General features: G+C 46.9%; 3 protein-coding genes and 2 non-coding genes across 14 annotated transcripts; 4 read left to right on the top strand and 1 right to left on the bottom strand.

The window, feature by feature from the left end:
- Nucleotides 1-17,842: 17,842 nt before the first annotated feature.
- Nucleotides 17,843-23,915, top strand: RPS3 (ribosomal protein S3). Its single transcript, XM_054830980.1, has 7 exons — nt 17,843-17,975; nt 18,785-18,915; nt 19,175-19,268; nt 20,488-20,582; nt 21,448-21,635; nt 22,858-23,054; nt 23,847-23,915. Exons 1-6 carry the CDS (start codon nt 17,946-17,948, stop codon nt 23,049-23,051), a joined length of 732 nt encoding a protein of 243 aa, XP_054686955.1. The 5' UTR covers nt 17,843-17,945; the 3' UTR covers nt 23,052-23,054; nt 23,847-23,915.
- Nucleotides 20,969-21,115, top strand: LOC129201973 (small nucleolar RNA SNORD15). Its single transcript, XR_008575550.1, has one exon. It is a non-coding gene; the product is annotated as a small nucleolar RNA SNORD15 (small nucleolar RNA).
- On the top strand, nt 22,392-22,539 carry LOC129201972 (small nucleolar RNA SNORD15). The gene has a single exon (XR_008575549.1). It is a non-coding gene; the product is annotated as a small nucleolar RNA SNORD15 (small nucleolar RNA).
- Nucleotides 23,916-26,618: 2,703 nt separating the features above from the next.
- Nucleotides 26,619-33,509, bottom strand: SERPINH1 (serpin family H member 1). Of its 4 annotated transcripts, XM_054830955.1 has the most exons (6): nt 33,366-33,460; nt 32,187-32,230; nt 30,128-30,744; nt 29,833-29,931; nt 29,186-29,418; nt 26,619-29,003 (listed from the first exon to the last, which is right to left on the bottom strand). In XM_054830955.1, the coding sequence occupies exons 3-6, from the start codon at nt 30,708-30,710 to the stop codon at nt 28,701-28,703; spliced, it is 1,218 nt and encodes a 405-aa protein (XP_054686930.1). In that variant the 5' UTR covers nt 30,711-30,744; nt 32,187-32,230; nt 33,366-33,460; the 3' UTR covers nt 26,619-28,700. The 4 variants fall into 4 exon arrangements, with proteins under 4 accessions (XP_054686930.1, XP_054686945.1, XP_054686920.1 ...); XM_054830970.1 differs by lacking the exon at nt 32,187-32,230 and having other exon boundaries at nt 33,366-33,509; XM_054830945.1 differs by lacking the exon at nt 32,187-32,230 and having other exon boundaries at nt 30,128-30,741; nt 33,366-33,509.
- A 42,237-nt stretch (nt 33,510-75,746) lies between these two features.
- On the top strand, nt 75,747-246,314 carry GDPD5 (glycerophosphodiester phosphodiesterase domain containing 5). Of its 7 annotated transcripts, XM_054808873.1 has the most exons (18): nt 75,747-76,020; nt 93,919-93,981; nt 139,158-139,332; nt 198,700-198,803; nt 204,590-204,683; nt 205,361-205,420; nt 208,797-208,895; nt 210,958-211,051; nt 214,726-214,871; nt 225,140-225,222; nt 228,422-228,572; nt 229,810-230,028; nt 232,395-232,552; nt 234,514-234,661; nt 238,151-238,233; nt 240,982-240,996; nt 244,440-244,552; nt 245,916-246,314. In XM_054808873.1, exons 3-18 carry the CDS (start codon nt 139,216-139,218, stop codon nt 246,029-246,031), a joined length of 1,800 nt encoding a protein of 599 aa, XP_054664848.1. In that variant the 5' UTR covers nt 75,747-76,020; nt 93,919-93,981; nt 139,158-139,215; the 3' UTR covers nt 246,032-246,314. The 7 variants fall into 7 exon arrangements, with proteins under 7 accessions (XP_054664848.1, XP_054664858.1, XP_054664838.1 ...); XM_054808883.1 differs by lacking the exon at nt 93,919-93,981 and having other exon boundaries at nt 75,747-76,018; nt 139,169-139,332; XM_054808863.1 differs by lacking the exon at nt 93,919-93,981 and having other exon boundaries at nt 75,747-76,018.
- The last annotated feature ends 5,385 nt before the right edge of the window (nt 246,315-251,699 follow it).

Below are 251,699 nucleotides of genomic sequence, written 5' to 3'. Positions count from 1 at the left end.
TCTTCAAGAGGTGAGCTCCAGGATAGTGAGCTCTCGGTTCAAGGCACAGGGGGAGGTTGGAGAAAGTGAGGGATAAAAGGAAAGAAAACTTAACTGAAGTCAGGGATGCAGCAAACGAGCCAATAAAAAATGCAGCTAGGAAAATGCTGACGTGCTTACTATACCAAGTGGTTTCCTACTCCAAGCATTACCCAGGGGGATTGAGGATTACAGATCTGGTAGAAGGATCGCTGTAGCAAGTGAGCCTCTGCATTGCAGGTGATTTCATCCAGAAAATAAAAGCACTGCAGTGATACCAGGGCTGGACTGGAGAAGGTAAGAAATCTCTGTGGTTAGCGGAGTTGAACTGGAGCAGACACCAGACGTGCGGTGCATAACCAACCACCCCTCTGTTCCCAGCAACGGGAGGAGGACGATAACGGGTTTGCTGAAGTATGAGCGCAGCCGCTCACCATTTCAACACAGCAGCATTTGTGTGCGGAGTCTGGGTGCCATCGTATTGCGGCTGTACTTCCCTAAACAAGCCGAAGAAAGGGGCAGGCAGCGGAGGCAGCAGGTCGTCAGGCTGTTGTTTAACATGCTGGAATGTGCTCTACATCCCAAGGGAAAACCCAGCCATCCTCTCCCTCAAAAATACACCCTGGAATCATTTTTATCTGGAGCAGATCATGATTTAGTTTATATCACATACGGCAGACCCAGTGGGGGATAAAATGGAGATGGGTGGAGTGAAATAAAGTTTGTCCTAGTAAATTATTAAAACTGTTTCTTCTGTACAGCCATCACCGAGGTTTCTGTCTGAGTATATGGCGCTGCTTTGTTTGAAAGCTGAGATGAAATTGTCATCTGGAAAAGGATGACAGAATCCCAGGCGGGTTGAGGTTGGAAGGAAACTCTGGAGGTTATCTGGTCCAGAGCCGGTTGCCCAGATGGCTTTTGAGTATCTCCAAGGGTGGAGACTCCACAACTTCTCCGGCCAACCTGTGCCAGTGCTCAGTCACCCTCACGGAGAAAAGTGTTTCCTGATGTTCAGAGGGACCCCCCTGTGTTTCAGTTTGTGCCCATGGCCTCTGGTCCTGGCACTGGGCACCGCTGGGAAGAGCCCGGCTCCATCCTCTTGGCACCCTCCCTGCAGGTACTTATGGACATTGATGAGATCCCCCTGAGATCCCCCTGAGCCTTCCAGGCTGAAAACTTCTTTCTCTGCAAAGAAGAGCTTTTACATCAGCCAGAAACCTTTCAGAAAGTAAGCCCTGTGGGCTTTGTGTTGTCTGTGGATCCCAGATTTCTGCTTCAGCTGGTCTGGAGTCTCGTAGGTCCGACACAGAGAAGCTTCTGTGTTGAACGGTGCGTTAGGCTGGGCGCTGTGCAGTCGCCGCAGAGACTCAGAAATCGGATTATAGGATCGAGGCTTCAGATTGTACCTCTTTAGCAGGCCGCAAGAAGCAGTGTTCTGACATGGCCTTATTTCTGTTCCCAAAAATGCTTTGGAAAAACACGTACTATAGAGACTGGCTGCTTCGTACGTTGGAAATGGCTGGTGGAGGCTTTCAAATCCCGAGTCCAGACCACCCCCCCAGTGAATAAGGCACGTTGTGATGTCTGCCAGGTCAGTTTGCATCCCGATCTCGTTCCTCCTCCTCTTCCCGTTTCAAGTTTGCTCCCTGCAATCAATTTTCCAGCCTCTTGGCCTATCTCGAATGTGTTAAGCAGCGATTCTTCCGCCACTTTGTTTAAAACCCTCTTTTGCTGTCTTCTGAATTTCACAGCTGGTGCCTGAAGGGGGCACGGTGGAGGAAACGGGCCCAGCGACCTCCATCCAGCTCTATTGAGCGGGCATCACCTCTCACGAAAACTGTCGCTGCTCCTGCTACTTGACAGCCTGGGCGATGGCCAAGGATTAAACGGATTTTACAGAAGGCTTTGGATTCTCTTACATCATTTCACCCAAGAAAAACGTAACCATGTGAATATCTTTTAAATATTCTCCTGAGTCATCCAGTATTCGCTGTGAAGAACAGGAGACGTGGCTAAGCTTGCCTTCTTAGTGCTTCATCTTCGCTACGAAAGTAGAAGCTATTCAACCTCAACTCTGCGAGCTGAGCTCCACAGATGGTTTCCCCAGCTACTCCAGTTTTTCTTGCACCTAAATACATCATTTTGGCCAAAAAAGCGCTTGTATGCAGAATAGACGCTGTAGATGCCCACAGATGGAGGAGACTCTGGGTCCTCTTCTGAGTGCTTACTGGGAGAGAGCGTGCTGCTGGGGCTGGCGTCACGCTTGGATCGCTAATACACCCGTGTGTCCTCACACGGCCGAGAACAGCTCAGGAAATACACGATTACGTTTCGGCCTGTGGGATTTCACTGTGCGAGAATATACTATGTTGTGTTGCATTCTGAATTTTCAGTGAGGACAGAAAATTAACGGGATGCTTTGAAGGAAGAGGTCGGGCTGAGCGAGCAGCGTTACCAGCCAACACAAAAATGGTCATGGCTGTGGCATGAGCAAGATGAACGTGATGAAATGGGCCCGATCGGGGAAGAGAGTTACGTTAAAACATTGGATTGAGGAGCTGGGAGCTCATTTCTGCTCCCCGCCCCGACGTTAGCCTCCCTGGACAACTTCTCTGTGCTCCTGCATCCTGTTTGCAGAACAGTGCCAGCATCACCTGAAGATTTCTCTTTGCAAAGATAAACGTGTGCATAATCAAGCTGCATGATAAAGTACCCTTCTATTTTGAAATTGTTTTTATTCCACTCCTGAAGTTTTACCTTTTTTTTTTTTTAAATGGAGGTTTTTTTGTTTAGATTTTTCTTTTTTAATGCAGATTCAAGAGCAATTGCTGTGAGGTATGCTTCTGCTGTGGTGTAATTAGTTTTGTCTACTGTAATTGCTTCTCCTTTTTCCATTGTTTATTGAAAAACGAATGAATTTCCAGGTCTAGTTGCATTGGGAATGCTGACAGCAGCTTTTTTTAATCCCATAGCACAGCTATTTGTCTTTTTTACTCAGCTGAATCCTGCAGAGTGGGCCAAATTTGGCTTCGCCTCCGTGTCCCGGGCAAATTACTGCACTAATTAATTTCTCTAAGACTGGGGCCTCCTTCCTGCTTAACGTAGGGGAATGAAGAAGCGAGGGCGCTCTGTCTGCTGGCGTCAAGTGTGGAGAGAAAACAGCAATACCTGCGGATTAATTTGCCAAGTAAACTTGCATGAAGAGACATGAGAAGCTGATCATTTAAAAGTCAGGTTAAAGGATTTTTAAAAAATATATACTCCATTATTAATTTCACATCCTCCTTCATAAGAATATCTTGGTTTCTGAGATGTGAGGTACGATCCGTCGCATTGTGTGTTTTTTCTGTTTATGCTCTCATGGTGTATCACCGCAAGCATTGCTGTGGAGCAAGCAGAGTTGATTTTAAAACAGAAGAATTGGCATTTTTCTTGGGAATTAGATGACAGGAATTATTGCTGCTCCTTAAAAAGGAGGAAGGGGAGCTCCGTATGGCAGCAAGAGAAGAGACAAAGAGGGGACTGTGGCTGAAGAGCGTGCGTGGTTACTGACAACATCAGTAACGGTGGGAGACAACAAACCGTGCGGCAGAGAAGGGCTGCTTGGCAGTGCATGACCAGCCAAGCACATTTGGATGCCAGAAGAAAAAGACTCCATGGAGGAAAGCTTTTGGCAGAGCTTTGGAAGAAAGACAGAGGGAAGCAGTGAGTGCTTGGACTTCCCAGGAACTTCAGTGAAAGGATCCGAGCGGTCCTCTTGGGGTGCTTGAGCCAGCAGAGCTGAGACTAAGCCAGATAATAATCACTTGTTAAGGCGTGAAAGTGTCAGGAGGCTTTCTGAGGCCACGGTTCGATGACAGAGTAAATCCAGCATCAGGGCACCTTGTGCTAATCCAGGAATGCCATGGCCCTGTGAGATGGAGCGATGGTCCAGATAAACTCCCTCTGCTAGCTCAGACGTGTCCAAAATGCTTCCACGGGTTACGTTCTGTACCAGCGGGCTGGGTTTTATCTGTCTTGTGTCACTCTAATATGTCGGATCAGGTTTTGCATGTCCCCTTGCAGGCAGCGCAGTGAGGGAAAGCTGCTGCGAGTTCTGTGCTGTAGCTGGTTCAGCAGAGACGAACTGGTGCCAGGGCTGGTTCAGCTTTGTCTTGGTAGACAGTGGGTTGGGTCTTGTTTCTGAAACAAAAAAAGCAAACTCAGGAGAGGACCACCCCAAACCCTGGTGAGCATTGCTGGAAAGTTTTGTCTCCCTGCGGATCTGAGGATCATGAACCCCTGAGTCCCCGCACAGGCTGCTGTCCCCTTGGGGAGCCCCGGGTGTCCATTGAAGATGGGACTTCCTACTGGAGTCAAGGAACATCGCAGCTGCAGACTGCTGCATGGAGCTGGAAGCCCATGAAGAACACGTAGAGAAGAGGACCAGCCATGTGCAGAGCCAAAAAGCCCTTGATGCTTCGTTGGGCCTCCCTGCCAGGAACAGGGACTTCTCCCTCACTTGCAGTGCCAAGGTCTTCTTTTGGGTCATGGCATCCTGGATATATGGCATCTGCCTCCAGTTTTTCCAAAACAGATGGGGGTTTTTTTTGCCAGAGTTTTAACAGAAATTTCATTCCAAGTATTAAACTTCATAAATACTTATTTTAGACTTCTGAGCAGAATGGAAGTGCCACATTTGGAGCTTCCCCCTGGCGAAGAGCCTGCACAGATCCAAAGTGGAAGCCCACTGCAATGCAGGATGCAGCCCCAGGAGCTGCATGGTCATAAGATCGAAAGATGGAGTGCTGAATTCTTCGCTCAGTGTGACATTTGAGGTATTGCAGCAGAGGAGAGGGGTGGCTGGACCGAGAGGTACATCAGTAAATCTGCTGCTGGGTTCTCCTTTAACCCAGCTCTTGTCTCTTGAATGTCTTGTACTAGTTGGCTTTTGATTGAGGTTGGCTTTGCAAGGTCAGGTCTCCCTGCACCATAAATCAGCGCTGCTTCCCTCAACTGATGTTACCGCATCCCAGCTCTCGCAGTAGAGAGCCACGCTGGGTGTGAGAAGACTAAATGCCAGGCAGTTAATGTTCCTGGAAAGGAAACCCGCATCGCAGCCGATTCTCAGACTACCACAAATTGTTGTCGGGGTCAGTGCAAATTATTACCCAAGGACGCTGGCAGAGTGTGATTGTTCTCGGATAACAAGGGGGATATCATGTTAATTCAGCTGGCAGAGCTGTTAGGACTAATAGCGGGGAACTGCTGCCGCTGCTTTCGAAATTATCTGACTGAGCTAATCCGAGGATGAGGAGACGATTTATTGATTTGAAGTCCTAGCCAGACATAGATGGAGATAATTCTAGGATGTTAGGGGTATTATTTCTACAGAAAAACAGGCTTGGTAAATACTTTTCATTTATTTGTTAGCCCCTGCAAAACAGTTGTGTTGTATTGCAGCTTGAATGTTTTATTTAGAGATGTGATTAGCTGAGATACTGAAAATAAGAGCTTTCTGGATGGCAGTCATTTGATTTTTTTGCTGAAACTGCTTGTTTTCTAAAGCAAATAGCCACTCAAACTGCTAACACTGGTTTGAGCTCACCCTTTCTTTAAAGCTATTTTTAAAAGATTAAAAAAAAAAAAGGTGTTAAGTTTGCGGCTCTGCTTTTGCATTCTGGTCAGGTGTCTTTTCGCTCTTCGTGGGTCTCTTGCAAGCTGGCTTCCGAGGACTCTGGTTAATGTCCTAGAAAATAACCTTGTGCTTAGGCTAACGGCCATTTTATCACTGCTGCTCTCTTGCTGTTTCTCGAGGGTGGAGAACTGCCTGCAAAGAAATAACCAGGTTATTGCCAGGTTGCTCAGGAAAGGCTCCCACTCTGTTGCCGCATCGCCGGTCCCCAGCCCAAAGTGTTCCTGCCCACGACGGCTGGCTGAAGCGGGGCTTTCACTGAGCCGGCAGCCTGGCAAACCGTGAGTTACAAAGATCAGATGTACATATTGAGAAAGACGGGCTCGGACCCCGAGACTCTGCTGGCGATGGGACCTCAGAGAGTGCTTTGCCCCATTAGTACTCGGTCTGTCCTCTTGCCAACAGCCATTAGAAGGAACCGCAGGATGGAGGTCAGCCAGTGCTGGAGCAGAAAGCCTCCCCGAGGAGCCCTGGTGTTGGATTACAAGTGAGGATGCTGCCTCTTTGATGCCTTCATCTTTGTTCTCTGCATTGCAAAGTAGTTTTGCTTCCCCAAACCCAACCAGGGAGGCGACACAGCTGAAATCTTTTTGAGGCGCAGCTCTGGGACCAAGGGTCTGGGTGTCAAGACCTGCCCTTCCACTGACTCCTGCTGCAGCCTTATCAAGTCACTTCACCGGCACTTGCCTCCAGTTCCCTTAAAACATGTTGTGGGTGTCATCCGTCCAGATGGATGGCTCCATGGAGGAGTGCAAAGCGTTAGCATTCAGAGTCTTGGAGGCAGAGTGAACATTACTGGTTCCTGGCCCTTTCAGGCCTTGCGTGTTACTGCTCACACCTGGAATCTTTCACCATCAGCTTTGCTTTCATTCGCCATATCGCAGTCTGGCTGGGATGAGCACTGCTCCTCTGTTGTTCTTCCTAGTAGGGAAAATCCTACATTTTCCAAATCCCCAGACACCCATAAAAAACCCCAAAACAACACAATCTCTGTCACTCTGCAGCACAACAGGTTTCAGATCTCTTAAGCAGCACATCCTCTGGAAGGTGGCTGCGTGTCTGCTCCAGAGATGAGGGCAGCATTGAACATAGGTGTTGCATGTTTATAGAGAGACCAAATCGGCAGTTAAATTAAACAATTTAGTTTGAGTATGGCCAACTTAATGTCACCCAGCCTCAGTGACTGGTGTTTGATGGCATCATTATACACAGGCTGTTGATACGGCTGAAGTTTTATTCGGGGCTTTGTCACTCGACTGTAATAGTGTGAAAATAAGGACTGTTTTCATGAGTGTGTGACCAGCGAGGACTTCACAGACATGGGAGCAATGTGGTGCCGTGGCTGGGTGGCTGCTGTAGAAGCTGCTGGCTGCATTTGGCTGCCCGTGGAGGGCTGCAGGCTGCACCGCGGCAGGTGAAGGAGGGGATGATTGGAACAGGCCCTGTAGCACCTACAGCAGCGCTGCCAGGTCCGCAGCGACTGTGTGATCGTGGCTGCAGCCAGGGTTGCGTGAACGTCACCGAGGGCAGCTCCGCAGGAGGAAGCTGGGTGGAGAAACCCTGTGGACCTGTGCTCCTTGGAGAAACAGCTCTGCAGAGCTGTGCCAACTGCATTGCTTTCCACTAAAAAGAGAAAAATAGAGGCCAGTTAAACCACTGAAAACCTGGTATTTGTGCTGCCATCTGATGCCTGCAGTAGCGATGGGATTCAGGGCTCAATGTGCACGTTGGCATGGACGCCTCTGAGCTGCCTGCCTGCCAAGGTTCTGCTTGCCGGTGCCACACGCTGAGCCCAGAATCGGGGCGGGCTCGTGATCCGTCCCCAAATGACGCACCGCCAGTGTGGGATGTCAGCGGGCGTCCTGCGATTCTCCCGTTGGAGCTGGGGCCAGCGATGACATTTTCCATTACCAGAAGCATGAGCGGGGGAAGGCATTTTAAAAGTGTATTTATAAACCTGTGCTCTTACGCACTGTTTCCCAAACTTTGGGTGAAGAACAGCAGAGATGGGGATTTGTGTTAGGTCGTACGGCTGCTGGTGGTTAGGAACAACAGGAGCACGACTCCTGTTTGGGAGAAAAGGGGAGTAGTACGGGCTGAGCTGATTACAGTGGGTGATGGCGTGGGGAACAACACACCGGTGCAGCGGATAAAGCCACACAGAACTGCTGCAGTTCCACGTGTGCTCTTACCTTGCCTGTCCCCTTTCACGACAGTGAAATAAGTGATGTTTCCATTGTAGGATGACATTTCCGTCGTAGTGGGGGTACATGTGCACCAGGAAGGTGTGGAAAACACATGCCACTGCTTTGAGGCCAGGGGAGAGAGACCCATGTGCCCACAAGTGCATCACAGCCACATATTGTCCTTCACCCCTGTGCAAGAGGGAAAACACCCAGAGATCCCACCATAACGTTTGGGCTTCTGGACATTTCTGGACCATTAGGAAATGTTTGCTGACAGGAGGAAAAGCTCCTCGGCAGTTAGTCTCCAATGTGAAAAATATAAAAGGGGTGTAGTTGCATTTGGCCTTGTATTTCTCCTGCTGTAATTATTGGTTTTAATCACCTCATTACCTAGCACAGAAAGGAGCTTAAGGCTGCAGGTAGCAGCACAGTGGGGAGAAGCCACAACAAGGTTTCAGGCTGGGTTTTTTTCACTCTGTGCCTTGGGGCATTAGTATTACTTCCCTCGAGGACCAGCTTCCCAGCAGAAAAATCAAAAGCGGTGTGAAGAGGTAGCGGGAGAAACACAGCAGCAGCAGGGAGAGCCCTCATCGGCCGACACTGCCGTGGCTGAGATCACCATCAGCTCGAGAGGCTTTGTCCATACGAGCTAATGAGGCACGAACGTCCGAGCACTTCAGACACACTGCTGAGAGCAGGCACCACGTGCTGCCATGGATTAGGGCAAAAAGCAGCAGCAGGAACCCAGGTGTCTGAAACTTGGCACCGCGGTACTTTCCCACTCTCCACTTTTTTCAATATAAAGCGGCAAAAATGCCTCCTGCAGGATCCGTGCTCGGCTGGGGTGTGGAGCACCTGTGCTGTTCCTTGCATGCAGGCAAGGAGCAAAAGGAAATTCTTTTTCCCTGCCCATACTGAGTGCCTGCTCCATGTATGCACACCCACATTCGTCTTTCCTGGGCTCTCCACATCCTCCTGTGTCACGTAACCATGGCGAGCGGTTAAACCACGAGCTGCTGTTTCGGGGAGTACATGGAAGAGCAGGTAATGGCCTTTGCGGCTGGCCTTATCTCAGTGTGTCCTGTACAGATGCACCCGTAAATCATCATAAAATGCAGTATGCAGCAGAAAACAGCCGCCTCCTGCCCTCCGCTTATTTCCTGGAGCTTGAAAGCTGATTAAGAATCACTTACTTAAGCTGATGAGTTTCAAGTGATACTACCAGGGCAAACTGCTCTCTTTGAACTGCCCATTAAAGTTTCAATTTACGTACCTTGCACAGAGCCGTAGGGCCAGGGTGTGAGCTGCTGGAATGACCTCTGCTAGCAGCCAGTCAGTTCATTAAATAGTAAAGAGCCGAACAATTTCCAGCTAAATAGAACACTGAGCATCCTTATTTCATTTCCTGTTTTTAAAGGAAGTATAAATTATTTACTAATGTGCTTAAAGTCCTTTAAGTGAATCCAGGCAGTGAAGCAAAATCTTGTTTACCAGGGCAGATGCCCAAAGGAAAGTGTCAGGGTGATGGACCCATTTGTGAACAGCCACTAAAACGCTGCCAACGATTTATCAGATTTAATGGAGGTAATGGGCCAGGATTACGATCCAGTCAGGTTGGTGGGTTGGACTTCCACATTTCGGTAATGGCTCGGTGATCACTGCAATTTACAGATTAAGTCCCGAAAATTTCTGGTGCAGAGCTTTTAAGTTTGCCCATTTGTAAGTTTAGGGATTTTGTTTTTCAAGCCTTGTCACTTGAAAACTTTAACCACGTTCTCACATGTGTGAAGTCTCCTCCTGGAGATTCACACGTACGTTTTCAGAGCTGCATTTCACTAGGCCAGTTATTCATCCTTAGCAAAGGCCTGAGCTGGTTTTGCCCTAGTTTCAATCCTGCTCTTGGATTCCTTTAGCCGGCTGCAGGGAAGGAGACAGGACTGGGGCAGCAGAGCGCTGTCTCTGCCTGGAAACACGGCACCCTTTCCTCTCCCTGTGCTGCAGGATCACACCACCTTCCACTGTTTGACTTAGTCCCCTGTGTTCTTGCCAAGCCAAGAAACAGTAAATCCTCCTGCATGTGAAATGTTTACAAAAGGCCTGTAAACGTGGCCCTGACTCCTGCTCCTCCCGGCCACCTTTCCACTCCATCTCGCCCTGCTCTAACAGCTTCCTTGGGCTGCCCCGTGCGGGAAGGGGCTCACCAGAGCAGGGCTTGGGCTCCCCATAAGGCAACCAGCTTCACAGGGGCCGGACACGTTCCTCAGGAACTTCTCCAGAGCTGCCAGAGAGTTGTGAGTAACTTGGTGAAGGGATTTTTAACAGACATCGCAATTCAACTCTAACGGTAGCAGCTGCTCCAACTGCAGCAATACACTATAATACTCCATCTCTTGCAATAAAACTCGCATCCGAGTCAGACTTTACAAATGCTTTACAACTGGTGTTTGCAATTTATCATATGTCTACTTGAATTACTTTCCATGACTGGTCTCCATTCATTTAAGGCAAACTATCTCATCTTGTCCATCTCTACCCTGGGGTTCGTTTTCCACAGCTACTTGCTGGGAAAATTCATTAACTCTGTGGTGCGTCTGGTGAAATTGCTGGTTGTAGGGATGGTGATTTGGATGTTTTTCTTTTCTAGGCCTCCGGCTGCTGTACAAAAAGGTAGTGGGATGTTGTCTTAACTTGGAGCATTGACTTTGGTCTTGTTTCTTGGTGTCACAGCAGGGCCTGGCGCTTTGGATGGGGGTTAGGCTCTTGGGAGTGTGGGAGGGCAGCCTGTCCCTCAGGATGGTGATGGCCCAGTTTTGGGAGCCCTCGCAGGCCATGTGGAGACAGCAGCATTGTGGACACGAGGTTGGGTAGATGCATGATGCTGTTAGGTCTTGTGCCCTGTCCTGTCACCGAGCCCTCATCCTGGCTGGGCAGAACTGACGGAAACAAGTCTGAATGGTGCGTCTCAACAGATGTTCATCGAGGTAGGTATTTTGGATTTCTTGTGCTCAAATTACTCTGCTTCAGGGGAACAGCTCCTTTCACAATGAAACACTGCACGAGGAGGTTGCTCAGCGCCCTCCGTTAGGGGTGCGAAGAGAGCTTCTGCCCTCGGCTTCCTGTATTCGTGATCCCGGTCCCCTCCTCATGTCCTGGCAGCACTGGGCCCACAGCGGGACCTCGGCTTGGGCTGAGGTTTCTGCTCCGTTTCCCACAGCAGACATTCACCACCCCATTACAGGAGAGCTTCCTCACCGCTGAGAAATGTGGTCTGGAGCTGACTGGCCTAAGTGCATTTTTTTTTTTCCTCCTTTAATTGATATGGTTATTCCTGTAATAGCGACCATCAGATTTCTTGCTGCTGGGGGCAGTTCTTTCCTTGCAGAGGCCATCTTGGTCCTCCACAGCTCCTCCTTGCTGTTCCTCAGGCCTGCAAGGGAGCCTATCTGTTAGAGACATCTATCGGCCTCAGTCAATAAATTTATATCTAGATGGATCCTTCCAAGCAGCCACCCTTTTCTTTATAACCTGCAGCTGCAAACAGATGAGCTTAGCTGCTGTGAAAGGGGTATTTTACGGACAGGGTGACATCCCTTCAACACCCTAAAAAGCTTTTTGGGGAGGGAGGTGCATCCTCAGAGCCAGAGCTCGTAAGAGAGTCCATAGTGAGGACCTGCTCTCGAGGGGCTCTTCCGCGGTGTGCCGTGGATGCTTTCTGCTGAGGCTGTTGAAATCCCCCCGTAGCATGGCCCCAAGGACTGTGCCACAGCTTGTTTTTGCAGGGAGAGAAATGGGAAGAAACAGACTCCTGAGGCATATCCAGAGAGGTGATGGGCTCTGTCCTGTCCTGGGACCCAGCTCGTAACCCGAAATCCTGCAGGTGTCTGAGCACAGGGGATCATAGGGCTGAGATTTTACCTCGCCTCCCTCCTTCTCACGAAATTCAGTTTGCATCTTGCTCTGTGAAGCAGGTGGAAGAGGCCGGGTCAGGCCGCAGCTGCCCCGTGTTGCTGGGGAACGGCTGTCTCAGCACAGGTCCTGCACTTCTGCCCATACCAATCTGTTCAGATGCGATTCTGACGACCCCGAGGCTGTTTCCTGATGCTTTCTTCCTTTGCAGAGCCAGCACGGTCCTCAAGTGCCCGCTGGATCTCCCTGCAGCGCTGATGTTATTTTGCTTCAAGAAAGCAGCAGCAGCAAAGGCAGTAGGGGACCTTCCCAGGCAGGACATTGGCTCCCAACGCCACCTTAGGGAAAGTGTGGGGTATCCCAAAATCCGGCGTTCCTGCGAGCTGGGAAAGCTGCCGGCTGTCCTGGCCCCTTCACTGCAAAGTGCTGCCAGCCCCTCCTGGATGCTCTGAACAGGAGCCAGGTTCCCGGGGAGAAAACACGGGGATGCCGGCTTAATTGAGCCTGTTCAATGGCCTTTGGCTGCCATAAACCATGTCGCTGTCTGGGCAATGAAAGGAGCCGGGGGGGAGGCAGGACAGCTCCTGATTCCCAAACCTGCTCTAAGCCGGCTTCCCCTGCAGCGAGGAAACCTGCTGCTAACCCCTGGCACCTGCAAAGAGCCCTTGGTAGGGGCACAGGGGGGTCCCTGGTGCCACCAAATGCCACGTCGTGGGGTAACGTCCCTCCCATACATCCCTTGCTTTTCCTCCTGACCTCAGCTGTGAAAGGGAACCTGTTTTGCACGTACAAGAGGAGATCCAAGTGCTCCATGCCAGACTGGGGGCTGCAGTGGGGTTATTAATCAATTGGGGGCAGACGGGAGGCTGAGCGTGCCCATCTCGTGCCTGGGAGCCAGGCAGAGGGTCATGGCCAGAGCTGGAGCCAGTGGTCGCATCATTGTGGCAGCCTACGGGGACTAACCCCAGGTCCTCAGCAGTGGAGCGAGGTCAGGGGACTGCCTGGTGCTCCCAGAGGACTAGGAGCCCCAAGGTCGACCAGAGGTGATGCTCTGGGGATGCAGCTGGGGACCTTTCACTGTCACAACCCCAAGGGTTTTTCCATCCATCCAGGGCTTTGGGGACAAAGCGAGCTCCTTTCCTCATGGTGAGGCAGCCCCTGCCCTCTTGTGACTGACTCCATGAAAGAGCAGCAGGGAAATGGGGGACAGCAGGGCTGCAGTCCCCAAGGGCGGCCACCCCTTCCCCTGCTCCCTCTGGCTCTGGAAACTTGAGCGACAGCTGTTCCCGTTGTGAGGTTTATGGACAGTCCTGGGCCCGCTGCAGATCCAAGCCACCGACCAGCCTCACTGGGGCTGGAAGCTGCTTTGCTGGACCAGATTTGAGCACTCTGGGGTGCGGGGTACAGGCACATCACAGCTTTTTTGGGATGTTGCCAGCCTCCATTTCAGCAAGGATGGAGTGAAGATGAATTCATCCCCATTTTGCTGCAAACAGCATCTCGGAGCATGACCACTCATCTCTGGGAGCCACGCTGGCTGGCTTGGGCTGCAGACAGGGATGGCTGGAGTTGAGGGAGGAATCCCACGTTGCTATTTGTGGAAGGGACTGAAATGTTCCCGGCTGTGAAGGCCGCAGCTTAGAGCTCGCTGGCTTAGCCGGGCCACGTCTGGGGGGGAGAGGGGACATTCTCTTGCTGCCTAACACCACCGAGGCCCCTGCTTTGTACCAGGGTGTAGCTTGACCCTGGCTCCGGTTGTCGATGCTGACCCTGAAATGCTGACACAACACATAGTTTCTCCTTAATAGGGCATGGAAAAGGCGATGCATGTCAGGGCCAGGCTTTTTGCTAATGTTGTGCCTTTCCTTGTCTTTATAGGATCCAGAAATACATTGGTTGAGCCCCTCCTGGGTAAACTCAGCCTAAAAAAAAAAAGATGATCTTGGGCAGATACTTCCTGCTCTGGAAGTATCATGGTCCCAAGCTGGAAACCAGCAAACAGAGTGGGGTTTGTGCAGGTTGGGAGGGTCTTTTCTTAAAAATTGTTTGAGACTCTGGTTAAGGGGATCTTGGGCTTGGATCCATGCACAGAGACATCCTCAGCTCCTGGCCACTTCTCCAAAGGTAGTGTCTGTCTGTCTGGTGTTACCATGGGGTGAGGACCTCAAACACCAATGTCCCCTCAACTTGGCATGGTGCTGGGACCATGGGTTCCTCAAGTGTCTTTTGCACAAGACATTCCAGCCTGGCCCCATCCCCCTGCCTCAATTTGCTGCCCTCTTTGGTGTTCACAGGCTGCCGTGGAGCTGGGCTGGAGCAGGGAAATGAGCAGGGCTTTAAATAACCTCCTCCAAAATATATGTGTGTTTGTGTTGGATCGTTTCTGGGAGCTGGTTGACAGCCGGGCTCCAGAAACAGCGGGATGGGCCAAGCTGGGGGGAGGAAGGGGCAGGGGTGAGGGAGGAATGAGGGGAGCTCCTCTAAGCCTCTTTGCTGCCAGGGAAAATGCGATACTGCACCATGCTGGAAGAAAAAAGGAAAGCTTTCTTCGGAGCCAAGATCTCTCCTGCTCATCTCATGTCTCAGTGATGGGCTGGGGAAAGGTCACATGCACGCTCGCTCTTGTTTGCATTCAGTGCAGAAATGCTGTGTTGGTCAGTCCTATGGTCCAGCCAGATGGATTGGGGATGTTCGAGGTACACCCTGGCTTTAGTATCTACTCATAAGGTGGCTACCCTGTCTCCTTTTCCTACTTGCTTTAAGTCCTGGGCATCCTCCTGAAGTCCCCTGCAGCTCTGCCACAGCTCCCTGCAGCCCAATGGCCCCAGGTCCTCCGGAGGATGAGGCTCAGTGGGTCCCTCTGAGGGGTTAGTTCAGAAAGCACGGTGAGGAGCAACCTGCGGGCTTGGAGGGACAGAAATTAGGGCGCCTTACACCCAAGCCAATGTGTTGCAGATACAGGCTTGGATGAAGTGTTGGTGGTGATTTATACAGTGCTAGGAAGGGGTGAGCACCTCTTCTGCCATCTGGATGTGAGCTGGCTTTGTCTGTGTCCCGGGATGCAGCTGGAGAAGAGCACCAGGAGCTCACAGAGTACCTAAGCAGGTATGTGTCTATACTACCTGAACCCAGTCTGAGCCCTTGGCCCCCAATGCCCCCAAAATCCATCCATGGTCAACCTGGCTCCAGCCTGGCCAAAACCTCAGTCCCTGGGGGAGAAATCGGGAGATCGATGGAGCCATGGCTCCTAATTTTGGCCAAGAGAAAGTCGCCGCTGAGAACAGCACTGCTGGAGTCCACAGACAGTAACTGGGACTTGAGGAGCACGGAGATGAAAGGAGAGAGGAGGATGGGGCCGCTAGAGAGACCACTGAGTGTTTTGGCAGCCCGAGAGCGAAGAGAGTGGGAGCAGAGGACAGCGGGCACAACCGGAGCAGGAAAGGGGGATGGGGGTGTCCTGCTGTGTCCATTCTCTCTGGAGAAATCATAGCTCTCTGCAGAGGGTGGGGAGAGAGGTTGAAGGGTGGAGGGTGAGGGACAGCCAAGCTTGGACAGGCCCAGAGAAATGGGAAGGAGTTGGCTGAAGGCAGGGCGTGATGGTTGGGCACATCAGGAGTGAAAGGTGTTTGGTGACAACAAAAGAGGACACAAGACCTTCACCTGCAGCTGTCCTTGCAAAGTGGACCGTGGGCTGCTCCAGGCAGGCTCTGTCTCGCCGATGTCTCCGTCATCCCTCAAATCGTGGACAAATGAATCCCTGGGGAAGAGGGAGGAGAGACATGAAGCGTTCCCCACGCTGGAAACTGTCTCCACTGACATCTAGTGGCAAAACAGCCCTTTCCCTGGTAAAGAGGAGAGCTGGCTTCAGGGGCTGCTGCCCTCCTTCTGCTCCCCACGGGTGATGCTGGGGTGGGTGTCTGAAGGACCAGCGCTGTACTGGTCATACTGGTATTCCCTGCATGCTTTGCCTGGCTATGTCTCAATGAGGCAGCAAAGCCGAAAAACACCGACCCCCAAAATACCATCGCTGGTGCAGTGACAGTGTTAACAGGGGCCCAGGAGTTAGCACCCTGGAGGAGGGCTGGGCCATATCAGACCCCCCCTCACTCATGCTCCCAGGCGGCAAAGGTCCCACTCTACTCCCTGTCCTCCCTCTGAGGGTTGGTATCAGCTCCAAATCAGAGGTGTATTCTCCACCTCACTGTTCCCAGAGTGATGCTCGCTGCTGCCCGGCATGTTTATGGGGACCCGATCTTTACTCATCAGCTTTGCATGACTTGAGCAGTCCAGCCCAAAAACAGAAGCAGTGTGGGAGGCGGCTGCCAGGCACACCCAATGCCTCTTGGTGGGGACACAGGGGCCATCAACTGTCTAATTTTGAACCACCACTGGCCCTAACCTGCAATCCACTACTGTCAGCTACCTACAAACAAGAGAGCAGCCATTCTGGCTCAGAAGAAATCTAGTCCAGAGTCGTCTTCTGTAGCCAAAAGCCCAAAGAAAACTGAAACTGTGACAAACCTGTTTGCAGCAAACACCCAGCTCTCACTGCCTTTGTCTGCTGTTCGTGGGAGGACCACGAACAGTCAGACCCTGCCCATATTCTCGAAGCTTGTGTGGGTTGGTAGATCTTGACCGTATTTTATCTTTTGCAGGTTGAGCCCCAACCTGCACAGCTAGCGTCATGCAGAGGTGCTCCCAGACCTGTGAGCATCCCTGCTGCCCTGCTCCGACCCTCTCCCAGGTCTCTTTTTGGAGACAGGATCAGATGTACCCAGTGGGGCATGCCATGGAATTATTTACAGAGCCATGAAACTATGGTCTCCCATTTCTTGTTTCTTTTTTTGATAATTCTAACATTTAATTGAATTGCGCAGACCCCTCCAGCGTCCATGTAAGGAGTGGAGCTGTGCAATGCCTCTGCCTTCACCCATGGCCGCTTAGTTTCTGTAAAACTTCTGACAAGGCTATCCAAAACAAGCCTTACAGAAAGCCAGGAAGCTTGTTTCAACTTTTTTTTTGCCCTTACCCCTGTATCATCTGGCTGCCTTCTGGGAGATTTGCAAGGCAGGACTTCCCTTTGCTGACTCTTCCCAAACAGACCATATTTACCCCCTAGTGTGGGTATTTTCATGTGTCAGTTCTACACATTATTAGTATTTCTAATTGAAATGGTACAACCAAATGCCCATAATCCCCTATAATACCTATACTGTTAAAAAAAATAAATAAATAGCCACTTTCCCCATCTTTAGCCACCGCAGAAGTTTCGAGTGAGAAATCCCTCCCTGCTGTTCCTAATTTAACCCAGTGCTCAGGCTGCAGAGGTGATGATGCCATTGTAGGAGGAAAAAAAAAAAAACCCAAACCCCACAGAAGATCTGCCCTGGAGCCACAACTGTCCTGTTTACTGGATCATTTGTCTTGCAGCGAGGCATAGGGACCACAGCCCTGTTGCTCCACATGCTGCATACACAGAGTACAAAAGACCTGCGATAGCTTTAAGTTTACAGTTTGCTATCATCCGTGTTTACAGTTAACTATAAATATTTAATAGCTATTGTTAAAATTTACACAAAGCAGTGAATTACTGGATAACAGTACAGCATCCTCTAGCAGCAACGACTTCCAATGTTTCCCTGGAAATAACTGAATAGCTTGTGATTTTTCACACCTTTTTACTGATGGGTGTTTTCTTCATCTGTGACTGCCTAAAAAAAAAAGGGTTAAACCGACAGAAGCAGCTTGTTAGGAGAGAGGCTCTGCTGCTCCCCTCACTTCCCAATGGCCTGGGGTGGCTGGCCACAGTGCCGTGAGGGGAGGGCCTTTTTACTACCAGAGGAGGCCTCCAGGTAGCAAATCGACATGAATTATCATGCTGCTAACTCCTATGCCCGTTTATACCGGTTTTATAGCCGTTTTAATGCCAGCTGTGAGCGTTCACAGGAGCCTGGCAGCGCGGAAAAAACCCCACTGACACCGGCAGGGTTAAGGCTCCCCAAGATGGCGGCGCACCAGCGCACGGCGAGGACTACATTACCCATCGGCCCCTGCCCGCCAGTGCACGTGATCTGTCCGGCCCAATGGGGAGCGGCGGAAGGCAGATATAGCCCTGCCTCCAGGGCCCGCTCCCTCCTTTCCGCCGGGCGGCGCGGCTCAAGATGGCGGTGCAGATCTCCAAGAAGCGCAAGGTGAGGGCGGCGGCCCGGCTCGCTGCGGCCGCGGGGAGCTTCCATATCGGTGGGTTCGCGCCGGGGGCGGCCCCGGGCCTCGCCGGGGCGGGGCGGCGGCGAGGGGATGGCGGCGGATGCGGGAGGATGGCGGCGGATGCGGCTCGGCGGCCCGGCGGGTAACATGGCGGCAGCGGGAGGCCGGGGGTGAGGGAGAGCGCGGGGGGAGCCGTGAATTGCCCCCACAGCCCTGCATGGGGCTTGCATAGGGCTCGGGGCTTGTGTGCACAGGGGAGGCAGGCTGGGGTTGTGCTGAGGGGCGCGGAGCAGTGCTGGAAGCTGATAAACTTGCTTGCTTTTTCATTTTTATTAGTGGAGAGAGTTTGGATTTAGCGACTCCGTGTTTCTGTAGGTCAGAGAGGCCGGGAGGGTGCAGGGCTCTGCCTGTCTTGGAGAGGGAGGCTTGGGGCCTGTGCACTGTTGGGGTGGAAGTGGGAACCTTAGCAGCAGGCCCCTGTGGGGTAAACGGATGTGACCCTTCTAATTACTTTATGCAAATTAATACTGAATTAAAGTACCACCGCAAGACATAGCAGCGACCTATGCTTTCAGCCTTCAGCATGAAGTGTGGCTGTAGCGAGGTGTGGATCAGGCAGTGGTGTAGGCTCCTGCTAGAAGGGAATTGCCTTCAGACTGCCAGTCTGCAGGATGGTCACAGGAATGAATTTCACCTGAACTCAGAATGTGAAAATCTTGTGTTCAGGCTGAGCGTTTAGGCTGAGCACTTGAACAGAGTTTGACTCGATCCATTTGTTTTGGGTTTTTTTTAGTTTGTCGCTGATGGTATCTTCAAAGCTGAGCTGAATGAGTTTCTGACTCGTGAACTGGCTGAAGATGGATACTCTGGAGTAGAAGTCCGGGTAACTCCAACCAGGACTGAGATTATCATACTTGCCACCAGGTAACTGAGATGCTGCTGTTGACTCACAGGTGCTGTACAAGTCTATAAGGGATGCTGCTGCATGCTGAAGCTTAAAGTGGTAAATGTTATTACAACAAGCTACTTGGGAAAGAGATCCTGAAGTAATCTGTAGTGATGCAGCAGTGTTACAACCCCTGAACTAAGATGCTCAGTCTGCAAGCTCCTTGGGGTGGTTACCAGATCAGATATGGTGACACTTTTCTCAGTTGTACTGCACTTTTTTTTTTTTCCCCCCCAGAACTCAGAATGTCCTGGGCGAGAAGGGGCGACGCATCCGGGAGCTGACGGCCGTCGTGCAGAAGAGGTTTGGCTTCCCTGAGGGAAGCGTTGAGGTAAAACTGTCTTGGTTAAAACAGCAGTAAGTGGGCTGTGCGGTTAGGTTTGTGCACTGTCTGGATGGTGTCAGCTGAAAGGTGGTTTGACTAGAAGATAACTTGGGGTGTGTTTTACCTGTTTTCACAAAATACTCCTGCACTGAAATACAAAATGCTTTGCTATCTGGTATTTTGAACACTGTCACTTTGGCTGGTTTTCTCTGATTTCCCAACAGGGAGGATGCAGATAAAGCTTTTTAAACTTATCTGTAAATATTTTATAGAGAGTGTTGCTGTACCAGTATGGAGGTGAGAAGTAGTCTCATGGCATAATGTTTGGTATTTATATATCACCATTACCCTCATTAAATTCATAATGCTTCTGTCCTTACAGAGAAACTGTTTTGGTATGGAAGGATCTTTGAGATTTTTGAGTGGGTTACTCTAATGAATTAGACAGTAAAGTGACACAACAATAATTTCCTGCCTTTTTAATGTTTGAAATCTGATGCCCTTACTAGTACTTTCCTCTAAAACAAATTGGGTGAGGGGAGAAAATGTGTGGTCTGGGGTGGTGGCTCACATTTTTATTCCTGCTCAGCCAGTGTTGCTGGATCACGCTATACAGTGAAGATTGCTGATTATCTCCAGCAAATGCTTAAACATACTGAATGGCACAAACCCTCATGGAGTGCATTGTGATTTGTCAGCTCCAGGAATATTGCGTGCATGATTTTGAATGTCTGCCGCTTCTGAAATATCAGGCTGTAACCTCTTGGAGATGTTAGATTAAATACACCTCACTCTCCCAGCTTTCAAAAATCAAACCTTTTCTTAGATTTGATTTTAAGACTTAAGCAGATTTACGTAACTTAACATGTTGTAAAAACTATATCTCAAAGTTCTTGGGACTGTATGGATACCTCTCTTCAGTGTTGCCTAATGTTGTGGGGCTATTTGGAAGCAGCAACTCTTTGAGACTGCACCATAGATGTTTTAATAGTCTCCTGACTTTCAGTGGAGTGTCTCAGCTCTGCCAGGAGTGGGAGACAGGCACCAAAGGAGTTAAAGGAGTGTAGTGTGTGAGGATAAAGCTTCTGCACGTGTATGTGGAAGGACTAACTGAACTGGGTGTAGAGGATGGGGCATAGAGTAGTATCAAGCTCATGTGGTCTATCAAATTAAAACTATCTTGAAATACAGCCCTGTTTCTGAGTTTACTTCTTTTCCTTTGTAGCTCTATGCCGAGAAGGTGGCCACGAGAGGTCTGTGTGCAATTGCTCAGGCAGAGTCCCTGCGGTACAAGCTTCTGGGAGGTTTAGCAGTGCGTCGGTGAGTAGAGCAAGTGGAATATGCCGGCACAGTGGAGAAGTGTGGGATTCAAATACCATTTCAAAAAACCTCCTTGCCAACTTATCTTTAGTTTGAAAACTTAACCTAGTAATGCTGTGCTTGGAGAGAGCAGCTCATATTTTTGATAATTCTACCATATAGAAGTTTGTTTATTTAGTACACAGTTTTGGTAGTAATTGCTAGATAATGTATTTCAGCCATAAAAGTTGAAGTCTTAGAGTACATCACATCAGAAGTAGTCTGACTGGTATGAACAAAACTTGCATTTATTTCTTTGTGACTAAATGAGTCAAGGAGTGAAACACATTTTCAAGCCCTCTGGCTGAGTTGTAGTTGAGGTGACAGTGGTGTCACTTCTCAGATCCCTTCGGTGATGATAAGATGACGAGTCAGAAGCGGGTGGCTCTTGTTGTGGTATGTCTGCGGTGTCATGTTCTGTGATGCTGTGGATGGTTCTTCAGCAGGAGCATCCTGTCATCATTGAATGATTTAGAGGCATTTGTCTGAGAAGGGATGGGAGCTGCACTCCTGATGTGTGTGGGTTGGCCACCTTCAGCTGCTTTTGTGTCACAGAGAACGTTTGCTTGTTGCTGTTCCCACAATCTTACAAAGACCATAAGTCACGAGAGTTTTGTTAGGCTGGGTTTGACAGTGCTAAAATGTTACGAAGGTTTTTACTACTTTGTGTAGCATCGGCAGAGCTTTGGGTGCATGGTTCTGCATTCGGAAGGATTTTTACAAAGGTTTGAAGTGTGATCGTGCTTGAAATTGGTGTAAAGTGCCACCACAACGCCCTGTGGATTTGCAGAGTGGGAGTAATGCTGTGGCTGGTCTCTCCCTGCAGAGCCTGCTATGGTGTCCTCCGATTCATCATGGAGAGCGGGGCCAAGGGTTGTGAGGTGGTTGTGTCCGGCAAACTCAGAGGTCAGCGTGCCAAATCCATGAAGTTTGTGGATGGCTTGATGATCCACAGTGGAGACCCGGTGAATTACTACGTCGACACAGCCGTGCGTCACGTCCTTCTCCGGCAGGGTGAGTGGCTGGGATGCAGATCCCTTTGCAGGTCTGTTGGTTCCTTCTGTAAGTGCTTCAGAGCCAGATGATCTCAGTGCCTGGTGACCTGTGCCTGCAGGTTGGAGCTTTCCCTCTGTTCACCTGTGGGGTGGTAACTCACATGATTTTGATGCACTGCTGATCTTGCAGAGTGGTTCAATTGTGCTACCGCTGGTACCACTCTCAAAATCTGTTGTTTTCTTGGGCTTTTGCAACTAAGAGTTCTGAAGTAAACTTTGTTTGCATTTGTGTTATGTGCATGGGAAATGGAGAAGGGGCCTTCAGCAGACAACAGAATTTTGTGTAGTCATCCCAGGTCATCCATGTTTCTAGTGGTGGGGAGGTTGTGTGTTTCCAGTTGAGAATGTGGCTTTAGATTTTCCAGTTACTCTCACTTGTGTCCTGAGGTTGGTAGCAAAACAACTTATAAATGAAACATAAATTGGCTGAATTTAAGAGCTATTGGCAGTTTGGATTCTGGCTCTCTTGGCTCCTAGGGACAGGCAGACAGAACACAGTACTACAAGACCCATGAAAAATCAAGTGTCAGACAGTTTTCCCTCATTGCTGTGCTCTGTCAGGTCTTCCCAGCTAAACCAGCCAAGCCTGCTTACACTTGTCCTTCCCCCTGGTAAAACACAGGTGACTTCTGTGTCTTAACTGGCTTCGGGTTACTTAATTGCAGAACACCTGATGTAGGGATACTAGCATAGACAAAAGTATTCTCCACCTTCCCTTCAGTGATGATACGATGACGAGTCAGAAGGGATGTCCTTGTGTCATTGCAGCCCGTTCAGTGCCATGTTCTGTGGTGCTGTGCTCAGGCTGCCTTGGGCAGGATGTCCTATTCATTGGATGATTTAGAGGCATTTGTCTGAGAAGGGATGCAGAAAACCAGTGCAATTTCCTTGGAAAGTGAGCTGAGTTATCCCCGATATAGCACGTTTTCATCATAGTCCCAGGCTGCAGTTAGCAAAGGCAGTGAATTGGATAAAGGTAAACACACTGATGTAAATTGACAATAACTAGATTTTTAGGCTATAGCATGTTTGTGTTAATCAGCTTGCATCTTCAGGGTTGTCAGGAGATATTTTTGGTACAGATAGCATATATTGTAACCTTGGGGCTTGTCACTACTGAATGTGTGTTTGATATTTTGTGTCGAATGAACGTGTCTGTGTTGTCCTGTCATTCTTTGCAGGAGTACTGGGCATCAAAGTAAAGATTATGTTGCCCTGGGATCCAAGTGGAAAGATTGGCCCCAAAAAGCCTCTGCCAGACCATGTCAGCATTGTGGAACCCAAAGAAGAGATCTTGCCCACCACCCCCATTTCAGAGCAGAAAGGTGGCAAACCAGAACAGCCAGCCATGCCTCAGCCGGTTCCCACAGCCTGAGGGGTAAGTGCCTGTGAGCAGTGGGAGGTAGCTTTGGGGAGGGTCTGTGTGGAGAAGGTGTCGTGTCACCAAAAAAGCTGTCAGGTAGCTGGGGTACTGGGAAGAAAAGCTGCTGCGTTGTACCAGGTGGAGTGATCGGCTGGGTTAGGTTTAGAGATTGCCCTGGATGAAGGAGGCATGGTTTAAGGCAAGCTGCAAACCAGCTAAGTGCACCCTTCAGTGAGGATGAGATGATGAGTCTGAAAGGGAACGTCCTTGTCCAAGTGCCCTGTTTCTTGTTGTGTTCTACAGCGTGGATTTGGGGACCTTGGGTCACAATTTGAGTGACTTGGAGACATAAGTCTGAGAAGGGTTCAGTGCCTTGGATGTTGTCTTGTCTTGTACCACGTGCTACCAGTGTGCAGTTGACAGCACAGAGTATATATTCCTCACATACCTCCCCTCATGGGATCCAGTTTGGGATAGACTTAGAAGCCAATAATGTTGAGCACAGTGTGTAGGCTAGTTTTGTAAGTAAATAATCAAGGTTTGAAATCCTGTCTCCCTGAATGAGTAACTTCTAAGGCAGAAATTGATAGCTTGAAATTGTCTGAGACCTGCTCTGGGTTGTTCCCAGGGAAAATGTATAACTCGCTGTGGGGAAAAGGGGGATCATTGGCTAAAATGCAAGAAGTGGGAGATGCCATTGAATTTGAAAACTTGGAGCCTGTTTGTTTGTTCAGTGTTTTGGGTAGGAGAATGGTTATGGGAAATGGTTTGCCACCATCTCACTCAGTATTTTGTTCTTCGTTATAGGGTTTGTAACATCTGCAACCAGAAGCTTGACTGTCCTGAAAACATCTCTTAATAAAATCACAAAAGACAGTGTTTGTGGAGGTGCATTTTTTTTTCCCCAACTTGTATTCCAGGAAAGCCTTGCTCCCACCTTTGGTGTGGAAGGAATTCTATTGCATTTCTTCCAGCTTGCGTTACCCTTTTGGAGTGAACTTGCCAGATCCCAATCTAAACAAAGTGCGGACAAAATGCTGATTTCTAGGTAGAGCTGGAGCAGCAATCCAGTCTTCAGGGGGTCATGAACTGGAGTAGTACTGGTAACTCTTCACATACATCGCAGTCCCTTTCTCTGAGGTTTCCAGAAGGGGGAGGGTTTTTTTAGCAATGTCCAAAGCAGTTTCAGTAGTTTATACCTTTCTGGCTTCATCTGAAATATTACTGTATTCTACTACATGCTTTTTTCACCTCTGTGCATCCATTTCCCTCGTCACTAAAAAGACGTGCACTGTGTGACTTTCAGGGCTATAGACCATATAGGAACATTATACCTCCTGTTAGGGTCAGGTGACCTTAGTGGAGATGATATAGGGTGAGACAAACTTCTGAGTAGGTATTTACACATTAGAGGGGGAAAAAAGTGTATGCTCTGGATTTCAAACCTTCCGTCCTAAGCTTTGAGATGGAAATATATTTAAGCGATTGGGGAAAAAACTTACCTTCCTTTGAGGCTTCAGTAGACAGTCTGTTAATTTGTCTCTGTATTAATAATTGGCTTTGAGCTGTAAGATAACATATGTAGATCCCGAAGTTGATAACAGATGACAAGGCTACTTATGCTATTGAAATGTGTAGTCTGTAGGCAGGGATGTGTTTCCACTTCTGTTGCTGTATGAATTACTTTTGATGCTGTTCTTGTCTTCTGCAGTCAAGCTAAAGCGCTGAAGCAGTGAGATTGAGCATTCGGTTAAGTTTCAGGCAGAGATTCTAGTTCTGTCAGCTCCTTTCCCAGTATGTTTTTCAAAGTCTGGTGCAGTAGTGAGAGAGATCTCATAAGAGAACATGTTGTGTGCAGGATCAAGGCTTTGTTTTGTTCAGATTTCTCGAAATTCAGAACCTGTTTGTTGCATTAACAAAAATTGTACAAATTTGCAAGATTTGCTGCTTAGGAATAGCTTTGACATCCAGATTTCCATTTTCAGGAGGTTTCTCTGCAGGAACTAGGCAGACAACGTATGAACTGGAGTTTTAAACTGGCGGTGTCAGGAACTGGTCTATCTGGCAGCGTCTGTGGAAGTGTGAGCCTCAGCTTTCCTGTTCCCAGCTTCTCTGGCAGGCAACCCGGCCTGGCAGGGTGCTGGCTGGGAAGCTGGTCAAGTCTGTCAGAAACACATGTGCCTTCTCAGGGTGTCAGAGAATGAGTCTGCTTTCAGGTTTCTGTGCACATCTTTCAGTGGAAAGCTTTAAAAAAAAAAGTTATTACGTGTTAAGTGTTAGAGTTAGTAATGCCAACAGTATTTTTTTAAAAATGAATTTGAAAAAAAATCTGAAAAAAAAAAAAGTGATAGGTAAGCTTTGTCACTTTATAGGAGCAGAAAATGTGTGCAAGCTGGAAGGCCTGAAGTGTGACACACAATGCAAGGCTTTGTGCATGAGACTGACATGTACAAGTAGTGTGTTTGAGTGGTATTGCTGTGCCTCTCTTCTTGGTAGAGCCATCGTGTTTGAGAAGTTGAGGACAACATCAAGAATTATCCCACAATGGTCAAGGTTTGCGTGTGTGAACCAAATACCTTTCTAGCATGCATGGTTGGAGCACACCACTGCCACGAGCTGTTTGAAGAAGCTGTCAAAGGAGTAGGGGGCTTGTTCAGTTCCCTGTGTCTTTAGGGTGCCATCTTCCCTAGGATGAAAAACCTGAGTATTTAAAGCTATTTGCAAGATGAGCTGGGGGTAGGATGAGCTCAGGAGCACTAGAAAGCTGTTAACTTAGTTGCAATATTGGTATTCCAGGTTGATGGCGTTGCTGGGGTGCTATGGTTAGTGCTGGAGATGGTGCTTGTAGTTTTGTGCAGTGAAAGGCTGTGATCCAGCAAGCACCTGGCGCTTTTTTGGTCTATGAGGAGCTCCACGCGGATGTGCGTGCCTGCCTGACCCAGACACGTGCTATTTTGGTGTAGGGAAAAGGGGACGTGTCTGTGGCGTCGGTTTTGCTCATGACTGAGTGGCAGATGGCTGCATGCATGAATGGGGACAGCAGGTTAATCCCTTTCCAGCAGTGGAAGGACACGGGCCAGCAGAGTCTGATGGTGCTGGATCTTCCAGCTGTGCAAGGTGTATTTACCTGTGTGGCCACAGTGATGGTACAGGTTCTTCCAGTTCTTTTTCCTCTATTTCCCTCCACTGGATCCCAGGTAGAGAAGCTTTGGGTTGTAGGGTCAGGAAAGCCGGTCCTTCTGGCTAACAGCTCCCTTTTTATTCCTGTGCTGCCACATTTTAACAGCTGTTTGCTGCCCTGTTAAAGGGCAGGGCAGTAGGTCCCTTACCTGTGAAGCATTAAAGATACTGGATTCTTGCAGTTTCAGGAGAAAAAAACTAAAACTGAAAAACCAACCTGCTAATAGTGTTCCTTTCCAGTGATGGATGTGCCATGGGAATTCATCTGTTGTGTATTAAGTGTAATTTTTGTCCATAATTCTGTTAAGGTGTATTAAAGATGGCAAGGAATGTCTCTTAAGCTCTTCTGTACGAGTAATTTGTCTCCACCCAAACCCTGCAAGTGACTGTGGCTGCCAGTTTCATTGAAAAAGTTTTATTGCAAAATTATACAACTGTCATTGTGTGGTACAAGAACAGACAATAAAAGCCATCAGACGCCTGCATCCACATGATGCAAATTATTCACAATATCCCACAGTGTGTTCTTGCCTTGCCCACCCCTAACCCACCCACCCCCCCCATCCTCCACAACGTGCTACAGCGTGTGGGTTTCAGTGCGCTGATTCACCGGGTAGTATCTAGCATACACGCTGGGCTTTAGGCTTCCTGTGCATCCCAGTACATCCTTGTGGATTGCCTCCTACCTCCCAACGCAGGGAAAAGCACCTGGGAATGTGATCTGGGAACAGGCTTAAGGACAGGAATCTCCCATTTCTGGCTGGCTTGGATAGGAATTAGGGCAGACAAGCTTTTCGGCAATTGTGTAACCTTGCAAACCTGGAGAAGGCATGGTCGGGTCAAACTTGGCGGTGCAAGCTGCTGTATTTTTGCCTGTAGGAAACTCCTCATAAGAGACTTTGTAGTTGTAAATAAATAAGCAGAAATAGTCCTGTGTATGGTCAGACAAAATGCAGTATTGGGCATCTCTGTAGCAACCGGACAGCAAGCACATTGGCAGGGAAATAAAAAAGCAATGCAGTTCACTGTCCTTGCTGGTTTCAAAGAACTGGCACTTAGACTGTGATGCACAGATTTCTCTCAAAATTTTAATACTTTGCGATGTCTCTCGGTGCGTAGCAAAGCTTACCCGACACATGCTTCAATGGTTATGGGATCCTATCAGTTACTTCTTTAGTATTAACCTGATGATATCCCTTGAAGCTAGGAAGCCAAGTCTAGGCTGGAGCAGGCTGTGAAACTTGCTAATTATCAGACATAAATACGAGTATAATTATAAATACATTTGTCTTTCAGTGTGCCCTTATCCAGGTCAGCCAACAGGGAGCTAAAGTATCACAGACGAGAGGAGCTTCAGAAAAGGGTCATTAGGAAGTTGGGTAACGGCAGCTCTAAAGCTTTGTCTTTAAACAAGAAAGTGGAACTGAACCTGATCCTTTCCCTGTGAGAAGCCAGCGGGAATCCCTTGACCTGCTACAGGACCAGCCCTGGTCGTATCTGGGAGAACCTTCACAGCGGTAACTGTCTCTCCCAGCCCTATGTGCTGATGCAGAACCACCAAGAGAAGTGGAGTTCCTCTATTTGCCTGGTACAGGATGTTTAATTGCAGATGTTGGCCCAAGAGCACCCTTTGTGATCCCCAGAGGGGAGGAGCACAGCCATTTCTGTCAGGCAAGAGTGTTGAAGGGACCTCAGGTTTCTTTCTAGAAGCCCATCTGCTCTTTGGCCACTTACTTCTCTGTGAGGTGTTGAGTAAAGCTGCATTTGGCTTTGCAGTGAGAGTTCTAGCTAAGGAGCTGATGACCTGCTGTGGTTGAAACATCTAAGAGTCATGCAGAGCAGGGTTAGGCAGGACAGAAGGACACAACTCCATACAATCTCCATTCTTACATGCAGTCATGGTCCTGCTCTGCTCCCAGGGCCACAGAGGGGGCTGGACCGCAGAATTGGCCCTTTCTGCTGTTATGTACCGCTGAAGATAGAAGCAAGGAACAACTGCAAAGCAACCAGAGCGGCTCTGGTGTGGTGCCGTGTAGCATCAAAGGGGGAGAAAAGCAAGTGGCAGAGCTGAACGTGCAGAAGAATTTGAGATGGAAGGGTGGAGGGCTTGTGCCTTTGCAGGGCTGATGGTAGCAGCAAGGTACTTAGCTGGAGGCTTAACTCTAGTGCAGGGAGGAGCCAGGCATCAGCCCGAACATCTCACCTGAGGATGCCAGTAGCTGAGACAATGCATGCCAATTCCCTTCCGCTCCTGGTGACCCTCTTGTGCCAGGCTCCCCTGCTCCTCTCTGGAGGTGGGTTTGTGCAATAAGTATTTTGGGGTGAGGTAAAGTGTATGCTGATTTCTCATCACAATGCACCCTGGTCTGAATAGCACCCATAGTTCGAGAAGGATACAAAATAGTGTTTCCCCTTTTTTGAAATCCCCCCACTAAAAAACACACAAACCAAAGCTCTGGGGAAAAAAACCCAACAAACTAACTACAACTCATCACGCATCTTGTCGCCTTTGGGCCTCACGAGCCTGCCGATGAAGAGAATGGAGTTGGTTTTATTGTCCTTGATCATGAAGATGAAGGGGTGGTCAGCATAGAAGAGTTTGGGGTTCCTCATCTCCTCTCGGCCGTAGATGTCAGCATCGTAGGGGTTCCCTTCTGTGTCCCATTCAAGAGCAGCAGCATGGAAGACGTTGGACAGGTAAAGATCTTTCTTGCCAGAGATCTTTGACAAGTCAGCCTTGGTTTTGTCAATGGCTTCGGTCAGGCCCAGATCAGCCAAGTGTTTCTAGGAGGAGAAAAGAGGTCAGCAACCCTCCCAGAGATGACACGGTGCAATCCTTTCCAGCCATGGTTAGGCTGGCTGCTGGAAAAAGGACGACAGGCACAGATAACCCATCATCCCACTATCTTCTCTCCCACCCCAAAGAACTGTAAGGCCCAAGTGTTTTCTTTAAGGACCTCCTTTACCTGAAGATCATGGCTGACTTCCAGGATGACTTTAGGCAGCGAGATGGCCACTGATCTCTTCTTCATCTTGCCAGCCCAGGCCTTTAGCTGCTCCTTGTTCAGCAGTTTCTCAACCCTCTCCAGAGGCTCCACATGGTTTGGCATGATAAAGATCATGCTGGAGAGCTTGTGAGCAAGTGGCATCTCTACCACCTGGAGCTTCTCTGTCTCATCATCATAGTAATTGTAGAGACCTTGGAATCAGAAGCAGGAAATGGTGAGATGTGGAGCAGAGGCAAAGCTATCCACAACCTTGTTGTGAATTCACCCTGGACTTTCCTTGACCAGCAAGGAAGGCGAGTCTGAACACTGTTTTGGGAACTGGCCCAGTGTTACTGGAGTTGGCAACAACTCCCAACTGTGGCTCTTGTTTGCTTGATGAGCTTGGATTTATTCCTAACAGCCAAGCACCCAATAGTAAACATGGATTCTCTCTGCTCACAGAGAGACTGAATCAGCAGAACAAGCACACCCTGCTTTGTTCTCTCTCACTCATTGACCATGAGGCAAAACAATCTTGGAAGCAGTTGGTGGAAAACCGGGTGACGGAGCAGCAGCAAGCGTAACTCCAGTTGTTCTTGACACGGGGCAGGAGGTTTGCGACTTACCTGTGCGATGCATCATGGGAACTCCCACAGTGTAGGAACGGGTCACCATGAAGCCACGGTTGTCCACCATCTTATGATGGAACTTCTCATCCCAGTGAGCTACAGGAGAGAGAAATTCAGCTTGTAAGAAAAGGGAATGGGGGGTGATTTCATGCACGGTTCCTAACTACTAGCTCTGAAAAAGAGCATGCTTCCAGTGGACCTAGGATTTGTTCACCTTCTCATTTGGGCTGCTAAGTGTTGGCTCAGGCTAGGTTTGGGTTCACTCGTAGCAAGAATTGAAGGTAGAACTTACGCTTGAAGAACATGGCATTGACAATGAGGGCTCCATCAGTTTTCTCAACATCTTTCGTAACCTCTGGGAGTTTCCCATCCGTGGTCTGGGCTGCCCACTCGTTAATGGATTTCAAGGCGCTCCTCTTGTCTCGGAAGTTGATCTTGGAGTGCTCGTAGTTGTAGTGTTTCTTGCTGTTCTTCACAAAGTCATCGACGAAGTTGATGGAGGCAGGGCCATACAAGCGGTTACCGATCTTCCAGGTGACATTGCGGGCTGTGCTATTACTGACCTCGTTCAGGAGCTCGGACAATCCGCTGTGCACGTAGTCATCATTCAGTTTGTCTGCGCTGAGCACTGCCTTGGCTTGGGAGGCAGTTGTGGCTTTGCCCCCGAGGGACACGAGGCCGAGGGAAGAGGCCACAACCACGGGGGACAGCAGGATGTTCTCCATGTTCTTGTCTTTTGCCATGGCATGGTAGAGGTTGAAGGCCAGCGTTGCGCTGCGGTCAGCCAACGTTGTTGCCTTGTCGCTCAGCTTCCTGTCCTCTGAGGGCACAGCTGCAGCGAGGCCGCAGAGAGCAAGCACCGGAATAATCCACATGGCTTCGGCAGCACCCAACACCTCTGAGGACCTGCTGGGCAAGAAGAGCTCACTGTTAGCGTCATTCAAGCCCTTCCTAGAGCATTCAGAGGCCCCAGGGGCTCTTCCAGTGAAACCCACTTCTAAGCTCCGGTGATAGCCAGAGCATCTGCATCAATGCTTCACTTGGGGTACAACGATCCCAGGTGGGCTTTTCCCCCGAGCAACAATTAATCTTCAAGAGTCCAGGCTGCACTCTGGCATGCAGAGCCTGTGCATTTTGAATGAAAGCTTCATTTTTAAGCTATTTTACTACAATACTACATGTTCATGTACAGTAAATGATTTAAGGAGAGGCCAGGGAATGGAAGATGGACAGATTATTTCTGTCCCCAGAGCAGGAGCAGATCAAACCTCTGCCCTGGTCAGGAAAAGCTAAAAGCAGGCTGTTTCTGCTGCCCAAGGGTCACATAGCACAGTGCTGCCCGTCGATCCAGGGCCTATGGGTGTCAGCATACGGCAGGGATCGTCCTCTCTGGGGACCCCAGTGCGGTACCCCCATGCTCAGCTTTCTAGACACTAGATGGAGCACATGAACTTCCACTAAGTCAGAGGGGCCTCTTGAGAAGATCCAATGCTGTCTAGTCAGCTCTGTCCGACTTAGTTTTGCCTGTACAGCCCTGCCAGGGAGGTACCGGGACAGAGGACGGTGGTGGGTCCCTCCTTTTCCCCAGCAGAGCCCCTTCCCAATACGTTCATGCATTACGTAGATGCAGCTCATCGCAACGTAGGTGCCCCCGTCCCCAGCGAGGGCTCTGACCTCGTAGCTTTGATAAATCTGCGGACTGACCAGTCCTAAATGCTGTGCGTGAAAGCTCTTTGGAACTCATCCCACCTGCCTCCGAGGCTACAACCTGTCCCCAGACCTTCCCTCCCTCCTGACTTCACGCTGCTCACAGCAAACCTTCCTGCTGGCAGATCCTCAGGGCTTAAATTCCACCTTCACGCCCAAAGCGAGCTTTTCCTGGACAGGCTGCATCATGCCCAAGGCTACAATGGAGTTGCATTCCTCGGTCCTCTCCTCCCACCCTGCTCCTGGCCAGCCTCAGCGGCTGCTCCTTGCATGCGGAGACAAGAGAAAGCTGCAACGGGGCAGCTTCAGGGTTAAAGCAAACAGAGCAGGAAGCGAAGGGCCCGCTGGGATTACATATGGAAGGAAACACGCACATAGCCCAAGCAAAGGGAGTGCGCAGTTGCACCAGGGATCCTTTGCCAGAGTGGGAATTACGTAGCCTCGGGGAGAGAGGCAATTTGTATCCTAAAATCCTTTTGGGAGCAAGCCTTCCGTTGAAGGGAAGAGCCATCCCGGCTACGTAAGAGCAACAGGCTCAAAACTGCCCCTGATGCACTTTTAAGATGCAGACAGCATCGGGCGTGGCAAGTATTTAAAATCTGAGGGTTTTTCTTTTATTTCTTCCCTTTTATTTCTAAAGATACCTTGAAACTCTTTCATAGTGAGGTCAACGTTTGCCTTTTTCATTCTGAAAGAAAACAGATACATGGAGTAATTCTCTTGCGAGCAACGGGCAGCCCACGCCGCTTACGTCCTCAGCTTAAAAAATAGTTCATTACTGCAGAGACTGGCGAGAAATTTGGCCGGGCGCGCTGGGCTGCAACAAGTGACGCTTCCCATAGCGGCAAGAGAGAAATTTTGCCCATCCTTGGATTACAGCTGAGATTACTGGTGAATTTGTAAGCCAGGGTGAAAATAAAGGGAATTTGGGGGAATGTGCAGCTGATAAAAGCATCACTTGTGTTTGTACGACCCTGCCCTGCAAGGGGACGCCCTGTGCCAACGTGGCATCCTGCAGACCTCCTTGGGGCTGTCAGGGACCCGCTCTCCTGGCAGGATTTGGAGGTGCCATCGCCCACGACAACCAGCCAGATGCACGCACCCTCTCCAGAGGCATGTACCCCTTCGAGGACTCTCTTTCTCCCACGGCCGAGACAAAGCCGCAGGAGGGAGGCATGCAAGCAGAAGTTCGTTTCATGGCAGCAGAGGGACGTGACACGTTGTTAGGGCAGGCAGAAGGACAGGGTTAGTCAGTCGGGTCGCAGGGAAGCTGCGGTGGGAGCTCCTATCCTGCGCTGGGCTGGTGCCCAGGGTCCCGGAGGCTCCCAGGCAGGGCAGGAGCAGGGGCTGGAGGTTTTCTCCACCCAGGGCTGCTCTGGGACCACTTGGACCAAGTTGGTGCTTCCCTTATCCCCCTCTTCTCTTTCTTCACCCCCTGAAAGTTTCTCCTGGGTGCAAAACGAGGGTGCAGCTTCGCCGCGACCATCTCCAGCAAACTGGAGGCGGTGGTGGGGATCTTTTTCTGCCTTTTCTCCAAAAACAGAGCGAGCTCATGGGACAGTCTGTACCGTACACATATCCCCAAGCCACCCCAATGCAACCTACCCCCCCCATACGACCCCCTTCCCCCATGCAACCCCCCCCCATTCCCCCCCACCCACCCCGACCTCCCTGCCCTATGGGGCCAGCCTGGAGCATGCGGGACCCCAAAATAACACCCAGCCTGTTGCAATCTCAGCTTGGCCGCATCCCTGTCTGGCAGCGGTCCTGCGAACCTGGGTTACCCCGGACCCCCCCCTCCCCCCTCCGCCCCCCCTTTTTACCTGGGGCGGTGCGGAGCTGGGGCGCTGCTTTGCTCGGCTCCCCTGTGCACCTCGCGGTCCCGCGGAGGGGGTATATAAGGGGCCGGGGAGAAACTTCTGGAAAGTTGGGAAAAACCTCTCAAAAACGCCTGGGGAGGGAGAGGAAGGGGAGGATCCGATAAAGCTCTCCCGGCCTCCCGCCAATGGCAGGGAGCGCCCGGCCCTGCTGCTGCTGCAAGGGGGGGTCCGGGGGGCTGGGGGGACGCGTGGTCCCTCCTTCTGCCGGCACGGCTGCGCTGCCCGCCCCCAGCCAGGCCTTCCAGCAGGGCTGTGGGAGCCTCTCCCAAACCAAACCCGTGCTTTTGCGGGTTTTTTTACGGGGTTCTGGCTCATCTTATTCCCCCCCCCGCCCCTCCTGGCACCTCTCAAGGCTGGTGATTTATTTGTTTTTTTCTCAGGTGTCATCCTCCGTGAAGTCAGGGGTGTTGCAAAGGGCTTCAGCCACAACCAGAGCGGTCACAGACAGCAAATATTTAACAACTGCACCTGGTTCAAGCCATGTCTTGCCATCTGAAATGCCCCCACCCTGTTCGGTGATCCCCAAGAGGACCTGCATTTGCTCTGCAGGAACCTGATGGCCAAGTTACAGGCAGCTGGAGAACTTCCTCCTATTGCTGTATCCTGCAGACACTGCTTTTCCATCCATCTCCCCACCTGCACTAACACCCACCTCTCCTTTTTCCCCAGCAGCCGAGCTGATGGAGCGGTGAACCTCTTACCCATCGCATCTTCCGTGCTTCCCCATCTCCCCCCGCACCATAGGTGTGAGAGCAGCAGGTCAGTTGGCGTCTATTCTTCATCGTAACGTAACGCTGTGGCAAAATCCTCCTGTCTGGCAAACTTAATGCAGTTTAGAGAGGCCATTACGGCAGCGAATATTCGCAGCCGCAGAGTAATGTTGAAGGAGTTAAATGCTCACGCCGCCCAGGGCCAGGCTGCCTGGCCGAGAGCGCTTGCAGCAAAGTATGTGCCATAGAGAAGTTTCTGTGCTGAGTCACAAGTATTGAATGCTGCTCCGTTTCAACCGTCACATCTTAAGCGGGCATGGGATCATTTTTTTTTAATGGCAATCCGGGATATAGTGATATTCTAGGTACCAGCCAGTAATTAAGCACCATCCTCATTGATGGTTACCACATTAGCAGGAGGATGCTGCATCATTGTGTTGTTTAACTGATGGCTATGTCTTCCCTTGCTTCTAATCACCATGTAATTTCATTTTTCCCCGCCCTGGTTTTGGCTCTGCAAGTTTCTCCGCTTCCCTCGGAACACAGAGGTCCCAGCAGGTTGCTATGTCTTGTTGCTATAGTAGAAAACAGCATCTGATTTTTGTCTTCTGCCTTTGAATATTCTGCCCTCAGACCTGGGTTGTTGTCTTGCAAGCACCTTGCATTGCAATCATCTCATCTTTTGACTGTCCATTCCCCTGCACAACATAAGTCCACCGATTCTAGAAGATGGCATCAAAAAGTGACATTTTTCTTCTGTCTAAACCGCTCAGATGATGCCATGTGAGTAGATACTCCACACCTCAAATGAGGGGAGGCCTTTGAGCCCTCCCTGTCCAAAATTTTCCACCAGCTGCTATAAACCAGCTCCCCAGAACTCTTAATAGCAAACCAAAACGTGTGTCTCTACGATGATTTCGCTCACAGCACAGTTTGCAGCAACAAGACCTCGATAACAGCGGTAGCAGATAACAGGAGGTTTGGTCTGCTCACCGGGTGTTTGCTTCTGGCCGTGAGAAAGCTCATCCCGTTCATCCATTCCCAATAACCTTGATTATGGCTGAATTAATCCACGTGCTATCATTTGCACAAAACCTGTTACAGGGGAAAAATGCCAAGGGGGGTCTCACTCACCAGGCGACCTTTTGGGTGCCAAGTCATTTCAGATACCTGAAGAAGCTTTGTGTGATTTCTTTTTTTTTTTCTTTTTCTTTTTTCTTCTTTTTCAGTGGCGTGGAGAAAGAAATACCTGAACAAAATGCGTTTCCAGCTGACATCTTCCCTGGGCATTCTGCGTTCAAGCAGGTACCTTATGTACGTAGGTATCTTTAATGATAACGTGCCCAAACGGTCCTAATGGCCTCGCAGTGGTGATGTTCAGAGATCAGCTTCCTTCTGGGAGAGATTCAGCTCAAGGTACCTTAAACAATATTTTTGTGTACGCTAGCGTATATTTGGAGCAGTTTTCTTGGCTTTGTGTTTGCATAAATGATCAGAACGTGGGCCCCAGGGTTTTTATAGCACAATCTTTGCTTTATTACTACATTGCCATAGCAAAAAAATGAATTTACGGAGAGCAAACAATCAATACATAGGTGAAAAGTTACTGGTCTGTACCAGCAGCATGTACCAGCTGAGAAATGAGAAAAGCTCCTTTAAACTTCCAGTGTCAGCTGGTTTTCTCTGCCAAGCTCTGAATTGCTCCACCTTCAAACCCTTCTGTGTAATTACTTCCCATGTAAGATTTTTTTTTTTTTTCTTCCCAGAGAAATTTAAAATAAACTCTAAAACTTTTAATCTTGATCTCTTTCAATGCCTCCCAGCACCAGACTCCTTTGACACAAGTGCAGGGCTCTGTGCTTGAATCCTTTTAAATGGCTTTGCCTCAATAAGGAGAATTTGGAGTTGAATAAAAATCATTCTTTGTATTTGAGGACAGGCAGCCCAGCATAAAGTTATTTCAGTTTTTGCCTGATTTTTAAATGTATATTCCTCCCTCTTCCTGCTATCGTTCACTGTCCCATACTACTAATTCATCCCCCAGACAACACAGTCCTGAGTGCTTTGCTCTAAGCCAACCACACTAAATCTGCAGGGCTTTAGGATGCGAATATGCCGAAAACGAGTAAATTCTACCAAAATGTCAGCAAACCGCTTAATCTCGACCATGACCGTATTTTCCAGGGTAAAAAGTGCTAGGAATCGGGCTGATCTGCATTGCAGGGGGAGATTTCTGTTGCCATCGAGCGATTTCCAAGTGCAATCGGGTTTTGCAGGCGCTCTGGCCAGCGGTCCCTGCCCCCACAGTGCCACGTAGGAGATCCTACGGCAGTGGGATGGGGGCAGAGGACCAGGAAGGGGGAGCGATGCTGGGAGTTGCCTTCTTCCGTCTTCTCTGCTCCTTTAATGAGAGGGCCCAGCTGCCAAAAGACACATCCACTTCTCCAGCACAACTCCTCCCCTCCAGCCGCCCGGCTTTAAAACACACTTGTGCGTAAGGCGAAACTTGCATTTCTTTTGTCGGGAGTTATTTCAAGTGCAGTCATGATCCCTGGGGAGCCTTCGGATTTAGAGGGCTGCAGATCTATCGAGCTATAACATACTTTAATTAAAAAAAACCCCAAAAAACCAAACAGTGTGTGATATGGGGCTGATCCTACACACCCTGACAAACCAGCCGGAGATTTGCAGCCTGTTGTCCCAGCGCCTGGGCCGGGTGCGGGGGAGCTCCTGGGGTGGAGGACGGTGAAATCCCACTGGTACTGGGAGTCCTGCACCCAGCTCTGCAGTAAACAACCCGTGCCTAGTCATAAAACATCTGGATGATGCTATTGTGGTCATTTGGCTTGTCTTATTTAAATCAGCGTTGCTAATTCACTTGATTATATATATTAAAGGAGCACTTTATTTTTACAAAGGCAAATGGAAGCAAAAACTGCAGTTTAACAGGCTCTTTGGGTAGAAATACAAATTCCAGCAGCTTTGCACATTTACCCTTTCCTGTAGGCTGCAGTGACCCAGGAGACTGACCTTTGTTTTCCTGTATCAGTGGCAGAGTCTGGCATCTTCTAAGCTTCCATGAAGCAGTGCTGGTGCAGGATTTCTGCTTTCCAGGATCATGCATGGTTTCTAGCAAGGATAGCAACGAAAGCAATTCATAGAGCGGAGATACTTAGTCCCTTCTTGTAACTCTCAGCTTTAATGGGGCGGGGGATTAAAGTTGTTCACCAGATCCCACAGTTAAAAGTATGGAGGTAGGCAGAAGCTAGCAGGAGATCATTTCAAAACGGATCCCAGACAGTCCCTTTTCATGCAGTTGCATTCACGGGAGGCAGATGGGATCTAATCTAAAAGGATTAGACAAAATAGACTAATTAGTTCCAGAAGTAGATACTCATGGGGATGTATGCTGAACATCCCTAATGCAGCAGGTCTGGGTGCTGGGCTGGCACAACGGCAATGGGCAGGCAAGCTGGAAACGGTTGCTTGCCCTTGAAGGTGCTTGCCTCTCCCATGGTCGCTGGTGGAGCAGAGCTAGATGGACCACGCTGGCCTACTAGGACATTTTGTGTGTCCTTTGGAGCCTCAGAGTTTAGGAGCCTCACCTCTCCCTCCCATTTACCTCTGAGGTTTCTCTGCTGTAGATGAGGAAGGCAGGGATGTTCAGAGCCAGCGTGGGTCTGGTACTGAAGAGCAGCTGAGAAGCCACCCTGGTGCTGAACAGCTCTTGGAGGGAGCACGGCACATGGCAGGATTAGGTCTGGGAGGATGAAAAACCATGGGACCTGCAAAGATCACGATGGGGGCAGCAAAGGTGATACTGATCCTCTTCGCAGCCTCCACCTTGAATGCATCTAGTTTTCCTGCAGAGAATGCAGTGAGCCTGGGAGACTGCTTGATTCCCAAATTTGATGTCCCTGCTGTGTCTCCCAGCCTGGTGAGAGCGTTACCTCACCTGCCTGTAAGGCTGAGACAAAGGCAGCACCAGTGGGAGTGCTCCCCCATTTCTGCACCACTTCTCCTGCCCACATCTGCTGGGCATCGTTTTCTCAGCTAATGGACAGAGAAGCTGAACCAGCCTTGAATAAACTCTCCCTAGGTCAGCTCAGACCTTCTCAAATCAGTTCAACCCTCCCCAGACTATTTCACAGAGCTTCCCAGGACAGCCCCAGGAGCAATGTTATCACTGATTCGTCTGCGATTGCAGAGGAACTTGCACGTGTCTCAGGTTCATCAGCAAAACCTCTCCCCAAACCAGAGCAAACGGATCTGGATGGAGCCTGGAAGCAGCCGTGGCTGATGGAGAGATCCAGCCTGAGATCATCTCCCTGAGCCATGTGAGGAGCTGTGGGGGCCGGGGACCGCGGCAGCCAGGATGACTCCAGGCTCAGCTGAGTTCCCAGTAACACTCAAACACCGTGGCCTCACCTCTAGGCAAATGCGGCGTGTGTTGGGTGAGGGGTTCCCCGTCCAGAGCTAGTCAGGGCTCGCCTGGTTCTGCAGGCGCCCACGTGCAAAGGCTTTGGTGGTGGTGGTGGTGGGGGGAAATTCTGCTTCTCTGCTCAGCTCAAGGGCAAGTTCAGGATTGATGCTTTAATTTTCCCCTTGCAACATCTTCCTTTGCCGCTCTGAACTCATTCACGCGGCTCAAGGCTGATGGAGCGATGGCTTTGCAGGCAGCGATGTCTCGCACTCGGGCAGAATCACGGCCCTTTTCCCCCTCTCTGGCTCGCAGCCGTGCCCGGGTCCCCGTTTGGCTGGAGCTGGAAGGGACCAGCTTTGTTCAAACAGACAGCGCACAAAGGACGGCAGTGAAGCTGAAAGGCTGAGTGTCCCGTGGATCCGTGCCCTGGCCTGTCTGGTCTGCAGCGGTGACAAGCCAAAACTCATTTCTGCTAGCCTGCTCTGCCCTGAGCTGAGTCTGCTGGCCCCTGGCTTTCTGGGAGGTCACAAGGGTGGGTTTATATGCCCTAAAAGTGCAAATTCAGCCTGTGGATGCGTGCATCCTCTGCGAAGCACCGGTCAGCTCTTGCTTCTTCAGCAGATGTGATGGAGGGGAAAAAGGGAAAAGACCTGCGACTGGCATGGGGGGGGGTCGAATTCTCCATCCGTGGTGTCGCACAGGTATGCCGTGATGCAGGAACGAGGCCGGACAGGCCAGCGAGGCCCCAGCTGCAGTTTTCCCACAGGGCACAGAGGAGAGAGACTCCCTTGATCCCACTTTGTAATCCCTGTTTTACTCCCCCCCGAGAAAAGTTCAAAATCCACAGGGTCTCCTGCCAACACGTCGAGGCGGGGAGAGGTGGTGGTGGGGGAAATTCCTCCGGTGCTTTCGGGTGGAAAGAATGGCATCTGCGCGGCCTCGGCGGAGGTCCAGCACGGGTGATGGCAGGTCGGATTGCAAATCCCCGTGTCCTGCGCCCTCCTGGAGCCGGGCTACGGGGGAAAGGGGGGTGGAATCCTTGTGGTCAGCAGCTTGGGGGCAAGAGTTTGGCACCCCTGGGCAGCGAGCTGGGAGGACCGAGGTGGCCGCCGGGTCCCGTGATTTTACTACGCTGATAGAGGAGCTCTGGTGTGGGGTCATGGCAGACCAACGGGACTCTGGGGAACCCTCTCCAGGCTGGCTGAGCTGCCGTGGACCGGCCGTGTGCATTTCTCACCCCCCTCCCGTCTGCCTTTCAGTGACTGGGACCATCTGGATCCACCCAAAAGTTAACCAAAAGAAAAAGAAAGCGGTTAGTTTTTCAGCCACGTCAGCCCCACGAACGCCAGGGCCACCTCAAGCGGCGGGAGCAGGGTGATGAGACCAGTGATTCGGGATGCCGTAGCCTCAGTGTCCCCACTGTGAGGAGCCTGAGGCAGGCAGCGAGGAAAGTGCCGTTGCCAGCTTTTGACCCTTTATTACAAAAAATGAGCAGAGGAGGCCCAGGAATGCAGGGAGGTCGGTATGCTCAGAACTGCGCATGGAGTGGGGGCTGCGAGGGGGAAATCTCTGATGTCTCGTTAAAAGCTGAGTTCCTGTCCGCTGAGACATTAAAGCTCTTCCTCGTCTCTTCCTGGCTGCCTGTTTTCAAGAAGCATATAGGAACTTAAAGGTTTGAGCTCTCTGCCTCGCCTGTAAATTTGGCTGAAGCTGTCAGAAAGCTGAGAGGAGGCACAGACCCACATCCAACCCCCCCCCACCCCCCCGCAGCGCGGCAACGTTTCAGGCCTCTTCTGAGGAAACGGGATGTAAAAGGAAACCGTTTATTCTGGAACCAGCTGAGGGAACAGAAACGCCCCTAAAACCGACCCTTGCTTGGAGAGAGATCCTCCCTCTGCCAGCCAATCTTCTGCTTCCAGCGCAGAGCTGCACTGGGGCGGGCAGCGGGGCGGGTTTAGCGTGTGCACGCGTGTGCACGCGTGTGCACGCCCGCGTGTGTGTAGGCATACAAGCTGCCTGTCTCACTGATCTTACCGGTGTCCCGCAGAATGGCTTGGTTGTTGGAAGTTGGGTCCCCATCAAGCTGAGCTGCAAAACTCTGCCACCGGTGATGCCGATGGGTGGGGGGGGGGTGCTGAATGCAGGACAGGGTGGTGCTTTTGCTGCGTTGTGAACTTCGGGGTGCTTGATGCAGCGGTTTTGAGGCAGGAAAGGAGGATGGGAGAGATGAATCTGAGGAAAGACACGCTGGGCTCAGCACCCCCCCGCCCCGCCCTGCACCGGGCAGCGGTCCAGCAGGAGCAAACGGCATGTACATTTCTCATCGCCCACGTGCTGCGGATATGTAAGCAAAGGGATGCTTAGGAAGGGGCTTGGCAGCCGTTTCATCTCTTCCACTCCTCCACGGACAACAGAAAAGCTGCCCAGAGAGATACAACACCAGAAGGGGCTTCATCCTTCCCAGGGTCCAGGGACTAAAAGCTCTTAATTGCCCCAACCCTGGTGACCTTCTCTTGTGCTGATCTGGTGGGACCGAACCAATTTGCGTGTCTAGATCTGAGCTGCTGCGTCTTTGCTTGGGATGGCAGAATGGATCCGCGTGGGAGGCGGATGTCACACCCGTCAGGTTCCTTCACGTAGGTCCGAAGCGGGTCAGGGAGCGTAACCCTCGTGGCGGTTTAGGATGTACCTGCGAAAGGCAAAGACCAGTCTCCAAGGCTAGGGGAGCGGCAGGTGGAGGATTCATGCGTTGATAAGAGCAGAGATAAGGCATCCGAGGGTTTCTTTGCTCTCTGTGTCAGAAGAGCGGTTGAGCTCGAGTGAAAGTTACCCAGTTGAACTTAATTTGGCCTTTCCAAGCTTTTTAGTGCTTTTTGCAACTTTTAATGCCACTTCCGATGTCATTTTGCAATGCATTATGGATACATAGTGTCACGTGTAATGTTCAATACATTTAACCCTGTATTTCTGAAGTTTCCTATATCCCAGAATACGGGGCATGCAGCACCCTTAGCAAAAAGGGACATCTATTGTACGTCCCCATGCGTCAAACCCCACATACTACGCTTAGCCTAAATTCTCCTGCCTGCTTAAAATATGCGAGCTGAGAATCGTAGTGTGTATTCCCTAACTACTGTATAGATTTTCAGAGAAAACTTGGCAGGAAAGAGGTGGCAGGCAGAATTTCTGGAAAATTCAAGGAGCCCTCATGATGCAACCCTGATGCATTCTTGCAGAGCGACGCCTGCTAGTGTAATCTTCAGAAGGGGCTGCTACCGTTTCGCTCCAGATGTCAACGGGCTGCATCCACACATTAAAGACTTTTCCAGGGTCAGATGTCCATCCTGCCAGAGCACCGGGGTTTGTGCTGCTGGTATTGCAGAGCCACATTATGCGTCAGGGAGAATTATGTTAATTTTTAGAAGCGAAAGCCACCGTTAGATTTCCATTTTCCTTCTTTTATAACTTGCAGGGAGGAAAGCTGTCGGTCGTCCAATGAACTTTTCTCTATTTCCCATTTTAGAATTAACCACAGCTGTCGCAGTCTTCACCGAAAGCGCAAAAAAAATACACCCAGCCGTTGCAAACGTTTCTTCTTTGCTTTTTCCTCACGAATCGCCCTCCGGCCATTGGACACAGCAAGTCTCGCAGGGTTTGAGCTGCGCGTGTGGCTGAGTCTTGTTACGTTTAGCTGGTGTCCTTGGCCACCGGGAACCTGAAGGCTTTGACAGGTGACTGGGATGAGACGGAGCGGGTAGAAATGCTTTGTGGCTGTTTCTATTGTTAAATTAGCTACTGCTGGCATTGGCAGCCAAATATACCCTGGCCTTTGTCTCTCTCTTACATCATTGCATGGACCAGAGGTTGTGTTCATTCATAACACGCTGATGAAGATGTTGTGATGACCCCTGAATTGCTAACAGAAGTGTTTAATCTAGAAAGATTTTTCTTTCCAACTGGATCTATAAACTCACAGAAGTATTTAGTTGTGGGAATAGTCAGGCACTCGGGAACGTCTGTGGCTGCGTTGCTGCAGTACGAATGGCACGTACGGATTCTGGAGCAGGGGAAGCTGTTCAATGGGAGATGGCCACAGTGATGCAGAGCTCAACATCTGCAAGCTGAGTCACACAAGGGAAGATCTGACTCATCACATATGAAGTTCTGCATCTGAAAATGTCCAAATATTTTATGAAATTGGGCAAGGCTGATTGTCCTGGCTTCATAGAATCATAGAATCCCAGACTGGTTTGGGTTGGAAGGGACCTCAAAGCCCATCTAGGTCCAACCCCCTGCCATGGGCAGGGACACCCTCCACTAGCCCAGCTTGCCCAAAGCCCCATCCAACCTGGCCTTCAACACTGCCAGGGAGCCAGGGGCAGCCACAGCTTCTCGGGGCAACCTGGGCCAGGGCCTCAGCACCCTCACAGGGAAGGATTTCTGCCTCACATCTCATCTCCATCTCCCCTCCTGCAGCTTCAGGCCATTCCCCCTTGTCCTGTCACTCCCTGCCCTTGTCACCAGCCCCTCTCCAGCTTTCCTGGAGCCCCTTTGGGGACTGGAAGGGGCTCTAAGGTCTCCCCGCAGCCTTCTCTTCTCCACGCTGAACAAGCCCAACTCTCTCAGCCTGAGGTCTCCATAGCAGAGGTGCTCCAGCCCTCGCATCATCTCCGTGGCCTCCTCTGGACTCGCTCCAACAGCTCCATGTCCTTCTTGTGCTGGGGACCCCCGAGCTGGATGCAGTACTTCCCTGTGAGGGTGCTGAGGCCCTGGCCCAGGTTGCCCCGAGAAGCTGTGGCTGCCCCTGGCTCCCTGGCAGTGTTGAAGGCCAGGTTGGATGGGGCTTTGGGCAAGCTGGGCTAGTGGAGGGTGTCCCTGCCCATGGCAGGGGGTTGGACCTAGATGGGCTTTGAGGTCCCTTCCAACCCAAACCAGTCTGGGATTCTATGATTCTGTGATAAACCCCAGGCAGGAACCAGCTCTTGCTTTGTGTTTTTGTAACCCCTAGCACCATGGGACCATGATCGATGACCCTTCTCCGATGTGGATGCCCAAATTTTACTTTAAGCAAGGAGCCGTCTGTTTCCCACAGCGGGAGGAGATGCAGAAACCACCTCTCTTTGCACCTCCAGCTGCCCAAAAGGCAGCACCGTTTGTGCTCTTGGCCCAACGCACAGCAAATTAAACATTTCTCGCATAGCACCCGGGGTTTGACAGGCTGCTTCCAACACTGGAGGAGGCATCGGTGCTGATGAATTTGGTTTTGCACACAAGATCTCTTGTTCAATGTGGGGCAGAGGTGGTTGGGCAGGCGTGGGAGAGGTGGGGTAGGAGGATTAGATGAATGAGGATCGTTGTTTCACTCACTGATTACCTTCAGGGGGATGGTGGATATTTACCAGCCATGCATAAACGGCTTGGATTTGGTCTTTAAAATCATTTGCATTTCTGGACTCTGTTGGCTTTGACGACAAGACCTGTATCCCCCTGTGATCACTCCTGGTTTGGTACCCAGGGGGATGCTGTGGTTAGAAAGACACATGTGAATCAAAGCCTCTTACAGCTGCCTTTCTCCTCCCCTGCATGGATCTGGCTCAGCCCCATCCAGCTGGGATTTATTTCAAGCTCATTTGCTGCCCGAACATAGAGAAGAAGCAGCAAAGAATGAAAGGCAGCTCCTGAGCTGAATAGTTCAGGATGTGAACCAAGGGCTGCAGTTTATTTAAAGGGAAACACTCAAATCCTAAACTTCCAAGGCCACAGGTATCTGTTGGATATGGAAATACTCAGCTGTGGTTATTGTTGGCTGCAGTTTCCAACGGCAAAGCTGTGTGCTGGACACGCAAAATCATGGAGAAATGAATTTGTATACTGTACAATTGGTACACAAGCCAAATTTGCTCCCAGGTGGAGACAGTTGGAAGATCTCCAGATCCAAAATCCCAGTATCTGTTCAAGCCCGTAAATGGTTCCTGCCCCAGCAGCCTCCTTTGGCGCCGTGTCTGTGAGCTGTAGCCCACCTAACAAGCACTCCCTTCACGGTCCTTTTCCAGGAGAACTTCCTGGTACTTCTTCAGAGATGCAGCATCCACATGGGAAATCGCAGTGGCACGGGAATCTGTTTTCTCAGTGAACACACTTGTGATGAGGCTTTGCAGAGTAAAATGCAGAATGCTTGGTGTCTCCTGTTCACCTGGATTCATGAATACCCTCCAATGCCACATTTCCAGGTTTGATTTCCCACTTTTTCAGGAATCTCCCATGAGCATCTCTTTGTCTCCACTTTTTCTTCCTGTTTGTTTTTATTTTTTAACTTTTAAAGTGTTTTTTTTTTAACCCTTTCCCATTCTTTCTCTGGACACAATGGCAGGAGTTCGAGAAAAAGCCATTTTTCCATCTCTTCCATCGACTCTGTTCCTCTGCTTTGAGCACATCTGTGGTGGGACTCCTAGTACAAGCTTTCCTCATAGCGACTAGTGGGGGATAATTCACAGTGAGGGCATGTTGCACCATGGCTTTCACTTTGGTTAACATATCCAAAGGTCTCAGAACCTTTCAATCACTGAAATTAAATGTGTGGGTCTCGCCTAAGAGACAGGAGCCTCATGAGATGAATCTAGGTCTTTTGTATCGTGGAGGAAGTCTGAGACCAGGTCTCATGTTAGAGCACATGTAGACCCTCTCTCTAGGCTTGACCTCCAGCTGCTAATCCACCTCCAGGCTGGTTTATGTTCTTCCCCTGTGATGGTGCATATTGCGATGTCTGAAGTCTGGGAGCATTGTACACCCGGAGAATTCATATCAGCAATTATTGGGGAGTGAACACGGACTGCCAGGGAACATCTTACGGTGCAGTGGCAATGGAGGCTTGCCTGGCATTGACCTTTCATTTATCCTGGTGCACGTCAGGGGTGGGCAGTCGACACAGCAAACCTGTGAGAGGGACATGATTTCCCCATCCCTGCTGAGACTCCATGAGCACCTGCATCACACCAAGACTGGTGGGAATGCTCACTAAAGGAGTTCCCCTATTCCTCCTCCCTTATCCCCACTTCAACTTCACTCTTGTTCACACCATGCCCTGTTCATGCAAATCCAGGGGCAATCAGCTCACGAGTTGATTTGGTGGTGTATTACTCAGTTGGTGTCGGTGTTAGGAAGTGCAGGCAGATGACTGGGTTGCCTGTATATCTTAAGAGCTAGTGAGTGGGTCTTGATTCTCCTGTGGCATCTCCATCACACAATCACTCTGGGAAGTGGGCAGCAGTCCAGAGCATTTAGAAACCCAGGACAGAAACTTCTGGATTTTCCCTCATGGAAGAAATTGCTGAGAGTGCTTTTGGGGGCCAGAGTTGGTCTTGGTGCTGGGAAGGTCTCCTGTGTTTGATTCGTTCGGTGGTCACTGTAGGGAATTGAGTGGGAGCACCTTACAAAGAAGCAGCTTTGGATCTCAAGTGGAGAGAGGGGTAAATGTGGATGCAGCAGTGAGAAGAGACTAAAAGAGCAGTGCCTGAGAGCTGGTGGTTCACGTTTCCAGTCTACTCTTGCCACATTGGTGGAAAGCTCTTAGCCCAACCTCATTAAAACAAAGGCAAACTGATGTGTGCAGCACCCACGCATCTGGGAAGTCATCGATGTGGTCACCAAGGTCACAAAATCGGGTCCCCTGGGATATGATCATCTCCATCTCTGGGCATGCAGAAAGCTGAACCCGTAGGGAGGTTGCTGGGGGCTACTCACTGGTCTGGAGCAAAAGTCTGATGAGTGATGAGCAGCTGGAGGTTGGCAGGTATTGGGTGCTGGGTATGGATGAAGCTGTTTTCTCCTCCTTCCTCTGCAAACCAGGGAGACACCCCAGTGCAGTAAGTTTTAGTGGTGGTGGAAGTATCTGTAGGACATAATGACCCTACACAACTCATGTGGCTTTCAAAACAAAATGTCAGACGTTTCCTGTGTGCCCATGGTGGGAAGAATTGCTTGCTAGAAATGGTGCTCTGTTGATGGTGGAGGAGATGCACAAACCCTCTCTGATGTTACAGGCACAGCTTTGGGAGGAGTGGAGTTTTTGTCCCAAGGGTCACTCCAGGAGATCAAATTCATTGTTCATTTGGGACAAATGAATTCAGAAGGGGTAATTTTCCAGCCAAAAGAGAAATCCAAAACACTTAATTTGAAGGAAACATTTTGTTTCTTTTTTTGTTTCACTATTTTTCTGAAGTAAAAAAGGGCTTAATGTAGCCTCAAATATAATTTTCAGACAAAGAAAATTAAAAAAATAATTGAAGACATCAAAACAAACTGCTTGGTTTTGCCCCATTTTACAAACACTCCCCAAATTCAGAAATATCTTCAGTCACTGTGACAGTGCCTGTCTTGATGAATTAACTATTTAACAATGATATTCTCCCTAATTCCTGCTAATAGAATAATTGGATCTTCTGGAGGCAAGTTCATAAAAATGTGGGATGCATAATGAATCCACTCTGTGCTCTGCTACTGAGTCACCACGTACCTTTGAATCAAGCGATTCACCGCTGCCTCAAGCTTTCCTGATGGCAGGTTGAGCCACAGCGTTTGCAGGAAGGTCTGTGGGCACCCTGTGGAAGGAGTTAGGAAGTGGTACGTGCGTCACCAGGCAGCAGGGTGGGGAGGCACCTGAAAAGCCCTGCAGGAACCATCTTGGGCATCACAGGGCTGATGTAGAGTTGGTGCAAATAAATCCTTGTGCACATGAGGTTTCAGAGGAGCACTAGACCTCATGGCACCATGTTCTCCAGCAAGTCCTGTTGGACATCATCACTTGCATTTCCCCATTAGCTGGAGAACCTCAGCTGTCTTGAATCATAGAATCACAGAATCACAGAATGGTTTGGGTTGGAAGGGATCTTAACAATCATCTAGTTCCAACCTGCCTGCCGTGGGCAGGAACATCTGCCAGTTTAGATGGGGCATTGGGCAACCTGGTCCAATGGAAGATCATAGAATCATAGAATGGTTTGGGTTGGAAGGGACCTCAAAGCCCATCTAGTTCCAGCCCCCTGCCATGGGCAGGGACACCCTCCACTAGCCCAGCTTGCCCAAAGCCCCATCCAACCTGGCCTTCAACACTGCCAGGGAGCCAGGGGCAGCCACAGCTTCTCGGGGCAACCTGTGCCAGGGCCTCAGCACCCTCACAGGGAAGAATTTCTGCCTCACATCTCATCTCCATCTCCCCTCCTGCAGCTTCAGGCCATTCCCCTTGGCCTGTCACTCCCTGCCCTTGTCACCAGTCCCTCTCCAGCTTTCCTGGAGCCCCTGTAGGGACTGGAAGGGGCTCTAAGGTCTCCCCACAGCCTTCTCTTCTCCAGGCTGAACAAGCCCAACTCTCTCGGCCTGTCTTCTATCTTGCTTCAGTTAAACAGAAAATTGTGTGCCTTGATGTCACCCCTGCTTCCCTAGTCCGTCAGGACCACTGTCCTTAGGGATCAAATAGAGGCAAAAACCTCCCCCAGCCTTGACTGCCACCAGCGTTTCTCTTGCCTGTCCCAGCCCCAATCCCACGCCCTGAATCCTGCACTGGGAATAAACTTCTGGCTGCGTGTGGCTGTGGCCAAGAGCTTCCCATGCTTCAAAAAGTGCCATAAAACCACAAGAAACAGCGCAATCCCTGTGCTGCTGTCTCTGAGCTCTCTCTGATCCCTGGTGGAGCTGATGCCTACACTTGGGAGAACAATTCTATTTAGGAGGACTTTCTGGGATGTAAGTGTCAGTGAAGTGTATGGAAAAAGCTGCACCAAAGCAAGAGAGACCAGTGGAAATAGATGGATTTAAAAATAGTACAGACAGAGGAGATGGGCTGGATGAGATTCAGTAGCTAACAGAGAGGTGGGAGCATCCAGATCAAATCAGTGTGCTGCAGGATTAATTTAGACCCTGTTCCTACATGGGTGGTGAGACGCCAGCCCTGGGCAGGGCTTTCCCCTGCAGAGACTCCCCCCATGCCCACGGCACTGCCGCCTCTGCCCCGGGGATCCCGCTGAGCAGGGACCAAGCACGGCTCCCACCCGGCTCCACCACGTCCCCCTTCTGCGGAGCGCCGGGTCCCAGCTCAGCCCACCCAACGTCCCTCTCTGCGGAGCTGGGGGCTGGCGGGACCCTAAGCCTTGTCCCCCAGGGAAGCTCTCCCCTGGCTGCCAGGAGCCTGGAGACCTGCTGCTGCCCGGGGCTGGGGGAAACCCACTCGTCCCGCACCACGGCCCGTGTCACGGTCTCGCTGCTCCCCCCACTGCCCGGCTCCCGCACCGTGCCGCGGGGTGCGCGGCTGTCTCCAGCCGTCCCCTTCCACAGCCCACGCCTCTGCGGGACTGGGACCTTGGCACCAAGGAGGACAGGGCGGGCACTTGGTCTCCACCGCACAAGCCCTGGATGCCCCACAGCTGGTGGGGGCACAGGGCTCCCGCGGCCGCACTGCCTGCGGAGCACAGCGAGCAACAGGTCAGGGGTAAAGCCGTCAGAGCCTCCGTTTGCAGGGAAGAGGCCTCTCTCCTTCCACTTGCTGCGGGAACGATGCTCTTCCAGGTCAGTCCTCCCCGCTGCAAGGAGGACAGCGGGCCAAAGAGCTGGCTGGGGCCAGGCAGCACACAGGGTTTGACCTTCCTGGTGCAGGGGTTGGAGCTCAGGGGCTCGTGGATGTGCACTGCGAGCTGGAGAGGGACCTTTTGCAAGGGCATGGAGTCATCAGACAAGGGCGGGGGGTGGCTTGAAGCTGCAGGAGGGGAGATGGAGATGGGATGTGAGGCAGAAATTCTTCCCTGTGAGGGTGCTGAGGCCCTGGCCCAGGTTGCCCCGAGAAGCTGTGGCTGCCCCTGGCTCCCTGGCAGTGTTGAAGGCCAGGTTGGATGGGGCTTTGGGCAAGCTGGGCTAGTGGAGGGTGTCCCTGCCCATGGCAGGGGGTTGGAACTAGATGGGCTTTGAGGTCCCTTCCAACCCAAACCATTCCCTGATTCTATGATTCTATGATTCTGTGATTCTGTAATTCTGATTCTTGGCCCTGACATCGTTCTGCAGAGGGGCTGATACTGTTCCCACCCCCCCCATGGCTTTCTGCCTTTCTGCTCCTGGCCAAGGGCTCCCTGCAGACTCCTGAGCAGCTCCTGCTCTCTGACTCCACTGTGCCACCCTCTCCTGTGAGTGAGTGACCAGGGACCCGGCATGAAGCATTCGCAGACCTGAGGAAGGTCTGACATGGGCTCCTTCTTCTCCATTATGGCTACTGCTGTAGCCCAGTAGATGCACTGGCCACTGCTAGGGCCAGGCTGCAGGCTTGGTGCTGGGTTTGTAGGACCTCAGGAACGGGGTTTGCCAGTCCTGCTTTGTCTTAACTTGTCTTGAGCTGCCTGAAGCTTAGGGGTTTTTTCCCCCTGATTTAGATGTAACTGCATTTTTTTTTTTTCATAACCAAGTGGCTATGACTTATTTGTTTTACTTCTCCTTGTCCTTGCCTGGTGTAACCGAAGTTTCATATAGACATTAGGAACAAGCAGTTTATCTGTGTGGACTGAAATATTTATGCCTCTCCTGTACTGGTGCAGGGTGGAAGAACAGAGGCATGATGTGATAGTAGAGGTCCTGAGCAGGAGGACACAGGATGAGAGGGGCCGTGGGCTGGTGCAGGAGCCCCTGGGGCTGTTTCTAGGGCTGTACCATACAGAATCATAGAATGGTTTGGGTTGGAAGGGACCTCAAAGCCCATCTAGGTCCACCCCCCTGCCATGGGCAGGGACACCCTCCACTAGCCCAGCTTGCCCAAAGCCCCATCCAACCTGGCCTTCAACACTGCCAGGGAGCCAGGGGCAGCCACAGCTTCTCGGGGCAACCTGGGCCAGGGCCTCAGCACCCTCACAGGGAAGGATTTCTGCCTCACATCTCATCTCCATCTCCCCTCCTGCAGCTTCAGGCCATTCCCCTTGGCCTGTCACTCCCTGCCCTTGGCACCAGCCCCTCTCCAGCTTTCCTGGAGCCCCTTTGGGGACTGGAAGGGGCTCTAAGGTCTCCCCGCAGCCTTCTCTTCTCCAGGCTGAACCACCCCAACTCTCTCAGCCTGAGGTCTCCATAGCAGAGGTGCTCCAGCCCTCGCATCATCTCCGTGGCCTCCTCTGGACTTGCTCCAACAGCTCCATGTCCTTCTTGTGCTGGGGACCCCCGAGCTGGACGCAGTACTGCAGGGGGGTCTCACCAGAGCGCAGTAGATGTTTATTTCTGAGCCAAGCACAGTAAGAAGGCTGTCTTGGGCCAGGAGGGAAAAAAATGAAGCAAAGATGGATGCACGTACCACATTTCACAGGGAATGTTTTCTTTTCCTTGTTTCTTGATGGGACCATCCTCTCTGCCATCCTCTCTGCCATCCTCTGCCCTCACATCCTTGTCTTGGCTTTCTCCTTTCTAGCTGATTCCTGGAGCTCAGGTTGGCTCACTGCTCGTTGCATTGGCTCTGCAAATGCTTGCAGGCTCCCAGTGATGGAAGCGATCTCTCAGCATCCCTGGGGTAGCCAGCCTGGTGGTAAATTATTCTTGGTGGCAAGAACAGCTTGTGGTATTTATATAGTTGTCAGCAGATGTTTCTGCTTACGTTGGAGAGGAGCCTGGCAGGAGGAGGAACAGGCGCTGATTTTGCAGAGACCTGGCTTTGCCTGCATGGAAACACCATTCCCGTTTAACCGTGTGGGACTGCTGTGCTCTCTGCAGATTAATCCCCCAGCCATGCTCACTCATATCATCCACGACACTCCCTCGTGACTCCCCGGTGTGCTGCTCGGTTGGTGTGGGGTGTTGCGTTAGTTAAGGGGACATTTTGAGGACGATCAATGTTGCTGGCCTTCCTAGGAGGGGGCAGCCAGACCTGTGACTCCCCAGCACAAGGGATGCTGAAGCAAGCTGGGCACTCACCCAACTTCTACCCACTCTGGCAGGGTGACACTACTGGGGGCAACCACGACCCTGGGGGGCTGATGCTGCTCTGATGCTACAGATTTGGAGCCCATCCCGAGCTGTGAGCAGTGGGTAGTTCTGACTGCAATACCCCTGGCTGTAATATCAGTTTATTTTGGAGGTAATGGAGGGGATTTCCATGAATTAGGGTTACTTCTGCCCAGCATGTAGCAGAGGGGGACACAGACGTGAGTGATGCCCTGAGTCTCTGCATTCGTCTTCTCTCCGGGTTTATCCTGGTAAGACAGACACTCAGACTCTGCAAAGTATTATTTAAATTCTGATTTGTTAGAGTTAACACCAGAAAGAAGGCCATGATAGATGCCCCTTCAGATGCTGAGGACCCCAAATTGTGCAGCATCGAATGGGTGCCTGACCAGCATGAAGCACGCCAGGAGATCCCGTGTCTTTTCAGGTTTCATTTTAAAAGCTTTGGTCAGTGCTGCTGTTCTGCTAGAAGGCAGAGAGAGGGAGTCCTTCTCCTTCTCTCTGAAGCACCTGCAGGATCCTCTTCTCTTGAAGAGGGTTCCCCAGACTGCCCAGAACCCAATTGCCATGAGGACTCTCTGAACCATTTGTCTCTCTCTCCCATGCAGGGAGGGAGAGGCAGGGAGCAGACGGGATCTGCAGGAGAGCCTTGCAGGAAGGGCAGTAGGACAGGAGGGACTTAGAACACTGCTCTCATATAAAATCACAGAATCGTAGAATCGTAGAATCATAGAATCAGGGAATGGTTTGGGTTGGAAGGGACCTCAAAGCCCACCTAGTTCCAACCCCCTGCCATGGGCAGGGACACCCTCCACTAGCCCAGCTTGCCCAAAGCCCCATCCAACCTGGCCTTCAACACTGCCAGGGAGCCAGGGGCAGCCACAGCTTCTCGGGGCAACCTGGGCCAGGGCCTCAGCACCCTCACAGGGAAGAATTTCTGCCTCACATCCCATCTCCATCTCCCCTCCTGCAGCTTCAAGCCACCCCCCCGCCCTTGTCTGATGACTCCATGCCCTTGCAAAAGGTCCCTCTCCAGCTCGCAGTGCACATCCACGAGCCCCTGAGCTCCAACCCCTGCACCAGGAAGGTCAAACCCTGTGTGCTGCCTGGCCCCAGCCAGCTCTTTGGCCCGCTGTCCTCCTTGCAGCGGGGAGGACTGACCTGGAAGAGCATCGTTCCCGCAGCAAGTGGAAGGAGAGAGGCCTCTTCCCTGCAAACGGAGGCTCTGACGGCTTTACCCCTGACCTGTTGCTCGCTGTGCTCCGCAGGCAGTGCGGCCGCGGGAGCCCTGTGCCCCCACCAGCTGTGGGGCATCCAGGGCTTGTGCGGTGGAGACCAAGTGCCCGCCCTGTCCTCCTTGGTGCCAAGGTCCCAGTCCCGCAGAGGCGTGGGCTGTGGAAGGGGACGGCTGGAGACAGCCGCGCACCCCGCGGCACGGTGCGGGAGCCGGGCAGTGGGGGGAGCAGCGAGACCGTGACACGGGCCGTGGTGCGGGACGAGTGGGTTTCCCCCAGCCCCGGGCAGCAGCAGGTCTCCAGGCTCCTGGCAGCCAGGGGAGAGCTTCCCTGGGGGACAAGGCTTAGGGTCCCGCCAGCCCCCAGCTCCGCAGAGAGGGACGTTGGGTGGGCTGAGCTGGGACCCGGCGCTCCGCAGAAGGGGGACGTGGTGGAGCCGGGTGGGAGCCGTGCTTGGTCCCTGCCCAGCGGGATCCCCGGGGCAGAGGCGGCAGTGCCGCGGGCATGGGGGGAGTCTCTGCAGGGGAAAGCCCTGCCCAGGGCTGGCGTCTCACCACCCATGTAGGAACAGGGTCTAAATTAATCCTGCAGCACACTGATTTGACCTGGATGCTCCCACCTCTCTGTTAGCTACTGAATCTCATCCAGCCCATCTCCTCTGTCTGTACTATTTTTAAATCCATGTCCAGTGCGCTCTCTCTTCCCACTTTACAGCCCTTTTCCATAAACTTTACTGGAAGGTTGAACCTCCCCCCATAGATGTGAGGGCAGGCCCTTGGGGAGCTGCAGGGCCAATCTTGCAGTCACAGAAATCCTTCAACACCCTGTGTTGGAGCCAACGTGGAGCTCAGAGCGTTTCTGAGTGATGCAAAGAGAAGAAAGGCCATGTCCCACCATGTCCCATGTCATGGGTGGTTCAGGGTATGTGCAATTTAAGCCCTGGTGTCAGGATGACAGTGTTCGTAGGATCTGCTGTGCACTGTTTTTTCCTTATTCTGTATTGTCAATCTTTTTTGGGTGGACCAGTCGAGGTCCAGGCATCTTCTGGATATCCCAGTGTGCTTCAAAATTGGTGGTTATATTGAGAAGGGGGATGTGCTGTCCTCCTTTGCTGTAGCTGTTTGTCACTACACCATAAGGTGCCAGATCTCCTGCTTCTGGGGCATGTCCATGTGTCCTTGAGGGACGTGTCAGGGTGAACAGCCCAACCTAAGCAGCAAGTGATCCCTTTAGGAGAGGGTGGGAAGGGCTGGCTTCCTACAAAGCACTAGCAACCGGAAAAAAAAAAAGGGTCTGGAGCCTGAGAGGGGACTTGCAAGTCACACGCTTATGGTCTCCCACCCAGGTCTGAACCAAAACTGCAGCCTCAGATCGAACACCAGCCAAAAAAAGGGGGTTTTGCCTTGTGGGGAAGTGTTTTATTTTCTTTAATTAGTTCGATCTGAACTGGATGGAGTCCAAACGTTTTCTGAATTGCCAGTGAGCCCTGAGCTGTGCAGTGCATGATCAGAGCTGACAGCCTCAGTGGTGTCGGTGCAAATGCCAGCAAAACCTACGGATCGACCTGAAAACCCCCTACAGATCTGACATGAAACATTTCATGCTCAGGGAATGGACATTTTAAATGAAACATCAGGAACAATTCCTGCTCCAATCCCCTCCTCTCCTGATTTTGCCATTGCTAGTAGTTAGGAAAATCCCTGCAGAGTAACAGACCTGCTCTAACAGCCCCTTGCATTGGAATAACCAACCGAAGCAATAAGTTTTACCCTATATATATCCAGGACAGAGCAATTAGAGCCTGTCAGGATTATTACAGCCTGTCTGTGGTGATTTACCAGGCATCTGAGTGCCTATGCACACATCTCCGGGTGCCTCACGCTTGCCTTTCTTAAGGACACGATGCTTCCCGCAGGGATCTGCTAAATGAAGGGGGAATTAAAGGAATGTGTTATTCACTGACACAGTTCATCAACAGGCCGGCTTCCCAAGGAGCAACAGCTCAGGGTCTCGCCTTCGAGGGAGGATCTGCTTTATCACGGCGTGGCAGCTCGCCCGGGGAAAGCCAACGCTTCACCCCGCCTTGGAGACAGCTGTGATTTATTCCGGAGCCGGATTTCTGCTTCTGTGCAACGAGGCGGTGAGACGTAGTCGGAGAGATGAGCCATGGTGCATCAAGGAGGCAGAGAAGTGGTTTCACACTTCCAGCACCCCTCCTGTAACCACTCCAACATCGCATCCCCAACCTGACCTGGAAGGCAGGTCCCAGCCCCACTGGAGCTTTGCCTCCCCGAAGGAACCCCAGTCCTTTCCTCCTGGTGCCCAGAGCTCCTTGCACAGCACAGCCCTTCCCCTGACCTCTGCTGATCAGATGCACACGGGGATGTTCGATCAGCTCCATTTCATGCCTTGATATGTGCTTGCTACCCACCCTGCAAACCTCTCTGCAACCACAGCCTGTTTCCCCTGGGGAGTCTTGTTCCACCTCTAAACCCCATGGCCTTCTGCTTGCAAACACTTTATTTCCATCCTCTTGGCTCCCCTCTCTGTCCTATAAACGGAAAGGCTTAGACAGACATTGCTGCGCATTTAGGGCTGTGTGACCACGAGATTTACTGAAGCAAACCCAGTCAGCTGATCTATCCCGGCACACTCATTAAAGGAATTATTTTCCACTGACATTCAATCTGTGTCTGCACAGGGTGGGGGATAAAAAAGGGTGAGCTGGTATGTTTTGCATAACTGGTGAATGAAAAGCATGCCAGACAGTGTCCCAGGAGATGGGGGCACGTCTCTGCCATACCTCTATCACTATCTGCTATAGTCTTTATCAGGGAGTGTAGTGATAGGATGAGGGGTAACGGTTATAAACTGAAAGAAGGGAGATGGAGATGAGAAGTGAGGCAGAAATTCTTCCCTGTGAGGGTGCTGAGGCCCTGGCACAGGTTGCCCCGAGAAGCTGTGGCTGCCCCTGGCTCCCTGGCAGTGTTGAAGGCCAGGTTGGATGGGGCTTTGGGCAAGCTGGGCTAGTGGAGGGTGTCCCTGCCCATGGCAGGGGTGGCACTGGATGGGCTTTGAGGTCCCTTCCAACCCAAACCAGTCTGGGATTTTACCTGCAACCTTTTATCCTAGATAGAGTCGGATGGGCTGGGACTATGAAGACCTCTATTTCCATAGGAAATCGTCTTCTGAGCAGCCAGCATGAGCACTATAGAGAGAAAGCTTCTCAAAGCAGGTATGAGGATCAGTACCATGACGGAGGGAGGTCCTACCCCGTGCTGCATAACACTTTTTAATGTTTAAACAGCTTTTTCCTCTAGGAGAACAAAGGATTTGTTGTTATACCCTGAAGAGGGTTTGCATAGGATGCGACCAGCTATGGGGTGCAGCGCAGCCCCCGGCACCAGCTGTGATGATGGGAAGGGATGGCAGAAGCCTGGGAGGCACTGGCAGAGCAGAGGAGGCCATGCCCTTGTTCAGCAGGGTTAGATGCCATTGAGAGCTGGAGTAATGAACTTGCCAGTGTGCACGTCCCATGCATGGGGGATGGACACCAGCCCTGTCAACTCTGAGCTCGTCTGGTGGACATAAGGAGGAGGAGGCTGGGGGACTCTGGCTCATCACAGGATGTTTAAATGTGTGATGCTGCACAAGCAAAGGCAACTGAGATCCCCAGATGCATCTGGAAGGATGTTTTCAGCAGATCAGAGCAGGGTTAGAGCCGCGACACAGACCCTTTGGGATAACTCCTCCTGCACAGCCACTTTGCTGGTGGCATGGAGAGACCAGCCCAAATCCATGGGGGCACCAAACTCCTGCTGCTCCCAATGCCTGTCACAGACTGATTTGCACATCCAGGGAGTCCAACAGAGCAGGAATGTGAATTCAAGCATCCAATGCCCAGTCCAGTTCTCTAAATGCTCAGCCATCCTCTCCCCTGACCTGCCAGTCCCACGCTGCCCCTACAGAGCTCTCTGCTAGCACCACTGCCCATGAAGGCTCATCTCCACGTGCCATTCTTGGCATAGCTGAACCCAAATTATATCAGAGGCAATTCCAGGCTGCAGTGTCCACTCCCAGGCTTCCAAGGCCTCTTAGCACCAGACTTTTAATTGGGAATACTTACACAGAGATTGTGGGTCACTTACCAGGGTGCATTGGAGACCAGCCTTCAGCCCTTTGGACCTTGGATGTCATCTCCAGAACCCAGGTGTTCTGCCCATGAGTGTCTTCTGTATTAAATTGCTATTTTTCTTTTAGGTTGGAGAGGGGGATCAAAGCTCTCCACGGTATTGTGGGTGTCTCCTCCACCTGCAGAGCTCTCCTCTAAAGGAGTATTGCTAAAAAGATGTCAAGAAAACTCTTTTATGGCAGCCTAACAGGTCTGAGCAGCGCAGGCCTCCTGAATTTTTGCTGCTCTGAAATCAAACTCAGCTCCAAGTAAGTTTTCGTATCACGGTGATAAAACCACTGCTTTCTGCCTTGCCCCATTGCATCCCTTGGTGCAAGACATCATGTTTCTTAAGCCAGGCTGCTGTTCTCCCTGGTATATCTCTTAGCTGTCCGTCTTTTTAAACCAGAGACAGGTTCAAGTCCCAAAGGACCTGCACCAAGCTCCAGTGACTAGATTTTCACCTCCGTGATGGATCAACCTGGCAATACATTTAAGCAAGGCAGAGATTTCAGTTTGGTACTGAGATCTGAACTTCCATTCCTAATTGGCTAGCTTCAGGTACAGGGGGCTGAATCTAAAGCTCTTCCGTAAAATGCATGGCTTACACTAAAAAGAAAGCCCAGTTGGGCATATAGCAGATGCACTCTTGGGTTCAGTTCAGAGCTGCTTGAGCTCAGAGCTGTTTCAACCCTCTTTTGATTGCCCCAAGTGGATATTTTTGTTTGGGTCGAATCTATCCTGAGTTGGCCCACTGTAATCTGCAGCCTCAAACTCTATAACTTCCATAAAGAGTATTTCTAAGGGGATGGGGAAATACTAAGGCCCTGCTGAAGTTCACTTGAAATGCCACATACAGTTCCTGCAGTTTGGATCAAGAAAAATCAAGTCAACCTGGAGCGAGTGCTGTTGAGCAGTGATGGGTTCTTCAAGACATGGCAAGTTTGGAGAGGGGGGACGTTGGTCTATCACTTGCTGAACATGGGGCAAAGATGGTGTTGATGTGAAAAGAAGGTCAGCATCAACCTGGCATGCATGTCCTGCAAACAGTCTACCTGCAGTGGTATGCTTTGGGGAGCCTTTGGCAGTTGAGCTGTATGCAGCCTGGTGCAGATATCAAAACAGGGGGGACCAATGAGACTTGGGAAAAAAAGATGGGAGAGACTGGCAATCAGAAAAATGCAATTTCTTGGGGAAAGATGGATTGAAATAGGATTTTTATCCAGAAGAATACAAGCGGAGACATAAAATGGCCTTCAAATACGTTGAAAAAGCTGGTACAAAGAGGAAAGGAACAAACTTTTCCATGCCCAGGATGCATAGGAGGAGATGTTACAGGCTTAAATCCTACCAATTAAGGTCAGGCATTAAGGAAAAATTATAAGGACGAAGAGAGGGGAGGCTGGAGAGGGCTTGCAGTTCCCATCACTGGAGGACTTAAAGCACATGGTAGATAAACACGTACCATGGCTGGGCCTGCCTGAGGCAAGGGATGTCTCAGTGGCTTTTTAAGGGCTCTGTGATTCCAAGTGAAAAGAATTTGTTTAGTCTAGGAAAACAAAGAATGAGACATCACTGTCTATAAATATGTAGGGAGTCTAGAGAGGGAAGGGGCAATAAACACTCTGGAGAAAAAAAAAAATGGTTTTGAGACAACTTTGAGACAGTATGGTCTAGCCTGGGTGATGGCTAGGCAGGAGGAAGACTCTGAGCATCAGAAGGTCCCATTCATGGCAGCAAGGATCTTCTCTGCATCACAAAGTGGGGAACTGAGAAAACCAGACTCACCTGAGGAGCTCAGCAGTGTCTGGGTGAGGCTCTATGCCCTGGTGCAACTGAGGACTGCACCCAGGTTTCCAAATTCCTGTTGAGCCCTTAATGAAGCTCAGTGAAAACATCTGATGAAACCGTGGAAGGCCCTGAACTGTGTATGGTTTCAACATAGGATTATGGTTTCAACATACCTCGGCCTTGCTGTGACAGTGGAAGGTGTCTCCTAGTGAGCATATCCCTCAAGCACTAAGTCCAACACATCCCAGCCAGCACAAGCTGTGACTGGGGCTACAGGCAGGACCAGCTCAGACAGGACCATCCTGCTGCAGGTGACTGCTGTGTCCCTGTATGTTGGTGACCTCTCTGATATTTTGCTGCAAATGAGGTCCACATCTGGACTTCTTCCTTCTACCTTCAGCTTTCCAAGTTTTTTCAGGTTCAGCACCTTACGCTTCCCATCAGAAATCAAGGCTTGCCCCCTAGCCTACCCTAGACCTACCTCAGCTCTGTAAATCATGCAGGGTTGGATTTATTGCTGTTGTGGGGACAACCGAACTAAGGTCTTGTATCACATAAGCAGCTGCTGCAGCATCGGTATTGGCAGCTCCTGCGGATGTGGGCTGCAGGACCAGAGTGTGCTCTGTGGGCACAGCAGGTTCTGCTCTTGTGGGTTTGCTGCTTGTCTCGAAGGAGAAATGGAGGCAGAAGTTGAGCGACTGCAGCTTACCCAGGTGAGGGATGTGGTTACCCATGAGTCATGGGCTACCTGGCAGACTGGTCATCCCTGGATGCCTCCTTCTTAGCATGTGGCTGGACCTGTTGTCTGTGCACATGCAGCTAATCTGAGCTTGCAAATAGACCTGAGGCTTCCTGGGAGGGCTGAGGTCCCTCACCGTGCCTTACCCAGCTCTGATGATCACAAAAGCCTTGGCTGCACCTAAGGACCATCACCAGGACAATTTGCACATGAGATGTCTTTGTCTTGATGTCCAGTTCCTCCAGCCCTCATGATGGGGCAGCTCTCCCCAGTGTTTCAGAATTTCACCTCTCCTCCTTTCCAAAGCAGCTGGGATGGAGTGGGGACCTCGGGGCCTCTCGGACACATCCCTGCAGAGCTGCTGACAGTGAGGGCCAGAGGAGGTCTCTGCTTCTTGGCTGCTCTTGACAGCCACCTTCACCCCTGCGACTCCTCCTCGTTGCTTTCCAGGGGATGGCTGGAAATCTCCAGGCGGAGAGAGGGGCTGGAGTGCTCCCACAGAGGGGACAGCGTGAGATGGAAATTCCTGCTGGGGATGAGTCACACTCCACGTGCACGACTACGCCTGGAAAAAGCAACCACTGGCAACTGCTTCCCATCCTGCTGCGGTGCTGGGGGGGGGAAGAAGGACTCGCCGGTTCCTTTGGGATCACCTTTTTTTTTTTTTTTTTTTTTGGCTTGCTTTGTTTTAATGAGGATGCACGGCAGGGCTGAGCATTCACTGGGAGGCTGCAACCCCTTCTTCCACGTGTCAACCTTTGCTCCGGCATCACACCAAAGTGCCCGGTGATGTTTACGCTGTGGGATCGGGAGAAGGAAAGAGGGAAAGGATCTTTTTAGGGGGAGCCGGGCTGGTGTAAGATTGCTTCTCCAAGCAGGAGTATTCCTGCTGTGCTCAGTGCATTTCAAAGTGACCACCCACGGGGAACCTCAGCCCCTCCAGTCCCTGGTTTAGAGGTACGACTGTTGCATGGGAGCAAGCTGTCGGTGGGCCGTGCTGCGGAAGCTGCTGTATACACGCTCCCAGCCTCCAGACATTTCTAGCCTAAACAGAAAGTAAGGGGGAGCCGCCGGCATGGTTGTTTTTTGGTGTTTTGTTGGTTTTTTTTCCCCCAAAATGGTTTTCTTCAGAAAATGCTAATTGTTTCTACTCACCCTTGCATGCACGTCTGTGAGCTGGTATGGTGCTTACCAGGTTTCACCACATTTCCATTAGGAACACGCTTTATGTTTTTTCTGCTCTAAGATAAGGGGAGAATTTTTAGGCTGAAGTTTCACCCAGGTTGAGGAGGAGCAGCAAAGTCGGGAATCAAATCCCAAATGACCGCCCAATTCCTAGCGAGTAAGGCACAAAGCATAAGGTGACTTTTTCTTTTTCACCCACATCCCTTGCTTTTTCTATTTTCTTTTTTTCCCTCCAGAACAACTGCACAAGTGCCAAAACCCCAGCGCTCTGCACGACGCAAAAAGCATCCCAGCTCCCAGAGAAACAGTATTCCATTTTATAGACACAGCACCCAAGCTGCTTGCTCGCAGCCACTGATAGTCGGGGCTGGGCGCAGGCACAAAGCTTTATCTGTGCTGCGGGGTCTGGGAGCATCCTCAGGGCTGGATGCAGCACTCGGTGCTATGCAGTACCAGTGCCATAACAGAGCAAGATCTGGATTCACACCAAATTCCTCTGCCTCCTTACCCCGGCAGTGACCACCTCTCCAACCCTCTGGATTTTTCCCTACCAGCTCTTCCTCTGTTTCACATTTACTTTTGTGGCATTTTGCCTCGAGATCAAGCAAAACTTACCATCCACCTCCCTGTCTTCGTGCTGTTACTGCCGACCGTGGGCAGCAATCGTACCACTGCATTTATTTCTGCTTCCCACTCTGCTTAGCATTAAATTTTCTGAAAGATCCTCCTGCACAAGAGTCTCCTTCTGAGCACCAAACCATTGCATGCATTTTGTAGGAAACATCCCCTGCTCGTGCCTCACCACCAAAGCTGAAACACTCCTGCCTGAAAAAACTATTTATCAATCAGGCAATACCGGAGATGGTTTACACAGAGAGGGAGCAGCGTTAAATCAGCTTTGAGTGTGGGTTTTTGTTCTGTGATGGAGCTGCAGAGTGTAATCCATGCTTAATTTTGCTGAGGTGCAGGATTCATGCACCAGGAGAATAATAAACCGCCCCCTGGGCTGAATCTCTGGCTGATGGCTGGAATTTGAGGAAATCCTGTGAGTTTCTAATCTTAGACTGCTTTTCCTGGGTAGTTTATTCCTTTAAATAGAAAGGCTTAAATGGGATTGACTCCTACAATCCTTCTGCTCTGGACTAGCCCGTAATCTTTAGTGGCCAGCAATGGGCACGGGCGCTGCATTGTACATCCTTTCTGCTTCTGCTGTGGAGGGAAAACAAGGCTTAGGTGGGCTTTCTGCTTCTTTGTCCCATCCAACCCGCTTTTGGACAGACACGCTCGATGGGCAGTAACAGCCACCAAGCTTTGTGAAACTGGGCAGGCAGAGAGAAGTTATAAATGACCCACGAGGGAAAGTCTTGAATGTGAGCACAACCCTTTATGAGACCCTGGAGAATCCACATGGCAGAAAGCCTCTATGGCCACAGCCTGTCCTGGGTTTGACTCAGTTGTACCATGTGCCCAGAGCATCCCTCACTCTAAAAATAGTCCAAGGACATTTAAAACACAATGCTCTACTAAGCCAGAGATACTGTTGAAAGAATGGTTATACGTGGAGGCTTCACCTCCAGGTAAGACACTTTGGAGTTCCTAATTGGGTCATTAATTCAGAAGAGCATAATTAACTGAGTAATTTAACTAGGCATGAAAGCCAAAGGCAGAAAGGTCACTAAGTGGCTAGAAATCACTCTGCTGAAGAAATCCCACTGGGGCAGCTGGTGTTGGCAGCGCAGGTTTGGTGCTGAGCAAGCAACGTTGTGGTACCACCTGGAGACCTGTCCCAGCTCCAGGCCTGCCCGCTCGGAGCAGCAGGGAAAGGACCCAGCTGTCTGCTGCTGCATGTGTCCAGACCTCTCCCAGGTTTCTCCTGGGCTGTTTGAAGCCCACGTGAAATGGGAAAGGAGGGAGTGGGTGGCAAGAGCAGGTCGTGGAGCAGAAGGGTGATGGACCCATTGCTGCAGCTCCACAGCTCCATGGCCCCAGGCCATGCACAGACAGACCATTGCCCAGGGCTAACGGAGCAGAAGAGCCAAATGTGATGCAAATGAACAAGGTACAGCCCTGGCATTGGGGAAACTTTAGAGTGGGTGCATCTCTCTGAGACATGGCAGGGCTGATCACGCCCGGAAAAAAGAGGTCCTTGAGGATGCAATCACTTCTGGGGTGAAGCGCTGCATGGATGGGCAGTGCCCAGCCACGCTGCATCCTTGTCTTTTGCTAATGTTGTCCATCTGTCCATGAGAGAAGTGTGGCAGGCACCTGGATCGCAACTGCACAAAGACACCCTCATCACGGGATCTTTTGGGTGAAATACCTGGGATGTTTTCTAAAGCTTTCTAAAGCTTATTTGTTCAGTCTGGAAGGGAACATCTTGTTCGTCTGCTCTGACTGACTTATGAAACAGGTCAGAGAGCATTGTCCCCCACAACTTGCAATGGCATGAGGGAATATCTTTTTTAGGATGACCAATTATATATCTGGATGACCATTTACATTGCAGATCTCCAGGAGAGCAGTCCACCTCACCCCTGGCGAGTGAATGCAGGTTTCTCCGTAATTTTCCAGTAGGATTTGCAGTGGGTGGTCACAGACTCAAGAGCTTGGCAGCCTTTTCAGTGGTGCTGTTTGCTGCAGAAACCATTTATTTTTATCCTTGTATGGAATAATCATCTTCTGATGTCTGTGCTGAAATCTGTGATTTGTGCAGCCAAGCTCCCTAACTTTACAAGGTCTGTGCCACCGCCCTTGGCAGACCTCAAAGCAAGACACCAACCCTGGCTTTACCCATTCTCTTCCTCACCTCTGCAAATCCTTCTTCCTAAACACATCCCAAGCCCTTCTCTTCAGCCAGAAAAGTATATCCTGGAAAGCAGGTCCCACTGCGTGTTGGCCGATGGTTGGCAACCCATTCCCATGCTGGGCAGCAACTCCTAGACCAGATCACCTTATCTCTGCACATCCCTGTCCAGAAGAAGAATCATGGTGCTGCTCCAGCCTGCCCCAACTTACCCACCCTGCTGATGTGTCTGCAATGCCCTCTGATGTGTCCTCGAGGCACAGGGGAGGGAGAATCGAGCATTTTTCTCCTCCCACCACCCTGTCTCGGAGCGCGTGGGAAGTCCGTCACTGCTGGGAGATTGCGATGAGTCAGCGTTTGCACGTGCTGAGTCACTGCAGGGAGGTGTCAGAGAGGAGAGGAGGATGCCCAGCCTCATCGGGGGATGTCAATGTCCCAGGAAGAAGATCTGTCTGAAAAATATTCCTATTAATGAAACTCTCACTCAGCTATCAAGGACAAGTCACCACCTTGTAGGGTTGCTTCTAGCAGGGCCACCATGGACTAAAAGTGTCACCCCATGAGGAAAGGTTATTGCCCGGCCCTGCCTCCATCTGTGTCCTTTCAGATGGCCCACAGCTCATCATTCGGGAGGAGTGCCGCATCCCTAACTCACAGCTGCCCTTGTAGACCTGTCCTGTGACATGCGAAGGGGTGCCTCTTGGTAGCTCCATCATACCAAGTCTGGGGAACCATGCCATCCATCATGCCGTACTGGCAAGGAGGCCATGGAGGAATGACTGGCAAGTCCACAAAGCAGGGCTTTTGGGATGTCTTTTGAGTAGAACTAATTTCCAGTCCCTTCACTGATCTGGTTTGTATATTTATTTTTTTTAAATTGAGGTAAAGATGCTCCTGAGCATGTGATGGCTTCAGGCATGGATGAGCTCAGGACTTCATCCCTGATGCTCAAAGCTGGGTTTAGATTTAAAGGTGAGAATTGCAGCATGGACAGGTCCTCCATGCTGGACATCCATACTGACACCCCCACAGACACCCGAATATCATCGGTCCCTCGATGAACAGCACAGAGTGCACCAGAGGATGCTTCAAATACACATCCCCAAATCACCCTCCCTCTTGCCAAGCACTTGCTGGTGGTAGGAATGCTCCTCACAGCCAGCCTGAAGGTGTCTTGGTTATTTTCATCAAGGCCTTGATTTCCTCTCTTCTTTCTTTCAGCTGTAAAATGGGAAAAACCTGAAACCCTAGGATGATAGTTTCAGGAGGGACAGTGTGGGGGACCTTCCCCTCCACAGGTACGGTGGGAGCTCGCCCACGCCATGGCAGAGCCAGATCTTCCATCCAGAAGATCTGCCCTCCCTTCATCCTACCTGGCAGTTAACCTATTTGCTTTCTCATATGTGGCTTCCTTTCTCTTCACCCCTTCCTCCTCCTGAAAAGCATGCCACAGGCAGGACACGGATGCACGACAGGGGTACAAACCCCAAAGAGATTTACGTTTTTTGCTCTTGTCAAAGTTCAGTACTCCTTTCAGCTTCCCTCTTCTGGCTAAGTTCAGTAATAGAGTGAGGCAGTCCTGGCTTTAGATTTCCACCTCCATTTCTAGCTTGAATGGGATAAATTTCTAGGTCAAGAAGAGCTGGAAGAACCACCCTAGGAGTTTTTGGTCTCAGGGTCTCTGCTAGGACCTGCCTTTAACACAAAATTAATTTTCTGTGCTTGCTCAGAGGCCAAGCAGGGAGTGAGGCCAGAAAAACAGGGGGTCATGTTGGAGTTTCTTTTTTTCTTCACTTAACTCTGAAATAAAAATATATCTCAAGCTTGTTTTGGGATTAACAAGAAAAAAATTTGTCTTGATGGGAACCATCTGTGGCTGGGAGATGCCAGCTGCTCTCTGCTTTCCACACAGATGCTGTTATCTGGGGTGTGTTCCTCTCCCAAATATTATTCTTCTCATCCCTACGCTGGTCGGAGGAATCCCAACTAGTTAAGGAGGTTTTTCTCTCCGGATGGGCCCAGCATTAAAAATCAGCAGCAGCTCATTACACCTATATAACATAATATTTGCTTTCCTCATTACACCACCGCTGCCCGGCACAGCTTGGTGGTGGCTGCTGGTCTCGCTAGCGTAAATACTGGAAGCATCTTTGTTGTAACCTTTCCACCCCAGACGTTACCTCATGTTCAAAGCAAATATCTCGTGTCCTGTCCGACCTGTCCTGCAAACCAGGAGGAGAAATCTGCCCCAAGGAGCGGAGATGCCCTTGCTCCGCATCTGCTGTGCTGCTGAAAAATGTGTGTATTCACACCACTATCCCCATAGTGTAGAGGACTTGAGGTGGCTGCTAAACCTATCTGGGGCTTGGGGTGCCTGCCAGTGAAATGCAACCGCTTCTGGGTTGGAGGATTTGCAATGGGAGGACAACAAGTTGTGTTTACAGCATCAGAAACACCGGAGATCATTCGGAGCAGGAAAAAGCCTCCTAGACCGGGAAGAGGAGGGGAAATTCAAGATGAAACCAGCAGAAGACAGGGCAGGTCTGGCCCCAGGAAGAAAGGAGGAGAGGCTGAATATGTCTCTCTGCTCTCTCCATGCTTCCGGCAGGTGAGGAGGCTGCCCGGCTGAGATGCCTCCTCCTGGGATCGGCTCTTGGCAGGTCGAGCAGGAAGCTGGAAGCAAGACGAGACCAACAGGTTCTTCATGCTGCTGGGGCTGCAAGAGCCGCTCGGACGGCAGCTACATACCTGACCTGGGATCCACCCTCTGCTGAAGAGCAAGGCGCTGAGCTGATCTAGCTAGGCATGAAATGGGCCAAAATGAGCACTTTAGGGACTTTTACAAACCTGGTTCGAAGGGAGGATTTTTGCGTGGCCCTTACTAGCCATGACATCTCTAGAGCGAGTCCAGACCATGCTTGGGAAATGGTTTGGACTCACTTGCACAAGTGATGGCAGGACACATAGGTCTTGCCCACAGTGCCCTCCTGCTTGTCCCCCGAGGACAACCTGCTGCATTGCATGAGGGGACCCCTGAGTTATTTTAATCTACCAGGATCAAATGAGTTAGTTCACATCTCCTTCACAGAGCCCAGCATGAGCTGGTTGGAGAGGAGGATGCTGATCCCACATCACTACCTCCGCTCCCTCCATCCCACCAGGGCTGGCACAACGTGTCCCAGTGCCATGGGTGCTGGTGGATTTTGCAGTCCAGGGGATGAAGGCAAAATCCCTTCCATCTTTGAGGCTGGTAAAATCCACCCATAAGACACGGGCTTGTCCCCGCAGCTGGGGGTGCAGCCCACGCTCCCACCTCAGGAACGCAGGATGCTCTGACGCTGCTTTGCCCAACCCTGCTCTGACCACGGGCTGGGAATAGTCATCGCTGCTATCCTCGGCCAGGCAGCTGGCCCTACCCATCCTGCCTGTCTTGCATCCCTAGGGATTTGTACGATAATTGCTGAAACTCCCTTGGGTTTCATCCTGCCCTGGCACTGCAGGACCCCAGGGACAAGGAGCCCTTGCAGGTAATTGCTGACCCAGCCCTGGCCCAACCAGTGCCCCCAGTTCAATGGAACTGTTTTGCTGCTGGTGACCATGAGGAGGTAGCGGGAGCTCTGCCAGCACAGCCTGGGATGCAGAGGTGAAATCCTCGCTGTGTCCAGGCCCTTTGCCTCCTCCTGCTATTTCACACCCTGCTTTGATTTCATCTAGGAGAGCACAGACGCTGCCTAGGGACTCTGGGCTTGAACACAGAGATAAACTCGTGTAGGAGTGAGCACGGCACGTTAGTCATGCAAACGGAGCAGCGAGGCGTTGGGCAGAGCGATGTGGTCTCATCTCTTAACGTGGCACTAGAAATCTCCTGGGAAAAGTCTTCATGAAGGATTTGGGGCCATAGATCTTGAGCTGCTCCAGGAAAGGACGGGCAGCACATTGGCAGTTCTGCCCTTTGACTCACCTCCGGCTATTTTAAGGTGCTCGTGCTCTCTCCATGCACATGTCCTCCTGGGTGGCTGCACACAGGGTCTTGCTCACTCTTACTCCTGAGTCACCGCTTGTCCGGTTCCCGCCACGCAAGCCCTGGGTCCTCCTTGGCTCAGACACACGAACCAGAGGTCCAACGCTGCAGCTACGCTCAGACTAATTTTGCATGATGAGAGGCGAACCCCTTGGTCCATCTTTGCATTTATCCTTACTATGCAAACCGATTAACTGACGTTATGGTTAACACTTTGCAGTAGGTCGTAACACTCTGCAGCAGAAGAGGAGAATGGTCCTGCTTTTCTAGTGTTTTTTTTGGGGGGGAGATGTTGAACCTTTCAAGTGCACCCAACCTTTAGGCAATATCAGTTCTGACGCTGACTACTCCACTCTGCTTAAAATCCTCTCCATGAGCCCAGGCCATCCGAATGCTGGCTAACACAAGTGGTGTTCTACAAGGAGGACTCATCTTTCCAAGATCTTAAAGTCCTGATGGGCTGAATAGGCCCCCAAATGCCAATCTGACTTTAGTAGAGGAGTGTATTTGTGCATAGTTACCGATGCTTGGACAACTGAATTCAGATGCGCCCCACACATGCTGTATTTCACCCATCAAAAAGCAATTTACAGATTAAATTTGTATAAACCAGTGGAACAGCATCATGTAGAACCACATTATATTGCAACAGGAAGGAAATACATTGCTTCTTTATTAGAAGGGGGGGAAATGGCATTTTTCAGACAATGAGGTTTTGAACTCCGGGGGTTTAATATTGGCATTGTTTGTGCAAACACGCTCCATCACAGACAGACTTAGCCAGAGGCTGTGATGGGTCTTTCATCCCAGCCTGCAGATAAAGCCCCCGTTTTGGGGTCACCGAACAGAGACCTTCAAACCCCACGTCTCTGTCCAAGAAAACGCCGGGATGGAGATAATCGGAAAACCAATGTTCCCCTTTGCCTCGCTGAATAAGAGAGGCTTTGTTCAGGGACACAGGCCAGGTCTGTGGCAGAGCCACTTGCAAGAGATTTTATTTCAGCTACCTGCAAAGAAGCTATGAGAAGAATGTGGTAGGTTCCTCTCGGTCTGGAGAAATGGAGAGATATCACCTGAAAGTGCTGTTTAATATTAACTGGACCAGTGCACATCTATGAAAGGTTTGATTGTGTGCCTATGTGTGTTTATATATAAACATCACCTCCAAAGTCATATTTATGTGGCTAAAGCCTCGCACAGACTGGAGCAGGTGAAAGTCCTCCTGGAGGGCGCTGTATAGATGATCGTTTTGGTCAATAAAGACAGATTTCTGTGTTGGCACCAGGAACACAGGTGTAGAGGCCCCATCCCTGGCAGTGTTGAAGGCCAGGTTGGATGGGGCTTTGGGCAAGCTGGGCTAGTGGAGGGTGTCCCTGCCCATGGCAGGGGGTTGGAACTAGATGGGCTTTATGGTGCCTTCCAACCCAAACCATTCTATGATTCTATAACACAAGCCGTGAGCCCAGACCTTCCCATGTGAAGTGCAGGCACAGAACAAAGGCATCATCGAAAAGCCTCTGATTAATGTTTTGGTTAAGAGAAGACCAGTGGCGGGCAGGCAGGGAGCAGAAGGAAACAATGCAGCCCTGTTTGCACGGGGAAGCTGGTGAGCAGCTTTTGGGAGGACACTGGGGTTTGCTTTCCAGGATGGCTGTGATGGGAGCTCCTCCAGCAAAAGCCACCATGATTTCGATGCAAGCAAGGTTTGGCCTTCACACTCATCCTCTCTTGACTCTTTGAGCCAGGTGGAATCAGAGGCATCTTTGGTAAAGCTCCTTCTCACAAGGGCAGGGAAAGCTTGCTTCACGTGATGACAAATATATTTCTTTCCTTGCTGTCTCAGCCACATTTGTTTATTAAGTGGACCACATCTAGGATCTAGAAAATGCTGTTTAACATAGTCACTTTGAGTCATTAGTTGAGAGATGGCTTTACCTATGTGCCCTGAAGTTCTCGCAATATATCTAAACACAGTCTGGCAGTGGGTGGATAGCTATTCCCACGTACAGCTAAACGCATGTTTCAAAAAAGGAATTGCAGGCTTGAAATTGTCTCATTTGCCACCAATTATATGTTCAGGACTGGATTTTCCTCCCTTAAACTACCTTCATTCAGGGAATCACCAGATAGTGAGGAGGATGCTGGTTTAATGGCTTTAAAAAAGGGAGGAAAAAGGCCCTTGGTGGTGCCTAGATGTTCTCTTCCAGGAGCAAAGAGCTTCAATTTATCTTAATTCATCCCTTTTCATAGATGATATGGTGTATAAACACCTCAGAGTGCTCCAGCTGTGTCCTCCTGACCCTTGAGGGTGGAGTAGCAGGACCAAAGACTTGTCCTATCTGTACACTCATCATCTGCATGATGCTGGTTTGTGTGGATAGAGGGGAGGAAAGGAGATGGAAACTGCTCCTTGGTACCATGAGGATGCACGGACAGGTCTTGGGAACGCCGTGCATTGCATCCCAGCGATGAATGGTGCTGGCTGGGTCAGCGTGCTCAGTCACCTTGGTTTTCCATCCACTGTTTTCTGTCCAAACATCTTCATGTGGACATCTTCAAGGTGTATTCTTTCTGCGAACGACACGTGTCTGTAGTCAACAGGCACATGTTTTGTGAGCGAGGCCAGCTGCAGACCATAGGCGGATGGGGAGATAGATAGATAGACATCTGTTCTAACTCCCTGCCCCTCAGCCGAGCTGGATGGGGAACCACTAGTCCAGACTTATATCCAGATGTTTATTTTACTGCTCCACTAATTGAACACAGCCATGAATGTCTCCAGCACTCATAGACCTTTGGTAATGAAGGCCGATGCATGAAGCAATATGGGATTTTGTGCTAATGCATGCCTATTTTTTTTCTCCTGTAACAGAGCTGGATTTATCCTAAGATTTATACTGAGAGCAGTAGCTGAAGGTTATGGACGGGTTCATTACTACCAATTGTGTTTATTTAATGTGGGGGAAAAAAATGTCAACAAATAAAAGTTCAAAAGCTTGGGATACAAGACTGAGACTTGCCACCAACTCAGTTGTGGATACCCTTTGTGGCAATGGCTGTCCTTGTCAATTAAGACGTCTGCACAAGATCATGTACCGCTTCCCACCTCACCTCCCTCCAGGAGGCTGTGGATAGACTGATCAGACGCATGTTTTTCCAACCAAGCCCTTTGAAGGGCTGTGGTGCCAGTCCAGGAACTGTCTGCATAAGATACTGCTACAGGGCAATGTCCTTTAGGGCTTCAGAGGAAAAGGAGGGCACAGGGTGCTCTTCCTCCTGAGAAACCTCAATGGAGACAGACATCCCTGTCCTTCTCCTTGGACCACCGTCACCACAAAGACTCCTCCTGACTCCTCCAGATCTTCTCATCTTTTGACAACCAATCTCTCCCACTCCTCCATCCTCATGTTGCCTCTTTGCACATCTGAAGTCAATCGAAGCTTCCTGCAACTCACTGTTTGGACCTTGCCAGCTTTATCCTTACTCTGTTTGGAAAGTAAAGCTGCTTCTTCTGAGTTTACAGAGACACTTGCTGGGAAAGTTCATACTTTGCTCCTGAGGAATTGATTTGGAGGATGGTGGCAGAGAGGCCATCCGCAGGGGGAGATGGGGCTGTGATAGCCAACGGTGTGCTCAAACGCTGGTTAACCTTTGCCCAGGTGTACTCCACTCACTTGTTCAAGGGCTCAACTGCACCTTTCAGGTACGAAAGATGAGGAAATACCTTGTGTGACTGACTTGATAAAACACCTTATGTCATGTTCTGCATTTATTTATATAAACCAGCCTATATTTCAATACCATCCCTGCAGCGGAGGAGCACCTAGTTTGCAATAAAGACATCAAATGGGCAGACTTCTGCTTCTGTTTATCACTTTCCCATGTCATTTCTCCTAACAGCCAAAAAAAAATGCTTGTTTGTCTTCTCGATTGAATTTGTTGTTGACTTCCAGCCGCTTGGTCTATGTGAAGATGTGCTCAGGGCTAATTTTGTACTGATGACACGCCACAAAGTATTTTACTCTGATGGTGGGGAGGGGATGCAGGGTGCTGACTATAATTCTCTCTTCCAGACTGTGCCAGGACAAAATTAGTCCTTTTTTTTTTTTTGTTTTGCATGACTGGACTACCGATATGGTCATGGTTTCTCCCTCATGTTGGAAGACTTCAGTGCAGTGATTAGGGGAGACTGAGGGTGGCTGGGACCTGGTTTACCTGCAGCAATAAACCATGCCGGTGACATTCCTCCTATTTAAGTATATTCATCTTATCTCCTGAAAGGGTTGCAGGGCTGCTGGCTAACCTACCACAGAGCAGGCAAACACAGCTATTGTGCAAACAGGCAAAGTGTTTCCTGACTTAGCGGACAAACGATATCTTCATCTCTAGTTGCTGGGTAACATCAAACATTCACATATTTGCCCTCAACGATCTCTTTGGGGCTCACAAGCTCACCACTGCTCCTGCTGCAGGGATGGATAGTTTGCATGGGCTTGTTGGGGCAGACGGATAAGTAAAAAAAAACATGAAGGAGAGGTTGAAATACAGAGGATGTAAGAGCAAAATAGCTCTGCAAGTTCTCCCTGTAAATGTTATTATGGTAAAATAATTGTGCCTAAGGGGACGCTTGCAATCAACACCCTCCTTACACTCATTAGAAGCACAAAGGCCTTAGAGAAAGAGTTAGGAAAAAGCACCTTAATGAAAATATTCACAGCACAAACACAGGAAAGCGCAGATCTCCCTTCTGTTTGCCCTGCATTCCCCAAGTATTTGCACTGGCAAAACAATAGCGTGTCCCTTACCACGCTTCCTTCCCCTCGCCCAGGGCTGGTCGGATGCTGTGGGCTACGGGGCAGCCACGACGGGGATTTACCTCCCGCCGGCTTCGCTGCCACGCAGAGACAGACAGACGGACAGACACGTCTTGGCTCGCTTCCTGCCAGACATCTTCTAGATAAATCTGGCTTTGCTGTTTTCATGCTTCATTTTCTTCTTCTGCAAAATTGAGATAGCATTGCAAATCCATGAGCCTTGCTCAGTGCCCTCCATCTAGATGTGGCGTCGGTTACATCGTCAGTTAATCAGATGTTCCTTCCTCTTCCCCAAAAAGCCAGCCGTGGAGGGATCTGTGGTGCTTTCACCACACCCTCTCTTGTTTCCCAGACCTTCCTATGGTCACCTTCCCACCCCTGAACGCAGCAGCAAATGCAAAAAAGTGACATCCGAAAATGCTCTGACATCGGGGAGGAACAAGACACCAAAAAAGATCCTCGGCTGGGCCATCAGAAGGGCTCAGGCAAGTGTGCTTCCAGCAAAGACTTCCCTCCCATGAGCCTGGAAGGAGGAAAAGAGGTTTTGTCCTCTACCTACAGAGAGGATGAAAACACAGTTTGGCTTGGAGGAGGGTGATGCCGTGGTTAAGGACTGTTCACCCCCTTCCCTCTGTTCCCACTCCTGCAGGAAGCATCTCCTGCACTATCCCCCCACCCAAAATACCGAAGCGCCGTCTCCTCTGAGACTTCGCACGTGATGCCCTTCTGCATTGCCAGATCTCCGGTTTCATATTTCCCTGCCAGAAAACAAAAATTTCCCTTCTGGACCAATTTTTCCCTTCCATAAGTGTATAGCAAAACGCTTTCAGGATGTGGTGTGAAATCTGCCTACGCCTGAAACTCGCCTCTGGTTTAAAGCATCGGCATTGAGCCGGGTCCTAATGGAGCAGCTTAAAAAGTGATCACACGCCGCGAGTGTCACTGGAGTGAACGTGGTTTTAATGAGGGTTTTATAGGTGCATTGTTTTGAAATGAACGTGGCTGGGGATATACGGTGAGGAATGAGCACAGCAGATATCTTAGCCACGCCGAAGGGAGATATTTAAAATAGCTTTGAGCATTCGCGGCTCTAAGCATGGGATAAGGAACTTTTAAATCTGAAAACAAATTTCCTAATCCAAAATTGCATCTATTTTCCTAGAAGCTGTCTCAAAATTCATATGAAATTTCCTTCCGTCAGCCGCTCCGTGACTTTTTTTTTGACTTTGCATGGCCTTTAGCAGCCAAAGTGCTGCCAGCAGCAGGGAAAGACGGTCGTTCTGCTCTTCATTCCTCTCTTCACAGCTGCTTGGAGGTGGTTTGAAAAGAAAACCTTCCCCAGGCCTGCATCCCCGGCGGGAGCCTGTGTCGTATTCAACTGGCCAAGTCGGAGAAATATTCTGAAAATGCGCAAACTCCGATTCTTTTCAGAGGCATTTTACTCAGCAAACGGGGGGGTAAAAAGCAAATTACTGGCTGACGTTAGGAGCAGCTGCAGTGTTTCTGGAACCTCATGAGTTAGAAGAATATCTTCTCCTGGTGCCAGAAGAAAATATTTTTCCCTTGATCTTACAAATGGCTGAACTATTTCTGCTGAAATTAAAAGGAGACCATCCCTAGGCAGACACCCAAGCATGTAAAATTTCATCCCCGGTGTTTAAAGTCTGGCAAAGTCACAAGGACCTACGGTCATGACTTTGTTATGTGCCTCGAAATACCTGCGTCTGTCCCGTACCCCCCTTCGAGCCTGCGGGAAAACACATCCTAAAGCTCTTCAACGGACCCAGCAACCAGGCGGCGAATAAAACGCTCCCACAGGATATATTTTCATCAGGATTTAACATAATCACAGCTCCGAGGGACTTCTGAGTTTGAAACGCCTGCCGTCAGCAGTACTGTAAGGAAAAGCGTTTGGCAAACAGCTACCAGGACCGCTGCCTGCGCTGCCTGTAACGCTGCCTGTAATGCAACCCCGCGTCTCTTCTGCTGGGGCTGGGGATCGTCGCTGTGGATCAGACTTTATATACTGATTTTTCGCCTCCAGTTTTTTCCTCCAGGCGAGGTTTCCCTGCTGGTGGGTGCAGCTTCTTGGGTTATTTCTACGCCTCTTAGGAAAAGAGAGACAGTTGCTAGCGAGCTATCGGCTTTGTCTGTCTTGGTAAAGATGAGCCTGGCAACTGTCTTGCACTTGCTTATTATTTTGACAGCACAACATCTCCTTTTGCACCGTTTGGACCATACACACCTCCAGGGCTGGCTCGGAGCGCTGGCCAAAATGGTGGAAAATGGCCAATTTGAGGGAAAAAGGGATCCATTGCTCTCGGGTGAGCATTTTGCCACCTTGCATCAGGAAGGGCAAAAAATGCACGCCAAGGATATAGTTCAGTTTTGGCCACAGTGCCGGGCAGCTCTGGACATCGTTCTCGCTCTGATTCACCTGTGCTGTTGCAGTGTGCAGAAAACAAGTCCTGAGTGGGTATAGACACCTCAAAACGCTCATCCTTTCCCCAAACTGCTACAACATGAGGACCCTGCACCAGGATGCCCATAGCATGTAGATGAGGTCCATGGGTCCTGTCCAGGGCGCAGCTACATGCTTGGGAGATCAGGATCTAATGTAAGACCAAGTGCAGGTGATGAAAGTGGATGGAAAAATAAAAAATGGGTGGGTTGGAAAGGGCACATTTACAGGAGCAGGAGAAATCAGGAGGCTGCAAAGCCCAAACCTGTACCTGACACCTTTTCATCCTCCTCCATCCACCCAGGTGGGAACACCTTGCTGCACAAAACATCCCCCCTCGCAGGCTTTGAGACATGTTTGCCTTCGATATAAATACCCAAGAAATAGAAATGCGAATGATGTATTTTCCCTTGTGACCACTCCGTTCCCTGCTGCCAAGCGGGGATTTACTGGTGCCCAGTTACGGCAGCCCGGGATGTACAGGACCATACATTTCCTCCAACTTGCGGAGGTTTTCCGGGTTAGCTTTTTATTTTAGCTACACCCTGTGTGTGTGTATGTACACGTTGCTCCCTGGGGTGGACAGTTTCCAGACATCCTGGTTCAGAGGAGGAAGATGGAGGTGATGTGTGATGAAGATGTGAGATGAAGCCAGGCGTTCGCTGCCCTTTTGGGGCTCAGCGTTTCCAAACCCCATGGTACAGTGCCAAGCACCCCATGATTTTCCCAGCCCCTCGGGACTCCAAAGGCCGAGGTTTGGGGTAGCACCGTGGGGAGGGCAAGGCTTTTCCCTAGGCAGGGGTGCCCCAACCCTTTCCCTTGGCAGGGGGAGCACCCCAAACCTGCACCCTTGGGGCACCCCACTGCTGAGAGGTTTGCTCGCAGCCGGGCGCATCCCCTCGGGGACATCGCCCCCCCAGAAAAAAAGAGACTGCAAACCTTTGGGTGCAGCCTGCCGCCTCCTCCTCCTCCTCCTCCTCCTCCTCTTCTTCCTCCTCCTGCCGCTGCTGCTGCCGCTGTCCGGGGCGGAGCCGCCCGCCCCAACCCCCGCCCCGCTCCCGGGAGCGGGCGGCGGAGCCGAGCCGAGCCGCGCCGGGTTGCGGGGACGGGGACACGGTGGTGCCATCTCCCTCTGTCCCTCCCGGCCCTTCTTTGCCCCCATCCCACCCCCTGCCAGGGGACGGCTCCCCCGCCGGCTTTGCTGCGGGGCGAGGGGAGCATCGCTCGGTGGGGCAGGGGTCCCCCTTCCTCGGGGCTTGGCGACCTGGAGGATCTCCCAGCGGCAGCAGGTAAAGGGTTGGACTGGTTGGACTGGGGGGAAAGGGTGGCCTTTTGCATCCCCCCCCGCCCCTTTCCCCCCCTCCCCACGCCTGCCCGGCGAGGGGGTGCAGGGTTCCCCCGGGAGGTGGGGGGGATGCTGTTGAGCCGGGGGGGTTGTTGAGTGTGTGACAGTTATGCTGGGTTTGACCCCCAAAAGGTGCTCCATTGTCCAAAAAGGTGTTTCTTTTCCCCAGAAGGTGTTTTCTTCCTCTAAAGGTGTTTCTTTGCCCTTCGTGCCCCCTAAAACGCGGTGTGCCCCCCACCCCTCCGGGTGGTTCACCTGGCCTGGAGCATCCCACGCAAAGTTGGGAGGTGAGGGGGTGCTACCATGTGGTGGGGGACATGGGTGGGCACCCACCTGAGGAGAGGTCCCAGGGTACCCCCTCGGGTCTCCAGGACCCCCCCAACTTGCCAGGGCGTGGATCTGGCCACCCCCTTTTCTCCTTTAGGCCGTACTTGTTTTACAGGTAACGCTTCATTTTTATACACCGCTCTCAAAATAATGGCATCTGCAGTGTCCCGCGGCCCCAGGGCTTTACACCGGGGTTGTCCGGCGCCGTAAAATCCTGAGGCAGCAAAATCCCAGGAAGGATTTATTGCTGTTTGCCCACCGTGGGCTGGAGGAGCACCCTGTGCCCGTCCAGCACCCGAGCTCTCCTAGCACCTTCTGAGGATGCGATAGGGATGTCCTGGATGGCTCTTGGGGACATCCCCTCCCGCAGAGCAAAGCCCCGTGTTAAGGACCCCATATTTCTTCCCAGGACTGAGAAAAGAGGGTGGATGTAGAGGGTATTATTTTGTCTTGATACTTGGCAAAGAAATTGCTCTGAAAAAGGAGTAATTCAGGAAAGAGAGGAAAAAAAAAATAAAAATCCCTCATTGCTGTTTTACTGAAGCTCTCTCCCAAGTCCTGTATATTCACTGCCTAGAAAACTGGGCGTTGAGGAGTTGCAGTCGAAATGTGAGCTTTCCTCTGGAAAAGGTCTGTTGTAGCAATTCCTGATGTTGAAGCTGTGAAATTTCACCCTGGCAAGATGGAAATGGGGATTCTTCAGCCAGAAAAAAGCTGGCTTTGTCAAACTCGCCATGCTTCGGGTTTTCAGGGGTGGGTCTCTACAGCCACTATTATTACTCGTAATCGCGTTGGCTTGAGGGTTATTTTGGGGCTGGAAAGGGATTACGGATAGATGATCGGAATAGTCATGATGATGCTGCATGTGAAATTAAAAAAAAAATTGAATTACGGTTCTCTTTGTTGGCTCTTTGTCCCTGTATGAAGGAAAATGAGTGCTCGCTCAGTAAGCCTGTACAGGTTTTTCTCCGTTAGAAAGTTCTGCCGTGCATGGAGAATGTTAAACCCGACTACTCCGTTCGGATGCTGTATTCTCCTCGGGCTGCTCCCAGCTGCCAGGAAATTTAGGCTGTTGCTTATTAGCGAGCAAAAGTTAGACCGATGCTCATTCTTAAAGAGCTTTTTTGAGTTTGGATCACACAGCGATGCAGGATAAATGCTTTCTACCTTCTTTCCTTCTTAGAAATTGCTAGCTTGCACTTGGCAGGTGTGGCTGGGGAAAAGCTGAAGTAAATGGATTTCCTGCCTTGCGTTTTGTCTGGCATGTCTATGTTCACCAGTCATCAGATTGCTACGGAAAGTGGTCCATTAATACATTCTACAGCCTTTATCCACCCGAGCATCCTGGATCCTTAAAGCCTGCTATTTTCACATATTTTCCTCTGCCAAGACTTGAAGCATCTTCACACTGATACCCCAGCAATATTTAGCTGCGGAATATTTCTCTGTGATTTAGAAGGTGCTTCTTTAGCGGCAAATATAAGCTCTGCTTTGAGGCAGAGTTAATTTTAGAGTGGGTGTCTCTGTCAAGCTGTACTTTTTCTATTAAATAAGCATGTTCTGCACGTTACGCTCTTCCTTGCGATGAATTCCGTACTTGAAGGCGAAGCATGACTGATGTTTGTCTTGTGCGTCGACAATGAGCAGCGCGAAGAAAATGAGTTCTGGTTCGATCAATTTATTTGGTGTCGGGTTGTAGATTCAGAAACTGCTGGCTTGGAATTAATGATAAAGGGCTTAGTTTTTTTCAAGGCAACAAATTGCTTTTATGAACCAGAAAGACTATAATGAGATACTGAACCAGCTGCAAGGGCCAGGCACTATTTGTTACGTTTTTATTCATAAACCGCCATGCATATTTGATCTCAAGTAACTGCATTAAAATTGCTGTAGTGTTTCTCACCGCTCAGTGCCAAAATCAGTATATTTAAGTTTTTGTTGTTTCTTTTTTTTTTAATGCGTGGGTTACAGTAACTCACGGTCGCAGATGATGTTATGGGTTGAGGTCAAGATTCCGGTAGCAGATGGCTCATTCACCCTCTTCTTTGCTTAGAGGCACTTTGATGCTCATAGGTGGTGGAAGTTAGATCTGGGTCTCCTTTTAACAGACACACCTGCAGGGAATATTGTCCTTTAACTTGCTTTGTAAGTCTTCCTGAGGGTGAAGATAAAAGGGTATGGTTGCACCTTTGAAATACTCATGGCATTGCTGCCGTACAGCTACCAGCTTGTGCGTGAAGGTGTGGTTATTGCTAAGGTTAAGAACAGTGGGGTTGGACGCAGACGGGCATTTAGGGCTCCTCCTGAGAGCAGCTTTCCTACAAACATGGGGTGTAGGAACATGCTTTCCCTAAAGGCTATGATACTGGTCTGAAATTCCTTTTCCTTGAGAAGATGCATGCAGCAGGTCCATGCTTCTGTCCAAAAGCCCTTTAATGAGATGCTTTGCACCATCTTGCTGATATTGAGATGATGGGAGGGGATCCACCTGGCAGCCACTTGGCTGTGGCCATAAAGAGGCTTCGTTAGGCTACAGCAGCTGATAATTATGTTTCAAGGAGACTAAATGGTGGGGGAGGAGGTGACTCTGGTAGTTTGCCCTTGTGCAGAGAAATAGCAAGTGCTCTCGGTGTGAGGAGGCTGTGGCTGTTTTGGGCTTTTCTGGTGCCAACTGCAGCTGTTTTGGGGTGAGTGGTGTCTCTTGGCTTCTCCCCTTGCAGTAGGGTGTTTGCTCCCCAAAAATCACTGTACTGAGCTGGGTCTGAAGCTGAGCGGTTCCTTCTGCTCAGGAGAGGGCAGTGTCACACCAGCCAGCTGCTTCCTTAACCATGCTAAAGTATCATGGAGATGACAACCTTTGCCCACCCAGAGGTCCAGGAGGGTCTTGCAGGGGTGTGATATCCAGTGTGTATGTGGGACCCGGGCACCTCATTCCCCTTCCCTTCTTCCTTAAGCAAAATATTCCCTTTCCAGCCCTGCTCCCCGCTGGCTTTCCCTGACCCTGAATACGCTGGTGGTGTTTAACAGACCTTTGTAGGGATATTCTAAGCATGATGCTGGGAAAAGAGATTTAAAAGACTGTTTATAGCAGTTGCTTTTGCCTGCCAGCCCCTCTATAAACAGTGATTAGATACAGCTACTTTAATGCATGTCTTGACTTTAAAAAAAAAAAACAAAACCTGCACACTGGTGCTTGGCTTTGCTGCTTTTTCCTCTTTAGCTAACCGCTGTGTTCTCCCCACTTCCTCAAAAAATACCCACAGATACTGGCAGGACAACTGCCTGAATATTTGGTTAAATAGCCTGTCATTGCTCAATAACCTGAAGAAAGCCTTATTTTTATATGTAATTAAATATTTGTATAAGGTTTCTGCCAAGGAGTGGTTTCAAGGTACAGAGTGTTCCCCTGAAGGGTATTCAAACAAGGACCTTCTTGGGTGGCAATTGGAAATTTTTTCCGTGCTCGTGGCTGTCTCGATGCATCGCGTGTTTTCACATACTGAATCCATTACATGTTGTGATTGAGCTCTGTCTCTTTTGCCTGCCTGGTCTTTGGGGCAGGATCAGTTTTATGAAAAGTGTTTCTTTTGTGAATATTTTTTTTGCACTGATTTTTTTTTTTTTTGGTGGCTTTTGAACCAGGTGTTGTTGAAGTGGGCTGGCATTATTTATTTTTTTTTCCTGCCTGGGGTGATGCACAAATCTGGGCACCAGCTCTGTCACCGGGCTCCCGCATCTGCGCAGAGTCCCGCTGGCAGCTAATCTCTTCCTTGGAAATAGCTCATACTGGTTTTAACGTAATTCCTTAGTCATGACGATATTCAACCCTCCTGCTCTTTAACCACTGTGTCCTCTGCTCGGGAGCCGGGCTTTCTGCGAGGCTTTGCCTGGCGCTTGGTGTTCAGGTTGCTGGATCCCGGAGGACTTGGAGGTGATGGACTGTAAGTTTATGCTCTTCTTGTCTGGGAATGCTCAAAAGGATCTGTTTCACTTTCAGATTTACCATGTGACACTGTGCTAAAGCAGCTTTTATCTTACACTTTTCCCCTTAAAGCAAGCTTGCCTTTAATTTTTAATTTTAATTTCAAATTTTTTTTTTTTAATTCTGCCATTTCTCTTAAAACTCTGCTGTGACTTGCACAATCTCTTTATAAATGTCTGGTCCCTGTGTCTTGCTTCCCTTCCCCCTCCCTTGGTGAGCTGAAATGAAACTTCTCCCTCCCCCAGCCTGAGGTTAGACACACAGTGCAGAAATATTCTGGTCGTCCGCTGTTTTTAGCCATGCCAAGTTTCAGGCTCACATTTGCGCAGGTTGCGCGCGGAAAGCATCTAGCATCTGACTTAAATAGCACAAGGTGAAGACCGGAGTTTCCTTTAATAAGTATTTTGGATGTAGCATTTAAAAAGATGTAATGGACTGGCTGTACCCTTCAATGTCCAAGTGTTCTTCTGAGCCACTCTAATAGATTATATCTTGGGCCACTTACCTCGTTCTGATGAATCTCTTGAGTTGACAGTCACCTAATCATAAATCAGATTGCCTGAGTCTAAAAACAAGTCAACGGTCTGGTTGCGTACTGCAGAATTGCAGCAAAACAAATAAAATATGTTACATTGTCAGACTTGGAGATGGCTACAGCCCCATGGCTAGCGGTTGGGACTTGGTACCCAAAGGTCATGGGGTGGCAAGGTGATGCACCGAGTGCTCCACGAGATTGTTAGGAAGTAGGTCTAATCCTGGAGCAGGTCACTTAAGAGGTTGGAGAGGATTTGAGGCACGTGTCTAGGCTTGCTGTCCTGCTGAATTTCTTAGGACCTTGCCACGAGGGCAGAAACCTGATGTTAAGGGGCAGGCTTGGCCCTTCCAAGGTGTTCCTTGTGTGTGACCCCATCTGAAACCCACGTGCTGACTGCAGAGCTCTTTTCTGAGCAAAACCTTGGAGGATGGTGGTAAAACTGGGATATGTTCAGGTCCCCTTGCTGTGCCCAGCGTTTCTCCTTCATGCTGCCGTGGGGCTGGGGGCTTCTCAGGTCATGCTAACTGGAGGTGCTGCCAGTGCCCAAATCCTGTCTCTGAGATGGAGAGAGGGCTTAGGCTTGTTTACAGGGATTTACCATGGTGGTGAGGTCACTCGGTGATGTTTGGGTGGATTTTGTTGTGTATGTGTGTGTTTTTTTTGGGTTGGGTTTTTTTGCCAAGAGGTAATTAATACTTTCCTTGGGATTAAAATATTTCCTGTGTGTCTCAGCTGTTGATGTAGGAAGGAGTCATCCAACCCTTTGACCTTTCTTGGAGACAAAAAAGGCTTTATGGAGAAGGTAAGAAGTGTATGTTCAAAACCAGTGTGTCTTTCTTGCCTAACTACTTTCTTGTATGAAGAAGCCCCATAAAGAAGTTTCCTGAGGCTGTCAAGTAGGTGATGTTTTGTAGGCAGTCGCCTGATACAGCAGTGATTATGTTTGCAGGTATTGTGGGAATTTTGGTGTCAATCTACCTACTAATTATTCATATATCTTGTCGATGAGACTTTAAACTGTCAGTCAAACCTATTGCAGTTTGAAATCCAGCAAACAGGCAGCACTCGTGTCCTGGTCTGGGTGTCCAGGCAGAAATCCAGCTGTGTGATTTGCTCCATTTCTCTCAAGCTTTTTGGGTTCTGATTCCTCCATCCAGCCATGAGCTGGCTGATTGAGCTTTGAGATCTGCACAGTAATAATGGCTGAATAGTCCTTGTAATCTGTAGATGGTTTTGGGCTTGCTAGGGGCGCTGGAATTTGTCAAGTCAAGAGGTAGGGCAAGACCTATGGCTTCTCAAAACGTCTATTTTTAGATGTGTTGCTGTTCACATGCAAATTACATTTATTGTAAAGGATTGCGCTGCGCTTAGTACACTGAACTTGTAAGCCCTGTTTTCCAGCTTTTGCACAGATATCAAAATGCCTGCCAAAAATATATGTATTACTGTCTCATTTTTCCCTACGCTCACAAGCTGGATCCTGTGAGCTCCCAATCCACTGCTACCTTGCATTTGATTCTCTGTAAATATGAAATGGTGGGTGGCTCTTATTTTAGGGGTGGGTTACCCACCTGCTTGGGCTTTGTTGTTAGCTTCAAAAGTTGCTGGTGTCTGACAGCCTGCAAACTTCTCATAGTTGTGCTTGTCTTCTCCTCGGTTTCTGCTCCTGCCTGAAACCTGGAGGCAGAATCTGCGTTAAAAACGAAGCACCTATACTCAAATTTAGCTCTGAGTTAATCACTGAAATGCAGAGTGCTTGCAGTCCTCATTAAAAGCCTAATTTAAAGTGCAAGGTTGACAGTTCGGCTGGAGATACTTTCCCTTATCACAAGTGTTTCCTAATCTGTCTCCTTTGCATAAGGATGATTTTTTTTTTGTTTGGCTCTCCAGGCTCTTGCTCTTGGAGAGCTATATGTTAAAGGAATGCAGTGTACTTGTGGTTAAGACAGCTGTATATGTTAAAATGTTAATGTGATGGGAATAAGTGTGCTCTGGTGTCTCTTACACTGTCAGGCAAGCCGTCAAGCCTTGCAAGGTCACGCTGCCGCGTAGACGCGTGTTCCTGAAACGCAAACTGTGTGCGTTCTCCTTAAACAGTTTTGCTTTGTAAAGAAAAATAAAGCCGCTTGTGGGACTATAGCAACAGAGCCGCTGTCCCTGAAAACATGGGCAGGAGCCGTGCGGCTGAAGGCCAGAATCCAAGGAAATGTCTTTCCTTGCGTCTGTACCCGGGCAAGTACCAGCTCTGCAACGTGCTGTGGTTTCAGCTTCGGTCCTGAGCTTGCGTGGGGTATGACGAGTAACATGGGTGGCGAGGAGCTCAGAACTTGCTCTGTTTGCTAGACCTCTGGAGCTGGAAGGGAGTCTCTGGATGCAAGAGGGTCTTTGTGCCTTTGGTGCAAACCATTCCCAACAAAAGCCTCTGAGGGGGGTGGGCATCTCTCCTGCTGTCGCGGGAGCTGTGGTGGAAGCAGGAACCTGTTCAACTTCCTAGATGTTGTCAATGGGGCCAACATGTATAACTTGAGAGCCTTTAAAAAAAAAAAGTCCAGCTAGAACACCTTGCATTTGGTGACTAGGATTTAGCATCTACCAACATTTTTCTTTACTTAAGGCAAAAGTCTTTAACTGAGCTGTGAGCATTGTCTGAAGCGAATGGACGTATCTGGTAACACCACTCTGTTAACTCGATGTAGCCTGGAAAATTGCTCTCCCTGTTGAAGGGTGAGGGGGTTGGGGAGAAGGTGGCAGTGCCACCAGGATGGGGGTAACCAGCATGGGAAACCTGGGTGCAATCCTGTTCTTGCTGTACCGCAGAGTCCTGCGAAGCCATCATGCTTGCTGGCACCTGTGGCACTTGGGGACATGCTTGGTGCTTGCTTGGGGGGTGGAAAGGAGCAATATCTTTCTCTGGGCAGTGAAGACCACCACCAAGAAGCTGTTAAATAGCCTCTTTTTTAGGGCGTGAAAAACACGGCAGGAGTTCACGTGACCACCTGCCGTGGCACAAAGGGTACCAGTGACTGATCCCACATGGACTAACAAGTGGGCAGGGGATGCCAGCAACTGGGGGAAGTGGGAGCCTTTTACTGCGTTATTTTTGTCTCTCTAGGGAAGATTAAAATACATGGCCTCTAGCTAGGAGCTGTCAGAGCTCTTGGGGCATTATGCCTACCTAGATCAAATCTGAACATACATTTTCTTCTCCCCCAAGAGAAGGACATGGAGTGCAATCTGTTGATCTCGAATGCGAGGTTGATTCATTCTGTTTTGAGTTTCCAGCCTTCAAAGCCTTCTCTGTTGTGATTCTGCGCTGGGTCTGTAATGCAACTCCAGCTCCACCACAAGTTGCTGCCGCTTGGAAACGCTGTTTGTTAGGAGTCACCTCCATGGTGTAGCTTGCCTGCTACAGTCCATCTGCCATGCTGGGAAAGGTCTGGTGCACGCTGATCTCAAACCATACTTGGCTGAATGCTGATATATTAGGAAGCCTTAATGATGCTGGTGACCTGCCCCAGTGTCACCTGGAGCAGGGTGATAAATGCTGGTAAGGGGTGAGAGGTGTGTGTGTGTGGGAGACGTCATCTGGTTAATAGCAAGGCTGGATTTGAGCCCGTGACCTGAAAGCAAAGGTTTCTGCTGGGCTGAAAACCCCTCGTGGTTTTTATCTCGATGTGCTAAACGCTGCTATATTACCGTGGGGAATGTGATTAGTTAGCAGGAATGAAGCCTTTGAGGTTTTTTGTGAAGCTGTAACCTGATGTCCAAACTTTCTTAGAGATGTCCTGCAGCGATCAGTTATAAATCCACTTCTAAGAGCAGAATAAGCTTAAACCAGAGGAAGTCCTCTATATTTCTAAAAGTTTTGTCTTACAATGTTAAACCCCTTCTATCACAAGAGTCTTTAAATCCAAACTTCTGGGGTAATAGTCTGGTTGTACCGAGTGCTGTATTGGACCCATGAGACCATCACTTATGCTTTCTTGGCTTCTTCCCCCCAACTCAGAGAAAATACTGGCTTTTTCCCTATTTCTCTGAACTTTGTAGCTCAGCTGCATGTTCCCTGGAGGGACAGATCTGGACCACTGGCTTAAGGTCTGGAGTCTGCTCCGCTCCTCTCCTTGAGCAATTTGCGGGCTGGATGTAGGGCTGTCCTCGCTGGGGGCTGTGGAGTTTTTGAGGGTATGTGGGGTGAGGAGCAGGGAGCCCCTGAGGTCATGAGCTTGGGCAAACGGAGTCAAAAGACGACGTGTCCACTTGTACTTCTGCACCTTCCTTTCCCGGGCATTACGTGCTTCTCTCTATCTCTGCTGATATTTGCAATAGTGATAAGGAAGGCTTTGTAACAACTGTGCCCTGTGGCAGATAAAACTCACTGTGCGCAAGAGCTGTTCCAGCTGAGAGCTTATCAGCACTATTAAAACTTTAACGATCAGCAAGGCTGGAGAGATGTGGGTGTTTCGGGTCCTTTAGCAGTACAGAAATGTTCGATGAGGAATCGCGATGGAAGTGCTGCTGCTCTGTAAGTCTCTCTTGAATGTGCTTTTTTTTTATATACATAAAGTGGACAATTCGGGGAACGAGGCTTGTAAACTGGTCAAGCATGCATCTTAAATGGAGCTGGCTGGTTACTGTGCTGTATGTGCATGTAATGAGCCGGCTGACGCTTAATGAAGGTGGTAGCTGGTCTCAATGTGGACTGAATTAAATTGAAGGATCTATCTTCTTGCATCTTTCCAGTCTGCTCTTTGCTTGGAGAAAGATGTCCTGATGCTTTTGTGCAACTACTGAACACTAGTGCAGGGAGGACAGTTCTCCTGACTTGGCTTGATGGTCTTTCAGGGCACTGAGCTCTGCAAGGATGGCAAAAACATGGGTTGAAGCTAGTAAAGGGTACAGTGTTGTAGACCTGGGCCAGGAATCACCTGGCTCCAACCTTGATTTGGGGTCATGTAATTCCCAGAAGCCCCCATGTGTTGCCTGAATGCACTTGGATGAGCGGAGAGGCTGCTGCAGCCTGAGTGTGGGCATGTCTTGTCCTCCTCAAATTTGGGTGGCTCACTCCACGCTTATGTAGACATCTCCGTCCTCTTGGGATCTGCAACCCGGAGCCTTCTCCAGAGGGTGGGTGTCCACAGCTTCTCTCTAAAACTGTGAATAGGGTTTATTTTCTTGTGCTAAACTCCCCAAGTGGGAGACATGGTGATACCTGCTTTACAGGAGAGTGGTGTAATCAGAACAGCTGTTTAGAAGTTTCCTTTTCCTTTTGGCATGAGGAAATGAAAATGTTCATCTCCAGCCTCTGCAAAAGCTCCTTCTCCAGGAGGGATGGAGCCTGGAGGTTGAAACCAGACAGCCAAGAACAAGTCAAGGACCTGAAAAGGGAGCCTGTTTCTTTGGCTGCTCCTGCTGGGAAGTGGAGCCGGGGTGGGAAGGCACTTTCCTTGTTTGTTTCCCTGTTGTTTTTCCATGACTGCTGCCAGCAATGCCACAAATGTGCAGAAAGACATGGGAGAGTCAAACCTGAGGTTTGCCTGCTGTTGGTCATGGCGGGAAGGTCTTTCTAGGTTGCTGTCCTCTTGCATGGGCGTCCCCTTGGTTGTGAACACAGGACAAATCAGTCCTGGTTGTTGTGTGCGTTAGGCTGTCCCAGACCCTGCTCTTGAAGGCTTTATTTTTATTCTAGTTTTAGAATAACTTTAATTTCCTTTTCTGTTGTATTGATGTGTTGGGAGGGGTTCTCTAGAAGGGCATGAAGAAGGCTGGTTTGAACCAACCGGTGGCATGGCAGGAGATGGAGGAGGGGAGGAGCTGGGACTTGGCAAGAGTGATGCTTGCAGTAGTATGATGGCAGAAACATGCCTGCCCTCTGCAAAGCCTTGCTCTGGGGTTTAGGCTGGTTGAGCCAGGGTTAGTCTGAGGAACATGAGCTCTGGTTGTGCTACAGATAGTCCGAGCTGCTGAAAGAGATGGCTTTTGGCAAAAGTGGAAGCAAACGTTTGCTGCTGTTACATGCTGCTCTGCACAAGGTCAGTGTGACCGTTTGGTTCCCAAATTGGGCAGTTGGGTTCATTTTTTTCAGCAAACACTCGCTGCTGCTCAGATGTGTAATCAGCTAATGGGATTTAACACAGCATCCAGTGTTTCTAACTTGGCTTTCTGATAGCAACCTAATCCAAAAAAGCTGTAGATAAAATAAGTGAAAATGTGAGTTCCTGGGGCTATCCAATTCCAGTACCTCAGGTAGCAAAGCCATCTGATTTCTACCAGAATTGATATGCTAACCATTATATCTGAATCGACTCCAAATGTTGTAAAGCTGGGGAGAAAGAGCATCTATTAGTACTTATTAGAGCTCAAACACCTGTGAAGTGTCTCTTGTTTGAATATTGCAGTCAGAAATCACAAACCAGACTTTTGGATCAAGGGAAGGTTGTTGCAGTGATTTCAAATCCTCTTTTTACCTTGAGACCTGCTAACTGGATCCCTGACCCATTTCATACTTCTTAGAAGAAGTTTTCTGCTTCAAGTTGGAAGTGAAATACAGCTGTGGTGGAGCCTGGGATTAGGTCTAAGAGGAAGAGAAAATAAGCAAGTGGTGGTAGGAGGAGGCAGCAAGCACTGCTTAAATCATGTTGTATGTGTACCATCTCACCTGTAACCTTCCAGGCTCTGGAATCAAATCTGGACCTCAGCCCAATTTATTTGCTCATGTGTTGTTGGGTTGTTGTTCGCCCCCCTGCCAACCCTTTATTAGGCTCCATAAGATAATTATTTGCAAAGGCTTCTGGAGTCCCAGGAGGAGCATCTGGTGGAGAGGAAAGCTCTTATCTGAGTGTTGCTGTTTCACGGGAGTGTCCCGGTGCTTGGTCAAGAAGCTGGACTTCACATTCTCCTTGTACATGTCTCAGCTCGGCCACTGTTGTCTTCTGCTGGCTCCTTTTTACCTGGCTCCCTTAAAACTTATTGCTGTGCTTCAGCATTGCCTGAAGCTGATGAGATGTTCTGCTCCCAAACTGGCTATTTTTAGTGATGGATCCCATATGTTTATGAAAGACTTTTTTTGGAAGCAAAGGTATGAGATAAATATTACCTAAAACACTTGTGGCTGTGAGCTCTACTGAGCCAGCTCTTGGACAGGGGTGTGAGTAAAACCCTGTTATGTCTCATGCACCATCAGGTTTAATGCTTGCTAAATGGCAGAGCTGTCGAGAAAAAGCATTGGGCTGAGGCAGCATAGCTGGTATTTAAAAAAAAAAAATGTAGCTGCAAGTGGCTGAGCTTTGAAATAAATTGTTCTGTGACTGAGTGGATATATAGGGACTACTGAGCTGTCTGGATTCCCCCCAGGGCTCATTGCCAGGTGAGAGATTTGGGAAGGCAGCAGCTACCTGCTGTGGGAAAAGTCTTGTGTCCCAGTAGTAATAAATCCTCTCCTTGCCATGAAACATGAGGGCTGTGTTCAAGTAATTTTCTTGTTCTAGAGTTGAAACTAGCTACAGAGTTTGATCTTCTAACGTTTTTTTTTCATGTTGTAAATGATGGACCAAGTAGGGTTTGCCACTTCTCTTGCTTTCATAAAAAACCTGTAAAATGCTGAAATAGCTTGGTGTCGTGGTGGCATAGGCTTAGTGAAGACCTGCTGTGACCTGTCACACTTCAGCTTAGTCAGAAAGTGCCTATGTTTATGAAAACATATTTTTTGAGGTTTTTTGTTTGTTTGATTTTCTTTTTTTCTTCTCTCCTCCTGGTAGCTACCTTGCAGAGCGAGAGTTTGACTGGGAGGATGAGCAGAACTTGCCTGAACATACCACCCCACAAAAATGTCTTGGCCTTGATTTCCTTTATTCCCCTCCTGAAAGCTAGACCTTTCTCCTGTGCAGCTCAAGTCATGCTGGGTTTTAGGGCAAGCGTTTGCTTTGAGCCTCATGGGATCATAGGAAGCAGAACTTCACCTGTGCGCGTGGGTGGCTGGTGTCTCATGTCAGCCTGTGTCCCTCTCTCTGACTGTGATGTGGTCACCTCAGCTTGCATGGGCCCTGCAGAACAAATGGCAGCAGGGAGTGACAGGTTGTCCCTGGGCCCTTGGGGGCTGGCGGGCCTCTTCCATGCCTAACCAAGAGAGCTTGAGTGGGTGCATGGTGTATCAACAGTTGGCAGTGAAGGAGAAAGCAGAAATGTTGGTTGGTCTGTCCACAGCCGGGTGCATCTGCTGCAGCTTCAGGGATACTGTCTGGTGGGTCTTAGGTCTCGCTTCTACCTGGGAGCCTGTCTCACAGTGGTTCACCTCTGCAATGCTGTGGGCAGCCTGAAGTCCCAAGCAGAAATCTTTCTCCTCCCTGGCCATGCAAGAGATGCTTGCTTGCGGGAACTGGTGAACTCCGGGTCCTTCCTCTCCAGCAAGATCAAGGCATCTGAAAATTACCGTCTGAAGAGAAGAGGGCTTAGTTCTTGCTTGTGCTGTCTAATTCCTTTTTCACCCTGGGAATGTGAAAGGACAGAGCTTTTTATCCTGCCTCTTAAATTAAGAAACACTTGAGCTGTTGATTATTTTTCCTCAGATACTGTGAGATAGCTGTAAAGTCTTGGATTGATGTTTTGATGATGAGTCTGAAGGAAGGATGTCTGAGGTATTGGGTGATGATTTGGGCTCATCTGTCTGCTCTATGCAGGCATCCTCTGTGGTTTTGGTCAAGGAGATAAGTGTCTTTCCTAGTTCTGTGACTGCAAAACAAAGGACCTGGCACTGCCTCAGTGGGGCAGGAGGAGGATGTGAAGACTTGGATGCTGTAGAAAGGCAGGCAGATATGTAGATTTTTCTCTTCTTGAGGTATGTTCCTGTGAATCCAACTTCCTTGGGTGCTGGTCTTTGGCTAATTGTGCTTCTGACACAACTGCTCTGCAGACATGTCTGATGGTGTCAAAAATGAAAGATTTCATGTGAGGAGTCAGGTGTCTGCTTTCCAGTACACTTCCAACCAGGTCTGGACATACCTGGGATGGGAGAGGCACCTGGAAGACCTGGTGTGAGCTACCTCTTTCTCTAAGGCTTGCCTTTTGGGAGGTCAATATGTGTGTCCTCAGTTGAAGATTGGTGTTAGCAGCCTGTATAAACCATCCGCAGGATAGGTGTTACCACAGGAGTATTCGTGCACCGTTCTCCTACGTTCACCCAGTGAACTCATGCAAACAAGCTGTTGAGCAGTCATATGTGAAGGAAAGAGAGGCTTGTTCCTGGAAAGGACCTGACCTTAGGTGGGCTGCCTTTTCCCACTGTGGTACTCTTAGTTTGAGCTAGCAAACTCAATTTTTCAGGTGCCTGCTTTAACGAGTGGGAGTACAACTCCAATGATATGTTCAGAGTACTTTTAGCAGGTTGACTGCAGCTCACTGTCGGCAGCGCTTCCAATGCACCGTGGGTGCCTTTTTGGGTGCAGACCCTCAACCACACAGCATCCCATTTTCTTTCCATCAGGGGGTGAGATGCTTAAACCAAATCTACCTGAGTATCCGTACCACTGAGCTTGTGATGAAGCTGGGATTCGAAGCCTTGTCCTGCAATTTCTGTTCCCAGATGCTTTGTGCGTGCACTCTGTAGGTATGCGTTCCTCTTGCGGTGGGCAAAAACATTCTCCAAGAGCTGCCATGGAGAACTTGAAGGTGGTGGTTGAGCCAACCTGCAGAAGGAGCTGGGTGGCCTCTGCAGGGAGGGAGGTGACTTGATGGAGATTTGTCTTTGGTGATGGGCTGGAATGGGTAGGGTGTGCTACACCTGCATGAAGGTGGTGAGACATGCCTGAGAGGTGGGATTTTTTGGGGGTGGTACAGGCTGATGTGAGAGGGGGTCTGGAAAATGCTGTGTAGGAGCCTTTGCCTGGCTCCAACATTTTACTATGTAGTTTTTGCTCCGTTACAAGGATAACCTCAGCATAATGTCACTGTTTCACGTGAGCAGGTCCCCCACTGGAGGACCATGGCCACTAGAAATGGAGCACGTGGGATGGGATAAGAAAAAGGAATCTGCAATAGTTTTCGTCCTTCCCTTTTCTAACTGATTTTCTCTGGTGCAATAGCCAAATGATGAACACTTAATTAGTGATTTTTTTTTTATTTTGTTCTCCCAGTGATGGATGGTAACTAGATACCATAAATACTTTCAGCTTTGAACACAACCTGCCAAAAATAGCTGGGAGCTCTGTGGGGGCTGGTACTTGGCAAAGGACTCCGCTCACTTTATCCCGAGCGTGCCAATGGGCTGAGTTCACAGAGTATCTTTGGAGTCAGCGGGGTGTGAAGGTTGTAATGGGAAAACCTTCCTGCTCCTGCAGCAGTGACACAGGGACTGTTTCATCACCTTGTGGGATGCTCACCGTGGTGTGTTTTGCAGCTAGAAACCATTACCCGAGCATTGCTGCTTTTCATTCCAATGGCTGGGTACTTTTCACTACCCTGGGGCTGTACTGAGAACGTGATGGAGGTCTTCAAACCCAGGCAGCTCCTGGGTATAAAGGAGGTGTCTATCCCAGTAACCACGGATCAGCTGGGGTGGGAGTAAAATCCCAGTCTTATGGGTCTGATTACAGGACGATGAGATATCTTTAGCTGCTTTTCCCCGAGAGATGTTGGCACACGGTGCAGAAGTGTCTGACAGCTGCACCCCGACCAGCCTGGTTTAGAGAGACTCCGTGGGTTGCTCTGTGAATAATTTGGGAGGAGGGCAGTAGGGAATGTGTTGGCTCCTTGCGTTCGATATGGAAATGGCACTTTCCCATGTGGGGGTGGTAATAAGTGGGGGGATGTCGCTGGAGCTGATGAGCATGGGAGGTCTGCTGAGTTCTGGAGGCTCAGCTTTCCACTGGTGTTCTCAGGCTGATCTTAAGGTTGATGTTAAACTGTAAAGCATCATTTTCATGGTGCTTATTCACACAAAATAACCTGTCCACTGGAGGTGGGAACAGCATGGGGGTTGCTTTGAATGGCATGACTTAGTTTCTCTGAAACTGTTGGCAAAAGGGTGGTTTTCAGACTAAACCATGGGTCTTTTTAGGACAGGTCATGAGCTATTATAGGATAAAGCACAGAATAAAGTGAAAACTGATTTAATCAGGAGAGAGTTTGAGGCTACTCTGTACCCCTACCCTGGCTGGGGCTGCTAACCTGGTGAGTCTACACGGGGTAGTGGAAGCAGCACAATACACATTGTCATGAAATAGTGTGAAGCTGATGGGTGGGGTGTGATGGAGGTGGGGGGGGGGTTGCTGAGGGAATATTAATAGAGTCTCTAAAGTATTCAGTCCATCCAGAGCAAAAGGAGAGAAGAAACTAAATCTTCTCCACGATGTCATCTTCAAAAGGGCTTCCTTGTGATATGAGTTTATTTGCTGGCAAGTTGGGGACAGCAGTGGGATTTGTCTGCCATGAGATATGGGGAGCTTTGTATGTCACTCAGACTTGTGGTTTTCTGGCAATATAGGAACTTGCATTGCTGGTATATGAAGATCCTGACCTTAACTGAGATTCATCATCCCTTGCACTGTAAGGCAGGATGCTTTGATGCCTCTCCTAGCCCCTGCTCAGCAAGGGCTTTTGGTACCTTTACTTAGGTATATGTTCATAGGAACATACAATGCTGGTGAGTAACTGAAAAGTTAACTTCCAGTCTCCTTCGTGAAATATGTCTGTGAAGCTCAGTGGCCTTCACATGTGGAGGGGAGAGGAAGGCAAACTGTTCTCTGCAGAGATTTGCTAGATCCGAGGGTGATGCTTCTGGCCATCAGCAGGGACTTCTGGGTCAAATTGGGACCAGCCTGGAGGCTGTAACAGGGTTGATACATGGCATGGCTCAGGTGTGTGGGCTGTGGGTTTGGAACAGCTTCTGATGTGGTGTGAGATGCCCATCACGTGGTGGCTTTGAAGGTCTACGTGGCATCCAGATTCAATACAATACATCCAGGCTGCCTGGGCAGGGGTTGTGTTCAGACCTTGTTCCCTCTCATTTTCCCCCAATCGTGTGGCCCTTGGAGGAGGGAATTGGTGCTCTGCTGGAGAGAGGACTCTGGTCTGTAAAGACTTTTGGCTTGTCTCAGAAAGTGCTCATGCTTTTCAAAGCAGAAGCCCGGTGGTGGTTTTGCTGTTGGCAGACTTGCACCCTTGATTTCTCATGCACGCTGAGGAAGGGCTGGATTCCTCATAAAACCCTTCTCAGTGCAAGCTGCTGGCTGCATGGATGCAGATACACAGCAATTATTTCCCTCATCTTTCTAGATGATGCTGCTTTATGCCATATTTTACCCGTCAAAGGACAGACCTCTGGTCCACGTTGTCCCTTTGGGAAATGCACAGTTTGCCCACCACGCATGCACTGCAACGGAGGAAGGAACATCTTGCGATACGAGAGAGACCCAAACCTTGCAGAGACATTTATCCATCCAGGACTGTACCCTGGGGTATGGTGCTGTGCTGCTCGCAGACCAGAGCTAGTTCATGGGAGGGTGGCTACCTACATGGGGTGGTTGCTGGAAACATGGTTAGAAATTTCAGTGGTTACTCTGGCTTGGAAGAACTAAGTGTGCAACAAAACTTCCCACACAGCGTCTGCCTGGCCGAGCGGAGCTGAGGAAGGTGCTGGTGAACGTGCTGGTCTTGCTGGCCCCGTTCCTGCCCGCTAGCTTGTAACGGTGACAGAATCAAATTGCATCCAGACTGTCACTAAGTGCAATGACTCTGCAGTAAGTCATTGGCCTCCTGGTGCTAGTTTTGGCAATGGGGTAACTTGACTGCTTCTATTTATACAGCACAAATGAATTTGTCACCCAATAGCTTGATCGCTCATAATTATATCGTCGAAGAAAATCACACTTTTTATTTCCTGCCTGCACACCTGCTTTCTTGCTGTTTGGCTTTCTCTGTTCCTCCAGCTCACTAATATTTTCATGCAGCCTCTCTGCTTTTAAGACTGCAGACAATGCTTGAGTCTTTTTAATCTTGTTTCTTGTTGGGTGCAAAGATCAATGCTGCTTTCCCATCCTGGATATTGGCTGTGCACTGTAGCACCTCTGGAAAGGTAGGGGTTTTTTTTATTAGTAATTAAAATTAAAACAAGCAGTGAACTGAATTATGTATGGGTGCGATACTTGTCTGACTCTGTTGTAACTTATGAAACTTCAGTGTAGCAAAAAAGGCTTCAGAAAGAGCTCTCTTCTCCTGATGTCTTTCTCTTTTTTTCTTTTCTTTTTTTTTTTTTCCTGGGATTATTGCTTTTTCCTCTTTATTCCAGACTGTAAGACCCTCCCTTACTGATGCTATGCATAGCATTGGACTTGCTGCATTGGTCTGGGCACTTAAATAGCATGAAGATATTGCCTTGCGACCAGCCCAGAATAAATGCCGAGGAAATCTGGGCACTAATTTTGGCATCACGCACTTCTCGGCTCCCTGTGCAGGAGAGCTGTGGTGGGAGGCAGGGCAGCAAAGTCACAGGTACTTAGCAGAGCGACCTCAGAGGAATCTTTATCTTGGTGGAAACAGATGGAGTTTGACTTTGTGTCAATTATGAGCCTAGAATAACTCAATTTTACTGCAGAGGAAGTGGAAAGGTACAACTCTGCCACAGCCTGGATGCTGACAAGCAGGAATTGAGCTTGGAGGAGAGGCATGCCTGGCACGTACGCTGGTTATTTCCACACTTGAGAAGCTTGGCCACCAGAAGGAAACTGCACTTGGCACATTTTGTGTAGGCCTCCACTGGGGAAGGTGCTAAGCAGGGCATTATAAAGATTTTTCTTGAACTGCAACCTGGTGACAGATCCCATAGCTGAAGGCTTCTCTTGGAGAAGGGATGTCACAGCTAGTGTACGGGTGAGGATCTAAGGGATAAGAGCCTTAGGAGTTCCCCTCTTCCCCTGTCACTTGTTCACTATGCATGCACAACACTTGTCCAGCTGTATATTGGGGAATGAGTATGGAAGTGAAACAGATTTCATGTAGTTTACTTGCTTTTTGGTTTTCTCGCTGAGTTTGGGTGTTCTGCTCGGCGTTTGGACAAGGAGGTGCTGGGTGCTCAGTCAGTCACTGCTGGCTCTAATCAGCTCAGCCACTGTGTACTATCTCCCCGTAATTTCCCTTCCCTCCCCTTTTTCTCTGTGCTTGATGCACGAAAGTTTGATTTTACAGAAGGGTCAGAGCTGGGCTTTGCAGAACACCATTGTGTCCAGGGCTTCCGGAGGTCTTCAGAGGTCTCAGCTTTGTGTCTGGATGAAGGTACACAATGCTTTGGGTCATGGTTGGATAGTTGCAATCCATCCACTTGACTGTATCACGGATAAAAAGGCTGCCTGGTGCCATAGATCAAAGAGCATTTCAAAGAGAGCTTTTTATATTAGCCTTTCTCACTCTCTGGGGTGAGATGCAGGACTCTCTTCTGAGTTCTGTGAGTCTCCTGGTTGGTTCAGGTTTCTATAGCTTCTGGGCTCCATAAGCTGCTCCTTAAATTATTGAAGAGCAGTTGTATCTGTTCCATAAGCCTCTGTGGGAAGGCTGGATATGGTCCCAGCGCTTTTACCCCAGCGTGTTGGGTAGAGCTGCTTGCCAGCTATGTTTTAGTGGCTTGCTGAGGTCTCCAACTGAATTTGTATGGCTAGCTAAATTAATAGCTATGCAACGATCTCCCATCCTCTAAAATGGAAAACAAAACTGTGGAACTACCCTAGGGAAGGAACTACCCTTGGGGGGGAAGAAGGCAGCGAGTGGCAGCCATCCTCTTGGTTAGCAAAAATATTTGTGAAGGTGTTGAACTGAACGCTTACCATGGTCTGCAGCCTTCGGTGTGACTTCAGCTTCCAAACTTGTTTGCCTTGCGCCTGTTGCCAAAGCCTTTGTTTTATTTATCAACTGGTCTTACTCAGCCGGGGAAGGGATTAAATTCAGCCTTGGCTGGATCTGCTCCCCAAACTGGGTGTATCCCTGCTTTGCACCCCTTTGCTGAGCGGTCCCTGCTCTCCCTTGAGTGGGGAGCAAATATCTGAAGAGCTTGTTGAGGCCGTGGGCTGGGGAGTCTTGTGGAGGACATCTGTTCGAGTAGCAGTATTGCAATATAATTTTCTCACGGCACTGCACACAGATGCTCCTGTGTATCCCTAGCTGTATTTGTGGTGCTGAGCTCTACTCAGCTCCCTGCAGTCTGTGGATGACTTATTGGCCAGGTTGAATGTGTTGGAGAGGGTGGAATAAAGGCAAGATTTAAACATTGCTAGCACATGTAGCTAAATGCCCTTTAATATGTTGCAACTAACTTATTAAACCCGTCTCTTGCCTCAGCAAGTTTGGACCTCTCCTAAGCAATAATCAAATTTTAACCCCAGTAGTCCTTGCTAATGTTTGCCTTTTGCTTTAGAGGAAGGAAATGTGATCCTAATCTTTAGATCAAATGGCATCTGCACTTCCATTGAAAAAAGTAAATTTGTAATGTGCTTAATGAAGCCTGGAAATATGTTTCAGATAATGGACAGAAAAATATCTGCCTTTTAAAAAACTTTCACCTCCCAAAGTTATTGTGAGACTTCCTATTATGCTTAATAAGGTTGGTTGGTTTTCTTTTTTTACCCTTTGAGCTTTCAGAAGAGAAAATGCCCTTGGAAAGCAGATTTCACAGTTGAATTGCATGCTTCTTCCCTTAACACTTGGGTTGAAAGTGTTCCCTAGAAACTGGTCTCTGGCTCTGTGGGAGATGCCAATGAAAAGCTGCAGGTCAAAAAAAGTGAATTTCAGAATTTTGACTTTGCTTTGCAAACTTTGGTGGTGAGCTGCTCTAACCTGAGACCTGAGGAGTGTGTGTGTGTTTGGGAAGCTGGCTGCTATAGCAGGATTCTTAAATTCTTCTTCTAGAAGTCACCCTTGTCACAAAACTCTAACCTGGAGCGGTGGATTGTGGAGAACAGCTTCTCTGGCAGGTCTGTCACTCCTGTGTTTGGGATGCAGGAATAGTTTATAAATAAAACTGCCTGCTGGTAACTGGGGGTAGAGAAGGGAGATCTGACTGCTGTGAACCCCATGACTTGAAAGACCAACATGATATCAAGCCACATGTGAGCCAACAAGATCCCTTTTTAAAGGTGGGTGGTTTTGTTGCTGCCTTGATCCGCAGAGGATCAAACCCATGGGTGCCAGAGCACCTTCCTCCTCTTGCCTGGCTCCTCATGCCCTGAGGTGTGTGAAACACCACAGGCGGCCAGATGGATGTCCCTGGTTTAAGATAAAACAAGAGTGGAACTAAGCAAAGGGCACATGCAAGCAGTCCTCTTGGCCCTCGGCCTTGGCTGGATGCCATGCTGTATTTGCTCTGGCAAGATACGGGGTGAAATGGGTGATTATCTAGGACCTAGGAGAAGGTGGTAATGTGGCTGATGGCTGGCTGAAGGAACAAGACAACCAAAAGGGAATATAATTGTTTTCTAGCAGGCTTTTGCACTTCCAGTTTTGGGCTGAGATCTTGGAGAACTAGGGAAAAAAAGAGGAAGGATTTTATCTTCATCTGGAGATAAGGTGGCTTAGGTTTAGTAGCAGGACATCTTTCTGTTGGTAGTGATGTTCTGGGGCATGGCTTTGGGGCCTCAACACTCCCGGTTTTGACCCACTTGGACAGGTCTTGTGCATGATTGACAATTAATCCCCTATGCAGAGGTGGGAATCAAGTTGGCTGGCATCCCAAGGGTCTCCCCAGCACTGTGCTTCAGACCCATCCCTCTCCTTGATGCTGCGTAGATAAGTCCACTCAGTTGGTCCCTCTCCTCTGCTTGGTGGAAAGCTCATTTCCAGAGTGCCTATAGGAACTTGTGAGAAGATTTCATTAAAGAAGGAGTGGTATCTGACCTGATGTTGCTGCTGTAGCATTGAAACACACAGATATTTGTAGGAAAAAGCTTAAAGATAACGGGGCTTGTGAATGATAAGCAGATGTGTCCAGTTTCCTTTGGGAAGACGTGCAAAGACATGATGTTTCTAGCACTAAAAAGCAGGTGGAGAAGAATGCTTTAAGGCTGTTGCAGCATTTGAGATCAATTAAAGCCCAAGCATGCAAGTGCTTTGCCTCTGCCAGCCATCATGGGGAGGTGATTTCTTACACGACCAGTTAAAGGTTGCCCTGACCTATACTTTGAAGGACCAGGAATGGTCCTATGTGTAGTGAAGTTGTGCTCGTGGATGCTGGGGTAGGACAGGGCAGAGACCTGAGATCTGACAGTGGGTCACTACCACTGTTAGCAGTGAAGGGCAGGGTAGCTTTGGTGGGATTAGCACTAAATGCTGTGCACAGAAGGATGCTTTGAGGCTTCAGATGTTTTGAACTTCTCATATTTGAAGGAGAAGGTATGGTAAGGTCTCTGCTGAGGCAGTGTCAGTAAAAAAAAAAACAAAACCAAACAACCAGATGCTACAGTTATTGCGTGATTGTTATGTGCTAATAGGATTTAATTTCTGCAAAGCTTTTGATGAGAGGAAAAAGTACCTCAAAGGACCACAGGTATTTTGGGAAAGGCTTAAGTGGAATAAAATTCAGCTGCGATCATGTTACAGCAGGGAGGCTTGGAGTTAGCCGGAGCAATGAGTTTTACCATTGCTAAATAGGATGTGCACAGCCCCGTTTCTCCTGCTTGTGCAGACGTCCCTGGGGTCTTCCCTGCTGAAAGAGGGAGATCTTCTCAATGAAAGGGACAAAGGCAAGGGATGTGATGGGTCTGCAGGCTTTCCCATGAAAGGTCCTGAAAAGCTTGTAGATGTCCTGCTACCCCAGGTTGGATTTGAATTTGTGACCCAGCGGTGAGCTGATGCATTTTGCTCCTATTTCCTTGCGCCGTCAGGGCTCTTGGGAGCTATTGAGCAGAGCAGTGAGAACATGGCCCTGCTGTCCTGTGGCCTGTTTCACTGGGGGAGGTGGAATAAGGAGCCAGGTTCAGCCTTTGAGAATTTGAGGGGGAAGGGGAGCATGGAAGGTTTCCTTCCTGGGGAAAAGGGCTGGTAATACAGTTCAGGGAAAAATCAAACAAAGCAGTTTCTCTTCCCTTCTGGCTCGGAGCGGGTAGGTGATGTCAAGGTAGCTCTGAGCCTTCCCAAAGACTATGGGATTTTCTCCTTTTTTTTTTTTTTTAAATTTTTATTGTTTTGGGGATGGGGTTGGGGGATTGGTTTATATGCTTCATTGTTAAATCTCTCAAACAATGCTGCTTCCCGTTCCTTTCAGCAATTGTTCCCCGTGTGGCTGACTCTCTTCCTTCTCCTTCCTCTCCATCGTGGGAAGTGCTCTCCTGATGATGTATGGGCTCAACTTTAATCTCTGGTTTATTTTCCTTTGTCCTGCTCAGGTCCCTCTTATTCTTTTATAATTTCTGCCTGGATCCTCATGACAGGATCCACAAAAACAGATGTTTTAGCACTGATGGAGAGAATTAACTGAGAGCAGCTTCTACCTGCTAGAGACATGGGACTACAGTCTAACAGACTTCATAGTACCACTAAATGTCTTCCCTCAAGTTGATGTAGCCTCCTCTTTGGAGGGCTGCTTTCTTCCTCAAGGAAAAACTGGTTGTCTTGTGATCAGCCTAATATCAAACCTTTTAAAACACATTCATTTTCAGGGACAAGACTTTTTATTTTATTTTTAGATTTTATTTTTATATTTTTTTTTACATCTGCAATGCCCAAGAATTCCTTGCTTCCTCCTGTCAGGCCTTACATCTTCTCTTCCTGGACCAGAATCAGAGGAGGTAAAGCCGAACTAGACAGTGGGTCTTGAACAACTATCAGCCATGTGCCTAAACGGAGAAGACACTCACCTCTTCATTTGGGGCAGGAGAAGAAGAAAATAGATGGAGATAGTGTCCATCTCAGACCAGCCAGTATTTTGCAAATGAATTGATGAAATGCTAAAGCCATGTGAATCTCTACTTCTGTGGTATATTAATCCCATATACCATCTGCTATACCAAAAAATAGTAGACTTGCCTTGAATACTACTGATAAGAAAGACACGGACCTGTTGCAGCAGGTCCAGAGGAGGCCACAAAAACAGAGGGCTAGAGCAGCTCTCCAATGAAGACAGGCTGAGAGAGTTGAGGTTGTTCAGCCTGGAGAAGAGAAGGCTCTGGGGAGACCTTATTGTGGCCTTTCAGTACTTAAAGGGGGCTTATAAGAAAGATGCGGACAGACTTTTTAGTTGGGACTGTTGTGGTAGGACAAGGGGTCCTTTTAAACCAAAAGAGGGAAGATTCTGACTAGATATAAGGAAGACATTTTTTACAATGAGGGCAGTGAAACACTGGCACAGGTTGCCCAGAGAGGTGGTAGATGCCCCATCCCTGGTAACATTCCAGGTCAGGTTGGACAGGGCTTTGAGCAACCTTGTCTAGTTGAAGATGTCTCTGCCCATGGCAGGGGGTTGGACTAGATGATCTTCAAAGGTCCCTTCCAACCCAAACCATTCTATGATAAGATTGAATTTGTTCTCCAAGAACACTTCCAAGGAAAAGCTGTCATAAATCAGAGACAGCAGCATGGGAAAGACGCTCATCTGCTCACTAGGCCTTCAGTGTGATTGTGTGGATTGACTTGGACCTGAGCAATTCGTGGTGTGCCATATGCAGAAATAATAAGCCCTTGGATATTACAGGCATAAGGATGTAAGTAACCACCTGATTATGCAGTTACTTTGCTATGACCTACTTCTTTTACAAAATATCCCCCAGACTCCATGACACAGCAGATAAGAACTTCCAGGTCCTTTCAGCATTTATCAGAAGAGCTTCCTGCAGGGAGCTGTCTGTGATTTATGCCGAGGAGGAAGAGGAAAGGTGCCTGGTGTGAATATTTCATGATAAGCTTTGGATTGCTTAGCTCATGGAGTGAGCTAGGAAAGGCAGCAGCAAACTGGTGGGTTTTGTCCTCTCCTGTTAGGTGGAAATCACATGGTCTAGTTAAGCAGCAGCAGTTCTTGATAATGTGTTTTAAGGGATTATATCATGCTTCAGCAGAACGGGGCACGCAGCCAGAACACATTCATCCTGTTGATAAGGCCAACGCCCACTGTAAACAGTTATTAACAGTCTGAGCCTGTGCGAGATGCTCTAATGGGAAGCTGTAACTTGAGAACAAAGAAGCAGCTTGGAGAAGCCCATGGTGGGTATTTAAAACCTTGTTCCCTTGAGCAGTGGTAAACTACCTTCTTGCATAGGGTACATAATTAATTTTATGGAGAGAAGTGAACCTAAATCCTTTCAGCTGCAATTTATGTGATTGGGCCCCCCAGCGTAAGGACATGGAGCTGTTGGAGCGAGTCCAGAGGAGGCCACAGAGATGATGCGAGGGCTGGAGCACCTCTGCTATGGAGACAGGCTGAGAGAGTTGGGCTTGTTCAGCCTGGAGAAGAGAAGGCTGCGGGGAGACCTTGGAGCCCCTTCCAGTCCCTACAGGGGCTCCAGGAAAGCTGGAGAGGGACTGGTGACAAGGGCAGGGAGTGACAGGCCAAGGGGAATGGCCTGAAGCTGCAGGAGGGGAGATGGAGATGGGATGTGAGGCAGAAATTCTTCCCTGTGAGGGTGCTGAGGCCCTGGCACAGGTTGCCCCGAGAAGCTGTGGCTGCCCCTGGCTCCCTGGCAGTGTTGAAGGCCAGGTTGGATGGGGCTTTGGGCAAGCTGGGCTAGTGGAGGGTGTCCCTGCCCATGGCAGGGGTTGGAACTCGATGGGCTTTGAGGTCCCTTCCAACCCAAACTAGTGTGTGATTTTATTGATTTATATAGTTGGGTTTCAAAGATTGTCCTGGTGTCCAGGGTCTGTCCTGGAGCATTGGGATGATGTTGATCTGTCCTTTTGTGTGTAGATTTTGGAGCCGGATCCCTTGACCTTGTGCAGTTCATGGCTTGCTTTGTGTTCTCATTCATCGGTTTGCAGAGCAGCAATAAAACACTGCAGCTACGAGACCTGTTCTAGCAAGCTGGTGCATAAACACTTTTTCTAGCAAATGAGAGCCTTGGGGTTGGAATTTAGGATGAAGAAGAAACTGAAAAGTGAGAGCACATCTGCAGTTCCCTCCTAAAAATTACTAGTGTAGAGGAGAAGAGGGTGTTGTCTCCCTGCAGTACAAAGCTGATGAGCATCTGAAAACTTTTCACTTGGCAGAGCTGGAGATGAAGTTATCTGGTGGGGTGGGTGACTAGTGCACTCCCCAGAGCAAGGATGGTGTATGTAGGTGATTTAATCCAGCTCTGCTGCAGAAACTCATCTTCATGGGACTGCTTAGTGCCATAGTTATGGTTTTGGATAGGAGCTTCTCTTGGAAAGCTCAGATTTATGTGTTGACTTGAACCGGGGGCTTTCTGTGGTGGAGGCTTGCATAGCTGGATGCTCTGCGGGAGTGTGGTCCTCTAAGGAAAACACCTCATGCAATAACGTGGAGGATGAGGCCAATTTTTCTGGAAATTATGTTAGTATCTGGCTTGGATCCTGCAGTAGTTTTCAATTTGAAGACACATGGTGAGAACTGTGATAGAGCTGTAACAAATAATCAGCCAAATCTGATGATTTAACACCACCTCCTGCTTCCAGTACAGTCCAAGGGGTAAGTCTGGGATCCAGTTGTTACTGGAAGGCTCCAACTTTGCCCTAGAATGTGAAATTCAAGTTTTCTGGCTTCAGTGGCATTACTAATGGTTTGGTTGGATTGTTTCTCAATCACTTTGATGTCATGGTTGCTTTTAGAAAGCCAATGCAGCTAACAAAAAATGGAGAGGAGGGGAGTGACTTTTCCGTTGTTAATGGAATCCTCCAAAAAACAAATGTAGAGCAGTGGCCTAGTGCGTATGTTAACTCTATTTGTATCTGTATTTGTGGAGTCATCAGTTCTACTGTTTCTAAAGGATTTTTTTTATTAATTTCAAATGATTCTCTTTAACCTCCTTCCTCCACATATAATGAGGGGGGACCAGATACGTCAAGGCGCTAGCCAAGGCATCGGGCAGTCCAGGTAAGGTGGAACCTGGCCTAAACATGACTAGTTTAATTTCTTTAGAGAAGCAAATTGAAAGGTTACAGGGGTGTCAACATGTTGCCTGGCCTAAATGTGAGTTTCTATATAAATGGAGGACAAGACACCAGAGTACTCCAGGCTGCAGAGATAACTGTTGAGACTCTTGTATGAACTGCAGTGGTTTCCCACCTCCAATCCTGTTTTTCTCATGTCCCAAGTTGTGGCCAAGCTCAGTACCAAGCCCCCTGGATTTTGGAAATGGTGAGGCGATTTTGCTTGTAGATGATGTTGATAGATGGATGCTACATGGGCCAGGCTGTGGGGAAGCAAGAGCACCTCTAAGTCCTTCTGGATCCACAGGAATGGGAATTACCTCCTAGCAGATGTTTTGCCCACAAAAATATTGGGCTAAATCTGTACTGTAGTACTGCAGAGCAAATCTAATGTTTGCTCTGGCCAAGGTGAAACTCTTTTTTAATTATCCTTTTTTTTTGGGAGTGGGAGGGTGTGCTTGCCTGTTGGGTGTCTTAAAGTATTGAAACCACTGCAAATTCTCACTCTGGCTTCTCATGAGAGCTGTTAGTTAGGCATCTGTTGTTGTTACTATTCACTATATTAAAAAAAAAAAATCCTTTTTGTGTCCTTCTCAAAGCACATGGAGATTAGGATTTGCAAGTAATCCTCTGAAATGATTGTTGACTGAGAATTGCTTGGAAATGATGCTGTTTGCTGACTTGACACATAAGACCCCGAAACAGTGCGGTCTAAGCTGTTCCTAAGCATCTGTCCTTGCCACATCAGTCACTGTGAGGCTTTACCTGCATCTGCAGTGGTCGAAAGCCAGATGTATTTTTAGACAACGTTTAAATAGATGTTGTCAAAACTGCTTAATGCTGTCTCATGGGGACAAGAGTCATTGCACAAAGGACTTTTCTCTTGCACTGAGAGCTCATTTGGGCATTGTGGGAAGCATAGCGGGGATGCTGATCCAGTGGGAACTGGAACTGTGGTGGCTGCAGCATCTCAAATGCTACCCCTGATGCTGCTGAGCAAAACTGTTGGGTGGATCTCTCTGATTCCTTATGGCTGTTTAAAAAAAAAAAAAAAAACCCAACCCAAAAACCTCCAAAAACCAACAAAACAAACCCCAAAACACCCCCCCCAAGCCCTCACAAAACCAAACAAAACCCCAAAACAAAAAACCCCAAACAAACAAAAACCCCCCAGAGCCAAGGGTCCAAACACTGAAATGTTGACCTAATGCTGGCCAGGCTGGAGGATCTGGGGCTTAAGACATCTCTTGGTTGTCTTACTCTGGGAGGTGGGCTGAAATTCCCCCTTCCGTTCTCCTGGGAGGTGATAACATGTTCTCCAGGGCGCACCTTGCTGGAGGAGGATGGCAGAAGTTTGGGGAGAAGTTCAGAGACCAACTTGGGTGCTCTTCTAAGCACTGCACATACAGCTCTGCTTTTGTGCAAGGAATAACATCACTGGCTCATCCAGAAATGTCAAATAAGTCTCCAAGACAAGCTCCTGTGTAATCTGCAGCAGCCCTTAGATTGCTGGAGCCTGTTTTGAATCAGAAATGCTTCACGGATACAGCTGTAGTAATGTTGTTTTTCTGAAGTGCTGATCCACTTCCTTCCTTTCCAATTCCTCAAAAGAAAACAAGTCAGTTGATTTAGGTGCCAGAATACGCTGCTGACTGTGCACAAGTTGTTTGCTCTTCTCTTGTGTCCTTTTTTTTTCTTAGCTGAATTGCCCCAGAGTTTGGGCCCTAGGGAAAGTACTTCTGGAAAGTCACCAATGCAAAGTTGATCTGGTGGCGTAGAAAAGAGCAGAGGAACAGAGTCGATGCTTAAAGATATGCTGTTGTGAGACAGTCATTTCCAGCCTCCACGCCTGTTGCTTGGAGACCTCTTGCATTAGCTGTGTAACACTTATATCCCTGTTTAAAAACAACTGTTTGTTTGGTGGGGTGTGTTTTGGTGTTTTTTTTTTTTTTTTTACAATAGGTCTCGGTGGAATTTTGCTCTTAAAAGCATATCTCTCTTGAAAGTCTCCCCAGTGTCCTATTGTAGAATCATTTAGGTTGGGAAAGACTCTTAAGATTGAGATCTATGCTGAGGAGTTTTGCACATGAGCTGTCTGGTGACCACCACTTCGAGTGTTGGAACTGCCACTCTTGGTGGAACCATGTTGTGAAGAGTCCGAGAAGGCTCTTTGCCTCCTCGGGTGAGTTTTGGTTTCCTGTATGCTGCCACATCTTTGCAGTTTGGTCCCCAGACAGACCATGTGCAAAGGCACCAGCCTTAGCTTGGTGCTACAGAAAGCAGTGGAGGACCTTTGTGTTGTGTCCCTTGGGATAGGGACCATGAACTACCTGGATGGGGTAGGTCCGTGGTGCTGCAGAAAGCAGTGGAGGACCTTTGTGTCATGTCCCTTGGGATAGGGACCATGAACTACCTGGATGGGGTAGGTCCGTGCTGCTGCTGTGAGGGTGGCTGCAGCTCCAGTTCAGCCTGACCTTGGTTGTCTGAATCACCCCATTTAATCCCTGTACTTACTGAAAATTGGTGTCAACAGAAAGCGTCTGAGCAGAGATTAGCGGCAGATGAATGAGACTGCCCGCAAAAGCGTGGAGAGAATACTGAAGTTTTTGTAGAGCTAAAATTTACCCCCAAATTCTTGCGGCTTTTTTAAGCCTTGTGTTTTGAACCAGTTACTGGAGAGCTGCCTCAAGGGCTGTAGTGCAAGGGGATACCCGATGCAAGGGCTCCTTCATCCTGAAGTAAAACCATCCCAGTTCTCTGCTGGCCTCCTGCAGCATGCTGACACAAGCTGGGTGCTGTTGAGGTGACAGCCGTGGGGTGGCCCGGCCGCCTGTGTTGATCTGATCTGGCTGATCTGCACTAATGCACTGTTTGTAGAGTCGAGCCCGTTTTGCTAATAATAGGCAGCTTTGTGGGAGATAAGCACCAGACTGACCTTATCTATAGCCATCACGTTTGGCCTGAGGGGAGCTTATTAGCTTGTGTTTCATACTGTGCTCTGTGTGTGTGTGAAATAAGGAGGGAAAAAATACAGTTTTTAAACTATCGGAGGAGCTGTTGGAAGGGAAGGGGTGGTTGAAGAAACCCCCAGGTGTGCATGGTGTAGGTGGAAGCACCACCAAAATGCAGTGGTGGCTTGTGCTGGCACAAGTCCTGTCCCCCTGGGACTTTCCCACCCCTTTGGGATGGGTGACGGTGACATGGCACGTGCCTTCCTCCAGCCCAATTCCCTGCGTCTCCTGGAACATCCAAGAAGAAATGAATCTCTGTGGTTTGGGGCTGTGTTGGCCCAAATGGAGGATAACCAAACGCCTTATCTTTTAGGCTGCTCTGTGTCAGGGACTGCATCACAGGGTGCAGGAGCCCCGTTCATTTTAAGCAGGAATGGGCTGCTGGTCCTGTGTGTTTTTTCTGCGTCGATCCCTGTGAGATGAGCAGGAGTCCCTGTGTTGCACAGGTTGATGGATAGAGGAGCAGAAACTGTTTTCTTGTGCGGCATGAGAGGATTTGGCCTCTGTGTGTGTGACCACACACTAAAACCTGGCACTTGGAAATGCCGTGCATAGGCAGCTCTTTGGCTCATTTATGGGGAAGAGCTGATGCTCAGCGTCCAAAGTGAGTACCCAAAACTAGAGGCTGGTGTTGAATTCTCATTAACATCAGCTTGCTACACCTAAGGTCATCTGCTCTTCTAAGTGCTCACGGTTTAAAAAGCAGTCTAGAAAACCTGACTCTGCTTCACGTGCTCTTTCAGTGTCTGTGCCTTCTGGACATGAATTTAGCATGAAACGGTGCTTTTCAGATATTTCAAAAGCTCCCTACAGAAATACTGGGAGGAAAGCTAACATGAAGGCAAACTTTCTGGGAGACGGGAGGGTGTTTGCTTCTGCCTTTCCTTTGGTGGAAGGGCTCAGAGTACGTTTGTAAAGCTGTGTGTTGGTTTTATTAACTGGCAGTCAGATGTCTCCTGGGCTGGTGGGATCTACTCTTCTCCTCTCCCAGGCGTTTGGATAAAAAAATGTTTGGGAATATTACAATAAGGAAAGACACTAATGAATATTCATCAGGAATAACTGCTTTATTCTTTGGTGTACTTCCCTTTCTGTTATCTTGCTATGTCTCTGTTTATTCCTGGAGCAACAGAAGGTCGCAGTGACACGTATTAAGATGCCAGCGTTGTCTGTCTTGGTCACACAGTGCAGTCCTTGTGGGCTGTTGACTGGGGAGTCCTTCATTGCTAAATGTCGCTGTGACACCAGTGGTGCCTTTGTGGCAGAGGAAATTTTGGAAGTGTTTAAGGGTCTTGTTCTGGGGCTTCTTATGAGAGTGAGCCACCAGCTTCTGTGGATGCTGTGGACTGGTGTTGGTCCAGGGATGCCTGTGAAAGCATTGATCTGCATTCCTCAAGGTGTTTCTTGGATGCTTGGGCTGACATGATGCTTTAATCCTGATCTGTTATTTGTGGTAGAGAAGCTTTGTGAGCTCTTAGCATTGAGGAGCCTTTTTTACCCTGTGAATGGAAAAAGTGGGTGTAGAAATAGTGTGCAAAGTACGGGTGGTGTCACACTTGATGTCATCTCCTGCCTCAAACTGGGAGGATGGTGGGAAGGGGTTGCAAGGGCTTGACAAGAGGGGGCGCATGTGCAACCACGTTGTACGGTCGACTGGCTCCTCTGAGCTGTAAATGCCTGATGTCAAGTTATGGGTCAGGCGAGGGCACTGCTTACACCCTGTAATTAACGCGCAGTTAATCACTGGGGCTGGCAGACCCGGAGTCACTAGATCAGAGTCCTGCTCTCCACTGCAGTTGGATGTCTGTCCCAGAAATGACAGGAGGCTAGTAACAAAGATGTGTCAACTTGGACTGTCTGTGCTAATTTATCCTCCTCCCCCTTCCAGCATATGTTTGCAGCGTATAAATCAACATCTTCATAAATTAGTCCTTTGACTTTAATTTCTTCCTCCTTTTTGGCCATTTGGAAAACAAGGTTTGTGCAACTGTGCAGTTTTTCTTTTTAAAGCATGAACCTGTGGGGCAGGTGGAGTAAAAAATAGCAAAGGCAGAGCCTTGAACTCAGCGTTTCTCTGTGAGCCAGTGCTTGGTGGGATGTTGGAGCTGTTCAGGGGAAGCCAAGCTGCCACCTTGGTAGGTTGCACAACCACTTCTTTGACTCTTGGAGACCTGAATATCTTAATTACTGTTCTGTGTAACCGAAAACTTAGTATTTGGCAGATAACTGTGTTCTGAAATATGTTAATAGCTAGCTGGAGTGATTAACCTTGCAAAGCAAGAAATGTTTGTGATGTATTATTGATTTCCACCACCACCACTCTCTCTAATGCTCCAAAAAAAATAATCGTTGTCCCTCCCTGGTTGAATGAAAACTGCAGAGGATGCATTTGTTGTGTCTCACAGAAGAATGGAGAAAGCCGTAGGAAACCAGGAAAAAAGGGATGATGACTTGAGGTCTCTTCTTCCATTGTCTCCACTGCAGAACATGGACCTGAGATGTCCCTGGGCTCCCTCAATCCCAGCCACTATTAAATGAAACTGGCTGCTCTCTTAGCAGCTGGTCTGTCTTTTCTGCTGCGAAAATGACTTTGCTGTAAAGGTTTAAACCCTACTTTGTGTGACTTGCTTTCTCCTTTTGATTGATCGGTATTAACTCGCCTTGGAGGTGAAGAGAAATCCATATGATCCCTTTCATCTTGCTCTAAGCTGTGTATAAAGACTTTAATTCTGAATCTAAAAAGGCTAGAGGTGGTGAGGAATAAAATACAGCTTTTCTAGCAGATAGTGAAATGACCTCGTTAAAACCTGAGGTGGTTGAGACTCTTAAGATAGCTAGGACTGTAAGAGTAGAGACACAGTTAATTAACATTTCTCCAAATATGCTAGGGAGCTAGTTTACATCCTAAAAAACATTAGGGAAGGGTTGATGGGCCTTGCTTCTTCCTCACTACTTTGGGAGATGAAGTTCTTGTCCAGAAACTGTGCAGTAGGACAGTGAAGCCACTCATGAGTCATCCTTGAAGAGTGAGCTCCAGGGATGGGGGATGTGACTGTCACCACTAAAGATGGTACAGAGCATCTCTGGAACAGGTGGTTGGTAGCTTGTGGTGTGTGTTTTTGGGATGACACCCCAAAGGTAGCCTGTGTGCATGAGCCCATATATATTCAATGCATTATTAAAGGTTCTCTGGAAAAGGCCAGGAGATGATCCCAGCTCAGCCATGGAGAAATGGGAGAAAGAGGAAGGATGGCTGAGAAGCTTCTTATTTCCCAGCTAACTAGTTGCATTACCAGCATGGAATTGCTGGAAGAAAGGCCAGGGGTGATGCGGAAGAAAGGACAAGTGTCCAGCCCTTTGGGGCAGATTGTGACAGGCTTGTAGCTCTGGTTCCACCCACCCTTCCCGTTTTGAATCTGGTGTGTGGCTGTTGGAATTTTCTGAAATTCCCAGTCTGGAGCACACAGAAACCTGAGAATTTCTGCCTTCAGTAAAAGCTTTGCCTTCAGTTATGGAGAAAACTTGAGGGCAAGAACAGAGCAGAGTGACCCAAGCTACCGGCAGTGCTCTATTCAACAGGCAGCACAGCTTGTATGTTGGATTTCCTGCACAAAAATTGCTGTGCCTTTTCTAGAGGAACAGTTGCAGTGTTCCTCAAAGGATGAAGAATAGTGAGCAGGATCAGAAAGAACTCGGGTTTGGGTGCCTCCCTAGTTGTTTTGAGTGGATGTGCTCACGTTCCTGCAGTAGCTATTGCTGTTACAAAAAAACCCCCCAAAAACCCGTCTTTAAGTTATTGAGGTACATTTCTACCACTTTACAGCAAATAAAACTAAACTGCTTGTCCTGCTCTGGGCCTTCTGCAAACCCATGGGGAAAGGCTGTTCCTCCTCTCAAAGAGCACAGAGCTTATGAGTGACCTGATGAAGACTGGGAGTGGGAGCTCAGGTGGGTGCAGGAGCTATTGTGAAGCTGCGCTGAGGGTTGGTGAAGTTAGAAAGTGGCGCAGAAAGAAACCCTGCCTAGTTTTCATGCTGCAAAGCATGCATTTCACAATCATAGTGCAGCATCAGAGGTAAGAATTGGGTTCCTTGGTCAGTTCCAGTTGATATGCGATCATGAACGTTTCTACTTCTTCTGTCAGTGGATCTCCTACTGTCTCCTTGGAAGTGGAGGTAGCAGTGCACATTTATTTCTGTCAAGTGTCTGCTTTGTGACTGGCCACACAAGACTCAGACCGTCTGCTTCATTTGTCAAGCTACAGTGCTCTCCTATCCCCCACACGGTGTTTGCCCTGTCCAAAACACTTAACTGCCTATGTTACACCCCCCCCCCCCCGCCTTGTTCTTTGTACACATTTGGTATCTTAAATTCCTCCAAACCAAAGATTATCAATGTAGAGTTAAATGTCTTTATTGCCCAACACCTGGTGGGGACAGATCTTCATGGGAGCACCATGCTGAACAGCTCTGAACCAAAGATGTCCATATGGTGCTTGATTCCTTGCAGGGGGAACTACCTGGACCCTGATTAGAGCATCTCATCAGCTGCAATGCATTGACTTGCTCAGAGCTGGCTTGAGACCTTGGTGCACCAGCACAGGTGTATGTGCAAGCAGATGCAGTGGTGCCTTGCCAGCAACCTTGCATGACCTGCTAAACCCTTGTATCCTTGTGAAGAGCAGCCAGCAGCTGCCAACAAATCTGATAGGAGCTGGCTGGTTAAGTTATATGGCCAAATGGGTTTGGTAGGCAGGGCAGCAAGGCTGCTGAGAACAAGTATTTTTGAGTGGTAAAGTATTCCCAAGCTCCCTGTCCCTGTGCTAGTCCAGTAGCAGTGGTTCAGATGAGGGCAGACCTTAGACAGCAAGCAGATGTTTAGAAGAACTCCCCAAACCAAAGCAATAGGGGCACAATGTGCTTGGTGACACTCCATCTGGAGCTGAGAGCTCTCTTACTCTTGGTTTGAGTAGAAATGCTGTTGGACAAGGCAGGTGGCTCACCTGGGATGTGGGAGGAAAACAACACAAGTTTGAAAGTCTCACACATCCCAGGGACCTGTCTAAACCCTTGGGCTGTTTACAGGCTCGTTTTGGTGGGAAGGATGAAGCACTTTATTTAACATCCCAGCTCATTCTTCTCTAGGGTGGGAGAGGGAGAATTTTGTAAGCTGCATGCCATGGAGCTGGAGAAAGCTGTTCTCCTTGTTGTACTTGACTGTAATGCAGGCACGTTTCCCTGCCTGCTCTGCCTGCAGCCCTACGGAAAAGGCATGGGCAAGTGAATTATCCAGGTGGTGTTTGAATGCTGCAGGAGAGGCCAGGGAGAAATGAGTGATCATCTGGCGGGTTGTGCTTTAGGCATTTGCATAGGTGGTGATGAACAGGGTACCAAATCCTCTGTCTGCTGGAGGGTTACTTGGATGCTTGGGAGGCTGGAAGAACCCTAAATACCATGTACCTAACTCTGATTTATTTAACCATCAAAATCATACCAGAGATGCCTCCAGAGCCCAGGGTAGTGGCATCTATTAATGAGAGATGAGAGGTCTAAGGACTTGTCGTGATTCACCTGCTGTCCTTCAGGAGGAAACCAATCTTTCCTTAATCAATGCTGATAAACAGACTCTTTAAACTGGAGCTATCTGATTCCTGGTAAATTGGGGTTTTTTTTCTTTACACAATCCCTGAACAGTCTTTAAATCTGAACTACATCTTTCTGCCCAACATTCCTGTGACGCTGATAATCCTTGTTTACTTTACATCCCTTCACCCCCAAATATTTATGTGCATATAACTTGTTCTCTCTTACTCTACATGACTGACTGTCCACATAATAAATTACCGGCATTTATTGGTCTTTTGACATGTAGGTTTCCCAAGGGAAAGGAAGGAGACTGGCTGAACAAAGCCCTTTCTATAATCAGAGTTTGCAGTAGGCTTTGGACAGAAATTGTGATTGCTGGCCAGTGCAGCAAGGATTTCATGGCTCTATAATGGCATTTATGCCAACCAGGAGGTTTGGGAGATACTGAATAATATACTTTAGCCTGTATCGTTAAGAGATTAAAGTATATGATATATGATAGGATTTGCGTGTCAAGAACTGATGAGAAACCAGTGCGTTTCTGGAAATGCATCACTGGACACAGTCTTAGACACTTGTTTCTCCCACTGGGACGTTGGACTGTCAGTGCTGCTCATGTTCCCATCACTTGAAATTTGGTAGGTAACTTCTCTCCCCTGTGGGCACCGTGTGCCTTTATGCTAGCGCTGGAAAAGTGCTGAGACTTGGAGCCCTTTGAAAACCGCTATGCTCAGCACCGCTCTGCTTGTCCCACTTTTTTTCCAGCTGCCAGGAACATCCAATAACCTCCACGAGTCAGCTGCATCCTGTGCTCTGGGTGAAGTAAGATGGGACTATGTAAAGTTGCAGTAACTGGGCTGACTGGACTCCATCCTGCTGGGGTGAGAGGTGGCTGAAGGCCAGTGACTTTCCTGCAGACTGACCTTGCAGAAGGTTGGTGGCTTTTGGGTAGGTAGTCCAGCACGAAGATCTGGTTTGAGAGCCTCAGCTTGCATAGTAAGAATGAGAAACTTCATCCAGTGGAGGAGCTGCTGAGTGAAATTCTCCCTGTTCTGTGCCTCCTTGTTCCTCTCCTCTGGTATTTTCCTTGCACCTTTGCCTTGTTGCACCTGGGGAGTGGATGACTTTCATGTGGATCTTCATCAGAGAAGACATTGCTGTCCTTGGGTGTCCAGTTGGTAGTCAAGCCAATGTGTCTATCATCTCAATGGCTTTGTCCTTGTCCCCCTTCCCATCTTGGAGGTTGGTTTTTGAGAGAGGCTTTATGAAGGCACCTAACCTCCTACCTACCTGGAGGACACTGCTCTTCCCCATCCTACTTGTAGCAGAACTGAGGTGTGTGCTGGCAGAGGAGTCCACTGGGAAATACTGCTGGCATGAAAGCTGAATCCAGGCTCTTCAGAGACCCCTGGCCATCCTGACTTCACCCACTGCTAGACCGGGTGGTTGCGGTCCTGTTGCCTGGGCAGAAGGACGATTGCCCCCGCCTTGCAAGCAGCGTGCACGGAGCAGCCTGTGTCTGGAAGAGGCATCGCTGCAGAAATTTTGGCAGGGCTCCTGCTCATCTCTTGTGCTTGCAGAGCAGCAATAGCAGCTGCCTCGTGCCCTCTCCCAGCCAGGAGGGAGAAGTAGGTCAGAATTTGCATTCTTTGCTCAGCTTCTCTGCATAACTTGCACACTTTTTTCTTTTTTTTGGTCCTCTTTTTAAACAAGCTGTTCCTGTATGTGCGTGTTCCTTGGGCTCCCCTGAATCAGAGGGTGAAAACTTAAATTCAGATGTATAATGGGGCTTTAATGTCTGTCTTCTCTCCAAGAGCACTTCTGGGAGACTACTCAGACTCCAAAGGGCTGATCCCAGCATGTAAAAATCTGAAATAAATGCTTGGGGCAGTGTCTTCATTTTTGGCTGTTGTATTGTCTGGATCAGGATTTAAATTTTCTCCTGTAGCTTTTTTGCATGACAAGAGCAAGTAATTGGGATGAAATCATCCGTGCTGCAAACGTGATGGTGAGATGTCTTCTCAGCGCTTCTCCGTGTGTTTTGTTGCTGGTTTGCAATGTCCTGGTGGGGAGAACAGAGAAAGACGGAGCGGAGCACGCTCGTGGCAACCGGAGAAGCATCCGAGCGTTGCCGAAGTGCTGCAGGGCAGTCGAAGGATCGTTTTGTCGCGGTTTTGTGCACTGTGAGGAAAAAGAGCTTTGTTGCAACAGCGCTCTGAAGTAACAGGCGTGCCAGATGAGGTCTGGTGTGATGGGGCGTCTAGCACGAAGGCCGGGACAGAGATTGGGGTTAGCTGATGGGCTGCATGGCAGGGGAGCATCCTTACGTGTTCCTGTAGGTTTAAAGGTGCAAAGGGGCACCATCCGTTGGTGTGTCTTTTTTTTTTTTTCTTTTTCCAGAGATTTGCAGAAACCTGGGTCAGTCAGCCCCTCATAGCATGATGGCAATTTGTCTTGTGGTCTAGGGAGTGTGTGTGTGGGGTCTCTTCTTAGGATTTCTAGCTCTTATTACTGTGCTTTTTTTCCCCAGTTGAAAACAAGGTTTGGTTTCCTGTGTGATTCAGCATCTCTAGCAGATTTTTCAGTAATCTAGCAAAAAGCGGAATGTAACGTCCTGAAATTGGGTGATTTTTTTTTTTTTTTTCTTCATAGGGGAGGGTTTCAAGCTATGATGGAAAGAGAAACCTGCTGCGCGATTCTGGTCTACCTTCATTTGTGTACGTGTAGGTGACTTTTGCTATGGGGTTTTTTTGGTGGTTTTGCTCTAGAGGCCTATTTGCTTTTTTTGCTGGTCTGAAATATAAAGCAAACTGTGTGGTCTGGAGACAGGTGTATGGGTAAAAGTGATAGAAAGTATATTAATGTGATGTGATCATTGTTTTAATGGATTTTTCACTTTACTTTTTAAAGTAGGGATAATATATTTCGCTGAAACTTTTGCTGTGTAGTTTTTGTAGTGCATACACACATTTAGCAAAAAAAAGGCTTGCTTTTTTTTTTTCCAAGGAAGTTTCAGTGTGGCTTACCTGGTGTATTTGCTTTATGCAAGTGAAACTGCAACCCGAATCTGTCTGAGGCTTGTACAAATAGCAGGCGATGTCACATCTGTTCCCATTTGTGCATCCTTTGCTAATGTTTAGCTGCCAGAAAGTGTCAGCGGCTTTGAGATGTCTCTGCACGGGAATGACCTTTTGGGAGTTGAACTTTTCCCCATCCTGCCTTGCTGTTTGATCTCTGTCCCTGGGGCTTTTGCATGTTCAAGCATTGATAGTAGGAAGGCTGCTTAAAAGTAAATATAAGATAGAGTCTGTGTCTTTTTTAAAGGATTGGAAAAACTTAATTTGAGGGTAGGTTTGGGAATCGCAATGATTGCAGTGAAAGCACCTTTGATTTCTTTTTGTTCCCTCTCGTACCTGTCATCCAGCCTGCTGTTCACATTGCTCCATACAGATGTCCTATTGCTCCCTTCGGGCATGAGGCTTTTAATTGTGCTGTTGTGTTTTAAAAGCAGTGTGTCTACATGCTGAGAACTGCTTTTCGGAGTTGTGTGGCATGTGGGTGTGTAAAAGATCATCTGGGGAGGAGAGGTTGTGAAAGGCCAGGTTGGATGGGGCTTTGGGCAAGCTGGGCTAGTGGAGGGTGTCCCTGCCCCTGGCAGGGGGTTGGAACTGGGTGGGCTTTGGGGTCCCTTCCAACCCAAACCAGTCTGTGAGCCTATTGTCTTTCTGCTTGAAATACCCTTGGAGACAAAACAACATCCTGCACATGTGTGTGCATGAACATAGCTAATCCTCCCCACCCAGAGCACTCAACCATCATGATTTATATGGACTTTTAAGGTAACCTGGTTTTGTGGCTCTAACATACCTCTTTCATCATGAATTCCTGTTTCCAGCAAACAAAGCGGGGGGGGGGAATCATGTACTGGTTTTGCAGCTGTGGGATGTGGCTCTAGTCCCTGGATGCTGCTGCGGTCAAGAGTGCTGCGAAGATCTTGTTCCCTTTTGCTCAACATCCCTTGTTTCTATAAAACAGCTTTCCTCTCTATGTTGTGTTGCATCTGACTTTCCCTTCACCTCCAGGTGTGGTTTGAAGAAACCAGTATTATCTTGAACTCTTAAATTTCTCACTTCTCTCTGCTGATGCCCAAGTGATATTTGTACTTTGGGAGAGTGTCTCGGTGAATAGCTTGTTCTACGTGCCCTCAATAGCACCCAGATTGCTGCAAAGAATTAATCGATGGCTGCTGGGTCTAGGCACAAATGTGACAGGCTTTGCCTGGTCTGGAATCTCTTCTCTGTGTTGCATTGATAAAGACAGGCAAAATGTTTGAGCTGCTCTGCAGGTGAAGTCTTGGCCACCTCTAGTTTCCAGTTATTCTGCAAGTTTCCAAATTGTATTAGTTAAACCATCTTGTGAGGAGAATTTCAAAGCCCAACAAGATTAAAATATATAATGAATTTCTTCTGCCTCTAGGACCTGATTTTAGCAGGAAATTGATGATGAGCTTTGGCTTTCTTGTGCAATCTTGTCTTGCAAGTAGGAGGATGATGAATGGATACCGGTTCAGTTCCTACTAGGCAATAAGTGCAGCTGGAAATCCTTTCAGCTGATAAGCTGCATTGTAACTTAAAGCAAAAATTCAAGACTGTCATACTACAAAGATGGAGACGATCTTGAATGCAACTAAGGCTGCTAAGGTAAAAATACAGAACTAAGGAGTGAGCAACTACTCTGGAGAGTATTTGCTCCATAAAAGGAGGAGAAAAGCTGCTGCTGAGTGCCATCTTTGGGAGTCCAATGCTTCAGCATTCATAGGAGACAGTGTTTGTTAAAAAGCATGATTATGCAGTAGAAAATATGCAAATCTCAAACTTCTTGCTAAGAATATTGACTGTCCTCTTAAAAGCTCTCATTTTCTTCTGCTTCTGAGCCTCGCGCTGGAGACGTGGCAGGACAGTTACCTCTGACAAAGGTTAATGCAGTAGAGCTGGTAGGGGAGAGAGATGACTTTTTTTCTCTTGAAATTAAATGCAAATGTGTTTAAATGGTATTGTTGAGACTGGTGGGATTGTCTGTCCTGTACCTGCTTTCTCCCTCTTCAATGAAGTGGTCAGCTCTAGCAGATTGTTTAGGCTTTTTTGTTTTGGGGCAAACCAGATGATCCAGTTGGCTCTGCAGCCTTCAGTGCAATATGTGAGAGCCTTGAAATTTGTGTGTGCCACTTGCTAAACTCTCCTGAAAAAAAACCAACCAAACCCAAAACAGATAGACTTATTCTGAGATCTAAAAAGGTCATCTTGTCATGTTTGGTTTCTAGAATGTGTAGGGAAAGGTTGGGGCTACCAAGCAACCAAGATACAGGTTTCTTCTGAAACCTGTCACAGGATATCGCAGACCCAGGATGTTAATGGCTGGGAGAAAAGTAGTAACTTGTAAGTATAATAACTGTTATAATGTCATTTTTTGGGTGTGCTGTGGAAGAAGTTTGTGGACCTCCTTGTGTCTCCCTGCTACATTTTAGGTGCTCATAAGCATGTCAGACCCTCTTCCTTCTAGGGTTTTGTTTCAGTCACTTCCACTTGATATCTTGGGTGGGAGGGGAAAAAAGGGAAACACCTATATTCTGGTAAGTTCAAGCTGTTTCTGTAGGAGCAAAGAGTGTGGCAAGGATGAGAGTGTTCTTAAATACAGTCTGGTTGTAATGAAAGACTGATTTGTTGTCTCGTTTGTTCTCTGATCTGCTCTGTGTGCTCTGCTCCTTCCTCCAGTGATACCCGTGGATTCTGGTAGGGGGTTGGAGCTGATGCTCTGAGGATGCCACCGCTTGTGTGTTTTGCTCATCCTAAAGTAATGTTGATAACGGGAGGAAGCTTTGAAGTTTAGGGATATTGGCCCTTGCAAGATGCATAAGTTTATAGCTGCTTAGCTCACTCCCTTAAAAAAAAAAAGAAATCCCCAAGTCTCAATTTTTCAAAGAATTAAGATGCTGCCATCTGTGCATAAAACGCTCAACATTTTCTGCTATACCCTCACTGTGCTGCTACAGGATGGATGTGTCTTGATGTCATTTGCTCGGTAGAAGAGGTCTCTTGGGACAGACAAAACAAGCTGCAGGGAGTTGTAAGAGATAACCTAATAAGTGAAGCCTTGGCAATCCTATTACTTTGCATCTTGTTCAGAGACCTCAGGAACGAGACAAGGGACTGGGAACTGGGGAAGTTGATGTGAAAGCTGGTGGCATAGGGTTGGGGTCATGTCAACTCTTTTGATCTCACTACAGAAGAAAGCAAAACTCTTGGGTTTTTTTGTGTGAAAGGATGTCTGAAATACAGTATGTTCCCCTCCATGCTACCTTCCTTAACAGGTGTTGTGACCCCAGTGGCACAACCACTGAGTCTTTTCCTATCTGAAAGCCAAGCCTTATATTTTGGAAACTTTTCCATAGATAAATGTGGAAGCAATGGTTCTTGGTGGGGAGAGATTAAAGCAGTGCTGTGAGCCTTAAGCATATCCTGTGGCATCCAGCTGTGTTTTGACCTCTGCTGCAATAGTGAGATCATTGGACTGGGTGGGCTTCCTCTAGCATATGGCAGGGACTTCGTAATGGGACCTCAAGCAGCCTGCTTTGTGTTGGCTGGATGTAAGGCTGGGTTTACCCTGATTCTGGCCTGCAGACAGCAGTGTAGTGTTGACTTGTACTAATTATCTTGAAGCTGGGCGCGATCTAGCTATGTGCTGGCTGTGGACCGTGTGGAGCTCTTTGCAGTCATGACCAAACTGCCAGCAGGATTATCTCGTGCCATGTGGCTGAAGCGTTTTAAGGCTGAGGCTGTTATGACTCTCTATGAAGCTTAAGATCTTGAAGGAACTTCCCTTGAACCCTGAAGGATCCCATGCTAGGGAACGGTGCTGCTTACTGAGCACCCCATTACCAAAGAACGGTTGGCTCTACCCCTCTCTACTACTTCTAAAACAAGTGTCTATATATGTGAGTATTTTTGTGCCTGGTGGCCAACCACCAAAGCTAGGCTTGACAAATTTGCAGATCTCATATAGCAAATAGCCTGGGTTTTCATGTGCAGGTTTGAAAAATGACAGCTTTGACATGTCGGTTTAGTGAAGGAGAAAACCCAAGGGCTTTCAGGCACCTGTGTTTCAAATGTCTACTTTGAGCTCAAGGAGATACTTAAGAGAAATCACGCTTACATTCCCATCAAAAAAACTGAGCCACCTGTTGCAGAGAGTGGACTCTTGAGCTTGAGCATGCTGAGCAAGCTGCATATGCTGGGTTCAAACCTGTGGACTGAACAAGTGCTAGGTGGCAAAGACGCTTCTCCAGCTTGGGGAACAAAACCTTATTAAGCTGTGAAAAAAAAAAAAAACAAAACCCAAACCCCATGAACAGCCTGTCGAAAGACAGAGCTAGACAAGACACGGAGCTGCCTCCTTGTTTTCACTCTAGAGGGATGCTGTGAAGCCAAACAGATTGAGCACCGAAGCGTAGGTGGTGTGTGAAGAAGGCACTTGCGTAATGTCACTGGAATAGAAACGGGTGCGTGATGCTCTTGCTCTTGTCCCTGCTGCTGGAAGCAGGTGGTATCAGTTGTTTGCAAAAAGAGGGAAGGTTTTAACAGACAGTCAGTCTAAATGGAACAAAAAAGGAGAAAACGTGAAGTTCTCAAGGGCTTGGCAAAAGATTGACCAGCAAACAACTCCATTTGAAAATGCCTAGAATGCAAGGTGGTTTTGAGATATTAGTAATATTGGGACAGTGTGTTTTCTAGCCCAGTGAAAATGTTATCACCCTTTTTAAAATATTACTAAGGAAGGATTACCAAGCTAAGGAATGAGGACTTTCTTAATTGAGGTCTCACAGGCTACTCAACAGCTTGCAATTGCTGTGCTGCTAAAGACAGCAATGGGCATTCTTGGAAAGCAGCATGATCCAAAACCCCAACTTGCTGGAATACATAAAATTGCTTAGAAAGCTAAAAGTTAATAGCCAGGATTAGAGGGAGAAGATGGTAATTTACAGCAGTTTGGCCAAAATTGCTAGCTTGAGGGGTTTATGCTGGAAAAGATGTTTCCATCCTAACCAGCCGCACTCTTTTGGAGTTTATATGTTGGCTGCAAACCTCAGGCTGTTTTAAAACTTGGTAAAGCACTTAATTTCTCTAATGGAAACATACATTTAGAAAGGGAGGAAAAAGGGAAAATACTAAATCCTCTTGAGTCCTCTTTCCAAGTCACTTCTGAACACAGTGTGAGTGGTGGTCAATTTTTCCCAGGTCACTGGGTTGTCCTCTCTCTAGCCAGGAAGCAGAGATACCTCTCCAAATTTTTTTCCTGTATGGAAGCTGCCTGAGAGCTGCCTTCCTTGCTTCTCTACAGTGCCTTGATACATGGGAGAAAAATTGTCATGGGTCTGTGAAGGAAATGCAACACCTTTGGGCTTTCAAGTTCCTGAAAAGCCTTTTTTTTTTTTTCCACTTTGGCTAGTAAACAATAGTTTGTTCTGTTTGCTTCTTGTGTTATCATAGAATGGTTTGGGTTGGAAGGGACCTTTAAAGGTCATCTAGTCCAATCCCTCTGCAATGAGCAGGGACACCTTCAACTAGATCAGGTTGCTCAGACCCTCATCCAACCTGACCTTGAATGTTTCCACCTCTACCACCTCTCTGGGCAACCTGTTCCAGTGCTCTACCACCCTCATGATACTTTGAGATGGCATCATTCAGTGCACGGACATGCCTTGCTCATCAATGTTCTTGCACAATGTGGTTGACACCAGTGTGTCAGTGGCAACTCTGGTCAGGAGGCAGCCTAGGACTGGTCACACTGGTCCTACTGGTGGAAAGGGCAACAGAATCCAGGTGTGTCTTCTGCAGAACAGGACCATGTTTTGTCTTCATTGATGAGATGAGGAAACAAAGGCTGACAAGCATGTATCCAGAGCTATAGGGCATCAGTGTTCCCAACTCTTGCTCTAAAAGAGTTAAATACTTTTGACTCAGCCTGTCTTCTGTGTGAATGTTCTTCCTATAAGTGAACTCAGCTTAGAGAACATGGATTTTTGGGTGCTGAGAGCTAGATGCTCCTCTGAGCTCAAGTGGGTTTGTAAGCCTGGTTCTGATCAAGCAGTCTGCAGAATAGAAAATATTTTTCTGTAATTTGCTGTCAAGCAATTTCTGAGAACTTCTTGGAATGCTAAACCTGGGTTTTGGGTCAGTCTTACATTCCTTGGAGAAAGTGATTTATGTACATATAAGATCACAGACTAAATAGTTCAGCTTGGGAGAGAGCTCAGGAGGTCATCTAGTCCAACCACTTGCTCAGGTCAGCTATGAAATCATCTGAAGAGCAAGTTGATAAAAAAAAAAAACAAACCAAACCCTGACAGCTGAATCTTGTGGGTTGCCAGAGCCTGGTATGATGTTGCAGAATGCATAGGATGACTCCAAAAGCAGTCCTAGATGAGCAGGAACCACCACAACTCCACTCTGTATGACACAGAAAAGTATGAGCTAAGGGGTCTAAGTCTGCTGTGTTTTTTTGACTGATATGCAATTCACAACAGATTTTTTTTTTTTAAAAAGAATCAATTGTTGTTCTTTGAATTGGCAAGAAAAGGAGATGTTTTCTAGTAGTTGCTTGGATTTCTTTTGGACTGCTTTGAAATAAAAGTAGTACAATCAGTGGCTCACGTGGAGAGGACAGGAAGAATATGCAAAGTTTGATTCATGTCTCTCACTTGACACGTATGGGCTTAGAAGAGCCGAGGAAGGTAACTAGTTTAACTCAATTAGCTTTAGTAGGTGCAGAGAGTAGAATGAATTTTTTTTCATGAATTGGGCATCTTGTGTGCCATCCACCCTTGGGACCTCTTGATCAGCTTCTTGCTGACTTGAAGATGCATGTATTTGTTTCTCCCCAGCTCTCTTGGCTGCAGAGCATCTGAAACTGGCTTTGACCATGTTGGGAGAAGTAAGACGCTGCTTCAGGTGTTGCTTCTCAGTCGTTCCATTCAGTGTCTTTTCAGGAGAAACAGTCACTGTCTGGTTAGGAGAGTGCTCTGTGGCCTAATACCCAAAATGCTTGAATTTGGGGGAGCTAAGTGGTTTGTTTTGCATCTCTGAAATGAGTAGTTTCGTTAAGACTGGGGCTCGGACCTGGAAGATGTGCTAATAATGCCAGAATTCAGGTCAGAGAAGAAAGTGCTTCCTTCCCATTGTAACCCAGAAGGACTCTTACATAACTGTTCTTAAACCAGCCTAAGAGATAGCAGAGATGGAAAAAAAAAAAAAACAACCCCTAGTCAAACATATTGCTGATAAGCCCACAGAATCCAAAAATAGGATCGTGCTATTGGGAATGAAGACGGACCTGTTGGAGATAATGGTCTGCTAGAGATTTGACAGAGAAATTTGAGACTGAAATCAACCATGAGCCAGATAGACCTGCTGTCACACATCAGCTGGACTGTAATCTTGATGTGAGGAGACCTGTGATGGTTTATAAATTGTGTCCTAGCTGGGAAAGTGAAGTCTTACCAGTTCTGGCAAGCAGTGTGGAAGCTTTTGTATCTCCCATGCCTTACCATGATGCTCGTATCCCATGGATGCAGGGGAAACCGAAGGTCTGAAGCTCCTGCAGTGATGAAGCAGACTGAGCATTCATGTCAGATTATGGGTTTTCAGTTGAAAATAGTTCTTGAGACATGCAGAAACAGCTAGATTGCCAGATTTGGGAAAAAAATTCTTACTTTTTTCCCCCACTTGTGTCTCTTTTTCTTATTGATACACTAACCTGTTAACTTGTTATGCCAGTGCAGATCCCTTCTGCCTTGTGCTTTCAATGAGCCCCTGAGGACCTCGGGAGGTTCCTGGCCATTTTTGTAAATGGGGAGATTGTGTTGGGCCCTAAACACCTCGTAAGGACTGGGAAAGTGATTGGCCTCAGGAGTTTCTTGCCCTGGAATACTTTGAGAGGAAGGTTTGTTTGGCCCAGAGGGTGCTTGAGGGGTGTTTTCTGAACTTGGTACAAACAATGGTCCAGTTACCCAGCTGAGAAATGCTCTCTGCAGCCTTCCACTACAATCACTCATAATGGCAGAGAGATAAATACCCCCTTCTCTTTTCTACTCCCATATATACTTTCCAAATACACCTCTCTAGTCTGGATTGTATTTTTTTTAATTTTTTTTTTTTTTTTAGGAAAAAGCTCTTCCAGTTCTATAGCTTTCATTTTCTTTGCTTCTTGGCCAACTCTTTTCCCTTGGAATTAAGAGTGTTCTGGTTTATCCAGTCTGGATACTGGTGGTTTTGAACTCAGGTGTGCTCATCCAGGGAACAGTAATTTTTATGTTGATTTGCCCTTGAGTTTCAGTAATGTGTAAGAAAGGTATTGCTAGTTGATAGTCTTGTTTGTTTGCTTCTAGTGCTTATAGAGCTTAATCCTGAAATTTCTTGCTGAATTCACACTTGCAGAGATGCTGCTTTGGGTACTTGGTGCTTTCTCTTAATTAGATTTGATGAATATGCCAGTATCTCTTCAGGACTTTTTCAGTATGTTTAAGAGATGGTGGAAACTGGCTTGGCCATCCATCCATCCAGTTATTTAATCTGAGGTGCTCTCAATGTTTTACATTTTAACAAACAAACAAAAAAAGTGTACCCAAGAGCAAATGAAGTCTAGTTTCTTTGGGATCAATTTCAAATCTTTAATCTTCCCACTTCCATCCTTTCATGTCTCCAGCTGTATGTGCTGACTAGTCTTTGACAGTGGACTGGACTAGAACTGCTCTTCTCTTGGGGAGGAGGTTCATTTGATCCTTTCCCACCTGACAGCAACTTGTCTTGTAGAGCTTGCCAACGCATAACTGTTTCATGGATTGGAAGAGGCTGATGCTCCAGGGCTTTGTTGCTTGGGGAGGGAAGGAAGAGTAGGGGAGAGCAAAGGAGAACAGGAACAGAGATACTTATGCAATCACACTGTATTTTCTTAGGAAAACAAACTGAAAATAAAGATATTTTTAGCTCTTGGTTCATGTAAGGAAATCTGCCTGTTTTCTGCAGGCAGTAACTTCCCTCAATGTTCTTATCGAGGCAGGCTCTTAATCTGGATTGACCGAAGATGAAAACCCAAAGTGGCTTACTGGAAGTGAAGTAGGCTGAATTGAAAGCCATTTAATCCTGGAAATGCTGTGTTTGTGTGCAGCTGGCTTGCCCTTTCAAGTTACACAGGCTAAGTTTCCTGGGAACCTTTTAATAAATAAACCCTGGAGGGTATGTGAATGAAAACAACAACAACAAAAAATGCTTTTTTTTGTGGCAGTTCTGTGTTCCAGAAAGTTCTTCTCTGCTCTCCTGGGATGTGGCTGCTTTTTGGGCTGTTTTCTAAGTGTGGGGTGCCTGACCCACCTGGGTAGGTGCTTCTGTCTTCAGAGCAAGAGTAGCCTTGAAGACTAGCATGTGTTTCTCTTGTTTCCTTGGTGCTTCCGTAAGGATGGCTCATCAAAAGATGTGTAGGAAGGCTTTTTCTAAAAATTTTTTTTTTCTTGGTCTGGTGCTGAAAGACCTGCCTTGATGAGTGCCTTTCTTTTCTTTGTGGTGACATCTATGCCTTTCTAGGTAGGAAAGGTTATTGGTTGTCTTGCTGAATGAACACACGTTCCCAGTGGTCAGTCTTATTAGCACTGACTGAATGTTTAATCTGTGATGCTGAGTGCCCTGCCCTGGTAAAAATTTGTTGGGTATTTTTTTTTTCACTACTGCAATGTCACAGAGCTAATTAAGAAAAATGAACTTTCAGCCTCTCTTTTTCTGAGGCCTTTTCCTAGAAAGCTGTGTTTTACAGGGAAGGGAAGAGAAATACTGGTGTTTTAGCATCCTGGCCTCTGGGCTGCTGTGGGACTTGCTGCTTAGCTGCTCCAGATGTTTGGATAAGCTGCTGTGGGCTGGGAACATTTCCCACCAAACTACATAGCTACATATTAATGGACCCCTTGGGGTCTTGCCTCAAGACCATGCTCTCTGTAGCGTGAGGCTGAGGATCATAAGCAATGACCTAAATGGGCATTAGTGCTTTGAAGCATGCCAGATGGAGAGCTCTGCACCAGCACCCTGAGATGCCATGGCTTGTTTGCTCTGGATATCTTTACCTGACTGACATCGATCACCTGGTGGTCGTGAATGAGGAAGGGGAAAGCTCAACATGACCCAGCAGTGTGCACTGGCAGGCCAGAAAGCCAACCGTGTCCTGGGCTGCATCACCAGCAGCGTGACCAGCAGGTCGAGGGAGGTGATCCTGCCCCTCTACTCTGCTCTGGTGAGACCCCCCTGCAGTACTGCATCCAGCTCGGGGGTCCCCAGCACAAGAAGGACATGGAGCTGTTGGAGCGAGTCCAGAGGAGGCCACGGAGATGATGGGAGGGCTGGAGCACCTCTGCTCTGGAGACCTCAGGCTGAGAGAGTTGGGGTTGTTCAGCCTGGAGAAGAGAAGGCTGCGGGGAGACCTCAGAGCCCCTTCCAGTCCCCAAAGGGGCTCCAGGAAAGCTGGAGAGGGACTGGTGACAAGGGCAGGGAGTGACAGGCCAAGGGGGAATGGCCTGAAGCTGCAGGAGGGGAGATGGAGATGAGATGTGAGGCAGAAATCCTTCCCTGTGAGGGTGCTGAGGCCCTGGCCCAGGTTGCCCCGAGAAGCTGTGGCTGCCCCTGGCTCCCTGGCAGCGTTGAAGGCCAGGTTGGATGGGGCTTTGGGCAAGCTGGGCTAGTGGAGGGTGTCCCTGCCCATGGCAGGGGGTTGGACCTAGATGGGCTTTGAGGTCCCTTCCAACCCAAACCATTCTATGGTTCTAAGTAGAAATGACTGCGAATGGGCAGCAACGCTTATCATTTCACAAGTTACAGGGTACCCCTTTTCTTTATGATTTACTGACTACTCAAATAACTCCTGTTTAGCTTTGCATAGAATTTCACTGGGGCTGGGGAAGAGGGAAGGCGGTTGCCTTGCTGTGAAGGCAGTTTGCTGCAGATGTCATTCTTTCATGTTAATGATGATTGTCTTGTATCTACCAGTCTGTTCACCACCATTGATAGCGTGCTGAGTGGTGCTGCCATTGGTAACTGTCTGGAAGAATGTCACTGATGCTGGGGAGAGCACTGGAATGGACTGGGTTAATGCTCGTTGTATTAAAAAGTCCTCAAAAATGATTGAAAGCACTTTGACTAATAGGTTTTGGATTTGCATCAGTAAATGAGTTTGAATCCCTCATGACTGGTCCTTTCCATAAGGAAAACAAGATAGTAGCTGATGTAACTGGCAGATGGAGTTTTGTTTTTTGTTTTTATTACAACAGGACTCTCCAGGCATGGGTTAGAAATGACTGTGAATCTCCTCTGTGAACTCTGGGAGTCACCCTGTGGATGGAGGGGTGGTTTCCTTCCTGACTTCACCCTCTCTCCTCTTCCCTTGATGCATAATTTCTAATGTCAGAGTCAGAATGACCTTGACCAGCATTTCAAGGTGCTCTTTGGAAAGCAAGGAGCGTTTGAGAAAGTCGCAACCGCTTGCCAAGTCAATTGAGAAAATTCCCTTCTGAAAGATTTATGCTGCTACAAACAGTAAAATCACCTCGTCCTTATTAATGTCTTCCTAAAGATCAACTCTCAGGTTTTGAAAGAATACACACATCAGCAGTCAAGACAATATTTACCTGGCATTGAGTAACTGTGTGATGGGGTGGTTGTAACCTGTCTCTCGCTACCCACTTGTCTCCTTAGATGCAATTTTCATTTACTGTGCGGTGTCTAGGTTGAGCTTGAAAATCCTCTGGGAGGAAAACTGTCACATCTGTCTCCTTGCATTGAACTGATTTATACAGAACTGGAAAGAATTCAGTAATAACTGGAAAGAGGCTGTAGGAACACGAGACAAACCTGTGTTTTATTGAGCATCTTTAAAACAGAAGAGGGGTAAACTGGATGTTTCACCTTGCTCTGTCAGAAGTCAAAATATCAAAATAGGGATGGAGGAGGGGATGGGGTGTGTGAATATCTCCCTTTTTCTGATATTGTTTTTGTTTCCATGTTTTTCAAGTGAGTAGAAAGCTGTAGTGGAGGTGATGAAATGGAAACAGCCAACTGTGCAAGTCTGCCCTGGCAACTCATCAGAAGGGGATTATCTTATCACAGACTGGAATAGCTGTGGGGGGCAACATGTTGAATTTGGAGTCGCTTTATGAGAAAGGCTTCCTGCATGTGCCTGTTATTCTGGAAGCTGAGGTTCCTGTGGGGGCTGGGACTTGATATTTTGTTTAATCTTGGACCCATTGGCCACCTTGGGAGGGCACCTTATGAGGGCTCTACTCCATCCCACCTGTTGACTCAGGGTCAACACTGAGCTCAGAGCTTTGTCCAGACAAGTCTTGAAAGCCTCCACGGATGGACCTCGTACAACACTTCAGAGATACCTCTAGCACTGAGAGCCTTCCTGAGTCAGAAATGGTATCTTCAGGTTTGAGAGACATGGTGCTTGTGTGTGCCATGAACCTTTCAAACCGTGTTACATCTGGCATTCCCAGGCATGAGGCAGCAGCTCCCATCACTTCTTCATATCACATGCATTCATGCTCTTGTTTTTGCAGAGAACTTTGGTATTTCTCACCCCACACCTATGTCATAAAGATCAGTCAACAATCATTCTGTATTCATCTCCTAATCCAGGCCGATTCTGCTTGTTGAACTCTCCTGGGCTTCATCAGTTAGTATGTGGCTTTTTTAGAGTGCTCTATCCAAAAGCAAAAACCTACATGACCTTTCCAGTGTCAGATGGTCTGTCTTAATTGCTCCAAATCAGTCCAGTTGCAATGAGAAGAAAACAAAAATTGCTAGAGCCAGAAGCTCTCCAAAATCAGGGAGATGGAGTTGACTTGAGTCTTTCATGCTGTCAGATCCTGCTGACTTTTTTTTTCCTGATTACTTTGGCCACAGCACATCCAGTATGTTTGTAGTGGGAATGAGTTTATTGTATGATTAGAGTCTTATCAAATTAATTAATGTGCTCTTGGTGTAGGAAGCCAAAACAGTATCCGGCTTGTAGAACAAGGGAGCTACAGAGGAGCCGCTAACGGCTATGGAGCAGTGAATATTTGCTTTGGAAATGGAAGTAGAAATAACATCTTGGAAGATACAGAGGGAATCTGTCTTGTGCGTGCGATTCTTGCTGCCGACGCGATCGGTGAGGGTATTTTGGTGCTGTGCTGCATGCATCGCCTGTGTGCCAAACAGGAGGCGAGGAGCAGCAAGTATGTGAAAGCAAGTTTGCTCCTTCACTAATTTAGCTTCTCTGCTGCTTAAGAACATTTTTTTTTTTTTGAAGAATGTTTCTTGCAGCCGTATGGAAGGAATCAATCATAGGAAATAAAGAGCTTGTAATCCATTTAACTAGGACTTTCCATCTCTCATTAAGCCAGAGACATTCATGCTTAATTCTCTGGATAGCAGTTGCACAGCAGACGTGCAGAGTATTGATTGTAAAATGAATCTTACTGTTTTTTTCCTTACTGTTTCAATTAAAGTGCGTGCAGTGGGTGTGGAGGTATTTTGCTCATTCTCACATGAGTGCTATTGGCATGGTTCATGCAGTTCTCTCCTTTTCCTGCTGGCATGAACCAAATTTTCAGCAATGCAGCAGGGAGTGTGTCTTAGGGAAAGCAGACGACAAGTCCTCTACAGCAATGTGTTGGACAGGCTTCTGCTTTAGCTGCTAACACCTTCCAGAGAAGATTAAAACTGCCCCTTGAAGGGCCAGCTAATACAATTCACGTGTGATTACAGTGAACTCTTCGGGGGTGTGTGTGTGTAGGAAAGGGTAATCAGGGAGGGGGGGGAAAAGCTTGTCTGTAAAGGAAACTGCTTGTCAGGGTGTGCATGTTCAAAACCAGTTCTGTTTCCACTTAATTCCACAGCAAAAACACATGTTGAAAATGGATAAGGCTTGATGTAAACTTTTTTGCTTCGCAGCTTGGTGAAGATAGCAGAACTCTTGGAGTCTGTGGAGAGGAAAAATATCATGCAATCTTTTTAATTTCTTAAATATTTTTTAATTCCTTTTCTGTGCTTGAGTCCCCTCAAAGTTTTCTTCAACATCTAGCTGTGCTTTCCTAGATCTTGTTGTCTTCTTCCACGGATGGCTTCTCTTCTCTTCTCTCACCTTGGCTGTCTCTGTGCTCAGGTTGAACATGGGGTGTCCTAGTCAAGACTCGGCCTCCTTCCCATTCCAACTTCTCCCAGACCTGTTCAGTACTTTCCTGCATGTCTTTTTGGTTTTGTGGCTCAGACGCCTCCTCTTCTGTGTCTTCTGCCAAGGTCAACAGCCACTTCTGGTGCTGTCTGGGTCCTTGTGTTGTCTAACTCCAGCTTAACTGCTGAACTGTTATTCTAACTGTTGAACTGCTGTGTTCTTGTGCTGGTCTGAATGTTTCTGGTGTGCTGTCCCAAGGCCACTCCACCAGGCGTGGTGCCAAGGCAGTGCTCACCACTCCTCCAAAGTGATGTGCTGCGATGCCTTTTAGTGTGACCTGCATGCCTTCCTCCCTGGAGGAGCTGATGGTCCAAGACCAGACACATACTGGAGTCGCTGTTCCTGTACGTGTCTGGGGAAGTCAGAGGCACTTGTGTGGATTCAGGACTGTGCCTAGTAAAACCCCTCTGCACCCAGCCTATTTCTGTGGTTTGTGCTGGCTGTAACACAGAGGTTTCCTCCCTGTGGTATCTCTACTCTTTACTGGCAGTGGCATAAAGAGTTGATTGTTGTATTATGGAAACTCCCGACTGCCTCCTGGATGCTGCCCTCCCTCTTCCCAAACACCACCATCCCTGCTAGCTGGAATGCAGGAAAACTTTAGCAAAGTCACTGGCATCTCTTCTGGTTGATCAGCCTAAGGGTTTCAGAGCCTTCATTTTGAGCAGCACTAGGATGTCCTCATCACTCTTACCATTTAACCCATCAGCACCTCCTGGTGCCTGACTGAACTTTTCAGTGTGTCAAGCCCATCTTTGTACAGAACCAGAGAGCATGCTGTGATGTATTTTTATTTGGTCCTGGATACCACCGAGCAGCTCCTTTAAGGCAATACTGGCAAGACCCTCTTGGAAAGTCTAGTTGACTTGTTCTTGGACAATAAAACTGAAACTTGGTCTCTGAAGTTCACTGGTTTTCTGGCAGTTTCTAACTTGGAAATTAGCGTGTGCTTACTGAGTGCTGGCTCTCAGTAGGGTTGGGGTATCTATCCTTTCTCACAGTATAAATTTAGATCATTGGCAGTTGGGCTGCTGTAGCTTTTCATGTAAAACTGTTTGCATCTTTAATCATGGTCAGTGACCCTGATGCAACACTGAGACTCTTAGATTTTTTTCATAGCTAGAAAGCACCATATAAAGGAAATGTGCTTATAGGGCTAGTTAACTGCTTGGCATGGGAATTCAGGGTGTTGCTGTTACTGCCTTTATCAATCTTTTTTTTTTGGGGGGGGGGGGGGGGAACAACTCCCTTTCAGCTTTGCTTACAACTGAATTCATCATTATTCCATTGCTGTAACATAAATCTTTCTGTGCCTGTTGAACACTAGTCTATCTTGCCTGACATTTGCTAGCTTTTCTTGTCAAGCACAGGAGATATCCTCTTATGGGCACCACAGCTTGGGCCTCCCTTATGACATAGGCTCAGAGATGGAAGCAGACACATCCACCAGCTACCCTAAGGGTGAGATCAGCTCTATCCATGTCACTTAATGCATTTTTCTAGCTTTTTTGGGTACTTTTGACTTCTCCCAACCATCTGTCTCTGCAGCGGCTAGTAGTTGACTTTCTCTGCCAGGAAGAACGGGGTTTTACACCTCTTAGGCTGCTTAAAAACTCCTCTTTTGCTACTTCTAAAAGCCAAGAACCTCATTAGACTTGCAGATGTGAGCAATTCATGAGCCATTGCCCATCTCTCCACCAGCCCTCAGAAGATCAAACTCTTCATACTTGGGTTGCCAGGAAGTCTTTGGCAGAGGAGACCAAAAGTATCTCGTGTTTTTTCTTAATGAAAAGTCCTCATGTCCCATCTGTGTTTTGCCTTGTTCTTCCAGTAAATTCAGAATCTGTTTGTGGTTTCACCTGATTTATTTTAGAATTTATTTATTTTTAAGAGTAGTTGAGGTCTGCAAGATAAGGCTCACAGGGCTTGTTAAAAATAAGGAGTAGCATGGAGGAGATGAGCCAAACAAGGCAAAAGGGAAGCTGTGTTTTGAGGTCCCTCTTGGTGAACCACAGAGGTTTATTGCACAAGAACTATCTCCATGGCAGGAAAAGCTTTGAGCAGAGTTTGTGTTTTGGCCACTCGGATCTAACTATGAAGCAGAGGTTTGGGAAGATAGTCTGTGCTGCATCAGCCCACTATCAGAGCTGTTTAAACTCCAAAGCAAGCTACAGGTACCCTCTTTGGACTTTTCCAACTAGGGAAGCCTGGGAGATGTTGGACATATCTTATTTATCACCTGTTATTTCATAGTCTAAAGTGACTTTGGTCTCCCTTGCACAGAAACCTTTGGTCTACATTACTTCTTGTTTCTCTGATTCTGGAGCTATGTCTAGGCAAGACAGCATTCCAGGTAAGTATGTCGAGTGTCCTCACCACTTCTCTGTCTATGTCTAACTTTCTGTTTGCTTTCTAATTTCTGAGCATGAAAGAGAACTTGTGAACTTGTTGCATTGGTTTCCAGTGAAAAGTCACTTAGAAACCAGGTGGCCACGACTCATGGGGCTCCTTGCATGTATTTCTCAACTCTCATCTGTTATCAGCTAGGTCGCCATTTCTGAATATCACTCCAAGAAGAATCTGAACTGACCACAAACAGGATTGTTTGTGCCTTGTCCATCCCTAGTGGTCTTTGCCAAGACACAGAAAGTAGCTTGGTCTTTGTCTTGGACATCATAGCTGGTAGCTGGGGTTATTGCAAACTGCTGTTTAGGTAGAAATTGAACTAATTGGGGAATCCCCTTACTGAGAATGGTTGCCACATGCTGTGACACCTCCTTGAGGGCATGCTTGTAGGGCAGAGACTCTGCCGTGACGTGCCAGTGCAGGTACAACCTGAAGTCAGGCAATGTGTGACCACCACAACTGCCATCACAGACAAAAATGCAACACATATTCTATTAATATTAGAAAGATCTGTGTAACTGGTGTTGGTTGCTTCCCAGCTTGAGGGGAGGAGAGAACCTGACTCTTCTCGGCAGCTTTGACTATAGTAGATATTGGGCTCTCAGAGCTGTGCTGAGGCCTTTACTTGCAAGGTTTTCCTGCAAAGGCTCAAACTTGGGCAGAAAGCAGAGATTGCATTGGGTTATTGCTCTGCAAGAAGTTTGTACAGGTTTTTCCGGTGTCCTGTTCCGCTTCTTCAACTCTTTTTAAAATGCCAGGCACCCAACATGCCCTTAGTTGGTGGAAAACGTTAAGAAGCTAGGTTGCAGAGGGCGTTAGTATGTACTGTGCTTATTTATTTAGTGAGATTAAAGTCTAAATTTTTCTTTTGTAATCCCTTTGAAGTGTTTATCTTTTGAAGTCTGAATTCTCATTAACTGGAAGCGTACAACCCCCAAACTACATGCTGCCCTAGTTTCAAAGCGTTAATTTTTTAAAAATAATTTAAGAGCAATAAACAACAGGTCAGACCCATAGGGGCTACGCGTCAGCCAGGTCCTGACTATTTGGGTCATCGCTTGTCACTTTGTGAATCAAAGTGGCTCTGCAGGCTGTTGCCCTGGATTAGGATGTAGTTGTAGGGTTTTGGCATCACCAGGGAGAAGGTGATATTCCCTTTGAGAGGTGTAAAACTTCTTCACTAGATCAAGACAAGGCCTGTAGACCTCTTTCAAATTTTTTGCTTATTTTTTTCCCCCCTTGTTTTCTGTCACTGGGGCAGAAGCGTTTGGCTTTTAGGGCAAGGGTATTTTGCCAATGGGTGCTTTCCTGCCTCAATTCTCATCCAAAAGAGTCCACTTACTTGCACAAATGCACATGCTCATGCCAAGGAACACTTTGCTTCAGATTATCTTTTGTTGTTGCTGTTTGCAAGGGAAAAATTTTAGATGGTAACTGACATTTTAATGCATCTGCTGTTTTTATTTGTGCAGGGACTCTTCAGTGTTATCTATATAAAACTGAATGTTTGTAGCCTGGGAAAAATGGGTGGGAGACCTCTAACCCAACCCAATTTCCAGAGCAGAACATAAACAATGTGTTGGAAAGAATAACCCCACTGGGTCATCAAGAGGTCTTCAGCAATCAGGGGGTCATCACAGCTGTTACTTGGGCACCTTCCACCCCCAAAATGCATCATCTCAGCAGTTGAGGCTGTTTATGGCTTTGGGGTGTTCTCTTACCGTTCCCGCCTTGAAATGAAATCTTGATGTTGGAAGTTGAGATGTTCTGGGCCTGGGCCAACAAAATGTGAAAAGTACTGCTCAGCATGTGTGTGCATATAGATTTCCTCCTGCGGGAACGGCTGTAGCAAACATCCCTCTGTAAGAGCTGTTCTGTTATTAAACAGATGGGGATATTGTCCCTCTTCCATTTCTATCTTCCAAGTCGGGGAAAAGTGAAATTACGTTACTTTGGTTTGGATGAGTTCAGTAAATTAACGAAAATATTGCTATGAAAACTATGAAGAGTCTGTGAAAGTCATAAGACTTTAGATCGGTTCCTTATAACGCTTTAAATCACTTCAGTCCTGGCTGGGCAATAGAAGGGATTTCTTTTTTGTGCATAAAACTGGAGGGTTTGCTCTGGAAGATCTTAACTTCTATTGTTTAGAAAGTATTTAAGGAAAATCAGGATTTTCCAGCATAATTAGGGAAACAATTGACAGGAACACTTACAAGAATATCAATAGGGATAATTGGTTATCAGTGATGTTCTCACCTAATTGGTATAGGCAATTAAAAAACCCAAGGTTTTAAGTGTAAATAGCTTGATAGCAATTTTAATAAGAGATGGAGATGTTGAAATTATACAGAGCTTCTTGATAAACAGTGATCCCATGAGTCACCAATGAGAGGAAAAACACTTCTTTTAATGTGGAAATCGGTAGAATCTGTCAAAGGTCTTTTAAAATGGGTTAGCTAAAAAAAAAAAATATCTCAGCCTTGGAGTCTGTATTTTCTGCATTTATTTGCATTGCAAGTGGGGCAAGTTTTCTTAAGCCTGTTTTTTGGAAGATTGCACCTTGTGTGTTTGGGGCCTGCTTGGTTTTTAAGTGTCCAACTGGCCTTTTGGTATCTCCGGATATGGAGGGAGCGCATGGAGGTACAGCTGTGACAGTGATGGCATTTCTGTGCTGTTCCCTGCACCCTCCAAACAAATCTGACTCTCTGAAACCATGGGAGCCTCCTCATGGAAAGCCTACGCTTTCCATTTGCTGGATCTTTCCAGACACATCGCGATGGATGGAGATGTTGTAGACCACCACGGGTGTCCTCTTCTCCCCAAGCGCTTGGGTTTTCAAACTGCAGCATCTCCTTAGACTTCAGGATTCATAAGCATGCATCAAAGCATCCTTGGCTATGTTTGGGTTCTTTCTTGAATGTGCTGATCCAATTTATGAGCCCTCGGCAGGCTCAAGCAAGAAGTCATGTGCTTATCGTACTGAACCAGCCTTCAGTATCTGGGAGAAGGTTGGAGGTAGCAGGTCAAGGTAAGGCAGGCAAGAACCCATAGCTCTCATCTTTCCCCCCAGCTCCCCCAAACAACACAGGTATTAAGAACAGTGCTGTTGGTAGTGTTGCTGGATGTGCGGTAAGCTGCTTGTCTCTGGGCTATTAAAAGATTTGTCCTAAGATGCAGAATGAGATCAGTGTGACCTGCGTGAAACTGGGTTGATAGAAGAAAAAAATTTGAAGGAGGATTAGAAGGGAGGGCTTGGACTGTTCCAAGCCTTGTGAAAGGGTTAGATGCTATTGCACCTGCTGTTCCATGGCTTCATTCGTATTATTTATTCAGTGCACTTCGGGACTCGTGCTGTTGCTCTTCCCTTTGCTAAAATGACAGCATTGGGATGGTTTAACAATTGGTCCTGATTGCTCTGTTCCCTCTCTGCGCCAGGTTTCTGAGTATTGATCTAAGGCTACAGGGATGGAGGAGTTAACTCAGAGACAAAATTCCAATTTTTTAGGCCAGATCTCCCCAGAGAGTTTCCTTTTTAAAATGGCAACTTGAATACTTTTTTTTTTTTGCTACAAAGCTGTTTGGAAAGGAATAATGTATCACAGGCTGTAACGGATACCTACAGTCCAGTATCTCAGGAATGCAATGTGTGCTAATTAGGCATCCTGAAGCCTTCAGAAAATGCTCCTGCTGTATTGCAGATGGACTCTATCCCACTCCCCCTTTTTGGGGTAAGCTAGCTGGCAAACTCGGTTATTCAGCTGTAAGAAGTTTGTAGCCATTGGCAGATGATGCATCTTTAAAGTCAAGGTTGATAGCTTGTGTGGGTTTGTGTTTTCTATTTTATTTTTTTCCCCCCTTCCTTCTGGTGCGTGTTGCTGAATTTGAATAATTAATGTATGTTGTCTTGCTTCCTGTTTTCATTTCTGTATGTAATGCTAACCAGCAGAGGTTTGAATCATTCATAGCCTGCTTTCTCCACCTCAAAGCTGTAGATGTCATGGGAACAGTGATTGTAAGGTATGGACTTTCTGTTTCTCTCCATTAAATTAATTTCTGGAAGCAGAAGTAAGTATTCAGTCCATGATCTTGGCCAAGCAAGGATCTCTGGACAGATGGTATCAGTGTGGTTTCTCTCGAGCAGCATCTTGCTTGCTGTGCTTCAGTCTCTTCCTGCATCTCCTGTTACTACTCAGGTGTCTGCGTGTGTGGTGGGGGAGGATGGGTGCTGTGTTTTTGTGCTTTCTTTTCTGTTGTGGGCTTCTATGCATCTGCTCATGACATTCGTATGGAGAAGAGGGAATGATTTTAGGCTTGTAGGTTGTGCCTTATGCAATTCAACTGCATTTAGGAATGGCGCTTTTTTTTTTAAACCCATGTTGGATTTCTTCTCTTAGTGCTTCTCCTGACTGCTTTTATGGAGAGCAGCCTGAATCTATGGGCTCCTATAGCATCTACCTGTGCTGGGGTTCAGCCAGGGGAACCAGGGTGGGAGCTTCACCTGGTGGCTTATGGAGCTTTTTCAGCTGTATTTTGCCTTGCTTATAACTTTTATCCTCTTGGTTGTTATTAGTGGATTCTACTGCTCTTAAAACCTTCCAGCAGTGCCTTCTGGTGATGATGTTGGTGGGCAGGCATGCTTTTGGGTTGCCCCTTTGTACTAAAACCACTTGTGTCCCTCCCGAACTCTGCCAGGAGATTGGGAGATGCTGGATTAGATGCTGCTGCAGGAGGTTGGTAGACGCTCTTCAGAACTGGACAATAAACTCAAAGCTTTTGCATCTAGCCTGGCTGTTGGTGTTCCTGGTAGGATTTTTCTTCAGGGAGAAGGGTTGATTGCTGGTCCCTCTCCATCTCTGAAGTGCACTCATACCTTACTAAAGCAATGCTGTTTGAAAAGGCTTTGATGCCTCCGCTATCTCTGGTTGTGCAGCAGAGTTCATGCATTTAACCGATCACTTTGGAAATGTGGTCATGAGAGGGATGTTTGTATCTTGAACAGGATGAATCAGGGATCCTGGCGGTAGCCCTGAGATGAGAACTCTTCATGGACCTCCTAACTTGTGGGGCTTGCCCAAACTCACCCGATTCCCTTCCTAGCTTTATCAGTTGCCTCCTGTGATCTTTGCTGTGAAGTTTCAGCTAGGGACTTAAGTGCTTGAGTTTCAACTTTGTTAGTGGGATGATGGGTCTATAACATGGGTTATATTATTTCCGAAGGGCAGCCTGCGCTCCCAGGCTCCTGCCACTTCAGATGAATTGGATTTCTATTTGAAAAGTCAGGGTTTGTCGGCTTTGACGCTCTGTATGCGTGTGGCTGGTGTACAGCACCACTTCTCCAGGTGTCTGGGCTGGAGAACAGCTTGGGGCCTCCCAGAAGAGTGGAGTGATGAAATGCTCGAGCGTACCACTTGTGTTTGAGTTTGCAATGCAAACAAAATATGCGGTCAAAGCTTTTATAGATAGATGTGTTCTGTTTGCCCTCTTGACTTGCATGACTAAAGCAAGAAGAGGTAGGAATCAGGAGAGATGCTGTCCTCTGGAGATTAATTCGTGAAGGATTTTTTGTAATCACTGTAGGTTTCCAGGATGGTAATACGGCACTCGGCAGTGGAGTTGTTAATAGGCTGTGCATAATTTTTACGTCCTGCTTATGTCCCGCAATGTCTTGTACATCACTTGCTGCTTAGGATCTTCAGGGCAGAGATTATGGCTTTGTCCAAGACCCTTAAATAGCATCTAACTTTGCATGCCCTCAGTGCTTCTGTCCTATTCTGACAGTTGTTTCTGCCTGCAGTGTGCTGCTGGCGCATGGGGAAGGCAGACCAGGGAACTCTAGGGACAATCTTGAAGCAGACAAAAGCTGAAGATAGGAGGCAACTTGTGCTGTGACTAATGCTGAGCTTTATAAATAGCGTGAGAAGAGAAGAAACGCAGGCGGGGAGGTGACCTCAAGCATGAGGCCATGGAGGTGGTACAGCAGCGCTTAGGGGCAGATGAGCTGGGAGAGCACGGGGTGACACGATCAGCAGACAGCTCTTGTTTCAGACTGGATGTGTTTGTGCCCATCCTGCGTGTCCTCCCTGAGGGGATGAACCAAACCACGTGGGGATCCAGGCCTGCTACGAACTGATATGCAAGTCCTGCACATCTCATGTCCTCCGCCTGGGTCAATGCCTCGAGCAGCGCCCAGAGCGTTATAGAGAGGTTTGCTGAAAGGGCAAAGCTACATTTTTTTTTTTGTGTCTGTATAAGAGGAAGGCAGAGGACCTATGGGTTGTGGGCTCTAGGGACAGCATGGTAACGGTCTGGTGGGTTTTGAAACCACAGCAACCGCCTAGCAAGATCTGTCTGCCTCCTGGATGCTGAGTCCTGATTAGAGGAAGTGAGGACAGGGCTGTGTCATGCTGACAGCCTAGGGCACAGAGTGTAAATGGACCCAAAGAAGGACAGAAGCTGGAAGGGTTGAGCTGTTTGTGTCCTCGCTGACATTTCTAGACTCTGCCACAGTGTCTGCAACACCTGCACCGTCCCCTTATGCATTGGCTATAGTGAAAAAACACGGACAATCCCACTCTTGGGGTCTTCCTTCCATGGGACGTGGCAATGAAAGGCTCTTAGGTGGCTAGGTTATCTCCTTAAGCCCTGTCATGCTTAGCTGATGCTAGTGAGGATGTTGCTACTCGTAGTTGTCATAGCTTTTTGCAAGACCTGAGCACTGGGGATCCTGCAGATAAGGAAATGAAGCATTTCCCCTAGAGAGGGTGCGATTTCCTTACTGCCCACATGTCATGCACGCAACTGTGCACGCTCTGGAAAGGTAGCCAAGCACTTTGCAAGCTCAATTGCTGTTGAACATCACTCATTGCTGTTCCGTGGATAGTCAGTGTGCTATGTGTGGGGCTGTGGGTGTACACTCGTGCACCAGGAACCTGTGGAAAACCCCTGGTGGGAGTTAAGCACAGCTGAGGGCAGCATGACGCCACCAGACTGGCAAATATTTGCTTTGAGGTTTCCATCCACGAACACTGACTCGAATTAGTAAGAGTGTACAATGGCTTGGTCTGTTCTTGAAACTAATCTCACCAGAGACAAAAGCGAGCATCTAAATATATATATATAAAAAAGGAAAAAAAAAAAAAAGCCCTATGACGCAAAAAACATGTAATCGATGGAGCAGAGTACTTTCCCTTGAAACATGATGTTCCCACGCATGGCAGTTGAATTGGAGTCAGTCTGGTCCTTTGGGAGTGAATGCTGTTTGGTGGAGAGAGGAATCTTTCTTCTGGGTGAAGGCTGCAACCAACCCTGCATCCCTGTGGGCGCTCATTGGAGATGCATGTAAAGGAAGAGGGTAATATCTGCCTTTTCCAGTGCGCACAGAAGTGTTAGTTCCTCGTCTGAGACTGTTTTGCAGGCTCCGTAGGATGCTCAAGATAAACGGATTTAGCTTGGCTGGGTTTCAACTTTGCAGAGGTCTCTGAATCAATTTTAAGGTTGTGCTTGCGGAGGATATGGCTCTTTACATTTTGATCATTCATAAAAATCTAATCATCTGGGCTCCAAATAATCTGTCTACTGCTCTTGTCCTTGTGTGGCTTTTCTTACTGATAACCCCTATGAATACGTTTGCTTTTAGTTGGTGTGGGAGAAACTACACAAGGAAATAAAACTTGCAAACTAATTAAACTTCTCGGTCTTGTTGAGAAATGTTGGCAGGGCTGGGAATAGATCTGATTATAATTCCTACTCTCTTAATAGCCAGAGGACATGGTTAATTATTAAATCACTTGTTAATGTATTGAAATATTGTTTGGCATTTTTAATTTCCTTCCCCCCCTCCTTTCTTTTCTTTTCTCCCCTTGCTGAAGGGCACTCCCAGGACCTGATGGATTTCTGATACCTCGCTCCTGAGGGGCTGGAAGGAGCATGGTTAAACACCAACCGCTGCAGTACTACGAGCCGCAGCTATGTTTGTCCTGTCTGACGGGGATCTACGGCTGCCGCTGGAAACGGTACCAGCGGTCACATGATGACACCACCAAGGTGGGTAGTGGGTCTTGGTTGAAAGTGATGGATATTTGATTATTTTTTTGTTGTTGTTGCTGCCTTGGATAGACCATGGAAATCACTGGCCCCATGGCTCAGAGGTCTGAGAAGTCCTCACCATGTGGTTGATGTAGCAGATGGGCACGGTTAGCTGGTCGTGGTGCTTAAAGGCATTGAGTGGTATGGTTTGGCCAAATCTATCCATATTTTCCTTTTGGAACTGGGGGACACTTCTGCTTTGCTCCTTGCTCTGTGTTTTACCAGTGTGCTTGCAGTTTCTTTGGCTGAATACGTAGGATCTCCATTTCTGCACAGTCTCTAGCTTCTGTGCATGTGAAGATAAGTTTGTAGTAGGGAAAAGACAGCAGGAGGTGAGAACTAGCTGGGGATAAACAGGGGAGCTGTTAGAGGTGACTTTTATCCTCTTCCTGGATAAATGCTGTTTTTAAGAGCTCTGGCAGAGGGAATCCAGCCAGCGGGGCTGGACTTGTGCCTTCCCTGTTGTTTGGGGTTGTGAGATGGGGTCTCGTGAGACCTGATGTATTTATAGGAAGACATGAAAAAAACCTGCTGTCAAAGCTGCCCTATTGCATCTTCTGGGTAATGGTGGTTGTGTATTACTGTTCTTCGGAGTGCTCATGTTGTCTGGGGTGGTTTTTTAGTGTGCTTGCTACTTAAAGAAATAAAAAAGTGCAAAACAGAACTTCAATCTCGTTTCTCCTGGCAATGATCCCAGGAGGTTCTTTCGCCACTTTTTGAGGGCTTAGTTTTGCTCTGGTGACAGTTAGCTGCTCTATTTTGTTTTTAAGTCTATAACCAGGGATGATCTGGGCGGTGGAGTGCTTTTCCTCTGGAAAAGAGGCTGTTAAGGAGAAAACACTTCTACGCGGTAGATCTTGTGCCAGAAATGCTCCTGGTTCTGAATTGCATCGATTGTTGGTGGTGGAGCTTGGCTGGAGCTCCCATGTGAATTGAAAAGTGACGGCTTGCGTTTGTGCAGCGTAAAACAAATTTCCTTTTGCAAAGTAGAAATGTTTGTGCTGTTTTTCCTCCACTTGCAGTCTGGCCAGCTTAGTCTGAATGACCACTTCTCAGCCAGCAGAAGTTTCCTTTGAGCAAATAGCTGGGCACATCCGTAGCAGAGGGTGTAGTTGGGTTTTTAAGACTTTGTTAGGAAAACAGTGGCACGTAATGTCATGGCATGTGTGTATATGTTAACTTAAATACTCAAAATGCTTTATTCCATATACCTTATGAACCAGAATATTATGCTTCTTAGCTAAAAATCCATAGAAAAATTGTCATTGATTTAATTTTTTTAACTATCTTTGCTTGCACTGATTTATTTTACCAAAAAATATCAGTGGTAGCCTTCCAATTCCACTTGGAATTGCAGTTGTTTTTCTAGTGCTAGAAAATAATTTGTTGTGTTTAAAGTACCTGTGCTAGGCTTACAAATATGTCCAGTCTCTAAGTTGGTGTTAAGGTCTACGTGAGGCCTCAACTTCCACTCTAATGATGAAATGGAGAAAACATAGCTCTTGCAGGAGCAAGAGAAGTCTAAAATTAGCTACAGGCTATGCAAACCCAAGGTATGAAGAATCTGTTCCCATCTTGCTGCCAGTGAAGTGCCTTGCAGGTGTTACTGCTGGAGTGAGAGATTGTAGGACTGTATCTGGGAGGAAAAAAGTGCAAATGAAGGCTAATTGTCCTCTATTGCACAGGTCTATTGGCATGGGCTTGAGTACTGCAGAGAATGGGTGTGAACTCCGGGATATGTGTAAGAGATCAGTAAGAAACCTTTTATTTTTCAAGTTGCAAAATAGTCCTTGGCTGTTTGAGCAACCGGGTAACTTCTATGGGCTGCAAACCAGCGTTAGCATCCCTCCACCTCTCTGCGTTGGGTGCGAGGAGCATTTCATCACTCAAATTCAGGACCACTTGTACTGCAAACTCCAATCTCTGCAGCTGAGTGAAGCTCTGAAGCGGGGATGGACTGACCCCAACACACAGGGTACTCTCAGCATTGGGGTTTAGTGATCTCTAGTCTGCGTGAGAGGACTTCTGGGATGTGTGGGAAAACTTGCCAAGATCCCAAGGTATGGAATGGGGATAGGAAGTTTTTCACATGCTAATTGTCTACAGCTGATGTATATCCAGCCAGAGTATTTAAGTGTATCTGTGAAGGATTAACCAGGAAAATACCATACCATACCCTAGGTGCCTATTTGCTTTACGCAAAGGCAGTGACATACTGATGACAATACCTATTGTATTGCTCTGTATCCAACCCAGTAGTAACTCAGCCGCTGCAAGCCTAGAGTAGAGGCAATTGTAGTATAATACGTGTTTTCCTGAGCATGGCCCATATGAAAAGGTGTATGGCGTACTTGAGAGGTCTTAGCTCTAGATTTTTGCGAGACTTACCTGGGAAGGAAGGAATAGGGTACGTACATACTATGTTTAGACTTTTTAATTGTCAGAAAGTAAGGCACATATTCAAAGAGCAACTTTTCTTAGTGTAGGCTACAGCATGGCTATCTGCTTTCTTTTTAAAAGATCAAACTTTTTAGAATGAAAGACTTTCACCTAAATTTGGGTTATGACCCAGCCTTGCGTTCTTGAAATCTTCTGCTGGTGACTGTGAATATTTGTTTTCTGAATTGTGCTGCAGCTCAACAGCCAGACTTTTAATGATTCCTCTCCTTTTTCCCCTAAATGTATGCGGATCAAGCTTTCTACTACACATTAAAAATTTACATGAAAATGAGAATTTTAATTGTAAGCTTGAGTTCTAAGTTTTTTGGGAGACTACTTGCTAGAATTGTAATTATCTCTTGCTTTCCTCTGACCTTTTGAGAATGCAGGAGGGGGGCTGAAGGCACCCAACCTGCACACTTGGTCTTCTTTTTAAATTTTGAACAGCTGCAAAATTCCTTTTTTCTATTGTGCGCCTTCAGCTTTAATGGCAAGTGCCTCTTTCACATTTTTAATTTTTATGAAAGGCAAATAGAAGAAATGGTCTTGCTGAGATTCAGACCATTATAATCTCTGTAGCTGGTGTGAGGAAGAAATTTCTGATCTAACTACAGCTTGCTCATCATATAGTCAACCAAGGAAGTTCTTATGAAGTCAGCGCATCATCTTAACAGGGCTCTATTGCCCTGAACACAGAAAATGTGGGCAAATAAGCTTTGGCTTGTAGTCGCCACGTGCTTTTACAGGTCTAAAGTTCAGATGGCAGTTTCCAAGGTAGCTCCCAGATACCATGATCCTGCTGATGGATTACCAGCAATTAAAAACACAGAGAGCGGTGCTGCTAATTGCAGTGTATAAACACAATGCTCTGTGCACAGCTTGTGTGCTTCACCCGAAATGAACTGCTGCTGGGTATTACAACACCAGAATAGCTCTTGCTCCTGGGGTCGAGTCCAGGACGAGCTGCAGCATCTTTTAAAATCCATCCAGAGATGTGGCAGGATCCGTATCCACATGGGAGATGTTGATGGGTTGCATTGTATAAACATGAAGTTAAATCTATCAACTGGTTTTGTTCAGGTTTTTTATTGCTTCTAAAACTGTTGTCTGTACACAGCAAATATCACACCTGGGAAATCATCCTAGGTGGGAGCTGGGAAAGAGATTTTCTGCAGAAAAGAATTGCAATGATAATTTTTTATCTATGCAACAAACAGAAGTAGTGACTTTTATTGGCTGTCTTTTTTTTTTTTTGGCAGCTGCTGTGTATTGAAAAATCTTGGGATCTTTATTTTATTTATCTTATTTCATTCCCTGTCAAATAGGATCAAATACTATCACCATTTGCAAAGGGCTTTGGCTTCTCTGCTTAGTGGCAGACATGGCTGATACTGTACTTCCCAACCACTAACCCTTCTGAGATACAAGTTGAGGCAGAAAAAATGAACTGGGATCTCTTCTTGTCTCCCCAATTTCCCTTGGAAGCATCCCATGTTGACAAAACTATCTTTCCCTCCAGAAAATTGCCAAGAATAGGCAAGGATCGGTGCCTGGTTTGGTTACACACAGTAGGAAGAGCCATCGCCACCTGGGAATGAACCCAAAATTGGTAGCTTTGGATCCCAGGTGACTGAAATTGCAAGATCCCTGTGATTTTTCTGCTCTTCAGTGTCATCCACAACATTTAAATGGAGGTCTCCTCATGAGGTCTCTTCATCAGCTGCTCTGTTTTAGTGCAATAGTGGTGCACTTCATGGTACCTGCACAATCTCTTTTCTTCCTCCCACTTCTCTTGTAAACACAGCTGAGACGCTGTGAGTGAAAGCAGCAGTGTTAGTGATGAAATCCCACTGCTTTCTGAACGCTCTAACCCCACAGGTATTAACCTGAGCATCTAATAAACCGCTTCCTTGTTAAGACCCTGGGAAGATGGTGAAACTGGAGCTAATGAGATGCACATCCAACCTTGGGACTGGATTTCTTTGAAAGCTTTGGAGGTGGTCATGGCTGATGGTCAACGAAACGTGGATTTGCAGGGTTGGATTTTGGGTATAACGCTAATGTTTTCTTGTCCTTAAAAGCACAGCTTGTTCAGAATCCAGCTTAAAAAAAATAAAAATAATCCCTCTTATCTTTCAGTGTGGCTTTGTAGGGCTGATGCATATACGAACATAGCCTGTTTAAAGCTCTTGCATTTGCCTTCCTGCCTTGGAACTGCATTTTCCTCTGTGCCTCCCAGAAACCTCATGTTTCTGAAGCTTTTTTTTTCTCACTGCCCCCTCCTTTTCTCAGAGATCCCCATTAGTTGCTGATGGGAGCAGCATAGGGACCTGGTCCAAGAGCTGGAAATGTTGGTTGCTTTGTACCCACCAGCTTCTGGTGTTGGGAGAGCTACTCCTGCAGCCTCTGCTTCCAGCACTGCTGTTGGGTGGCATTTGCCCACTGCTGTATTAGACTCTATTTCTATGTGCCAGCAAGCATCCTTGCTTTTTTTTGTTGTCCCCTCCCTGAACATGTGTCCTCTTGTGTCATCTTTTGGTCCTACATGGCTTCTCTGGTCATTCCAGTACCTGCTGCAACCTTTCCCTTTCTGCCTCCATCCTCTTCTGACAGTAAATACTCAGTAATTGTAGCAGAGATGTTTCCTCGTTGCTTTGTGGGCTTGCTGCTCCCATCAGTGAAGAGCTGTCAAGCCCGGAGCAATGCCTTGTAGTGCGTCAGCTCTTCTGAACCCAGCAGCAGATGCTCCACAGTTTGTGGAGTTCAGGATCTGCTGTTATATGCTGATGGATCACAGTTTGAGGGTCTTTGGTGCCCTATCAATAAAAGGGCAGCACTAGCTAAATATTACAGGCTCCCTGGAAGCACCTTGGGCCAGGAGTGTTGCTTCATTCACCATCTCCCTTGACAAACAGGCTTTTATACCTTTGCTGGGGAAAATACCGAGAAGTGTTATGAACGCCTTCCTGGGGCTGCTGTGATTTAGTGCAATAAAAGCTTTAATAGGGCTTGGCAGAGTGCCTCAACCTTCCTGACCTGAGGCCTCTGCAGCAGATGGGCACGCTGAAGTGGGAGGGAGCTGAGAATTTCCTAAGCCAACCAGTTTTTGCTCAGCACTCTCCAGGTACCCCCCGCCCTTTCCTCTCCAGTATAATGTTCCAGTGTTAATAAATGGTATTTTGCCTGAATATTAGCAATTCAAAAGCTTGCAATCAACACAACCTCCTATATTTAGTGTGTGAAGTGGCATAAGTCCCTCTGCCAGCTTGGGGTTTTTTGACTGGGTAAACTGAGGCATAGAAGTCAAGCTGTTGAGAGGACTTGGTGATGGCCACCATTGAATTTTGACTCCCAGAAACTATCCAACATGCTTCTAAAATCTCCCTGGTACGTGTCAATGTGCTTAGGGGCTTCCTGATAGCACTGGCTGTTGCCTGTTGGTTTGGAGGTAAGGAGCTAGGGACAGTATCTCATGTGTCTCTGCAGCCGATGCCACCAGGAATCACAGCTAACTTGGTGGGTCGCAGTTATGTTTTCTGCAGCTTTAACTTGTCTGCCTGCAAATTCAGCCTCTGGGTAATTTTATAAGTAGTCCCTGAGCAGGGCTGACCTTTTTATAGGTGATTGATTAGCCCATATAGCAATGGCTTACAGAATTTCCAATACTTTGTCACTACTACTTTGTTCAGAAACTTTGAAGCGATCCATGCACAAGCTCCCTGTGATAAACGGCTGGGCCAGCCCCCCTCGGATACACAAAGGTGCCTTGTGACTTTTCCAATGTTACGGGCCTCCAGGGTTTTATTCAGATCGTGGCATTTCCTTGTTATAGCTGCCAGATGTGCTCCCTCCAGCTGTTTTTTCTTTATGCATTGTACTAATTATCTGGGTGAAAAATTACGTCGCTAGAGCCTATCATCCCTCCTTCCTCCCGTTTGCTCTTGGACCTTTTCAGATGTAGCAGATGCTGCTTCTCCTGTCCTCCTTGAAGCCACTGTGTGCGTGGTCTTGCCTTAAAGTGTAACTGGGGAAGGTGAGCTCAGTACTACTGAATGTCAGAAGGTTGTTTGCTTAAAGAAACCCACTTAAGATGCACCAGAAAGTCCCTAAGTGACCGGTGAAGCTCCAAAACCGCAGAATAGCAAACCAAAAGAAAATTGTAGGAATGGACCTTTACCACCACTGTTTTTCATCCTGGGTTGTAGTGAAAAGTAACCTTGAATTAACAGCTTAAAACAGGGCTTAATAATTAGCGTGTCTGTAGTCTGTGTAGGCAAGTAGGTCCAAGGGCTGATGGCCAAGTTCTCTCTGCGCAGGGAAGAGAGGCTTTGGGTTGTTGGGGAGGGGCTGGGGGAAGACAGATGGGAACAACACCTTAAAATTAGGGAAGGATACACAGATAGAAGGGATGTTTGAACCCTCTAAAGATCCCCAGACAAGCCAGGACAAAACTGGACTTGTCCTGTTTCTGATATTCAAGAAATCTCCATGTTTCTTTTGTCCTTACTCCAGCAGCAGCAGCCTGAGGAGATGGCTCTTGTATTTTTTTTTTTTCCCCCCTTTATCTTTGATTTTCAGACAGAAGTCTAGGCTGCCTGTGCTTCCCAGGAAATCCATTACGTGTTATCAGGGGGTTTAACCAAGCCTTTCCTAGAAAGTATTTGGAAAGCGATGACTTCAAACTTGCCCTGCTCAGCTTGGGGAAGAAGAAGGGCTGAGAGCAGATACGGTTGATGCCTGAAACTCTTGAAGATAATCACTGCTGAAAGAAGAAACGTTAAATGCTCAGATAGTTGGCCAAGGACACTGATTTCTGACCTATCACTGGAGTGAGCTTTTTGAGAGAGAAAGATGGGGCCAGAGTTTGAAGGCTTCCAGGGGTGGCTGCTGGAAGAGATGGGAGGAAGCTACAGCCCACTGTGTTGTGCCCTGTGCTGGGAAAGCTGAACTGAGACATGGAAGTTGTGGATGTTACCAAAACAGCAACAAAAATGACCTGGGGTACTCTGCTTTAGCTTGAGATGTTCACCCTGATCATTTTCCTTGAGATTTCTCTCTGAATTCCTCCTTGGATATTTATGAATGTACCAGTGTTTCCATGACAATCATCCAGATCTTGGTACCTGGAGAAGAAGAGTCCTGATGGATCTATTGCCTCCTGATGCAGCGTGTCCCACCTGGGATAATGCAGTGCAAGACTTACTGAACACGTTTGCTTTGTAGCTTTTATTTTTAAATCTGGATAATACAAAGGTGCACTCTCGGTCCATCAACCAGCTCCAGACACGTCTGCAGCAGAACATACTCTAGCTGACGCAACCCTCTACCCCTTCCTACCACCCAAGAAGCGGTTGCACAGAGCAGTTAAAGCAACCCAGCGAGGAGCAGAGCTACCCCCAATTTCTGCTACCCCCAATTTCTGCTCACAACGCTGCTGCTGCGTTATGGAGGGTGACAACACTGGTGTGAGTAGTACATTATAGATGCTATAGGTAGTGTCACGGCATGCGTTGGCTGCTGAGCTATCAAGACATGCTCTTTCATGGGTATGTTGTGGTCACAGCAGAGAGATGGGGACTGTTGGGGCATGTGCAAAAGCAATACGGAAATGCCCAGAGCCAGATGCATCTCCCTGTCCTTTCTGCAAGCAGCTTCATTTAAACATCACTGGCACTCATTTAGCAGAAAAAACTGGAGAGCTGGTGTAATGGAGATTAGAAACCAAATTGCCCCTTATGATTTAAATAAGTGCTTCGTGCAGATGCCCTGGTTGGCGTGTGGTATGAGAGGTGAGGGCAGTGGGTTTGCTATGGCCCGCGGGGCAGCTCAACACGCTTGCTAGAAAGCAGCAGCATCGTTCGAGGAGCTGCACCGTTGCTTTTCTTTCGGAGATGGTGTTTTTACATCACACATCTCCTAATCCTTTGGTTAAATAAAAGCAAGGTGTCTGAACTGTGTAGATATGGGAGGAGAGATTGGAGGGGGAATATCTAATGCTTGTAATGCCGCTCCCTGCTTTTAAAGTATCTATCGCTGCTCTTGTAGCTGCAAGCCAGTATAAATGAGATATCAAACCCTTCTTAATGAATTAGGCGTTTGCTGTTAAAATTTATTCCCTTAAAATGAAATGTGAATGATTCAAGATGGTCCATCTGGTTAAAAACACCACGTGGCCTTGAACTGAGGCTTGTGATGGCTTTTTTTTTTGGTCCTTTTGTGAAAAGACAAATGAGGAACTGTGATCCATCAGCATAATGGATGGCTGTGCTGCGTCTGTGATACGTGTATTAATTCACTTTATAGTTGAAATACTCTTGTAATTCCTGCTTGGCACGAGCTGTTAAATGACCCGAACAGATGATCTAAACCACGTTGGCATGATATATCTGTGTGACTGCAGGCTTTGGAGCTGGGACTTTGCTCGGTCTTCAGTGCTAATCCCCAGACAGCCAAAGGTCACTGGTCACAGAAATTGCTTGCTTTGCTGAAAACCACTATTAGAGGACGGGTGAATTTGCCTTTTTCCACGTGGTTTCAAATTGTTAATGTTCGTGACCGTAGGCCTGAGGACTTGGGAGTTTTTGATGGAAAAAGGCTCTTTCAAGCCTGTTTGATTTGAGGTTGGGCACTAAGGCGTTGGATGCTGCACGTCGGACATGACCAGTGATTCAGAGCTGAATCCTCATGAATGAATGTGTCAAATTATGTGGGAGCGATGGGCTAAATACAGGAAAATCCAATTGTTGGATTAAATATTGATTTTTTCCTTTTTTTAAAATAATTTTTCCCCAATGCTTGGAATTGAAAGCAAAACTACCCTGTTTCCAGGGCTTTCTGCATCACTTATCCTTTAAATTCACCTTTAAGCCCTTCATTTTACAGGAAGGCTGTGAGATGACACAGGGTGGATGACCATGCAGGGAAGGGGGTTGAGATGCTCATAGCTGCATGTGGACACCTCACCCTGCCCAGTCTCCAGCTCCTGCTGCAAGTTTTGCTGAACTCCCTCAGGTTTGTCATCGTTGCGGTTCCGCTGCCTTGCAGGAATTGTGCTGTCTGTGTTTGCAGTCTTGCTCCCTCATGAAATCTGTTTCTCGTGGGTCTGGGAGATGTCTGGGAGTCAGGGATAAGCGCAGACCTCTCCTTGTGTCTGGGGTCGTAGGTTGTTCTCCTGGGAGCGTGGGCACCATTCAAGCGTTGTCTTGCTCAGTGACGTTTGGATTCAGCTGCCGAGATGTATTCAAAACTTCGACAGTGATGGAAATTTCCTTCCACAGTGGGAAAGCTGAAAAGGCAGGATTTCTCCCAAATTTTTCCCAAAGCCATCTGCTAAAGAAGATCTTGTCTAACGTGTGACTGTAGCTAGCCTTCAAGGCTGAACTGAATTTACACAGGCCACTGTGCTGTCATATTATAACATGTGGGTTGTTCTTTTTCCCCTTCTCTATCTCATTGTCTCTTCATTGCATATTCCCTAAAGCAGGTTTGTGGTCAGCTGAGCCAGGCAGGAATTGCATTTGCTATGCACGGTGCCATCAGACCAGGCACTGCAAGCAGCGTTACTGGGTCTATCTGGGAATGGCATGTTATGGTCTTCATGAAGGAGCAAGACCTCCCTTAGGCTGGGTAGGAGTCCTATGGTAGACTGGCAAGGAGCAGAGAGGTGTTCCAGCCTCAGAAACTGGGCTTAACCTGCCAGGAGCTTGCTTATCATTGAGACCCACATCCTCAGCTCCTAGAAAGGCTAGGATGACCCTGCCACGGGGCAAGGCTAATGTTAAAGCCATTGTCTGCCTAGACAGGTGAGCCTGCAGAAGACCATTACAGGCCATCTCTAGATCCTACCATGGAGGTACAAGCCCAGAAAGCTGGTGTATTCGTGATTGCTTGACCAAAAGGCCAAGCTGCTGGGCAGCATTATAAGTTAGTCTATTCAATAAATACAGTTCCAGCCTTAATGGGTTTGGGTTGTGTTTTTTTCCTCCAAAGCCACTCTTCAGTATAAATAGTTGGCCATTGACTGCAGATACTGTGGCCTCCGTAAATCCCTGCTTATTTCAGGTGAAAGATGTTTCCTATTTCAGTAATGCTTGTTTGAAGGATGGGAAATCCCAGGTCCCTGAAACTCCAGGAAAGCCGCAGTGTTTGCTATCTTGCTGCCCGGTGCAGCCTAACACTGTCAGGGCAAGGACGTTTGACTAATTGTAAATCTCTGGCTTAGTCCTGATGTAGGCAAAATGCCTGTGGGAGGGAGTCTGCAGAACCCATTGACTGTTGTGCCTGAGTTAGGATTATGGGCTCAGACTGGGTGATTAACGTGCCCTATGATTTATAATGCTTTATAGGTGTCAAAGGTTTTTACTGCAGAGCATCTGCAAAATATGTTTCGGGCTATAAACAGCCAGCACCGAACTGGAGCTGCATCTGGAGGAAGGGCGGAGGGAGGCAGGTGGGAGACAAGGAAAAAGAGGGGTAAAAGGGGGATTTTTGGGCTGCGGTCCCTTAGACCTAAACCTGTGCTTTGGTAACAATAACTGGAAGCTCTATCAGCTGGATTTTTCCAGGGCTTTTCCCTAGGCACCTGGGTATGGTGATGTCCTTCCAGTCTAAAGACAGAGGTGTACAACCACTCTTGCAAAATAAAATCTTTACCAGCTTGAAAGATGTTGGGTGAGAGATGAGACTTGGATGCTCAATCAACTTGTGATTTAACATATTGCCTTCCCAGGGTGTCCCTGTGAGTTCCCTGTGCTAGTTTTGCCTGGAATAGAGATAATTTTCTGCATAGTAGCTGGTAGGGTGCTAGATTTTAGATTTGTGGCCAAAAATGAGATTGCTCATCTGCTTGCTTTCCAAAACAAGTATGTTTCACCTCTTGGCTGTGTAGTTGCTGTTAGTGCTAGAGTTAGACTTTTCTAATTGAATTGGATAACTCCTTTTTCAAAAGAGGTAATGGGAACCTGCACTCCTGCCAGTGCTAACTTCATTGTTGGTAGCTGCACTAACACAGGTTAATTCGATGTGTTGCTGTTTCCTTAGATGTTTAGTCCTTTCCCGTGTCTAAAGCCATAAGCGTATGAAGTTTGAAGAGAGGAAATGATAGAAGTGAAATGTTAGTCAAATCATGGAGGCTTGACTTCTTGATCTCTCTTGGTGTTTGAAGACCTCTTTTTAGTCTCAACAAGGATGGTGAAAAAACAGGGTTCTTTTCCAGCAGAGCCTTTATTTTTCTCACCCAGAGGGAAGTGAGTGTGACCTTTGCTGCCCATCAGCTGGACTTGAGCAATTTACTTTTGGGTTTGAATTCATCAGTCTGCCAATCCACCGAGTCTACTCTCCCAGCACCTTTCCCTGATTTCCAGGTGTCCTGGAAGAGATTCAAGAACAGTTGTGCTTAAAACATTGGAGAACAACTTTGCAGTGTGTCTTTGCTGGGTGGCTGGATGCCCTGGGAGGGTGTATTAGCCAAAAGAGAAGGCTCCCCCCGAAAAGAAGTCTTCCTGCCTCTTGTCTAAGTAGACTTTGTGGTAGTTGATCAAGGATGCTTCTTAGTCCAAAATGACCACAAAATTTAGCTAGGTGAGAAGGAAACTTGGCAGCAGTGTGAGTAAATGAATGAAACAGAGGAAATAAGAAGGAGCAGGATTAGCTTGTGATGGTGTTCCCTTGCCAAGCTTGTGTAGAGGGACAGAGGTGGTGAGACAGAGGTGGAAGTCATGCAACCAACAGTCTGAGGGTAGCTGACATCTCCTGCCTTCCCCAGCATGTGTCCTGTCACCTGGGACACAGTGTCCTCCTCCTTGTCACTACTGCTTGGCCCCATCCCAGCTCGCAGCCAGCCGTTCCCACCAAAGCTATGAACAGCTGAAAATAATCGTGCAAGATGTTGATGGAAGCTAAGAGGCTGTGTTCCCACAGGGGCCTGCTTGGGGACTGCTGATGAGCTGTGCTTTGCAAACAGCCTCCTGTTGGTCTCCTCTCTTTATTTTCAGCAGTGGATTAGATATTTATAAGAACAATTTAAACTTGGCACCACTTTAACATTAATTTTAAACGGCTGTGAATAGCAGCCTTCAGGGAAGAGAAAAGTAAGTAGAGGGATCTCTGTGCTGAAGAGGTTGAACTTACTGTGAAGCCATGGGTGGAGCACAGATGATCCAAGAAGGTAGTGTCCTGCAGCTATAGCCCTTCTCAGAGATGTATATCAGTTTCCATGGGAGATGTATGAGTGGGTTTAAGTGCTCCATGAGGGTTCTGGTACTTCACCAACAGGAGGAAAGATGTGGTGATGGTAAGCCCAGTTCTTGCCAGATGTGATGGGTGGGAGATGCTGCTGTGCAGATGGTGGGGCACAAGATGATGTCTAGGTTGCTGCTGTGGGGAGACAGAGCAAGCTTAGGATGGGAAGTCTTCAAAATAGTGATGAGCTGCCAAATGTTGAGGAGGAGAGCATGCTTTGGCGGGGGTGAAAAGGGAGAACTGGAGGGAGAAGGTGAGGCTTGAGCTGGGCAAGATGCTCCCATGTCCTGCATCATCTGGGAGAAACCTGTCTAGGTGTCTGCTGTGCTAAAGAGCTCTTTGGAAGCTCTGCACAGATGAGTATAGAGGTGCTCGAGTGAGAGATTGAAATATTTGCTGTAGGCTTCAGTCAGGCACAGAGCTGAGCCTGCTCAGTGTTCCTCTATTTCTACTAATTCCTCTGCCCAAAAAAGACATGCACCATGCTTCAACCTCATCCCTCTGGATTACTGCAGAATTAGGAATAAGACACTTGTAAAGAGTAAATTTTCAGTGAAGTACAGTTAAATAGGCAGTTGTTTTTGAACAGCTGCTGCCATCCCGTGTGTTTATGGCAGGGGAGAAGTGCCAATATAACGGGAAACAGGAGATCTACACCGATACCATCTTCTCTCCCCTCCATTTCATAAAAGTCTTGCCTCTCTGCTGCTGCTAACTGATTTGGAGGTCAGGAAGAGGGCAAGGTAGGCTGGGGAGTGGGATGCTCTTGTACGCTTTTTTCCACTACTGATCTCATTTTGTTTGCATGTGTATCTGCTTTTACTTTCCTTGGGTGAGACATCCTGCTGCTTTGGTGAAAGCCACAGAGACACAGCGCTGTGTGAAAGAGCGAGTGTTTGTGTCGTGCTGTGGTTCCCCCGGACCCACTGCATACCACTGTTCTGCGACAGCTTCGTGTTCCTTTGCAGAACGCTGTTTGCGTGTGGGAAGGTCCTTTGGCTAAAAAATGGTAGGGGAAAAAACCAAGTCCTTCTGCAGGGCTGTAAAGTCATGATGAACGGAGCTGTGCAATAAGCCTTGCTCAGAAATCTTGGCAGAGGTAGCAGGTTTTGGAGCTCCTAAGTTCCTACAGATGCTGAAAATGAGCATCTGGGAAGAGGGCAATGTATTGTACACATATGGGAAAGCCTGCAGCTAAGAATTCTCTTCTGTCTGGCTTGCCACCTGGCCCACGAGCATAAACCAGCTGGCCAGTGAGCACAAACCCAGCTAGCGGGGGGTAGATACACACTCATCCGATCCAAATGCTATACCCACAGAGTCATTGGCTTTTCCTCCTCTTGCCCAGCATAAAGACTGGTCTATCTTGGTGGTCTCTGGCTTAGACCAGAAGTTGCATCCTGGATTTATGAAATCTCCTGATGAAAGATCTTGTGGTTTCCCAGAAAACTTCCATAACTGGCACTTATTTGGAAGGTTGCACCGAAAAATCCTGATTTGCTGCTTTCTTTTAAGCTGACTTTTATTTTTTTTTTTGTTAAACTGAATTTCTTGGCAGTTGACCGTGCAGGCTCTCCTCACAAGGTGTTTGTGGGATGTAGCTCTAAATGAGGCACACCTTGCCATGTCTAAAGATGACAAGTGGTGATTGCATCATGCCACAGACCTATGGACATACTAAGGATTAACTTGTAGGTTCCGATGCTATGTTCTGAGTGCTCTTCAATGGTTTTGATGCTGTTTTGCAAAACAGCATCGTCTTGCGCTGCGTTTGGTCTGCAGTTTCGGAGAGTGGCTGTATTACTTGGAGTTGTCACGTTTCCTCTGCGGCCTTTGGAAATACTGCAGGGATGGTTTAAAGTCTGCAGCAACCATGTTCATTTGCATCGCCAGACATGATTTTGTTTGAACAGGCTCTAACAATTCTTTGCAAAAGTGGATTACTCGGATCTATTTCTCCTTGTTTTACCGCAGGCAATGTTTAGGGTTTTCAGTCTCCAAAAAGCATCGGATGCCTTTTCAGAAAGTGTGCCTAGAAACCATGTTTAGCTGTAGCACAATATTCAAGTAAGTGGGTGACGTTCAGTGGCCTTTCTTGTACAGAAGTCAAACTAGATGATTTAATGGTCCCTTTGGTTTTTAAAATGTATGTGTTTTTTTGTGATGTAAAAAGCTTCTAAATTGAGGGCAGAGGTTAGCTTGCCAAATACATCGCAGCTGTTCATCCTAATTTGGAAGGGGAGGCTGCTAGAAGTCCTGGAACAGAAAGGCTTGGAAGCTGAAATGCTTTTGCATAATAATATCTTTCTGCCTTTTAATACAGATGTTCACATTCATGCCTCCTATTCTGGGAGTTTGGCCAAGTTTCTACATAGAGGAACTGCACACAGTTCCTAGTCCTGTCCTTCACCCCAACATCATCCCAGAACAGGTACAGCCGGAGATTAATTTCCTTGCTGGAGTTTCCAATCCATTCATGAATAAATCCAACAATGTGCTGTTTCAGACACACGGTTGTTTTTTGCAGTAAAGGGGTGGGTAGAGCATATTTCCCTATGGGGCAATTGCTCTTTGTAGTTTGCAAGCTAGTCCTATTAAATTAAAAAAGCCACCACAAACTGAAACTCTGCAGCTTTCTTGCTGTGTGTGGGTTATCGCAGTGATGCTCATTCAGGGAATTGAATCTGACGGTTGTGGCTGTGCCTTCCTCCACCTTTACCAGGAAAAGGCTGTTAGCAGTTCAGCAGGTGGGGTTTTTTTTCTGTATGTGTGCTTATTGCAAGCATTTTTGGGAAGCAAATCTCTGCATCAGAAGACTCTCCATTTCCCATGTAGCTTACTCTTCAAGCAAAGAGTTTTGGCATCTAGAAAGACGTTGCGATTGATGCATTCTTTTGATCGTGCTGTATTATTTAGGACCAGAGCAGACACCTTTTCCTACACCAGGCTGTGTATTCTGGCACACAGAGGATTTTAGGAAGCTATGGTTTGGGTCCAGTGAAACGTGGACATGACTGCAAAATTTCCTTACTCTGGGAGTTCAGCGATGCTTACCATGGGATTTTTCTAAACCTCCAGGGTCCATCACCTGAATTGCATTCCTGAGCCCTCTCCCATCCTGCCTGCATGTGAGGGCAGAGAAGCCTTGTGAGAGATGACCACCACTGCAGCGGGAGCTGGGTGTCTCCTGTAAAGTCTGGCTCTTCAGCAGCTGAAGCTCAAGAGCATCACCAGAGATTGAGAGACATGTAACAAATAGGAGGAGTTGGCAGCAAAGTCTCTCCTATGTGCATACGTGAACAAGCAGCTAGGCCAAATATTGCACGCTTAATTCTCTTGAACTTTTGCTTGTAATGCCTGCTCTGAATCCCCTTCAGGTCTCAGCAGCGATGCGGTCATAGCCAGCCCCACCAGGCTTCTCGCAGTGCTTTCCCTTGTGCCGGTTGTGTGGTGGAGCCAAGGAAAAAGCCCTCCAGAACGTGCATGGAGGTGGCCAGATCCTGACCTGCAGTGAAGACTCCTCCTCTTTGAGCAAAGACTGGTTGAAGCTGGAAAGCTCATAGTAAAGACTAGGGAGCACAGATGGGTTACGATGATGATTTGGGGGTTGTTCTTTCAAGCTGCTCTTGATGGACATTGAGCAAACACCGAGAGTGGCTGCCACATCAGCTCTGCTGCCTGACCCAAAGGTCTGTGCACTTGGGGGTGTGTGTGTGTGTGTATGTGTGAAATCTTGATACTAGATTTTGCTAGCGTCAGAGCTTGGCTGTAGTTGCTGCAACCTCATTCCTGCTGAACTCTGCTAGCAAACTGTGCTGCCACAATGCTGTGTGGTGCTGTTGGCTGCCTGTTGCCTGAGGTTCCATCTGCAATTCAGTTCTCAGCCCAATAAATGCATTAGTGGGGTGAAGAGGGGAAATACTGCTGTGCAAGTGGGGCTAAACTGACTAATGAAGTTCAGTCCTTGGCCTGTAGTAAGGACCTTTGCATAATCCTGCAAACAAGATTTGAGCTGGCTATGCCTCAGCTTGCCAACGTGGTGGAAAAGCCTGAGAGCTCACGGATGTCTGAGTTACACCTTGTTTGGGTGCTTGGGGTGTCCTGTGGCGCATGCAGGCTTCCGGTGCTTGCGAAAGTGTTGTTGGGTGTGGGTAAAATGAGGCTATGTGCCATGACCACATGTGCATGGGTGGTTTGGTTTCTGGTAGGTAGCTCTACAGCATTGTGGAGAAGAACCTGAAAATATGCGGAGATGTGGCTTTCCTGGCATCCGTCAAAAGACATTTCAGTAATCTGCCAGCTTGTTGTTTTAGAGATGACTTGGCTGCTTGCGGGATCTGGGTGGGGATCTGTCTGGAGCCTCAACGCTGAGGTGCTCAACTTGGGTGCCAGAAATGCTTGTGGTTTTTTATGAATTAGGAACCTCTGCGCTAATGTGTTGGCTTATTAACAACATTGATTAGCAAAGCTTAAAAATATAACGACTGTTCTTCAGTGTTGGCTGTGAAGTTGATCTACGATTTTTGTCTGCCTTTACTGTCTCTTGAGTCCCCCTTGAAAAGGGGCCTTGAATTTACGAGTGTTGGCTTGCAGGTTCAACTTTTTTCTCCAGGTTGTTTCCAGAACTCCTGCTGAGCTCCAAAGTGTGATTTCAAGGGTATAAGCAGCAGCTGGAGATGTGTAAAGAGAAGCTGTGTTTGTGGCTCAAGGTTTTAATGGTTTTTTTTTGGTGACTAGTATTTGTAGCTTATTTCAACCTTGAAAATTATTCTTTCCCTTTGTGTCATCTCTCCAATGATCTGTTAAAGGAGAAGAGCTGATGAACTGGCCTGGACCCATCATTTGTCATGTTCTCCTTGACGTGTGGTTTTGAGCCTTTATTTGGCAGCGTGCTTATTTGCAGATGACGTCAGCCAGCACTTGAGAATCAATTGACTTCAGTACAGTCAAAAGAGGCCCCTTTTCAGGGACAATTATGGGGAAAAAATGAAACAACTAATGCCTTGTTCAAGTCTCCTAAACTTGGAGCATTCTAACTCTTAAAAATTGAGTTAACTTCCTTGCGTGCTTTCCTGAAGCCTCCCTGGCTAGTTGCAAAGTTGAAATTTACTTTTGGGTGACAGAAAGCAGGATCAATTACCATCAAATAAAGCGTAGATGGTTGTTCAAATCGCTCTGTGTGTGCCAAAGATGGCCCCTACTCTAAGGAGAGCAGCTCTTACCTCTACCCCATCCACTGGGTGTCTGAGGCTGCTGGGTAAGGACCATGCTGTGATAGACAGCTCTTGACTCGAAGGTGACTTGACTAGTGGAATCCTGGTGCTTTTAACCTCACCTTGCACGTCTCCCTTCTGGGCTGAAGTTCCCAGAGTGATTAAAAACTCAACCATCTCAATGGGATGAAGTCAGCTGGATGCTTAGAAAAGGGAGAGGAGAGACATCCGTCTTCTCATCCCTTCCAGGAGAAGCCAACCCTTCTCTTGATGGTGATGCTTGAGGCGATGCTTTTTTTGGTAGCGGTGCTAAGCAAGACTCTGCTGACATCAGCCCTGTTGCCAGGCTGAGGACCGCAGGTTAACGGCGGAGGAAAAGCTTGTGTTGGCTTTTTCGCTCTCCTAGACTGCTGGTTTCACCGCAAGACTGCTTTCGTTCTTGTTAGCTGCTGTCTCTTCATGTTTTATGCTTTTTTTTTTTTTGATGCAGCTATGTTGGGCTTTCTGGAAAAAGCAAACTACCTCCTGGTTCCTTTAATTCAGAACACACTGCTGTGCCTTACGTTAGGGTTTGCTTAATGAACCTGGTTCGTAACCACCTAAACTGCCACAGATCTTTGAGCAAACTACATTGCTGTGAGCCGCACGTTATTGTCTTGGTGTTTTCCTTCCCCAGTAAGGTCAGGAGCCTGAAGCTGAATCTGGTGGGGTGGTGTAGCTTTTAGCTGAGTAGTATCTGGAAAGGGGATCTCATTTCATTACTTTTCTTCTTGAGGTCAATGTGACATAACTCTTGCAAACACATGCACATGCTATTAGCAATGTGCACGAGTCTGAGCTATTTTACTGCAATTGTCTGCAGCCATCAGGGGTTCCTGCTTCTTCAGCAAGAAGTGAATGATAAATGGCACAACACAAAGTGAAACCTGCCTCGATGCTGCTGTATTATGCTCCAGGGCATTTTGTCCATACTGCGTAAGTGTGGCACTGCCGTGGATATAAGGCCTTGAATAAGCTGTTGTGTGGTGAGCAAACTCCAGCACTTAAATTTTTCCCATGATGGCTGATTTCTTTTTTTTTTTTCTCCTCTTCTCCCTAACATTTAGCCCTTGTGAGGTTAAAAAAAAAATAAATAAAATCCCACAAGGAAAGCTTCTGCCTTCTCTCCGGACGGATGCTGCCTTTGGATACTCAGCTGCTGCTGAAGCTTGTGACTTCATTTGGTTTCCCTCTGGCAGTGCACTGAACCCATTTAAATCTCTTACAGGGAAAATAAGTAAATCCCTTCCATATGTCAAGTATTAGAAAAATACATGATTTCTTTGACTTGCACAAAGCGTCCCGTTGTCTGGCAGATACAGAAACAAGTGCACCCTTGTTTCTGGGAAGCCGAGCTCTAACCTCATGCTAGTAAATCTGACATGTCACTGTCCACTATTTCAGTCTCTGTTCACATTAACTGGGCATGTGGAGGCTGGGGAGGACCCTGATCTTATCGATTTTCCCCTTAAAAGAGAGAGACTTCAGTTTTCCTTGCTCTAAATCTTTCTTATTATAGTCCTTCAGGTCACTGGGTTGCCCCCAAAGATAGGGGAGGAGGCATTTTGCATATTAGCCTGCTCAATGGCTTTTAACAGATGCGTCTTTGCCCTCTGGATCTCATCACATGGGATAAATAAGTCTGTGTATTGATGGGGTTGTGTCTCGTGGAGCAAAGTGCAAGCACATAGGACTTGCCGACTGGGTCAGACAAAAGGTCGTCTTGCCCGGCATCCTGTGTCTGCGAGGGTCCAGCAATGGGTGTCTGTTTGTGCTCTGTGCTCCCTTCTTCTCTCTCTGGCTTCTGGCAAGCAATGGTTGAATGCAAAATGTTGCATTGCTCCGTGAAGCTGCCTGTGCTCATCTGGAGTGACCTTGTGCCAACAGTTTGCTTCAGAAATGCTGTAAAATAGAAAATTTGCCTCATGGTCTGAAAAATGATCCTTGAATTGCTTTGAGGAATTCCTGGGAAACTGGGAACTGGCTTGTATCTTGAACTGGCGTCTTTGGAGGATGCATTTCTGCTCATAGGGCTTGCAACTCCTATGCACGAGGAGCGCCTGTTCGAGAAATTCTCGCTGAACTTACAGGGCGAAAAGGAGGATACGTGAAGGGAAAAGGAGGATCAATGCACATATTTGCAGCCTGATATCTCTGTCCAGAGGAAAGTTTCCTTAACAGCAAGCAGAGTAGAAGCAGAGGTCAGGCAGGCGAGGGAGAGCCCAAGCCTCCTGTGATAGGGACAGCAAGCGTTCACTGCTTCTCCTGCTGGTGAACAGACTGTGACTGCTTTCAGGGTAACTGGAAGGGGACACAAGTGAAGCATCTGTCATTATCCACTGTTCCCTTTAGGTACACCAAGAGCTAGGGATGCTGCCCAGTGATGAATATGTGGGATGAAACATGAACCTTGGGCATCTTCCTCTTCCCAGTGCAGTGGATGGTCAATTTGGCCAAGAGGAAGATGATGGTGAGACAGACAGGGCCTTGGGTGGGAAGGGGAGGGATAAATGGGGGTGGGAAGGTGCACACAGAGTCTCAGCAAGAGCTTTTGGAGGTGCTAGAAGAGGCGATGCTGGCTGTGCACCTGTGTCATTCTGACAGAGGAGGCCCACGTGCTGAGGACCCCTTGATCTTCCCTATGGATGGTTGTCTAGCATTAAATCTCCAGAAACTGTGGACACAGGTCAGTGTATCTGGTCCCTACATCGGAGGGACGAGATAGTGGAGAGATGTGGAACAAGATGATGAATCAAGCTTTTGGTCTGTCCCAGAATGGGCTGGGGACAAGTGCTCTTCTAACATAAAAATTATTATTATTCTTTTCCCCTCTATTTCAAAGAGGAGGATTATAAAGGGATTGCAACTTGCCTGGCACCCTTGTTTTTTGGGGATTATGAGCAGCAGGTTTTAGCTATATGGATGGACTGAATTTCCAATCTTTTTTCTTGTGCTTATGAGATTGTTTTTCATACGTGTTTGCTGTCCTGATGCACTGAGACTTGTAAAACCTCAAGGCAAAGCTGGGGGATGAAGGGGAAAGAAAAACCCAGCAGTGAGGAGGGACATGACTCTGATCCAAAAGCTGGCTGCACTTTTTGATTTTAGTTATCTGATGTCCATCAAATTGCCTGGAAAGTGAACGGAAAAACCTTTCCAATTTAGCGTATATCACTTGACAGTATCTTACAACTGGAAAAAAAAATAATTTTCTAGTGAGATTGCTTTGGGTAGACACACAAACTTCTTAGACTAATAAAATGGTATTAGGGTAATTTTTGAGCACGCTTCCTCTGAAGACTGGAGAATGGACGAGTGGTTGGAAATGGTCCCAGTAACCTCCTTCCATATATTGTATCTTCATATATTTCTTAATGTAGGATATTGTTGTGCTGCTCTGAGCCTTTCCCTGTACTGTAGGACTCAGGGCTTACCTGCATGGGAGTAGAAACAAATTCAGGATCATCACCTCTTGGCTATATTTTTGCTGAATTTCTGCTGTTGCTGTTTAAAGACTTTTTTTTTCTTTTTCCTTCCCTAAGGTAGGCTTCAGCTCTGCTCAGAAGTGCATGCTAAAACACCATCTTCATAATGTTTCTAGGGAGCACATATCTTATTTGGCCTGAACTTGTGAATAAAGTGCTTTTTCTCCCAACTTGTTTACATATAGCTCTGTCTGATCTTTGCATCTTCATTGCTCAGAAACACAAACCGGGCACCCGAAATGACCTCATCTAAACCAATGTGGCTTGTTCGCGTCTGACCTAGACCCAAGTTGTGAGCTGCTCGTGAATGATTTGACTTCGTGTTCCGAGAGAGATGGCTGTAGGTAAAGAGGATAAGGTTGTGGGTGCTGTAACTTGCAAATTATGTGAAATAAACCCAAAATGTTTATTTCATGATGAACTTGCCCAGCAAATTGGTATTTTGCATCTGGACCAGTTCTTTTTTAGACCTGTGCTCTACAGTAGTAAACTCATGTCTGTCTGTACCCAAAGGATGTAATGCTCTGGTGTCCTGAGGTTATATATAGAGATTTTTCCCAGGTTGTAGAAGGGTAGGGGAAGGCTGCTGTTGCATTCATCCTGATTCCTTAGGAATTCCTTAGGGATGCCGTGGCCGGTCTGGTGTGAGGCAGTGGTCTCGAGGGAAAGTGTCATGACATTTTTTTGCTACAGTGGGAGAGGTTGATGCCAGGGCATGACCAATGCAGAGGCACCAAGAGGTTCTGAGTATTTATAGGTCTGTTTTCAGCGGAAATGCTGGTTAATGACAGTGACAGCTTGGATCATGCTGGAGAATTTGCTAGCTGAATAGTTCCCATGAGGCCGATAGTGTAAACACATTTAGGAGGAGGGAGATGAGTGGTGTCTGCCAGCCTGGATCGTCTTTGTAATGCTTGGCATGAAAAAAATCACAGAGCACCATTTACCCACCATTGAACGTGTGATGTGGGGAGCTTGGCTCCTCTGAGAGCGACTAGCCCATTTCTCCCTTGGAGTAAAAATTCCAAAAAAAGTAACAGACTTTGTTGTTGTGTTTTTTTTTTTTTTTTTTTTAAATCTCTGCTGATTTCTGGAATACAACTCTAAGTCTCAGCAATACCCCTTTAAAACTTCCAGCCAACCTGGGAAACAGTCATTATTTTTTCCTTCCCCATCTTCCCTGGCTGCCTGGAACAGGGTTTTGAGCAACTCCCTGCTCTATAATTCAGTGGATTTTCTCGCTGGGTTTAATTTCATCAGCTTTAGCATCAGTTCCTCACCGAAAGCCTGTCACTATTTCCATAATAAACCGCAATATTTGTAGGCAGCAGATAAATCTGTGAAAGGTTTTCTTTGTGTATGTATGAGCCTTCAAGCAGAGATCTGGGAGGAATTTTATATATTCATTTGTTTAAGTTAGAGCCAGAGGAAAAAGTTATCCATTTCATATGTGGTTGTTTTTATTATTATTTTCAATAAAAGTAAAAAAATGCTTTCCCTGTTTTCTTTGAGTTGGACTGCTTATGGTTGCAGAATATGGAAATTCATTTGAAAGAAAGTATTTCTGAAGCTACAGTTAGTTTTCACCAGCAGTCGTTGAAAACTTGAGTTGCCAGTACTTCAAACTTTATTACTCATCTTGTGATGGGAGATTTTCATGATGGGGCCAGCCTGCCCTCTGCAACCATATTAAACCCAATGGGAGGTGGCATGTCGTTTCCTATAAAAAGCAACTGAGGAAATAAAATAAAAATAGTCCTTCTACCCACCCTGGGCTGAAGTGACAGCAAATACCCTTAAAACAACCTGAGCTTTTATGTCAGCGTTGGGATGAACCCAGAGGGCTGAATGAAGGGATAGCTGGAAAATTAATTTCTTTGGGATTGATGACAAACTCTACTCAGAGTTGTCTTTTAAATAATTACTCAGTGCAGAGACAGTGACCCTCTAGCTATGCTTAAGGGTTTTAATTGTGTTTAGTGAGAAGAGCTAGTGCATAGATTGATGCGCAGGTCTGGTACTTGCTTTCACAAGTTTTAAGTTTGCAACAGTTCTTAATTAAAAAGAAAATGCTAATCTCAAAGTGTGGTTTTTTTTCTTTTTTTCTTCAGATTTTTTTCCCCCTAATATCCTTTTTTTTTCCTGGCTTGGTGTAGTGTCCTGCTCCAACCTCAGACCTGCTGAGAGGTGTTGTGCAGCAGAGCAACACAAAACTGGTCTGAACTGGGGGGAACTGGTGGAAGAAGGAAGCGGGAGGAGGGTTTTGGCCCCAGCTCTGTGTTGTGCATCTTTGCAAAAGTCCCTTCAAATGGAGGATGTGCAGTCACGGAGCTGTGTCTTGCTACCTGATTTAACAAAGGTGATTCATTTGGGGTCAAAGAAACTGATGGGAGGGGTGTATTTCCCTTAAGACTGTGTACAAGTGCTCTGTCCTTGGAGATAAATGTGCGCTGGGAAGAAGGGTTTGTAATTCAGCACGGTGTGACATATCGATCTGGAAGCCTATTGATAGCGTTATAATTAAAACACTCCTTTACTGCCTGAATTTCGAGCCTAAAGTGTGTCCCTATGGGTTGTGGTGTCGTACAGGGGCACATCCCAGGCAGGTACACCCTCTGTCATGGGAGGGAGATGGTGGTTGTGCAGCAGATCACGCAGGGACTGTTTGAGATACAGCCTGGACTATTTTGTAGGACACGCAGCTCAGCCCATCATCTCCGAGGCTGTCCAAGTCTCCCTTGCAAGTAGGATCATGGGTGCGAAATGGATGAGTGCTTTGCCTTTACTCTCCCCGCTTCTAGGCTGTGGGTAGAGGTGACACAATGGATTTATTCTGACTTCAACCCACTAAGGTCTGATTTGGGTGTAGGATAATACTCTTCTAATAACAGCCCACACGCTGGACTCCCACCACTTGTTGGATAACGTTAAGCCAAGCATTTGCATTTGGTGGTTCCTTTCAATCTAAATTCCTTATTTGACTTTTTGATTAAGTTTTGGGATCTTTGTGCCCTGCTTTTTGCAGTATTTACTATCCAAGCCATTGTATGATTGGGAGCTTGTTTCTGCTGGGGAGTTTGGTGTTATCTCAGTACCACTTGAATAACTAGTCTATCACGCCTTCCTCTCCCCAGTGCATTATAGATGGGCAGAAAAATATTTATCACCAAAGTAATTTGCCTTATGTCACTTGGTTTGATGGAGCCTGAGGTGAGGAACTAGTTGACTTTACAGTGGATTACTTAATGTGAAATACAAACACATCTGGCTCACCAGTTTTCCAAAATCAACGTGTCCTTCAAGGTTTGATCAGGTTCCTTTACACTAGCAGAGCAGTGGTGATGTTGAGCTGATTATTGAGCCAGAGAGGTGCCATTCATCTCGGAAACATCTCTTGTACCTGGATGTGTCTAACTGAAGTAGGTATATTTCAGAAAGTAAATGGATTGATATGAAATGAAACCACGCAGCGCTTTTAGCTAATGAGCTTATTCCTGCTTGGGGAAGCCGGAGCACTATCAGGAGCTGCTGCTCTTCATTGCTGCTTTTGATCTGTCTGTTTCAATAAAATAAATATCATGTGTTTGCTTTGATGTTTACCAAAAACCTTTCCAATTTTTCCCTTGCTTTGCCAAGAATGTCCCCATCTTGGACTGCAAGGTGTGTCCTTAGGTGCTCTTCTAAATCTTCAGCCTCCTCCATAAACTACCAATTCTTCAGGGCGCAGGGAGCTGCTTGTTTTGTGCAGGAGTCTTCTGAGCCGAGATGTGGAGTATTGACAGTGGTGCTGAGCATTATGCTACTAAACCGTGATTCAGTGCATTTCGTTGTGCGCAATGACTGGAATTCCTTGAACGATAAAAATTGTGCTTAGTCCTAAGGTTGGGTTTGGGTCTTTTTTTGCAATCTTATCTTTCTAAGCAGCCTGGACTACGTTTGTGCTTCTTGCCTTAATATTCTGTCTTTCCCCTGAGGTTTTTTTATTGTAATAAAAGCCCTGAATGATGGATATGATGGGGGTTGGTGAATTAAATGTAGACCTGGGGTCTGGCCCTTGTCTTACCAGTCTTTGGCTTTCAAGGTGTCAGTTTAATCTTTCTTCATCTGCTGATGGGGAGCACTGGCCTGATAGCAACGAAATGATGCTTAACGCTTTGAGTGCCGTGAAAATACACGTGTGAAAGTGCTGAAGTGGTGGTGAGCTGGTTAACGTGTGTGTGTACCATCGCTTGGGGACCAAATGTTGCAGTGGCCAAAAAGATGTGCTTTTGCCTGTATCAAGGCGATGTGAATTAAAGTTGTGACTGTGGGCAATGCCACCCATGGTGAGGCTGGAAAATAAGTTAGGAATGCATGTGACCTGTCTAACCCTCGGTAGGCAATACATATTGATTTCTCTCTGCTTTTCTAGCATTTTAAACAGAATCTGTCTCGTTGGATATTTGCATACATACAAGTTTATTAGGATTCTTTCTGCCGCCTCCTCTAGTGCGTGGCCAAATAACTGGTATAAACTTCTTCCTCCTGGGATCTTGTAACAAAAGTGTTTAATACCTCCCTGGCATATAAAAAAGTGAGTAGAGGTGGATACAGAACGGCAAGAAGAGGTGATATTTTTTTGTCTCTGAATGTGACAGCAGCACAATGATGCTGCAAGGGATCTTCAAAGGCTGTTGGAGAGTGGAGTGGCTGCAGGAGGATGCTGATGTATACAGGCACTTATGTGTGACATATGCAATACAGTGTCCTAAAGGGCTGCGCTATGTCCTGGAGCAATTCTCCAGGTCTGATGTCCTCACACTGAGAGCAAATGCCCTCCAGGGAGATGCTGTGGTTGAACATGCGTTGCTGTGCACAAAAACAGGGATCAGTGGATAAACTTCTCTGTGGAGCAGCCAGGCTAAATTATTTAAAGTTATTGCTTTCTCCCTTTCTTAGAATCTCTTGCAAAATTCAAGAAAGCACTTTTTCCTGCTCTGTGAAACAAAACTTTCCCATGTTGAACTTGTTCCTTAAAAGCAGACCTGTGTGGGAGCATCTCAGCAGTTACAGCTGGGGAAGAGTGATGATGATGAAGTGACAATGTCTCTCCCTTCTCTCTCCATCTTTCACAACGGTCAAAGCCTAAATTATTTTTCTAGCCTGGCTTTGCCAGGTAAGCAGTTGGATTGGAAACTGGTTGGGGGCAAGGTGCCTGGTGCATGGGCTGCACCAAGCTCAGGGCTTGGTTTGCAGGCAGATGCTCCCCGGAGGCAAATGCATCTTGTGACCCGCTTGCAGATCTGCACCAGCCTTGGAGAACGGGATGTTCTAATCACGTTTCTTCTCTCTTTGGCAAATCACAAGCACTCTGGTCTAAATTACAGAGTCTCTGATTGCGAGAGCTTGTCCTCATTAACATTTCAATTGCAAATCTGTGGCAGTTGTCTGCCTGCTAGAGCAGGGTCTGGGAGAGAAACTGGCTGAGGCTCCCTGATGTTGTCTTGGTTCAAATCTTCCTTTTATTGAGTGTTTTTAACTAGTTCTGCATCCATATTTCTTTTTTTTTTAATTTTACTTTTTTTTTTAGTTTTTTTTTTTTTTAGTTTTGCTCCCAGTGTTGCATCCTCCTTGTGTTTCAGCAATTCAGTGTGAAACAAGTTTGGGAGGACGTTCTATTTTAATTTTGGACCATTGCTAAAGGGATCTGTGTGTTGGATCATGGCAAGAGGGAACACTCGTCTATGCTGATGCTAGACACGTTTTAGTCCCTGGCTGCATTGATCTGTCAGGATGTTTTCAGGTATGAAGTCAGCTGACAATTGGGGCTAAACAATTATATTTTGCAACAGGGTTAAGGTTTAGCAGAGTTCTCCACCCTCCCTGTCTAGGTGTGATTCATGAGATAATTTACTCCCTGTGCTCCCGAATTGTTTTCCTTATCAATTATCACTTGTTCACCAGTCTGTCATTACATATGGATGGAAGTGCTGCTCTCAGCGTCATGATGTGACCTGGGCACACCAGCTTCCCCGGGGGAATGCATTTGCCTCCGAGGCTGCCAACAGTGATGGATGGGTTCATCTCTAGTTGGGTGCAGGCTAGAAACGCTCCTGCCACTTCCTTCAAAATGATGCTGGACAAGCGTATAAAACCTGATGGATGATGGCAATCTGTCACTGCAGGTGTTGGGGTGATACGGTTTGCAGCAACCCACAACGGCTGCTGGAGCAAATTGCTGGTCGCTTTTCTGTGACCTTCTAGGGCTCATTCCTCTGCCGTGTGAGAGGTGCTCCTGGACCCGTTTTGTTCTCAGGGGTACCTGACTCGCACCCCTTCTGCTTATTGAGGTCTGTCTTGTAAAGCACTACAGGACATCTTTGGAGATGAAGACCTGTCTTCCTTTCCTCCCTCCATTCCCTCTGACTTGTCTGCAAACGAGAGTAGTCACCTTACCCTTCAGATGCTGCTCTTGAGGGTGTTGCCTTATCTTTGCTTTGTAAGTGACTCCCATCAGCAATGCTAGATATCATACTGGAGGGGGGATTTTGGAAACATCTGCTGGTGTTTGCACATTAACTGGTTTATGAGCAGTTAGTGCTAAAACTGCTTTATGAGAGGCCAGCACTCAACTTCTTATTAGTCCAGTACCTCTGTGGCTTGAAAACAAATTAAATTTGAGATTTTCAGCACTTGCAACCAATGGTTAAAGCTATTAGAGAGTTAGAGGCTGAAATGACTGCTAAAGCCCCCATTATAATTGTTACCACTGATTAAAGTGTTTTTCAGAGGTGCCTTGTAATGCTGAATGTAAGTGCTTAATAATGCAAACAAAAAGCACTGATACCCTGTAATGTTTTTATGAAGCAGCTTCTGGACTTTCTTCAGAACTCTGCAGTGAAGTTGGGGAGGTGAACGCGATCCAGGGAAAAAGGTCTCCCAGCCCTGGTGCTGACGCTCAATGGTATCCTCCGCAGGAATGGCCAAGGATGAGGGGATGGTGTCTCTGCTGGGAACAATCCCTTTGAAGCCTCCAGAGGATTTGAGGTCAGAAAAAGCAACAGGGAAAAAAGAAAGGCTCCAGCTTCTCCATTTCTGCAGTGCTTCCAGCAACACAGGCTTGTTCAACATCTAATGTTGCCCTGAAGAAACTCTTTTTTTTTTTTTTTTTTCTTCTTCGGCAGTAAAATTACACATGTTGTTTTGTGTTTTTGATTTAATTAGTGCATGCTGCTTCTTCCCCTCCCTTCTTCCCTGTTCTCTTTTTTTCTCCCTCTTTCCGTGATCTCTTTTTTCCTTGTGAGGAGACAAATAGCCAAAAATCTCTCTCCCAAGAGATGCAATGCAAGTAACATCAGACTGTTCAAATGCAAACTCCTTTTTACTCGGATATCTCATTTTCACTAGAGCTCCCTGAGGACAGTGAGTTCTTGTACTCTTGTTCCTGATAATGCTGATTTTAAGACAACACCAAACTGAGAAAGAGATTGTTTTTCCCCTGCTTTGAGATCTCTAAAGAAAAGAACTAGGTGACATTCTTGGTACTTCTCAAACAGGCAGAGTGTGCTCCTTCTGCTGCACAGTGTTATTCTTATTTTTTTCCTAGTTTTTTTTTTAAGAGTGTGAACAATCTTTTCAGGACCAACTTGCTCAGATCCTGCTGGGCAGTAGGTGTTAAAATTGGGAGGAAGCTCCTGGAGAGGAGGGGGGAGAACTGCAGGCTGTCATTTGTTTCTTCTGTGTATGTTTGTGTCCTCCCTGGAGCAAGTTAAAACCTATCTGAGCTCTGCAGCTCCAATTTCTCCTCTCTACGGATTTTCAGTGCCCCATGTACTTCTTTCTCCACGGTGAAGGCAGATGCTGATAACAGCATAAAAACCTCTGTCCAGGGAGACCAGGGGAAAGAAAAGATTGAGCAAATACGGGTTGAGGGGTGCAAGTGAATTGAAGCGATTAATATGGTGTTAGAGTTCGATAGATATCAGGCATCCATAGCTCGTGTGCAAATGAAGCTGCAGGGCACAGAGGTTGGGGTTTTCCTGGTGAGGGTTGCTCTGTTGCAAAAAACCAGAGGGGCTGGCTTTGGCCAGCTGTACTATTTGGCAAGGAGTTTGGGTCAGAGGTAGCTGTGCCAAATTGGGGCTGCTTTGTGACCCCTGGGTAGCAACGAGTCCAGCTGTTGTATTATAGAGCGAATATTGCCACCCACATCACTTCCAGGCTTGTCTGTGCAGCTGCTGTTTGTGCCCAAATTTCATGATAGCAGCGATATCTAAGGATGTGCGCATCCCTCCTTGTGATACCACCCCCGAAACAGCGCCCACAGAGGAAATTCCCCTTTTTTCCTCCTGCTAAATGTGTGACTCTCACTTGAGACGTGCTCTTGCTTCCCACGCAGGAGACCCCTGAGAGCGAACCGATCCATTGCTGCGTGCTGAAGGGTCAAGGGCACGCCGTGTCCCGCGTCACCTGTGATCTGATCTGGCATGCGTGGATGGCTGCACTTGCCAAAAAGAGCCTTGGATGTTTTAAAGGGGATGGGGGAGTGAGGTCTGTGCGCTGAAACGCTTGTACGGGGAATAAAAAGCTTGTAAAAACAAGGCTGAACACCCGGCAGAGCAGAGTATCGAGTTAATTTTACAAATGTCAGTTGGGACTTTTAAAATCGCCTCTTCTCCATGCTGCAATGGGTGAGACTATAGAGAGTGGTGACAAAACAGTGGATTTAAAGAAAGCTTTGAAAAGCAGAGGGATACAGGATCAGGAGAGGACTCTAGGCATGGAGCCGAAAGGGAAAAAAATTGTAAATGATGGTCTTCAAATTAACGTGTCTCTCCTGTAGATGGAGAAGGCCTTTGAGATGCAAGATCAGCAGATGCATCAAATCCCACCCAGTTATCTCTGCGAAGTTGATTCCTAGGTGAGAAATTTGCATCTTTTGAAGGATGGGAATGATGATGCTTTTGTAACGGAGGCCCTGATCTTGGCAGGTTCCTCTGGTATCTCCTTCTACAAGCACCCTGTGATTCAGGCTGGTTTACAGGCTGCTAGGACTGTTTGGACAGTTGAGAGGTATGTCTGGTTTGAGATGGCCTGCAGTATGCATATGTTGGGGTTTTTTGTACCCTGTGGTTGCTCATGAACACATATACAGGAATTGTAGTACATTGCTTGTTTCTTGGGTGTCCAGGGAGGAGGCCGGGGCCATATGCCTGCATGGAGATCCCCTGGATGCCCAGGGTCTGGGTCTGCACGAGAAAATGAATGTTGTACAGTGTGTATCATCCCCCTCACCCAAGAGCTAGCTGGGAATAATTCATCTCCTTTATAAAGGAAAAAAGTTGGTTTATGGAGAGCTTTGGAACCCCAGGAAATGTAGTCCTCAGGGATGGATGGTGTTGCAAAACCAGCTCTGAAAATGTACTGGTTTGTTTACTTAACCTACAGCTGCTGATTCTTGCTGTGATGATAACTCTGCAACCATGTGTGCAAGAAGAAAACTGAATTTCTTCATTTGCCTGTCAAACACAGCAGCATTCACTTTAGACATCAGACATGGGGCTGGATGGGCATTACCAGAGTTTTCTGTCCCGTTCCATTCCTAGGATAACCTGGTCTTGGCATGCAACTGTGCAGAATGCATCCCCTGGGCCAGTGCACAGAAACTTCTGGGTAAGAGCCGTGTTCTTTTCCATCCTTTATGTGAACAAGGTTTGAGTGTTGTCCCAGTCCGCGCTGGCTGGGTTCAAAATCCCAGCTTTATATAAACTCTATTCTATGCTGTTCTGTACGTCCTGGTCCTGCCTATCCCATGTCTTCTGCCAAATAGGCTTATGCTCAGTGATGTGTTGGCTGACATATGTTTTGGTAGCTTAAAGCTCTGGATTTTCTGGAAAAAGGCCAATGAGTATCATGAAAACGCTGCTGTTTGCTGCACTGCTCTGGCAAGTGGGGTCCTGTCCTTGGCTCCTGGTTTGCCACCACTCTTGTCTGCAAAGGGGACATATCTGCTGCTTTTCTGCAGCATCTTGATGTGCCTCAATGCATGCTTATGTCTATACATCCAGCCTGCCTCTATTTTAGTTGTAAGGGGATGGGTCTAGAGTCTGCTTCTTCCCCCCCCCCCCCATCCTTCCTCTTTCTTTACCAAACATCCCTGGAAGTGTTCAAGACCAGGTTGGATGGGGCTTTGGGCAAGCTGGGCTAGTGGAGGGTGTCCCTGCCCATGGCAGGGGGTTGGAACTGGATGGGCTTTGAGGTCCCTTCCCACCCAAACCATTCTATGATTCTATGAAACTTCTCCTTTTCTGTAGTCTCTATGGTTTGGAGGAAAGCATGAATGAGATGAGAGGTCCTAAAGCCTTTACAGACCAACTTCTCTAGAGTTTCTTGTCTGATGGGAGGCCAAGGCTTTTGGAAGTGCAGCTTTCACACCCTTTGGTGTTAGTTCTGAGGATTCCTGCTTTTCCCATGGCTCCAAGGTTGATGTATCCAGTGTCACCCTTTGAGTGCACAGGAGCTGATCTGCCAGACCTGTGAGAAACACTCGAAGTAAAAATATTCAAGATAAAAGGCTCCTAATTAACACTTTTACACTTATGAATTAATGAAGGCAAAAATCTGAAAGAGAACATACTGAATTTGATTATTCTTGTGTACTGTCTCATTTTGCAAAAGGACTTTTGTGTTCTGCCTAATTGGCTTTGCAGTGTTTTAACAGAGCAGGGTGCTTTGGGGTTAGCAGAGTAGTCTCTATCGGTGTGAACACTGACCTGCGTATTGTGTGTGAAGAAGGCACAGCGCAAAGGGTCCTGGTGCTTTTTGGCACTTTTTTGGCTTTTCTATATAGACACTTCTCCCTTTCCTGACATAAGACTGCGAGGCTGTCTCAGCCGAGCAGCACTATTAAGTAGCTTATTGTTCCATACAGACATGGCCTTGCTGTCCTTCATTGGATGTCACTGATGCATGCTAGAAAGGTTATGGGGTGAGCTTTTGATCATGCATGGGCTGTCTTCTCTATTAACCTCTCAAAAGACAAGACAAGTTATTTTTCAGATGAGTTGAGCAGTAATGAATGATTCAGCCCTTCAAAGTTCAACTCTAAGATAAGTTGGCTGAAGAGAAGTAGCAAGTCTAGGAGGAACCATGGCAGGCTATGCTCCTGGGTTGTCTGGCTGTAGGCTTGGTTGGCCATGCCAACAGCCTCTGCTAGAACACATGAGATTTACTCTGGATATCGGATCGGAGATTGGGGAACATAAAGTTCTCACCCTAGCATGACACAAGATTACACTGTTTTCAAGGATGGGTGCTAAAATTAAATCCTCATACTGCGAGGACGCTGAGGCATTCCCCAAAGTCTCAAATGACCTCCTAATTTAAGGTAACCCACGGCTCCTTTTAGCTTCAGGAGGATGTTAAGAGGATTTTAGGATGCTAGCTTGCTTCTGAAATGTAGGTTGATGCTTATAATGGATTTTGATGATGATTTCATCTCTGTACATGAAAATGTCAGCTCACGCTGTTCCCACTTCTGTGCTATGGGGTAAAACTTCCTTTGGAAGAGGTACTGTGAAAGTTGCATTAATACACAGTCTGAAAGAAAAATCCTAGTTCTTATTCAGGACTGTTTTTTTTTTTTTCCTTTCCTCTTTCAGTTTTCTAGGGAGAAAGATGTAGTCTTTGAGCCTAACTTTATAAAGAAGTGTCTATTGCAATTTCTTGGCTAGATATAAGTAAATGGGTTCCAAGCATTAGGGGAAAAAGTCAAAAGTCTAAAGTTCTGGTCTCAGTATCAGGGACAAATAAGAGACCAGTAGCATAAATTTACTGGGATTTTTATTCTGTATCAGGCAAATCACGTTTGCAGAACTGCTGCTTTTTGTATATGGCTTACGTTAATGGGATACCAGTTAGTCATCAGCTGGAGAGCCATGTGTCAGATTGGGCTGGGCAAACGACATGTTGCAGACTGGGGCTAGATGTCTGAAAGACAAGATGATAACTAGAGGTGTGCCAACTTCTTTTGTTTAAAACCACAAGTGCAAATGCACCTGCCTCCAGTTGGTGCTGTGTATTCAGTGGAAACACTTGTGCATCCAGCCCGCCTGGATGCTGTGGGCCAAACTGGGGTGGTCCAAATAGGCAGAGAGGTGCGAAGACACCTGCAAAAACCAAGGTGACCCCAAATAAAAGGAGTGCCCTTGACTTGTCATCGTGCACCCAGTGCTGCAGCTGCTGGGTGGATTGGCATGCGACCAGCCGGGTGCAGCCTGCTGGAGCACCTGGATTAAGGTGCACTTAAAATAATGAGGCAGCCTTCGGAGCCAGGGCAGTAAATAGCAGGAAAGAATAATTTAATCATTTCCCATCTGATGAAGACCAAAATCCTTTCTATTTTGAAGTAGGGATCATGGTAGTTTAACAAAAGCATGGAGCGAGCTGCGGTAAATGTACCTGTAAGTGCAAATCACTGTGCTGCATTTTAGTCGCAAATAGTGCTGCTTTATACTATGATGGGTCAAAATTGAGTACATTAGGTAAAATCCGTAAATGGCTTGCAAGCCTCTTAACCTACATCCGAGCCTCCATCTTTGGATGTAGCTGTTCAAAATGCAAAGTGCTGGTGTCTTCTAATTGGAAATCAACTCTTGTGTAACATCCTGCATTGTGTCCAGCTTCCCACCAGGTCTTGGTCAGAGTGGGGAAAATGCAGTTAAATATCCAAAAATAGTTTGATTTTGAGAGTTGGTGGAGAGAAACAGTGGATGTTTGGACAAGAATTTATCATGACAAAGTAGCTATCTATTCTTCTTGCCTTTTCAATATTTTGTGCAATATTGGTCATTCTGGCAATTCCAGAAAAGTAAAATAAGTGCATTTCAAGTTCAGAAAAGAGGGGAAAAAAAGTACGAAAGATACTTTACTGTAGGGCTCTAAGAAGTATTTGCTTTGTCAAAGGGGCTTGGGGATTTGGAGTTTTGTTTTCCAACCCTACCTCTAAGTTTGTTTGGGTTGTTTTTTAAGAATTATTATTCCTAGAAATAGAAATTGCCTTTTTGAATGGCTTTGCATATTGTTGAGAGGATGAGCCTATGCCCATCCTCCTGGAGAGCACTGTGTACGGAGAAGAGGTCCACCCATCCCAAAATTGAGAGCTTACACTCTTACCTGGGTGGTCAAAGACAAAAGAGCAACAGGAAGGAATTAACAAGTGGAGAAAAAATAAATATATGGACACGCTTTGGGGAAAAGATCATTGAACAAACGTACTGGCAAATTTTTGGACTGTTGGCTTGCTGATGGGGTTGTGATGAAATACTTTCTGCGTGTCTTCTGAATTGGTGAAAAAGAGGCTTTGAGCTTAGTAATTCATGTATCAACATCTTGAGCTTTGTTTAAACACTCTTGTCTATGATCATAGCGCTGGCTTGAAATAGGATTATGGTTTGTTTTTCTTGGCTTCCTGAAATTTTGCTTAAGGAGGACTTTAGCTCTATTATTAAGCTGTATTTACTATGTAAGGACACTAACACCGATGATGAAAGCTTGTGAAATAATTCATGTGCTGCTTGTGTGTTTGGCTACTGCTTTATATTTGTTATAGCTTTCTACAGTAGATTTGCTTTCATATAATTTGTTGGGAGGAGGGTTATATACATATGAATCTAATTATTTTAAATGGTAGGGAAGGAGTCCACCATAGCTGCGTGCTCTGTCATTCCTGTCTGCAAAATTGCAGCTATTTATCCTCCTCAGGGTCCTGTTGCAGTCAAATTCCAGATGTCAGAGTTTGCTGGGTTTTAAAAATGATTTTAATTTTCTCCGAGGTCTAGAGAAGGTGTCAGGATTGATTTGCTGTCTGTGAATAGAGACTTTACTTTTGCGGGCTCTGAGCTTGAAAGGCAACTTCAGGGCCACTGTGTATCTTTTTGTAGGCTTTGCAAATATTGAAAATCAAATTATCCAGATCAGTCTCTTCTTAAAAATGTTACTCTTCCTGTAAAGACATTGAGAAGGCTTGCGGGGAAAATCCAATAGGTTGAATTATCTTGATGCGATTGCTTGCGCTGATGAAATGTACCTACTGCTGTTGTTTCAGAGCAGGTATCCTATGATGGGCTTGATGCAAGAAGCAAATATTTTTAATTGTTTTCAGGGCTTGCAAACAGTACTCTGACATCTCTTTGCTTGTAAAAGGCAGGGTTGTGGACTCATGAAAGATTCAAGGCTTAACCTCTTGTCTCCCTGATTCTGAACTGCAGGTAGGGGCAAAAATAAAATACAGGCGCAGCAGAGATCTGCTTGGCTGTTGCGTGAAGTTGTTGATCATTATAATTCCTTCGGAAAAGCTTTCCTGGTATTGGTTTTTAGGGAAAATGGGCCATATTTCTATGAATCAGTTGTGCTATTTTATCCCTGCTCCCTTTGTCTCATGTAGTTCTTCCTTTTCACTCGGTCCCAAAGCTGAGCTTGCTCCGCTTACCGTGCTCGTTAAAAAGTAATTTTTCTGGCTCAGAATGAATCCTCGCAGTACATGATCCTCCCTATTTGTGGACGAGGAGGAGGAGAAACAAAGTGCAAAAGGGTCAGGTTGCATTTTGGGAGGTTTGCTGGACTTTCTCACTGCAGGCACCACCTTTGTCTTGGCTGTTGAGCAGCATTTCTTTTTTGTGGCTGAAAGCCGGTGTGATCCCTTTCACACACCCACGAAACGGGGAAAGAAAGGATAAGATCTTCTGCAGAAAGTGGGGAGAGTTCACACGACCAGGACTTGCACGTGGTCCAAGCAAAACATCATCAAGGTATTGCTCCAGGCCAGTCTGCCATGCTGGAGGAGACAAGTTCAATGTTTCGCTGGCATGCTGGTTTTGCCTTGCCTTGCTCATTGTAGAGAGATGTTCAATGCAGTTGTTTTCAAGATACTTTTATTACTTATTGACTGCTATTTGAACTTTGAAACAGATCTATTGATTCCTTTGGCCTTGCTGTGACTTTCCCTCTGGAGCATCTGATGACAGTTCATCCTTGGAAAAGGCTGAATTGGTTTTTTTTTTTGAATATGTTACACTAAAAAAACCCTTATGGTTGAAGAGTACAGAACTGGGCTAGAGCACGTATCCAGGGTGCGGGGAAATTAGATAAACTGAATTCTTGAAGGGGGGAGCTTGTCGAAGGTGGAGAGCTGTTTGGGTTATGGACTAAGCAAGCAGTAAATCTCCTTCCAGTGTCTGCCATGTGTCCTCAGAAGACAAAGTTGTGTGTCTGCCCCAGAGGAAAACTTCTGGGGGGAATTTCTAGATTCAGGGGGCTCCCTCTAGTTGCTACAGTTGCTTATTATTATTATTTTATTTTCTACCATGGGTACTTTCAAGGCTACAAAGCAGCTTTGCTTGTGCATTTGTCATGCTCTGGTCAGCAAAGCAGGACCATAACGAAAAGCCTCCAAACACGTATCTTCAGGGCCTGTGGTTTTCACATCTGTCTGTCCCTGGCAGCGGTGGCTGGACAGACCTCAGCTGAGGAGCAAGGCTGGTGCAACTTTTCAAAGTCTGGAAGCTGCAAAGGCTTGCAGTGTGCTCTGGCTGGTCAAATAGTCCTGATGTTTGGGTAACACGAACCACGGTCAGGATTGTGGGAAGCTGTAGAGACCACATTGGGTTCACAAGAGATGTGGAAGGGGAAATAGAAATCCTACATTCTGCGAACACCTGAGTCTTGGCAGATGCTGGGCCAACCCTGGAGAAGAAGAGGGTGGAAACTACAGTAGGCTTGCCCATCCTTGCTTTCCTTTCCCTTCCATATAACTTTTCTGATTCATTAGACATCTTTGAGGTACCCACTCTAAACAAAATGTCTATGCAACTTCCAGCACCTATTTGCACTGGTCTAGCCCATTGAGATAGGTTCACTCCTTCAAAGAGCGCGCTAAAAGCAGGATTTGCTAAGGCAAAATGTTTTGGTTTTTTTTTTCTGATTTAACTAGATCAGCTTGGGCTCTGTTGTAGCAAGGAAAGTTGGTGCGTTTCAGTGAAATTTGGCCATGCTCCTGAATTACTGTTTGGAGCAGTTTCTCCACTTTCTCTCTTGTCTTCTCCATCAATGAGCCAAATGGGTTGGTGGAGATATATCCCTTGGATCTCAATCTGAGCTGTCATTGCTTCCTTATTTATCATCATGCAGAGTAGATTTTTTTTTTTGTCTCCTTCTGTATATCCTCCTGCATAGATGAGTAAATGTTCTACTTTTTGGGTATTTTCTTAGCCACTACAGAAAGATTATTTGGTTTAAAAAGATGTTGTTGGAGAGATGATCATGCTACAGAATTTTTATTGTAAAATTAAAGCAAATCCTAAATGGAATAAAAGAATAAAATAAAATTTAAAAAAGGGAGGTGCCATGTATCACTGTTTATGGCATTATGATAATTATGCTTCCAAAACAGATTTTTAATTTGTACCCTGCAAGAGTTGTTGACTTTAATTTATAATCCAATAAACCTATAGATTGTTGCTCAAGGCAGGCAAGCATGTTAATAGCAGGCCAAACCTAATAATTTAGAAGCACTTTAGTAAGCTCTGTAGCTTCTACAGTGCAATCGCTTTTATGGGCTGGCTTATCCCAGTTGGCACTACCTTGTTTTGTTTGTAGTGTGCTGAATTTATTGCTGCAATCCAAGAATAGCTTGTCTAATTTCTCCTGATGGGGGGGGGAATGAGTCTGTCCACATGGTGATATGACTTGCTTTCCAACATCTCTGGGCTGGAGAGAGGTGAGACTCTGAGAGGAGACTCTTAACAATAGATGTGAGATGACAGTGATGAAAGGGACGTTTGTGTAATTTTTTTGTGGACTTTTCTGGCCTTGATTTTATAGCTTTCGTAGATCTTTTTGCTCTCTAAGTTTGGCCAACAGAGCAGAACTTCCTTCATTGCTCTTGAATGCTTTCTTGGATGTGGCTTGGTGGAAGAAACTCCTGGGATTTCTTATGTTGAAGTGAGAGAAAAGTAGGACAGGAGGAGTCCTTGTGCTCCGTAGGGAGCACGGCCAAAGCTTTTAGTCATGCAGACTGCATAGCTCTAACATCAGTTGAGAGTCTGGAGGTGGTCAAGACGCTTGTGTTGTTCGCAGTCCAGCGCAGTGAAGATGTCTGCATTATGTTTGAGGCACAAAGTCCTTGAATGATCTGAAATCCAGAGAAGGATGGGACTAGTTTGGCTGAGCCTTGATAAATGAAGGCATGAACCTTGCTCTGAAGTCATGCCCCATCACTTTCAAAGCTGTTTGGGGATGTTTGGCCCATTCAGACAAGCTTTCTGCAGAGTATCTGTGTGAGCCCTGCTGATTCAAAGTCCACAGCTGGTGCAGGGACAGTGGGGTGTGTTGTTGTTGTTTTTTTTTTTTTTTTTTTTTTTAGAGGCTGCTTTGCCCCAAATAGAAGATCTGGCTCTCCTTTTTTAGCAAGTGTTTAGTGACTCAAGCTAGGAAACCTCCTAGGTTGTTTGAGGTATCTGCATAGTAGTGTCTGCTGAAAGGGTGAAGCTGAACTATGTGGGGAAAAAGATGGGCTCATACTGAGCCCTTCCTAATCCATCTAAGGAACACTCCATCTCAGTCTCAAATCAGAAGATTTCACATTTAACTATGTGCCTTGACCACCTTACATGTGACAGTGGAGTAGTGGGATGCTCAGTTCTTTACTCCACCAGTGCAAACAACAGGTAAAAAGTCGTCCCCTTATTTTTTGCTATATCAAGACCTTTGACAAAGCAGAGAAGTGATTTCATTCAGTACTGACTTGTATACTACATTTATTGCTCAAACATATGCATCAGACATTTGTTGTGTGCCACAGAATTTAGTTTTGGTAAGGTGGAGTATAATTTTATTTATTCTTTCTTTTTTCAACACCTGCCAGCAGAAAACTCAGACTTCAACCTTCTTCTCCAAGCTATTGTGTGATCCTGACACATTTATTTTATACTCTTTCTTGCATGACCCCAGGCAGCTACTGCACCTGTCTTGAGGTTTTCTACATACACATCTACTGTGAGGAACAGCAGTCACTGGGGAACACTGCATGTTAATAACTCAGTTTTGCAGGCAGCATTAAGCATATCAAGAGCAAAAAGATTTGGCCACAAGAATAAATCTACCAGTTCCTCGGAAGTCCAAATTGTTCACTGGAGACCTTCTAATGCAGGCAATGTTCAAGGGGAGATCTTCAGTCTGTCTAATGAGCACAACACCAACTTCTGGACCTCAAGAGTCAGAGGACCACCACCAGTGACAAGAAAGCACCAGGGCACCATCTTTCCAGCTGTGCAAATGACTGCTGAATAAATGCTTTCTGTGAATAGTCAATTGGCACTGAGTGGAACCGAGTGTGAAATTGGTCTGGGCTAGTTCTGTTCTTAAAATGGAATGAACCCATGGGTTTTGTCTGAGAGGCAAGTGAATTCGGCTCAGAGTTTCCCATTCATGCAACCTATGCCCTTGAGTATTTCCAAGTGGAGAGAGACCTTTCCATTCCCCCGTTGCATTTTTGGCACGGACGTGTCAAGCCAGATGGAGGTACTGTACTCTGAGATGTACCCAGGAACATGATGTGAACAAGCGTCAGGGACCAGCAACCTTGATCTGCTCTTGTTTAAATGTTCCAGTGTCTGTTATATTGCAGACTTGGCTAAACTGGATGTTTTAGCGCCCGTCTCTGGCAACAGTTCTCTTGCTGGAAATACCAACATCCGTATGCAGTTCTTCCTGTGGCTTCCTAATTTGAGGTTGGCGGGGGTGTGTGTCACATTCCACCTTTTTCCTGTCTCTCACCTCCTTTAAGCTCAACTGTAAATTAGGTTGAGCTGTGGTAGCAGCTTCCAGGCTGCTGCCATGTGATTTATTAACAGTTTTTTGGTGGGTGTGTTGTGTGTGGGTATTTTTTGTTTTGTTTTTTGTCTGGCATAGTGCAATCATTGGGTTAGGTCTTTTGTGGGGGGTCCTGGGCTGGAGAAATCAGTTCTGATGTTGTTTTCTTAATGGAAATTGGCAGAAAAACCTTGCTCATCAAACATTCATGCCCTTTTGCTGGTGGGAAAAATGTTTCTAATGCCAGGCAGGAACTGGCTCCATCTTTTTATCATCTTAATCCTTTGCATTACTCCCAGGGGTACTGGCCACAGCCAGCAAATGCTTTGGGAAATGCCCCCTGGGAGATGAGACAGGTAATTGAAAATTCAGCTCTCTTTCAGGCTAGCAGTTGTCGAATGTTCAGCATCTAATGGAAATCATTTGGAGCTAGAATGTCGAGGGAGATGATGGGAGAACCTTTGCTTGAATAATTCAGGCAAAGTCTGAATGAAGACCGGTGGGGAATAATCCTGTGTAACTGGAAATGGCAGTCCATGTGCATGTGAGTGCTGGATGGCTGTGCCCATCAAGGAGATGGGCATTGGGGCCACCTTGCTTCACAGATCAAAGCTCACAGTTCAATTTATCTTTCTTTTCTTTGTCATGAGTTTCCTAATAAAACATAACCAATTTGGTAGTAAATGTGACAAGAAAATTCAGAAGATTGTATCCCTTAGGGAGTCGGGAGCTACTGCTTGTACTTAGCTTTAGAGCTGTTGCTTTTCCTTTTATTTGCCTCTTTTAATAGCTGCAGCATGTTTGGTACTGGAGTAAGTCCAAGGCGAGTCTCCTCTTGAGCTTGTAGACTTCAACAGCAGATGCACCTCCTACCACTGAGCTTCCTTGCCTGTTTTTGGATAGGAAGGAACAGACAGTCCTTATGCATCTCTGCAACGTACCCGTGATATTCTCTTAGCGAATTTGAAGCGTTAATAACCTGACTGCTGAAGACTGATTTTTATCATGTCTATTAAAAAAAATCGGAAATACGGCTTTGCGCATGCTATGTTTAGAAGCTCCATCAGTCCCACTGAAATGGGAGCCGAGTTGCTGTAGATAATTCGGATATTTCCTGTGACAAAGAAACCTGGACTGTTTGGACGGGTGTCGTGCAGACAGTTGACAGCCTCGCATTTGGCTGTGGGTTTGCAAATCAGGCTTTACTTTTCCATTGTCCTGCGCTTTGTGTAGGCAACGCTGACTGTATTGTCATCATGAACAATAAGCAGGCCGTGAGCAGGTATCTTATACCTAACATGCCTTGATATAATTAGTTGTAATTATGAACCGTGACTGCCGTAGCTATTAATTGAAATATTAGCCATCCTTTCCTCACCAGCTGTTTCTTGCTGGAAAAACTTTGATCCTCTGAGATGCATTGAATAGCTCAGGGCCCAAAAAATCCCAGATAACAAGTAAAGCCAGAATTATGGCCCGCTGTAAACCATTCATCCCCCAAAACATCTACCTCAACAACACAATCTTCTACTTAGGGAAAGCCCACAGAGATGACAGATGCCTTTTCAGTGACTGTGCAGATAACTTTCCTACTGTGAGTCTTTTCTTTGTGCAAGCAGTTATACTCTTTCAGGGAGAGGGAGAGGTTTGGAAAGCTTTTGTTTTGGGAAGTAAAAATTAAGTTAATGTAAAATCCATATTTGTTTTTCTTTACCATGCATTTATCTCCTCTCATTATTCCTTCAAGTCCAAGATATTTGTCATGGTCTGAGCAGAGTAAGAGGAGAAAAAATTGCTTCTGATAGCAATGTGGTCAGCAGCCCTTAGAGCATCTTGACTGTCTGCCAAGGTTCTCTTCCATCGTGTAACAAGAAATAGATTGAAGAGCTGCTTTTAAACTTCTGAAGTGAAGAAAACGCCTGTGGCAACCTGCATGCCCAAGCCAGCTGCTTGACCTCTCTGCAAGGCTCTTTCACATGAGGAAAGTACTGTGAAGGATGTCCACCTATTGAGCTGTTAGTGCCTGGATGGGTTTCACCTCCCTGCTTCTCTCCTGCCACATCTACTGAAGTTTTTATTAAGGAGAAGATACTCAATGAGGGCTTCTTTTGGCTGTTTTAATGCCTACTTGGGAAAGGTTGCTTGGATGCAAAGCCTTGAGCTGATCTTTAGAAACTCTAGATATTGAGTGCCACTATTCCTTGCCCTGGGATTCCAGTTTCTGCGCTTGTATATCGAGGATGTTATTGGCCTGTCTGCTGGGTTACTTTGTGCCTTAAGTAGCTTCATACAGACCATAACCTACTGTGGATTAATTGGGATGGAAAGGGAGCAGTACCCTCCGATAACGGATGTGTCAGCCCATGGCCATTACACGAGGCTGTGCTGGGACAGCTGGGCTTATACACCCACCGTTCAGATCATGGCCCTGTCTGTCCTGATGTCCAGTAAGATATGAGGATAAATTAATGCCAAATGAGAAACAGCCCATTGGGGAAAAGCTTAATTCCCACTAATCATCATGGGGAGCGCTAATGAAAGACCAGCCAGATAAATTGTCTGGTGCAGCAGTTTTTAAAGATAAGAAAGATGATGTATTCCAGGATCTGAGCTGCAGGGGTGAGATGTTGCTGTGATCTTCTCTCTTTCTTTCACCTTGTTTTTTGCATAGCTTCATGGGTTGAGTTCTCCTCCTGCATCTCTGATTCACAGCAAGGGGTTAAACTGTCGGTAAAGCACCGTTGCCTGCCTGTCTGGAAGTGGAAATAATGGATCTCCTTTCCCACCCTGCTCTGTGCAAGGAGGAAGCAGCACATCCACAAAATGCTGGTGCACACAAAGCCCTGCAGCTGTCTGCCTCTGCAATTGCACCCTTTCTCTCTTAGCTGCAAAAATCAACGTTTACATCCAAGGAGGCCAGTCCTGCTCTTACTGAGCTGTATGTCACGGTCTGGTCCTCATGACACTTTTGGCTCCTCTATGAAGGAGCTTGCTTTTATGCCAATAAAAGCAACTTTGTGAGCAGTTAATATTTTTTTTTTAGAACTCGTGGACAGTTGAAGTGAGTAATGAATATATATATTAGTCCTCTGGACATGTTAAATATGTGCTAGTGTGGGGGAGAGCTCAAACTCTGCTGTTATTTATCACGGAGGGTGAATTGTGACTTGACCTATGTCAAGGAAAGACATTCCTTTGCTCCGTGAGAAAGTTGGTGAAGGATGATTGAATGCAGGCTTTATACCTTGGTAAGATGCAGGTTGTGCCTAATTTTGGGCTGAAGCAAATGACTGCCTTAGTCTCTTCCTCAGCAGGAGAGAGGTTGTGTGTGGTTTCGATATGAGTATCTTTTGGGATGGTATTGTTGACACTGTGGGCAGTGCCCGTGTCATGATCTATTCTTGTGCTTGGAAATATTTTTTTATTAGCATGTATCCTAGATGTGAAGCCAAAAGCCATGTTGTTTGTTGTCTATAAAATCCCACAGCGATGCTTTGGGAATTCTTTCCCTGCATACTTCCCCAAGCTGCTTTTCCCATGCATGGTATCTGTCTAGTCCATCCATCTCCTGGCCAGAACAGTGGCTTTATCTCCAACTTGCTAAATACCAATGTTGGGTTGTGCAAAGAGACTGTGTGAAAGCAGGTTGCTCATGCAAAATGTCCAGTGTCACGTAAGACAGCTGCATGATTAGCACTTCTGCCTGGCGTGTTTTACAACCAATGAGTAGTGAATCAGGAGAAATCTTGAACTTTGACCATCTGGGCTATTTTCAGTGCAAGCTCTTTTGAACTTCCAGGAAATGTCCTCTTCAGGTTAGCTTCTTAAAGGAGAGTGGAAAGTCAGGCTGGTTGTGGTGCTGCTTTGAAAAAACTCTCGAGTATGGCAAGGTACAGAAACAGCAGTATGGCAGACTTGCTATTTCTGGAACACCTTCCATTGGAGGAATTTAAGTGCTCTAATCAATGTGCAGCTCTTGATGAGAGGGATAATTATTCCCATTTTTACAGAGTGAGAACATGAGAGAGATTAAAATGTCTTTTCTGAAGTTGCAAACGATTTTATGGCAAGGAAATGGACTGAGCTTTCCCTCTGAAGAGCATCCTTCCAGTGGGCTTTGGTTGTCTCCAGGGGCACCCACTGGGCATCCCAGCAGAAATATTAAGTTCAGTGTGATTCTGGAAAGGTGAATCAGGAACACCTCTCCCCTGGGGCTCCACAGCTCATCTCACTTGCGATATTCCCTGCTCAATGCGTGTCTGCGCTTTTGCTGCAGATGATCATACGTTAATAAACGAAGAGAAGAAAAATAGATTTATTTGACCAGTGCCGTTATTTTGGGATTTGAACAGTTCACGTGCTGGCCTGGCATCAGAAAGCGCCAGGAGACAAAGCAGTTGCAATGCCTTTTTCAACTCATTCGTAGAGCAATTGGGCTCTTGCTCCTGCTTAAAACAGGATGGAAACAACTTTTCTTGTCAGCAAGTTGACTGCTTGCGTTTTAGTCATGGTGATGGGTACTGAAAGGAAATAGCTGCAGGGGAATCTCGTGGCTTCCCTCTAGACAAGCGTGGCAGAGCTGCTGTTATATAAGTCAACTTTGCTATGCCAGAGTTATAAACATCACAGAAAAAGCTCGGTTGCATCAATAGTGATGTGTGATTTGTCAGAGCTGCTGGAAAGTGGGAAGGAGACGTTGCATAAGCCAGATCTTCAGTTTCTTTGCTGCAGCTTTTATTAGCCAATAATTTATGCTTATTGTCATTGTTATTTTTGTGCCTTCCGGACAGTGATTTCTGAATAATACAAGCATTTAGATATCTTCTGCTTTACAGTTTTCCTTGCTGATGTCCTCAGCTGGCCTCCAGCAGACCATCAGGCAGGATAACTGGATAGTCTGCCCTTGGACATGCCTTTTTAAGCTGTCATTGCCTGTTCCTTGTGACCTTATGGAAAGAGAAGAAAGAGCTTATGTGGACTTCCACATGGGGAAATGTTCTGGTTTGCCTTTTGGCACAGCTTTTGTTGATGCTCCTGGTTTAGCTTTCTACTTCTGCATCTGCTGGTGTGGGCATGGTCCTATCTGCAGGTGGACCAAACTAACTGCTGCAAGACAAGCTTGGCTTTGGGCATGGCAGATTTCACATGCGTAGCCTGTCACCTTGTGTGGAGGTACAACTTGTTGGTATCTGTTGTTCACGTGAAGCAGGGAGCCAAGCAGGATTTCCCTAGACCCAAATGGCGTCTGATCTGGGGTGTAATACAGGAATCCTTTCAGATTGCCACTGCCGGGGTGACCTTCCTGGTCATTCTGTGAACATCTGGTCCTGCTTTCTGTGCATCTCTCCTTTGACTCCTCCTCCTTTCAAGTTGAAGGCTATTTCCCTTTCCTTTGAGGGGAGGTGGAAGACCTCATATTGATGTCAAGAATGGCACCCATTGCCTCTTTTACTGTCAGGTTTTTGTCTTCCAGCACTGGCTAGCGATGCTCTTACCTTTTCAACCAGCAAAGAAATCTTTGGGGTTTTTTTTTTTGTTTTTCTTTTTTTTTTTTTTGTGCCAAGCATCATGACAAAGTAGCACATTTAGCATTTGGTTTGCAGACATTTGCTGCAAGAATAAGATGCGGCAAGAGAAAGAAATTGTCCAAGGAATTGGCTAATTGGCTGTTTGTTCTCCCAGCCCAGTTCTTTGCCCTTGAATCCATTTGACATCTGTGTCAGACTACTTGGGATAGGACTGTTTCTTCTGAGCCAGAGCATTTTGCAACAGGATTCTTATAAACACTCCTGCAATACAGTAATTCTCTTTAAATAGGGATAAATATTCAGTATTTATCTCATCTACCATTCTTCCTAATGAAAGCCATGCTTATTAAACTCGTAAACATCAAAGAGGAAAAAGCTGGAGGCACGTCAAAACCTGGGATTAGACTGAGCTGGACAAACTGCAAAAGCAGTCTGGGGCCAGGATCAGCAAAGGCAGAAGCAGAGCTTTTTCCTATGGCATGAGCGATCTGTTGAGATGCAGGGTGGCTGGGCCACAGCTTTGCCGAAGGTGTCTGGGGGTTTTAACGACTACAACCTTTTTCTAGGCCTGGTATAGGACCCATCTAGCCAAATGTCGTATTTCCAGCTAAGGCCAGAAGCAGACAGCTAGAGAAAGACTTTGCAAAACCCCCAGGATGTGCACAAAATGATCCTCCTCCTGGTAATCAGTTTTTCTGAGTTTCCTTGAGTAAGAGGTGGTACTGAAGCCATTACATTTAATAGACTTCATTCGCTCTATTCTTAGTTAACTTAGTTCTTTTTTTTATTAAACCTGCTTTTATTAAACCTATTTTTAATCTTAAACCCCATTGCCCCAGGATGCTGATGCTTTAATTAAAAGTGAACCATAAGCTGAATGCAAGTCAACAACATCATGTGCCTGTGAAAAGGACTATCGTGAGACTGGGATGTGTTAGCAGGAATAACATCCTCAGGAGGTATCGAGGATGCGGCTGTCCTGCTGCTTGATGCTGATGAGAGCTCAGCAGGGATGCTGTGCCCAGCAAGGTGCTCCACTTTAGGCAAGGCTTGGACCTCATCCAGTTGGTCTGTGTAAGAGTGATGGGCTGTATTATTACTTTTTTTTTTCTAGATGAGCCTCATCAGTAGAGCCTGAAGGAACTGGACCTGTTTAGACTAGAAAAGATAGCTGCCTCCACTCAGCCTCCAAATATGCGAAGTCTTTGTTAAAGAGAAGGAATAGTGCATCATTAGCATCAGTAATAGGTTTGTAATACTCGAATCCTTCCATTAGTATGGCCAAAAGCACTGGGTATTGCTGGTTATGGTGTTTGGGCAAGATCCAGTAGATTAAAAACACGTTGTCGGGAGCTGTGAAAGTGGAGTAAATCATGCTGCAGGGGGTAGATTGGGGAACCCCTATCGCTCTGTCCTGTTTTCTCATGAATCAGAGGCTCCCTAAGGGATTTTTGTTTACCTCTGTGCTGAATGAAAGAGGGAGGATGTAATTGTAGGAGGCAGAGCTGGTCCAGGACGCTATTATTGCTGCAGAAAGTCCCCTGGGGCCACTAATAGCCAGAAACAGCCCTGGCTCCAGCTGTGCACCGTCTCTGGAGCGGCGCAGGAATTCCCGTCGCAGCGCCCTCGAGAGTTGCCAGCATTTTTTGTGATGAATACAGCTGCTGGGCTACAGTTAGATGTTGCCTCTGTTCAGTGAAGTACACCTAGAGAGAAACTGGTCCTCTGTAATGCCAGAGTGTGGGGGGAAGGAGGGGCCGGCAAATAGGAGTTATCCCTTAGTTGGGGTACCTTTATCTCCTTGCTTGCTACCTGGGCGAGCAAAACTGCCCGATTGCTCCTCAGCTTTACAAGGCTGCGATCCCTGAAGCCTGGAGGGAATTAGTCAGGCCCTACCTGACTACCATTTCTGGTTGTGTTTTTGGAGGCTGGGAGCCGAGGTGTTTTACAAAGTGTAATAATGTTATTTTTAGCGATTTGGCTTTCTTTTTGTTGCATCTGTTGATCTACAGTTCAATTACGGCAGCCCCAGCAGGAATGCATATTTCAATAATATGTTCTCTGCCACTTTCTTTGACCTGCTAAATTGAATTGTAAATGGAGCATGTCACAGCTCAGAAATCTCATTCATGGCCTTCTCTAACAAGGTGTGCAGAGAGCTATTAGCCTAGTCTTTACAATAATCAAATAAGATATGTCTGAGATGTGCAGTGACTTCAGGAAGCATCTGCTTAGCTATCGAAGCCTCAGCAGCCAGAACAGCAGGAATATTTTTTTCCCTCCTTACTTCAGACCCATAGTCTGTTAGACCTAATTTCTTCCTTTTTCTTCACGTTTGTTTGTTTATTGGCAGATGCATCTCATGCAAGACCACAGAGTGTTACCTAGGAGTAGTCAATCAGCCAAAACCTTTGCAGTGTTTATGAAGTGGCCAGAATGGCTGGAATCGGTTGTGTTGACAGATGCATCCTTCCAATCAGTCCATCTCCTGCCTAGAGAGGGCTGTAGCAAGTGGAAAATGTCCCATACCTTATGAGATTGGAAGTACTAAGCAAAGGTAGGGAGAAGAAAGTTGAGGGTGAAGAGTAAAAAGCAAGAGCGGGAGAATGTGTTCAAGTGGAGTTTTGCACCAGATGTTCATGGTCTTGGTTGTTAGTTGGAGAGATAATGAAGCCTTTGGACAGGTTACAAAGTGCTGTGAGAGCTGACTGATGTGCTGTGGAGTTCTGCAGACTGCTGTCTGCTCTCTCTTGGGTTCATTAGTCTTAAATCCAATGGAGGGATGAAAGCCTGATCCCTCTGCAGCCTCTTTGAGGTGAGGGAATTGAAGCCCAGGCGCCTTGATTCTGTTCCCGACGTACGTAAGGTCTGGTAGGTCAACATCTGCTAGTCAAGTATATTGATTTGCTCTCTTAAATGCTTCAAATCCTTGGAGTGCAAGGTACTTTCCCTTTGTTATATCCACCTTCAATATGACATTCAGCTACTGGATGTACTTTTGGCAGTGAAGGCTGGTTGCATCCCGGGCTGTAATAGTGACAATGCAGCCAGCAGCTTGAGGGATGTGGGTTTTCCTCTCTACTGCCACTTGAGACACCACATCTGAGCACTCAATCTGGTTTGGGGCTCCGTGAAACCAAGGCAGGCAATAAGAGACAGAAGCGAGCCCAGTGGGGCCACCAAACTAGTTGGAGTTGGAGCCTGGGTCATACGAGGAGAGGCTGAGAGCTGGGGTTGTGCAGCAGGAGAAGGGAAGTGGGGATCTTACTGCTCTCTGCAACTAAGGAGTGGCTGGAGAGATGAAGATGGCTCTTGGCAAGAGGCAATGGGCACAAGCTGCATCAAGGGAAATTCCAGTTAGGCAGTAGGAAAGTTTCTCCCCATGAAGGATGGTCAAACCCTGGAGCAGGACCCAGAGGAAGGTGGGAATTTCCACCCCTGGAGACATTCAAACCTTGCTGGGACATTGCCCTGAGCAACGTGACCTGGGTTGGCCTTGTTCTGAGTGGGAGTTTAGAGCAGAGCCGGCCAGAGGCCCCTTGCTGCCGCAGTTATTTTATCTTTAAATGTTTATCGGGGTCTGCATTTGATCTTTGAGATCAGAGCTAATGAGCTCAAAATCGACTGGGATGGAAAACTGTTCACAACTATAGTATGCAAGTCACTGTTTCAAGGACTATGCATTCACACACCATGAGTTATTAATGAAATTTTGTAACTTCATTGTAGGAACTGAAGTATTGTGCACACTGACAAAATGCTCCAGCTGATATTTGTTGTGGTTTATCCTCAGTTCCTGGTTCTAATGGGTGCAGCTGGGAGATGTAGTCATCTTTCATCTTCAGAGTTGATTTAATAACTTGCTTGAAGAAGATTTTCTTTTGTTTGTTCGAATGAGGCCCGATTGGGTAATCCGGAAATGAAGAATCATGCCATCAATTTTTCCTTTGTATTCACTGGATAAACGTTAGCTTGCTTCTTTTCCGCTCTAAGCTAATACTGGAAAAATGCCTGCAGGAAATTAATTGTTGAAAATGTCAAAAAATAGTGTAGTGAAGACTCATTAGTAAACTGTTCATTGTATCCAGGAGTGAATTTAAATGACCTGAAAACACACTTGAGTAAAGGTGGCGTTCCACTTCGAGTCAGCTCTTATATTTGCTCTTGAGGTAGAGAGCAGTTATTTAGGACTATGTGACCTTGATCCTTCAACAAAACCCATTCATTTGCTAAAGGCAGTGGATATTTAGGGCTGGTGGATATTTAGGAACACAAGGATGGTGCGCACTGCAGGAAGATAAAATACCTTTTCTGTCTCGCTGCATTTGCAAGTTTGAGGGCCTGGTTGTGTTGGATGTCTCTGTAAATGCTGTCTGAATGTAAAGCCTTCAGCACGGAGGTTCACAGTGTCTTGTAGGAAAATGATAAATATCTTGTGGTGGGGAGATGGAGTTGAGATTCATCCGCAGGCTGCTTAGGTGCTCTGGTTAATACAGCTTATCTCTTCCGAAAGCTCTGCAATTTAACTAGTAGGTGCTTTCTTCTGGGACGAAGGCTTGAATTTAAAAGGAGTGATGGCAGAAGGAGTGTTTAGATGTATAGTGATGGGGCCAAGAACAGAGGAGGGATTCAGGCAGACCTCACCATAGCCTAAGGGAAGCCAGTGGGCATCTGGACATCTGATCTGTGTGTAGCTATGGAGGTACTAACATAACTTGTTTGAAGTTACTGCTTGCTCTAGTGGTTTTGATGCACTTCTAACACAATTGAGTAACCCTGGTTTGCTCCTGGATGATATCCTTAGAATTGTAAGCAGATCTGGCCAGGGTGTATTAAAACAACCAAGCAGTCTAAAATAGTTGTTCTGTAGAGGTCCTAGTGCTGGCAGGGCAGAACTGATGTAGGATGGCTTCTCCATCTACGGATGTGACCTGTAATGGGGAGAAGACTGAAGCCAACAGAGCATGGACCCAGGGTTGAGTTGTGTGCAAATGAAAAGCAAATGAGATTGGTGGCTCGGGTTATGATAACCAGCTGGCATTCCAGAGGCTGAGATCTGTCCCTGTCACTTGTCCCTACCCTCAAGCATGTCACAACAACCCTCCAGACTTCTGTGTTTTCCCCCATATTGTCCAGTTTGCAGCTGCAGTTGTTCCAGTAGCATGGCTGGATGGATGGAACTGGAGAAAGATGCCCACATTTGACTTTTTTTTTTCCTCGTGTGTGTGTTTGTATGTGTGGTCAGACGTTGCTCTTCATCTGCTTGTGCATGTCCTGACCGATGTGCTGCCAGGTTTTCGGAGGGCTCAGTCTCTCTCCGGTTTCCTCTGACCAGAAATTCCACCCTCAAGCTGAGATGCCCTTCAGCAAGAACTTGCTTTAAAATATTATATTTCCTATAAAAGGCTTCCATTTTTCACAACTGGAATTTTTCTGGCAAAAAAAGAAGGGGGGTGAAGACATTGTAAAAAGCTTCTTCCTGCTCTAGTTTGATTTTTATTTACTTATTTAATTATTTTCAGTGAATGAACAGGAGGTTTATTGTGTTCAGGAGACAGAGAATGGGTGGGGTCTGCCCCAAACACTGAAAGCCATGAATTCCCAGAGGCACTTTGACTTGAACAAGAGCCCTCTTCATGTCGGATGACTGGCAATTCCAGAAACCAGTCTGTCCCTCCTATTGCTCCTTCATTTTTAGCTGGGGAGCACAAGCTATGTCGGGAGCAGGCACATCTGCCACCTCGCACGGCACGCCGTGGTCCTGGCTCGGATGGTGGTATTTGCAGAGATGCTGGAGGGAGCAGACTGAAAGTTGAGAGTGTTTAGCGCTCCTTGTACACAAAGTCATTGTGAAAATCCTCTCCGGTCATGAGGACTGGAGGTGGAACTTGTTTCTATTCATGTTGGCGTAAAAAGACCCGTGGGCTGGATGGTGGGGGGAGATTCACGGTATCTAGTTGTAGGTGTTGAAAGTGAGAAGATGGTTTCGGAAGCTCTTTATAGAGCCAACAAAGAGGGGGCCAATTTCCTCCAGAGAAAATTTAGATCACTTAATCGAGACCTTTGTTTGGAGCAAAACCTCTGGTTGGCTGTGCATGGAGACCACAATAGCCTTACATAGGCATACATAATAATTCTTGTCCCCGGTAGCTATAGATAAATACACTTGCTATTTTTCCAGTGTGGAGAAACTTCCTTCCACATTTTTTTTCAGTAGCTCATTATATTTATTACAAAGAGGCTTAATGTCTTTGATCACAGAAGCCTCTGACCAGAGCACAGATCCTATCAGCAGGTGAAATGGAAAAATAATTTTAACTAACTTGTTAGGTTGGATTACTCTGCGCGATGTTTATTATAACTCGGTGTTAATGTGGAGAAGCGAGTCAGATGTTTTTATGGCTCTGGTTTGCACTGACATTTTTCAAACATGGGACCATAGCGCACTCAGGGTTTGGATTTGGAAAACCAACTATTTTAAGAGGAAGGTTGAAAAAATACACATTTAAAAGGAGAAAGGGGATCTCTGAACAGTTTTGGCAGAATAAACCTTGGTTCTGCTCGAAGTAGCAACGAGACAAGGAGGGAGTCTGCTCTGCCAATAACATTTAATGACGAGTGATTTCCTGGTGCAGCCAAGAGGAATGCAGCATTGAAAGGGAACTCAGTTTATCCACTTTCCTGAAATAATGAATCTAGCAATAAAAGATTTTTTTTGTTCAAAGCCAGGGTGCAGGGAAGTGAACTGGAGTTTTTCTATTGATTTTTAGTGGGCTCGTCTGATCCTTTTGCTGCCCTTCAGCCTTTGCGCTGTCACGTTGTCTTTCTGGTCAGGAGCAAATGCTCCCTGTCTTTCCTGCCTTTGCTCTTCAAATGAAGGTTGGGTCTTTACACAGTGGTCTGTGGTGAAGAGCTTTTTTCCTCTTTTTTTTTTTTTTCTTGCTCTGTGGTTTATGGTTTTTGGCTTCTCTTTGTAAATGTTAGTGATGATCTTTCTTGATTTGACACCCTCCAGGCTAAGGGAGATTTAAGTCTGAAGGGAGCAATAGCTGTTTGGTTTTTTCTTTTTCTTTTTGCATTTTTCTGTTTGAGCCTCTCTTTTGAGAGCGGTCTTCTGTTTTACCAAATATTGTTAAAAGACCAAGGCACCTGTAGAGCTGACTCGCTTGAATTGTGAATGCAGGTTTATTCTTGCTGCCTTTTAAGCCTCCTTACGCTCTCTGTGAAGGGTCTTCATGGGATTTTGTGAAAAAGAAAATTACGGTACCCCACTTGCTGCACTCATCTGACTTAAAACTTCTTCTACAAAACAGTACGATTTTTCCTCTGACTGGTCTCAGTGGTGGCTTAGTGTAAAGTTGTTAATGTTTTCTGGCTTTTAGTATTTTAAAGAAAATATCTTTTAATCAGGAAATCTGCTTTGTGGCACATCTCCTCACTTCCAAGCAACCACAACCTCACCCCTACATTTAAGGCCCTTTAGGTGAAATCTTGCTCGCTGTGGTTTCAGCTGCTCTGGGAGAGCTTTGGAGACCTGCTGCCACAGAGGGTTTGATGTGAGCATCTGTGCAATCCTCACAGTTGGATATGAATCAAAAAGGGAACCGTAAAAAAAAAAAAAAAAGTCTATTTCTATCTGTGAGCTGCCATGATTGGCTTTCCTGGTATAGAGGGGGGGCAAGCTCCCAGCAGCGTTACAGCAGTGGCGTTTCACTTCCTTCACCGGAAAGTTTCTAGGGATGCGCAAGTTGGAAGGGACCCAACTTTGCCCACGCTGGTTGCTGGACCGTTGTCTGCTGTGAGCTAATCCGTGTAGGAATGGAGCCCTTAATCCATCCTGCGCTGGCATTTCCTCTAACCCGTTCACAGTTCAAAGCAGGCTTCTCTCTTTCCAGTTCATTTTGAAACTCTACGATGCTTCTGGATGCCCGAGAGGATGCTGGAGGCGGGTGGGTTTGCTTTAGATGGGCTCCTGCCGTCTTATCCCAAGGCCAGGAGATGTAGGCACATCTCAATGGTGCAAGTCCTGCTGCTCATTTGGGATGAGCTGACAGAGGTCTCCAGCAACCACCGCAGCTGGAGGAGGACATTTCAGGACTAGTGTCAATTGGGGTGACTCCAGCAATTTCAGTGAAGCTAAATGTTTATGTTCTGCTTCATCCATAGGTTGCCAGCAAATCAGCTGGCTCTAGCCTTGGCTTTTCTTGGCTTTAATGGAGCAGACCTTGAGCCAATGGTGTACTGTCCTTTCTGAAAACACAGCCTTCTCCTCCAGCTGGGCACGAAGGAGCAGCGAGGGGGGCAGCTTAGCTCATTGCACAGCATTTCAGTGACCTTTAAGAATATACGTGGTAGTAAATAAGGAATTTATTGTGATCTCACAACATGTTGTACCCCTCTGTTTTGCCTGCGTGCCCCAGACAAAACTTGGGACATACTTTCTGATAGACTCAGCTTAATAATAAACAAATATTTAAACCTTAAGAAGAGGGGCATGTGTAAATGCAATGATAGCCACTTCTGATCAATGGAGTGTCACCCTGGACAATCTTGATTTTAAGTTCTTAAAGGTTCCTTCTCTGTTCTGAGTTCAAATCACACTCTATTCAGACCCTGATGCCGTGCTTTTTAGGAAGACAATGGTCAATTTAGTGATGTAAAGGCTTGATAAAGGGTTCATCATGTAAATTATCAAATGGGCATGGTTCTGGCCTCTCTAGAACAGCACAGCGTTGAGTTGTGTTCACCCCATAATTCAGCAGGGAATAGCTGTGGCAGCCAAACGCGTTAGCTCTGTGCGTGGCTAGTTTTGGCAGAGGATTGCTTTCTAGTGACAGCCAGGGAACCTCTCTAAAGAAACTTTTTTTTTTAAAAAAGTATGGATTTGTTGGTTGATGAATTTCTGTTTTTTCAAATGGTACCACACCAAGAGATGTCTTCCAGCATATGTGTCATTGGTTAGAACATAAAAATGGGTGAGAAATCTCATCACTTCTAATATAGCAAGCTTAACTAAATTGAAATAGTCCCTATAGGAGGGGGAGGTGGGAGTGTGTATTTAGATGAACTTCATAATATCTCCTACAGATCTTACAGGAAATAAAATAATCTTCCTGAGCCTCTCTGCTTTCCTGTGCCACTGGTGCCAGGTGGTAAACAATGCGGCGACCTTCATTAGGGAGCTGCAGCAAAAGAGGCTGGCGTGGATTTCAGTTAACCAAAACTAATCCCCAGATTGCAAAAATCTCTTCTGCGCTCTGTGGTATGAAGTTTGGGGTTGCTTTTAACAAGTTAGATTAAAACTTGTAGCACAAGAGCAGGTAAAATATGTGATCCAACTTCACAGTTGAATCACAAACTGGCTCTTTCTGTGGCAATTCAATTTAGTTTGGTTTTTTGTGCCATCATCCCTTACTTTGGAGTTGGTTATGCTCCCACCTGACGTAGGGTGGGGATTGGGGATGCAGGAAAGTGGTGGAGAATGTGGACAAAATGCTGATTTTTGTTTGGTTGTTTTTAAGGATTCTGTGATTTTAAAAAATTTAAAAATCACTGACAAACTGCAACTTGGTAATGTGTCTCAGTCTTCATTTATTTCCTTTTGGGGCTCTTCTGATTACATATGTAGCTACTCTTGGAGTAAGGAATCTTATTCCTATTGCTAGAAGTGGCCCCACTATTGACCTGAGATCACAAGCGCAGTGGTACGTGTAAGATGCCGGTTTTTGAAAGTGCTTCTGCAGCGTAAAATCTTCAACCTGTGCCTGACCCTTCAAATACTCTCACTTCATAGTAACTTCCCTTATTTTAATCGATACTCTCTCCATCCTTCTTTGGGCTGTGGCCATCTCGGTGTGTGTGGTTTGCAAAGACTTTGTCCATGTACCAGTTGGCTTTTTTGGGGTTAATTGAGCATGTGGCACGTGTCCTCTCCAGCCATTTAGCTGGAGGAAAAAGGTGACTCTTCGTTTATTGCCTTCCTTTAAAATTAAATGATGGTATAATGAGGTTAATACTGTTTTGTACCATTCTGCAATACATTATGGCTACATCTGCATTAGCAAGTAGTATGGCCCAAGAGAAGAGGTTTGTGGAAGGAGATAGTGGGTGCTGAGATCCTGATGTCCATGGTAGAAGCATTTTGGAGGTGGTGGTGTAGTCACTTAGGACTAGCTCTAATCTAGTCCTGTGGACTGAGTGCCTGTTGGTGGTTGAGGTGCATTGGGTTCACTCCCGGAGCACATCTTCTGGTTTAGCATCATGCAAAGCCCTTTAGTGATGTGAACGAGAACACAGAAAGCAGGACAAAAGGGTGAGCTACTTCCAAAATGCGTCCTGATAGGAATGAAGGTGCTAATACAGGTGTGCTTGGTCGCGTTCGTTTGCAGGACAATACTGAGTGCTGTGTGAGCTGTGCATGGTTAAGCTTAGTGTGAGTAATTGGTAACTAGTGAGCATGTCCATCCTATTCCCGTGGGAAGAGGGAGAAACCGAATGCGAACGGTGGCGAACGGAAGGTTTTCTAGAACAACTGCCAAAAACGTCAGTGCTGACATCCTTATAAAATGTCAAGGAGCTGAAAGTGGACATTTTTTCAAGCACCTTCAGACTTTCTAGTGGTTCTGCCTGAGTTTCTGTAGGTGAAGTGGCACCATTTCCTCCACCTACTTGTGGCTATGATTGAGTGATCGGGATGATGTGATTGTAAGGCTTTATTTTTGGAAGCAGAGGCTTGAAGCTGTTGCACGTTGCAGATCTCGCCTTGCTTTAAAGCATGTGGGAGCTTGCAAAGTAGGGGCCTCTAAAGCTGTTCTGGTGATGGGCTGCGGGAGGGAGGTTGTACAGGACCCGGGCTAAATCCAATATATTGTGCACATAGGTCAGATTCACGTAGGTTCGGATTCTGGTTTAGTTTGTGCTGATAGCTTCAGTGGTGCTGGGAAGATGATCCCTGGTTCTTCTGAAAGCCCACCCAGAACTGTGCTTGAACTCAGTGAAGTATGTCAACCCTTGAAGAATTTGACTGGGTTTTCACAAAATCAGCCAGGCAAATATATCTGGCAAGTGCATCATCAAGGACAGATCAAAAATAGCTCTTGGAGAGCTTGACACAAGCTATGCTACTTGCATGAAAATTAGGGGGGGGAAAATATATATATATGAAAAAAAACCAAAACCAAACATGTTCTGAAATGTTTTCCTTGGTTTGTTTATCAAATCAGTGTCATCCAGAGCATGAATACTGGCCAAGCTTATCCCATAATGACCTTTAAAGAGCGGAGGATTTTATTTTTTTGTAGCAATGTTGGTCCTCAGCAGTTGAGATACTTTAAACCTCACTTGCCTCACAAAACCCAGTCCAGTTAACCGATTCAGCAGTGTTGCTGGTAGGTGCAAGGAGGTGTTTAGACCCAATTGGAGAGGAAAAAAAACCAGCAAATAAGGAAAGTGAAATTTGAAAGCTTGGAGATCTGCAGACTGGAAGGCATCCACGAGTAAATAGTCATAGTTTGGTGAAAGGGTTAGCAATCACTTTCACGCTGGGGAGTTTTGGTGGGATGGAGTGAAGGTGGGAGTGAGTTTTGGTTTCGTTGTTTATACAATCCAGATATTGCATGGGTGGATTTTAATCTGCAAGTCCTTGGTTGGAAAGGGTTGGGTTGGCTGTGCAGCAGAGATCGGTGTGGAGGAGGTTTGTCGTGGAGAGATGTTGCAGCCTTGGTGCTGCTTTTGGGACTGGGGAAGACTGGTGTTGGTTATGGAGCTGATGTAGATGCTGTGGCTGGCATCCTGGTACTAAAGGTGGTGTGTTTTGGGGGGAAAACTCCCATTGCAGCCTCAGTGCTTTCCCTCCAGGAGCTCATGTGTGCATGTAGGTGCAGGTCTGTGCATGGGGTGGGGAGATGATCGTCTCTAAGGTCATGGCAGAGCAGTTTGGCCATGTGGTTTTGGATGTGCTCAGTAGGTGCACTGTAGAAGTCCCTTTGTACCACTTTCTGGTTCCTTTTGCCCCATTTATCTGGAACACAAAGTCCCACGTGAGAATTAGGCACCTGGTGCTCCTGAGGTTTGATTGAAGTTGGATAAAAAACTTGAGCTGAATTGAAGAAAAGTTTTAACCATAACCCCTGTCCAAGAGTTGGGAATTTCTAACAGAAAACATCATTTTTGGTGCAGCAAAATTTAAATAATTCCAATCCTGTTTGTTGCTTTCTTTTTCTTTTGGTACTTTTTATGAGATGGAGTGTACAAGGAAGAGCTGTATCACAAGATTGGTATCCAGGGTGATGCATGATGAAACATAATCAATACACAGTTAAGTAAATAGCTTCAGCCCTTGAGATGGAAAGGGACGACAAAGAATAATAGTGTTTCTTATATCACCAAAACAGTGTTTATATTGGTTACGTTGTTTTGCATAAATGAAAAGCCATGAGACAGCTCACTAGACAAAAGGGCATTTTCAAAAGAGATTAATGGCGTGCTCAGGGTCTAGAAGGAAATTATAGTAGTAGAGTTGCTCATACACTTTTTCAATTTTCATCCCTTCTTGCTCATTCTGGGAAGAGAGGATTCATTTGAATATTTTCCATAATGAATTTATTTCAGTGTTTTGTTCTGAACAGACTGGATGCTTAGTTGAAACGGAAACATATGTGGATGATTTAATGCCTGCAGAGTAAAACCAACAAGGAGCACATGGAAATGATGCTGGTTAGGGACAGTTTTCTTGCAACACTGTTCTCTTCATGGATGTCCTTGTGGCTTAGGATTTTACCCACGCTGTTAGAGCGGGGCACTGAACAGATGTTTTGGGAATTTTTTTTATTATTCTTTTTTTGTCTGGAGGGTGGAGTATTAATTGAAATATTCACCAAAACCGAATGTTGGTGCAAATATCTTTCATCTGATGCTGGTGTGGTCTCCCCTCCTGCTGTATTATTTGTAAAACACTTACATATGTGGTGGTGGTGGGAATAAATGTTGTGGGATGGGTGGTTTGGCTCTGCAGGATCTGAGTGCCCTGGGTGAAGGAGTAAGGGTTCATATGTCTGTGTAGTAGCACCATCCCTAACCTGCTGCGTAGTCTTTGCCATGTGATAACTACTCAGTCGTTTAGGCTGAACCCACGAGAGAGTAAGACGCCAAGTTGCATCTCTCACATGTGAATGGAAAAGCTAAACAATTGTCTCAGAAAACCACAAACCAAAAAAACCCAAACAAAACCCCTCAACCAAATAGAAAACCCAGCTCTGCATCCAGAAATGCTCCCTCGTTCCACATGCCCTGGGAGCTGGAGAAATGCTGTCCCAGCCCTACATAAGATGGATCTAAATAAATGACCCCTCTGCCCAGAGCTGGAGACCAGGGTTACATCTCCCACCTCCTCCAGGGGAGAAAGGTCTGAAATCTGCCTTTGGAAATGTCTAGTTACTCCATCTAATCTCAACAGCTTCTTGATGAGATGTGGGAAAGGATGGGGCGCTGGCCCTGAAATGGGATAGTATTAACGCCGACTTCTCTCTCCATCTGCAGTGGGAGCGCCTCTGGTTCCTCATCCTCACCTCGTCCTTCTTCCTGACCCTGGTCTGGTTTTACTTCTGGTGGGAAGTTCACAACGACTACAATGAAATCAACTGGTGAGTAGAGCTTCCCTGTTGCAGAGGTGCAAGCCCTTAACAAATTTGGCTGCCATCATACGTCTCTAAGAGCTGTTTGATGCTGGTTTGGGTGCATTTGGGTCCTCCAGATGGGTTGGTTAATGACCGTAAAGGAAAAGCAAGGTGGGAAGTGAGACTGGAGGAGAGCTTCTTCTGCCTGTGTTCACTGATAGATGTCATGTGTCCTCACATCTCCGTGGCTGTAACAGAGCTTGGGGTAGGTGGGCTGCTTGGTGAACAGCATGCGAAAACAAAGATGGTGCTGAAATCATGTAGAAGCTTTTTGTTTGTTTTTTGATTGTTTGTTTCTATGGTTTTGGAAGTGGCTGAGCAATTTGGCTGCAACTTTCCACAAAATGTAAATGACAAAAGTTCAGCCTGAAGCAGACACGGGTGTGGAAAATTTTGCAAGGCTGGAAGGAGCCGAAAACAAGATTTCCAGTGGGATGTGCTGGGGAGTTTAGGGTGTTGCCAGCTCCCCTCAGTGCTGGAAATTATTCTCCCTTTTACTGTCTCAGCAGTATCTTAAAACATTTTGACAGTAACTTGGGCTCTCTTCTAACCAAACTGCTTTGACATCATTTTCTTGTCAGAGATAATATGTAAACTGTATTTTAAAACGCAGTGGGTAGTTGATCCCTTAAATCACCTGCTTTAGATACTGAAGTTGTGTGAGGGAGAGTGTTTACTAACTTAATGACGTGAGCTGTCTCCTCCCAGGAGTGTGGTTTTTCTCTTTGCTCAGACACACTCTGAGAACTGAAACCATCACCATTGCTCTTCATTATTTATAATACTAGCATGAAAAAAACCTCAACAAACCCCAACTTATTTTTTTAAAAGCATATTTTGTAACTCCTCTTTCTTTCATTTTTATACCTTCAGTAGAGGATGTGAATGCTCCTAGTCCTGCTCCAGTGCAAAGCCAAATCTGTCTTAGCTCAAAGTTGAGAAAGAGCTAAAAAACAACCACGCAGAGATGAAGCAAAGCCCTGGGAACGCTGTGAATAGGCATTGCAGCCACAGTGCTGCAGAGTTTTGGGTTCCCAAATATTTGTGCAGGAATGGGAGGAGATGTTTAGGGTCTGCTCTGGATACAAGAGGTATTTGAACTTTAAAATGCCCCCAGATGTCACCTGCAGACCAAAGCCCCTTCCCTTGTCATGCAACCCAGTGTGCACAGGGTGCTAGAAGCACTTCAGGATTGACAGCACTGGAAAAGGAAGCCCTCTTGTGCACAACAGTCATGGAAGAGGCTCTCTGGATGCAAAATAGCAGGGCTACATCTGTTCAAGCGTTGCCATTCAGCGCTGAAAATGGGTCAGTGCTTTGTATGTGCTGTAACCCCAATTAGATCCCTTGCTCCATGCACTGGCACCAGAGGTTGAGGAGAACAGCAGGGTTTCTGAAAAACAGCCTGAAGTGCTGCGGAAAGGCTGGGAGGGAGGATGATAACATGGGGCGAGGTTTTAATTACAGCCACGCCGGTTCCAGACAGAGAGGAAACAATTTCCACTGGGTCAGTTCAGGCTGAGCCTGGCCCTCTTCCCTCCCAGCGCAGATGTGTGGGCTCCGATAAAACAGAACAGTTTTCAGCCAGATGGGTGTAAAGGAAATGAAAGCATCATTTTGGTCCCAACAGGGCTGTGAGCCTGTTGCTGACAACATACAGTGGGGTCCTGGCTCTTAGAACCCCCATCTTTGCAGTTCCTCAGTGGCTGTAACTTCTGGGCCACGTTTGTGGACAAGGTTTCTTTGATACTTGTCCTTGTTACCGTCCTCTCAGCTCTACTGATTTATTTGCAAGCCATGACGTCCCTCAGACTAGAGGAAGGGCTCTGAGGCAAACACCATCTCTGCACAGGACCTAGCACACCGAGCTACTGGCAGGGGCTCCCTGGAGGAGCTGGGACAAATTGCTGTCACGTTGGTGTGATGAGCTGCTGAGCTCGTTCCTGCCCTCCGAAGCTCATCCTTGTGAGCTCTCCTTCCTCACGTCACGTGCAGGTGACTACACTGAACTTCTTCAATTTGTCCTACCGCAGCAAATGAAGAAAGACTGGAGGCATCTGTCCAACCAGCCCCTCAGAGGAGGACGATTGCCAGCAATAGACCAGGTTGACTGAAGTCTTGAAACCCCAAGGATGACAACTTCCCCCTTCTCTGGGACTTGTTCCAGCACTGCACCACCCTCTGTGAGGAGATTTTTCCAAGCCAAATCTCTAAGGGCCATTTCCCCTCGTGACAGTGTCTGTCACTTAGTTTGATTTCATCATCTTCATAAGTCTGTCAGCACAGGCAGCAATTAGATCATCTCATCACTGCTGCTTTGTAAGACTAAACAAGCTCAGCTTCCTCAAGCTTTCCTAGTAAGCTGTATTTACCGGGTGCCTCACCATCTTGATTGGGTAGTTCTTCACTGGACCCCCTACGCATCCTCCTTGAACTGCCAGGCCCAAACCAGGACACTGTGGTGCTGGTGCCACCTCACCGGTGCTGAGCAGAAGGGAGAGCAACTTCCCTTGGTCTGCTGGCGACGCTTCTCTTAATGTCACCCAGTAGTTTGACTTATTCACAGTGAAGGTACCCTGTTGGCTCATTCAACCTCTTGTGCTCCATAACCCCAGATCCTTCTTGGCAAAGTTATTAGCATGCTAATGCAAAGCCTCGTTGTTCTAGTTGAAACTGCAATGCACTGCAATCCCCTCTCTTCTGTGTTTTTGGCTAAAATGGTACTTGGAACCTGAATTCATTAGGATGTTCTTCATTTCTTAACCCGGATGTGCAGAATTTTGCTAAATGTTGCTGAGAAGCTGCCAGAGGTGACTCAAGAGGTAGCAGAAACCTACAGATGAGCATAGCAAACCCTGCCTGCGGTTCAGGCAGCGTGTTTGGGCTCCAGCAGTGGATGCACATATTTATGTAAAACCAAACTGACCTAATTAAATTTTGGCAGTTGTAGGGTTTACCTACATAAATGTGGTGATTTGGCCTTTAAAGCTGTAAAGACTTAAGGGACTATTCTAGGATTGAAATGGGCTTTAGAAAGACAAGGCAAAAATTATAGCCCGTCGTGTATCGCTGCAGGCTTTTAACCTTTTTCTGCGAGGCTGAATACGCAATGAGGCTTTGTGCCTCTTAAATTTAAGCAAATATTTTTTTAACTTATTGCTTTGGGCATTTCTTTGTGGTACCTACACTTAATTGCATTATACTATAGATCTCCAGTGTGCAAGCTATGTACTGCAACAGAAAGCTCAATGTTGGTTAATGAAGGATGTGGGAGATACTGTAATTTGTGAACCTGGCTGTGTTCCTTCTGGAACAGGACTATAAATGCAAGTCTGTGTAGCAAATTTTTTTTTCCCCCTTAGTTCTGGAGAAGGTTCATCTGGTTCATAACTACCATGGAAACAGCACTTTAAAACAATCATTTGCACATCAAGTGAAGACCTGACACTATCAGAAGGCTACTTTGAAGGGACGTCAGAAAAAAAACTTAAATGTACTGAAACTGAGCTAGGGAAGCTCTTGGCGGTGGCATAAGCAAAGACTTCAGAGGAGCCCTCTCTTCTTCCCTCTTTTTTTTTTTTTTTTTTTTTACTGACAGCATATCTGAATCCCTCCAGATCCCTTTTATTATGGCTCTTTGAATCCCTAAGAAGAACCTGGACATGGGTTGTGATTGTTGAGTTCAAGGATTTGCTCTCCAGATCCTACATGGGAGCTTTACTCCTGGGCAGAATAGATGGGGCGTTTGCCAGACCAGAGTTTGTGGCTGATGAATGATGCTGTATTTGAGTGATGAGGAGTAGGTTGAGTCTTTGACCTCCTTGCGTACAGCATTTATGTCTGTTGTAACCAAAGAAAGCAACCAAAAAACTGGGTGTTCACCTTGGCCGGTTCATTGAATGAGTTGATGAGTAGGGCTGAAGAAGGCTAATGGGACCATTCAACCTGAGGCCACATGGTCAGATGTTGGAGAAGCCCAATGTCTACTGTGTTATAGGATCCTTTAATACAGTGAGGTCTGTCTCAACTCAGCCTTCTGGAGTTCAGGTGTGTTCTGAACCTGGCTGCTCCTTTTCAGCAGGACTCAATCTTGAGATTGGCAAGTCAGGATGGGTTTCATGCAGTCCTTGTGTTCAGAGGTGCACAGGAGATCACAGCAGCCAGGCCCTGCTCTAGGGCTCATCTTTCTGCTAGGCGTGTGTGAGCAGTCCTGCTGCATCGTCCACCCTGTAACTATCTTGTCCTTGCTGTACCAGAGGACTTGCATGGAGTTAAAGTTAGCCCCAATCCAGGTCAACTTAGTGATGTTTTTTTCTAAAATTCCACTGGAAAAAAGTTTTAATCCAGCTCAGGCTTGAACTCTCAGAAGTTGCAAGAAGGGTTCTGGGATTTGGCTGCCTCTCTCCTGGTGTCGTGGGGCCTGGGTGCCCTTCTGCGTTTCTGGTTGGGGAAGGTAGCGGACTGAGTCTGTCTTGTGCCTTGCTGTAGTTTTGCTGAAATGTGCTTTAATGACTCTTGAATCCAACTCCAGGACAGTTTTACTGGGAAGCGTATTGCTATTTAATTGCAAATTTGACCGCTTCAGGAGGAGGATGAAGGTGGTGGGGAAAGAACACTGCAACTCCAAAAGCTAAGGCAGGGAATGAACGTGGGTTTCTCTCTTCCTAGAGCACTGCTGTGACCACTAGGCTATAGGAAAAACATTTCATACATATAGGAAAAAAGCTTCTATGCTTTTGTGCTGCTAAGCCTTGATGAGATGGCAACTGTTCTGCATGTGTGAAAGGAAACTGAGGAATTCACTGGTGAGTGATGGCCTAGAGGAACCAAAGAAGCAGGGCTGGAGGTATGTGCTTTGGAGATATGCCTGTAGGATGTCGTCTATATTCCAGCACTGCTCTAACCTGGCTTCAGTCCCTGCTCTGATTGTCCAGTGCATCAGGACATTGCTGCTGCCTCTTGCCAAGGTTGGAACACAGCCATTGAATGGCTCGTCTCTTACTTAGAGCTTTAAAGTAAACAGAAGGACCAGGATGAGGGAACTCACTGAGCCAAAAGAGCCCACAAGCATCCTTCAGGCTAGTCAGACAAACCCTTCAGTGAGTTGAAGATGAGAAGATCAGAAGGATGCAGTTCCTTTAGCCAAACCCATTTTGGGAAGCCCTGAGCCCAACACAGACAGTCTCCACTCTTGCAGGATTGGACCTTCTCTACAGTCCATTGGAATAAGAGAGTCTCCAATAGGTACAGGAGAGACAATTTCTTCCATCGACTTGTCCCTCTACAAAGAGTTTGCGCCTTGAGTATCTAGCACAGCTATGCACAACCACATTCATTTTCTTCCTCTGTCCTTGATGCTATCTCTATATTGTATTTACTAGTCCATGAGCACATGGGACAGCATCAGATCTATTGTATAGGCAAACACCACCACATGTGAGGATACTTTTCCCTTGTTTGTAGGGAATATTCTTCTGAAAACTCAAGTTCTGGTCCTGTATGATTTTTTTTTTTCCAAAGTAACATTGTTGTGTTTGACATAATTATCTGATTCCTCTTTGCAGAGTTAATTACCCATGAGGGGTCAAAGCACAAACATTGCATTTTGTTTCAGGGTGACTTGTTTTTTTTGCTGCCTATCTCTTGTCTGTACGGTAGAAACTGAAAGGTCCATTTTCTAAAGTTTTGTCTAATCCTAGTGAAGTTGCTATGGTGTTGAATCTCTTAATCTGTCCTTCACGCTTATCTTTCAGGTTTTTATATAACCGAATGGGATATTGGAGTGACTGGTCCATTCCAATACTTGTAACAACTGCTGCTGGCTTTACGTACATTACAGTGTTACTGGTGAGTAGAATAAAATGCCATTTCCTAAAGGTTTGTGCGTTTGTTTTAAGAAGGGTGTGAACTTCTCAGTCCACCTATGACTTGAGCAATTTTCCTTTCAGAAGTCATTTCTCTCTCCCTCTCTCTTAGCTTTAAGTTACCTAAAATAAATGGGAAGTGAAAAATGCATGGTCTTTGACCTCAGATGATCAAGAGCAAAGACAGACACCCTGACAGTGGTGGTGCAGCTGGCCTGAGGAGAAATACAGCTTTTGTCTCCCTTAGTATGGCCCCAAGCCCATATTGGTGTATCTGCCAATCACAAATACAAGTTGTTTCCCCTCATTCCAGGGTGCTGGGGACCCTCAAGGTGGTGTCCATTGAGGTAGTATGCTGGTACCTGGCCCCATGTAGTCCCAGCAGGGACTCTTGAGATCCCAGGAGCTGTTCACCCATGGACCAGACTCTCCAACTCCCTGCCTCTTGGAGGCCAGTCTTTCCCTCACCGTCCTTGGCTTTGGAGACGATCTATCTGTACAGATGAGCGAGGTGGTGTCTGCTGGACCCATTCCCACCCCAGGCCTGCTTTCTGCCATGGCCCGTTGGGTTATGTTTTGGGGTGGTGGTGTGCTCCTGCAGGTGCAAACACTTGACGGTTGTGATGTGCCATTGTCTGACTCTTGATTTCTTCTTCCCAGATACTAGCACTATGTCACATAGCTGTGGGACAGCAAATGAACCTGCACTGGCTTCACAAGGTAAATGGCTCTTCTCAGCTTGGAAAGGAGCATGATCTCAATAAAACAGGAGTCTAAGGAGTGGGTGGTATATGTGATACTTGCTTTCATGGCCTTTTTGGGAAGAGCATAAACTTTAGATGTCTGTGGTGCATGTGTCCTCACCTCAGAGGACTGAGAAAATTGCACAGCAGGGACAATCAAAGCCTGGGGACGATAACTTTGCTCCATGGTTGGTGAAATGTTTTGAGGTACCTGCTGACAGGGGTCCCACTTTTGGAGATTGAGAAACACTGTGTCATTAGAACAGCTCGACTGTGGTCTCGGCTTAGTGTGGTATTCCATTATGAACCTCTCTGGTGCTCCTCTCTGTGCTGAACGCAGCCCTGGAGGAAGGGCTGAGCAGATGTGAAGCTTTTCAGGATGTGCTTGGAGGAATTGTCTGTAGAAAAGCCTTGGGAGAAGATGTAGGTGTTAAAACTGGGGGTGTGCAACGTGCAGGTTGTGGTTTGCTGGAGCCCAAGGAGGTCCTGATTTGTTCTGTAAAGCAGTCTGAAAAAAATTTGCTGTGAAGAGTAAGATGCAGATCTGGTGTTCGGAGCACAGAAGGAATAGAGGAAGGGTGTGGGGAGAGACAGTGCCAAAGAAAAAGGCTTGGCAGGATTCAATTGTAACTGGCAATCTGCTAATAGGTAATTAAGGGACCAGTCCTGAATCTGCCAATACACAGCTCCTCCTGAAACCGGTTGCTCTGCATGTGACAAGGTCTTGCAGGATCAGAGCCTGAACAGATGTCCTTCCTGCCCCAACACTGGGAGACTTCCCTGCCCTCTTTTTTTTTTTTTTTTTTTTTTCCTAGAAATGATAGAAATTATGCTTCCTTGGGAGGAGGGGAAGCAGTGCAAAGAAGGGGTGGGGGCTGACTGACTGCTGCTGGAAAATAAATTGTCGACTCTTGAGTCTAACATATGTTTCTTCATTGGGGGAAATGGTATTTTTCAGACACGGTCCAGGTGGATGGTGGGTTTGGATGAGTAAGGCCAGGAGAGGAATGTGTTGGTGGAGATCAGTTAGTTCTTGCCTACAGAAACCCATCCTTCCTTCCCTTCTTCCAAAAAAGTCCACCTTTCATCACAACTCAGATGTGTTGCTCTGTGTCTCTCTTCCCTTTCCCACACCTCCCTCAGCTTTCTGAGGAGGTTTAGATAAGAGACTGGATTAAGTTAATCTTCTCTGCAACTGTGCTGAATTACCTTCAAATATGGATTAAAGCATGTGGGAAAGGCTGGTATGTGCAAATAGCATGATTCCTCCCAATTTTCCCCTGTAATGCTGCAAAAAGAGCTGAGGATCGTAAGCCAAGTTGGAGATGCATGGAGGAGGGTAAGAAGCAATAAATCAGAGCTGATGGGAAGAGGAAATGTTGAAATGGAGATACACTTCACACCTTTGTGCTGCACAGGGCAGTAACATCACAGGGAATTAGGGTTGTACTGAAGAAATCTAATTGACAGTGTCTCCTGTTGCTCCTGAATTTGGAGTTCAGCTATAGGGGATATGAAATGGATGAAAAGTAGATTCAATCCGGGTTGTGTGCTGGTGATAGACTCTGGCAGATGGCCCAGAGGTCTGACCACAGGATGGGGAAGCAGAATGATTACTGCATGCAAGGTGTAACCGTCCACATGCATTGCCTTGTACTTTATTAATTCAGAGTCCTTAATGAGGAAATATAGTGGAGGGTGTCCCTGCCCAGGGCAGGGGGGTTGGAACGAGAAGATCTTTGAGGTCCTTTCCAACCCAAACCAGTCTGTGATGATTCTATGATTGAAATATCTTGAAATAGTGTGTCTTGCTATTATAGGTTGCTGGGAGGTATCTTTTAAATAGGTGAGTAAATCCCATCCGTGGATGTGCAGGAATGGGTTGGTTAGGGTTAGTAGATGGTTTGAATGCAGCCTCTTGGCTCGGGGATGCTCTTTAGCCTGGGGCAGCTGGATCTCTTGGCCCCTTCTGCTGCCCCATGCACTTTGTTCATGTTCCCCAAAAGTTGGAGGTTCAGGGTAAGCCACTGCTGGCCTATAGACACCTCTTGTGCTGTTGGCAGGTCGGTCTGTGGGCATCTAGGAGAGGAAGAGGAACAGCAAGTGAGAACCAAGGGCTAAACTAGAATAAGAAATCATGTCTTTATGTACAAAAGTGATTTCTGTAAACGTTGGGAATGTGGGGTTTTTAAATTTGTTTGTCTAAGTTAAGTAAATCTGAAATCGGTCTAGAGATGTCCTGTGCATCCTAGGTGATTAGTTCATTGTTACGTACCAGTTGGCCTCTTCTGCCAAAGTCTCCCACACAGACTTCAGATCTAGACAGTACATGAGATCGAGACACAGAGCAGCAGCATCCTTTTAATCAAGCAGGCATGCGGTACAGCAGAGACTGAGATACCAGACGGAGAGGCGGAGGATGGTAACTATTTTTTGACAGGCAGCCCAGATTTTAGGTCTTTACAGCTGGAGTTATTTCTGTGGCAGTTTTTGATGGTTTGAACTTTTTACCTTTAAAATGGAGGTGACATTTTCTTTTTGACTGCTCTGCTCAGACTTCTGAGTGCTTCCACGTGGAGAGGGAAACCGGGGGAAGTGGCTGATGGGCTGGGTCTTGTTCTGCTATCTCAGTTCAACCACTGTCATCCAGACCCTCTTCTCTAGCTGCAATATCTGTTATAACTGCTCTGTCAACATGGCTTGGATGCTGACTGCACGCTTGTTGCCATTTCAGGCTCGGGCAAAGTCACATCTGTGCACAAAGTTGTGCTGAACCATCTCAGAGATGATTGTTTAGTGATGGGGATGTACAAGCTTGCTTGCACGCACGTTCACGCTTTACTGAGAAGTGTGATGTTCGTTGTCTGTCGGGTATGTTCAAGTTTTATCCCTGAACAGAAGCATTGGAGAGTCAAGTTGAGCAAAGTCTGCCAACCTCCCATAGCACTGGTGCATCGCAGGCTGTTGCAGTAGGGCCAGGAGAATCCGGGATCATCTCCTGAAGTTGCCTGGCAGAACCCAATCTTTATTTAAGCTGTTTCAGATCCAGTTTGCTGGCAGGGCAGATCACCTGATCTTTCCATACCGTTGGCCACCGTGTGAAGAAAGTGAGAGCTCATCCATGAGATGTGCCCTCCTGGGACTATTTAGTCAAGTGTCTTATCTTCAGTGGTGGAAAGGGGAGGTTTTGCTGGGACAGCACACAAGCTCAACCTCTTTCCTGGTGGGTCCTAAGGCTAGTTATTTTAGGCTGATTATTATATACAAAAGTTTTCTCTCTACATTTCCCAATCTGTAAAACTTCTATGATAATAGTAGGCTCCAGTATGTAACTACTCTCATATTTGTTGCAGATTGGCCTGATGACAACCTTGATAACTACCGTGGTGACCATGTCATCAATAGCACAGCTTTGGGACGACGAATGGGAGATGGTATTTATTTCATTGCAAGTAAGTTGTCTGCAAGGATGCTTCTCTGTGTGGGGAAAGAGGCCAGTGCAGCTACACGTCATGGATTTTGTGTCTTCCTACTGTATAAAGCTCTGTCTTGATGTTTATCACTCCCAAAATTGAAATCTTGGCAATGAGAAAACTTGCAGCAAAACTCCCAGGGAGTCCTCAAGGCCACCATATCACTTTGTCTCCATCTCCTGGGCTTTTTCCTTTAAACTCAAACCAGGGCTTGGTTGCAGAATTAGAGGTGGAAAATACTGAGGCTGTGTGTGACTCAGAGTTGCTGTATGGAGAGGGCAATTCCTCCACTTGGTTTGGCTAGCAATGCTCTGGATGTTGGTGTCCACGCCTGGAGCATCATGTTCTTCCCAGTCCTATGGGAGGAGTACTCTGGGTTTGTTTTTACATTGCACGTACAAATTTATATATATATCTAAAAAAGAATGCAACTTCTGTGCTCTAGTCCTGTTTTAAGAAAGACTTGTGGTATGCTGCAGGGCTATATGTGTTAGAGGAAAGTAGTTACAAACTGTTAATGTCATGATAGACCTAGTCCCTATTCCTTGTTTTCCTCTTCCTCAAAAAGGAGTCCAAAAATATTTTTCCCATGAAAGGCTTCAGAGATTTTAATGGTGATTGCTGCTTTATATTTGGGAGTACGCAAATATATGCAAATACAGGGGGAAAAAATAGCATTCACACAAGACGCTAACATTTCTCAGAAGTGCTTCTCTTTTCTTGTTTTTTAAAGATTTAGGCAAGCAATTGGAGAACAAAAGCATGACTCAGAGGATCCATCTCAAACTTTCTCTCATGGTGATATATTGTGATGATACACCATGGTGATACGCAGTCCAGTGTATTCATAGAATCATAGAACAGTTTGGGTTGGAAGGGACCTTTAAAGGTCATCTAGTCCAACCCCCCTGCAGTGAGCAGGGACATCTTCAACTAGATCAGGTTGCTCAGAGCCCCGTCCAACCTGACCTTGAACGCTTCCAGGGATGGGGCATCTACCACCTCTCTGGGCAACCTGTTCCACTGTTTCACCACCATCATAAAACATTTCTTATATCTAGTCTGAATCTCCCCTCCTTTAGTTCAAAACCATTGCCCCTTGTCCTGTTACTGTAGGTGCTACTAAAAAGTTTGTCCCCATCTTTCTTATAAGCCTCCTTTAAGTATTAAAAAGCCATAATAAGGTCTCCCGGGAGCCTTCTCTTCTCCAAGCGGAACAACCCTGAATCCCTTCCCTCGACCTGCTGGTCACGCTGCTTTTGATGCAGCCCGGGGATACTGTTGGCTTTCTGGGGCTGTGAGCACGCATTGCTGGGTCATGTCCAGTTTTTCATCCACCAGTACCCCCAAGTCCTTTCCAGCAGGGCTGCTCTCAATCCCTCCATCCCCCAGCCTGTATTGATACTGGGGGTTGCCCAGACCTATGTGTAGGACCTTGCACTTGGCCTTGTTGAATCTCATGAAGTTCACACAGGCCCACTTCCATGCTTGTCCAGGTCCCTCTGGATGGCATCCCATCCCTCCAGTGTGTCAACTGTACCACTCAGCTTGGTGTCATCTGCAAACTTCCTGAGGGTGCACTTGATCCCATTGTCTGTCACTGACGAAGATATTAAACAGTACTGGTCGCTATAGAGACCCCTGAGGGACACCACTTGTCACTGATCTCCATCTGGACGTTGAGCCGTTGACCAGTGTTCAACTGGTCTATGAGAAATTTAAAACTTGATGGCACCAAGATCCTTACCTGAATTTGTGTGGTGTCTAATGAGGCCTTTTCCAAATCTCTGTGTTGTTTGGGTGAGCCCTTCCCCAAGAAGGGGCTTAGAGCTTTCCTGCTTTGCCTTCATAGTGGCCAGAGTGCCAAAGGCAACAGTAGGGTTTGGAAGAAGAGATGGCCAAAACAGAGGTAGAAATGGTATGATATCCAACTGGAAAGAGAGTGGTCTGATACACTATACAACCTGTAAGATCAGTGAATTTGCCAGGTGCTGAGGTGTTTGCTGTCATTTTTTTTCTCTCCTATTCTTTTCTCCTGCAGGCCACAGCCCCTTTCTTGCACATAGGAGCACTTGCAGCAGTCACGGCCCTGTCATGGTTGATAGCGGGGCAGTTTGCACGAATGGAGAAAGCCAGTGAGTACTACTCATGTCCTTGCATGGTGGTCAGGGGCTGGTGGGTGGCTGGTGGGGTTTTGGGCCCTCCTGTTGGGAACCGGCTGGCAGGAGGCAGTGCTGGTTTCTTCCCTGGGCCCAGCAGCTTCCAGCTCAGCTGTGTTGGAGGTGGATGCTCTCCTAGAGTAACCTGGCTGAAACTGGAGTGGGTGAACCTGGCCTGGGGATGCATCCAGATCCCACAGCTGCTGCCTTGTGGTCGGAAGTGCGCCAGGGTTGGAAGTGAAAGGGCTTTTTTCAATGATGCGATGAAGAAAAGCATCCAGATTTCTATCAATCTGCTTTAGAAAACATAAATGCACCCTCTGCAGCTAATGTGCAATGTTCTTCTCTGGATCTTATACGTACTTCTCCCTTCCCCTGTCTCCTTGGCTCTTGTTCACTGCATTTCTAGGTGGATCTGGCTTTTGAAAGCCTTCACGGACTTGTTGCTTGTGATGCAGTAGCACCCAGAGGGCTCAGTAGAGATCTGGTCCCCTGATGATGAGGTGCTTCCTTAAATGCGTATTGAGACACAGTCAAAGGTCTAAGGGAGCAGAGTGGTGAAGGACAGACTGAACCCAGCTCTTCTATTTGATGGCCCTGTCCACTGAAATAAGCTCTTCTGTGCATCTCCCCTGTCCTACCTTGTTGCCAGGGGCTCTCCCAAGCCTGAGCTGTTCCTCCAGGTTTTCTTGTGAAATAATTTGATCCCTCTGTGCCCTCAGAAGTGTTTTTCTTCAGGGCGTCCATGGATGTTCTCAGACATTTGTGTCAGCCCCAGAAAAATTATTTTAATTGGTATTTAACCTGCAGCAAAAAACAAGCCCTGGAAGGATTTGGCACCACTTGCGAAAGACTTCAAGAAGTGGGAGTTAAGAATGAGGAAATGGTGTCTGAAGATGGAAAGATTTTGATATCCAGAGAGACCTTTCAAAGAAAGGATTGCTCTGCGTTAATTTATAAATATGCCAGTAAAGCTGTACCTGGTTCTTCTTAAATATGTCCTAGCATGTAATTAGGCTGCCAGTTGAGGGAGGATTTGCGGTTATGCCTGGAGCAGAGATTGCATGTGCTCCTTCTAAATTCCTCATGCTTTTTCTCTTGTAGCTGAGTTGCCTGAAAATGGCTTGTTTGTTTGTTTTTAATAAGCCAGGAAATTGTTTTCCTTCTTTTTTTCTGCTCCTGGGTTGGTTTGGGTTTTTTTTTTTTTTGGTGTGTTTGTTTTTAAGGAAAAACATTCCTCTCTTTCGTACTGTGGGATCTTAAAAGTTATTTCAGAGTCATTTTACTTGTGAAAAGTATCTTACCTGGAGGAGGTTACAGACTTTTTGGTACAGATATGTTTGACATGGCGGCATTAAAAATGGAAGAAAAGAACTGAAATCTCTGTGAGAACCTACAGTTGCTTGTAATGGGAAAATAAGATTTCACTCACTAATAATAATCTTTTGGAAATAACTGGTGCAGCTGCAGTCATTGGTGCCACAATCTGTTCCTGTCATTTTTGAGGCATGTGACAGTCTTCAGCAACTGGCTTTTTTTACCGAGCAAATCTACACTTTTTTTTGTTCCTCCTATGCTACTTTTTCTGAACCTGGAGAACAGAAGTTTCTTGAATAGCTACAGTGTTTTAAAAGGTAGTAGCTCGTTTTCACAGCTTGCTTCTGAGGTCAGATAGAAAACATCAGACTCAAAGGAGCCCTGGAAGCCTTGACTAGCAAACGGCAGTGTGAGAAATGTGCTCTTCCAGGAGCCCAAACTAGGCTGGAGTGGTCGCTAGGAGCAGGGGGAATGGGAGGGAAGGCTTGTGTCTAGATGGTGGTGGTGGTGGTGTTGTCATGTTGTAGAAAGAAGAAGATTTATCTGTCCTGCTTGCTTGGCTTGGGTGGTCACCAGGAGAGTTTCTTTCATACAGACACTCCAATCTCAAATCGAACAGTATGTACGTTGATCGTATTTCATTCATGTATTTAATTTTGGGGTTTTTGTGCATGATCTCAGTTCCCACATATGCTGGGTGAGGACTTGAGCTCCATTTTAACATGGTCTGTGACCCATGCTGGGTCATCCTTTCCCTGTGGGTGCAGTCCAATGATAAAAATAACTGGAAGCCCCTACATTTCACATGGTGCTTCCCTTTAGTGTGAATCTGAGCTGTTTAATCCCTAAACTGCAGTACCAGGTAGGAAGGGACCAGGCTCTTTGCACAGACTGAGACTTTGGTGACACTTAGGCTGATTTTCAAAGCCTGGTTGCTGTGTGGTGTTCCTGGAGTGAGCAAGAATTGGGTCAGGATAACGTCCCGTGTCCATCTGGAGGTTTCAATGCTGGTAACGCACATCTCCAAGGCTCCATACCTTTATGGTGCAAGACACAGCACGGACTCACTTAGCAAGATGCCATTCAGTTCCTTGAATGCTCTGGGGGTGATTGACATCTCTTCCAGAGAGGAGGAAAAATCAGCTGGCAAAGTTACTAGTGTTACCTTCTGGCTTGTATAGGAACATGTTTGAATGAGGCTGTTAGATGCTGGAAGCAAAAAGCAGTTTGTTTATGTGTGAAACCAGATCAGTTGCGGTCAGGACCAGATCTGGGCTGTTCTGTCCTTCCCCTAAAGAAACCCGCCTTCTATATCTTGCATCCATGGCACATATTTGTTTTAAAGGGTTATTTTGGAGGTTGTCCCTTGAGTTCCAAAGCCTTAATGAGTTTGAAAAATAAATAATAGTATAAAAAATAATGAAGCCTTATGCTTTAATATCTTTGGTTTCAAGTGGCTCCAGATAGCTCAGGAGTACAAAGGTGCCTGTTGTTCTTTATAAGGAACATACATCTGTTGGGAACAAGGGGTGTTTCTTTTGCGCTGTCAGCACCTTCGAAAAATTCCCAGGTACTTTGGACTTTGTGTGAAGTCACCGCAAGTCAGAGATGGGCGACTGAGGCGTGGCGTGAGAGGCAGGACTGCTCATCTGGCCCCAACCGCTGCAGCCAGCACCTTCCTGGCTGCGTTTGCTGGTCCCGTAATGTTACTGCTTGCAGAGACCCTGGGGAGTGCAGCACCATCACAACCCAAGGATTTATTTAAACATGTCCAACTTAATCAGTAAAACATTATTGCAAATTAACTCAGTGCTGGCTGGCACAAATCCTAATGCAGAAGCAGTTAAGTGGTGTTACCCTGGCTGAAATGGGCAGCGGTGGTGAACCACCAGTGTAAACACAAGTGGTGTAAAACCAAGTGATGCTAAATGCACCGACATGATGCCAGACTTATTTGTAGATATGTTTAACTGGTGATCTATTTCTGCTGTCAGGCAGGGCAAAATTTGATGCTGTGCCACCCAAAGGGATGGAGATCAACAGTGTTTTGGGCTACATTGCTGGGACTTTAAGCAATTCACTTAACTTTTTGTTTCCCCAATACAAAATGAAGTGAAAACCTCCCTGAGGACTTGGTTAGCTCAAAGAGGTTTTTTTTTTAAAACAGAATATGTTTTTCCCTAAACATAGAGCTCTGCTGTTGTACTAGGGGCAACGGCTGTAGAGCAGTCTCTCCTCTGGAGGAAGACGAAGGTGTCTTGACTTCACTCCTGTGGTGTGAGGAAATCAGGACCAACATTTTCACCAGCTCTTTCTCTCTCTTTCCATCTCAGCTTCTCAGATGCTGATGTTCACTGCATACCTCGCAGTTGTAGTTGCACTTTACCTCGTCCCCCTTACCATCTCATCCCCTTGTATAATGGAGAAGAAGGCTCTGGGACCAAAGCCAGCCATTATAGGTCACCGTGGAGCACCGATGGTGAGTAGTCTCACGTTATTAGTACTGCGTTGTCTGATTCTTCTGCCTGTGTGTAGGATCTGATGGTCTCCAGGCTGCTCTCCAGAGAATATATATGACAAACATAACTGAGGCACTCCTCCTGGCTAGAATTACTGTGGTGGTAAATCAGTACATAAACCCAGGGTCAAGTTGTGCCCCAGATGTTCTAGATGACTTACAAAAAAAAGGGCAACCCTTGCCTTGCTCAGGGTAGTTTGTGACATTGCATTTTTCTGGCTGCTAGTTCTGCTATTTTTTGCTCTCTAGGCTTGGCCCTTGAGCTGCAGCAGTAGAAGTTTGTGATGATATTTTATTTTTTTTTTTTTTTAGAGCTTGAGGCACAGTCTCTGTGTCCTTTGCAGGACCTCACTAGCCGTGGTTAAATTCAGCTCCCAGCAAGATGCCTTGAGTATGTGGCAATCTGGAAAAACAAACAAACAAGCTGTGCTGACCCTACATGACTGCATGGTGCTCTTGCACTGCAGATCATCATGAGACTGGGTGAGGTGATGAAACATTCCTGTCGTCTGCCTCTGGGCAGACCTTGAAATCATAATCAAGCTAAAGATGGAGCAAGTTGGTTTGGGCACAGCCCTGGGCTTGGATAAAACTGTTCTGTGGTATTTGGACATACTGGTCTGAGTCTCTAGTTTGGGTGCTTCTGTATGGAGGTCTGTTGAATGCTTGCACCTCCATCTCTCTCTGCTGGTTGATTGACTTCAGACAAGACAGCATACTGCAGTGTAAGCACTGGCCTGGCAAATTATTTTTGTGGTTTTGGTGGTTTTTTTTTTTAAGGCATCCAAATTACTTTTTCGCTGACATTCAAAGTAGAAAAATATCTGTATAGGCCATCAGAACCTATTTGGCAGGCTGGAGCATGCTTGAGTTCCTCTTCAAGTTCAAGAGTGCACGTTAGGAGTTTGCTAGTTGATATAAGCATCTGTCATGACGCAGAAGTATTTTATTTTAATTCTCTTTATTTTTAATGATTTCTTTCTTTAAGCAATCCCTTGCAATGCCAGCTTAATTTACGTCACTCTCTTAACTATATTGTTTCTGTGGGTGGTGGAATGAAGTTCTGGGCATAAATGCTTTTTCCTGTCCCACTGAGTTTGTACCAACCATGAAGGCCAGAAACAGCCAAGTGAGAACCTGGGCTCTGCATGCTTTCTGCACAGCAGGAAATCACAAAACCTGTTAGGAGATTTTCTTCCTGTGAGGTTTCCAGGCCTGTGTGCCCCCTATAGCCTTCTAAAGAAACTAAACAGCAGACAAATTCCTTCTATCTTCCAGATAGTTTACATAAACCTTCTCTGGAACGAGACGCCCAGCAGAGACTTGGCATTTTGCTCTGCTTCACGTTCTTCCTTGGAGCCAGCAAACGCTCCTTGCAGTATGGAATAAACCTATCTGGGAAGATGTTGCTTGCATATTAGGGTGCAGAGCATTGCAAAGGTTGATCAAGAGCAGTGGTGGAGGACGCTCATGTGGAACTGTGGCCCAGGTGTTGTTCAGCAGGGTGCTTCCCTTCACCATTCTCCGATACACAGAGCTGGTTGTCTGTTAGCAGCAGATGGTTTGCTCTGAAGCCCACAAGAAGCAAGATCAGAGACTAGCAAGCCTTGTTCTAACCTCCAAGCAATAGTCTGTGTGTCCCATGATGAGCTGGCCTTGCCTTTGCTGTATGTGTAGTGTGTGTTCTCTGACTGTGCCCTTGAATGACGAAGTTGTGATGGGATAAGAAAGATGACAACCAGAGAGAGATGGCCAAAACTTCTTTCTGTACGTACATCTATGCCCAGCTTTTCACTAGATCAAACGTCACCCTAAGTTTGAAGAGGTCCACCCACGGTGCAAGTCCTCAGGCTATACTAAGTCATACCTGCTTGGAAACTAATGATTTTAAAGCCTTGCCAGGAGGCATTTCTGCTAATAGTCTTGTTTCACAGGGCTACTTGCTGTGCTTTTGAGTTGTTGAGACCAAGTGTATGTAGATTTGGTTTGGAGAAATGGCCAAGCGGAGCTGGGGAGGAGGAAATAGCCCAGAGAAGAGTCTGGAGTCTGGGCTGTAGGACACAAACATCCTCCCTTGGGCAATATCAAGGTCAAAAGTCTGCAGAGTGTGAGAGTTTGGGACTTGAGGTGAAACTAGATCTAGTGGGACTGGAAATGATAAAAAGCGATGCAATATTTGCCTTCAAATCTCCTGAAGCAAGACAAATGCCATTTGCAGTGTAGACAAACACGTTCTCTGACAGACCCTGATAGCTGGTTGCTTTGCTCATCTGGCAGGACTTGGTCTGTAATGTTGCATTTTTATGTCCAACACCCTTTATAGTAGAAAGACACAAATACAACCGAGTGCTCTTCTGACAAAAGCCAGCAAAGGGGATCCATGGGATGGCTGAAGATGCCTGTTGTCCTGAAATAAAAGATTTGTTGGGGACATGGTATATGGGGCAAAAGATGGAGAGTTTCCCAGGAAAGCTGTAGATGTGTGCACTTCTTGAGGGCTACAGTACTGAGGGATACTGATCCATCAGTGCATACTGCCTGCTCCTCAAGCCTGCTTTCCTCTGTGCATCCAGACATCTTGTCTCTCTTCTCTTGTTCCTTTAGGATCTGTAAGAGCAGCATTCATAGCATCTGTGTGAGTGCGACTCAACTGCTGTCCTTGTTCTGTGGAGGAAAAAAAGTGAGGAACAGAGGCCATATGGCTCATATAATTTGTCTTGAAACACTGGAAGAGGGAAAAAGTCCTTGCATGTTAAGTAGCAAGAGAATCAGAAACCATCCTGGCATCTGTACCTAGGTGAAGTGTGGCTTTTTGCGGTACAGGAGAGCTACTGGTTCCATACTGGCTGACCATTTGTAGTGCTAGCAGTCCTCCAAGCAATGTCCCTTTGATATCATCCTGTTTCCCTATGAGCTTTAATTCACTGCTAGAAAGGCTCTTCTACATGAATCTTTCTACCTTCCCTTGCGTAAATGTCATCCAGTCATGCCCACCTCCCGTCAGGGTGCTATTTGAAAACCCTTCCTCTTAGCAGGCGTTTAGTTAATCAGTTTCTTTTCAAAGACTCTTTTAAAATGAATTATTCAGCCTCCAGATCTGTTTCTGTCCTTCTGGAGTCCCATCAGGAAAGTGTCAGGGCTCGTGGCAACAATGTGCTGGGAACTGAGGGCTCCAGCCCTCACTCAATGTCTGTTGGTTTGAAAGGGTCTTGTCCTGATGGGTACAGGAATCGTCTGACAACCCAAAACATGAGATGGTGTTCTCTGTAGAGTTTGCATGTTAATATGTTAAACTTTTCAGATGGTTTTATGAGAAGGTGTCCATTGTCTTTGGTCTTCCATCTTTTTTTATTCTTCTTACAGAAATCTAGTTGCATTTTGTCTTCAGTGGCAATAGACTTGACTGTCTTCTCCCTGTGATGGTAAATAGGCCACTTATGCTGAGAATAAGCCAAAACAAGAGTAGAAGGTAAAAGCTGGAACTAAATCTGAGTTGGAAATTAGGAACTTCATCCAGCAGGACACCAAATTCTACTGCCATTTACACCTTTAAAGTCTTCTCCCAAATGTCTTTCCTTACATGGTGCTTCAGGTTGAGGCAGGTTGTCTTTGCTTTTGCAAGCTGAAGAAGGTGCTAACCATAATGTTGACTCCTATTTGCTTTTAGGTTTACTCCTAAATATACATTCCTTGTGGAAATAATTAGGCTCATCATGATGATCTTTGATTTCAAATTGTAGGTAAATCACCCAAAGGATTAATAATAGCAAGGGCTTATCTGAGCAAGACCCTTATCTGTCTCCTTGGAAACCTTCATGAAGCATGGAAACACACCTCCCATTACTGGGACCAAAAAGCTACTGGTTGGTCTAAAAACAACCAAGCTAAACCTGTGGAAACCATCCAAGCTTGTCGGAGGCAAGAACAGCTCTTGATTTCAGAGCTGGAGGCTACAAACAGCATTGAAATAAATGCTTTTGGCAAACCACCTGTACAGCTGGTTTTTGGCATGTCTTAACAGCACTGAGAGAGACTGTGCTGGAACAGCTGTCCGTGTGCCGTGAAGCATGCGTTGATCGTGCCGTCGAGCTCCTTCCTCCACAGCAGACAATGTCCATCTCCTTGCTGGGCGCAGGCACTGTGCCGGGAGGAGTGTTTTTCGGTGGTGCTGAATCATTGGCTTTGCACAACTCCAGAGTGGAAGAGTACCCATTGCTGGGACAAAGTACCTTGGTGGGAAGCCAACTGTTAATTACACTTAGGATTTACCTATTGGGTTACTGCATGGGAATGCTTTGCCTCGACAGGGAGGCTGTAATGGTGTTCCCAGAAAATTCCAGCAAATATGGCCTTGCACATGTGGAGTTGTTTTGGTTTTGTTTGGTTTTTTGGACACCTGAAGGTGGAGCCTCCAATATACGTTGGCGTTCTCAGAGATGATGTTTTGTCATCTTGTAGTGCCAACTGTTGACAGAAACAGTAATGAAGACTTCTGGTTGGGATTGTGGCTTATTGGAGAGCTCTCAGTTAATGAAGAACAGCTGGTGATTTCTTCCTATTGTTTGGGGGTTTTTGTTTTCTTGATGGTTTTGAGGGCCTTTATTTCATCTTATCTTGGGTACCAAAAGTTTGCTACCACCCATTTAGTGGTAGTGGTCTAGTGGAGGGTGTCCCTGCCCACGGCAGGGGAAATGGAGCTAGATGATTTTTGAGGTCCCTTCCAACCCAAACCATTCAATGATTCTATCTGGGATGGCTTTGGTTTTTTTTAAGGGCTCTGAAGTGCTTTGGTTTTGTACTGCTTGTGCTGCTGAAATCAAGAAGCATTTGGTTTGCTGTACGTCTTATGTACACCCGCCTATTCAAAATATGGCCAGTTAACCTGTCTGCTGGTCCAATCGATAGTAACAAACAATCACAATTAGCCTCTTCTGTCAGACCTGGAGAAAGGCTTGTGTTCATTGAAATAAATCTGCGTAAGGTTCAGTAGTCTTTTATTAAACCAAGCTTCAGCTTTTTTTGTGTGCAGTACAACAATAATGAGGTCTCATCTCCTGTATCTAGTTATTAAATTTCTAATAGCTTTTTGCTTATGAGTTTATCCTGTTGTCTAAGGCAATAGTTTATTTTTATTCTCTTTTTGTTTTGCACTTTTTCCCTTCCTTTCAGTCTAGTTGAGCTGTTTCCAGAAGTGCTGGATATGGATACTCTCGAAAATACTTAGAATTCCTAGGGATTAAAGATATATTTTATTTTTTAAACAGTATCTTTATTGCCTCATAGTGACCTGGCATGATGGGACGCTAATGCTGAAATCAACGTACTGGCAGATCCCACTCTTAAGTCCTGTGCAGGGAACTTCTAAAGGGCATCTTTTTACACGAAGGAAAATACCATTTTCCAGGTATCACCCTAATCATGCCTTAAGTTTTCAGTCCAATTATTGGCTCACAAGGAGATTGATACTGGGAAGGAGACATAAGGGAGGGAAAATTCAAAAACGTTGTAAAATTATGCTCATATTTCCAAAAGGATGAGAAAATATCCTTAAAGCTTGTCGATGAAGCAAAGATCAAATCCTTTAGTGCAGCTCAGCGCACAATGCCGGAGGTGTGCAGTGAGTGCAGTTACACTTTGGAACAAATTTGGTTCTTCTGTGCGAGCATCTTCGTTAACCTCCCTAATGTGCAAATGATGCAGTGATTTTTTTTTTTTGAAGGCCTGGCAAGGTGGCTAATTAGGGAAAAAATACAGTGTAGTGATGTCCAACTGTAGCAAGGCTACGCTGCTCTAACTAGCATGCTTTCATAACCTTCATTAAGGAAGGTCCAAAGCTCTTCACTCAATTTGAAGGCATATGCAATTGACTTCTGAGCACAAAAATAGTCAAAATGAATTCATCCATGGGTAATTTTCTAGAAATTACTTGCTGCATCTCTGTAGCAGGAAGAAATGAATAGTAGCCTGACTTTTGCAAGGGATGAGCCTATCAAACCAAGTGTGAGGAGAAGGAACAGCTTCTAGAAACCCTGCACAAGGTCTGTCTGTGGCTTTCAGTGGATGTTTGCATGATTTATACAGGACAGAGATTTTTGGAGTGAAATCAATGCTTCGTGTCCCACGGTTTCCTTCACAAATCAATGCTTTGTGTCCCAGGGCTTCCTTCACTTCAGCACTGGTTTCTTAAGAAACTGGTTGTGTCCGGTTGCACTGGATCACTGCAAACCTGGATTTGGGTTTTAGGCGTAACATGCCAGAATCTATTGTATCAAGGAAGAAAACCCATCAAAGAAACTGGAGGGATACAGAGAGAGATACAAGCAGAAAGATTATGCATTTATTTAGTTATTGCAGTTTTGCTGTAAAACCTTTTTTAAAAAAATCAGCACTAATCTCAGCAAGTAATTTCCATACCAGCAACTGTCCCGCTTGGGTGCATCTCTGCCCTAAGCGTGTTGAATTTGGGGCTGAGCTTCATCTTTCTTGGAGGGAGACAGAGACAGGCTGGGATGATAGCAATACCTGTTACTCAGATTCTCTCTTTGCATAAAAAAACCCTTGCATTGTAAGGGATATAAACTGGTACAGAGAGATCCTGCCTCCAAAGCAGTGCCAAGGGAATCTCCAGGAATAGGCAGCATCTGATTTTAGGGGACAGGGTTAAATTTGCTTTCCTGGCTTTCTGGTTGACCTTTACCAGGTTATGCCTTTGGTGTGAGTGACCTGCTCAGTCCCCTCAAGGCTAGGATTGACCGTGAGGTTTAGAAACCAGGGAGTACAGCTTTCTGCATTGATGATTGGCTCATTTGGAGATGCAATTATTTATATCAGGGTGACTAGCTCTGGCCAGGTTAGGTGCTTACCCACCACATGCTCACAAGGAGATGATGTCTTTGCCTGGAAGGTAATCTACTTTTCAAAAGCTTCTGACATAGAGGCAATCGGGCTGTCAAGTAATAGCATTGTGGCGTTATAGAGACAACCCAGCACGTGCCATCGTGGGGCGTGGTGTTACGGAGAGCATTTCTGCTGACGTCCACGCTGTTTGCTGATTCAGAGCTGCCAGAGATGTTCATCCATCTGTGATGCTCTTCACTTCTAGTGGTGTTGTGATAAAAATGATGTTACTGTTCCTAAGTGTGTATTTGGATGGTCGGACCTTAAAGTGCCAGCCTGTCCTTAGAACAGTTCTAAAATGCTGCTTCCTCTTCACAGCTGCAGTTTTTGACACAGATTTGGTCAGAGTTTTGTAAGTTTATTTAACTTGTGTTTGGGATCAAGTTCCTGGGAAAGGAATGGATGTGCCTCGTACCTGAGCAGCCACATGCAGCCCTGGTGGAGTCCATTTAAATTTTGCCCTTCATGAAGGGTAAAGCGTGGTCTGTAGGGGCTAGAGATGAGGCAGGAGTGGGATATCCCACTCCTGGGGCTGAGTTTGTCTCTCCATGGGGTTAAGCTCAGTGGCATCTCTGAGTGCTGAGGATGGGACAGTCACAGTGCGATGAGTTTTAATTAAAACTCAAAGAAAATCTCAGGTTTTAGCACTGCAATCCGTGTTTTAGCACTGCCCCTAAGATGCATGAACTTCACTACTATCTTTACACGGCCAAATTTGTCTAATCTGGCAAACAGAAATCCCATCTCCAAAAGGCTCCTTGCCTGTTTGGCTTTCATCTGTCACCTCTGCGTGCGGTCTCAGCTCTGTCTAAATTTACTTTTCTCCAGTCCAGGTAATGGAGAGGCTCTTGCGTATTAACTTGCTGCCTCAAATCTGTTTGGCTCTGTGTTTCCTTCCAACACCTCCAGCAGTGAAGGCTGGGACTCCTGCTCCTTAACCTAAAGTTAAGGCTTCCTCTGCATCTCAAACCAACTGCATCTCGGGAGGGCTGGTGTCCAAGCAAGGCTTGACCCTGCCGCTGCAGAAACTGAAATACACTGCAAAGAGGCAGGAAGCCTTTTAATCTTGTTAGCAAACAGCAGAGCCTGTGTCCTCTCTGGGTTAGGATTCTGCTGTGCCAGAGCTCAGTGTACAGGTAAGACATGGGAAGACCTTAGTCATGCTGGTCCACCTCTACAGAGGTGGAATACTGTTGTAGCCACACTTGTTTGCCTTCATTAGCCCTGACCCGTGCAATATGAACCCTTCATTGTGTAGGTGAGTAAGAGCAGCGTCATCCTACCTTTGTTGTCGGGTTTTATTTTGATTACTTAGTGGAGGTAGTCCAATCTGCCCTTTCCAGTCTCCCTTTAGCCTAAGAGATGAAGAGATGATTTACAACTTGACATACTTTTGCTTTTCTATTCCTTGTACGTCCGCATCCCTAGCGAGACCACTTATAGGGGTGTGGGTTCAGTTGCTGCTTGATGTGGTGTCACATCCTGAGCTGGCACTTGCATTGCATCCACCCGGCAACCCTTCCTGACTCAGGCTGGTGGTCTTACATCACCCTTTGGTATCTCTAGTTCTGGTGTCTCCAGTTTGAACACCACACACTTTATTTCCTTGTAATTGCTGCAGTCTCTGAAAGCAAATATTGAGTGTTACCCTGCAGAGAGAGGATTGCCTTGCAGTGTTATCCTGAGGAAACCTGAGCTACTTGGAGCGGAAACCCGAGATGCTGAAAGCAACACTAGGAAATGGAGCAGGTCTGCCTGGATGGGATCTCTAGATCTTTATGTGGCTGCTGCTCCCTGCTGACAGCTCTGGGCATCGTGAATATGTTGCAAAAAGCTCTTTCAGCTCCACCTTGCATGACCCAGCGTCCAAGAGGGTGTGATGGGGGGGCGTTGCCTCTGTCTTCTAGACAAGTCAGGCTTTGATTGGGAGCTTTTTTAGGAAGATAACATGACTCTGTGTTGCCTTTGTTGAAAAAAGAAAAATGAACTAATACTGATGTGTGGCTTGAGCCAGAGGAATTCAGTAGAGAGATACCGGAGCTATGTGAAGGTTGTTGCTGACATTTAGTCTGATTGTTTTACACTAAAGCTTTGCTGACCTGAGAGCGTAAGGTCATCAGCTAATAAGAAAACAAATCATTCTCAGAGACACCTTAAAGTCTTGACCAGTTTTTTTGTATGTATTGTGCATGTTGCTTGCATGGTGCGTTTAGGCCTTTGTTCTTAACCATTCCTCTCTCCAAACCCTGAGTAATTCTTGAAAATCATGGGTTGTGTATGCTCCTTGTGTCCTGATGGAAACTTACTGATCCTGGTGGTGGCAGAACTGAGTAGAAAAACAGGATGCTACCGGTGCTCTAAACCTGAAAGCAAAATTGGAAAAAAGAAAATTATTTTTAAAAATAGCTTTATTTTGATGTGTTTGTGTTTCAGTGCAGAAAACCTGCCAGTTTTTCTGTCCGTAGTTGTCTATTTTTTTTCCTCGTCTACCTGTTGTTGGTTTATGGACATTTTGGGGCTCGCTGTACTGTACTGGTTTTGTAGAAGAACAAGTATTTGTCTTCACACTGTATTGTTTTTAAACAAACCTGAATTCTGTTACTATCTTCTCCATTCAACAGGAAGGAATTTGAAATAAAATTTGAGTCCTTATCTGTGATAGCCATAGGAATAAGTTTCCTAGGCTTAAGGCTATTTTTTAATTGTTCTTAAAACTACCTAGACCATTTGTTATTAGATAAATCATCTGATTTTTAGACTAATAGATGACTTTATTGAATTAGTAGATGTTGAAATAAAATACGTGCTATAGAACATGTTGTCTGGTTGTTCTCTGTGGTATGGGCAATACCCTGGTTTATGGACTTTCTTCTTTCTGTAATGACATTGTGATCACTGTTTGCATAGGAAAGTAGGAGAATGAAGGACTGTTAACATGTTTCAGATAGCTCTAGATATAACCTGTGGATAGAGAATTGGCATCACATTAACAACCACTTTCTGAGGATCTCCAGCAAATCTCTCACACACTAATTTTTCACCAGACCTCGAGCTAGCTGAGTTTCTGGTGTTGCAGGTCATGATAACTCTGCATTGAGCTCTGTCTTGCATGCGAAAGACCGTCAGGGGAGTCAAATGTATTGGTCATCTTTAGACTTCAGTAAGATGCTGGTACTCCAGTGTAACTGCCCACTACATAATCTGCAAAACAAGATTGTTTCGGCTCCCTAATAGCTCTAAACCTTCCTCCCAGCATCCTCGCTGACACTGCTTCATAAACTTTTCCACTTACTACTAATCACCAATTGCTCTTCCCCCCCTCCCCTCCACAGCTGGCACCAGAAAACACTCTGATGTCGTTCCAGAAAGCAGTGGAGCAGAAGATGTATGGAGTCCAAGCTGATGTCATACTGAGGTAAGCCAGTGTACTGGTTGGTCTGAGACTCTCTGAGGATGGCCCAAGCCATGCTGGTGGGTCCTTCCTATCTGGTTTGTGTCTGGTTGTTACTGCTTTTTTCCCATTGAAAAGGGCTCTTGTGGTGAACGTATCTGATAACTCCTACCTATCTCCCTTTCTAATGCACAGATGCTGCTAATTGTTTCACTGAAATGATGATTAAAGGTGAAGTTGTCCAAGTGGGGGAACCTGGATACCTTTGTCATGGAACTAATCTTCTTTTGCAGGAAGACCATAGTTTATCCTAGAGCTTGCAGTGAAACACAGCACCTGGTTTGTAGCCTGGCTTGAGGTCAGCTGGCCCTGGGAAGAGAAAGAACTACTAAAATGTGACTTTTGCTGGGATGCCCGTGGCGCAGAGAAAGCAGAGGTCCCAAACTGAGTTCATTGCACTGCAAGTCTTCAGGAGGGTTTTTACCAGCCTTGCAAAACTGTCACTAGAATTTAGCAGCCCAGGAGTAAGCCCTTTCTCCTCCTCTCCTCCCTCGCATGTCACTAATGCTGGAGGAAGGAGGAACCCGGTGATACTGCTGTCAGAAAGTCATTCTTTGCAGGCAAATGTGGAGCTGAATTGACAGGGCCAATTTAGAGGGGGTAATTTCAAGAATTGCGCTTTGTTCTAGGAGTTTGATAATTCTTTAATACTCTTGTTCCTTTTCCAAATTATGTTTTTTTTGCATGAGTTACATAAATGTGCAAGAGGGCAGAATTGGCATGCAGGGAACAGTAATGCCTTATCTTGGTGATCCTTCAGTTTGTCTCAGTTCCAGTTATAAGCACAATAAATACCCAAAGCTGCTATTTTCTTTTTCCCTGACTGCTTTGGAGGTTGGTATTGATGGAAAGATATTTTTGCCTGGTGAAAGTTGAGCTTCTGAAGTTTAATTGTTAGGGTGCTTTTTTGTTCTTTTCATAATTGTTTGAGTGAAAATGATATAAAAAGCAAAAGGAATTTCTTCCACCTAGGGAGTGGAAGGTCATTGTGGAAGGATGAAAGATGAATTGGGATGTTTGCAATACAATTCCTCTTTCAAAAATCATTTCATGAACTGATGTGAAGGGACAACTGCTTGACTGTCCACACACACAAATGAGCACTCAGCTCATGCAGTGGCTAAATTGGTTGCTTCCATTAGCACTGGCCAAGGGGAAAGGTGGACTTTTGGGAGGAGGAGAGCTGGAAAAGCTCCAAAAGCTTTCGATGTTGCCACTCATCAGCCATTCCAGAGGACTACTCCAAGTGTCTATAGCTTAAACAATGCCCTTGATGGCCCAATTATCTGAGGGCCTCTCTAGGAGACCCAAGTGTCTATAAAATGAGAACTTCATTGACCTTCAGATCAGAAAGTGATCTATCAACACAACTGGCAGCAGCTTTGGGAAGGGTTCGCAGCACAACACCCACTGCTGTCCTTATCCCTTTGAAAGATGCTCTTCGTGCCTGTGGCTTGATGTGCCCACTCCACCTGGGATGTCTCCGTGTTCCTCTAGGCACGTATCAGCCATGGGTGGGCTGCTTGGATGTATACTCAGACCTATCACATCCTGCTTCTACCCATTACACACCCCAAATTGGGTGGCCCTGGTTATACAGCCAGCACTGGTGATAAAGCCAACTTTGCTTCAAGCAGCAGGAGCGTAGTATCACTGCATGTTCCTCTCTCATTTTCTACCTCCTCCCATATCTCTTCTAAAGCTCTGCTTCCTGTCTCTGAATTATTTTTTTCAAATCTATGCCTGCTAATACATTGTGGTTAGCCTTGGGTAGCGCTGAGTGACTCCGTAAGGGGAAAGATTAGACAGGAGGGAGCGAATGTTAAGTGCCCCATAAGATTTCCGCGCTATAGTTAAGGCTTAGCAGTATCTGATGATGTTCCGCTGTGAGATGTTAAGACTCAAGCTCCTATCTCCCTTGAACACTCCACACTCTTAATTCTGCAGTTGCTTAGCATTTTTTTTTGAAATTATATTTATTAAACCCCCTTCTGATTGCAGCAGCACAGTGTGCTGCTGAGCATGATATTGCTGTGTCAGCATGTTGCTTTGGGTTGGGAAGTAGTTGGCACAGTGCACGCTATAAACGACGAATAAAGATGCCAGTGACCTTTGTGATAGGGGACTTCTGCAGGCAATGGTAAAGCTGAGGCAGCGTTTGCTCCATCACCAAAAATTGTTTGTTGTTTTCCCTCTAGCTCTGGGGATGAGTGCTCTGGGTTGTCTCCTAATTCAAAAGGGGTTTGTATTTTAACCCCATCTCCTTTCCAGACTTTATCTGAGTCTCCTATTATGAAGATGAGCTCCTTGATTTGGAAAATGTCATTACAATCAGGCTGCCTGTTCTGGGTTTATCTCGATTTCTGAGTGCAGATAGCTCTTGATAGAAACCCTCACTGCCCTGGGTGGTGTTACCACTGATCCAGTCACAGGAAATTGGGCTGGAACAAAGTTTAAAGGGCTTTTTAGGTTTCCTGGAACAGTTGCTTTGTAATACCTAGGTGGCTTAAAGACCACAGGGCATGCATTTGGCTATTTAGTTTCATCTGAGAGATGGGTTTTCTTTAAGATGCATGAACTTAACAAGTCATGTGAGCATGGCTGTTTCCTGAAACCAATTTTCAATTGGTAAAGGCAAATTTCAAAGCAATTTTGCTAGCTTGGGGCCATTGCATTTTGTTTGAAAGCCCATGAACATATAGTCTGAGAGCCTTTGAAAATCATACTCATTATCTACTATTAACATGAGAATAGTGTATGTATGTATCTGTATATACAGGGTATGGAAAACCTCTGATGTTATTGGGAGCTACAGACATTGCAGAAAGCTTTGGTTAGCGTGAGCATTTGGGGTGGATGTTCTTGTCCAAGCTACCAGAGTTTGGCACTCCAGATGTTTTTGAGGGAGTAGTAGTGGGGATGGATGGATAGGGTTATGTCAGCATTTGAATGACTGCAGACATCTAGCAGGTATCTTAAGATTTTTTTTTTTCCTCTGGGTGCATCTAATTTCAACTGGTCTTGGGAATGCTGGGGATGGTTGAGATCTTCACAATGATTTTGAAGCCATGAGAGAGGCTGGAGTGGGAACAGGTGTTTTTCTAGTACTATGTACATGGTTGTGCACCTCCACTCATAATGGGGCCTCTGACTGTCTTTGCAGCTATGATGGAGTGCCGTTTCTGATGCATGACAAGACACTCAGGAGAACAACAAATGTAGAGGAAGTGTTTCCAGAGAGGGCCTACGAGCACTCCTCCATGTTCAACTGGACTGACCTGGAAAAGCTCAATGCTGGAGAGTGGTTCCTACAGGTGCGTACAGCCATGGAGAGGGTGTCCTGGAGCCATGGCCATAGGATGACAGCTCATGCCTAAACCCTCTTTAAGTTGGAGAGGTGTAGATCCATCTCCTTAGTGGAGCGGTCTGAAGTGCAGCTAGACCAAGAATCCATAAACTACGTTTCTTTCTGTCCTCTGCTAAACTTAGACTCGGTCTAAAAGACACGTCTTTCTGTACCTCTTCCACCACCTGGAAGAAGGGTCCTTAATGCCTGGTTGACACCACAAAGAACTTCAAGACCCTTCAGGAGGGTGAACATCTTTATGAAGGGAACAGAAAAGACAGCATGTTGTATGCTGTTCCTTTTTCTTTAATTTACTTTTGGACACAGTTGTCTTTACAATGAAAAAGCAAGAAATTAATCCCTCAAAGTCCACGGGAGGAAGACATGCTGTGGGATGGGCTTGACCCATCCTTCAGCATGCAGCCAGGTTGCAGGTGGGATTTCTTTTTGCCAAGCTGTTCTCTGGCCGGTGGCCGTAACCTTGGAGAGCATTAGCTGTGGCCTGGAAGGAGGGCTGCAGCACACTGGCACACTCACAGAAGCTTGAACATGGCTTGTTGAGGCACTGCTGCGGTGATGCAAGCTCAGATACCACTTCCCCATGCCTGCTTGAAGCTCTCTGGGTGCTCGCTTGGTGAAAGCCTGAAACCACCATAACTTTGCTGCTGTACTGGTCTGTGATGGGGGATGTGCTATGTATTGCTGCTGCACAGAAACTTGCTTGGCTTGCAGATGTGGGAGTGCAGGGAAACTACTGCTGCCAGGCGGCAGTTGGAAGGATGCTTTTTGGGAGGTAATTTGAAGCAATCATTCCTGAATATCCGTAAGTCAGGAGCTCATCTCTTCCAACAGCCTATATGTCCTCTTTGATCACTCTTAGTTATTTAATATCTAGTCTTTTTTAGTTTTGGATTCTGAAGAATCCTTGGTGATCATGTATATAGTGTGAGAAAGCACATTTTTAGCTTACTACCTTGGAAAATTACATTACTGCCCTAGAGCTCTGCTCTCCTCCTGGAAATGAGGTGATCTGCCTAGCACACCTTCCTTTCAGTAAGAATCTGTGACCTCGCCTTGGGGACGGTCATCAAGCATAGCTGTCAGCATCCCCCACTGTTGCCAAGGTGGGATAGAAAAGGGTCTTCACCTGTATTGGAGGACTCTGGGCTTTGTGGCACTAATGCCGGGATGTGCTTTGCTTTCAGAACGACCCTTTCTGGACGGCCGGCTCGCTCTCAAGGTCTGACTACTTGGAAGCTGCCAACCAGTCAGTCTGCAAGCTGGCAGATATGCTAGAGGTGATCAAGGACAACACATCACTCATCCTGAACTTCCAGGACCTGCCACCAGCTCATCCCTACTACAACACTTATATCAACATCACTCTGGAAACCATCCTGGCATCGGGAATTCGGCAACAGGCTGTGAGTTCTGTGGGGTTGGCGATGTTTCCAAAATTGCCCTCTTTGTGGGTTCCCTGAATCTTTAAGTGTCTCATTTGATCCAGTTGAACTCTTGATTTCAAATGCCACTTCATGCCGAGAAGTCATGCTGGGGAGGACTGTGCCTCCAGGCTGGTGGTCCCAGAGGCTTGATAGCATCTTGGACTGTACTCATGGTAGAATAGCTGGTGGATGGAGGAAAGTGATTGTTCCCCTTAGCAGTCATGTGTTCAGTGCAGGGGCTCGCCAGTACAAGACAGATGTTGATAAACTGGGGCAAGTCCTGCAGAGGCCACCAAACTGGTCAGGGGGCTGAACATATGAGGAGGGGCTGAGGGAACTGAGTCTCTTCATCCTACAAAAGACAAGACTTGAGAGATCTAATAGCAGCTCCCCAGTACCAGCAAGGAGGTTGCTGAGAAGTTAGACCCAACTTCTTCACTGGGCTGTGTGTCAGGAGGATGAGAGACAATGGTCACAAATTGGAACAGGAGAGCTTTTTGCTGGATATAAGGAAACTAGTTTTCCCTGTGAGGTCATGCAAGTGTTGAAAGAGGCCAGGAAAGTTGAGGGATCTCCATTCCTGGTGCTTTTCAAGACGCAACTGAACAAAGCCCTGAGCACCTTGTTTGAAATCAGTGCTGGCCCTGGTTTGTGTTGGACTAGAGATCTCCTGAGGTCCCTTCTGACCAAGAGATTCAACAACAGCCTTGGACACAGGAGAAGAAGCTGAGACCTGAATGCCAGTTGTGAGCAGCAGAGAGCTATTCCTCTCCCTCTGACACCTTGGCTTTAAATAATCCTTCTCCCTGGGCTGAGCAACTGTTTTGGCCTAGAGTAAACTTCTGCTTGGAGGAGAAATGGGTGTCCTGGAGATGGGTTTTCAGCAAAAGGAGGTCGGTGTACCTGCAGGTCTATGTGTATGCAGAGATCTCTACCAGACTTTCATTTCTGCCCCAGAATTGTCCTTGCTGGGTTATGCCAAGCATTTTAATTTCCAGCTCTGTGCTGTTGCAGTCAGAGCCCAGCCAGCCTTGCTGGCTGTGATATCTCTGATCATGAGGTATAGATCTTCATCTAGCCCATCAGGAGCTCCCTCTGATGTAATCATCTCCTGGAGGGAGAGCACCACTTCTCATGTGTCAGAAGGGCACCCAGACCTGGGGACTTGGGGTATCACTTCTAAAACTTCTTTTCTTAAGCTGTCTTGGGAAGGAAATCTGGTCCTTTCACTTGTCCTGCGCTCTCCCTTGAATATGGACTGGTTGAAAATAGTACGGTGAGGTTAGCAAGTGGACTGACTACATCACTAGCAGTTCAGGTATTTCATCTGTACCAATTAGGTACATCTGCATGCACAGACAAGTTCAGCATTGACTTGTGCAGCGATGGGTCCAGGAGGGAATGGAGCTATTTTTAACTCCCATCTGTTTTTCTAATGACTGACACTGCCACCCAATTACCAATTGTGGCTGCAGTGACATTGTTATCCACAAGCCTCTGCCAGCTTGGCTAGATCCAAAGGAGGACCATGCTGTCTCCTCCTTGGATATTAGGATGCAGAGCAGGAGAAAAATAGTAAAAACATAGATTGTTGTAAAGTGATATTTCTCACCTGGATTTTATGGATCCCTATTGAAAATGCATATGGCTGTTTCTCTACTGCTCCGATGCTTTGGTAGATGAGTGCCACTGAGTTGTTAAACATGGGTTAAAGCAACGCAATGCCCGGTGGTACTGCTGAGATCGTCTGGTTGGGCCCAGCCTCTGCATGGCACAAGCTATAAAACTGCCCAGCTTGGTTCCTCCATCCACTTAACATGCTCAGCTGCCAGATGTAAACACTAATTAATTTGCCATGCTTTCAAAGCGTGGTATGAACTTAGGGAAATCCTTGTCATAGGCTGGAGTAGATTTAGCCCTGATAAGAGGGTGAATAAAACTAATCTTAGCCATGGGATCATGAGAGGCTTCTCCTGTGCATCCTGTCTGCACTGCCAGTTTTAGCCTCATGTCCTTAGTTCTCTCCATGCCCTGAACTGGGCAGGGAGGGCAGGTTTTCAAGGATACACCATGTCTCTTCTCATGAGCCCTTGGCCTGATCCCTCTGTATCTCAACCCCTTTCACCTCTAAGATTTTGTGCGTTGCGACCCTCTGGGCTCGCGGACGATCCTGAAATGCGTTTGAATACAGATGTGGGAAACTGTCTTCTAGACAATTTGTATGACAAACGACGCAGTCTGTCGAGTGATGTTTGCTTCTGGGTTGGTGTAAACTGGCTGTCTTGTGTCACCAGCTTTGTGAATCGTCTTTGCCATAGCCGTCCTCTGTCTCGCTCCCTCCGCAGGTGATGTGGCTGCCAGACGCGGAGAGGCAGCTGGTCAGACAGATTGCACCGGGTTTCCAGCAGACTTCTGGCCTCAAGCTGGATGCAGAGCGCATGAAGGAGAAGGGCATCATGAAGCTCAACCTGCGTTACACCAAGGTCACGAATGAGGATGTCAGGTACAGTACTCTGAACGCTGAGCGATAGCCCGCGTGCTCTGCGGTGGGCGTCCACAGCTCTGTGCATCCCTGGCCCAGAAGCATCTTTTCTGATCACCCCATATTATCTGCACAGAGGTCTCTCTTCGGATGGACTTGCTTTTGAAAGCTTGAGCTGTGCAAGCTTGTCCCTACCCGTTGCCCAGAATCCAGGGTGTTCCCAGGAGTGAACAGCTGACTCTAATAACTCTACATGCTAATTCAGTACATGATGACCCTTTTTGAAATACAAATAATATGAAATTGTCTGATTCTTATTACGCTGTCAGCTCTGGAAAAAGTGAAGGCTTTTCACACCGAGTACCTCCAAGTGCTGTTTCATCCTCATTAGCAGCTGCCCTTTGCTTCCGTTCATCTGCTACAGAGTTGCTACCACAGAATTTTGATTAGTCCAAAGTCTGGATATGCTTTCAGAAATTTCTCTTTGTAGAGAATTCACCCGTTTCATTGCTGTCTTTTGTCAGCTACTTAGACTGGTCAGGTCTCCTCTTTAATGAGACTGGCACAGCGTGGGGTTCTTCTCCTTATGCTTGAGCCTGTATTTGAACCGTGCAATGTGTTAGCTCCCAGCTTTGCCCCCTTCTTGGAAAGGGTGGATTGTCTCTAGTAGAGCTTTTCTTTTTTCTGGAGTTTAATTTATTTCCCCCCCCCCAAAGAAATACTTGAAAATGAAATCAGTTTACAGAAGAAAAGTATCTTCAAAGGATTTGTCTTGCTATACGTTTGGGCTGGGAGTAGGGAAGAGCTGAGCCCGCAGCTGTTTGAGAGTGTGGTCCTACTTAGCGTAATCCAGTAATTCCATGGCTGCCAGCAACTGGTCTAGTAGCTCATCCTTAAAACCAAGTCTGTGCTTTACCTGCAGGAGAATTCCTGCCTGTTTTTTGCCCCGACCTACTTGCTCTATCTCATGAAGAGGACCATATGCCAACTCTCTCATCTATCCCAGCTCATCAGCCCCAATCTCTCATCAGTCCCGCCTCAGTTGTCTCCAAAATCAGATCTGCCACCTGAATGTTTCTTGAATGTGGTGCCCAGTCAAATGTTGGTGCAGTCCTGCAGCACGAGGCAGAGCAGGCTCAACAAGCTCTGGTATAACAGAGTTTCCTCAGTCCTCCCAAAAAATTGGCATCTGGATGTAACATTGCTGCAACCACCTCTGCCCTTGAGAATCTCTTAGCCTTTGGAGCAGCTTGATCATGTTGTGAGCTTTGAGATGTCCATATCTTGTACAGTGGCCTTCAACCTCAAAGTGCTTTGCTGATATTGAATTGCAAGGATTAATCTCTGTGCTGCCCATGCAAGGGAGATTAGTGATGCTTCTGCTTCGTAGATAAGGGAACAGAGCAATTTATGCAAATCGTATGGGTACAGGGAGTCCACTATCAGTGCTTGGTTTGCTGTTGGCAGCTCCTGTACCCCAGCTTGCAGTTTTAGCTTCTTGGAAAATGACCTCAGGAGACTGGAAGCTGTAACTCTGTGACCGTCCCCAAAACAAGGGCATGGGAGGTGTAGGAATTGATGTTGGAAATGCAGTCTGTCAGTTTTTAATTAAGTAAATTGCCTATGAAGTGTTACAGGCATCTGAGCCAGATGTTAATTTTACATCAACATGATGAGGTGGTTGTTAGAAAAACATAAAGTGCCCATCATTCGTGAGGAAGTATCTGAGATGGGCACTGGCCCGGGTCGGATAGCATTCAAGAGGTGAAGAAAGCTTTCAAGTTCAAACCATTTGATTGCAATGCCCTTGGGTTGCTTGCGAAGTGACCGTGCCCTGTTAAAAAACCCTATTTCATACAATTCAAACCTAATAAATCTAGCTGTGATTACAGCGGTGGCTGATGACAAGAGCTCTCCTCTTGGAGATGAGAGTCTGATGTTTGCTGGAGAACTCACGTCTCACCCTGTCTGTCTCCTGGCAGGGACTACGCCATGGCGAACCTGAGTGTGAATCTCTACACTGTGAACGAGCCCTGGCTATACTCCATCCTGTGGTGCGCCGGTGTCCAGTCGGTCACCTCTGACAGCTCACACATCCTTCGCAAGGTGCCTTTTCCCATCTGGCTAATGGTAAGCAGGATGCCTGGGAAGGTGCTGTGATCCCCTGGAAGGAGGGGATGCAGTGGAGGGGTGAAGAGGTGACCATTGACCACTGCAGCCCTATGTCTAGCGGCTTTCTCCAGGAAGGTTTGGTTGGGTTCAACATGCTGTTGGGCTTGAGGGTTTTCCCTCTGTATGCCTGAGCCCTGAGATAGTAATGGATCGATGCTCCTCTTGCACAATCCTTCCTTCAGTTGGCCTTGTCTCTCCTCATACGGGGTTCGGGAGCCTTGGAGGTTGTGTTGCATGCCCTATTTAACCCACGTGATTTTCTCCATTTTCCTTCAGTAGAAAAACACCTTTTCAGACCTGCTGAGCAGCTGTTGCAGGAGAAGCAGGTGCACAGGTGAACCAGAAAACCTGGCTTCTGTGTTTCAGGCAGGCTTCAAAACTAGCTTTTTGCCTATTTTTAATACCAGATGAGGACAGGTGTTACCTCTGGCTACCCCATTGCTGGACAAGAAACAACCAGAGACCAAAGGTAGCCCCCTTACCCATCACGTTAGCCAGTAAACTCTCTGAAAACTCCCCTAGCACTTCGATTGTCCAAACCAAACATAAATATTCATGTTGGAGTGGAGGGAAAATGATGAAATAGTTGCATCAAAGTATTCCCAGAACAAGAGCTCAGCTGTGGTGGTGTAAGTGCATGTGATGGAAGGACTATTTTCTGATGACAAATCCTGTTAGGGTAGGACAGGAGGCAGCTGTTTTACCTGCTACTCTGGCAGATCTGCTTGGGAAAAGGGAGAATGAGATGAGCACAAGGAGAATTTAACATTAATGAGTTATCTGCATCTTTAGCTGGACTTATGACCTCAAGACTACTGCCTAGATGGATGAACATCTGTGCATGCTGTTCTTAGCCTTAGCTTAACCTACTGCTTGTGTCCGACTACACAAATTCACACTGGTGTGCACTGAAGCTAGAAGATTGGAAATGGTTTTATAAAGACTGAATTTGACAGAGTTTATCGTTGTCTGAATTGTGCTGCTGCAAACACCTGTCCTCCACTACAGCTGGCAGGAGTTGTGTGCACATCACTGGCAGCTTTTTACTCCAAAAGCTTCTTTGCTGCTACTTGGAGCCCTCCTCCAAGGGCTCTTCCATCTGCTGGATTTCCAGCTCTGCTGTGAGTGCACACTCTTATATCACTGGCAGCCTAAAAATCCCTTTACTTCCAGCATATTGAAGGGCCTGGGTGATGTAATCTAACCAGCTTTGCCATCTGAGCCCCCTCTACCCCTTGGGTAGATGGCTTGGGAGCCAGGCTCTGGCTGCCCAGTGCCCTCAGGGACTTTGCTGGGCATTATTGCCACCTGAACAGTGCAAATCTGTTCTGCTCCATTCACACAGGGGCCATTTGCAATTGCAAAAATACATTTAACACGTGTTTCACTTAAAAGGAAAAAAGAAGGAAAAGTGATAGTCTCTCCTCTACTGTTGATGGAAAGCCACTAGAAGAATGGAGGCCATCAGACACAACAGGGAGGAAGGCTTCAAGAAGGTTGAGCTGGGGTTCAGCCTCAACCTTGATGTCCTTAAAGCAGGAGCCCAGTGTGGCACCCCTCTCTGCATTTTTGGGAGTCTCCTTCAGAGCCAGAGTTGCTCTCTGCCCAATTACACTGAAGGCTTGATGGGCTGCAAATGTGAGGATTTCAGAAGTAGGACTTATTTTGGGTAAAGTTTATAAAAAACCCAAAGTAATCCCAATGAAATAGCCCTGTCTAAAAAAAAAAAAAACCCCAAAAAACCAAACAAAAACCCCCACAACAAAACAAACAAACAAAAATCTGCAGGTGAAATATAGCAAATTCTTGAACAGATCTTGGTGTAGATGGAACAGCGCAGCACAAAAGATCCCAGCACAATAGATGTTTGCTGACCCATGCTCCCTCCTCTGCAGGGCTGAGGAGGCATCTGCTTACTGGGAATGCGTAATAACAATGTGTGTGGGGTGCATGTTTTTGAAAAAATTCAGTTTTCACCTTTTGATCACCTTGAAATTCCATTTTTATCACTTATAAAACCTTGATTTGGTACAAAAACTTCTAGCTTTGAGCTTTCTGCAGGACTTAAAAAAATAAAAAAAATCTGTAATACCTGTAATCAGGTGCTGGAGTTTACCCAGAAAGCTGTGTTCATGTCTACCTATTGCTTGGGGTACATCACAGGAAATGTAACTTTTGCCCCACAGGAAAACCTACTGTTTTGGGTCTTCAATTGTAGAATACCAACACTTGCATAAATGGAAAATTTATATGTGTGGATTTTGTTCTAAATTAGAAGACTCTTGACTTTTCATTCAAAATACATAGTTATGATGGCACTCTCCTGCCAAGAAAATGGGAAATGTCAGTTTTGTGTCTGTTGGTCTTAACAGATGCAGCAAAGGTAACATTAAATGTCACCCTTCTGTAATGAAGCTGGAAAATACAAGGATTTAATCTTCATCGGAAGCATTGGCTAATAAAGCATCGCCCTGCTAATTCTGTGGTGCACTTTCAAGAGATAAATTGAGACATGCAGAGAGTCACTGCACAGAAAAACAAGTTGTTCTCTCCTGGGAGACAAAGGTAGCAGAGTTGATGGCTCCCAACTGGTTTTATCCATGTCACAATACCATTGCAAGAACGCATCTCTATGCATTATGTATTCTATTTATCTAATGAAATATTACTTGTGTGCATTAATGATGGTGTTGGAGGTCGTGATGGATCTTTCTGGTGTGAAATCAGCAACTTTTTCCTGGTTGGAACCAGTTTGGGATAGGAGAAATTCGTTAGCATCACTGGTGGCTGTTCTTGGTAGATGCCTTCTGAGCATCATCAGGAGTTTATTATTATTATCACTTTACTTTCTTGTCTTTGCTAGTGCTGCTCTTTCCTGGGCAGCACAAAAATCAATGTGAAGTAGTGTGCTTCTGTGCTGGGTTCAGACGATGGGTTTAGCTGGTTTTAGCTGGTGTGATGACCACAGCCACTTAGACTGGCTAATGGAGCGAGAGCTACCAGTGCCTCAAAGGACAGAAATTGAGAAGTATAGCGTGGGGAATGTGCGAAACAGCTAACATTAGCACTGAAAATGGACCCCGCGTGTCTCATGTGCAATGTGTATATATTTCTGTGTTTTCCCAGACTTGGATTTCCAAACAGCATCTTAACCTCACCTTGAGGTACAGCTAAGATAGGAAACTTTCAGCCCACAAAGCTCTGAGAAAATGTCAGCACATGAAAGGAGGGGGAGTTTAAAATTATTCCTCTTTGCAGTTTTTCCTGGTAACGTCATTTTGGGTGACAGGCTAGCATTAGAAATGTCATAAACGTTGTGATTTATATGCAACCCCTGCAGCTCCGTGCTTTTCTTTCTGCCCTGGTGGTAACTTTAGCAATGTGTGGTCTTTCTGCGATTGTACAAACCAGAAGGTTTAAGGTCTGCTTCTGTTTTTTGTCTTCCAGCCTCCAGACGAGTACCACCTAATCTGGATCACGTCTGATCTCATTTCATTTATTGTAATTGTAGGAGTTTTTATATTCCAGAAGTAAGTAGCATTGTTATAGCTCGACTCCCATGTGTTTGTGGCGTGTGTTTTTGTTCAGAGCGTGGGGTGGAGATGGGAGAGAGGAGCACCGTGCTCCTCAGGCGCTTGGATTGCAATAGCAGGGAAACCGTTTATTAAAAAATCCTTACAAAGACTGCAAACAATAATCCCACTTCTGAGATGTGACATTGAATTGGATGTAGTCGCTACTTTTTAAGAAGAATGAGAGATCTCAAAATAGTAGCGACAGACGCTTTGCTCCGCTCGTAAATGCGTGTGGGAGAGAAACTGTAAATGCTTCAGGGAAATGGACGCTGAGAAAGAGGTTAAAATGCTTCAAAAGGAAGAAGAGGAAATGTTTGGAGATTCCACCATTACAGTCTTCAAAAAGAAAATGTTTTCGTTTTCTTAAATCAGTTTGTTCCCCTTTTGAATGAAGAAATAGAAATATGATTTAGCAAATCAAATCAGTTGCTTAGTTTGATGCGTGGAGAAAGTCTCTCAATTTTTCCAAAGAAAAGGGAGAGCAAGGATCTGATGAGGGCACGGCAGAAGCCTCGCTGGTAGCGAGGGTCCCTGAAAACAAACGTGGAGCATAAAACTTAGGAGCAGAGCAAGTTAAGACACTGATAAATCAGGAGGAGGTAAATCAACTTCCTAATGGCAGAGTTGGCCGAGTTGTCTTCCTCTTGATTACACTGGAGGAAACCACGGTGTCCTCCCGGTGATGTGCCTTTTCCTGCTAGGAGGTATTTTAGCTGTCAGTGGTGACAGCGTAATTCCTCTCTCTGGGAAAAAGTGAGCTCGGGGAGAGGTGCGCTCCCTCCAGCGAGAAGCAGCAGCCTTCTCCTGGGAAAATGTGTCATTCTGAAATTGCATCCCCTCATCCCCTGCCTCTATAATCTCATCTGCTTTGGCATGCACAAACGACTGTCCTAGAGACATCAGGGGACCTACGCTTTCCTTCCCCCTTGATATCCGAAATGCCTTCGTGTTAGGAGCAGCAGTTTAATTTGCTTTAGCCTCATGAGCTAGTGATTTTGCTGTCGCGTTGTCCCAGATCATCCGCTTGCAGCAATCACTTTCCTTCCCCTCGGTACGTAATTACCCAGGTATTTTTACCATGTTACAGTAGGTTCTTGCTCCTGCCAGCACCCGCTATGGATTTGACTTCAGGTCATGTGGTTGGGTCTGTTTATAATTGTGTCTGAATTCATGACTTGCGCAGTCCCACACTGGTAGACCTGTGCCCAGTGGGTCCCCAATTCCAGCATGGGATAAGGGAGTGAGCAGCAGATTCAAAATTCTCCCATCAGTTTAGATTTCCCAACAGTCAATGAAACCACTGACCAAAATGAGATTAAAATTTTTCTGAGAAGTCTTGTGATCTGAATTGTGGCCAATTAAACCTTTCCTCCAGAGGAGCAGTGTGTGTGTGTGTTGTCTGGAAGCTTCCTCCACTCCCTCAGATCCGTCAGTGGGTTTAATAAGAGATGTCCCTGCTCTTTAGACCGTGTATTTCTCTGTCAGATACTGAAATGCATGGAGGAGTCTGGAGGCAGGGACTGACCTCTCTGAAGAGCTGAATTTGAAGGCCAAGCTGATGAGATATTCCCAGTCTCTTGCATTATCTCCCAAAGTCAGTTTTAGAAGTCTTTCCTGAGTCAAACCCAGGAGACCACAGCCGAAGAAATTAAAATGATTCGACCTGCTGAACAGGAACTATAGCTCCCAGAGCAGTGTGAAATGATGGATGCTTGGAGAGAGGGAGAAGTCACAGTGACGTGGACTTTGCAAAAGCTGGACTCCTTCTCCATGCAGACTGAACCTCTTCCAGTTTGGAAGAGGTTTGATGGAGTAGGACAGTAAGCAGGTTAAGGAAGGAAAGCGTTATTGCAGGATTTCTCTTCCACCCTCAGTGTGTGATACAGGTGAGAAGAGCTGGAAACTGCCACCAGCTTTGCCCAGGGTCCATCAGCCTGAGCTACCTGCCCAGCCTCTGGACCTGACATAGAAGGGCAGTTGCTCAGAGAGGTCTGGCCACATGGGGTCCATTGTAGCAGGGTCATATGTCTTCTTCTGGATCTCTCCCTTGGGAGAGATCAACCCCAAGTCAGTAGAAGGAAGAAGGAGAAACTCTAGCACCAGAAGTTGGACTTTCTGGAGCAGTAGGCTTGCTCTTCCAAGAACTTTGTGCAGGAGAGACCCATTTCTCTGCCGTTCCAGTTTCTCCACCACATGAAAGCATTGGTAGCAGCATTGAGGATATAGCAAAAACAAATTGCAGCAGAATCGCCCAACTACTACCTGCTGATGTGATTCAGGTCCAGGAAACGGGGCTTGGCATTTGGCCTTCAGTGTCATGGTTGGGTTTTTTTGTTTGGTTGGTTTGTTTGTTTGTGTTTTTTTTTTTTTCCCCCAAGTCCTTTTTGGGGCAAAACAGAGCTGCTTCCTTCATGCAAGGACGAGGGGGTGGGTGGGAACAGAGCCACCGCTTCGATGTGCTCGTCCTCTCTCCTACGCATGGCTTGTCTCTCCTCTGTAGCTGTGGGTAGGGATTGCTCCTCCTGTTCTGCTTCAGCCTTGGTGACAGGATCGTGGCAGCCTCTCCGGAGGGGAAATACCAACTGTGATGACTTCTAACTGATCTTTTTTTTTTTTGCCTCTTTGCCTTGTTTATTTTCTTACTGCTCTGACTGTTGTGCATGTTCCTCCTCTTTCTCTCTGCTGCATTCTGGCATCTCACAGCTATCACATGATCAGGTAATTCTGGTGCTTTCCTCCTCTTTCTCTTTTTCATTCAACCTTCCTTTCTCTCTTTCTTTCTCCCTCTCTGCTATGGCTTCACTGCAGATGGACAGGGCAGTACACAGTTTTTCATGATGCTTTCAAACATCTGGCTTCACAGGGGGACCATAAGGGTCTGAACATTGCATAGTCCATAACCATGAGCGCCACGGGAGCCTGATGCTGAAGCTGGCGGATGTTTTGAAGGCAATCTGACCTTCTGTTACAATGATCTGAGTCGCTGCCTTTTTAAAACAGCCCTATTTTGAGGTCCTGCAGTGTGTTGTAATTGGGAAATTCCCAGTGGATGTAACGATTTCTCCATGGAAATACTGCCATGTAAAATATCCCCTTCCTTCCTGCATTTACCAGAGGTTTTTGAGACCAACCTCTTCTAAATTGGCCATTTCTAAAGAAAATAATGTGACCTGTTCAATTTATATAAAGTAGTGCCTCTCTAGCCCTGGGAATGAATTAATAAGGCTAATAGCTGGAAAGATTTGGCTCATCAGTTGTTGCACTCGGAGCTTGGGATCCTTCAGGTGTCTCTTCCCAGTTACACCACAGTGAAACTGGAAATGCAGTGTGAAAATAAATAGCATTGCACCCAGGAAGGAAATGAGCCTGGGATGCTGGATTTGAAGTGTTATCAATTGGAAACCCAGATTTCTCCTTGTATTGGCTGTTTTGTCACCAGTTGTTCTCATCCCCTTGGAGGGAAGCGCTGTTGCTTTTCTGCAGTAAAGCCTTCACCGTGTCCGTACTCGGATCAAACTCTTCGCGTGTTACCTTCTCCATTCCTTCCGCCGTGTGCCATGGGGTTGTATTTCTGAGGACTTGGCTACTTCCCTATCTGTGCTTATCTGCCCCTCTCCCTCTGTCCACCTACCACCTCAGGGGTTGGGGTTGGCCACCTGCAAATATTGCCTGCTCCACGAGGTACCTTGGACTTGCAGTGTTACATCCTCGCGGCATCTCCCCAAAACAGGACCTGGCTATGGGGCCGGGCTGAGCCCTTCTATGGGTACAGGGAGGTTGGGTGTTTTCCCCTTCTCGCCTACCCCTTGCTTCCTGGCTCATGGATGTGGAGAGGACAGGCATGGAGGAGCTGGGCAAGCTTTAGGCAAGAACGGTCGCAGGATGGGGACTCTGTGATTGCAACTGGCTTGGCTCTGCTTGCTCCATGTTATCACCTCGGTACCAATCAACCCCATCTTCTCCCTGACCTGCCCCTCTCCCTTTCCCTGCCATTTAGTCCTCCCTTCCAAACCAAAGGGTCCGGTTGTGGCCCTAACATGGTGTATGCTGTCTCTGTGTTGTTGTCCCAGTATTTTTTAGTCTGTTCCCACCCTGTGTCCGTCTGGTCCACTTTGATGCCAACCTCCCAGAACAAGACCTACCTGCTGTCTGTCTGGCCTTTTTGCACACTGCTGTCCTAAACGTGGCTGATCACAACAGAGTCCGAGGGGGTAGGAGAGGTGCTATTTTCTATTAAACAAGCTTTCTGGAGACCCAAAGTCTACTGAGCACAGCAGAGAGTATTTTGTATGGTGTTGGAGTTGCATTGCAATTAAATGTACTGGTGGCTCTTCTAAGAGGGTATTTCAAAGTACCCCTGACAAATGGGGTCAACCTCTCCTAGCTTGTTCAATCAGAGCAATGCACCCCTGTGAGAGGAGTCATTGGCCCCTTGTGCATATTTAACCACTCTGGGTCTGACCGCAGCCACCACGCGAGATGGGGAGCAGAGAGCAGTGGTTGCTCCTCTCAGTAGGAGGAGAAAAGCCCTTGGTCCCTGCACCGCTTTGAGGCTGGGCTGTCTGTGCCTCAAAACAGCAACCACGTTGACCTCAGTGGGATCTGCCTGCAAGGGACACTAAGGGCAAAAATGGTCATCTTCCAGGTCTGGGTGGCTCAGCTTAGATGATAATGATAGAAAAAAAATTTTTTTTTAAATTTTTTTTTAATACTTCAATGTCTTTGCCTCCTTGTGCTTCCTCTGTGTTGCTTCTGTCCATGGGTTTGTGAGTTGTGTCGTGTTGCCATCCCACCCCTTCTTTTCTCTGTAGCAGAGCATCTGCCTTCATCTGTACCCTGATCAAAGCCTCATAGTGCAGTGTCACCCACTGGGATTTGGGAAGGGGATGGAAATCCTACGAAATAAACACCAGCTAGATTTTCCTGGAAAAATTGCAGAACCTCTTGTGTGGCCATTGCTTTGTCAGGCTGATGCTGTAGACCCAGGCTTCAGATGTGTGCGGCTCCTCAAATCCTCTTCTCCTGGGGTTGGGTAGGGAGTTACAAATTTAAGAGAAGGTGGTTTTCACCTATTAAAAAAATAAAAAAAAAAAAATCACCTTCTCTTGTGTGGGTGAGCCACTAGATGGTGCCAGAAGATCAGAAACCTTATAGCATCCCTGGCTCTGGCAGGGAGAATGGGATTTACTTGAAAGCCTTCCTCTGTGGTCAGGACTTAGGACGACTTGGTGGGGTGTGGACTATTAAAGCCTGGCCTGAACAGCATCTCTTTGCAATGGGATTTTGGGTATGGCTGCTTTGTCTGAGCCCACCAAGCCCTGTTCTCCCCTCTTGCAGCAGCAGCCCACCTTTCACTCCTAATGCCAGGAGCTCTGCAGCTGAGGGTCTGTTACAGGGGTGTTCTCAGGCTGGAAAACAGCTTTAAAAGCAAAATCCCCCTTGAACTTGCTGCCATTGCTTATTTCTAACATCAGTAATTTCCTTTACGTGCGTTCAGTAACGAGAATAAAAGTTGAGCCAAGTTCCCATCAGTCTCATATTGTTCACGTGGTGGAAACTTTTGGTGAACAAGGCTTAAAAAGTGGAGGGTTTGTGTAGAAACATCTAAGTAAAGACCTGGCATTTGGGGAGGACAGTTCACTGGGAGAAATTACATTTAAGGGCGCGGTGTGTGACAGCTACCTGCATTGGGACTGCTTGTACTTTCCCGCAGAGCAGCTCATGTTGGTCTTTGAGCTCTCTTCTCCCATAAGAGTGAGCGTGTCAGTAAGGAAAAGGTTATGGTTTCTTTACTTGGCTTGGTCTCTTGTTGTGTTCCCTCTTTTCAACCCTAAAAGTCAAAATAGCCCTACCTCCTTTGGGCAGCTGAATAGCTGGTGTGATAGAGAGGGGTTTGGGGCATCTTCAGTCCTTGGTGAAATTAGTGGAATTAGAATGCTCAAGGTGGTTAAAGATGACCTGCTTGTATGTCTGTACCCCTGTGAGATAACATGCTCATCTCTGAACATCCTCCTACCATGCAGAGTTGTGTAGGTGCAAGGGAGCAAAGGAATGAGGGTCTCTGGGACTTGTTGGTCTAAACATTGTTGGTGGCCACTTGCATTGAAGTTGCTCCCATGGTTGGGGAGACCAGCCCCTGATATCCTGCTCTTATCTTGCAGATGGCGCCTAGGAAGCATCAGGACCTACAACCCAGAGCAGATCATGCTCAGTGCTGCTGTCCGCCGGTCCAGCCGGGACGTCAAGATCATGAAGGAGAAGCTGATCTTCTCAGGTATGGATGAGGCTGGTTGGTCAGAGCCCTTTGTTCCATCCCTCAGCTGTCACTCTGCTCCTTGCTGATGGAGGAGATGGCCTTGATACAGGTATCATCATCTGCTGGTGGGACAGGGTGACTGGACTGACCCTGCTGCACTGAACCACTTGTGGGATATGGTCATGGCTCATCCATCCCAAACTGGTGCAGGTTTGAGCACTGATTTGCTCAGAAATCATGCATTTAACTTTCCAAGTTATGCCATGCAGCTCATACTGTCCCACATCATCTCCACTGTCAATTGTCAACAGCGTGTCAAAAGCTATAAAACCCATTAAAATAACGGCATAGGCCACCACAGAGAGTGGTGATGAGTTTGGGGTAGAAAGACCTAGAATTCAGTGGCACTTACAGGGTGAGGGGTTCCCAATATCCTTGTGCTCTTCCCAGCATTTATTTATGTTGGAACATGCTGGCAATGTGTCCATCTCACCCCACCTCTAAGATCCCAGAAACGTGTACAAAGAGGGAAACATTTAGCTTTAGAAGATTAAAGTTAGTGCATGAAGCTGGAAAACTCGCGTTTAAAGGAATGTGAATATAATCTCTAGAGCTTTGTTATGAGTTTTCTTTCTTTGTATTTAGGGGCTAGAGACCTCCAGCAGGGATCAGGGTTTATTGTACTGGGCACATACACAGCAAAACGTCAACTCTTGCTTCAAAGAGCTCTTTGTGTGAAATGCAGGCCTGATTCGGACCTCCAGAGATGGTGAAAATCAGGTGTAAATCCAGGGAACCCAGAGAGGAAAAGCAGTTGGTCACAGCAGAATTAAGCCTCCCCAACGTGTTCTAGACATAAAACATCCTAGACATAAAACATCCTTAGAGGTAGGGGATACACATTAAAGTTTTGTGTCTCTGAAACAAATGTTCTTGCTTAGGGTGGGTGTTTACAATTAAAACATTGCTGGTTGCACATTTTTCCCAGTGAAACCAATGACTTTAGGAGTCTGCCCTTTTTCCAGAATGGCCATTTTGGTAAGAGTTAAATTCAGATATTTTGCACCCTTTTCCCACAGGTGACTAATTCAGCCTGTGACATAGCATCACGTGTATGGGAGGGTCTGGTTTTGCCTCTGGTGGTAGGATTGTCAAGGTCTGAAATTTAGAGGTGAGCTGCTATTTGGAGGCAGATCCTGTTCAGAACTGGTTTTAAGGGGGTGCAGTGTTATTAAACCCGCGGTGAAATCCCTGTAGGATCAGATGGATCCCACGTGCTGGAATTGCACGACTGCTCAGTGCCTCAGTTTCCCCATCCATGGAGGGGCTCCTGGGACTTGCACCCCTGTGACGATGTCCCTGCTTTCTCTACCCTCCACAGAGATCAACAACGGCGTGGAGACCACGGACGAGCTGTCTCTCTGCTCCGAGAATGGCTACGCCAACGAGATGGTCACCCCCACAGATCACCGGGACACCAAGCTGCGGATGAACTGAGGGGCTCCGGTCCAACCCCGGCACGTGGCGTCCCCCACGTTTGCTCTGGCAGCGAGAGCCATGCTCTCCTGCTTGCTGCGGGATGGGAACCTTTGAGGAACTGCTGGTTGGGCAGAGACCCCCTTCCCATACCCCATCGCTAGCTGCTCCACCTCCCTGGTTGTGAGGTTGAGGGGCTTGTTTTTGTAAATATGTAGAAAATCTGATTTTTTTTGTCTCTTTTTGAGTGTAATTTTTCCAGGGCATGAGTGGAAATACCCTGTTCATTAAATCCTCGACCTTATGGCTGAAGTTATTTGAATCTTGATGTGACAGCCTGAGTCCCTTTGGGGGGTTCTGGGAAAAACACGTAGGACGTGTCTCCCCTTTCTCCCCCTTGCCCTGCTCCACTCCTTCCCTTGGTGCAGCGACTGTGTAGCTGAATGTTGTGATGTTCTCGTGAAGTGTTGTTTTTATGGGGTTTTTTTTTTTGTTCGTTTGGCCTCCCCCCCTTTCCCTTTCCTGGGCAATGAAGTTTTAGCTCTAAAGAAACAGGAGGCTGTTTGGTGGAGAGAAGCTTTCCTAGGAGAGGAGGTAACACTGCTCTTCCCTGCTGAAGTTCAGAGCCAGGGAAGGGGTTGCACTGGCTCAGTCACTTGGGCACCTTCTCCCTGTCCCGTCCTCCTTCCCCAAAGTCTGGATGATTGCAGGGGAATGGCCTTCTTGAAATGTCCTGCTGCAGTCTTGAAGGCAAATCCAGAGCGGTGGCTGTAGATTGGCCTCTGCTGGCAGCAATGCTTTCATTTTTTATTTTTTTTCCCCTCCCCTTTTTTCTTTCTTTCTATCTTCTCCCTGAGTTGGGCTCTGTTGGGAGCCCAGATGGCTTGCAAAAAGCAATGCCATGGGCACCATCACTGCTCAGATCTGGCTTAAAGTGCCTGCCACTCCAAGTGGCATTTGCAGTCGCTCCTTGCTTCCCTGTCCTTGCACCCGCGTAGGAAAAGGAGGTGGTGGTGCAGTGTGAGCTTGCCCTTCTCTGGGCCAAGGAGATGCCCATGGGTGAGGGAGTTGTAAATAGTTTGGAAGGCGAAGCAGCCCTGGAGTATAATTTATTCCTGCAAGGAGACCTTTCCTCCTTGCTTTAAAAGCAGGATCCTTAAAGCTGCATGTTTGCGTCCTCCAAAGGAGTGACGGTCTCGCAGCAGATGCTGACGGGCTCGTGAAGGCTAGAGCCTCTCATCAGCACATTTCCAATGCAAAAGGCTTTAAACCAAAATCAGAGACCAGAGGTTTAAAAAAAAAAAAAAAAAGCTCAGAAACCAAGTAGATCACAGTGAGTTTTATCTCCTCCTTGAAACTCTCAGCTCTCTGCTCTTGACCTTCAAGGCCTTGTGAAGAGGAGCCTGTTTTTGGGTCACTTTGCTGTTCACACGGAGCTGGTTCCCAAGGCAGCTGAAGCCAGCCGGAAGGCTGCCGGAGCTCTGAATGGGTCTTGGCTCAGTCCCCGTGGCCTTCTGGTGTTGGGTTGTTCCCTTCCTTGCTGGATCTTGGTCGACACAACGTGCAACGTGAGAAATCCCATTGAGTCCAAGCTTCCTTTGAAGCTTGGTGTGAGCCACGTTGAAGGCGATGGGACTATCAGAGTTGTTTGGAAGGAATGAGAGCTGAGGCTGAGTCTTCAGGTGCTGGCCAAGCTGGGTTGTAGAGCCCCTGAGTGGAGAAGTCACCTTGCAGAGGAGAAGGCGGTCTGGGGGATGCAGATGTGTATCATATTTGACACCCAAAGCAGGCTCGGAAAGGCCCAGAAATAAGCCATGATAAAAACAGCCTCAAGCAGTTTGTTCTTGTTTTGGCAGCACTGAACTGCTGTATCTTTAAGCTGTACTCCAGCAGCATTTTGAAACCCCGAAGTCTTGGGTTTAATGTGTAAGAATTGGGGGCAAAAGTGGCGAACTTATCTATGTCAGAGAAAAATACCCCAATACCCCTATTGATAATGAAAACTTGTGATGCTTTAACAAGCACCTCCTAAGCAGTGCAAAACAAGAATTTAATTCCTTTGCATCTACCCTGGGTTTTTATGAATGTAAGTGGAATAAGACCCTGGTCCGTGCTCCCTCTTACCTTCCCCAAATGCTATTCCTTCTGTATGGTACTCTCTCAAGTCTGTGATACACGGTGTGTTTTTTCTGCAGAACTGCAAGATTTTGGTGGATTTGAAGGCTTTTGAGAACAAAGTTGCTTCTCCTTTTAATGTGGTGCTGTATTGAAACATTCCCGGTGGATTGTCATTGCCAAGTGAGAGATGTTGTTAAATCTCAGCATCTGTTGATAATCACCTGCATGTTCCGTTTTTATCCTTGGAGATGACTTTATTGAAAGGTCAAGTGCTTAAAAGCTTGGAGTGTTTAAAGCAATCCAACAAAGAGTTGTTTTCATAATTCACTTTTTTCTTTCTCTTTTTTTATGATGAGACCCAAACTTTATGCGTAATGCACTGACTGTTACCATTATCGTCCTGAATATTTGCTACCTTTTTTTTTTTTAAAAGGATGATACTTTTTTGATGAAAATAGAGCTAGACCAAAATAAACTCTGCAATGCTCTGTGAAATAAACTGTCAGTATTCCCCTGCCAGTCTGTGACATTGTTTTGTGTTCTGGAATCACTTGCAAAACGGTGATGCCTTGATCTTGTCCCTGTGTCTCTGCTTTTTTGTGCTTCATGAGGAAGCTAAAGATCTGACCAGAAGGGAGGTTTGGAGATCTGTCCTTGAGATTGATACAGTTGTGTTGTCACCAAGAGAAAATGCACCAAGTTGTGTTGTGCGGTCAACATGCTGGAGGGACTGGATGCAATCCAGAGGGACCTGGACAATCACGAGAAGTGGGCCTGTGTTGAACCTCATGAGGTTCAACAAGACCAAGTGCAATGTCCTGCACGTAGGTTGGGGCAACTCCCTGTACCAATACAGGCTGGGAGATGAAGGGATTGAGAACAGCCCTGCTGGGAAGGACTTGGGGGTACTGGTGGATGAAAAGCTGGACACAAGCCAGCAATGTGCGCTGGCAGCCGAGAAAGCCAACTGTGTCCTGGGCTGCATCACCAGCAGCGTGACCAGCAGGTCAAGGGAGGGGATTCTGCCCCTCTACTCCACTCTGGTGAGACCCCCCTGCAGTACTGCGTCCAGCTTGGGGGTCCCCAGCACAAGAAGAACACAGAGCTGTTGGAGCAAATCCAGAGGAGGCCATGGAGATGATGCGAGGGCTGGAGCACCTCTGCTCTGGAGACAGGCTGAGAGAGTTGGGGAGACCTTATTGTGGCCTTTTAATACTTAAAGTGGGCTTATAAGAAAGTTGAGGACAGACTTTTTAGTAGGGCCTGCTGTGATAAGACAAGGGGTAATGGTTTTAAACTAAGAGGGGAGATGGAGATGAGATGTGAGGCAGAAATTCTTCCCTGTGAGGGTGCTGAGGCCCTGGCCCAGGTTGCCCCGAGAAGCTGTGGCTGCCCCTGGCTCCCTGGCAGTGTTGAAGGCCAGGTTGGATGGGGCTTTGGGCAAGCTGGGCTAGTGGAGGGTGTCCCTGCCCATGGCAGGGGGCGGGACTGGATGGGCTTTGAGGTCCCTTCCAACCCAAGCCATTCGATGATTCCATGAACCCCAACTCCAACCACCCCTTCTGCAGCTAGCGGTGTTTGGGGCTAAGCTGCTCACACCAAGGTCGCTCAGGTGAAAATTTCCAGTTCTCTGGGGCTGGGTGAGTGTTGATGTTTCAGTCTGGTGTCACTATGACTGGCTGATGCAAAACAAACTTTACGTACTTTGTATCTTGATGTCTCAGCAAAGGTGTGGTGGGGCAATGCTTGCTCCAAGCCCAGTGTCTGCTTGAGCAAGGTGTCTCCTTCATGCCATCTTCTATCATCTGTGCCCCAGCTTGTGCTTTGTGCATCAATAGATTGCTGGGGAGCAATCTGACCTTTGAAAGGTCCCTTCCAACCCAAACTGTTCCATGATTCTATGGTTCTCTCCCATCCAGGTTTTATAAGACAGTAGCTGAAAAGCAGTCATGTGGACAGGAGGTGACTGCAGACCTGAGTCTTGAACAGTAACTGCGGAATAATTTTTCAGTGTTTGTGGCCACAGGGGGACAATGATGCACCCGTAGAACCGATCAAGCAGCAGTTTTAAACCAAACAAACAGGAAGGAATTTATTGTTCACAAACGTTATGCAAGTCATTGCCCCAGGGTGCTGTGAAGGCCAAAAACCGTAAATAAGTTCAAAGAGGAATAAATGGCTCATACATCCATTAGCACTTATTAAACACAGGAGTCCGGATGCAAGATCCAGCTTGGGAAGTCCCTGAGCAGTTCTTTGCTAAATGTGTATATTAAGGGAAAGGCTTGCTTGGTGCTTGCTCTGTTGTTGGGGGGGGGTTTTGGTTGGTTGGGGTTTTTTTTAATTTTTATTTATTTATTTATTCTTTACCTCAGGATCTGCTCCCAGCTGCAGACAGAGGGTACTTTGGGTGAGAAGGGGATCTGGTCTGGGTCAGCATGGGATTGTTCTTTGTTAAGCAGCTGTTTTCTCCAGCCTCTGAATGGCTGCATTTAACTGATAGTTGAAAGGGATTAAAGTAAATACAACACTATCTCACTGGTTGGTGATGGGTAGTCAGTACCGTGTCATGAATTTGACTGGCTCTGGGAATACCATTTGAGTGTTAAATATAAAATTCCCTTAGGGAAAGGAGTAGAGCTCCTGATACCTACAATATTGAATAATCCTGAACTGGGGGCTGGCGTTGCTGTGCCCTAGGGAAAGATATTGAAAAGTTGAAAGGATAGAAATGAGGGTCATGTAGGCTGTTACTGTTATTCAAATAAAAGAGCTGAGGATTGGTTGCTGGCTCTAAGCCCAAGTGGCTTGGGTCAGCCAACATTGTGCTATTTAACTCTTTTTCTTCCTCTCCAAAACCGTCCTTATGTATGAGAGCTTAGGGGTACAGCTGGGATAATTCTCAGGGTATTCGGGAACCTTTCCAGCCCTTTAAATTTGCCAGTAGTGGTGTAGTCCTGGGGTCTGGGAGGTGATGCTGATGTGACTATGCCCTAGGCATACACAGTTTTCTGCCATAAGAAGAATCACTCGTATCTCTGCTGAAGCCTTGATACGATGCAGTGGCTAGGAGCTTTCAAAGTTCAAACTCAGCATGAAAATTCTAGCCGTAATGCGAGCAGCAGCAGCATGAGGCCGAAGGCTGGTGGTTCTTCTGCACTCTTGGTGCAAGCAACCTTTTCTTGGCTGAAGCTCCTGACCAGGTTTCAAGCTCAGTGTGAGTATTGACCATATATGAAATAGGAAACCAAGTTGTTTTTTTCCCCTCTTAAGCCTCTTAGTTTTCTCCCTCTCTTCCTTCTGGACCCTGTTTCTGTTCTAGTTACTTCTCTGCCCTTACTCGTCTACTTGGCTCTCCTGCTTCTCTCTCTTCTCTCAGAGGCTGGTGACTGCCCTTCACTTCTGCTAACTGGCTGAGGGTCAAAAGAGGGTGTCCTGACTTTCTCTATGGCAAAGTGGAGCCATGGATGGTGCTGCCAGGAGTGCATAGACAGCTGTCCTGGATAGGATGCGTTTCCTCTTGGGCATGTGGTGGGGAGGTACAGACTACAGCATGGCCAAGTCCTAGTGA

This window comes from Grus americana, chromosome 1 (assembly GCF_028858705.1).
Source record: "Grus americana isolate bGruAme1 chromosome 1, bGruAme1.mat, whole genome shotgun sequence".
NCBI classification, from domain to species: Eukaryota; Metazoa; Chordata; class Aves; order Gruiformes; family Gruidae; genus Grus; species Grus americana.
This window is presented reverse-complemented; position numbering and strand designations above follow the sequence as displayed.

Bases quoted from the DNA above. Each gene is read 5' to 3' on its own strand.
- RPS3 (XM_054830980.1), top strand. From the start codon at position 17,946: ATGGCGGTGCAGATCTCCAAGAAGCGCAAG. The intron at 18,916-19,174 runs GTAACTGAGATG...TTTCCCCCCCAG, and splicing joins ATTATCATACTTGCCACCAG to AACTCAGAATGTCCTGGGCG. The intron at 20,583-21,447 runs GTGAGTAGAGCA...CTCTCCCTGCAG, and splicing joins GGAGGTTTAGCAGTGCGTCG to AGCCTGCTATGGTGTCCTCC.
- SERPINH1 (XM_054830970.1), bottom strand. From the start codon at position 30,710: ATGTGGATTATTCCGGTGCTTGCTCTCTGCGGCCTCGCTGCAGCTGTG. The intron at 29,932-30,127 runs GTAAGTTCTACC...TCTCTCCTGTAG, and splicing joins CAATGCCATGTTCTTCAAGC to CTCACTGGGATGAGAAGTTC. The intron at 29,004-29,185 runs GTAAAGGAGGTC...TTCTCCTCCTAG, and splicing joins AAGTCAGCCATGATCTTCAG to AAACACTTGGCTGATCTGGG.
- GDPD5 (XM_054808883.1), top strand. From the start codon at position 139,216: ATGGTTAAACACCAACCGCTGCAGTACTACGAGCCGCAGCTATGTTTG. The intron at 208,896-210,957 runs GTAAGTTGTCTG...TTTCTCCTGCAG, and splicing joins TGGTATTTATTTCATTGCAA to GCCACAGCCCCTTTCTTGCA. The intron at 244,553-245,915 runs GTATGGATGAGG...TACCCTCCACAG, and splicing joins GGAGAAGCTGATCTTCTCAG to AGATCAACAACGGCGTGGAG.